The 288,358-nt window shown below is 39.3% G+C and overlaps 3 protein-coding genes and 1 long non-coding RNA gene across 4 annotated transcripts in view; 3 read left to right on the plus strand and 1 right to left on the minus strand.

Moving 5' to 3' along the window:
- Positions 1-7,005, plus strand: part of LOC124871789 — a 12,116-nt gene extending 5,111 nt beyond the window's left edge. The window contains exon 4 of the long non-coding RNA XR_007039116.1: positions 5,698-7,005. This is a non-coding gene — a long non-coding RNA (uncharacterized LOC124871789). The remainder of the gene's footprint in view (positions 1-5,697) is intronic.
- Positions 7,006-49,201: 42,196 nt separating this feature from the next.
- On the plus strand, positions 49,202-223,709 carry asic4a (acid-sensing (proton-gated) ion channel family member 4a). Its single transcript, XM_047371410.1, has 10 exons — positions 49,202-50,122; positions 188,921-189,065; positions 190,753-190,880; positions 191,015-191,168; positions 199,776-199,829; positions 202,966-203,119; positions 210,625-210,716; positions 210,862-210,941; positions 213,466-213,576; positions 215,981-223,709. The coding sequence occupies exons 1-10, from the start codon at positions 49,547-49,549 to the stop codon at positions 216,152-216,154; spliced, it is 1,668 nt and encodes a 555-aa protein (XP_047227366.1). The 5' UTR covers positions 49,202-49,546; the 3' UTR covers positions 216,155-223,709.
- Positions 223,710-224,514: 805 nt separating this feature from the next.
- Positions 224,515-241,487, minus strand: chpfa (chondroitin polymerizing factor a). The gene is made up of 4 exons (XM_047371457.1): positions 240,854-241,487; positions 236,480-237,044; positions 232,599-232,781; positions 224,515-229,777 (listed from the first exon to the last, which is right to left on the minus strand). Exons 1-4 carry the CDS (start codon positions 241,141-241,143, stop codon positions 228,515-228,517), a joined length of 2,301 nt encoding a protein of 766 aa, XP_047227413.1. The 5' UTR covers positions 241,144-241,487; the 3' UTR covers positions 224,515-228,514.
- A 6,619-nt stretch (positions 241,488-248,106) lies between these two features.
- Positions 248,107-265,467, plus strand: LOC124871970 (pyridoxal kinase-like). The gene is made up of 11 exons (XM_047371617.1): positions 248,107-248,333; positions 251,609-251,663; positions 257,506-257,610; positions 259,590-259,673; positions 259,765-259,799; positions 259,930-260,015; positions 260,121-260,166; positions 260,258-260,369; positions 263,019-263,155; positions 263,279-263,345; positions 264,390-265,467. Exons 1-11 carry the CDS (start codon positions 248,253-248,255, stop codon positions 264,524-264,526), a joined length of 945 nt encoding a protein of 314 aa, XP_047227573.1. The 5' UTR covers positions 248,107-248,252; the 3' UTR covers positions 264,527-265,467.
- Positions 265,468-288,358: the final 22,891 nt, after the last annotated feature.

Below are 288,358 nucleotides of genomic sequence, written 5' to 3' on the forward strand. Positions count from 1 at the left end.
AATACCATGCAAGTTAGAATTTTTCATAATTAGTAAGGAAAGCATTTGAGTTGTTAATATAAATAATTTAGGTGAAATTGGGCAGCCCTGCCTGATTCCTCTTGACATAGAGAAACTAGGGGTCATACTCATTCCCAGGGAAACTGAGCTACTTATGTCATTATAAAATAATCTGATTATATTACAAAATTACTCCCCAAAGCCAAAATATTTTAAGGTTTTTATTATAAAGCAGTGTTCCAGTGAGTCAAAAGCCTTAAAGAAATCCAAGAATAAAATAAAACTGTCACTATCAATAAAGCTACGATAATCAATCATATCAAAAATCAGTCTAGTATGATGATGGATATTTCTTCCCTTTAAAAATGCTGATTGGCACTCATTAATAATCGTTCCTAATCCACTGTTTAAGCGATTGGCATAAACAAGAGCTAAAACTCTGTAATCTGTACATAAAAGAGTGATGGGTCTCCAATTGTCTAGTAATAAAGGATCTTTGTTGGCTTTGGGGATCAGAGTAATCAGACCTCGTTTCATGGTGGGAAAGAGGCTATTGTTTGAAATGCATTCCAGCAGGGCCTCAAATAATAGTTTTCATAAATCTTTCCAGAAGAAAATATAAAATTCAGTGGTTAACCCATCTAGGCCTGGAGATTTACCCTTTCCCATTTGCTGTATTACTACATCAAGCTCTCCGATTCTTAAGTCATCTTCCATAAGATTTCTAAAATCAAGATTAATTTTTTCAACAGATTCCTGAATTTTATCAAAAAAAGACTGGCAATTGGATTCCGAATACTTAGAACAATAAAGATCATTATAAAAATTTCTAATTGCTGTATGTATTAAAACCGGGTCTTCAGTGACGCTACCATTAATGATTAGTTTCCCAATCTTCTTTTTGGACTGTCTCTGCCTCTCTAAACTGAGAAAATATGAAGAGTTATTTTCGCCGTCCTCAATCCAGCAATCTCTGGAGCGAATGAAAGCCCCCCTTGCTTTCCAGAAGAACATCGTCTAGTTGAGATTTGAAAACATCCAGCTGACCCAGCTCTTCATACAATAAAAATGATTTTGAACATAGAAAATTAATATTGCCAGTAAGTTGGGATTGTTTCTGTCTCCTCAGCTTTGAAGCAAGTTTGCCTGTCTTTATTGCAGTTATCCTAACATTAAATTTAAACCACTCCCACTTATTTAAGGGAGACAAATCCATAACTTAAATATCCTTAATGAGGTTCAGAACTTCTGAACAGAACGTTTTATTATTCAGCAGATTACTATTAAACTTCCAAGCAAAGTTTGAAGACGATTTAGATTTATTAAGAGAGAGAAACAAAGTAACTGAACAATGATCTGTAAGAGGAGCCGCTGAGATTTCACAACTTGAAATATTATTTGCCTGATTATCAGGGATTAACCAGTAATCTAGCCTAGAACACTGGTCATTTCCGGAAGGACTGAACCAGGAGTATTGTCTGGTATTAGGATTTCTAATTCTCCAGCAGCCTGTCAAATTTATATTAGAAATTAAGTTTACAAAAATACCGTTATAATTATGGTGCTGCCCATGAAAGGGGAGGCGATCAACCGATTCATCTGGAGTTACATTAAAATCTCCTCCTAAAATAACCTGATCAGAGGAATATTTTATTTTCCATTGTTTTATCATCACTCCGAGGTCAGCAAAAAATATACTATTCATTGTTTTATTATTATATCCATATACACACACCAAAATTATCTTATTTCCATCAATCTCCACTATTACAGTTACCCAGTGGCCATTTGCATCACTGATATGCTCCAACAAAGAACCTGGGAATTTATAAAACATAATCATAACCCCAGCTGAATGCGACGCACCATAACTAAAATAAATTGGATCACCCCATTGAAGTCTCCAGAATTTAGCCTGTTCACTTGATAAATTAGTTTCTTGCAGAAAACCACAATTTACCTTTTGCTCCTTGCAATAAAGAAAAATAGCCTTACGTTTAACAATATTTTTTAAACCCCTAGTATTAAGTGAAAGTAATGACAACATGAAATAAACACAGTAGTTGTGCAAAAACTAATCTCAGGAACAATGAGCAGGAATTAGATAACATAGCCAGTAACAACTATATGGAATAATGCGATAGCCCTTTAAACAAATACAAACATAATATATACCATACCAGTGGGAGTAAAAAGAACCTGGTGGTGACCACTCTTCTATAATCGATCAGGACGAAACCTTCTTGCAGGTATGCCGGTATGCATCCATTTAGGTATGCATTCCGAGTTGAATGATCATGGCTCTGGGACGGTTGTTGGCCGAAGCGGCATCGGCTTTTTTCCCCAATCTGTGAACGTTGTCGACCGTATCACGCAGCCGATCCACTGAGACAGGAATAATCCTAGTGAGGATCCCGATCATGGATTCCCGTAGGTTCTCGTTGTCTTTCTCAGGCAGTCCGGTCACCCTCAAGTTCCAACCTCTCTTGTAACGAGCATGGTCTTCACAGGAAATCCTCAGCGCTGTGTTTTCTTTTTTGAGAAGGTTAATTGAAGCTTGAAGCTCTGAAATGGCTGTCGTATTAACCTCAATGGCGACAGTATTAGCTTCGATACGTTTTTCAATGCTTTTCAAAATTATAGTCTGATTATCCATCTTTGTGTTAAGTTCTCCTATCGCACGAAGAATGGCATTAGCTGTGTCCTCCTTACATTCAGGCTTTTGTTCTTAATAGGTGTGTGATCCCAGTTCATTTTCTGTTCTTTACAAGAAGAATCAGACGTGACTCCAACCAACTCAATTTCTTCAATAATATCTTCGTCGCAAGCCTCTTGAAGAGCCAGCCGATTGTAATCGTGGTCTGACATGCTAGCCTCCGTAGATGAACTCCCAGACGACAAAAAGAACAAAAAGGCTGAAAAAGTTTCAAAAAGTTATTAAACTAAAAAAAAAAAAGCCTAAGACACTTTAAAACAGGGCTAAAGCACACAAATTGGATTAAATCTAGGCTAAACATTAACTGCATGCAGAGAACCTGCAAAAACAACACCTCTCACTCCGCCATCTTGGGACCTCCCCTGACCAGCGAAGATCCAGTAGGAGAGCAGAAGACATCCGATCCCATCAGAAACAACGGCATCAACAGCACGGAGGGAAAAAGGGCCTCCGCAGCGACATCGGCTGGCCAGTCTGTTGATGATGGTACAGAACAAAACACACACATACGGCCACCAGCCGTAACAGAGGCTTTGAAGGATAAACTCACTACTGCACCTATCCTGACTTATGCTGACCTCTCCCTTCCATTTATATTGGATGTTAATGCAAACCATGGTGGACTTGGTTCTGTACTCTCACATGTGAAGGAGGCAACGTGAGGCCTATAGCTTATGCTGGTAGAGGGTTAAGATTAATTGAGTGGAATTTGGTTGATTATTGCTCCATGAAGTTCAATTTTGACATAAACGGATGTAAGGATTTAACAGAACACTGCAAAATTTGTTGCAATCTCCACCAGTGTCTCTGAAACAGGACTGGAGTTAATATTTGCCACAACTCCTGTATTCTTATTATTCTACATCAGGGAAAATCCTGTAAGCTTCAGTCCTGAACATCCTCTATCCCTTTCGCTGTATGATTGAAGTTGTCAACTGGTCATGGTTTTTAAAAGGAACTTAGAATAATAAATTAATGTCTTTTAATTATGGAAACACAACTCTTGCCTTATCTCTAAGTGAAACAAACCGTTTTGCCTTACTAGTGCTGTTCTTCATATACTTGGGTGAAATTCCCAAGATGGCATTGTTGGAAACGTTCTTTTAGGCTACTCTGACTCTAGTAGAAATAGTGAGCTAAAGGGGCAAAGCACCAAATAAACTGTTTCAAACCCTTGTGTTGCCAGACAAATATGATGAGCCCCAGAGATAAAGGTGAATGCTTTATGCTTCACATCCTGTATCCATGTTTAAGACTCTTATTTTGAAGTAAAAAAGGAAGTTACTCTTGTTACTTTGTGTTGGCTTGCTGACAACATTAGATTATACAGTGAAACCTCTAAATATAAATGCACATGAATACTAAATTTTTCCAAATTTCCCCAACTACAAATTTTCCTCTGAATACAAACATCTAGGATGTTTTTAGCGAGCACTTGATCCATAATGCAAGCCAGCCAACTGCATGCTTCAATTTTGTTGTGACAGAACAAAATGCTCTCGCTGCATGTGTGCTCTTGTTTTCTATGCTTTCACTGTGCCTGGCATGCTAGGCATCCAAGAGTAGGGACTTTCTTTTCTAGAGTCATCAAACTGTTAAGTGCAATACTTGAAAAAGTGCACTGCTTGAAAAAGTGCAACGCTTCTGTGCACAGAATCATCCAAACAGAGGTGTCTGATGCAACATAACTCTGTACAGTTACAATGCTGTGCTACTTTTCCTAACATTTTCCTAACATTGCAAAAGCATGTGAACATTTTGAGCCAAAACACCATTATTTTAAAAGCGGGGAAAGCATAGTACAAATTTTCAAGAAACAAACAGCCTGTTCAAAAAAATAAAATTCATATTTAGAAGTTCCACTTAGCAAAAAAGAAGCATCCATTTCTTTAAACTCATATGTGTGGCATCATTTTGTGTAATCACTAGAAAACAAGAAATAGTAAAATAATATGTATAGGTTGTAAGCACTGTGGGAACCCTGATGACACAAATGTTAGGTCTGCCTTGTAAACTTTGATGATACATTAAATGGCTATTTCAACTTTTTTAATGAATCTGAAGTGCATGAGATAATTTCTGTCACTACAATTTCTGTCACTGCTGTAACATCTGGACCAATGCCATAACTGCACTCAACCGTACCGTTGCCCAAAATAAGAGAATCACAGACCGCAAACGCACGCCAGCTCCAGATTATCAACCAGGATAACAGGTTTGGCTTTCCACACGAGACATTCATTTAAAATCCATCTCTAAGAAACTTTCCCCCAGATACATCGGCCCCTTCAAGATCCAGTCCATCATTGGTCCTGCCACTGTCTGCCTCCAGCTACCCACCAGTCTCAAGATTCACCCCACATTCCACGTCTCCCAGGTAAAACCGGTTCATTCCAACACCTTGTCCCCTCCTTCCGAGCCCCTTCCACCCACCCGGGACATTGATGGACACCCAGCGTACGACATTAGGAGGATCTTGGCCTCCCGTCGGCGAGGTTGGGGTTTCCAATACCTTGTTGATTGGGAGGGTTACGGCCCTGAAAAACGTACCTGGGTGCCCCGCTCTTTTATTTTAGATCCCACTCTTATCAAGGATTTTGAGGCTTCCTGCTTCCTGTCTGTCCACATTGTCTGGGCCGCCAGGTGGCGGCTGTTGGGGGGGGGGTGATGTCAGGATGTGGTGTTTGTTGGTTCTGTTCCTGTCTGTTTTGTTCTGCAGCCATCCAACCAGAGGGCTGCACCTGTGCACCTCTGCACAGGTGCAGCACATCAGACACAATCAGCCAGGCAGAATAAAGAGGCTGGAAGCCAGTCACTCTTCGCCTGAATGTTAACCATCAATGATAACAACAAGCCACCTCTTGTGTTTCTGAGCATTCATCCTTGTATCTTAGTTACCTCTGAGCCAAGCCTGAGCTTTCCTCTGAGCTTCTTGTGTTCTTCCTTTGCTAACCCTCGTTCCTGTGTCTCTCCTCTCCAAGGGTTTCCCTGACAACAGCCCGGTCTCTGATGACCATTTGTGGACTCACCTTCTCGTCCCAAGCTTCCTGTGGACTCCGGATCATTACCTCCACGACTGGCTTCCTTCTTTCTGCACTACCTGTCCGCCCAGCATTGCAGCCATCCAAGCCCTCTGGATTGCACCTCCGCTGCAGGCAAATAAACCACAAATCATTCTCCGGACATCTCTCCCTGCCTTCATTCCCCACGGACTTCTCATTCTCCCCCCATTTGTTATTTATTTATTTATTTTATGTAATGCCAAAACCATTATTATTTATTTTATGTGTTTATTGTGTTTAATGTGACTGTCTTATCTCTTTTCCTTTTTTCTGCAAAGCCCTTTGAAATACTTTGTGCATTAATGGTGTCTGTTTACACATCTCAGAGGCCTTGAATGAATAATATAATTTTACCAATTTACAAATTAAAGCTTTGAAATAGTCCTTAATTAAATGTAACATAATCTTAATCGTTGATGTGTCAAAACTTGAATGAGAATTATGTCTTTTATTTAATAGATTGATTACATGTTGTAGGAAAATAGTAATGGGAGAACAGCCCAGTCATAAGATAGTTACAGTGATTTTAATGATTTTTATAATGAGTTTTGTTAGAGATGCCTGAAAAATGATGTTTTGGAAAAACAGTGGGATCCATTTCTCATCGTCTGTCTAACATGACTTGTCTCTCTTCTTACCCCAAGTCCACTTTAATTGCTTGGTCCCTCCCTCAAAATGTCTCCACACCCTGGAAGGAAAGCCTTCCAGTACGATGAGTTATGAGTTAAACTGTATCATTTATATTGTGTGCTACAGTACATTTCTCTATTTTTTGTGTAAAACTGTGCAAGCTTTCAGTTTTTTATCCTGGTTCTGTAAGTCGTCCAAAGCGGGGAATATTAAGAAATCCAAAGGTGACAGCCTTCCATTCCTAGAGTGAACTTCCAGCCAGACGAATCAGCTATTTTTCAATTTACCCAGCCCATTAAATCAATATTAGGCTCCTGAAAGACTGACAAGCCTTTTTCAATCTTAGATTTTAATCACAGCACTGTAAATAACATTTTAAATATTTATTCCCTATTACAAATTTCCCTTTTAGTTTTTGTGTCAAGTGATTAGTTGTTTTTCTTTGTCAGACAGTATGTTATGTTTCTTTTGCAATCTTTAAGTGTCATTTCATTAGATTTTAGATTATTAACATGGGTCAATAAGATGTAATAAAGGTCCAGATTTCTGGCGAGCTGTCATATTGGGAAACAAGACATTTAACATCTATAATTAATATGGAAGAAAAATCTTTCCTATATCCTCACATCAAATTCAGGAATCAAAAGAAAACAGACATACATTTCTATGTATGTCTATTCTTACTACAGAGAATGTCTGAATCGGTGTCGAAGAAATATAAAGATTAGACAAAGGCTCAATAAAATAAATCCATATCTTTCTTGCTTCTTTAACTCAATTGTTTAAAGGAGATGTGTCAATTCCACATGAGAAGGCAATTGAGCAATGACAACAAGTTATTAAATGTCATGTCGGTAAGTCCACTGTCAGATGGTAGGGGAAAATGCATTTCAGTTTCTTTTACTCAGCTGTGCGCAAACAGGTAAATGAAGAAAACTGACAGCCATGTGGCGTGCATGCATTTACTGTGAATTTACATATTCTCATCAAAACAACTCAAAAGCTAACTTTATATGTTCAGTGCAGTAATACCCTGCTACCTTTAACACATTACCAAACGTATATAGTGTTTATATGGCTTACGATGAATTATCTTAAGAACTGGTTTGAAATGAAGTGGTTGGACATGTAGGTGAACTTGAATTTCAAAGCCTCCAAACAAAACATCTGGCTCAACATATAGGCTTACAGCTGTTTATTTGAGATGGTTTTCATGCTAGAATGACTGCTCAAACTACAGCTGTTTGGCAAAAATCCTGTTGAATAAATATCAACACAGCAGAGCACACCAACCTCTTTCGAGTGTATTTAAATTTTTTCTTGGATCATCAAAATATTAAATGTTTTATATTTTATATTTTTATGGATCAGCTTTTAACTTAAACTCAATTCGGCTAATTTGTGTATAGGGCCACATTGAAACAAGCATCAGCTCAAGGCGCATTGCAAGATAAATAGGATCACTCATTAACTCACTTTGTGATATTGATTTGGTTGTAAGGTGTAAATAATATTTAATTTGTCACTGTTAAATCAGCTTTAGATAATGCAGCACAAATGATTTATTTTTTCATTGTTGTTGGTTAGCATTTATTCAAAAAGGTCAATTTGCAAAACCCTGGAGTTATTTTTTTTAATACATTATTGATAATGTTGAATCTCACTTTACAAATGAAATAATGATCTTTAAATGGTGCATTGTGTTAACTGTCAATATTTATTGCAATGACCTTAGAACAGAGCATCAAAAACATTACAGTTAATAAGAATATCATTCAAAAGTTTATTTTAGCAATTCATTCAGTTAAACTATATAATGATTTATTCAACAAAGAGTGGGACTGCACGGTGGTAGCACTGTTGCCTTGCAACAAGAAGGTCCTGGGTTCGATTCCCAGCCTGGGGTCTTTCTGCATGGAGTTTGCATGTTCTCCCCGTGCATGCGTGGGTTCTCACCGGGTACTCCGGCTTCCTCCCACAGTCCAAAGACATGCCTGTTAGGTTAATTGGTCACTCTAAATTGCCCTTAGGTGTATGAGTGTGTGCATGGTTGTTTGTGTGTTGTCCTGCGATGGACTGGTGACCTGTCCAGGGTGTACCCCGCCTCTCGCCCATAGACTGCTGGAGATAGGCACCAGCTCCCTCCGAACCACTATGGAATAAGTGGTAGAGAATGACTGACTGACTAAACAAAGAGTAAAATCTATTTAGTAATTCTTTTCTCGTCGGTTTGATGATTGCAGCTAATGAAAACCCAAGATTTCAATTTCCCAAAGAATTATAATGCTGCCTAAGACCAAGAAAACTGTTTTTTAGTCGAGATATTTTATGGTATGTTGCAAAACTGGAAGTCACAGACTTTCCAGAAAAGGACCAGAAAATGTCATTGTTAAAGAAGCTTCCTGTTTCGAGTGTTATATCCAAACAAAAAAATTGAAAGTTAAGTAGATAAAAAAGTGTTGTAGAGAAAGTGACAGGGATAACAGCAGGTTAGAGGTGGTCTGTGAGTGGAGTCAGTGCTTCAAGAACCACCACTCACAGACATGAACTACATCTCCAGGTCATGCACTACAACTGATGTCAGAAATGTTTAAGTTGAATGGAGGAAAAAGACTGGACTATTGCTCATCTTTCTTTATAGCAGATCTTCCATTTCCTTTACTAATCAAGGTCCCAGAGTCTGTAGGAAGAGTGAGGAGGCATCGAATTAAAGTTGCTTGAGGTCCAGTAGGAAACCTCAAATTGTCAGTCATAATCTTGGGAACCATATCATCTGCTGGTGTTGGTCAACTGTGTCTCCTCATGTCCAAACTGGTAATTTTTTACCTTTGCTGACAGGCTTTCTGGAGATGCAGATTTCATTTTCCAGCAGGACTTGGCACCTGTCCACACTGCCAGAAACACCAATACCTTCTCTAATGATCCTAGTATCTCTTTATTTAATTTAATACCTAACTTAGTTTTCTGGGAACTAGATTATAAAACAGTAAATAATTTCATTTTATACGGTACCTAATTGGAGTCTGACTGATAAACATATTAGGGTATATGACCCTTGTGTGTGTTAGTAGGAAACAAAGACACAAAACAAGTATGAAAGCCTTTTGAGTCATCCACATTCATGATTTTAATAAAATCCCAAAGGAAGAATTTCTATTTTTCAGCGCATGATTGACTCCGAAATGTCAAGTCCCAAAATAATGAGCAATGTCAAGAGTGCTGTGAATGGTTCTTGTTACAAGGTAGATCATGTTGGAGTATTTTTGGCTACCTGTTATACTTAACGCCTTTACTGGAAATCTGCCTTTTAGGCTTGACATCCAGCTACTACTTCTAATTAGTATGCTTTGCATCCACTTCAGAAACATTTTCATTGGAAAATTGGACATGAAAAAAAATGCTGATATTGCTAAGTATTAGGCAAAAGTCTTTGATGCTCATACTTGACAATTTTTGTTAGTAGTGAAGTTCAAAAACACCAAAGCAGCATTTGTTAATTAATTAATTAATTAATTAATGTATTTATTTACCAAAGGAATACAGGTCCTTCTCAAAATATTAGCATATTGTGATAAAGTTCATTATTTTCCATAATGTCATGATGAAAATGTAACATTCATATATTTTAGATTCATTGCACACTAACTGAAATATTTCAGGTCTTTTATTGTCTTAATACAGATGATTTTGGCATACAGCTCATGAAAACCCAAAATTCCTATCTCAAAAAATTAACATATCATTAAAAGGGTCTCTAAACGAGCTATAAACCTAATCATCTGAATCAACGAGTTAACTCTAAACACCTGCAAAAGATTCCTGAGGCCTTTAAAACTCCCAGCCTGGTTCATCACTCAAAACCCCAATCATGGGTAAGACTGCCGACCTGACTGCTGTCCAAAAGGCCACTATTGACACCCTCAAGCAAGAGGGTAAGACACAGAAAGAAATTTCTGAACGAATAGGCTGTTCCCAGAGTGCTGTATCAAGGCACCTCAGTGGGAAGTCTGTGGGAAGGAAAAAGTGTGGCAGAAAACGCTGCACAACGATAAGAGGTGACCGGACCCTGAGGAAGATTGTGGAGAAGGGCCGATTCCAGACCTTGGGGGACCTGCGGAAGCAGTGGACTGAGTCTGGAGTAGAAACATCCAGAGCCACCGTGCACAGGCGTGTGCAGGAAATGGGCTACAGGTGCCGCATTCCCCAGACCTGGGCTACAGAGAAGCAGCCCTGGACTGTTGCTCAGTGGTCCAAAGTACTTTTTTCGAATGAAAGCAAATTCTGCATGTAATTTGGAAGTCAAGGTGCCAGAGTCTGGAGGAAGACTGGGGAGAAGGAAATGCCAAAATGCCAGAAGTCCAGTGTCAAGTACCCACAGTCAGTGATGGTCTGGGGTGCCGTGTCAGCTGCTGGTGTTGGTCCACTGTGTTTTATCAAGGGCAGGGTCAATGCAGCTAGCTATCAGGAGATTTTGGAGCACTTCATGCTTCCATCTGCTGAAAAGCTTTATGGAGATGAAGATTTCATTTTTCAGCACGACCTGGCACCTGCTCACAGTGCCAAACCCACTGGTAAATGGTTTACTGACCATGGTATCACTGTGCTCAATTGGCCTGCCAACTCTCCTGACCTGAACCCCATAGAGAATCTGTGGGATATTGTGAAGAGAACGTTGAGAGACTCAAGACCCAACACTCTGGATGAGCTAAAGGCCGCTATCGAAGCATCCTGGGCCTCCATAAGACCTCAGCAGTGCCACAGGCTGATTGCCTCCATGCCACAACGTATTGAAGCAGTCATTTCTGCAATAGGATTCCCGACCAAGTATTGAGTGCATAACTGTACATGATTATTTGAAGGTTGACGTTTTTTGTATTAAAAACACTTTTCTTTTATTGGTCAGATGAAATATGCTAATTTTGTGAGATAGGAATTTTGGGTTTTCATGAGCTGTATGCTAAAATCATCCGTATTAAGACAATAAAAGACCTGAAATATTTCAGTTAGTGTGCAATGAATCTAAAATATATGAATGTTAAATTTTCATCATGACATTATGGAAAATAATGAACTTTATCACAATATGCTAATATTTTAAGAAGGACCTGTACATTTTGCAGTTTGTATTGGACAGTTATGATATATTAACTCATTTTATTCTTCTTTCTTCTAAAAACTCATGAATCAGAATCAGAAAAACTTTGTTGCCAAGTAAGTTTTTGGACATACAAGGAATTTGTTTTGGTGTAGTCGGTGCAATACAATACAAATTAAACAGTATAAACATATCTACAATATAATATAAATATATGTGCACAGTATTAGGTGAGTGAGAGTAAATATAGAGCAGTATTGGGTGCGAGAGCAGTACGACAGTGCAGGTGATCATTGTGCAAGTATGGCAGTGAAAGTAAAGCAGGAGTGCAAGCTGAGCGTTAATGTAACGCATAGAGTTGCAGGTTACAAGTGTCCTGTCAGCAAAAAGGGGGGGTGTGGGGGAAAGGGAGAGTGTCAGGGTGGTTTCCGGTCTTTGCTAACAAGGCTGGTGGCAGATGGGAAAAACTGTTCTTGTGGTGTGAGGTTTTGGTCCGGATGGACCGCAGCCTCCTGCCAGAGGGGAGAGTCTCAAAGAGTCTGTGACCGGGTGGGAGGGATCACTGTTGTCCCTTTTCAGCGAAGTATTTAGGTGATAAATGTTTAATAACAAAACATTTACAAACCAGTTTTCTAAAATTTGACATTCTGTAGTTTCCTTAAACCTTCAGGCTCTTAGGTCCTGTCTACTAATACCTACATCAGTCTGTTGCATATCTGCCTGTACAGACTATACAATCACCATTTAGGTCCACAACAGCTGGAAGACACACAAAAAAAATCTATTGCTTGACGGTCAAAAAGTCAAAAGCTGTGCAGGTAAGCTACAGTAGTAATAGTTTGGAGTGTGTGCCTAATATAACATTTACTTCAAACATGCACAGAAACCAGTCAGTTTGAAAAATTTAAACTAGAACAAACAAATTTATAAATGTTGAATATTTGAAGATCGTTGTCATTGCCGCAGGTTGCTTTAGCTTCGTCAGTGGTGTCAAACACCGGTCCTCGAGGGTCGGTGTCATACAGCATTGACGTGTGTCCCTGGTCAAACACACCTTAATCAATTGGCTCATTTGCCTTCTCATTATGTGGTCACGTTCTGCAGAGTCCTACTAATGACCTAATGATTAAATTTAGGTTTGAAGCAGAGACATGTTTAAAATGTGTGGTACACCAGTCCTCAAAGACTGGAGTTTGACACCTGTGAGCTTAGCCATTCACAGTATTGTCCATCATGGCTTGGGAGTTATCAGAGACAAATTATCATACAAACACTTAAAGTTAAACCCCTTGCAACTCAGTTTGAACTCAGATTGTTCTGAATCAGTTTTCAAATCAAACAAATTTGGTCATCTGTCACAATTTTCATAGTTACAGATTTTAATAGTGCTTAAATTGGTACAAAAACATGCAACATTTACCCCCCAAAAAATATTTGCATTTGACTTGTTACCACTCTATTTCATTTTGAACTTCCAACCAACAACGTATCTGTGGAGTTTACAAAGAAAACAGAAAAACAGGGTAATAAAAGACCTTTTAAATATTCTAAGAATAAATTAGTAAAAATAACAGCGACTGTTTTATGAGAAGCAAAATATCTCCAAAAAGAAATGTCTACATTTAGAAATTAATATGGATTATTTAGCTATAATAAACAAATAGAAATGAAATTATTCGCAAAAATTTGGATTTGAAAGGATGAGAAGTCAAAGGGAAACAAAGGAACATGCCTGTGAAGTAAGGCAAATATATAATGTGTGTGCATGGAAAACAAAACGACAGAGCAGAGTTAAAATCCTCACTAATGATTAAAGGAGAAAGAAATACCATTTTGGAGTGGGACTCTTTGTCCCTGCTGGGAGCATGTGTAATATGAATTAATCAGCAACTAGTCGCACAGTGTGTGTTATCTCACAGAGGGCCCTGATGAACTGAAGGAGCCATGGCAATACTTTTAATAAAAAGCATTATTGCTTTCTTTATCTTGGCAGCACAGAACAAAATAAGAATCGATGTGCATTCATAACCTGACTGAACAATGCTGCGCTGTTGTCAGATAGCTGAACATCACATTGAATAGCCACATTTTATTATTAACAACTGACCTGGAGCTGAATATTATTCAAAGAAACAATAACCCATACCCGTTCTTAGAATTGACATAGCAGATGGCTGATACACAGACTCACAGAATAGTGTAAATTGTTATTTGTTTGCAATAGAAAGAAATTCATTGCTGCTTTGACTATTTTGCAGTGTTTATGCCTTTCACCCCTTGTTGCCCTTGCAGTATTAGAACTCCTAATCACCCTATCGCAGCTTTTGTCAGCATATTACTCACCTGATGCTAATAACTAGGTGTATGCTCAAATGTCCCTCTGATATTTTGCCTGAAGACTGATATATTGATTGCATATGATTGATCAGGGCAGGATGATACAGCAGCATCACATGATTTATTCAGGCTCTAATATCTTACGTCAGCGTGGCTTTCTGGACATTGTTTGTCAAGCCCTGGTGTACTTTCGTCTTCTGTCCAGGTATCAGCCCTGTTTTACAGACCGCAGGAGAGAGACTTGAGATGCCAGAACTAACTATTTTAAATAGTTATCCCAACACACACAAGCACATAATGAAACTGAAACACCTGTCATTTTAGTGTGGACAGTTTCATGGCTAAATTGGACCAGCCTGGTAGCCAGTCTTCATTGATTGCACATTGCACCAGTAAGAGCAGAGTGTGAAGGTTCAATTAGCAGGGTAAGAGCAGTTTTGCTCAAAATATTGAAATGCACACAACATTATGGGTGACATACCAGAGTTCAAAAGAGGACAAATAGTTGGTGCACGTCTTGCTGGTGCATCTGTGACCAAGACAGCAAGTCTTTGTGATGTATCAAGAGCCACGGTATCCAGGGTAATGTCAGCATACCACCAAGAAGGACGAACCACATCCAACAGGATTAACTGTGGATGCAAGAGGAAGCTGTCTGAAAGGGATGTTCAGGTGCTAACTACGGATTGTATCCAAAAAACATAAAACCACGGCTGCCCAAATTACGGCAGAATTAAATGTGCACCTCAACTCTCCTGTTTCCACCAGAACTGTCCGTCGGGAGCTCCACAGGGTCAATATACACGGCCGGGCTGCTATAGCCAAACCTTTGGTCACTCATGCCAATGCCAAACGTCGGTTTCAATGGTGCAAGGAGCGCAAATATTGGGCTGTGGACAATGTGAAACATGTATTGTTCTCTGATGAGTCCACCTTTACTGTTTTCCCCACATCCGGGAGAGTTACGGTGTGGAGAAGCCCCAAAGAAGCGTACCACCCAGACTGTTGCATGCCCAGAGTGAAGCATGGGGGTGGATCAGTGATGGTTTGGGCTGCCATATCATGGCATTCCCTTGGCCCAATACTTGTGCTAGATGGGCGCGTCACTGCCAAGGACTACCGAACCATTCTTGAGGACCATGTGCATTCAATGGTTCAAACTTTGTATCCTGAAGGCGGTGCCGTGTATCAGGATGACAATGCACCAATACACACAGTAAGACTGGTGAAAGATTGGTTTGATGAACATGAAAGTGAAGTTGAACATCTCCCATGGCCTGCACAGTCACCAGATGTAAATATTATTGAGCCACTTTGGGGTGTTTTGAAGGAGCGAGTCAGGAAATGTTTTCCTCCACCAGTATCACGTAGTGACCTGGCCACTATCCTGCAAGAAGAATGGCTTAAAATCCCTCTGACCACTGTGCAGGACTTGTATATGTCATTCCCAAGACAAATTGACGCTGTATAGGCCGCAAAAGGAGGCCCTACACCATACTAATAAATTATTGTGGTCTAAAACCAGGTGTTTCAGTTTCATTGTCCAACCCCTGTAACTTCGACTTTTATAATGTTGATGATAGTGCACTGCTTTTTGCTTTCTCTCTTTTTTTTTTCTTTGCTGATTAACATTATGTGGAGAGAAATAAAGCAAGCCAATAAGCAGATTTCCATTTCTCCAAAACAAGCCTCAGCCAAAACAAGACAATCCAGCCCCTCTAAAGTAACACATTAGTATTCATCAGCTGGGAAAAGTAATTTGCGGTGCATTAGACATACTCACGACACATGTGGATGCTTTACTTATGCCATTTGTTCACGAAATCTCACAAAACATTCAGAGCACACCAAATCCCAAACTGCCTCTGAGAGGCAGACATGATATTTATTGAGGATTTTGTCAGAGTAAAGGTGTAGACACTAAAAAGTTTTAGACTTCAAATGGAGAGAAGAAAGGTGATCATGCAGTAAAATGATAAATGATAAAATGATCCTAAATGATATTTTAATTCAATTCAATTCAAAAATACTTTATTAAACCCAAAGGGAAATTAAATGTTGTTGTAGCTCATTATGAGGGTTTCTTTAAAGAGTCGTTGTAGATGCTGATGGCTGTGGGCAGGAAGGATCTCCTGTAGCGCTCCGTCTTACAGCAGATCTGAAGAAGCCTCTGACTGAAGACACTCTGTTGTTGTAGGACAGTCTCGTGAAGAGGATGCTCAGGGTTCTCCATAATGTTCTTTATTTTATGAAGAATCTGTCTTTGCACAATGATCTCCAGAGGTTCTAGAGGAGTCCCCAGAACAGAGCCAGCCTTCTTTATCAGCTTGTTGAGCTTTTTTAAGTCCCTGGCTCTGATGCTGCTTCCCCAGCAGATGATGGTAGAAGAGATCACACTCTCCACAACAGACTTATAGAAGATATGCAGCATCTTGCTGCAAACACCAAAGGACCTAAGTTTCCTCAAGAAGTACAGTCTGCTCTGTCCCTTCTTGAAGATGGCTTCACAGTTGCATCTCCACTCCAGTCTGTTGTCCAGGTGAACACCGAGGTATTTATACTCCTCCACCACCTCCACCTCTTCTCCTATGATGGAAATAGTTTTTGACTTATTCCTGTTTCTCTTAAAATCTACAATCATCTCCTTTGTTTTAGTCACGTTTAAGATGAGATGATTGTTTCCACACCATGCCACAAAGCGGTCCACCACCTTCCTGTACTCAGCTTCTTGTCCATCTCGGATCCACCCCACGACTGCAGAATCATCCGAGTATTTCTGCAGATGACAGGAGTCTGTCTTGTTCTGGACGTCTGAGGTGTACAGAGTGAAGAGGAATGGTGAGAGTACAGTCCCCTGTGGTGCTCCTGTGCTGATGAGACACTGACACAAAAATTAATGATTTAATCTTTATTAGCGTGCTTAGGGAGACTACATAGTATTTTTATACAACAGACAGCATTCATACTACATATTTAACAAGATATGAAATAGAAACATGTACTGACCTCTTTTTCTAGCCTTTGACAAAGAAAATAATCCATTCTACACAGATATTGCAGTGCTTTTTATGTGTGGCTTTTTTTTTTTTTTACCTTTTCTCATATATATCATATATGTGATAGACCAGCACAAATAGTACACAATTGTAAAGGGGTTTTAAAAATAATTTATAAATGAAAATCTGAGAAGTGTTTACAGCAGCATTGAACATCTTACAGAGCACCATTCAATCCTTCCAATAAAGTTGTATTATTTTCCAATAAATATGAAAAAAATACAACACCTCTACAAATCTAACAAGACATTAATCTAAACTGACTGGCTTACAAGGAGAAACTTTATCAAAGTTCTTTTTTTCAGTTTGCTACAAATTATCTAGAGAACACAGGAAATTGTGGAAGAAGCTACTCTGGCCAGATGAAACCAAGATGATACAAGGGGGAGAGAAAAAAATTGCACCTAACCTTTAAAACACATTCCTTATAGTTGAAACATGGTGGTTGCAGCATCATGCTGTGGGGATGCATATCTTGTTATCTAGCAGCAAGAACAACTGGTTAGAGTTCATGAGAAGGGAGTTAAACACTGGGCAATGCTAGAGAACACCTTTTAGAGGCTGCAAAAGACTGGAAATCTGAGGTTTGCCCTCCACCAAGTCTACAAACTTAAACATTCATCCAGTGACACAAAGTTTAGATCAAAGCACATTTATTAGTTGAATTGATCCAGACAAAGTCTAAACTTAAATCCAATTGATGTTCACAAAGGCTAACCATCCAATCTGACTGAGCCTGTTTTATTTGAGAATGTGCAAAAGTGTGAGTCTCTAGATGATCAAAGCTGGCGAAAATTACCTCAGAGACTTGCAGTTCTAACTGCAGCAAAGGTGGGTCTACAAAGTATTGAATCAGGTGCTGATTGCAAAGGCATCCACACTTTCTAGATAGCAAACATGTATCATTTTCCCTTCATTTCACAATTATGGACCACTTTTTGTTGGCCTGTCACATAAAGTCTCAGCAGAATAAATGGAAGTTTGTAGTTTTAACATGAAAAAATGGGAAAGTATTAATCCATCTATCCATCTGTTGTCTATAACCACTTATCCATGAGGGGTTGCAGGGGGGCTGGTACCTATCTCCAGCAGCCATTGGCCAAAAAGCAGGGCACCCCCTGATCAAGTTGCCAGTTTGTCACAATACTTTTTCGACGATAGAAGTGTAAAACAAAAGTATACATTTAAACAAATCTAAGCCGAATGTACACAGCCCATCTCAAATCTCACAGTCCACGTTGGCAGAACTGGTGATGCACAATGTTTATTGAACATGTCTTATAATAATAATACAGGCAGAAACTGCAGAATCGGAGGGAGGGGAAAACAGATAGTTTGCACAGATGCATGACTGGAGATTGTACTCGCTTGAATTACCACTTTCTCCATATGTTGCTTCCAGTGGACGCACAACAGCTATTTGTCTGTCTCATTCTTTAAAAAAATATAATTGGTTTATTCATTTGAAATATCGGTCACAGAAAAACCAGTGAGAAATTATCATTAGCAGTCTTTGTATACTGTTTGTTCTTTTATTTCTTGATGCATTGCTGTACTTATTCCTGAGCTTGTAAAGAAAAAGAAAACAATCACACACCTCATGAACAAGAAGTCCTCCAGTGGTGAATAAAGGATTTGTTCAGGCCTCAGTGGGCCAGTGGCTCAAGCTGTTCAACATAGGCTGCTGTAAATCACGCTCTGTTAAGAAGCTGGAGGGTAGGTGAGCTTCTGTCAAAGTTGAGGATGAAGCAGAATCATGATATGTGTGGCATGTTGTTGCTGCAGATGACGGGGCGGGGAAGGGGGTCACGGGTACCTCTTGGGCTACCCATCTTTTCTCTCCAGCTCTCATCTGTTCTGCTCTGACTGCATGTGCAAAGAATAAAAGGCAGCATCTGGCCAGTGAAGAAGTTCCCAACTCAGCTTTAAAATACCAGATGCTAATAGATGCATTACTATAACAATGCAAACTCAACAGCCTCATTACTGTAATTGTATACAAAATGCTCTGGATATGATTTCTTCTTTGGCATAAAATGAGCCACTTGTCAACAGTGATTTAGGAAGGACACACATGCATGGTAGATAAGCAAAGTCTCAAGATAGAAATGTGCTTTACTAATTTAACCAAAACTACAGAAATCCCTAAAAACTCTCTATAAACCCGGTATTGTCATAAACCAACAAAAATGGGTTGAATTTGTGGTGGAAACTGGAAGATCTGACAATAAAAATTAAGAAAACAGAGTGTTAGTACTTGGGTTTGTGAATACTGACTAAGGACAGGTGCAGTGACAGAAGACAGGAGACAGGTGTGGAGAGCTAGAAGCTCAACAACTGAGGAAATTAACCGAAACCAGGAAATAGTCACATTAAACAAAAAACTCATCATCCCCACATTACAAAACTAAACTAATACATTTTTGATATTTTTAGTCTTCATGCAGCTCTAAATAATATAATGGGCAAATATTTATTTTTTCAACAGTCAGCTTTTGTTTGACATTGGTTTGACTTCACACAGGATGAAGATCCCACTATGCTAGTCCATGCATGTCAATGGTTGCACCATGCTTCAGGTCAACAAACCAGCAAAACTCTCTTGGACCACGCTGGGATACAGCAACAGATAGATTCAATGTAACTTACTTCTTCTACTAACAGCCTTGTCTACTTTGGGGGAACAGTAGAAACTAAAATTTAACTGATAATCAGTGCAACATCCAGGCTGTTTGGTGCAATAAAACATCCAAATCAAGCAGATGTGTTTTGTAAGTTTTAGGTGCTTGAATATGATGCCAGACAAGGCAAATAATTATATGATGGGCTGTTAATCGCTGATGTGCAAAGTTACGTAGAAAACCCATTTTTGTCCCATTACTTCAGTATTTTTATCATAATGTTGAAAATCAGCAGACAGGTGCAAAGACAGATTGTTGTTCAACTTCTCTACCAAGACATCCAGTCACCCAAAACTCACAGAACGCATCTGCATATTTTGTGCTGTTATTGTGACAAACACTATGCAAGTTGCATTGACTCCAATTCAAACCACACTGTCTACTCTCCCCATAAAAGGGGTGCCACTGTTGTACAATGGCTAAGTGCCCATATCTTTGAATCCATTTTTGTTTTCAAAGATCAAGCCATGCTAGCACAGTTACCAATATCATGAGGTAGTAACTTAGGCATGGGGCCAGCAGGTAGAACCCTGCTTTATGTTTTAAGAACCAAACCTTGCCAGTGCTCATGGGTCAGAGGTTGAGTATTCTCAAAAATCTCAGGAAGTTCCGGTGCTCTATCCTACAAAACCTGGAGGCGGCTGGATTTGAAAAATACACATCACAAGATCTTGAAAAATCATTGAAAAAGTTAGAGAACCACTGTTTGGTAGCTACCTTAGCAGCTTGATGAGAAAAAAATAAACTGCAAGGAGGTGTTTAACTTTTGTGTGCAGTATCTGAATGTGTAACTGATTAACAATTTTAACCAGCTAACTGTCATTTTCAACCAGATCACGGTTAAATAATATCTTTTTAATACAGGTAAGGTAAATATTATTACTAATAATAACTTCCCGTACCCTCACTTACAGGTCCTTCTTAAAATATTAGCATATTGTGATAAAGTTCATTATTTTCCATAATGTCATGATGAAAATTTAACATTTATATATTTTAGATTCTTTGCACACTAACTGAAATATTTCAGGTCTTTTATTGTCTTAATACGGATGATTTTGGCATACAGCTCATGAAAACCCAGAATTCCTATCTCACAAAATTAGCATATTCCATCCGACCAATAAAAGAAAAGTGTTTTTAATACAAAAAACGTCAACCTTCAAATAATCATGTACAGTTATGCACTCAATACTTGGTCGGGAATCCTATTGCAGAAATGATTGCTTCAATACGTTGTGGCATGGAGGCAATCAGCCTGTGGCACTGCTGAGGTCTTATGGAGGCCCAGGATGCTTCGATAGCGGCCTTTAGCTCATCCAGAGTGTTGGGTCTTGAGACTCTCAACGTTCTCTTCACAATATCCCACAGATTCTCTATGGGGTTCAGGTCAGGAGAGTTGGCAGGCCAATTGAGCACCGTGACACCATGGTCAGTAAACCATTTACCAGTGGTTTTGGCACTGTGAGCAGGTGCCAGGTCATGCTGAAAATGAAATCTTCATATCCATAAAGCTTTTCAGCAGATGGAAGCATGAAGTGCTCCAAAATCTCCTGATAGCTAACTGCATTGACCCTGCCCTTGATAAAACACAGTGGACCAAGACCAGCAGCTGACACGGCACCCCAGACCATCACTGACTGTGGGTACTTGACACTGGACTTCTGGCATTTTGGCATTTCCTTCTCCCCAGTCTTCCTCCAGACTCTGGCACCTTGATTTCCGAATGACATGCAGAATTTGCTTTCATCCGAAAAAAGTACTTTGGACCACTGAGCAACAGTCCATTGCTGCTTCTCTGTAGCCCAGGTCAGGCGCTTCTGCCGCTGTTTCTGGTTCAAAAGTGGCTTGACCTGGGGAATGTGGCACCTGTAGCCCATTTCCTGCACACGCCTGTGCACGGTGGCTCTGGATGTTTCTACTCTAGACTCAGTCCACTGCTTCCGCAGGTCCCCCAAGGTCTGGAATCGGCCCTTCTCCAGAATCTTCCTCAGGGTCCGGTCACCTCTTCTCGTTGTGCAGCGTTTTCTGCCACACTTTTTCCTTCCCACAGACTTCCCACTGAGGTGCCTTGATACAGCACTCTGGGAACAGCCTATTTGTTCAGAAATTTCTTTCTGTGTCTTACCTTCTTGCTTGAGGGTGTCAATAGTGGCCTTCTGGACAGCAGTCAGGTCGGCAGTCTTACCCATGATTGGGGTTTTGAGTGATGAAAGTTTTAAAGGCCTCAGGAATCTTTTGCAGGTGTTTAGAGTTAACTCATTGATTCAGATGATTAGGTTCATAGCTCGTTTAGAGACCCTTTTAATGATATGCTAATTTTGTGAGATAGGAATTTTGGGTTTTCATGAGCTGTGTGCCAAAATCATCCGTATTAAGACAATAAAAGACCTGAAATATTTCAGTTAGTGTGCAATGAATCTAAAATATATGAATGTAAAATTTTCATCATAACATTATGGAAAATAATGAACTTTATCACAATATGCTAATATTTTGCTTTGTTATGCAGTAGGATAATGGTTAAAAGCTCACCAGCAAGTCCACATCTGAATGGCAAAAAAAAGAGAAGGTTTTGGAGTGGCCTAGTCAAAGTTTGGATTGAAATCTGATTGAGATGAGAACTAAAGCATTAACTCCACAGTTATCTGCCAAGCAGCTGCCCGCTACTGCTATAGTGGCCAATGCCTATAATTTGGTCAGTTATTCCTCCTTTAATCTGTATCAAAATCCACTTTCTTAAAATCGAGTTATTAATCAAATGATTTGTATATTTACTTTTTTCTGTTGAAACCTGACACCACAAATTCCTTACACTATGAAAAAATAAGCTCTTAAGTGGTCATAGGAAATAACGCTTTAGTTAGATTTACAGTAAATGTTTTTTGTATTTTTCATTTAAATATTAACAATGCATATGTGTACGTGTATTACATTGCAATACTTTATAAAAACAGCATGCTGGGAGTGTAGTTGAAGGAAAGTGAGCCTGAGGGCTATAAAAGAAGAAAACAAATCACTGAACCTTGCTCTTTTCACTCATGTGTAAAGCATGGCAATTCCTCAGTCCAATGCACAAGCTTCCCATGTTTCCTCTTCCCTTCAGGCAGTGTGTTCTTACATATACAAAATAAAATTGTATGCATATGGTCTCTCAGAAGATAGTACAACCCTAATAATGAGAGCTCTCATTAGGCAGTGGAACCTCTGACTTTCATCTCCTATTATAACGTAGTAGCAGAATTTATGCTCACAGAGGCTGAACTAAGCTACTGAGCCACACCATGTCCAATCTCAGCATTAATGCAAGCTGATACGTTACCTTGCAAGCCACACCATTTCATTTCAGCATTTTAATAAAGATGAAAGTCACATTATAACTTAAGTGTTCTGAATTTTCAATGAAGTAGCAACTGAGCTGAATGCTTTTTAATTCCCAACTGTGGAATAACATCAGAAGCCTAAAACTTTATGACAAATGAATGGACATGCAGACATAGGTCCATGTGAGCACATTTGTGGTTATATGTGATAATTCAGTTTTAGTGCATTCTAGATATCTTAAAATATAATTTATTAATGTCAACATTATCATTAAATAGCTGCATGAAGTTATGGTAATGTATGTAATAATAAATGTAATAATCAGTATATTCTATCAAAATTCAATTCTTAAGGATGAATTCTTAAATGCAAAAGGGCTCTAATTACAAATTTAAAGACAAAGAGAGATTATAGATGATTGATAATGCAAAAATTTATTTTATCAGTTAAAATATTTACATCAAACACTGGATTATTCTTAATTACATACACTTATTTAAGTATTTTAAGAGGAAAAAGTGTGGGTGAAGAAAAGGGAAGGAGAGGAATTCACTTTTGGGTCCTGTAGCTTTTGAAACCAGAGCCACCATGAGTACCTGGTAAAAAAAAAGTGTCTACGTTGGTTAGATGACTGTTAATTTTCTTGGACCCAACTTGCATTTGTTGGCATTTTTTACATTTGGATAGAGAGAAGAAATCTAAAAAATAATTATAGATTAAAAACCTCTTGGTTGCAGAAGGATTCCAATTCTCAAGGTTCCAACATGTAGTTGTTCTGGGAAATAAAAAGACAGACTTGCATTTCATAGTGTAACACATTAATCACTACTTAGCCTGAATCAATCATGGATCATTCAAAAGGCTTTTCTGAATTTCTCACTTAAAAAATAATATACTTCATAGAAGTGTCATATCCACGGTGGTTTGTGTGCAGGCTGTGTGCAGGCTGTGCTTGTGTGCTGTGTTTTTTCTGTGCAGGGTGTGACTGGCAGGTGCTGCTGCACAGGTGCAGCTCATCTGAGAGCAATCAGCTGGGCTTTTTATAGAGTGGAAACCAAGAGGGAGGCGTCAGCTTGTTTTCTCACTTGGTGTGGTAACAGTTAGACCTCTGCTTCTCTGTAGTCCTGCTTTTTAAGCAGATTTATCTGATCTCCTGGTTTTTCTCCCCCTGCCTTGCAGATCAACCTTTGCTGAAGGAAGTTGTGGAAACTCTCTGGTCTACGTTTTCACTCGTGTCATGGTCAGAGGAGTTTGGAAACTCCAGCCTCGATGCCCCAGCCCTGAGCCTCCACTTTGCTTCCAACTCCAAACACAGCTTCTCAGGAGTCACCTAAAAACTAACCATCAACCTTCCTAAAACCGTGCACAGCCTGTCGGCCTCAAGCCACCGTGGTTTAGGACTTATTTTCCCCCGGTCTTTTCAAGAACTCAACCCCTGTAAGTCAGCATCTAAAGAACACATTTACATTGTCTCCAATTCCACCCAGAGTATTTATCAGCATCTGTTTCCTTCTTCAGAGAGATCCCGCGTTTGTCTGCCTGGTTCCAGTCCGACCTTAATCCGTGTATCTTAATAAACTGTTAAAACATTGTCTTTATCCTCGTGGTTGTGTAACATAAGAGTCTAAGAAAACCCCATTATGACAATAAGAGATGCTGCTGTCTAGGTGTTTGGTCCCCATCAAACTGCCTAGGTGAGAATGCCTTCCAGGCACACTTTTGACACTCATTTAAAAAAAAAAAGAGGATTTTACTCCAACCAGGCCCATATAAAAAAATTACTGATCCGTGCAATGATCCAAAGGAATCATAAGCAGAATGTAGAAAAATTCTCAAAGATCAATGAACACTGTCCCTCTTTATACGCATAAAGGCAGTACACATTCAGTTTTCCATATCTGGCTTCGTTGCCTCTAAGCCTACAGTTCCAACTATAGACAGTCAGGCATTCAAATCTTGTCTTTTGGGTCCCTTCTCACCTTATGACTTTGGCTTAGAAATGTGCTCCAAGCTCAACCTGAGGCCTTAAGATCTAATGTGTTGTCAGACACTACACAAGTATTCACAGGTGTTAAACTCATTCTGAGCATAGCTTTCCAGGATCATAGAGGCATTGATGTTTTAAAGTCTCTTGGACAACATCAGTATGTGATAAGAGGTTGCTTGGATAATAAGAGGGTTTATCAAGGACATTTTCATTCTCGTTAGAGGAGACAGTTAAGTGTGTACAATGTCAGATTTGGATTTTTTTGGTTGCCTCAACTCAAACAAGAATACTCTGATTCTATGCTTACTTTAGTTTCATTTGGCTTTACCTAAAGCATTTTAACTGTTTCCCTCAATGGTAATGGTGGCTCAAGTATATAGATTAGTGTAATAACTTACTCTTTGATTTAAATCTAGGCTTGTCAGCAAAGGTTTAAGATCTGAGTGTCACGGAGTGGTTTTGGGGTTGGACCAAAGTGCAGACAAGAGCTTGGTAGCAGCATTGTGAAAGATCCAGGGCTTTATTCAAGTTCACAGATGTAACAAAAAACACACAGGTACTGACCAGGGTCGAGATCCAAAGGCTAACCAAACCTGACTCTGCAGCAACATGGAAACACTTGGCATGGACGAGGGTAGAGGAGTTGAAACACAAGGAACCCACAAAACATAATGAAACAAACCAACTAATATGCAGAGAGAGAACAAAGGCAGGTAATCAAAGGAACTAAGAACAGGTGAGGCAAGAAGGCAGAGGGAACAGGTGAACCTAATACAAGTAATCAACAAGACAATGAGCAGACCTAAAACAAAACTTTAAACAAAGATAAATAAAACATAAGAATCAAGAATAAAGATGAACTAAAGGAAACTGAGAAATTTGAGGGAACACAGCAACCTAAGGCCTAAACACTTAACAAAATAGGAACCCTGATTAAAAAGTAAACAAACCTAAACAAACACTGACTGAACCAAACTGAGGATGAAGCAGAGGAAAGGAGGACTAGAATAAAAGTAAACAATAACTAAAGCTAACCTATAAAGCAGGAACTAGAGAACAAAGATAAACTAGAGGAACAAGGCTGAAGGGGACCGGAGTACTAATAACAATAATAACTAGAAACCTGCAAGCAGCTTTGAAGGCCCTCGCACCCCTCAGCGCAACTCGGGCTGTTGAGCGACCACAGGAGCCTGGCATCACCTCATACACGCCACCGACGATGACACTGCTTCACGTCATCACTAAGTGGTACTGTGAGCAACATGTCATATTGTCTTCGGTCATGCAGAGTTTCAGTCTGGCAAAAAGCATTCACAATTTCGAGTAAATCTGACCTTCCAGATGGAAGCTGCCCTCACTTGTTTGTTTGAGGGCGGGGCAAAAACAGCATCATCAATTGACTGTGTCAAAATGTCCATCATTAACTCATGATCATGTATACTACATTTCAAGTGGATCCGATGATGAATGAGGGAGATATAGCCCTTGAAGTGTCCTTGGGGGTGCTATTGATCCAAATGTCAATGTAATGTAATAGAGGTGTTTGGGGGCTGACAAAGATCAACCATAATCAGTTTGGAGTAAATGGGACATTCGTAAAGGAATCTGCACTGACTTGTTTGTTTGTGGGCGGGGCTAAAATGCTGTCATAAGTTGACTGTGTGAACATGTCCATCATTAACTCACGATCATGTATACTACATTTCAAATGGATCCGAGGATGTATGAGGGAGAGAGCACTTGAAGTGACCTAGGGGGCGCTCTTGATCCAAATTCCAATGTAATGTAATAGAGCTGCTTAGGGGCTGACAAAGATGAAGAATTGTCAGTTTGGAGTGAATCGGACCATGCATGTGTAATTTAGAGCCAAACGTATGGCAGTGGCGTGACATCAGAATTTGCCACGCCATCATGGCCACACTCTCCAGCTAAAGCAGTCAGTCCTGGCGACTGTCTAAGACCATCATGTTATCTGTTACTTGGGACAGTTTCACATTGATTAGGTGAAGAAAATAAAAAATTGACTCTGTAAAGGAAAACGGGACACTTCCTGTTCGCAGGGGGAAGGGTTTCGATGATGTCAGCATCTGACTAGTGAATATTGTTCAGGCCTAGAGGCAGATCAATCCCAGAAGGTTTAATTTGTCTGTGACTTTCCTTGTAGGAGCTATATCAATTTGGTGTTTTATGGCGAGAAGTCATATTTTGAGGCTTAGCCACGCCCACATACTTTCATGTAGCAAAAGGTTTTGATAACTTTTGATCCCCAATGCCTTAAGAGTATACTGAGTGATTTTCAAGTTTCTAAGTCAAAAGCTGTAGGAGGAGTTCGCTCAGATATGCGGGCTCAAAACGCCCAAAAGAGGGTCAAAATGGCAACTTCAATCCAAAATGGCCGACTTCCTGTTGCGTTTGGACCAATGCTCCAATAGAGTTTTTTGTAGGTCCTGAGAAGATACATATGTGTACCAAATTTCAGATTCCTCGGTCAAAGCATGGCTTGGGGCTGATTTTTTCTAATTTTGTAGGGGGCGCTGTGGACGAATTAGGCCACGCCCACCGAATATGTCATCAGATCTCTGTTGGGGACTGGACAAGGATCAATCACATTGAATTTGGTGCAGATCAGATGAACACGTATGGCCAAACGTATGGCCATGGCGTGACGTCTGACTTCGCAGCGCCGCCACGGCCACGCCCTTTTATGAAAAGTTACTGTGCTTCAAATGAAGTTAGACCCACTAGTTATCTGTGTTCTGACGCAGATTCAAGTTGATTGGGTAAAGAGGGTCAGAGAGGCACCTTTCCAAGTGAAAAAAAGCGACTTCCGGTTCTGAGGGGGCGTGGCTTTGATGATGTCAGCATATGACCCCATAGGATCGTCGGGAAGCCGAAGGTCCTCCTTGCTGCCAACTTTGGTGTGATTTGTATTTTTTTGGGGAAAGTTATTGCAATTTTTCACGAACGCCAAGTTCGTGCCCCGGCCACGCCCCCTAAACATGCTCAAAAACTCACAATTTTGATAACTTTTAATCCCCCATCCCTTATCTGCATATTGACCAAATATGAAGGCGATAGCTTAAAATCCCTAGGAGGAGTTTGTTAAAGTTCGAGGTGAGTAAAAGTGAAAAATGGGCAAAAATCGGCCTTTAATTCAAAATGGCCGACTTCCTGTACGTTTTAGGGCATACCCCCAAGAGACTTTTTTTCTTGGTTTGAGGAGCTCTAGCAGTGTGCCAAATTTCAGATCTCCACGACTTACGGTTGGGCCTATCTCAAGTTTGGGGGTGTGGCTAAGTGGTTTGGCCACGCCCACTGACAACGACATTATGGAACAAGAATTGTACGCGGGGGACAATTTTGGGTAAAAGCGTGTGCATCTAGGGGCTTGGCAAAGTCCCCATATTGCCCTGCAAAGACGCAACGGAATAATAATAAGAATTCGAGCGATTACAATAGGCCCTTGCAGTTTTCCTGCTCGGGCCTAATAATGAAACCAACCATTGTAAGAACAGGAAAGCAACGCCAAGGGAACAAATGGTGAGAGGAGAACACACTGGGAGGCAGAAGAAAACCAAAACTGTAGGAAAAACAGTAAACAAAACAAAACACGAAGTCCAAAATGTCACATCCGGACACTGAGGGTGATGTGGTGGTGAGTCTTTAAAACAAAAATGCACTCTTTACATGAGGTAGAAATGTGGTCAATTGTAGTTTGTTGTTAGAGACCTTCATCTTTTTATCCAACAACTGGAAATGTTTTGGAGCCATTCTTTAAAAAGGTTGTTCACTGATTTTACAAATATCACTAAGAGTGATGCTGCAGTTGGGACTTGGGAAAAACTGTGACTTTTTTTCACCTTCAACCCTTTAACACAGTGGCAGGTGCTGCATGGATGCCACCCAGGCTGTGATATACATTGTGTTAGATTCACAAAAATTAGATGGGAAGAGATTATAACTGTGTTTTTGCAAAACTAAGAATCCCCTTATTTTTTTATTTTTTTTTATGGTTTTCACAAAAAGGTCTCACAAATTTAAACTGTGTTGAACAATCTATTCAGAATCAGTCTAGTTTAACAAGGTATTGTGTAATCAAAAGTTGTGCTCATGCCAGAAAATGTTTTTTTTGTGTTTTCATAATTTAAATGCAGATTTCAGAACTTTCAAACTGTGTTTTTAAGAATCTCTGTTCAGTGTAGGGTAATCCAGTTCACATTCGACAAGGTTTTTACACTTTAAATTGCAGATGATCAAAGATTCCAGATGCCAGAAAAATAGGGTTTTATTTTTCTTTGGTGCAAACTTTAACGCTCTAATTCTCTCTCTTTTTCTTCTTTGTTAATACTGGTCCCACCTGTAACAGAATGATGCCCTGGGCAAAAAGCCATATCAGTGTATTGTTTGTGACTTAAAACAAATGAAGAAAGAATGAATAAAGAGACAGTAATATATCCATCCAGTCTTTTGCACTTCACTATAAAATATATATGAAATATTAATTTCTATTTCCTCTTTCTGCACTATTTCAGGCTTACAGTTGTTGCCAAAACGTGATTCACTATTAGCTAAAATACTACACACTTCTAAACTACACAGGGAAGCTTAAATTACACTCAGAGCTATTGTACCTGTTTTTCTGAAAGTGTTTATAGCTTTTTTCTCTGTTTCTCAGCACCAGTCAGTATTTAAACAGGAAAACAGAGTTTACACATTCAGCTAAAAATGAGGCACAACCATCAACTCTGTATTATGTGAACGTGACACTACTGGGAAATTGTAATGAACTGTTCCCACAGGAATTCTGCCACCAAGCAGGTGAAAATCAAAGAGAATGGCCTCTGCAACAAGGAAAACTATCTGTGTTTTTTTTTATTTTTATTCTAAGTGGAAAATTTTATTTATTTACAGCAGTGAGCATACACATTTCTGTCAGTTTCACACACAATCTATTCTGCACTAATGGCCAGTCAACCCATTCCCAACAACTCTAACCACCTTTGGAAGAGAAGCATTTAATCCCTCGATAAAAAAAAAAAGTCATATTAATATATATATATATATATATATATATATATATTTTTTTTTTTCTATGAAGTTTGTCCAAGGTGCTTTGTTACTGTTGTAAAGCGGTGCATTTTAAACAGATCCCTATCCTAAAAGAACAGGGTTGTTTTTTATTTCTGAAGCCACTATGGGAAGTTGGGGGTGGGTGATATTGTCACTTATTATTATGCATTTATTTAGTTGGTTGTGAAAAATAACTCATATTAGTAGCCCCAGTCTGGCCATTTCTTTGAAATCTTTCTGAGTGTGCTGATGCATTTAGATATCCCTGAGACTTTGATTTTGGTAGTTGACGAAACTGTAGTGTTTCAAACTCTGGCTTAGGAAAAACTAAAGTTTCTTGAAATGTAACTAATCCTTCTAATCTTTGTTGACTTTGCATGGGTCAGATATGGATCGGTAGAAGTGGAATGCTTCTTCATCACAGTCTTTACCCATTTTACAGTTAGAATATATTTGCATGAAAAATGATAACAAAAAATACTTTGAATTTGATTTTTGTCAACAGTCTAATCCTCATGAAGAGCAAGATTTTCATTTCACCATTTTTATTGTGAGTAGATCTCATTGTACAAAGGTATACCAAGAAAATAGTTTGAACAAGTACATTCAAGTAAAAAATTCTGCTGAGTTTAAGCGGAAGAAGTATGTAATACAGAGGATGTTTTAGATAAAAAAGGTAATTCCAGGTAAAGGTGGAACAGCCACATATTGGATGAAAATGGAGAATCAACACTTCAATAAGAGGCTTTGCAAACACAGACCTAAGTGACTTAATTCACTGGAGTACCCTTTAGTACATTTCCTGATTAGATTGTAAAAAGTTCAATTGAAATACTCAGTGAGCAGAGATCTCTGCTGTTTGCCCAAGAAAAAAAGGACAAATATTAGTGTGCGGTCTGGGGACTCTACGATCCCACTCCTTGAAATATGGAACATGTAGAAAAACAAAAAATGCAATTTTTTGTAGCCTTTATGCAAATGTGACATTTCCCCTGCTGGTTCCAGAGAGCCAGGTTTTCTATTGACCACAGATACCTGACTGTGTTAGTGCTGAGGTAGCAGCAGCCTTTGTTGCATTCAGTCTTCATTATTTGTTATCATATTAATAACAGTCAAATAAAAAAATAAACTGTTGAGTTGCATGTGCACCAATACCTAACGTACTGAACATGAATGCATATCTTTTGGCTACAGCTTGGGAAAGTAGTTCTATTACTTGAGTTGTATTTTATTTCACTGGGTTATATTAGGAAAGAAAACATTTTGAGGCAGTCCTGACCTTTAATACAAAATAGCATTTTCATCAGGTTGTAACTGGTTTTCTAAATAACACGTTTCAGATAAAACATTCCTAAAATAATTTGTGCAAAAATGGTATACTGAATGATATTTGCAACATTTAATTGGAGCACAACTTGAAAACAATTTATTTTTCATCTCTTCAAATATGGTCTTACCTTTTATCATGTAAACATCACAGAGCAGCACTTCACTAACTCCAGGCTTTCATAATCAGCAGAACACATCTAAACCATAATTAAAGCCAGAATTGTGATATCTCTGTTATGGAAATAGCTTTACCTAAACCTGAGTGCTATTTGTTGACCCGAATCAACATAACAGCCTCAAGCAAATCCTGTATTTCAAAAGATGATCAAAGACAGAAATACACACCGAAGTTTGTGAGCAAAAGGCTGATGTTGATTAGTCTGACTCCAGGTTTTAAATGTACACATGTATTGTTATTGCAGTGAAAAACTGTGGAAATATTGTGGTTTGTTCTCCATTTTTGTCAAGAACATTGGTGGACAGTGAAAAATAATTTAAATCAGAGATCAGGTTTGAAACAAGCAGCTAGAAGAACAATCATGTTGAGTTAAGTGTTCATGAATTCTCTTGGACACAGAAACAATCGGCATATAGGATAAATGATATATTAGCCTAGATGAGATATTCTTTCTAATAGATGAAAAAATACTATAATGTAAACACATAATTATTTTCTGAAAAGAATAAAGTCTGTTTCCACACTGTACTTCAATGAAATGTATGGCATCACGTTATAACTGGCTAATGAAGTGTTCATCTGTCATTAAACAAAAAACGACTTGCATCTTGACTTGACGAGTGTTTACAAAGCACAGATGAATTGTTTGCACAGATCTAAGGTCAAGTCTTTTAGCTACATAGCTCATAAAAAGATTGTGAGTGATGTTTTTTTATCTAAAATCTGTTATTCAGTTATTATTACATGATATTAATAAGAAGAGTTGAATAGTCTGAAGACGGCTTTGCAACCTTTTAGAAAAAGATGAAATTGCAAAAAATCCTCCAATCCTCCAATAACTATCTTCTTTTTTAAAGAAGCTAGTTGAGAAAGGGTTTTACTATTGCAGACAAGCTTACATGTGAAAGTGTGTGAACAAAGTTTATCTAGTCAAAGGAGGTAAATCGGGAGCGATCCTGCTGAACCCAGGGGTATAGAAGAATACAAAAAGGAAAACCTATAAAGCTTTATTGATTAGGAACTATTACTCTGCAATGTTATATTGATAGCACAAACTATATGGCATCACTACAACCTTATGAACTGTTTTAAGGTTATACAGTTTAAACACAGATTATTTTACTTATTTATTTTGCTTAAAATACACATAACCTCTTTTTTCCCCTCAGTTTTAGGTCAGTTACCAAAATAATTTATATTTGCTAAAAGAGAATTCAGAAGTTTACATAAATGCCCTTAGTATTTGCTAGGTTTTCCTTTAAACTCTAGGACTTGATTCAAACAACTTGGGTATCCTTCCACAAATTTCATATGATAATTTCCTGTTGCTATGAATCAGAAAAAGGCGGACCCAAGATTCAGCCAGACACAGTACTGAAAGTTTAAAAGGTTTATTCAGCCACAGGAAAACGTCACATAGGTAACACTCCTCACAACTTCCAGGAATCACTGAGGCAGAAAAAGGGATTAGTGACTTGTAGTCTCCAGATTTTGCAGGGATCAGAAAAGTCACTAACCTGCTTTTGTCTTGAGTGGAACTTGAAACCCAGAGGGGAAACCTCAGTGGGCGGCAGGCGGTGATCTCCACAGCACAAGTAAGAAGTGACTCCAGGCTGAATAATCCGAGGGCTAGGCTGGCTCAATAATCCAAGGACAGAAACAGGGTCAACGATCGGAACAAGAGGCGTCAGGCAAGGGACAGGCAGAGGCATAAAGCAGATGCAGGAAACAAGGTCGACAACCAAAATCCAAATAGTGCGACAGGGAGCAGGCAGAGGCATAAATCCAAAAGGCAAGGCAAGGTCAAGAACAATGATCAGACAGGAAGGAACGCTGGATATCTACTCACACAATGGCTTTAAAAAATCTGGCACTGTCTGCTTGTCACAGTCAGTATATATCAGGGAAGACACAGGTGCTTGGCATTCCACAGATTGCACTACACTGCAGCAGCCACCAGGTGCATCTAATCTGCTGATTGCAGCCAGGGAGACAGGGTAGAGCAGACGTGCCTGAATCATAACACCTGTATGTTTGGCACATTTTTCCAGATAGAACTATTTTAGCTAATTTTAGGCTTACACAAACCTTTGCAGCTCTGCCTACAGTTTTTTATGAGACTGAGATTAAGGCTTTGTTTGGCCACTCCAAAACATTCACCTGATGCTTGGAGTCGTTGTCAGTTTGGTAGATCAGTTTGTGCCCAAGTTCCAAATTTACTGGCTGATGTTTTCATATTTTGCTTCAGTATTTCCACAAAAGGTTTATTCCCCACAATGCCATCTGTTTTGTGATGTGAATCAGTCCTTTCTTCAATGAAGCAACAAACACAGCATCAGACTGAGGATGAAACCCTGAGGAAAGACTAACAGAAATTCCCAACAACAAACAAAACTCCTTCCAGAAATGTGACACAAATTGGGGTCCTCTATCGGAAACAATGTCATTTGGGATTCCATGGAGCCTGAAAACGTCTCGGGTCAATATCTCACCCATCTCCTTTGCAGATGGAAGCTTCTCCAAGGACACCAGATGAACCATCTTAGAAAATCTGTCAATTATGGTTAGTAGTACAGAGTGACCATTAGAAACCGGTAGACCTGTCACAAAATCCATCGCAATGTGCGACCATGGGCGAGGGGGAATGGGCAATGGGTGCAACAACCCCGCAGGGGGGCAACGAGAAAGCTTGGCTCGACAACATTGAGTGCATTCAGAAACAAAGTCTTTGACATCCTTGACCAGCGATGGCCACCAAAACTGAGACTGAATCGTTCTGCTGATTCCAGGATGACAAACGAGGCGAGAGCAATGACAAGACTCCAATACCTTTGGCCCAAGGCGTTCAGGAACAAAACAGCGGTCTGGTGGACATGATGGTGGGATAAGCAGATCCCTAATGGCCTCCTGGACCTCTCTTTCCACCCTAACTCGGGATACAGACAACCTGACGGTTTCAGGAAGGATAAACTCCTCTTCACCCGCAGACTGAGATTCTGCAGGCTCTTGAATCCGGGATAGGGCGTCAGGTTTGCCATTTTTACTCCCTGGCCTGTAAGATAGGGAGAAATTAAAATGACCAAAAAACAGAGTCCACCTTGCCTGCCTGGGGTTCAGCCGTTTTGCTGATTTCAGGTACTCCAAGTTTTCATGGTCAGTCCACACCATAAACGGCTCCTTAGTTCCCTCCAGCCAATGTCTCCACTCTGTCAATGCCAACTTGACAGCCAGTAACTCTCTGTTTCCCACGTCGTAATTCCGCTCAGCCTGAGACAGAGTCCTTGAGAAAAAGGCACATGGGTGAACACGATCATCCTCACCTCTTTGGCTTAATACGGCTCCGACCCCAGTGTTTGAGGCATCCACCTCCACGATAAACTGTCTCTCTGGGTCAGGAGACTGTAACACTGGAGCTGACGTGAAGAGCTCCTTCAACTTATTGAAGGCCTTCTCTGCATCCTTATTCCACAAAAATTTGGTCTTGGAAGAGGTAAGAGCGTTCAGGGGAGTAGCAACCAGGCTGTAATTTCTAATAAACCTTCTATAGAAGTTTGCAAAGCCCAGAAATCTTTGAAGTTGCTTGCGATCAGTTGGAACAGGCCATTCCAAAACGGCCTTTACTTTGGAGGGATCGACAAGCACTTGATCTGGGGAAATGATGAAGCCTAAAAAGGAAGTGGTAGTGATGTGAAACTCACATTTTTCTGCCTTGACAAACAACTGGTTTTGGAGAAGACGCAGGAGAACAGCTCTGACATGTTTTCTGTGGGTTTCCAGATCTTGAGAATAAATCAGTATGTCATCAAGATAAACTAATACAAATTGACCCACCATGTCTCTTAGAACGTCATTGACCAATGACTGAAAAACTGCAGGAGCGTTAGTAAGTCCAAATGGCATAACCTTGTATTCATAACGGCCCGTAGGCGTGTTGAAAGCCGTTTTCCACTCATCTCCTTCTCTGATTCGGACCAGATGATATGCATTCCTTAGATCCAGCTTAGAAAATATCTTGGCTCCCTGGATCTGATCAAAAGCTGTGTTCATGAGTGGTAAGGGGTATGTATTTTTAACTGTTATCTCATTAAGACCTTTATAAACAATGCATGGTCTCAACGAACCATCCTTCTTCCCAACAAAAAAGAAACCAGCACCTTGGATGAATCCGGATAGGTCTCCTCAACCTCATTCTCCACACTGACCTCCGTAGCAGCAGACAAAAGACAGTCAGCAGAACATGACTCAGACCAACCTAGAACTTCTTTTTTCTTCCAGTCAATGTGAGGGTTGTGTTTCTGCAACCAGGAAGCCCCTAGGACTACAGGAAGTTCAGGTGAATTAATGATCATGAAAGTTACTTTTTCTTGATGATTACCTCTAACTGTTAAGGTAATCTCCTCCATCCTGAGGTGTGAATTGTTCATGCTGTGACCATCCAAAGCTAGCACGTTTCTTGCGTCAGCTGACGGAATAAGTTTAATGCCGTTCTTATTTGCAAATGTTTCGTCCATGAATTCAGTGTCTGCTCCTGAATAAACACGGCCCCCTGGAGAGACATGGAAGAGGTTTGAAAACGAGCAGGAAACAAGAAGGAGGAGGCAGTTAGTTGACTTCGGCTCATTAGAGACCTCCCTTCCTCTGCTGAGCCTGTCCTTTTAATCAACACCTGAGTGCTAAATGTCCCTTCTCTCCACAATAAAAACAGAGCTTGTAACCTTTTCATGTTCCTTTTGGAGTTGTAGCATCCTCCTCATTAAGTGGCCCTTTAGCCCATAAGGGCCTTTTTTCACTGTGGGCAATGACATCCTCCCACCAGTTGAGACACATGGTCTCTTGCTTTAAACCTTGAGATGATACAAACATTTCATGCCAAAATATGCTTATCTCTGGGATACAGAACCATCTCCTTTTTTGAATAGTATGATGGCTTTACATTTCCTGTGTTTATATTTGCATGTAAGTGCTTAAAGAGATTAAAATAGCACATCAAGGCATCTCGAAAATGTACCATCGAAAGAACAAGTTATTTGGAGGCCCCAAATTCTCCTCACATCTTGGCCAATTCCCTTTGATTTTTTTCATGGGGTCACACAAGGAAGCTGTGTGCCTCTAATGAACTCAAATGTTGTGTATTAACTGATTAGAAGCTTACAAACTTATGTCAACATCATCTGGGCCTTCCCAAATTGTTTGTCTGATTCTATGTGCGACAGTGAAGAAAGAGGCAGTTTTTATACAGCATATGTATAAATCTGGTTCCAACTGTATATGTTCTTTTGCAGGTCTGTACTAAGGTGTCAGGCTCACACTTTCAGTATAAGATGTATTGAAGCATGAGTTCCGCTAGAGCTATGGTATCCTTGCAAAATAGCAGAAAGTTGCAAATTAAATCTCCATGGATCTCACCTGTTTGTATAGGTCCCATCCCACTGTTAATTCGGATACAAGGTTACCTTAAACCCACTGTTGTACCCTTTTAACATTTTTAAATATTTCTGCAGTGGTATACTTAGTCACAAATTGAGTGCCATCCATTCTGGTTGAATTATGACACCATGTTCTACTGAGAAGTGGTGGTAGAAATATGTGTACAATTAATTGCACAGGCACACATGATATCCTCTTTAATCCTCTAATCTCTTGAAGATGAACACTTCTCTACAGGCACACAAAAGGCTTGTTTCAATGCAGCTGTAAAACTCCAACACCAAAAATAAAGCTGATTTATACCACCACAAAGCAACAGCAAGTCTGCCTGGGGCCCCTATGTTCATTGAATCTTGTCTTACACTTTAGATATGTCTCAACATGTTCATATATGAATTCAAATGTGTTTTGTTGACATAAAAAAGCTCTAGACCAAAGGACCTACCTTTGTGGTCTCTCTCTCTCTCTTTCTCCTCCTCATTCTTTGTTCTTATAAGAGTGAACCATTATTTATATGAGCATAGGTTGTCTTTTATGGCATCTGTGGCCTTTCTGTCTCATTTTACAGCTGGTTTCCATTTAGTCCATCTTAACATTTCCCTGTCTAATCTGAGAAATACAGTGTTCAAATGAATCTGATGCAAATAATAACATGTTAACCATGACTCATAACAACTGTGATTGCATTAAAGCAATGACTGCATTCAGCCAGCCAGTATCAGGACAGCAACAAATCCACTATCATTGATTTGAATGAGTGCAACTGGGCAAATGTCCGCCAAATGTTTTTTTAGGCCGAGTGCCCACATCAGTGCTGCTCAATTAGACACAACAACCCGTGGTTCCGCAATCCCAGCTGCATGCTCTAAAACAAACACATGCACAAGGAGAAGGGGTGTTTGTGGTAGCCTGTTTATTGAATAACTATGATCTGAAAGGAGCTAATGGTTGAAATGATATGACAGGATAGCATTTTCATGATTGGTAGGAGACAGTGCTTCCCACGTAGAGCATTTACTCTCTGCAGCTCCCAGCTTGCCTCCTTCACATAGTTTATATTACAATGCCTTGCAAGTAAGTAATTACTGCTTTGAAGAATCATAGTTATTTCTCAAAGCAGCATAAATGGTCAGAATTCCAAAAAAATCTGACATTTCTCAGTAACCCTGACCTTGTACTCCTACTCATCCTCTTTATCTTCCACTTATCCAGAATTGGGTCGCGAGGGCAGCAGACTTAAGCAGAGACCCCCAGACTTCCCTCTCCTCAGAAACCTCCTCCAACTCCACTGGGGGAAGCCCGAGGCTGTCTCAGGCCAGCCAAGAGACATAGTCCCCTGAGCCTCCTCCCAGTGGGACCTGCCTGGAACACCTCCTGAGGGAAGCGTCCAGGAAGCATCTGGAACAGATGCCCAAGCCCCTCAACTGACTCCTCTTGATGTGGTGGACCAGCAGCTCTACTTTTAGCTCCTCCCGTATGGCCGAGCTACTCACCCTATCTCTAAGGGAATGCCCAGCCACCCTGTGGAGGAAGTATCCGGGATCTCGTTTTTCCGGTGATGACCCAAAGTTCATGGGTAAGAACGTACATCGACCAGTAAATTGAGAGCTTCGCTGTTGGGCTCAGCTCTCTCTTCACAATGGACCGGCACAGCGTCCCCGTTACTGCAGCAACCGCACCAATCCATCTGTCAATCCCCTCCTCCATTCTCCCCTCACTCATAACCAAGACCCAGTGTATGCTGTAGGTCTTGGCTAGAGGGGTTCAGCAGGACCACGTCATCTGCAAAAAGGAAAGATGACCTTAAACCCTAAACTTTATGCACAAAATAGCAAACCTGTTTATATTCACTTGTGATAAGTCTTCTTTTATATCATTTTATATGTAAGATACAAACTTTATGTACTGTAGACCACTATCAAAATTCAAAGTGTAAAGGAAAGAAAATCCAATTAGGAAAAAAATTTAATTAAAAATTAAGAAGCCCTCGGTCAGCAGTTTGTTCGATATTGCACAATTTAAAAAATCCAACAGAAGCAAGTACTTGACATGTAATCTTCATTGGGTGAAAACCTTTATTCATGCACTATTAATTGCTTCAATTGGGTAGCAGGGTACTTGGAAAATGCCTTAATGTAAAAGCATTCTTTACATACACACACATAAGCAAGACATCTGATTACAATTTTGCTGATAATGTTTGTGCTCCCAAGGACATTGGATTTTAAAGACCTCTTTATGGGTTTAATGGAGGTTTCATCCTCCTGGGAAAGCTATCAAGGCTTTATAGGTTTTAAAAAATTACAGTTTGTTTGTTGGTGTGATCATTCAGTCGGCATAAAATATAAATTTTTAACACTAATTGTTCTTTTTTGTACCAAAGATTACATAGACACACATTAAAATATCACAAAATATCTCGACTTTTTTCTGTGTTGATTTTGCCTCCATCCATTAAAACAGTGGGGGAGTTTTTATATATATCATCACATTAAGTTACCCTTATTTCCCCTGACACAATCAACAAACAGAATGAGGAAATTATTGTCATTCTATCATCGTCTGAATGACGACTTTCATTTTGTTTTCCCCATAGCTTTCTGCCAACACAAGTCTATCAGCTCACCCAGGTGTGTGCTTCTTAGCTAATTTGTCTGCTCTTCTGGAAAATGTAGGCTTTTGCCATGCCAGGAGCTCAGCAGTTAGTGTCTTCTAGATGTTAAAACTGCAATTAGGCTGTAATTTATGTTGGCTGCCAGTGATCAATTGACTGATACCTTTGACTGGAATTTTAACTCCACATTTATCATTTGTGGGATGTTTGCAGAAGACCAAATAGCCTGAAGAAATATTTTGTTGCAACAAAACAAGCAAGAGTGATATATCCTGAGAGTAGAATCGTTTTTTTTTTTTTTACCTTAGATAAGCTATTAATGATATGCAGTCTAGTGGACCCAATTTAAACACATTTCTCTGAAAGTAGTGTCATGAAAAAGTATTACCTGCTTACAGATTTCTTGGTTTTGCTTTGTCACACTTTCAGATCTTTTAATATCAGACACAGATTAAATTGATTTCTAAAATGATTTTTTATTTATAAAAGGAAAAAAAAGCTTTCCAAACCAATCTGGCCCGTCAACCTAGTTACTGGTTGTGCCACCCTAAAGCACTTGTGTAAGGTATAAATGACTATTTTACATCACTGTGGAAGAATTTTGGCCAACTGTTTTGCAGATCTTTTTTTTTTAATTCAACCACATTGGAAGGATTTTGAGTACTAGCCTGTTTAAAGTCATTACAAAACAATTAAGAGTGACAAAAACAGCAAAAACAAGAAATCGCTAAGGGAGAAAATACTTTTTTAGGCACTGTAGATTTTTGTACTTTAGACTTAGTGGTCTTCAATTGCTTTGTAAGGATTTTGCCATAACTCAAGTAGTGTGCGTGTTCACTGTAACAGGTACGCTATTTAAACTGTGTTCAGGGAGGTCACTTGTTAAGTTGCCTAGCACCTGCCTAGCACCTGCGTCTTGTTTCACTGATCACCTCTCATCAGTTTGTATTCCACTCTGATTTGTTTAGGTTTTTCTAGTGCTATTGTATAGTTCTGTTATCTATTCTTTGTGCTCCAGTAACAGTGTGATTGTTGCTATTTTTTTATTTTTCGCCACCATTGACATACATTTGTATTTAAATTTTTTCTCAGCTTTTAGACTCAGTTTCAGTCAATATAATCTTTATTTTTTGTACCTTTTGCTCTCAGTCTCTCTCCTGTGCATGAAACCCAATATGGGTTGCACACTAACCAAATTTAGTCCAAATTAAAACAAAAAACTGTGAAATAACTTTCTAGACATGCACTGAAGGAAAACTGATGCTAACCTGTTGTTAGCAAGTCACTGCAATCATATTTTGTTTACAAACTGTTTGTATCATGTTTGACACCATGTCATCCATATTGCTTTCTTTTTCTACCAGTCAGTCATTTTCTCCCGCTTATTCCGTAGTGGGTCGCGGGGAAGCTGGTGCCTATCTCCAGCAGTCTAAGGGCGAGAGGCAGGGTACACCCTGGACAGGTTGCCAGTCCATCGCAGGGCAACACACAAACAACCATGCACACACTCTTTCACACATCTAAGGGCAATATAGAGAGTACCCGGTGAGAACCCACGCATGCACGGGGAGAACATGCAAACCCCATCCAGAAACCCAGGACCTACTTGCTGCAAGGCAACTGTTACGGCCCCCACAGGTCTAGGGGTTCAGGGGCGGTAACATAATGATGTGTCCAGAGGAAACAAGTGGAATGTAAAAGGATTTATCACAAAAGAGGGTTTCACAGAGGCAAAACACAATAAAACTTTACCCAAGTAACACAAAAAAAACACAGAGGGCTAACAGCCTGAGGAATATTAATGCAAAGTAAATTACAAAGGGTCCAAACAAGTCAATCCAATGTACAGGTCCTTCTAAAAAAATTAGCATATTGTGATAAAGTTCATTATTTTCCATAATGTCATGATGAAAATTTAACATTCATATATTTTAGATTCATTGCACACTAACTGAAATATTTCAGGTCTTTTATTGTCTTAATACGGATGATTTTGGCATACAGCTCATAAAAACCCAAAATTTCTATCTCACAAAATTAGCATATCATTAAAAGGGTCTCTAAACGAGCTATGAACCTAATCATCTGAATCAACGAGTTAACTCTAAACACCTGCAAAAGATTCCTGAGGCCTTTAAAACTCCCAGCCTGGTTCATCAATCAAAACCCCAATCATGGGTAAGACTGCCGACCTGACTGCTGTCCAGAAGGCCACTATTGACACCCTCAAGCAAGAGGGTAAGACACAGAAAGAAATTTCTGAACAAATAGGCTGTTCCCAGAGTGCTGTATCAAGGCACCTCAGTGGGAAGTCTGTGGGAAGGAAAAAGTGTGGCAGAAAACGCTGCACAACGAGAAGAGGTGACCGGACCCTGAGGAAGATTGTGGAGAAGGGCCGATTCCAGACCTTGGGGGACCTGCGGAAGCAGTGGACTGAGTCTGGAGTAGAAACATCCAGAGCCACCGTGCACAGGCGTGTGCAGGAAATGGGCTACAGGTGCCGCATTCCCCAGACCTGAGCTACAGAGAAGCAGCACTGGACTGTTGCTCACTGGTCCAAAGTACTTTTTCCCGATGAAAGCAAATTCTGCATGTCATTCGAAAATCAAGGTGCCAGAGTCTGGAGGAAGACTGGGGAGAAGGAAATGCCAAAATGCCAGAAGTCCAGTGTCAAGTACCCACAGTCAGTGATGGTTTGGTCCACTGTGTTTTATCAAGGGCAGGGTCAATGCAGCTAGCTATCAGGAGATTTTGGAGCACTTCATGCTTCCATCTGCTGAAAAGCTTTATGGAGATGAAGATTTCATTTTTCAGCACGACCTGGCACCTGCTCACACTGCCAAAGCCACTGGTAAATGGTTTACTGACCATGGTATCACTGTGCTCCATTGGCCTGCCAACTCTCCTGACCTGACCTGAACCCCATAGAGAATCTGTGGGATATTGTGAAGAGAACGTTGAGAGACTCAAGACCCAACACTCTGGAATGGATGAGCTAAAGGCCGCTATCGAAGCATCCTGGGCCTCCATAAGACCTCAGCAGTGCCACAGGCTGATTGCCTCGATGCCACGCCGCATTGAAGCAGTCATTTCTGCCAAAGGATTCCCGACCAAGTATTGAGTGCATAACTGTACATGATTATTTGAAGGTTGACGTTTTTTGTATTAAAAACACTTATTTTATTGGTCGGATGAAATATGCTAATTTTGTGAGATAGGAATTTTGGGTTTTCATGAGCTGTATGCCAAAATCATCCATATTAAGACAATAAAAGACCTGAAATATTTCAGTTAGTGTGCAATGAATCTAAAATATATGAATATTAAATTTTCATCATGACATTATGGAAAATAATTAACTTAATCACAATATGCTATTTTTTTTAGAAGGACCTGTATGTTCAAGCAACCCAAAAGGAAAAGAAAATTCACAAAAGGGAAGCACCAAGCCTCCCAACCATGAGCTTCTAGCTTGAGAAAGCAAACTACAACAAAGTCAAAACTGCTTTAGCAGAACAAACAGGACAAGAAATGTTCCAAAACTGCCCAAACAGTTGCAAACACCAAAGTTGGGGGACAGCTGAACAAAACCTCTTCTTACAAGCTGTCCCACTGGGAGAATGTTCACTGGAGCATTTTATATATTGCAGGTGGGCCTCATCAGCATCTGATTGGCTTGCGATTCTCTGCTGGTCCAATGGCGCGGCTGCTTTTTGCAGTATCCAGGCAGCCAATCAAGAAGGTCTGCCTCCACAGCTGAATCTGCATAACAAAAGGGAAAACGAAAAGGAGCCTGCACAGCCTCAAGAGGCCAGGGGCTGTAACAGCAACAGTGCTACCGACCGCACCACCGTGCAGCCCTCTTTTTCTACCAATTTCCCCAAATTTCCCAAAGGTGATTTAAAAGTGGTACTGGTTTGTTCAATGTTTATGTAACTGAGTGTTTGCATCCAGCCCAAACAGGAGACTAGATTGAGACCCCAAAAGTTAGGGTCACCAGACGCCGCTGATTTTCGGGGAGAGTCCCCGTTTAAGACGACATGTCCTCAGCTAAAACTGTTCTGAGGAAATGTCCCCGATTTCATAGTTTTGTGAATGAGAATAAAAAATGTTGCGTAGACTGTTATTATGGTAGTTGGACGTAAAAAGTGCAAGTGTATATATTGCATGCAACAACAGCTGTTATGGTACACTATTAACATTACAGACACAGTCGAAGAAGAGCTGACCATGCTGCCTTGGACTGGGCTGTCCTAACCGTGATGAAGGTTTGGTTCGCTGTGGAAATTGTTACTAGACCTTTAAGCTTTCTAAAATAAGGCTTGGATGTGTTTTGTTTTACTGAAGGTGAGGACCCAGATGCAAATAAACTAAGCTTTTTTCAACGAACAGAACGGCAAAGGGGCAAGACAAGAGCACAGGGAGTAGCTGCAGCTGAGAGGGAGAAATCACTTTTTAAGCGTTGCCTGATTTAGTAAAATGGAGCTACAGTGTCAACAAGGGTTTATCCAAAGTAAGATGTTTTAGAATTGATTGGGGACCTCTAGTTTATATTTTCAGAGCTGGTTATTAGTTGTTTTGTTTTGGTAATTTAAATTTGTAATATATGAACACAGACTTTCAGTCTGAGGGTGTTTGTCTACTCAGTTTGGACAAATGAAAGTTCCTAGCAAAAAATAAAAGGAGTCAGTAACAGGGACACTGAATAAGGCAAGAACTGCATAAACTGAGAATGAGGGGGGGGGGGGGGAGATAATTGCCTGGTTAAATGTGCATTTCTTCTGTTGCATTAGCTTGTAGCTCCAAGTAAAAATAGCTGTTTCTTTGCTAAATATGACAATTATGGCATTTTATCAGCTGAGGAAACTGGTCAAATAAATAAAGAAACATTAATATTTATAAGATTTTATTAAGATTATCATTGTTTCTTCTCTAAAAATAATCATCTTCTAAAGGGTATCTGAAACAAAAAAATCGTATTTAATTTGAAAAATTTAAATTTTTCAGTATGTTATACATTCTGATGTTTTTGAAGAGGATTGTGATTATATTAGGTCTCTGTTTTAGAGTAGTAAAATACTGATAGAAGAGAAGAGAGGAGGAAAATAGAAAGACGTAGAGAAAAAGGGTGAAAGAGCAGAGGAAAATATTAAGAGTTGGAAAATAGACTGTTAGAAAGAGGAGTAAAGCTAAGAGGACGGAAGAGAAAAAGTGCTAGACAGAAAAAGGAGGAGAGGAAAGAAGACAGGCATTTCTTTTACTTGATTTGTTTTATTACTCTTGTGAAATCCTAGTGTGGATAGACACTATTCTGCTATTACAGTTGATTTTTATTGTTTAATTATGAATACATATTTCAAAACAAATGAGGCTGTAACTTTTTCATTATATCTTGATAAAATTGAATTCTTTTAATCTCCTGGCTGGAAATGTCCCCGGATTTCATTTGAGAAATCTGGTCACCTTACCAAAATTCTTTTTTGGGGAGTTAGGTCCATATGGAAAACTTGTTTTTGGGTGCCAAAAATAGTTTTTTCCTTTTCTATGTCGAAAACTAATGTAAAACTTTTTTTTGAGCAACGATGTCAAAGCCCTACCTCTAACCTAATCCTCAAGCATGTGGTTCATGTGCATATTCTTGCTTTCTTTGTGTTTGATGTATGTCTGTGGCAGAGTTACAGCACCATATACACATCTGGCATAGTTACTGTAGTAGTTCAGGTCATCTTCATTGTTTTTGTGGGCATTATTCAGGAAATATTGCAGTGTTTGCAATGAACTCTTTGTAAACAAAAAATAGAAATATTGTTTTGACAGACTGTTTATATGTGGACATTGTTTTAGTGTATATACAGTACAGACCAAAAGTTTGGACACACCTTCTCATTCAAAGAGTTTTCTTTATTTCCATGACTATGAATATTGTAGCTTCACACTGAAGGCATCAAAACTATGAATTAACACATGTGGAATTATATACTGAACAAAAAAGTGTGAAACAACTGAAAATATGTCTTATATTCTAGGTTCTTCAAAGTAGCCACCTTTTGCTTTGATTACTGCTCCGCACACTCTTGGTATTCTGTTGATGAGCTTCAAGAGGTAGTCACCTGAAATGGTTTTCCAACAGTCTTGAAGGAGTTCCCAGAGATGCTTAGCACTTATTGGCCTTCTTGCCTTCACTCTGCGGTCCAGCTCACCCCAAACCATCTCGATTGGGTTCAGGTCTGGTGACTGTGGAGGTCAGGTCATCTGGCGCAGCACCCCATCACTCTCCTTCTTGGTCAAATAGCCGTTACACAGCCGGGAGGTGTTTTTGGGGTCATCGTCCTGTTGAAAAATAAATGATGGTCCAACTAAACGCAAACCGGATGGAATAGCATGCCGCTGCAAGATGCTGTGGTAGCCATGCTGGTTCAGTATGCCTTCAATTTTGAATAAATCCCCAACAGTGTCGCCAGCAAAGCACCCCCACACCATCACACCACCTCCTCCATGCTTCACGGTGGGAACCAGGCATGTAAAGTCCATCCGTTCACCTCTTCTGCGCCGCACAAAGACACGGTGGTTGGAACCAAAGATCTCAAACTTGGACTCATCAGACCAAAGCACAGATTTCCACTGGTCTAATGTCCATTCCTTGTGTTCTTTAGCCCAAACAAGTCTCTCCTGCTTGTTGCCTGTCCTCAGCAGTGGTTTCCTAGCAGCTATTTTACCATGCAAGCCTGATTCACACAGTCTCCTCTTAACAGTTGTTCTAGAGATGTGTCTACTGCTAGAACTCTGTGTGGCATTGACCTGTTCGCTAATATGAGCTGCTGTTAACCTGCGATATCTGAAGCTGGTGACTCGGATGAACTTATTGTCCGCAGCAGAGGTGACTCTTGGTCTTCCTTTCCTTGGGCGGTCCTCATGTGAGCCAGTTTCTTTGTAGCGCTTGATGGTTTTTGCGACTGCACTCGTGGACACTTTCAAAGTTTGCCCAATTGTTCGGACTGACTGACCTTCATTTCTTAAAGTAATGGTGGCCACTCATTTTTCTTTACTTAGCTGCTTTTTTCTTGCCATAATACAAATTCTAACAGTCTATTCAGTAGGACTATCAGCTGTGTACTGTATCCACCTTCCTGCACAACACAACTGATGGTCCCAAATCCATCTATAAGGCTTGAAATCCCACTTATTAAACCTGACAGGGCACACCTGTGAAGTGAAAACCATTTCAGGTGACTACCTCATGAAACTCATCAACAGAATGCCAAGAGTGTGTGGATTAGCCGTCAATGCAAAAGGTGGCAACTTTGAAGAACCTAGAATATAAGACATATTTTCAGTTGTTTCACACTTTTTTGTTCAGTATATAATTCCACATGTGTTAATTCATAGTTTTGATGCCTTCAGTGTGACGCTACAATATGCATAGTCATGAAAATAAAGAAAAGTCTTTGAAAGAGAAGGTGTGTCCAAACCTTTGGTCTGTACTGTAGGTGGTCATAATCACAATCCTAATTTTATGAGACAGATGGCTAAAAAACAGGCAAAACAATTGACATTTTCTTGCTTAGAATTGAGTTTAAAAGTATCTTAAATTTTTACAATTTGACATTTCTCAAGACATAGGAAGCCTGTTGAATACTTTATTCTGTGATAACTTACCTTATGGTTAGTGCCTCAAATTGAATGGCAGTTGATAACAAAGCAACCATTGACTGCATAAACATCCAACAGATGGAGCTCTTGTGTATTAAATTGATCTACCTTTTCTCTGATAGTAAATAATTTGTTCAGTTTTTATTAGCTTTTTTTGTATGCTAAGCAAACTGCAATTAAATACTTCTTAACAAATGTCTGAGAGTGTGTTGAATAAAACAAAATCACTCCCTTGCAACCATGAGTTCCTAAAGTACAAAGAGCCCCATCTAATATTTTTGCAAAAATGTGGCATTATTTATAATGTCAAAAATAACTTGAAGGTCAGTGGCATTTAATTATGTTGTTTTGTTTTTAGGGCATCACACACAAAGCGAGCCTCCTGTTTAGAGTGAAATTTGCTCTGACAAAACTAATACGATGCCATCTACTCCTTGAGTGGTTTTCATCCACCAGATGTGTCTGCATGCTTTTTATTCACATTTGGTATTTAGCCGGGGCACAGACTGTGAGCTTTTATTCCCACTTTGAGACTGTAAATAACCCCAGCATCCTCAAGGGATGACAACATAAAATACTGTTGTAAGTGGACCACAGTGCCTGCCAGAGGCTGAGCCCAAACATGGGCGCTTCAGTTCTGCAAACTAAAACTAATATCCTGTTTATCTCACTGGAAAGCATTATGAAAGAAAAGCCTGTTTGGAAACAAGCATACAAAGGAATTGTGTGAAGGAGTGAGATGACCAAAAACACAAACCGAACTTGGGTATATGATTAGATTACCAGGTTTCCTACACATTTTCATAAACTTTTCAGAACCATATTGTGAAAACGTTTTTCAGCCAATGGACAGATGGCTGATGGTGAAACATATGGATGGATGCATTGACATGTAAATAGATTGATGAATGGATGATAAACAAACAGATTGGTAGATCGATGGATGGATGGATGGAATGAACAACATTTACACAATGGTATAGAAAATACAATTTGCAAATAGAAATTAATTCATATTTCAGTCAAACTCCCTAATTGTCCAAACCTTTTTTAAATGTGCAGAATTAACTGTAACATTTAACATTTTAGTTTAACACATTCTTTCTTTAAAATAATGGGAAGCTCAATGAGCAGCCATCTCTTTTTATCCCTTTTATTTGTTTTTGTACTAGCATTTTTTCCCGTTTCAAGCAAAGTCACATTTCAGACGCCCTCCCTGACTTGACGTGGCTCGTGTGTTCAGAGCGGTTGAATTCACTTTTAAATATGCCTTTTCTCTGGAGGTCCAAGCCCCTTGTGGTGTGACCTGCATGACTAATTCCTTTTAAAGGGGAATAACATGCATTAAGGCTCTCACTTTTCTTCCTTCTATTTGCATAATTTTGTTTGGCAACTTGGAAAGGGGCCATTAACGGCACAGAGACACACACTGTAAAGGTTAGGGATGGGATGTGGATCAATACTTTTATTTCAACATCTTCAGTTGCATCGGGCTCCGGATTGGGGATGCATTCCCTAATTCAGATTCTTGCAGGAGGCTTTTGATGCTGCCATTAGTTTGTGATAAGGCAAGATCGTTGTACTGCCTTTCTTAATCTTTGACAGACACATTTCACTAGATTAATAGTCTTTTTTTATGTTTTTGCAAAGATAAGATTGATCGCCTGGCGGTTGGCTCATGCTTAGTCTCACTTCTGCTCACTATTGTTTCAATGAGACATTCTCTTGAGACGTTATTTGAGGTGATATTAAAACACGCTGACCTCCTGTTGTCCAGCTGTGAGGGAGAACAACCTCTGACACCGGCTGTATTCAGGTCAAGAAGTGAAAGCACCACCAAAACAAGTGGATTACAGAGGAGGGAGGGGGATGACACAGGAGGATGAGCGGGAGAAGTTATGACTAGCGCCAGTCAGGGGGAAATAATCACACTCATACCTTCTCATGAAATATTAATCTACCTGTTTTTATTTTAGCCTGGTTTAAAAAAAGCAGAATTTTCTATTTACTTTTAAGGCAGCATGCAAGGGTGTTTTTATTGTTATTCCTTGTTTTTGACAGCTGTATTACTGCTGATAACTAGGACTGTGTGAACTGATCAAGTACTGAGACAAGCATTCAGAGCAGCAGCAGCAGCACAGCAGCAGCGCTGTAGTCACAAGGAGCCGTGGCAGCAGAAGCAGCAGCAGCAGCACTATCAGTCACAGCGCAGGCAGCAGCGACAGCAGCAGCAACAAACTCTCTCCCGTCTTTTCTGCCCTCCTCTTCTTTCTGGAGTTCTATCCCGCTCTGAGGACAAAAGCCGGGGAAGTAGGAGGGAAGTGATCCAGGGCTGAAAGCTGCCATCAAGAAGAAACAAAAAAAAAAAAAACGCAGACCTGGCTGCCCACATGCCTATCGAATTTGTTTGCAAAATCAAATTTGCAGAGGAGGATGAGAAGCAGAAAAGCAAGCAAGATGGGGATAAGGAGAGTCTGATCGAGGAGAGCTGCACGCCACCGGCCAAAGACTTGGCAGGGTTTGCTAACTCCTGCTCTCTCCATGGGATCAACCACATCTTCGTTTCTGGCCGCCTGGGTATCCGGCAGACTCTCTGGGCTCTTGCCTTCTTGACTTCTCTGGCACTCTTTCTGTACCAAGCGGCCAAGTGTGCCATATCCTACCTGGAACACCCTCATGTGACGGCTCTGAATGAGGAGGCAACCCCAGAGATGGTCTTCCCCGCCGTGACCATCTGCAACATCAACCGATTTCGCTTCTCGGCTCTCACCGATGCAGACATCTATCACCTGGCAAACTTGACGGGTCTGCCCCCCAAGAACAGGGATGGGCACAAACCCACGGATTTGATGTATCCTGCACCCGACATGCAGGACATCTTCAACAGGACGGGACATCAGTTGGAGGAGATGCTGATGAGCTGCAATTTTAGTGGACAGAACTGCTCAGTTGAGGACTTCTCTGTGGTGAGTACAAAACTTTCAGAAAGTTTCACTTTTGTCAAATAAAATAAATTATTTTGTACAGTTTTTTAGCTTTCTCAAGTAAACACACATATAAGTGATATGAAAATGAATGAGAGAAAGAAGAGTGAATCCCTTTATACCCAAGTTCCAAGGAAATAAATGTGGTTACCATGATACAGATCTGCATACAAAATTGGTGGCTTTTTGCTGGATTGTTGAGCTTCATCTCTCGCAAAGTTCCAAGCAGCAACAGTGTTTTTCCTCAGACCAAACACTTTTATGTCAAAGAACAAAGTCTGCTTGCAACAGAGTGAAAACACAGAACTGTCACATGCAGTTGTATACTTCTTTTTCTTTCTGCAAAGCAAACCGCACTTTAACACCACCTCTACACAAGGTAGCTGAGAGCGCATGGCAACCAAATTGTTATCGAAAATAGCTGAGTCTCTCTCGCTCTCTCTCTCAACCTGACATTGTAGAGTGAAAGCGGCTGCCTCTCTATCAGGCTCTTGGAGTTCTTGTACCTTTCAGGAGGAGAAGGAGTAATGCTTCTTCAATGTTGTATTTCAATCCTGCTGCTGTTAGGATTAAATATTTAAAGACTGACATACATGATTTTTGCATTAGCTAGATTGACTAAAAGGAATGAAACAATTTCCATGAGAGGGAAAGTGTGTTTATGAGTGAGTGTGTGTGTAAAGAAGGGGAAAGGAAGAGAGGCGAAAGAAGGGCAGTTTGTGCCTGTTGTGTTGTCTGTGCGCTGTTTATTTAAGGCATTGTCCTTACAGGAGATGGATTTCCCCCGATCTTTCCTGCAGGAATATTCAGTTGATTTAGTGATGATAAACTGCACGTGGCTCAATAGTGGTAAGTTCGAACATTGATGCTGTCCCAAGGATTTGGCCTTATCCCCGAGATGATGCACAATAACGTACTAGCTTAAACCAGGCAAAAAAATAAATGCATTCACTGATTCCTTTCTATCCCTGCAACTCTGGGGTTTTATTCTTCTTTGTTTTTGAAGCAGCCTCTCATACTCAGATGTAAAATTACCTGTGACATTAAAATACACTCACCGGCCACTTTATTAGGTTCTACTCAGCCAATCACATGGCAGCAACTCAATACATTTAGGCATGTAGACATGGTCAAGACGATCTGCTGCAGTTCAAACCGAGCATCAAAATGGGGAAGAAAGTGACTTTGAACATGGCATGGTTATTGGAGCAGACGAGCTCGTCTGAGTATTTCAGACACTGCTGATCAACTGGGATTTTCATGCACTACCATCTCTAGGGTTTACAGAGAATGGTCAGAAAAAGAGAAAATATCCAGTGAGCAGCAGTTCTGTGGGCGCAAATGCCTTGTTGATGCCAGAGGTCAGAGGAGAATGGCCAGACTGGTTCGAGCTGATAGAAAGGCAACAGTAACTCAAATAACCACTCGTTACAACCAAGGCATGCAGAAGAGCATCTCTGAACGCACAACACGTTGAACCTTAAAGCGGATGGGCTACAGCAGCAGAAGACCACATCAGGTGCCACTTCTGTCAGACAACAGGAAACTGAGGCTACAATTCCCACAGGCTCACCAAAATTGGACAATAGAAGATTGGAAAAACGTTGCTTGGTCTGATGAGTCTCGATTTGTGCTGCGACATTTAGATGATAGGGTCAGAATTTGGCATCAACAACACGAAAGCATGGATCCATCCTGCCTTGTATCAACGGTTCAGGCTGGTGGTGGTGGTGTAATGGTGTGGAGGATATTTTCTTGGCACACTTTGGGCCTCTTTGTACCAATTGAGCATTGTGTCAACGCCACAGCCTACCTGAGTATTGTTGCTGACCATGTCCATCCCTTTATGATCACAGTGTACCATCTTCTGATGGTTACTTCCAGCAGGATAACGCGCCATGTCATGAAGCACGAATCATCTCAGACCATCTTCTTGAACATAACACTGAGTTCACTGTACTCAAATGGCCTCCACATTCACCAGATCTCAATCCAATAGAGCACCTTTGGGTGTGGTGGAACGGGAGATTCACAAGCCATGTCATGTTGGGACCCAGCCAAGGGTTTCAACATTAAACTACGGTACGGACTCTTCTGGAACTTTCAAAATAAATTGCATTTAACTGACTTCCAGCAACTGAGGAAAGGGGGGGTAGCAGCAGACTTCCCATGATGCCACTGTCTGAATAAGAGCACCCCCTCTCCAACAAGCTGACCTCTTCCACACGGCCTTCGAGAGGGACCGGATAGGGGAGACAAGCGCGCTGATGTCTCTTTGCTGGCAAACAGACATAAATTCTTCAACTGGATCCAAGGGTGTCATACGATCATCGATCATATGGAAAGTTAAGTACGAATGAATTACTGTCTGTGCATCCGGTATTTTCATTCACGAACGGGGAAATTAAGGTGTAAGAATTGCTTACTTTCTCTCTGAGGCCTGCAGAAGCAAACTGTCCCAGAGACGTTCCCTACAGAGAAGCGGTCTCTATGAAGTCGAGCGAAGCGGTCTCCCAGTCTGGAAGGAAGACAGCAGAGACCCCATCACTGTGATAACGGTAACGTGCAGTGTGGTTAGCGGACAGAACGGGCCGTCTTTCATCCACAGCCACGGAGGTTAGCTAGAAGCTAACCATTTGTTCACAGACCGGCCCACAGAACAGCCGCCACTCCCCACAGCTAAGGAGGTTAGCTGTAACTAACCGTTTAAAGACTCTGGACGTTTCTTCAAACTTCTCCGCCTTGGACAACGTTCCTCACCACAGTTCATGAGGTTAAGTGTTTAGGCACAATAACATAGAAGTGATTTAGATTGAAATGATCTAAACGTTTTTCATTTTATGAAGTTTGGTTTTGTTTGTGTTGAACTCAGCTATCTTAGTGCTAGCAGACTATCTCCAGCACAAGTGCTCAGGTTGTGTTCTTTGTGTGTTTTTAAAGTTAAGACAAACTTTATTAAAGGGTGATTTTAAACAGAAGATTGATCATAACGCGCTGTCCGCGCTTATGCATTTTAACCCTTTTATTAACGGTATTTTCATAGGTGTGTGTTGATTCTGGTGCTAAGCTAGCAGCTTCTTTCTTAGCTTAAGTGCTAACAGCTAAGGACATGTGCTTGCTGCTAAATAATATTTACCCAGAAAGGTTTAGTTTTCAATCCAGTAAATAATGTGTCCCTAACATCATTTTACTAAATTTGATAACTAAGTAAACACCATTAAGCCCCATTTCTCCAGAAAGATTTGGCTCTTTTCCAAACTATTCCCCTAATAATATTTCTTCAAATATTATTTCAATAAATAAAGGCAGCGAATGAGACACCGTTGAGAAATGGTCATCCAGAAGGATGGTTTTATTCAGCAGATCATTCTTAAAACATTATTTTATTGAAATAATATTTTATCTGATCTTGCATTGTGAATGGTTGTCTAAAGGTATGCTGATTATTGCCTGAGTTGGTCCCAAGACTGACTTAACTTCACTTCCAGATTCTTCAAGATAATCCTTGGTTCTCACACATAAACATTGCATGGTAATGTTGCATCACTCTTTTTGGTCATGATTTTCAATCATCTTTAATCAACTTGTTTATATTGTACATAGCCCATTAGTCTTCCCTATTCTTTAATTCTTCTTGGTAGTTAGTTGGATTGTTTTAGCATAATAAACAGTTTGTTGATTGAAATATGTTTGACTTTGAGTTGACTTATGTTTGTTAATAAATTCTTGTATTTTAAGAAATTGTGTGAATTCATTCCATATATGTGCAGTTTTGCCGTTCAATAATGCCAGAGCTCGTCTGACACCTTTCTATTTTGTCCTAATACCATCACCTTACTGGGCTGGTATTCACAGTCCAGTAACAGACCGAAATATTATTTGATAATATATTGATATTAAATGTTAAATAATATTCTCAGATTCATAATCCCAACAGTCATAAAGCATGAATCAGACTGATTTCTTGAACATGACAATGAGTTCACTGTACTGAAATGGCCTCCACAGTCACCAGATCTCAATCCAATAGAGCACCTTTGGGATGTGGTGGAACGGGAGATTCACATCATGGATGTGCAGCCGACAAATCTGGAGCATCTGTGTGATGCTATCATGTCAATATGGACCAAACTCTCTGAGGAATGTTTCCAGTACCTTGTTGAATCTATGCCACAAAAGATTAAGGCAGTTCTGATGGCAAAAGGGGTCCAACCCAGTACTAGCAAGGTGTACCTAATGAAGTGGCTAGCGAATGTTGATGCCCCTTGAAGAAATTTTTACAATTGCTCAATCAAGCGAAGGGAAATGTCAAGCTCCCCGGGGGAGCTGGAAGGTTTGAACAAATTCTATCTGAAGTAAAAGAAGATATTTTTTTTTTATCCTGCAACACTATGACACTCATGAAAGACATCCAGGAATCATCCATCCTGCGTCAGCCTCTCTCGGACTTCATCGCAGATTAAGATCCCTTTGAAAGTTTTCCCAAGACTCTGTTTTGGTTCCTGTAAGATGTGTGATCTGCATTTTCTGCTTCTGGCAGTTAGATCAATTTCAGGCAACTTCATAACTCCCTCACTCTGCATCCTGGTGGGGAAACACAGCTTGTGGAAACACCAGGAGCAATGGGACCAGGCCTGAGAGCAACACGTTAAAAAAAAAGTGTCAAAACAAATCCCCAAGAAGATACACACACATATGTTGGGCCTCTTTTCCTGTTTGTGTTTGATTGCTGTTTGCAAGTATAGAAATAGATGCAATAGAGATGCATTGATCAATCAGTCAGAGATTGGAAACGGATAACTTTGTATTAATGGGGTCTGATTGGTAATCGTTCACATAAGAAAACTGGGTGAAAAATTAGATTTTTGTTTTCCTATTCATCTCCCATATTTTTTGATAAACAAGTCAAGAAACAGCAAGCACTTTAGAGTTTTATTAAAAATGAGGATGAGGTTTGGGACATTGGCTGGATCCCAGTTACAAGGAAAATGTAGTCTTTGGTGGTGTAGAAAAATACCAAATGTAATCATTTCAAAGCTTTTTCCACCATTGAAAGGGTCTCTATGATGTACAATATAAATGAAAAACAAAAAAATAAATAAAAACATTAGCAGTATCCAGTTGTACCCCTTTAAACTTATTATAGAAGCACATTTTGATTTAATTTCAACATTCAGACATCTTTGGCAAAGAGTCTATTACAATACTACATCTTCATCTGGCAATATCTGTTGATTCTACCTTGCAGAAGTTCTCCATGTCCGTCATATTGTGTGAACATCTTTTGTCCACAGCCCACTTCAGATGACGCCCTCTGTTTTCCGTGAGATTTAGTTTTGTACTCAAAACATAACTATATTTCAGTGTAGCCATTCTTTTGTCGATTTGGCTGTATGGTGTGAGGCTGAAAACTAAAATTTCTGTTCATCTTCAGCTTTCAAGCAGATGCCTACCAATTTTGAGACAAAACTGGCTGCTATTTGAAGCTATTCATGATTTCATCTACCTTGACAAAAACCTTCATCTCCCAAAAAAAAAAAAAAAACCATGGCATGATGCTCCCACTACCATGTTTCCCTTTGGGGATAATGATCATCTGGTGATGATCAATGTTGCTTTTGTGGAAAACACCTCTGGAAACGTGGCCCAAATGTTTTTGCTTAATTGGACCATAACATTTCCTCTTACAAGGTTTAGGGCAATCTCACTGACGTTAGATGTTTACCTACAAAGACTGAATACTGAAACTGAAACGCATGGTGCTTTAACAAAATGTAAGTTTAAGTGTGTGCAAATTTATACAACTTGGTTATTGCCCCTTATTTATTTGACCACATCTGTTTATATTTTAGTTAAATTGTATGGAATGTATGTCACAATAAAGATGAATAACTGTTTATATTGTTTATCATGGTCTCATTTTTAAGACCTATCATTTTAAGAGCAGATCAACTGTATGCTTTTTATGCACAAAAGGGAACAATCTTGCCATTTCTTCATTTTGTGTTTGTTTCATAACTACTAATTTCATTTTTAAAAAATGCTGTACATTTTCTTTTTGCGCACAATTAAAAAACATTTTAATTAATAAAAGGAAATTGTCATAATTGAAATTAGCAGGTTACACCTTAAAGAAAACTGAAGATTGTTATTGGTCGGTAAAACCCTGATCGGTCCACCCCAATTTATCATTTTTTGAAGCAACCAATAAATACCAGTTAGTCCCTATTGAGTACATGTACAAACGCATAAACAAACCTGGTAAGAATCGGTCAATATTGCTGTTCTCATGCGACCCTCCTTTAGGATCAGTCTCGTAATGTGTTTTCATTTCATTGATCATACAGGGAGCAGCAGATGTTTTATTTCTGTAAAAAGCTACGAGAATCTGCAGCTTTTAGGAGAAAGGCACGATGAAATTAAAATAGGTTCTGTATTTTCTGGCATTCTAGTCTTGTAAAGAGAGATATTCCTGCAGATTTTATATCACATGCAGGCTGTTTCTTTGATGAACACTTGATAATCAGAGTTCCAGAACAACACCATGCATACTTGGACTGATTTCACACTATATTCTATTGTAAAGTCAATTGTGTATATATGTACATTTGAAAATATATTATTTATTTCCACTGTTATATATATATACAAAACAACAACAAAAATCCTCACTGAGAGCAATGTGTACTGGAGTCAAATTCCTTATTTGTCTGTAGAAACATGGCAATAAAGCTGATTCTGATTCTGATGTATGGATGAACAAATGGATAGGGAGTAAAGTCTGGAAATGCCTATATTTTTTCATGGTGTACTATGCCTTTTCATACTTACCCAACCTGATGGATTACTCAGTTCTTTTTTAGTCTTTTTTAAAAGAAAAAAAAATCCTATTTATTTATTTATAGCAGATGTTTCTACTGTGGTCAGGCTTTAAATATGCAACAACATTTAAAAACGACAGACGGTAAAGTATGAGATATATGGGTGGATAGAAGTATGAATGGATGGATGTGAACAAACATGGATGCATGGTTGGATGAATGGATATAACTTTTTGAAAATTAAATAGGAAATAAGGTCTTCCAATAGAATTATTTTTCCATGATGTATCATGTTTACAATACTTTTCAAGACCTTGGAAAATACCAACTTTTCCACACTCATATTTCCAAAGATCTCAGATCTGTTTCGTCTATTTTAAATGAATAAAGTTGACTGTTTAATTATAGCAGTTGGTTGTATAATGGTCATGTTTGAAATATGCAACATGTAAAAACTCACCCTAACCCTAACCCTAGAGTAAGTAAAGTAGATAAACAGGTATCTGATAGGATGAGATGTTACCAAACAGAGAAATAGATGCATAGATGATTGGGTGTAACTATTTGAGAGTCGGATAGAGAATAAAGACTTGACTTTTTTTTCCATTGTGGATCATGTTTATTATGCTTGGATGGATGGATGGATGGATGGATGGATGGATCGATCATTTGGACCATGGGATGGAGAATAAAGTCTACTTATCAATTTTGTTCCATGCTTATGCAGACTACAAAAATAGTAGTAATAATAAAAATAATAATGATAATAATAATAATAATAAATAAATACAAAAAAATTATCCACTTGGTTGGTAAATGTTGTTTTACCAGAGCCAGAGCAAGGCCAGAGCAAAGTCTTGAGACTTTAACAGAGAAATTTGTTTTGCTCCTTTCACCGTCACGGACCGCCATGATTATTTGATGTGGGTAAAAAGGCCATTCCTTATAATTAAAGATAACATTATTGACTTGGATCAATCTCAGAAAATAAAGCTGATTCAGCAAGCCAGGAATAAATAGATTAATATTTTGTCTCCCAGTATGACTCCCTGAATAATTGTTCATCAAGTGTTTAGAGCTGTCACTAGAGAAGAGCTGCAAGCCCTTTGTTTTTTTTTTTTTTTTTTAAACAAAGCCATGAATTGGTTTGCTCTGACTCTCAGCTGTGTTTGCTGCTGTATTATCAGATTTTGCTCTCAGCAAGGACAGACACCCGCTGCATATATTCATGGAGATAGCTAAAACACCTATGGGGTGGCATGTGAGGTAATCTATAAAAACCTGTGTTAACGGGGACAGCGCTGAAGAGCTCTTCGACTTCAATTTGTCATTTCACTGACTGAAGCCTCTGTTGAGTATTTTATAGATAATTGAACATTTAATGGTGAAAGTCACAGATGATGTTTATCCTGTTTACCCTTTTTTCTGTCCCTCACAGCAGAAATAGACCTTAAACCACATGAATGTAGTTTTATAATACAGAGGAATGGCAAAAAAAGAAGGAATCTCAAGTGTGCTGCCCGTGTGTGGGTCATCAGAACAGAAAACCATGATTACAATGTGAACAAAGGCTTAGTACTGGTCACTTAGAGAGGTTTTTTACATCACAAAGAGTCAAAAGTGTAATTACATAGATATAAGTAGGCACTGGCTAATATGAGTTTTATTGTATGATAACATTGAGTGGAAATACCACTATTTCACAGTATCATTGTATTTGACAAAGAAATATAAGAAAAAATCTAAATGTATAAATTGATCTACATAATTTTCCTTAAAATAAAAAACTTAATGATTCATTCTGATTGAGTATTCAAGATCTATAAATTACATCTATAACATATTTAATGTTATCTTTAAGTTGATATAGTTTTAAGCAAAAATATTGAATCCATCATATGATTTCTAGGAATTAAAGTCATTTTAGTCAGATGCCAGAGAAAATGCCAAAGTTTTTTAAAATGTCTGAATTTTGTTCGGCTATATAAAGCATAGATAGAGTAAGTGTACTCCTCCCCAACCTGTTGGCTGAAAAAAGGCTACAACACTTTTCCCTTGATTAAAACAAGACAAATTTGACTGTTGGGAAATATATATTTTTTAACATGAAAAGCATGTACCGTCAGAGTGTGGAAACAAAAGAAGTACCTGCTACCACTCTTAGGAAGGCAACACTGTTTAAAAATTGCAGTTGGCGTGTCTGTAATGCAGTCGACAGCAGGCTGGCAACTGAAAACATATGGATCAAAATACCCTTCAAATATAAGTTTTTGTTATATTCCCAATGGTTCCCAAGTCACCCAAACCGCACAGTGCTTTGGGTGCCTTGTTGCTGAAAAGCGCTATATAAATAAACTTGACTTGACTTGACTTGACAATCAGGAGCAGAACAGCAAAAAGTAATGAAATACTTCACATTTTACCCTTCTTTGCAAAGAAAATATGCTCAAAAGATACTTAAAAACTGCTACTAAATGAGTCAGTAGTTTATCTTAAAAAGTTTTCTATTTTTATCAAAATAAGAATAAAAACTAAATATTACTTTATCAACAATAAATACATTGATAACACTACTTTAACCAGAATAATCAGCATTTTTTATTATTGTAACAGCAGTTGGGATATTTGTTGCTTTTCTAATTTAAATAATAGGAATTAGCACATTTTTCTAGATGTTGTGAGACTATGACTTTTTTACTCCAGTATCATATCATGAGAATCTCATACAGACCCATGCCTTTTAAACAGCTAACATTAGATTAGGTTGTGTGCTCTGTTAGCCAGCCTAACCAGTGTTACCCTAAGAGTGGTGGTGCCCCTTTTGTTTCCATACCATGACTGTCCATAATACATTCTCCAACCAGCTGAATTTCTCTTTTTTGAAACACAGGGCAAAGTGTTGCAGCCTTTTTCAGGCAGGTGACTGGCAGTGAACAGAAACATGTAGAGGAGGGACACCAATGCATTTCTCTATAATCCATTAGGGCAGAGAAACCTTCCAGCTTTAAAGCATGGTGTAATTGTTTTGTAGTTTTGAAACTGTAACTGGTGTTACCTTATCAGTGTCCAGAACACTGATAGGGTCCCTCCTCCAACTGCCCAGGAAAGAGGGATCATGGCACAATGCAACAGCCAAATCTAGCAAGCAATTAACAAACTGTGAAATCAGACCATTATAGCTATAATCTCAGATTTGTTTTAAATTGATTACTGCCTAAAGGCTAAGGAAAGTCATTCCAATCTTTGTTGAAATGTGCAACTGGAAAGGATTGGATAAAATGCGCTAATCAACCTATGCTCCCTTTTTGAAAATAGGTTGTGATTTTCAGCAATAAAACTAAAACTGATGACTCCATCTCAATTGATAACATTTTTAAAGGCACTTCAAGCTTCATAAAAAGGTGTAACTTTAACAAGATTTAGACTTTGCAGATGCAGACTTCCTGTTTACTTGCACAGAGAAGAGATGAGGAGAAACGGCTCTGGTTAAAATTACAGTTTGTAGTTCTACACCAGTAGCTTGTGATTTCTTCACAAGTTACTGGTCTGAAACAGAGGTCAAATGTCTCAATCATCAGAGGAAGTTTGTGTCCTTACATTTTTTATAATGTAAGAACAATGGCCTCAGAAAACTACCTTGGTTCCTGAAAGAAATACCAATCAACATGTATGGTCCCGTGACTTGGCTTTGAAACTGTTTTTTAAGGATGGCATACTGAAGCCATGAACAAATTCAGTTTTTTGATGCAACTTCCAGGGTCGACCTTCTCATTTGGACCAATGTTAGATGCATCTAACTGTGAGAGTGGCATCTACTTTCCTAGTGGATCAAACGTCTGCACACTACTTAGAAGCACTACCACGCATCTACCCAAACACCCATCTTCCCACACACACCCACACACACATGCATTTTCTCCAGCTACCAGCCTTTTCCCTGGTGGGAAAGACAGAGTGTCTGAGCGTGAAAGTGACTGGCTATCTTGACTTACTTCGTCTCCAGCAGCTTGTCAATTAGCCATCCACAGTTGCACCGCTGTGGGAGTCCCTGCAGCTTAACATGCTGTCTGATATCTGATCCACAAACTCCCAACCCCGGAGACCGGCACAGAGTGTTATTACGCCCCTCACAACCCATAAACAAACAAATGCATGCCCCTTTTTCCATGCCTTTGCTTCACATTTTACCCCTCTTTGCAAAGGAAAAAAAAAAAACAGCAGAATCCGTAGGAGAATCTATAGCTCACCCTCTGGTGTATCAGTGGAAAATGAATTGTAGTACAGTGCAACTGGTTGGCTGCCCCCTCTGATATGCATCACCGCTGTCTAATCAGATGAAACCCACCTGTGACCAGAAGCTGGATAACACCAATATGCAAACAGTTTATGTTTGGGAAAGGTTTACTTTTTCTCTCTCACCAGCTGTCTGTTCCACAAGCTTGATGAGGAGAATCTGCAGCTCAGGGATGGCTTTTAACTCCACCATAAAGGCTTCCGATGTTGTGGTGCAGCTAAACCCCCCCTTCTCTAACCCCTGGGAGTGTTTTACTCACACAGACATTTGTCTCTCTCTGACAAGTCATACACCAAGCTGCCGGTACTGTTAATGTGGCTGCAAAGACACACACAAGGTTTCTACCTGCATAACACACAAGTGCGTGTTGTGCAGGTAGAAAGCTTTCCCGAACAAACACACAGGTCTCATCTCAGATTGAGAGAGTCGGCTCGCAAGATTGATCATGACTCCTGACTGGGTGCTCCTTCCTCTCTGGAGGATCAATACATCCTTCAGTCAGATTGCTTCGCTGCCCTCCCCCCTCCAAGCCTGGTGTGACTAATTATCTTGTGTCTGTGTTTTGGGCCTGGTCTCAGCTGCATTTGTTAATGCTGTGAGGTCAGGCAAAGAATCTGATCTTTAAAACAAGATATCTGTTTATTTTAGCTGATATCCAGCTCATATCAATCAATATACACTGTCTACCATTTCCCCAAAGGGCTCTGAAATTATGGAGCGATATGAGATGAGTCACAGCTCGTGCTGTCTGTGTGGAAAAGGAGGAAAGAGTGTTTTAGGCTAAGCGAATCCGGATTTTAAGTCTGATATAAAAGTAAAAATACAAATAGTTTGATCTGTAAGTAGTGTAGGTGTCTAAACATCACCTATTCAAGAGACAATTTGATAAAAAACTGTTTTGCAACAGGCAATTCTGATAGCATGGTAATTGAGTAGAAGCACAACAATTTTCAAGTATTTAAAACAAAAACTTTCAAACAAAAATAAAAACAGTTTTGTTACAACATGTTCTTATGGATTTAGATTTGTAAACAGAAATGTAACTGCTGTAACATGTGCTAAAATAATGACATAATATTTGTATAGCTTTGTTTTATCTGTTGTGATTGTGAATCTGAGAATATTATTTAATATTAATATTTTAATATTTTATCAAATAATATTTCAGTCTGTTAAGGGTTGTCCTGTGAATACCAGCCCAGTAAGGCGATGGTATTAGGACAAAATAGAAAGGTGTGAGACAAGCTCTGACATTATTGAACAGCATAAACTCTGCACACACATGGAATAAATTCACACAATTTCTTAAAATACAAGAATTTATTAACAAAAATAACTCAACTCAAAGTCAAACATATTTCAATCAACAAACTCTTTACTATGCTAAAACAATCCAACTAAACTACCAAGCAGAATTAAAGAATAAGGAAGACTAATGGGCTATGTACAATATAAACAAGTTGACTAAAGATGGTTGAAAATCGAGACCAAAAAGAGTGATGCAACATTACCATGCAATGTTTATGTTTGAGAACCAAGGATTATCTTGAAGAATCTGGAAGTGAAGTTAAGTTAATCTTGGAACTAACTTAGGCAATAATCAGCAAACGTTTAGACAACCATTCACAATGCAAGATCAGATAAAATATTTATTTAAATAAAATAATGTTTTAAATAATGATCTGCTAAATAAAACCAACCTTCCGGATGACCATTTCACAACAGTGTCTAATTAGCTGCCTTTATTTATTAAAATAATATTTAAAGAAATATTATTAAGGGAGTATTTTGGAAAAGAGCCAAATCTTTCTGGAGAAATGGTGGCTTAATGGTGTTTACTTAGTTATCAAATCTAGTAAATGATGTTTAGGGACTATTATTTACTGGACTGAAGACTAAACCTTTCTGGGTAAATATTATTTAGCACCAGAATATAACACACACCTTTAAAAATATCGTTAATAAAAGGGTTAAAATGCATAATTTAAAAACACACAAACACAGAACACAAACAGGGCATGTGTGATGCAGATAGCCTGCTAGCACTAAGATAGCCGAGTTTCACACAAACAAAACCAAACTTCATAGAATGAAAACGTTCAGATCATTTCATCCTAACTGTTAATCTGCCCAAACCTAACCTCTGACCATGGTGAGGAAATGCTGTCCAAGGGGCGAAGTTTGAAGAAACGTCCACAGTCAACAAGCGGTTAGCTCGGTAGCTTCGCGGAGGTTGAAGGTGCGTTCGCTCTGTGAACAAAAGGGTTAGCTCCGGAGCTGTAGCTGGGCGGCCCGTCCTGTCCGCTGACCACATGGGTTAACACGATGATGCGGTCTCTGCTGTCTTCCTTCCAGACTGGGAGACCGCGTCTTTGCAGGGGTTTCTCTCGAACACCGTTGTTATGATTCTGGCACGTCTGCTCTACCCTGTCTCCCTGGCTGCAATCAGCAGATTAGATGCACCTGGTGGCTGCTGCAGTGTAGTGCAATCTGTGGAATGCCAAGCACCTGTGTCTTCCCTGATATATACTGACTGTGACAAGCAGACAGTGCCAGATATTTGAAAGCCATTCGTGTGAGTAGATATCCAGCGTTCTTTCCTATCTGATCATTGTTCTTGACCTTGCCGTGCCTTTTGGATTTATGCCTCTGTCTGCTCCCTGTCGGACTATTTGGATTTTGGTTGTCGACCTTGTTTCCTGCATCTGGTTTATGCCTCTGCCTGCCCCTTGCCTGACGCCTCTTGTTCCGATCGTTTACCCTGTTTCTGTCCTTGGATTATTGAGCCAGTCTAGCCCTCGGATTATTCAGCCTGGAGTCACTTCTTACCTGTGCTGTGGAGATCACCGCCTGCCGCCCACTGAGGTTTCCCCTCTGGGTTTCAAGTTCCACTCAAGACAAAAGCAGGTTAGTGGCTTTTCTGATCCCTGCAAAATCTGGAGAGACTATAAGTCACTAATCCCTCTTTCTGCCTCAGTGATTCCTGGAAGCTGTGAGGAGTGTTACCTGTGTGACGTTTTCCTGTGGCTGAATAAACCTTATAAACTTTCAGTACTGTGTCTGGCTGAGTCTTGGGTCCGCCTTTTTCTGATTCATAGCAACCGTTTGCTTCTGCAGGGCTCGGAGAGAAAGTCACTAATGCTTATACCTTAATTTCCCCTCTTTATGAATGAAATCACCGGGTAAACAAACAGTGCTTCACTCATACTTAACTTTGCATATGATCGCGTGATCTGTCAAAATAAGGTGAGATTTTTCCATGTAATCCATGCAACGTATAGTGAACTGCTCACAGTTAACTCCATAACAAGTTACAATTAATATTCTTATATGCCTAAATGTAAATCCATGCAATGATTATTAAAACACACAGTTGGAGCAATAGGGAGTGAAACAAGCATGATCTCATATTCTGGAGCTAAGAGACTGAAGAGACCTGTAATGAGCAATGTCACATGTTATCTGTCTTTTCTCTAGCAGAAGTATAAACAAGAATATTCAATGAAATAAGGTATGACGATTCTATGTTCTTTCACATGTATTAAATCAACAAGTTAAAAGATGTATGATGGAAATGCAGGAAAAGTATTAAAGTGTGACGGTTTTGCAACTGTGTTTTAAAGTAAATATTGAAAGCTGAAGAATGAAACAACTGTGTAAAGATTAGAACTGAGCAGATTAGGGAAGGAACTGTGGGATGTTTCGGATTTTCCATAACTGAAAGGAGGATGACTACAGACCAGTACGGGTGTTTTCGGACTTTCCAAAACTGAGAAGCAGAAACAAACAGTCACAAACCATGACGAATGTATTGAGCAATAACCAAGAAGCCAGGTTGAATAGCCTAATAAGGGCCTAACCCAGTGCAGGCTTCAGGCACTATAAAAACAAGGTTGAAAGAAGAAACGGGGTTGTTTTCCTCGCAGAAAACCAGCGAACAAGATCGGAGAGATGCTACAGATAATTCAGAGAACCAGAGACACAGCCAGCTGTCGACTGCGTTAAATAGAGGATCAACACGTTTGCCTTAGAAGGACTGTGTCTCAAGATTAAGAATCTTATTTCATCTAAAGCCTTTTTATCCAGACAACAGAAGTGAACTTGATCGGTGAACAGCTGATTGCTCTAAGTTTCAGGCTTCTGGAAGTCCTGAATCAACCTCATTTATGTCTCCGGGTTTCCTTCAACGCTGAGCCACTAAAAACTGCTGTCTTCGGAGACAAATAACAACAAAGATCCTGTTTAACCATCAAAATCCGGAGCATCAGTACGTGCCACTTAAAGGAAGAAAATTGAAGATTAAGTCGTATTACCTTCAAAAAATCACTCGTTGTTACCAGAAGAATTATTCTCCATCAGGTGCATGGATGAGTCTCGTCTTCAAAGCCTCCTCAAACCTACTAGTTTTAGCATCAGGGAAAGACAGGTTGATTTGATTGATTAATTTTTATTGTTGAAATTATTTGTATTGCCGAATTTAAGCTGTTACTGACCCCTGCAAAAGCGTTACTAATTAAAGAAACCATATAAAATTCTAGTTAATTCGTGGACATTCAATTATTTGAGTCACTGTATGGTTGGTTTTTCATTGGTGGTAAAAAGTCTTGTTTGGTTCTAAGATATTTTAGGAGGTTTTTAAAGGTTGCCTTAGTCAAGTATGTTAAAACAGCGTCCTTGGGGCTCGCGCTGAGCCACTAAAATTAACCTAGCCCATATACCAAGTGCCAGTTGTAAATTAGGGAATGAGCAGCCGTGAACAAAAGTGACTGTTTAAGGTGTGGATGACCGCGATAGGCTACTCGGTCTCCTGGACCTCCAGTTGAAGAAGGGCGAGACTTTTGGATGAAGGCTGTCAGAGGCTAGGCGAGTCATTCCCCGACACCAGCTTAAACAGAACTTTCATTAAACCTTCTTAGTAAGATCTTTCAGGTTTAGGGAAGTCCGGACCCGTTGGATGGAGAGCTGGATTGAGCAATCCCTTTAGAATTGGGGAAGTAGGAGGAGTTAGCTCATCGGACAACAAAAGATCTTATGACACTCTTGAATCCAGTTTGAAGAGTTTGTCTTTTTGCCAGCAAAAGACATTAGCGCGCTTTGTCCCCCTCCTATCCCGATGAACACCGGTGTGGAAGAGGGCAGATGTAGCAACAGCTGTGCTTTTATTTGGGTAGTGGCATCACAGGAAGTCCGCAGTTATCCCGTTTCCTGGCTGTGCCGGAAGAAGGTTACTGCAGTTTATTTTGAAAGTTCCAGAAAAGTCCGTACCGGAGTTTAATGTTGTATCCATGGCTGTGGGTCCCAACATATCATTTAGACCATTTATTTTGTGTCATTTTATTTGAATGTACAGGAGATTGAGGTGCAGTCAGTGTTTTTTCATCTACTCACGACACGGATGCAAAATTATTTTTCAGCCACGGACAGTGGTGGTCTCATATGGACAACATGGCTAACTGCCCAGAGTGGCATTATGTCCGAGGGTGACAAGAGTACCAGGGGACAAACGTTACCATGTTTATTTATATAGCACTTCAATAAACAGCACATGGTTGGACGAACACAAGACAGAGATAAAAAAAGAATTAAATCTTAAAAACACTAACATAGCACAATAAAATTTGATTTAACAGTGCAATCAATGTCGTCAAGAGAATGTCAGTTTCCCCCTTAAAAGAGGTTTTTATTATTCATTTTTTGAGAACAAAGTACAGCAATACATTATTAAGACATGTTGCACAGTGAGATCATTTTGCACTCAGTCTTTAAAAAGCAGTTCGAAATTTATGAAACCTTTAATTTTTTGTGAAAACACAAAAAGAGCACTTCTAAAGTTTGTTGCAATCAGGACAATCTGAGATTAAGTGTGGAACAAAAACCACAACTTGCAAAAATGGTTTTTAATTAGTGCAATAATGGAAGATTTTAGTGGCCTCAAATTAAGTCTATGATATCGTGGTATATCTTAACACCAGAAACTAACCTACAATTACTCCTTCTGCATGAAGCACCTTTTATAAGGTCCCTGAAGTATATTTTCTGTACCTTTAATAATGCTGCCCTGTTTGTATTAGGATGAACGGTGTGAAATGTAAAGGTTGCTACAGCATAAGGGCAAAGTAAGTTAATTTTGATGTGATGCCACCAGCTTGTTTTTGTTTTGCATTCTTAATGTTTATCTTACCAGCTGGGAATAAAGGTTCAATTCTCTATACCCAGTCTGAAAGTGTCCTCAAGTGGTCAAATAATTTGTTGAATTAATCATAAAATAAGGTCAGGTCCCCTGACATGTCAGCCACTTTAGGTATTTTACATTGCCAGGTGAGTGAATCCTAATCAATGCAGACAGAGCAGCTGCATAGCATATTTTGAGATTAAGTGATGTTAATATTGTATCATTGCTGCAACATTTGATTAGCACTTGCATAAAATCTCCAGTAATTGCCCATATGTGCAGTATGTATGGCAGAAAGGTGTGACACTCCTTTATATACTGTTTCAATATCTTAGATGTTCCCTTTAATGAAGGCTGTGGCCTTTTAAAACACATATCAGCATTTTTTAACACTTCTTTGGTGAGCTAGGGCAAATATTCAAACATCTCAGTTCTATGCAAAGTAATGTTATCAAATGGCTTTAACAGAAACTGATCTGACTATAAAGATAAGAATTTAGCTACACAATCTGTTACACATGTGTTTATCAATGTTATCTGTTCCTTATGCACATGTGTCATAATAAATATTTTTTTTAACACTTTGCTGTAACAATGACTGGCATTCACTGTACAGATAGCTGTGGTTATGAAACTCTCTAGTTAAGTTTACTTTAATTTCAAATGTCATCCTGCCTGCCAATGTAAGCTCTCTATTTTGTCATATTTCCCAGACTCTAAATGCATTAGTGGAAAATCCTCTGAAAAATTAACCAAGCTTGCTCTTAGGTCGCCGCATAATGGGTTTGTGCTTCTTCATCCCCCACACACGTAAGGTTTAATTAGTTCGTGAGAAATGGCAAACACTTGTGGACCACAAAAAAAAAAGGGAAAAGAGACAAGGTGCAAAGAAATTTGGCATACACACAAGGGTGCATCTTAATCAGAAAGCTAGACCATCATTTCTAAATATATTTACATGTAGTTCATCTACAGGGTAAATAATTAGGACAAAATAAAAAATGTTATGAGTTTTTTTATGAGAAAAAGTCCTGTGGTCATTTATTAAAATAAGGCGGTTAGCTGAGAAGCTATGAATGGGATGTTTGGTAAGCAGCTGACTGAAGGTCATAATTATTGCTTTGGTCTGTATCAAACCTAATAAAGGTGTAACAATTAAATATCAAATACACAACCTTAGTTTGACATTGAAGATGTGTAAATATTGTAATCCCTTTTCCAGTATTACTGTATTTGTACAGAAGGTAAATGTCCGCAACAAATCTATGTGAGATACTGGCCTTTAAATAATATTCTGAGCCAAATCCAGAGTTTTTTATCCCTTCCCTTCCAGGGTGCAGTTTTTTTTTTTTTTCTTTCTGACGGAGGTAAAACTGAGGTTGAAGGCATGTCTACACACTGATTTGAAGCAAGAACAGTGGATATAGCCTAAAGCTCATATCACTAACCAGACATTGTTATATTGGATATTTCTGTGCTTTTAGTAGCATTGCATGCACATTTCACAATAGGTTGATCACTGTCATTGTCTGCAAACTGATATTTTATAAAGGATTGTGGAAACATGGCCAGTGTGACTTGGATGAAAATGTCAGTCCGCAACAATCCAGCCAATGGAGACTGCATACAGCACAAATGTCATAGTGAATATTTACCCCTAGCACAGATGGAACATGAGGGTCTCGTCTGTCCGCTTGGCTGGACACTTGGCCCTTATTCTGAATTACGTCTAATGTCACACACTTTGCTGTGCCCTGGTTAGTTTTTTCAAGTTTATTGCCACATTCATAATGTACCTCTGTGTCTTTTTAGTATCACCTTTCCATCACTCCTCTCCTGTTTGTTTGTCCTTAACTTTACCACACCTATATTCAAGCAAACAGAGTTAGAAGTATGAACACTAAGAGGTTTTGACAGGTGTGATATTTTGTCTGAATCTATATAGTTTGGTGGTGTGAACCACCTGAGCAAAGCCTTCCTGGATGATGATGTTTGGCTCCTAGCTTCCTCTTGGGAGGTGCACGTAATCATTTACCAAATGGCCTCTAGGCTATCTTGCCAGCAAATGCACTACATGCACATTTTCTGTGTGTTCATTCATTACTTCTTTTGTTGCTTAATATTGTACGCCATGCTTATGAAACAAAAGGCTGTGCTATGATAGAAAACGCTAAATAATTCAACTTAATACTTTCCAAATGTTAGCAGCTTTTTCTTGCTGTGCAGAAGCCTTTGTTATTTCTTTATTATATAAAGCTAATGCGGAAAGGTACTGAATTGTAGTTTTTCACTGAAATTACCCTGTACTATTTTTGTTCAGGAGGTACTACACCTCAAAACACAATTTAGCATCGGTCAGAATAACTAAGTTCACCTAAAACTAAAGAAATTCAGCTTTTATTGAGCAACGTAACTGACTAATCAATATAAAGTTAATAAGAAAAGTGTCATTATAGTTATGTTAAATAAACTATCTCCTTATCTATACACAGTATTAGTGTACACGTTTACCAAGGCTGCCATGTATTTACACCTTTACACCTAACTTGTATGGGGTTGGAGCCCCCATTGCCTTCAGAACTGCATTAATTCTTCATTGCGTAGATTCAGCAAGGGGTCTGTATTTAGATAATAGCATCACAGAGTTGAAACAGATTTGTAAAAGTGAACATCCATGACAAGAATCCCTTCTGGCAACACCAAAAGGTGCTATGTTGAATTGAGATCTGCTGACTGTGGATGCCAGTGAAGCATAGTGAACTTATTATCATGTCAAGAAACCAGTTTGAGATGATTGGAGCTTTGGGACATGGTGAAGTTTAGGTCCCGAAGGGATAGACATGGTCCAGAGTGAAAATCAGCTTGGTTTTTGTGTGTAAAGAATGCTCATTTAATTGAGAGTCTCAAAGTGTGTCTACAAAATATGCCCCACACCATTACTCCTGTGCCGCAAGTATGACTCATTGAAAAAAACAGCATGAAACCACACTTTTATGCATTTTTTGCTTAATTCTGACCCAAGCATCTGAATAATGCAACTGAAATCTAGATTTATTGGACCAACATTTTTCCTCTTTGTTATTGTCCATTTTTGGTGAGCCTGTGTGTATTGTATGCTCAGTTCCCTTTCTTTGCTGACAGGAGTGGCACCTGGTGTGGTCTTCCACCGCTGTAAGCCCATCAGCTTCAAGTTTAGCATTTTATTTCCTTCAGAGATGATTTTCTGCATATCTTAGTTGTGATAAGTGGTTATTTGAGCTGCTGTTGCCTTTCTCTCATCTCAAATGAGGCTGTGTATTCTTCTCATTTTTCTGACATCACCAAGCATTTTCATCCACACTGCTGTTGCTCACTGGGTATTTTCTCTTTTTCAGACCATGCTGTGTAAACCTGAGTTGGTTGTGCGCCAAATCCCAGTACATTAGCATTTTCTGAAATACTAGTCTGTACGGCAGCAACAACCATACTACACTCAGTCACTTAAATCCCCCTTTTCCCCATTATAATGCTCGGTTTGAACTTCAACAAGTTGTCTTTGCCACATCTAGACTCCTAATATATTGTAATAATATATGTATTTCGTTGTTGCCAATGTGATTATTTGTTGACTATTTGTCTACAAAGCAGTTGACTGGGTGTACATAATAAAGTGGCTGGTTAGTGAATCTATACACAGACATAATGAAAACAGCTTAAATCTCCTTTTAACATTTGAAATTAAAAGGTGTTGTCAAGCTAATGAAAGTATTTGTTGTTCTTAAGATTAAATTGAGTTTTTGCATCCCTCTTTTGTCTGTTGATGTCATAATAAAATAATAATATTATAAAATAAGTAAATATTATAATAAAATATTTTCGATTATTTAGATTCTGACCCATGCTGTGACATAAATATCTCATAATTTCTGTTATCTTTAAACCTTTGTGGCACCAGGTAGGTTATATTACAACATATATCTTTGATGTTCCTCTTGGCGTGGCAAGTGCTCATGAGGTGCATGTTGGCTTAGAGCCGCTGGATAGTAGAGAAATGGTTTTTTAAACCCAGTAACTCAGCTTGATTCCTGGCAGAGCATCTCAAAACAAGGTTTGTCAAACAATTAAATTGAAAATGATCTAATTTAACAGGCAGCATCAGCCAAGTTGTTTTGGTAAACTGAAATTTCAACCAAAACAATTATATTACTTTTTGAGGTTTTGTAAAGTAGCTTTTCCATTACTCAAAACTCATAAATAAAGAAAAGTTGCTATAATTAGAGTGGCCAGATGTCCCTTTTTGCATGTGACTGCACAGCATTTCAGGTCAGACAGACTCTGCTTTTCAAAAGTCAACCCTTCAGGACTGACCCTTCTCTTGGGTTTCGCCTTCATCTAATAGCCGTGAAGAAAACAAAGAGGGTTCTCATCACAAGCGTTTGGCGAAATGTCAGTCAAACTGTGCACATCAGTCAAGTACAGATTAAACCTCTCCCCACCTGTTCTGGTTTAATTATACCCAAGAGTGAAAAGTTGAATAAACCACAAAAATATATTCAAGCTTTGTATTTGTACTTGTATGTACTATGTACTTGTAAGAAGTAAGAAGAAAAAATACAATAATACTCTGTGTTTTACTGATTACTGTATGCTGCTTACTGTCAGTCAAGCAAGGTTTTAACAGCTAAATTCATTAGGAGAATTTGGGGAAGGCTTTATGCCACAGCAACTTTGAACAAGCAGCATTAAAAATATTTGTTTTATCTTAAGCAAATATAATACAAAATATATTGATAACCATAGCAGTGTACGAAGAGAACAAAAATAAACATACCTAAAGCTAAAGAATTGAAACCTAATGTCTGTTATTTCTGTTTATGTACAACATAGCATTAGCACTGCAGCACAGGTAGCTGCTACAGGAAGTTAGAAAAGCAGCAGTTAAATCTCCGATTAACTATTCCTCTAAAAGTCCTGAAATTGTTTACATTCGGTAGCTTTTAATATTGGTGTTGATGAGGAGATTGCTTCAGTATTAGCCACAATGATGAGGGTTATGACAGTGACTCATGGTGCTTGTGCTCCTAGGCAGGTTTGAGGCGAAAATTACATTACTGCTATTGACATTGTTAATAGTATATTATGCTAATGTTAGTTGTGTAGAACAGTATTGATTCTACAAGTTATTTTTCAGCGTCTAAGAAATAAAATCACACACACACACACACACTGTAGTTTATAAAAAACAAAGGACAAAAATACATTTAGCAGGGGATGTCAGAACAGTGTCGATTGTCTTAAGATGGTGAGTTAGAATTATATGAAAGCATGTGAATAGTGCAGGTGTAATGCTGTGTTGGATATTTTCTTGGCACCGTTTTGACTACTTAGTACCACGTGGACACAGCTTAAACAACACAGACTTACCTGACTATTGTTGTTAGCAATGCACATCTCTTTATGAACGCAATGCATTTATCTTCTGATAGCTACTTCCAGCAGTATGATGTACCATGTGAGAAAGCTTAGGTCATTTCAAGCTGTTTTTTTGAACATGCCGATAATTGTACCCAAGTGGCCTCTATAGTCACCAGATCTCAGCCCAATTGAGCACCTTTGGGATATGCTGGAAAGGGAGATTTGAGCACCTTTGTGATATGCTGGAAAGGGAGATTTGCATCACAGATGTGCAGCTGAAAAATCTGTATAAACTGCACAATGCTGCCTTGTCAAAATGGACCAACATCTCTGAGGAAGGTTTCCAACATCTTGCTGAATGTATGCTCTGAATATTTAAGGCAGCTCTGAAGGCTGAAGCTCTGAAGGGGTCTAACACAATACTAGCAAGGTACATGCCATGAAGAAGTCTTGAGTGTATATACTTTTTGTTCTTTTGAAGAATTGCTTGATTTTTAGCTTCTAATCCTTGTAATATTGACATAAAACAATAAAAATGTTACCGATCACCTTTAATAAGAAGAAAAAAATCAAAAACTCTTCCTTTTTAGTGTGTCATAAATATTATCTTCATAAATTCATATTGCAAATTATTTATTTGGTCTTCTCTCCTTTCCTCGGACAAATTTGATTTTCAAGCTTTGCAGGCTTAAAGTACAGTTTACCTCATCTAAAAGGGTTGGACAATGAAACTGAAACACCTGGTTTTAAACCACAATCATTTATTAGTATGGTGTAGGGCCTCCTTTTGCGGCCAATACAGCATCAATTCGTCTTGGGAATGACATATACAAGTCCTGCACAGTGGTCAGAGGGATTTTAAGCCATTCTTCTTGCAGGATAGTGGCCAGGTCACTACGTGATACTAGTGGAGGAAAACGTTTCCTGACTCGCTCCTTCAAAACACCCCAAAGTGGCTCAATAATATTTAGATCTGGTGACTGTGCAGGCCATGGGAGATGTTCAACTTCACTTTCATATTCATCAAACCAATCTTTCACCAGTCTTGCTGTGTGTATTGGTGCATTGTCATCCTGATACACGGCACCATCTTCAGGATACAATGTTTGAATCATTGGATGCACATGGTCCTCAAGAATGGTTCGGCAGTCCTTGGCAGTGACGCGCCCATCTAGCACAAGTATTGGGCCAAGGGAATGCCATGATATGGCAGCCCAAACCATCACTGATCCACCCCCATGCTTCACTCTGGGCATGAAACAGTCTGGGTGGTACGCTTCTTTGGGACTTCTCCACACCGTAATTCTCCTGGATGTGGGGAAAACAGTAAAGGTGGACTCATCAGAGAACAATACATGTTTCACATTGTCCACAGCCCAAGATTTGCGCTCCTTGCACCATTGAAACCGACGTTTGGCATTGGCATGAGTGACCAAAGATTTGGTCTTTGGTCACTCACTCCACAGGGTATATTGACCCTGTGGAGCTCCCGACGGACAGTTCTGGTGGAAACAGGAGAGTTGAGGTGCACATTTAATTCTGCCGTGATTTGGGCAGCCGTGGTTTTATGTTTTTTGGATACAATCTGGGTTAGCACCCGAACATCCCTTTCAGACAGCTTCCTCTTGCGTCCACAGTTAATCCTGTTGGATGTGGTTCGTCCTTCTTGGTGGTATGCTGACATTACCCTGGATACCGTGGCTCTTGATACATCACAAAGACTTGCTGTCTTGGTCACAGATGCACCAGCAAGACGTGCACCAACAATTTGTCCTCTTTTGAACTCTGGTATGTCACCCATAATGTTGTGTGCATTTCAATATTTTGAGCAAAACTGTTCTCTTACCCTGCTAATTGAACCTTCACACTCTGTTCTTACTGGTGCAATGTGCAATCAATGAAGACTGGCTACCAGGCTGGTCCAATTTAGCCATGAAACCTCCCACACTAAAATGACAGGTGTTTCAGTTTCATTGTCCAACCCTTGTACATACCCAGTCTACTCTTAGAGGGGTATGATCTACATTTACCTTTCCTTGCAGCAAACTGCCATCCTAGGAGCTTTTCATCCCCCCTTAAAATACGTGTTTATGTCTTGTTTTGGTAATATGTGGACATTAAATCTCTCACATGATGCCTCGTCATTTCCTCCTCTGTCCTTGTTGACAAAACACTTGACCTTCAGATGCAGTTAAATGCCATCTAATTTAATACGCCCATTTTGAATTGTCACCACTCATTTTGTCATCCCAGCACTGCATTTTGGTGCGGAAGTGTCACAGCAAATACATTATAGAGCGATGAGTTTTTTTGGAGGACGAGAGTAATACACATCTGGATTTTTGTGATAATTGCAGCATAGCATTTTCACAGCTGAAGCATTTCTGTGTGCATGTCTCATTGTAATTATAGAGAAACGTAAATGTGAAAAGGGATGGAAATCCAATGTTTAGTACCCAGAAGTGTTTGAGCCATCTCGATTGCTGCTGCCCTGCAGGACAGAGGTACTAAATTTACACCATACAAATCCTTGAAGTTGCATTCATGCTGAAAGCTATGATTTGATCCAAAATGACAGTCGGGTAGTCATGATTCACAGAGGTCTTGAAAGATTTAAGACAAAGTCGTAGATTGTTTTATCATCCAATGTTTCATTTATATTTAGAAAACAGGCTATTTGGTCTCTGCTTCTCTCCTAAATTCCGCTTGAGTTTGCAAAGTAGGTTTTTGTCCACTGTAATGTCTTTGCTAGCTTCATTTCCCCACAGTCCCCCTACCTCTCTTTATCTTATGAGCACTAAGCCACTGTTAGGTATGTTTGCTTAAACAAGCATGTAACAGCAGTCATGTTCCCCACCGCTGTTGTCAAGATTAATTTGGTGTTTTCCTAATGCATGCTAATGAGAAAGTTGTGTGCATTTGGTTGTCAATAACGTGAAATACGGCTCTGATCCCTAAATGCTGGCTCCGTTCAATATCCTATTAAAGTTGAATCACAGATAACTTGGCGCACATCAGGAAAGCAATCTGAAATTTGTGCTGACATTGATCCAGCAGGAAGGAGACCTATTGCTCCGATTAACACTGTTGCCCCAGGAGAGGAGTCCCTTGACCATTAATAGCTCACTGTCCCAGATTTTACTTAGGCCATCTAAAATGCTTTTATTTATGAGCTACACAGTGGCAAAAGCTTTATGGACATTGAATAGCAGAAATGTTTTTTAACTATCCCTGGGAGCTTTGTTGTTTATCACGATGTGTTTCATTTCCAGACAATACCCTGGCTAAAATTGTTTTTCTCATTGGTCCACATAAGCTATATCCTGTTTCCAATGAATTTGCTAAAACAAAATGTTTTATTGTGGTCTAAATTGTTGCTAACACAGTCTTCAGTTAAATTTGGATTAATTCAACCCTAGGTGGATTTAACACAACAAAGTTGGGTTATGGGTTCTATCCAGCATAGAATTGGTGCCATTGGGTTTGATAGGTTTACAACATAAAGAAATAGTTAAAGTGACTAATGTCTAACAGTAAGTCTGACAAAGAGTGATGGAAAGAGTCATGATTTGAATTACTATACAAGTAATATTTGGGTTGTAAATAAATGATTAAACTTTTAGTTCAATTCTGCATTAAAATGTATCAGATTAGTACAATAAAATTGACAGCCCAATAATAATTTATAGGGCTGTTATTGACGTTCATGTATATTCATGCGTAGTATATAAAACAGTCAAATATATTGCCTGTCTAGTGACTTTTTGAGCTATTCTTTTAAAATTATTTTTTAGTAAGCACTAGCTTGCACTAACAACTTAGCAAATAAAAGGCTAAGATTAGGTAAACAAACCTGTTCTCTAGAGAAAAATAAATACATCATCACAACCAACTGATATTAACTTTATTATACAGGTTAATTTTACCATCTTACTATTTTTTATTTCATCATATGGAAGAGGTTTTGTTCAGCTAGAGCTCATGGTTGAACATTTCAGTGACTGTTAAAAGATCACTTTAGAGGAAAGATGTTTCTCATCTAATATCAGAAAAAGATCAGCTGAGCAAACACAAAATGCAGTTTTAAAATAATAGTTCTAGTGACACAACTTTTCTTTTTTGTTCAGAATTGTTTTAAATTCTCTGCATTAGATGATTTTTAGACAGCCTGTTTAAGGTCATGCCATAGCATGTCAGTCAGTATGTCAGGCCTTTGATAAAGCCACTCCAAAATCTTCATTCAAAGGTGGACTTTCTGGTATGATTATGGATCCTTTTCCTGCTGCATTTAAGCATAAGGTCACAAACTGATGGCTGATGACTGACATTCCTATTCAGGATTTTCTGGGATCATAATTAATGGTTCGATCGATTACATTAAGTACTCAACATCCCGAAGCAGCAAACCAGACCATCACACTACTATGAACCCTGTTCCATGTTTGTCTAGTTGTGGCTCTTACTGTGTTCCCTAAAGCCTTTGAAATGTTTTTGTGACCTTTTGCAGACTAATAGATGCAGGTGGCTTTGTTAGTCATCTGGTCTTGAATTTCTTTGGGGCATGATGTGTTTTTTTCAACACTTTTCATATCATTTGGAGCACACCACATGCCACCAAGCAGGTTGTATTTAGGATCTTTGTAGATTATATAGATTCTACAGGTCTGGCTGTAATCAGACTTGGGTCTGTACTCAGTTGTACAAACAACGGGGGGGGGTATTATTTTTCACACAATTTTGCACAACATTTTGTATTTACTTAGGTTATCTCACATAAAATTCAACTTTTAAATGTAGAAAAAAGAATAAATCTGTAAGAGGGTGATCACATTTTTACTGCACTATTCATCCCAAAAAGGCAAGTAGTTTATACAATAGACAGCTGCCCAGAGTAGGAGGAAAGTAAATAGCAGATGTTTGCTTTCTTTCATTTTTTTAATTGGTTTAATCCATTTCATTTTGATAAGGGCACAATCTTAGACTAAATAGGGCCAGTAATGAGCTATGGCATCCCTGTTTATGCATGTCCTTGACATTCACTTTGAGAAAGGGGTAAAGACATCCCTCTAAACAGATCTAAAAAGTACATTGGAAGAGATAAATGTCAGCAAGCCTCACTGAGAAATTGCCATGCCTTTTTTTTCTTCTCTGCTGACCTTCACTCTGCCTATCCTAAAGAGAATTAGCAGGATATTAATAAATAATCCGTATGTATACTATGATGAAAGTGATCCCTTGAGGCAGATTGGACATGTCTGCCATTAAAGCACACCCTTAAACTGACAATTAATTAGTGTGTTTAGTTAATGATAAATAATTAATTAGCATGACATTGAGGGACTTCTGGGACAGTGTGACAAGTGGATAAATTACCTAAATACATCTGAGGGTGCAGCATGTCCCTCGTAAATCCATGGTGCATTTGAATATCAGTGTAATCTAATAGGTGTCATATCTCTGTTGGCAAGAGCTTTGCCGGAGGATACCGTTTGGCTGCTCCAGTGGAAGTGTAACAGATCAATAGATGTCACGCACATGATTATGTTACGATAATACACTGGGAGAAGAAAGGAAGGCACTTTGAAGAGAGGTACCACACCTCCTGGCACAGTTCCTCTGGCTGGGAAAAAGCTCAGTGGGAAGCTGAGTGGTCAGCATGCCTGGCTGCAGCTCTGATTCAGGACCAGCTGGCTCGAGAGCAAAATTAGAGCCTCCCTACTTGTTTCCACCTGCTGTATGCTGCTCAAGTGTTCCAAATCACACCATTATTTGCTTCATTTCCTGGGTGTCCCACTCAGCTTGCAAGTAAGTCAGCTGCTCACCCGTGCCGCATGAAACCCTGCTTAGGTTCCCTGCTTAGAGGAATCACAGAGAGGAGAGTCATTCCAAATAATTAGCATTCCAACAAGTTTTTACCAGCATTAACAAAAGAGCAAGATGTCAACATACATTTTTCTCCTTTAATTTTTTGTCTTCTTAACAGACCCTATTTGGATTTACGCTCTGGATAACTGAGCTCACCGCACTTTGAAATCCGTTATATGGAAAATAAATCAGAGCCGATCCTCGCAGAGCTCGCAAAGATTCTCAGAAGAGGTCACCTTTCACCGAGACTCTTTCTAATGCAGGTTATGGACGAATGAGGCCTGATCTTGCCAGACATTACGTGTGTGCAGAATAGATGCAGCTGAATAAATAAAAAACTTCACCCTTCCAAACACAGGCTTAAGATGCCTGCATTATCATCTCATTAGACACCGCTTGCACTTGTATGGACAGAGAAGCAAAATGAATGTAATGCTTAAAGCTCTAAATAAATCAACTTTTTTCTTGTTTTTTAAGGTATGATGGCTGACATATATGAAGTGCATAAAATGTGATGAGGTGGATCTTAGTTCTGTATAGGTTATAGTTATTGCTTTAAACATGCACCCGGGGAGACAGTGTAATCTAGAGAATACACGTACAAGAAGAAAAAAAAAAACTTTGTGACAGTTTGCTACAGAGATAAATTGGCCTCAGCAAAAGTGTCTCCCGCTGGTGGCCATTCTGTGTTATCTGTGGCACAAACATGCAATTTCCCCTTGATTGTGCTCCCCTACGGATAAGTAAACACATTCAGCAGAGCGGCAAACTACAAAGGACAAGCCCCAAAAAGACAGTGGGTTTAATCTGCCTGAAAAGACAAGATCCAAACCATAACTCACACAGATTCACATGATCTTAGATATTAAAACCTTTTATTATCTATTTAATTTCCCCCATCTCATAGAGACACACTTGTTAGCTCTACACCATCACCTTCATTTCACTGCTTAGATGCATTTTGCAAATTTACATGAAAAGAGTTTAACTAGTTCCCAGTTGTACAGTTATAATGAGTTTACATACAGTAATCATCTGTATTATTGTTGTATTAACTTGGTCTTTTTTTTTAATGATTGAATTGAACTATTCTTTTTGGGGTATGAAATAATGATAGAACATACAGATTCGGTGATCTGTGATTCTCTTATTTACACAGAGAACCCATGCATGCACTGGAAGAACATGCAAACTCCATGCAGAATGACCCCAGGAGCCGAAATGAGGACCTTCTTGCTACAAGGCAACAGTGCTACCAACTGTGCCACCGTGCAGCTCTATGGTTAAAATTAATCTCTCAAATATATAAATAAACTTTCAGTATTGTTTGGCTAAATGACACCTACAGAACCATCAACAAGATTCTGATATAATTCTGACTGAATATTTGACCCCTGTTCTTGGCGGAGTTGGTAGAGGTCATCTGAGTTAGCTGGTTTTTCTAGCAACAGTTTGAGTTGAAGCCATTAACAGGAGCTTGATGTTAGCCTAATTTTTCTCTTCCAAAACCAGCTTTGATAAATGTTTGAGACCATTGACTTGTTGGAACAACAAATTGCGTCCAACTGTTTATACTTTAGATTTGAGTCAAACTTACAGAATTTGTCTTCAATATCCATTCACTTTGTGCAGTAAACTAGTATCATGGGCAGTGCAACAGTCCCTGATCATGATGCTGCCATGTCAGTACAATAGGTTTGAATGACCTCCCTTAACTCCAACATACGTCTTGTCATCATGGTCAGAAAGGTAAACCTTTGTCTTATCTGACCAAAAAATCTTTCTCCAAAAGCATTTGACTCATCCTCAGGCTTAATGATACAGATTTCAGAGCAGGGGCTTCTTTCCTGGTTGCCACCACCTTGCTTTACTGTTGAAAGCGACACTGGTCCACTGATGGTTCCTGAGTTGTTACTGAACATCATAACCAATTTTTCTTCCCTCTCAGGGTAACTGTTTGGGTCAGATGGTTGTAACTTGGACAGAGTTGGAGGTTGTAATTGGATAAACTTTTTTAGATGGATAAAGCAGGCCTGACATTAAGCTTCTACAATGGTCTTCCCAAGCCCCAACTATAACCATCTTACACATTTAGGAATTACACTGAGTAGCCAGGCTTGTACCAGAAAACAGACCAATTTTAAATTAACTCTGCCAAGAAGAGTGATCAAATTCCTACCCATTAAATGTATGGTTTAAGTATAACTTACTAAGTAATATTTAACCAGAATTTAATGGCAGGGGGTGTATAAATCTGGACCTGTGTGTATACTTTGGACACTACTTGGATTAGAGAAACTCTTCAATAAATTTAAACATGTGTACTTATTTCAGGTTTAAAAAAAAAAATTGCTGAAGTTTTATGTTGCATAATCATCCTACTATGAAAAAGATTCGTGGTCAGATACATCAATTAAAGCCCAAAATTAATACTGACCTTCACATCCACGAGGGGCGTATGTCAACTTCTTACTGGAACAGCACGAATGTTATATCCTATAATTTGAACAGCAACTTTATCTAGTATTGATAGTATTGATATTGACTATATTTCTAAATGGAATGTGAAAAATGTATTTCTATAGATGAGGCGAACTGATATACAGAATGAGCTGTAAATGGATGCTTTGACTGAAAAGACAGCGATGTGTTTATCCCTGGCTGCTGACGGGACTGTAATCTCTCAATCAGAAGATTGTTCCTTGTTAGTCTGCATCTCTATCATAAGAAATCATCACGTCAGTATAAAGACGGTGAGGAATAACACTGTGAACTTTATTGAAGTTAAACTTTCCTGCCTTGTCATCATGTAGGCAGAGTCTGAAATTAACTTCTTAGCTCACTGCCAAGGGTTTTAAACTAAAAACAATTACCTGCCAAAAGAACCTCCTTTTATCAGCCAAAATAATGTTTTTTCCTTTGTAAAATATGTCAAAATAAAAGTTTATTTTTCTTCACAAAAGTGAATTTCATCCCACAGCCAGACAATCACTTGCGTTCTTATTTTTTTCCCTAATAGAAATCGCATTCACATTGTGTTAATTAAATACAGTGACATGATGGTTCATTAAACGGTTAGCTTTCAGTTGTTTGGATTTGCTCAAACAACTCACTAGCTGATTTCACTGTGAGAAATATAAAAGCTTGCCTACCTGCTGGCAGGTTAGAAAGGGTTTTCTTCAAGCACACAGTGAGCAGTCTATTAAAGATTTCTGAAGCTGATACAAAAGGCCAAATGTGACAAAGAAACAAGCACTAAAAAAATTGAGCACTCATGTTTGCTCTTGTGGGCGCACCAGTGAATAAGCTGATAAAATTTTCTACTTGGGTGATTTATTTAATTTAACCTTACATGGGAAAGATAAAAAGGACAGAGCTTGAACTGTCTGCACTGCCAAACTTTATTTGATTTTCTAGAAAGGACAAGACTTTTAGGTGAATGTGAACACTTCAGACACTTTGTCTTTTGCAACCCTTGTTTAAGCAACGATTCACCTTTTGTGCTGGTCCAGTTTCAGGTCAGAGTGATATCTTGGGTAACCAAACGGTTTAAAATGAATTGCCACAAACTCTTTTAAATGAGAATTTTGGTGACTTGTCAAGCCAAATTGTGACCAGCACTCAGACCTACAGGGAATAACCAAAACATGTTATCTTAATGACTGTTTGCTTTATGTGTCTTTATTTTTCTATGTTTAACGTTGTTTAACTTTTTAACTTTTCTGTTTAACTTTTAGTTTTAAGCATGCCAAGGAGAGTGAAACTTTATATGTGCACACAGTGTGTTTGTATAATGCTGCATGAAAGGTAATGTCTTTACTATTGGGTCATTGCTGTGATAGTTGAGTAACAGCATCCACAGCAAACCATATCGTGCTGAAACATTTGTGAAAACCTGGCTGATTGTGTATGCTATATTGTTAAATGCATAAGAAGGTGAAGCTTGAGTGTTACACACCCAAGGCACGTACACAAAAGTTTGACAGGAGTGATATCATTTTGGAACTTTTTCAACAAACGCAACAACAGTTTTCCTCCACACCATTGTGTTCACAGAGTGGTCCTTATCTTAATTCTGTAGGGGTCCTGTTTGTGTGTGCTGCGATCCAAATGTTTCTGCTTCAACTTCGCCTACTTCCAAGGTGCATGGAGAGGGACAAAGATCTGGTAATGTGAGGATTCTGGCAACATACGAAGCACTGAGGAACCAACTTTCTTAAGAGACCAAAGTGCTTTAATTTGTGGCCTTCGTCATGTGACATCAGTCGAATTCAGAGCCACTGACTGGTCAGCTCCATTCAAACTGTGCTTTCAAAAAATCATAGTGGTTATACGTCTGCATCAGTGATGAATTAGCTAGTTTGTGCAAGTTTCCTTTAAGCGTAAACATTCTGAGACTGTAGAGGTTTAATGTTTTGGAGTACGTTTGGAGTTTGGAGTTAGGTGACGATCGGGGTCACTTGATGTATTAGCCTTAGACACACAGGTAGTAGCTCAGGTAGTAGTAGTTCATCCTGTAATTGGTGGGTTGCTGGTTCAAACCCCTGCTCTGTCTGTCTCAGTCGTCGTGTGTTTGGGCAAGACACTTCACCCAACTTGACTGCTGATGGTGGTCAGAGGGCCACGGCTGCCCCAGGGCAGCGCTTTGTGGTCTATGGGGACTTGATAAAGCGCTATACAAGTTAAGGCCATTTACCACTACAATAATGATTTGTAAACAAAAATTAAAGCAAGCCGAAGTTTATTAAGCTGCTAAGTGTACCTTCTGAAGTTAAAATACATTGTCTTGACTGATAAATAGGGCTGGACAATAAACCCAAAATTTACGACAATAACCGACGCAATTTTGCCCATGTCGGTAATTTTGGTATTTTAAAAAATGAAAAGTTGTTTTTTGTCAGCTGCTTATGTCCCCTTAAGACGCTATGCTATGTGCACAGTTTGTAGTCACATGACTCCACCCCATTAAGTCTGCGACAAGAAGTGAAAGAGACGGTGACATTGAGTGAATGGAGGAAATTTCAATTTGGCATCAACAAGGCATTTGTGCCCACAGAACTGCCCCTTGATATTTTCTCTTTTTCTGACCATCCTCTGTAAACCCTAGAGATGGTAGTGCATGAAAATCCCAGTAGATCAGCGGTTTCTGAAATACTCAGCCAAGCCCATCTGGCTCCAACAACCATGCCACGTTCAAAGTCACTTAAATCACCTTTCATCACCATTCTGATGCTCGGTTTGAACTGCAGCAGATCGTCTTGACCATGTCTACATGCCTAAATGCATTGAGTTGCTGCCATGTGATTGGCTGATTAGAAATTTGCGTTAACGAGCAGTTGGACAGGTGTACCTAATAAAGTGGCCGGTGAGTGTATACAACAATTATATTTTTGCTATGTCCAGTTTAAGTATTTTTTGTCAACTTTAATATCAGAATGATTACATTAAAACAGACAAATTTCATAATACTATTGTTACATATGTTGCATAGAAATGTTAGTCTCCTCTGTCACATTTTTAACTATTTTAAGGGTTTAACATAAACAGGTTCTTTTTCCTTTAGAATTCCACTCCTGACTAAAATGAAGCCTAACTGTGTTTTATTTCCAGTTAATTCTTATCATATTTGAAATATGTAACATGCTCAATATTTAGGCTTTTTATTTTTGAATACGTAAACAATATTACCTTGATTTTATTTATTTTATCAGGCTGGAGATGGCGCTTTATACCTATTGGCTATTTCATACTTTAATATCTCTTAAATCTACCTGCCAAAGGTTTAAAATGCGTGTAACAATCTTTGTCAGACAGAAATCATAGTTTGTTAAGTTAGCAGTAACACGCGCCTACAACAGGAAATGTTGGCTGTAGTTGTAGTGATATAATGAGTTCCCACTCAGACCTTATGTAGGTGCATTTTGGTGGAACAGTTGGCTGTTTAGTTTTTCTAACAAGGGTCATCTACCTTTCTGTGTTTTTCTCAATATTTGTTGTTCTGAAAATGGAAGAGAAAGAAATGCAGCCCTGTAGAGACTGCAGAACATCATAATTGCCAATCTTGCTTAGCACCCATAACTATGCCACTAAGGACAGATTAATCATTTATGTAGATAATAAAATGAATGATAAAGTGTTGTCAGCACCAGTAAAAACTTATCTTACCAAGATATATACAGTACTTATTGCCATAATTATAAAGGGAAAAGACCGAGCATGGTCATTTGATAAAAAGAACTGGTGGGATGCTCTGTCAGTCCAAAGCTCGGACATGTAAGTGTTTTTTTTAAATTCACAGGCACAGAGAAACATTATCAGAAAGAACTGAGACAAAACAAAAAACGCCTCCAGTTGCTAAACACCACTGGACTGTGGAAAAACAGTCATCTAACTGTTACAGCTTTGTATAGGCTGAATAATGGGAAGCTAGCAAGATCCATTGTTTTTTCTTTGATGTACCCTCACAGTGTGTCTAAGGGGCAGGCGGCGACAAATCGAGAGTAGAGAGGCTTTGAAATGTTGCTTAATTTCAGCAGATTACAGTTGTCAGGGTTGTGAATGGTTATAATGTGTTTTTCAATTTTTTTTCCTAATTATGGTACAAATGATGTCAACTCTCATGTTCTTTTTTTTTTGTTAGTTTTCCAATTTGATAACTGCTCTTCTGTAACAGCGCTGTTGGGGAGAGCAAATGCACAGAAAGAGTTTACTTTGGTCCTACACTTCCCGTATAAAAGTATCTTATCCTCTTAAAACATTTTCACATTTGTCATGCTACAAATATTGGGAATTTACATGATAGACCAACACGAAGCAGTGTACAGTCCTGGAGCGCAAGGAAAGTCATACATTTTTTTAAAACTGTTTTAAATTTAAAGTCTCTTTCATTTGTATTCAGCCATGCTGAGTCAATAATTTGTGAGTTGTTCCCCTGTTAGAAGGCGCACCTGTGCCCCAGTCTCAAGTTTGAACTCTAACCAGTTTTTTCAGGATTGCCCCATATTTAACTTCATCTATCTTTTAAACAACTCTGACCAATTTGCCTGACCCTGTTGAAGAAAAGGATCCCCACAGCATGATGCTACCACCACCACTTGCCACTGTGAGGATGTGGATTTTCCACTAAATGGATGATTCTAAAGGCAATTGCTTGTTCTGTATTTGATCTAGGTGGGTCAGCATTCAGAGGCCTAAATACAAATGAATACCACACTATTAATATTTTTGTCTGTAAAAATTATTTGAAAACCAGGTATTCTTATCCTTCCACTTTACAAGTATTTTTTTGTTGGTCTGTGACATAAAATCTAAATAACGTCCAATAAAGTTCCTGGTTGTATCCTGACAAAATGCAAGAAAGGTTCAAGTGGTATGACAACTTTGGCGAGGCACTGTATCACGGTAAAATATTGCTGAAATAATTTCAATGCTAATTCCTCCGGTGAAATATTGACAGGAATTTGTGGGAGCTGCTTCTCCAGCGTTGTGCCCCTGCTGGAAAAGTTAAGACCATTTGATCACCCCCTCTCAGACATCAATAGAGGTGATTTACTCACTGTATTTTATCTTATATTTCCATCGAGCCAGCCATCTGTTGAGGCTTGACGTGTGGATCCTGGATTTGCCTATTGTATTCTGTCAACCAGATTACAGCGGGTTCATCAGCCCATTCGCCGCCCACTGCTCATCCAAAGCCTTTTGATGGGCCTTGGGGACATGGCCTTATGCCGATGATTCTGTGGTGCTTGAGGTTTAATCCCCGCACTGTGAGAAATGAGGTTCTCCCGCTCTCCCTCTTGCTCCTGCAACTTTGATCAAGCCCTAATGTGATTAGGCAGTGACCCTGACATGACTGGCTCAGGAAGTTGTAAAGGAAGCTCGGAGAAAGGGGAAGCTGAAAGTACTGTCTGATCTGACCAGTAAACTAGGAGAAGAAAGGAATTATTCTGAAGGTGTCTTGTCTCACTGCCCTGCCTTGTGGGTAATAAAGGTTTCATGTATTCGCTTTACCCTGGCAAAAATTGCAATCTATAATGACCTGAAGTTTTTTTTTTTTTTCATTTTAGCTAGTTAAGAGGTTCATGATTTGAATGTTAACCAAGACTTTACGAGATGTAAGGTGGCATCTACTGGGAGCAAACTTCGTTTGAATTCTGCTACATCTAAGCGCCTTTCAGATGAGTCTTCATGGTAAATTAATGTAAATCTTCCGCTGCCTGTATTACAGAGTGAAAAATCTTAGTCCATGTCCCGCCAGTGCACTTCAGCTGTGAAAATAACACACTGCAACACATATCAGTTGTGTACAGAAAAGAGATGGTGCCATACGCCACTCAGACATATCTGCTTTAGACAATCACTGACTGAGCTTGTCTTCTAGTGTCATGTCTAGGACTGCCCCAATAAGCTCAAAGCATCATTCGCTCCTTTAGCATGCCTCTGATGTGTAAGTGTGGAATATGGTGCCTTTATCTCCACAAGCCAAATGTGTCAAGTCTCAATAAATTAACTATTAACTATAATATACTTTATTATCCGAGGTTGAGAAAGCAAAGGGAGTGCTGGATTATTTTCACACTGCTTTGTTTGTTATACTATTTTATATCAGCAGCTGCAATGGTATACAGTGTCTTGCAAAAGTATACACCCTTTCATCTTTATTCACTATTGATCACGTTATCAACACCAACTTAAATTTGCTTTATTGGGATTTATACAATATTTAACCCAAAGAAAAGCACAATCATAAAGTGGAATGAAAATGATACAAAATGTTTTTACACCTAAAAATATGAAAATGTGGTGGGACTTTGTTTTTTTAGCCCCTCTTACTGTTACCCCTGGGCCCATAGTAGTCAAGGTGCAGAAACTCTTAACAGGACAAATGTTACTCAAGTACTCTACAACCATGGTCCTAATGGAAGAGTTGCCAGAAGAAAGACAATTTTGAAGGAAAGGGATAAGGAATCCTGTTTACAGTTTGACACAAGTATTGTAGGGTACACAGCAAAGAAGTAGAAGAAGAAGGCGCTTTGGTCAGATGAGACCAAAATTTTACTTTTTGGCAGCATCATGCTGTGTGGATGCTGAAGATAGTTAATGGAAGAATGGATGAGGCTAATTACATGGCCATGCTATAAGAAAACCTGTTCAATCCAGCCCTAAACAGTTGAGGATCTGTTGCAAGATTTTAAAAATGAATTTCCATCCAGTCTGAGCTTGAGCTGATTTGGAAAGGAGAATGGGTAAAAATGTTTTGCTTCTTGATGTGCAAACCTGGTAGAGGTATAACAGCAGCTGTAACTACAGTGAAAGGTGGTTCTGAAAAGATATTGATTCAAGGGAGATGAACACAAATACATGCCAAAGTTGTCCAATTGTCACATGTACAACAGTTTTAAAATCAAGTATTTTTTTACTTTGTGGTTGTACTGTGGATCACATAAAACTGTAACACAATACATTTAAGTAAGTCGTTGTAAAATCTCAGAAGGTTCAAGGTGGGGGTGGTTTAACACTTTTTCAAAGCACTCTGTTGGATATGAATATATGATTCTCATGTGCTGATTAAGTCTTCACACCACAATGACTTTTAACAAATGTAGTAAATTTCAGTCTGCTTTACTTATTTTAACCTGAGCACAACTAAATTATTTATACTAGAAGACTTTCTAAGAATATTATTGATTAATTGTTTTCTTAGGCTTTATGAAGGTCTTTTTTTGCGATTTTGGCTGCTTTCTCACTTAGTCATTATATCTAACCATGATAGTGTATTGTGCACTATATGTTAATGAACTGCTATAGGTAGACAGAGCAAAAAACACTATCTGCAGAGGAAAAACAGTATCTAAAAATCATGTCTTTAGGATAAGGGGAAAAATAAATATTGCTGAAGACCTCTTTAAAAAGTAACAGGAAAGCCTGTCCCCTCAGAAGCATAAAAACCTGCACAGTACTGTACAATGGTTTTTAATGAGCTCGCTCATGTTTAAGAAAATATTCTAATAAAGAGTGTTGCTTGTAGTTGTGCCTATGGTATACTGTTTCATTCCTTCCTTGCTTTGGCAGCCCAAAAGAGACAATGTCAAAGAAGCGACAGAAAATGAAAGATGTCCTCTACAATTGGCAGTGAGATGGAAAAAGATGCAGCACCACAAGGGATGCTTGGCTATTAGACCAGAATGGTAGAGGTGGAGTAGAATTGAAATGGGCTGATTTAAGGACACAATTGTTGTTTGGATCACACACACACACTAGAAAAAAACAAACAAAAAACAATCTGGGAAACTCAAACATTGATGAATGCATACAGTGTTTACATTTTAAGAAATCTCGAGATACACTCTGACACAGCATACACTTACATCTAGAATTCAATTAAACAACTTTTTTTTACTGGAAACTGTGGCATATTTGAAGTTATACCAAGCCAGTGACAGACATAAGGTAATTCAATTCTACTCATACCTAACAGTAACATCTCTATAACTTAGATAAATAGCAACCAACTTGGCAATTAGACTGGCAGGTCATTTATACTAATGTATAAGTATGTCAGAAACAAAATTAATGAGAGCCAGTCATTTGGGGCCCGTTTTAGAAAGTATGAATACAAGCTACATAATTAATGGATAGACAGACGGACGGACGGATGGATGGATGGATGGTTCTACAGTCATATTCAACAACTTAGAATATGATTGAATCTTCATTTATTTCGGTAACTCAATTCAGTAAGTAAAACCCATTATATAGATCATTTACACACCGATTGACGTGTTTTAGCTTTATTTTTGTTTATTATGATGGTTTTTTTGTATATAGCTAAAGAAAATATTATATTTAAGAACAGAAAATCAAAAGTACATCTCAAAAATTGCAATACCATATAAATGCTCAAATCTTTTGTCACTCATTTCAGAAATTGTAACTCATAGATTCGTTACACAGAGTGAAATATTTCAAACCTTAATTTCTTGTAATTGTGATGAAAATGCCTTACAAACAATGAAAATCTAAAAAATTAGCTAAATAATGCAAAACACCTACAAAGGTTTCCTGAGCCTCTAAATGGTAGTTCAGTCTTGGTCAATAAGCTACTCAATCATGGGGGGACTGCGCACTTGACAGATGTCCAAAAGAGAGTCAATGATTCCCACCACAAGGAGGGTAAGCCACTAAAGGTCATTGCAAAGATACTGGTGGTTCACAGAGTGCTCTATCCAAGCATATTCATAGAAGGTTGAGTGGAAGGAAAAAGTGTGATAGGAAAAGGTCCACCAGTAACAGGGATAACTGCAGCCTTGAGCGGATTGTCAAGCAAAATCCATTCAAGAATTTGGGAGACCTTCACAAGGAGTGGACTGAGGCTGGAATCAGGGCATCAAGAGCCACTACGCACAGACGAAAATGACACATTTTTTATGTTCAGCCATTCCTGAAGCATACTGGACTGTTGCTCAATGGGTCAAAGTCCATTTTTCAGATGAAAGTAAAGTTTGCATTTCATTTTGAAATCAAGTTACCAGATCTTGGAAAAAGAGTGGAGAGGCAGAGAAACCACATTGGTTGACATCCAGTGTGAAGTTTCCACAGTCTGTTGTGATTTGGGGAATCGTATCATCTGCTGGTGTTGGCCCACTGTGTTTTCTAATGTTCACAGTCAACACAGCCATCTACCAGGAAATCTACAGAACTTCACGCTTCCTTCTACTGACAAGCTTTTTGGAAATGCTGATTTAATTTTCCAGCAGGACTTGTCACTGGCCCACAATGCCAAAGGTACCAAATGCTGGTTCGGTGAACCATGGTGTTCCTGTGCTTGACTGGCCAGCAGACTCGCCTGACCTGGACCCCAAAAAGAATCTATGGAGTATTATCAGGAGGAAGATGAGAGACACCAGACCTAACAATGAAGATGACCTGAAGGCAGCTATCAAAGCAACCTGAGTTTCCATTACACCTCAGCAGAACCACAGGCTGATCGCCTCCATGTTTCATTGATATTTTGTAATATTCTAATTTTCTGTGACATTGAATTTTGAGTTCTCATTATCTGTAAGTTATAATCATCAAAATTACCACAAATATAGGCCTCAAACATTTCACCATATGTTTAACGTACTGAATCTATGTAATATATGAGTTTCGCTCAGTAACAAAAAAATATTGAAGTGAAAAAAAAAGTGAAAAAACATTATTAATACAGAAATGTGGCCTTAAAGAAAAGTATGTTGAATACCAGCTTAAAGATTGTTATTTTAAAAAGTACGTTTACTGTCACAAACGAGGCTCATGGGAAAGTACTTTGTATTTTGTTGAATATAACCATAGACCCTGACTACCTGAATCAGATTCCACATTTTTCAAATCAATTTAAAAACCCTGTACTATTTCTGTCATATTCACTATATTTATCACCACAAGAACATATCATAAAAGAAATGAATAAGAAATCCATTTTCAAGGACAAAATACTCTTTCAGAGATATAAACTTTTTAAACTGCCTTAGTATGGCTTGGGAGAGTCCAGGGGAACCAAACAGAACCCTGGGAAGCATAGACAAAACAGGATAATGAGGCTGATTTTGTGTGGGATGAATGACTCAGACTATGGCTAAGTTAGATAAGATATGCAAAAAAATAAACTTTTTGTGAATGAAATCGATCAAAACATCCACCTCAGTGACAACTGTCACAGTTTTTACGATTCATCCAGTGATTCTTTAGGGGAAATGAGCCAACTTTTAAGTGACTTAAAACAGCTTTAAGGGTTTAGTTACATCCATTGAATACCAACTCACCTACTCAGCCTCTTGGAAAATGTGAAACATTGTGGCTGCTTAAAATGTAAAAAACACCAAAATGTCCAGCCCAGAGCCAATATCTGGATGGTCACCTTTAGAATATAGAAGAAACATCACACGTCCATCACACCCACACAGTTGCAAAATACAGCAGAATGCAAAAATAAATTAAACAAGACTAGAAAAATATGAACTGCTTTGAGTGTTTCTATGTAACCGGTGGCATAAAAAGGAACAAAGGTAACTCTTAAATTAAGTTTATGGAGATGTTCATGGTTTTGAGCTTGCACAACCCAATGAAGAATAACACCACCAGCAAAAAACACACAGAAAGCATAAAGGAAAGAAATATAAATATTTTAGTTTCAAACAGAACAGAAGAAGGCTTACTTTACAGCTTATTTGTATTGTCACTACAAATCTACAAAGTTCCTAATACATGTAAGGCTTTAGATTAAAATAGGGATGTTTAGGATAAACTGACATGTTTTGATGGTCATTAAATGCTGATCAAGCAGTGTCTCTTATCTCAGGGAGGAGGCAGTGGGCTTACTGTATTTGGCAATCAATGACTTTCACCAGCAGCAACACTTCCCATTTAAAGCACCTGCATGAAAAAGCACAAGCAATAGGAAAACATACCTGTACTCTCCAAGAAAGAGTCGTTTTTTAAGGATCCCGCAACAAGATCTGAGATTGTTTTGTAGCAACAAATTTAAAATATGATCCCGGTGAGAAAGGTTTCTGAAAGTTTCAGAAGATATGTATAATTAATAATAATAATAATAATTTAAATTAAGATTTAAATAATTAGCAAAAAATAACATCATAACTCAGTAATTTATCTTACCTGGCAGTAGAAGGCCACTCAGAATTATCTTGGTTTTATTTTGGTCATGATCTGACAACTTTTGAGAATTCAGTGGTCTAAATACGGATCAGAGCCAAAATAAATTGGAATGAAGTGCAATACAGAGTTTTCATACAAAAATATACAAGTTAATTAAATGATACATTACATTTTAGCATATTTATTAATGGTTAATAATTTATCCCCATAATTTGCCTTACAGATAATAATTAAAACTAATTAACTGCAACAGTATAGGCTCAAGAGTACAATGAAATGGAAGAAGAATGGGATGAAATGGCAATACAAATGTCCAAAAATGTTTGTATAAATTAGTGAAAATGAGCAAACTGACACAGACCTGTCCCAGAGCCCAGAGATGTCAGTGACACCCGAACTGCTTAATTAATCAACTAAAACACGCAGAGCAAATGATGATACAAGTTTCTTAAACAAGAGATTAAAAACTAAAAGGAACAAGCGACAGAAAAAAACCAAATAAAATGTTAGACTTATGGAAAATCTGGACATACTTAAGACATTTTAATCTTAAAATTGAGATGATTTTGGGGGTGGGGCTTTCACAGAAAACCGAGGTGAGGGTTAGAGGCGGGCCAAAATAAAGAAATCAGTAGAAATAATTTCCAAGGGGTGAGAGCTTATAACACAGATGCACTACTCAAGTCTGTATGCTCACAAACAACTATAACAAAGAACAAAATGGACATTCTGCTCCACAATTTCATGTGATTTTACACCAATCAAAACATCATTATGAATAATATGCATGGATCTCCTCTCTGCAAGGCCATCTCAAATGTCACTTGTTAGATCTTCATTCAGCGTGTAAAACCTAATGAGATCTGACCTTGCTATTAAACAACCAATTGCTCTCACTGCCAGGTAATTGAGACATAGATTTAAATGGCATTTATAGTTTTACAGCCATTTTTTTCTGTAGATAAAGCAGGATTGCTTATGTTCTGGAGGTTACACTCCTATGTTCATTGCCAACTACTGAGCAAACATTTCCTCCAAACCCCCTCCTCCACCTTTACAAACCTTGAAGAATCTTATTTGCTCCATTAGGTCTCAGTACGCAAAACTGGAGCACCTACTTTGCACCGGCAGTCCAAAGGCACTGACTGCCTCACTGCACCTTGAGTCCCTCAGCCGTCAACACCGTCGTTTAAAACCATCTGGGGCCAGTCAGGAACATAAACTAAAAGAGATGCCTGCACGGTGGCCTTGATAGATCAAGCAATAAATATACAATTTGAGCAATTTATCTGCCTCGCCCATCGGCTTAGGATTGTCTTTTTTTCCCGCTCAGTAAATTTAGGGTCATATATTTGGTCAATTAGAATAACTTTTCTCAAGTGTTGGTGCTTGTGGTGCTGTGTCAATTTTGTTGTCAGGTTCCTAGATGTCATTCTTGGTGTTTGCTTAAACACACTACTGAGTGCAATGAACAGAAATAGGTGAGAAAAGCTTGCATAAAACGACAGACATTTACAACTAAATCTGAAAATACAGCTGTGGAACAAAAAAGCGTTCAATACTTTTTAAAACTATTTAAATTTGTTTTTCTTTAATTCTGGCCTCCTCTATTGTCTCGCCTATTGGCCTGAGAAATTTAGATATTACAACTTGAAATTTTGAAAAAGTCTCAAGCAGAAGGTTTGGACTGTCGTCAAAGTTACAATTATTCTGCAGGAATGCAAATGAGTTAATGAAGGTGGTGGAGGACCATGCATAAAATAATGGCGTTTTGTGCATCAGGACAAAAATTATGTTTTTCCTCAAATAATTTGGTTAGTTTCTAAGTTAAGCTGACTACTGGTCAAACAATTGTATTAAAAAAAAAACAGATTCAACTTGCACAGGTATGCTTTTTGTTTACAGCTGGGGTTTCTGAAATCAAACATTGTCGTTTCAATCATATCCTCAGTCCTGGACACAGTAATTTGTGCATATATGTTAAGGTGACAACAGCTGTTACTAAGTAAACACTATAAGGCTATTGTTAGTCACACCCAGCTTGTTTTATGCAGCCAGAATTATGATATTATCTCTGAAGATTTACCAAAGTCAAAAAACGTATGTCTGACTCTTGGTGGTTATAAGTAGGCATTAAATCTTACCATGTACATATTCACTCCAGTATCTGTTTAATTTGGTTAATGTAATGAGATGTATGGCGTCATTTCATACAAGTTATGCATAAAATCTTAAGATGCTATAATATGGTGTCTTTGATTTTATGTGAAAACACAGAGGATAGAAAAGCTGTCCACACCAGGAACTATAACCATTACAATTCCCAAAAAAGACAATTTTATTGCTCTAATTCAAGATAGCAATGTTAATTACATTATTTGGTTGTTGTTCATGTCGCCATTGTGACAAGAAAATCTAAAATATATATGTTCTTCTATTGCATATGTAGTTTTTCGTGGGGCACTTAAAAGACTCTAGATTCTAAACTGCTGTTAGGTAACTGAAAATGTACTCGTACTCGTCGTCTTCCGCTTTATCCGGGACCGGGTCGCGGGGGCAGCAGACTCAGCAGAGACGCCCAGACGTCCCTCTCCCCAGACACCTCCTCCAGCTCCTCCGGGGGGAGCCCAAGGCGTTCCCAGGCCAGCCGAGAAACATAGTCCCTCCAGCGTGTCCTGGGTCGTCCCTTGGGCCTTCTCCCGGTGGGACGTGCCTGGAACACCTCAGGCGTCCAGGAGGCATCCGGTATAGATGCCCGAGCCACCTCAACTGGCTCCTCTCGATGTGGAGGAGCAGCGGCTCTACTCCGAGCCCCTCCCGGATGGCCGAGCTCCTCACCCTATCTCTAAGGGAGTGCACGGCCACCCTACGGAGGAAGCTCATTTCAGCCGCTTGTATCCGGGATCTCGTTCTTTCGGTCATGACCCAAAGTTCATGGCCATAGGTGAGGGTAGGAACATAGACCGACCGGTAAATCGAGAGCTTCGCTTTTCAGCTCAGCTCTCTCTTCACCACAACGGACTGGCACAGCACCCCCATTACTGTAGCAGCCGCACAGATCAGTCTGTCGATCTCCCGCTTCATTCTTCCCTCACTTGTGAACAAGACCCTGAGATACTTAAACTCCTCCACTTGAGGCAGGAACTCCCCTCCAACCTGAAGAGGACAAGCCACCCTTTTCCGGTCGAGAACCATGGACTTGGAGGAGCTGATCTTCATCCCAGCCGCTTCACACTCGGCTGTGAACCGCCACAGCGCATGCTGTAGGTCTTGGCTAGAGGGGGCCAGCAGGACCACATCATCCGCAAAAAGAAGAGACGAAATCCACTGGTCCCCAAACCAGACCCCCTCCGGCCCTTGGCTGCATCTAGAAATCCTGTCCATAAAAGTTATGAACAGGACCGGTGACAAAGGGCCCTGCCGAAGTCCAACATGCACGGGGAACAAGTCCGACTTAGTGCCGGCAATGCGAACCAAACTCCTGCTCCGCTTGTACAGAGACCGGATGGCCCCTAGTAAAGGGCCCCCGATTCCATACTCCTGGAGCACCCCCCACAGGGCATCACGAGGGACACAGTCGAATGCTTTCTCCAGGTCCACAAAATACATGTGGACCGGTTCTGCAAACACCTATGAACCCTCGAGTACCCTGTAGAGGGTATAGAACTGGTCCAGTGTTCCACGGCTGGGGCGAAAACCACACTGCTCCTCCTGAAGCCGGGGTTCGACTATCAGCCGGACTCTCCTCTCCATTACCCTGGCGTAGGCCTTACCAGGGAGGCTGAGGAGTGTGATCCCCTGTAGTTGGAACACACCCTCCGGTCACCCTTCTTATGTAGGGGGACCACTACCCCAGTCTGCCAATCCAAAGGCACTGTCCCCATCTGCCACGCAATGTTGAAGAGGCTTGTCAACCATGACAGCCCCACAACATCCAAAGACTTGAGGTACTCAGGGCGGATCTCATCCAACCCCGAAGCCCTGCCACTGCGGAGCTTTTTAACCACCTCGGTGACTTCAGCCCGTGTGATGAAAGAGTCCAAACAAGAGTCCCCAGCCTCTGTTTCCACCAGGGAATGTGTGATGGCAGGATTGAGGAGATCCTCGAAGTACTCCTTCCACTGCCCGATAATGTCCCCAGTCGAGGTCAGCAGCTCCGCACCCCCACTGTAAACAGTGTTGGCAAAGCACTGCTTCCCCCAGGTCCGAGTTTTTGCCTCTGCCACCGCCCGGGCCGCGGCACGTTTGGCCCCACGGTACCTGTCAGCCGCCTCAGGAGTCCCACAAGCCAACCACAGCCGATAGGATTTCTTCTTCAGCTTGACAGCGTCCCTTACTGCTGGTGTCCACCACCAGGTTTGGGGATTGCCGCCGCGACAGGCACCGCAGACCTTACGGCCGCAGCTACGGGCGGCAGCATCGACAATAGATACGAAGAAGATGGTCCACTCAGACTCTATGTCTCCAACATCCCTCGGAATCTGTGTCAAAGCTCTCCCGGAGGTGAGAGTTGAATACATCCCTGGCCAAGGGGTCCGCCAGACGTTCCCAGCAGACCCTCACTATGCGCTTGGGCCTGCCAAGTCTGTCTGGCTTTCTCCTCCCCCAGCGGATCTAACTCACCACCAGGTGGTGATCAGTGGACAGCTCAGCCCCTCTCTTCACCTGAGTGTCCAAAACATGTGGCCGAAGGTCTGATAATACGACAACAAAGTCGATCATTGACCTCCTGCCTAGGGTATCCTGGTGCCAAGTGCACTGATGGACAGCCTTATGGTTGAACATGGTGTTCAGCCTCTCCAGGTGTCACTGTCGTTTCCCACGTGGGCGTTGAAGTCCCCCAGCAGAATAATGGAGTCCCCAGGAGGGGCACTATCCAGCACCCCCGATAGGGACGCCAAGAAGGCCGGGTACTCCGCACTACCACTCGGCCCGTAGGCTGAAATGATAGTCAGAGACCTCTCCCCAACCCGAAGGCGCAGGGATGCGACCCTCTCATCCACTGGGGTAAACCCCAACACAAGACGGCTGAGCTGGGGGGCGACAAGCAAACCCACCCCAGCCCGCCGCCTCTCCCCGTGGGCCACTCCAGAGTAGAAGAGAGTCCAGCCCCTCTCGAGGAGATGGGTTCCAGAGCCCATGCTGTGCGTGGAGGCGAGCCCAACTATTTCTAGACGATATCTCTCGACCTCCCGCACAAGCTCATGCTCCTTCCCCCCAGCGAGGTGACATTCCACGTCTCTAGAACCAGCCTAAGCATCCGGGGATTGGGCCGCCGAGGTCTCTACCTTCGTCCGCCGTCCAATCCTCTTTGCACCGGTCCCTCATGGTGCCCCCTGCAGGTGGTGGGCCCACTGGGGGATGGTCTCGTGTCTCTCGTTCGGGCCGGGTCCCGCGAGGAGCAACTCAGCCACCAGGCGCTCTCCGACGTGAGGACATTTTGGAAAGCGAGGACATTTTTGGAAAGTGAGGACATTTTCCTGGTCCTCACTTTTTTAAATGCTGTTCTTGGGTTTGGGACAAAGTTGTTAATTGTTTGGTTTAGGTTAGGGTTTGGTATGCACTGGTAATGGTTAGGGGAAGGGTCTCGGTTAGGGTCAGGGTTAGGCCATAGTAATGAATGAAAATGAATATAATTCAATGAAAAGCCCTCATACAGAAAGTAAAAGATGAATATGTGTGTGCTTGTAGTTTTGAGGTGTGTGATCCTTTCAGAGAGCACAGAAAATTCTAATTTCTATGTGCATGGGGCCTGAGCGTGGCACAGTATTTATTGGTTTGGATAAAGTTTATTTTTTGTAGCAGCTGCTCTGTGGGAAGCTTTTGCCAGTGCAAAGCCAGAACAGTGACCGTACACCCTGTACATAGCAGCTGTGGTTATTGGTTTGTCATGAAGCCAGTGGGGCCAGTCTCACTTCAAATTCTCTGATGAACAAGGCATGCAGGTGTGCACCACCCCCACAAAATGGATACATGTGATCTTTGATAATAAACTATCATACCCTCTCTCCAGAGGTTTAGTACACATTAAACAGTCGGGGATCCCGCACACCCTCTCAAGCTTAATGGGGAGCATCTGAGCACCTAATATGTGCCAGAGGAGACCCACAACAGACTGTGCACATCCTGGCTAATTTTTAACATTGTCTTATTCCAGTCTGTCTGTTAAATACCATATTCAGTTTACAGTTGATAATGATATCAGGCCAAAAATTTAACATAAATGTCAAATTTCATGCCATACATTGTCAAGCAGTTTTTTTTTTTTTTGTTTGTTTGTTTTTTTGCATTCACAAAAGTGTGTTATTTCCTTCTTTGAAGATTACCAGCAAATATTTAAACATATGAAGACAAATTGACAATTATGAATACTTTTATTTCAAAAACAATCTAGTTCTTAGAATTTGGCATTAGATTCTCTGAACTCCTATTTTTCAATTGAAACTGCACTTTTCATTTTTTTTTTAGTGCAACATACAACAGTGCAGCAGAGCATTAAAACCCATTCTTTGGTTTCAATGAAGCTGGACTGTGCAGCACATGATTGGTCTCACTGTTTACAGCATGTTGTGGCTCACCAGATTGAATGCTTTATTGTTACTTTTCTTCTCCCGGATATGGTCCTAACCTTAAACGTAGCTGCAAAAAATATACTCAAGGGTATGTATGGGTTAAATAATGTCATCTGTCAGGTCACCAATGTTTTCATTGCTTTTGAAAAGAAGGGAAACTCGCACTTTGCATTAACCAATCCAGTGAACATGGCGAAATCCCTTAAAATCACAACAAACTTCACTGGGAAATCATTAAAGTTGATACTGCTCCTGTTTCTGCCTCCACTGACACCTGCCAAATTTGATGTGAATTAGACAAATGGTTGTCAAGCTAGATGTGGAACAGCCAAATAGATTGAGAATCAAAAACTCCTAGATTTATGATTGAGATGATGATGTTTTTATGGTTTTAACATTTTTAAAATAATCTTTTACCTGAGGATAATTTTATTTGGAAGGGACATTTAGGAAAACAACATAACATTTTACATGTTTTCACATAACAACCACAAAAGTTCAATCTTTTTTACTTCATTTGGAAGATCAATACAAAGTAGCACACGATTGTGCAGTGAAAGAAAATGTGTGTATTTTCTTTTAATTAAAAAATCTGAAAATCTTTACACATAGATAATATACAGGGCAGCCTTCAAAGGGAGTAAATAAAGTCAGCAAACAGCAAAGGGTGCCATGGTAACTCTGGAGGAGCTGCAGATGGCCACAGAACTATTACCCATGCACACCGTGAAGAAGGGCTTTTTGGAAGAGTGGAAAGAAGAAATGAATTGCTGATAGCAAACCAAAAGAAATCCAATTTGCAGTTTGCCACTAGCCATGTAGGGGAAAATGGTGCTTTGGTCAAAGGAGTCCTTTGTACCTTTTGGGCTACATGCAAAACACAGCGCAACAGAAAACATTGTACATTAAACCAGCATACCATACCCACGGGTAAACAAGATAGTGACAGCATCATATGCTTTTCATCAGCTGGGACAGGAGGCTAAAAGATGTTGGGAAGATGTATGGAAGTAAATCAAGGAATGAAAAGCGATTACAGGCTGAGAAAAACCTGAGACCTGGGCAGAGGTTCACCTTCCACCAGAACAGAAACCCTAAACATTCAGCCAGAGCTACAATATAATGATTTAGATTAAAGCATATTCATGCTTTTAAATGTCTTAAAATCCAGACATTAGTCTAATTTAAAATCTGTGACAAGAATTGGAAAACGATGTTCATAAATGCTTCCGATCCAATCTGTGCACCGCAGGTAGAGACTTGCAGCTGTTGGCTTAGAAGGGGCTTTTTGAGGGACTTTTCAAATGTGTTTTAGTAAAAGTGTATGATCTTTATTTGAATACATTATTACTGTCACATAATATCCCAATAAAATACATTAAAGTTGGTTGTGATGTGACAAGATCTGAAAAAGCTCAAGGGATTTGATTACTTCTGCAAAGTGTTGTACCTCAGTGTGTTTAAAGTTCGGAAGACGAGATGAATTTATCTGACTCAACTTAACATTACCTCTGTCTGGTAGATTAATTTTAGATTTGGTTTGACTGACTAGAATCTTAAACTCTATTCCTGTGGTGATGTTCATTTCTTGTATTTCAGTGTTGGAGCTGTGGCCTCGAAACTATAACACCGGGCAGCTTTCCACTCCACCTAAAAAAGAAAACGCACTCGTTTACATCCCACGCAGAGTGGGCCAGACATCACACCATCTCCTGTGTTGGCCTTTTGTTACTTCTGTTCCTCAACATCATACACACACATACACAATCTTACCTGCCTCCAGCTGCATTTTGGACTACTATATCAACAAAGATCTCACAGTAGTGTCCTCCCTGAGGGAAGTCAATCAAAGCCTCCCAGTGTTGAGCCATTTCTCTAAGCTCAGCCAATCATTTTCCCTCTAATATCCACAGTCCCAGCTGCTCAAAGGCTGATCAATGTTGCTGAAAACAAAAAACTGACTGTTGTTTCTGGGAGGAGTGGGGGAAGTGAAAAACACACTGAATTGATGACTTTGTAAACAGAGGCTGGGGTAGACTTTGCAACACCCACTGCCACCCACCCACCACCCTCCCCCCACTCTCCAAAAATCTGTTCCTTGCCGCCCTCATCACAAACAAATTAGCAATTCAAAGCGTGGCCCTGGGGTTGCTGAGTGTTTATGTGGATGCCTCATGCGATGAAGGCTCGCATTTTTTTCTTGCCACTGACCTGTCAGTCATTCAGCCATTAGAGCTGAAGGCAACGCCGATTTTGACCCCAAATTGTTGGGCAGATGATAGCTGTGATCAAAGAGAGAGGGGCGGGGAACAGAGAGACAGAAAGATGAGAGTAAAAAGGAGTGATGTTTGCCAATCCCATCCACTCCCCCTGAAATCATCCCTTCACTCTCAAACAAAGTGGGCATTATATTATCAAGCCTTTTGGGGAGAGTTGCCCTTCACAAAAGTAGCAAGCTGGCATGGTTTCACAGCAGGGTACATGGTGAGAGACTGGCTCCGTGTTTTTAAACAGTCTCACATTCGATCAATATCCCTTAATTAGCACTTTGAAAGAAGGATAAAGTGCTTGTTAAAAATGTAGATGATACTTTCCAATGAGTGGATCAATTAGCTGTTTGAAGTGTCATCGTAAACTACAGCGATTCTCATGCATCGAACGCAGTACTCCAGGAAACTTACATTAACTTGCCTATATTGAAACATGTAGCCTGAGAGCTCCTTGCGGTGCGTGCTGTGTTAATGAGATATATTTAACATAACATTTAATGCTCAACGACCAAGTCACAAATATATGTACAGAAGGTGTTAAATTAGATTCAGTGTGAGGAATGATTGTGGGTTGACGGCGGGGGAATAACACTCGGTGTTATGCTTGTTATTTTTATTTATTAAATTATTTTTAATCCAGTATATGCTCCCTGCCTACAGCCTTCCAGTATGTGTTAGAATTCATGTTGGCACATACTCAGTGGTATAAACTCAAAGGAGAAGTTTTTTGCTTAAATAAGAGTTGGTCTCAAACCTTATAGATTTTGTTAGCTAAATGTCTCCGTTTAAGTTAAACAGAAATCTGCCCATGTTGTGACATATAATAGCTCACTAAATTCTAATGAAGCATTGCCTCAACATATTTCAATTTCATCAGGCTCACATACAAGTTGGAAAGGGCCCACAAGATGTTGAGAAAACAGAAGTTATAAAATATATTTCCAGCATTCACCCCATGTCACCAGTTGTATTAGCTTTGAGACAAGTATTTCCGAAACCTATCACTTAAACAAAATAAGAACTGTCTAAAAATATTGTCTGTATTAAGCGAAAACAATGTCTGTTTTTTTAAACAACATTAAATAAAGTTTTAAAAATGTAAATATTTTAGACTGTCAGGCTTTAAAGGATTAAGTTGCCAAGCCTTGTTTTTCCAATGAATGAGATGCCACCCCATACCACCACACCGACTACACAAAAAGCTGTATGGCAAGGAGACGTTTTTCAAAGGTGCAACCCACATACTCAATCCTGCTGCTCAACCCTTATATGCACTTTCCTTACAAATGTAGCATTCTTTAAATGGAAATAAGCTTTCCAACGGTTTAAGATTTGTTACCAAGAATCATTGTTTCAACAAAAAAAATATTGACCAAATAAAAATTATCTTGCTTTTTGTGCTACGTTTATATATTGCTGAAAATAATGAGGTATAATACAAAGAAAATAACTGGTGTAGAAGATTTCTCATTTATTTTGCAAGACATGAGGTCAGATTGTGTTTGACATGTTAATCCCACATGTTTCATGTAGGAGAGAGGCTTTTCTCTAGATCACTGCACCTTAGAGACCCTATTTTGCTTTTCAAAGCTAATGTGTTCCCCTGGCCGTTGGTGACCTGACTCACCTGCCTCAAATGCATCTGTTTTCTGATGACGACAGCACAGCTGGATCAGCTCTCAGTCGGCTTGGCTTTAACAGCTCTGTATGCCTTGGAGTTTCTATTAGCACTGTTAATGTAATGTGCTTTCCAGATAATAATGAGAGTGCCTGGTTATTACTGCCAACACCGCAGTCTGTGCTTCAACCTGACAAAAACAAATAAGAACACATGTTCTGCTTTACTGTAAATGTACAAGAACCTGCATGTGTATTACAACTTTTATATGCCCTGATTCATCAGACCACTGTTAACTTTGACAGCAAAAGCACTCAAGTCAGCCAGACTGTATTTATTTCTTGTTGCCTCCAGATTTATTGATATTCTGTGTTTAAATACATTCACGTTTCCAGGTTATGAGGTGAATTTCTCTCATCTCCATAAAGACAACATTTAATTGAAATGTTTTTGTTGGTGAAAGATAACAGTCTCATTGTCTTGCTGACAATAAGATTATCCACAATGTTGGTTTGAATGGGAAAATAACAGATTACGAAAAGAAAAAAAACACAGTTAGATTGTCTCCAGTATTGCCTCTAATTTGCAATAAAAGTGTGAGTATGTCTGCTGAAAGAACTGGGTGGAGGCTGATCTCTCTTTCTTTCATGGAAGCCTCCACTGGGAAGCCCCCTCTTGCTCACAACTGGGAATTGAGACATCCTTCATTATACCGGACTGTACTGATTTCCAGACCACCTGAGGAGTAAGAAAATGTGAAATAAGGTGAATGAGGGGAACCAATTGTTTACATCCATGCTTGCTCGCCAGCAGCCTTTTTCTTCTATGCATTAACGTGGTGCTTTACAATTTCACAACCAGCTCTACACAGATAGAAACCATCATTGAGGTCCTCCCATGTTTATGCTCTGTGGTGTAGCTCATGGTAGTAACTCAAAAAGCCTTTTAATCTGCAATACAAAAAACAATAACCTTCATGTTTTTTATTATTTGGGTAAGAGTTTATTATTTGGGTAAGACATCAAAGAAAAAAATATCATTTAAATATAATGTAATGTCATGCTGCACTCTTTCACAAGACTCAGATGAAAAACAACAATCCAATAAAAGGTCCAATTAAAAAAGGTCTGTCATGTTTGATAAGAAAACACATTGTTGTTATAATGATATCGTTAATAAATAAAATTTTAATGTTAAAAAATAACTAAAATTTGACAGGGTTAATTTGATGATATTGTATTATGAAATCAAAGGAATCAGAGGAATAAAGGAAAAATAACTAAGAAAATAAGGATAGCTCTAAAAATTATCACAGAAACAAATTCTGAGTAAACAAATAAATAAATAAAAAACTTTAAAAATGAAAATAATAAATTGCTAAAACAAATAATTAGGAATAATAGGAAGCTGACAACATGCAGACAGTCTCCCTGAACAGTTCTTGTCTTGTCTGTTTAATCAATTTTGGAGAAATTTCCAGTTTTTGTATTTAACCTTTGTTTCATGTTTTCTCCAATTATGAGGACTGTTTTCACAGTGACATGTTATATTAAATGTTTAGGATTCAGTTTCAGCTGGTGTTGGAAAATGACACGCCTAACCTCTAACAGACTGCATCCAAAAGTCTCGCCCTTCTTCAACTGGTGGTCTGGATGATCGAGTAGCCCACAGCAGTCATCCACTCCTCGACAGTCAATTCTGTTAACAGCTGCTCATTCCCTATTTTACAACGTGCAATTGGTATATGGGTTAGGTTGATTTTAGCGGCTCGACACGAGCCCCAAGGGCATTGTTTTAACAAGTTTGGCTTAAGGCAACCTATAAAAACCTCCTAAAATCATTTGGAACCAGGCGACAAGACTTTTTACCACCAAGGAAAAACCCAAAAATAAGGTTACTCAAATAATTGACTGTCCACAATAAATTTATAATTTTATATGCTTTCTTTAATTAGTAATGCTTTTGCAGGGGTCAGTTACAGCTTGAAAATCAGCAAAACTTAACTTATATACATTTTTCCAACATTATCATCTGTTTAGTTTAATACATGTTTATGTTTGAAGTTCTACTCTAGCTAAGATGACTCTTATGATTGTTTTTAGTGTGAAAAAGGGTTTGTGGAAGGTTAAGGAATGCGGTCTGGAGTGGATCACTCCCTGGACATGACAAGCTTATACCATATATGGGAATGACTACTCTTTTAGGTTGAAATCTCTGTAAGAATTGGCTGAACCAATTCCCGCTTTTTGCTTGTTGCACTGTGAGTTGTAAATAAATGGCTGATGGAAGGAATTCTCCCTTTCAGAGAAGGAAGTCGCTGTTCTGGCAGAGGAATGTCTCACCCTTGCAAGTCAGACTTACTTGGTTCACTTGTGTCTTATTTTATACTTGTCTGTGATTATCAGCTTTCTAACTCTAACACTTAATAATTTGAATAATAGAAATAAATCAATCAACTTAACCTATCTTTCCCTAATGCTGAAACTGGTAAGGCTGAAGAGGCTTTGGAGAAGGAGGCTCACCATGGATCCGAATGGAATGATTTCTTCAGTAGGCAACTAGTGATTGTCTTCTTGGGTGAAAGGCCAATCTTCAGTTTTCTTCCTCTAAGTGGACAGGCGCTGATGCTCAGGGTTTCGATGGTCAAGTTGGGAAAAAAAAAAATGTTAATTTAAAAAACAAAAACTTTGTTGGCATATGTTTCAAAAGTCAGTAGTTCCAGAGGATGAACAGTTGAAGGAAACCGTTGAGGTGTAATTGAGGTTGGTTCAGGACTTCCAGAAGCCTGAAACTTAGAGCAATCAGTTGTTCACTGACCAAGTTCACTTCAGTTGTCTTGGTAAAAATGCAACAGATGAAATTCAGATTCTCAATTTTGAGTTGCAGATCTTCTCAAGGCACACGGGTTGATCCTCTTTATAATGCAGAATTGTCAGCGGGGCTGCGTCTCCGTTTTTCTGATTCATCTTTAGCTTCTTTCTCCGTCCAATCTTGTTCGCTGGTCTTCTGCAAGGAAAACAACCCCGTTTCTTTCTTTGGCAGAGTTTTTATAGTGCAGATAGCCTCACTGCTTATCCCCTGTTGCCAGGCAAGCTTTCCCATCATTGAGTTACACGGTCACCGTGACGTTTCGGTGCTGTCTCCCAGCCTCCGTAGACAGAATCGTAAACTGCCTGCAGCTGGCTCCCTGTGTTATGACTTCCGTCTGTTTTTCGGCCTTCACGACTCCTGAAGCTCGAAGTTTGCAGGTAAGACCGACACTTAATTGCTCATGGCTGGACACGGACAGGGCGGGCTCAGGCGGCCTCGGAAGGAGGGCAAGAGTTCAGGCGGCCGGCCCGGTGGCCGTCCCCGGCAGATCCGGTGATCAGCGGGCCGGCGACGTAGGGGCAGGCGATCAACAGGCCGGCGACGTAGGGGCAGGCGATCAGCAGGCCGGCGACGTAGGGGCAGGCAATCAACAGGCCGGCAACGTAGGGGCAGGCGATCAGCAGGCCGGCGACATAGGAGCTGGGCAGGCAGGTAACGTAGGAGCCCATGATCTGACGGCCGGTGGCAGGACCAGGAGAACCCACAGTGGAGCTCAGAGGTGCGAAGACCACTGGGACCTTCGGCAAGGCTGTGGAGATCTGCGGCAAAGCCAGAGAGGGTGCGTCCTCGCAACCTTCAGGGATATGAACAGGAAGTGGAGACAGGTCCTCCACAAACTCCTCCGGAACTGGAACCAGGAATGGAGACAGTTTGTCCTCGGAGCTCTCCAGGACAGGACCGGGAACAGGAACAGGAAGTGGAGGCAGTTCATCCACGAGCCCCTCAGGGACAGGAACAGAGAGTGAGGGCGGCTCGGCTTGGGACCCCTCCGGAACAGAACTAGGAACAGGATCGGGTTGTGGAGGCGGTTCTTCCATAAAGCCCTCCGGAATTGGACGAGGAACAGGATTAGGAGTCAGAAAACCGTGTCGAGCTTCGGTGGAGAGGCAGGTGGAGAAGGGACCAGGAGATCTCCTCATAGAAGTGGCGATTTCTCCCAGGGCCCTTTGTCGCTCTGCCTCAATGGTGTGGTGGATCCGAGGATGAGGGAAAAAAATCCCTCCTTGTCTTGAGCCAGTCTTGGAGGCTGCCAGCTATTTCCAGCCTTCTCCATGGTGAGCTGGGCGAGGTCACGAGCTGAAAAAATAATTTGGCCAGAACCTCACCCCTCTTGAATTCCCTCACCATTCCTCCCGCTTGGTCCGATTGGCTGTTTCCTTCTGTCATAATGTGGGTTTCTGTTGGACCAAAATGTGGGGAAGAACTCCTGAAGCTCGAAGTTTGCAGGTAAGATGACACTTTATTGCTCATGGCTGGACATGGACAGTGTACCAGGCGTGCACACAAACACAAACAACACATAAGGAACCAGCGGGGAACAAAGGAAACAAACAGGCTTAAATACAAAAGTGGCCAGCAGGGGGAATCAATGGCACACGTGACCAGACAAGCAGGGGAAAACACAGAACAGGTGTGGGCTTGGGGAGCAGGGAGACAGAAAACAAAGGACTAGACCAGGTAAAATAACAAAACACAAACTCAAGAACTCAAAACACAAGCAGGTATGACACTAGGTTCATTGTGACCTCTCTGCCAACCATGGCTCAGGATGCATATATCAGTAAATTCGCACTATGACAATGGAGCTGTATTTCAGGGTAATCCAGTTCAATAAATATTTATGTTTTAATTACATGTTGAAATTAGACCAAAAGGTGCATAAAACAAATGAACCAAGTTATTGCACCTTTTAAATACTTCACATTTTTCCAGATTTTGTTTTGTCTAGTATGCAAGTTATAGGCCCATTAAAGACAGAAAGTGTAATAATTATTATCAGGATCACATTTATTTTACATCACAACAATCTGGCAACTTGACAGGGGTGTAATCATTATTTTGCCATTTTGCAAAATAATGATTACATGATTTAATGTTTTCATTAAACATCAGTTGCTCAGTGAAAGAGCGAATGTTTGCTTCTAACACCATTGTTTAGTCCACACATATTGTAATAAACATTATAATGCTTCTTCTTTAACTGCTAATAACTGGGGACTTATTTTTATAATGGAAACCAACAACTAGAAACAGCAACTCATTTGTGTATGAATGGCATGCAGTATTTGTGGTTTGTGATAAATCAGCATGACGCCTGCTGCATGAAACAGTTTAATCAATATAGTATTTCCAGCCACATTTTTATCCACCACCTCCGTATAGGATGGCAGCTTATTGTGACTGCAAGTCTTATTAAATTCAATTTCAAGTCAGCTCTGGTTTTATATATGTGCTATTTGTCCGCTGCTGACCCTAATTATTTAAATTTAGCATTAATCCTCCAAATCCAAGGGATTTTGAATCTGAATTAGGGTCAGTCTGAGGTTAATGATGGTCAGAATTACCCCAGTGGGTTTTTTCCTTTTCAAAAACCTTCACTTAATATGGCTGCTGAGTGGTGATTAAGGCCTGTGGACTCACTTTGTAGGTGTGCCCTTTTTGTTGGCCGTGTTTGCAACTGCAGAAACAAAGATAACATTTACTTTGCTTAGGTATTGGCTGTATATCGAGGCCCACCGCCAACTGATTGCTTTGTTTGACTTTTTGTGTTTGTCAAATGTCATCAACTATACAAATAACCAAACAAACAGAGCTGTTTAATTTTACAGATCACAGCAGGTGAGCAGTCAGCATTTGACTGCTGTTGATTTTCGTCAAAAGACTGAGAGTGTCTGATCTTTCAACGGGCTATAGACTAATCAATAAGAACTTGGGAGGCCACTTACATGTTCTGCATGAAAGCATTCACTTTGTCTGACAACAAAGCTCAAAGGAAATTCAGTGAAGTTTGGTGGAAATATCAGCCAAGGTTCTATAGGTGAAAAATGTGAATGCTAATTCGATATCTCCTGAAAGCACCATGATGGGATTTGACTTTCCTTCAGGCTATTTGGAGTCTCTACAATCAATTACTGTGACTTTTACTGGAAGGTAACGTGAGATTCTCTTCCTTCAAAAATAAATGATACTATTATTTGTAATCATAGCAGACATTTCACACATCTTTTCCCAGACTACCTGTTCTTGTTTGTTTTTTGCTTTTCAAGGATTTTGTTTTTGACTAAATGTGTGCCTGGATTTGAATGAAATTAAAGCAAGATGTGTAGATTATGGTAATTTCTTATCCCTGTAGTTTGCATATCATTACAAAGATTTAAATAACTGCAATATTGGTACTGTACAGAACAAACTTCTGATCAACTAATCAAGAGCAAACATGATCAAAAGCAATAAAAGCATTTCAAAAAGCAAATTTTCAAAAGAGTTACTGTACAATTTACAAGATGAAGAAGTAAAACAATCTGTGACATTACTCAAATATCCATACATTCTCTCTGGTTCCATAAAACCTGACTGTTATGTAGAAGAAGATCTTCTGGTTGAGAATTAAACAGATAAAAACATTTTGTTGCATGCTTTAACCATGTGCAAAATGCTTTGTGAGTTTTCCCCAGATTTATACCTACGTAATATAATTCACTGATTGTAATCATTTCCAAGTATCATGTCGTTGACAGTGTATGTGTATACATAAAGCTATGTATGCACTATAACCGTCTTTATAACCGTTGTTATAATATTAACAAAACAACTGACTGTAAACCAGGTTTTCCACATTGACATAGTTATCTGGAGAAAATCTATAGATGTAGGCACTGCAAACACTGGGTTACCCAGATCTCTGAACCTGAATTATTTCGTTTCATCTCCCACCATACTGACATTTTCAGAAAATGTAAGATGTCAGCTCAATGACATCAATGTCATTGACATCAACTTCCAGATGGATGAAGTAGGTTGAAGCCTCACCTGTTTGTGACCCTTACAAAGATCAGGACTACAGAGAGAAAGGGCTTTAATGTAATTAATAATGTGTCATGGCTTCGGTGGCATACATGTAGAGTTAAATAGCCCCAATCAAGTCTATCTTGATGGTACTAGTAGGCCGTGACTTAGCATAAGCAGTATCTAAGGAGGAGTGCGCGGAGGCCCAGGGGTGCACTTGATTTGGTCATTAACATAATGAGGTAATTTTAAACAGATTGCAGCAGAGACAGATAATAGGCACATCATCAATGTGCCAGCCTGACCTTTACTAACAAAGCATAAAACTGTCTTGCTCTGCCTTGATGTTCATGTTCTTGAGGCGGTATTGCATTAAGCCTTTACATCAAGTTATGAAGTTTCCAGACAGCTCCTACTACTTTCATCTCTTTGGAATGGATGTACACCTCAGTAATGTGAATATACCAATTAGTATGTCCTTCCTGGTGATACATTTTATATAACTCTTGTTTTTTTTTCTTCTTCTTTACTGAAACTTTGCCAAAACAAATGTATTCTAATAAATGCAAAATAATTTAAAGGTTTTTTTTTTTTATTATCTTATTAAATAATGTTATGACCCAGCTCAGCCAGGGAAAAGGGAAAGTAACATTAATCCTGGTGTAGGTGTATTTTAAAATAAAAAAACAGTTTAGTGTTCCGCCAGTTTCAGGTTTTGACGAAAAGGGGAGCAAAAGGAAGGTACTAGTACTCATACAAACCATCAGCTGAGGTTTACATACATAATCTATAATAAATAAAATCATCAGATGAAACAAGAACAGGTCTCCAATAAAACAAAGTCTAAAATGGAGTCTGCCTAAAACTAATATTTCCAAAAGTATGATTAACCAAAAGGACTGAAATAAAAAGCTTTCAGTCCCTGATCAAAACTTAACAGAGAACTTCCCAAAGTGAGGCTTCTGAGACTGTCTTCAGAAGCTCACAAAAGCTCACAGAAGATACACAAGACAGCTCTCTAAATAAACTCTTAGTTGCAACCTAGACATGACAATACCAAATAGATAGAGCTAACAAGCATTTTAACAAACAAGCCCAGTCAAAGTCAAACATTTTCACTAGACACACAACAAAGAGGCGAGCTCCTCAGATTAAATCATAGCCGCCCTCAGCGACAGGTGAGCTGAGATTAAAGAGAAGGGTCTCTTCTGTGATTGGAGGAGCAGGAGATAAACAGTCCAATCAGGTACCATAAGGATGTCTATCAGGTGGAGTTAGGAAAACTCAGCCAATTCCAGATGTGTAACTGCAAAGCCGGGCCAGCAAATCCTCAACCTGTAACTGCAGTCTTATGCAAATCAAATGGCCTCAGGTTGTAACAAATAAATAAAATAAAATAATGAAAGTTTGTTAATTGAAAATGTCATCACATTGTTTGGTGACCAGATTCAGATGATTTTCAGCTTGATTTTTACCCTGTCCAGTGACCAACTGGGCAGGCCATTTAGTACTTTGATTATTTTTCAGTTAACCTGATTTGTAATTATGTGTTAATTGTTATCAATTATCATTCTCAGTGTACTAATAAGTTTCTGTTTTATTTTGAAAATCTTTCTTCCCTTGTGCGATGTCTCCCATTTACTTCACGTGTTCATTATCTTACCCGTTTCTGAGTTCTTGTTTTCTTGTCTACATCTTGTTTAGTTGGGCTCTGTTAGTTTTGTTTCACTGTTAAACCTTTTAGTACTTACCTTCACTAGTTTTCCTTTGGACTACACAATAGGTCTTAGCACTGTTGCCTCACAGCAAGAAGGTCCTGGGTTTGAATCCAAGTGTGCATGTTCTCCCTGTGCATGCGTCAGTTCACTCCGGGTACTACGGCTTGTTCACACATTCCAAAAACATGACTGTTCTAATTGCCGTTGGGTTGAGTGTTTACATGCATGGTTGTTTGTCCAGTCTCCTTTGATGGACTTGCGATCTGTATTCCACGTCTCACCCAGTGACATGGATGGATGGATGGATGGATGGATGGATGGATGGATGGATGGATGGATTTCGCTCAGTCTTTATCCTCTGCTCCCTGCTCTCTTTAGGTGTTTTCTGCGTAGTCCCACCTGTGTTCTTTCATGTATTTATCTCCCTGTGTTTAAGCCCTTATATTTTAATTTCAGGTTTCTGGACTTTCTGTTTTCATTTAACTCACCTTTGTCATTGACTTTCTGAACCTTTGTTTTCATGTCAGTCATATTTGTCACCATCTGCTGTAGGACCTTTATGACAGAGCAGAATTGTGCCATCTCTATGAGTTATTCCTGCTAAAATAATATTAGTTATTTAATTCTCAATTTTTATTGTTATTTTGATACATATACTTCAAATAAACACCTGCTAAATATTGCATTATTTTTATGCACTTGCTGTGAATAATATTATCCTTTTGTACCATCATGTTCTTCATAGAGAGACACTGAATGCATAACAAGCAGTTAATTGCTCGTAGCTCGCCAACAGTAGTTTTAAAACAGTGCTATGTTAATAGGAGTGATGGGTGGCGCTCTTTTATTCTTTACACCCTGACTGCGTCTTTTTCTTGACTGAAATATTTCCAAATGTCAAATTTGTCTTTCTTGATAAGAACAATTGTTTCAGCCCACTGTCTGGCAATGCACATCAATGAGTGGGTGAGAGCCAACACTTCCTTACTTTATGCTTCAAACAGCTAGTGAAAAAAGGATTTATAACTGTAGGAACAATATGATTAAACATATTTGTTGTGTGGAACTGTAACGTTGGTATACCTTGACACCAATAACTAGCCAAAGTACATCTAATGAGACTATTGATGGTTTTAAACTGCATTTCAAAACAAATAAGATGAAGCTTTATAGAATGAATGACTGCACATCAACAATGTAGGAGATTTTTCAAAGATTTGATGTAACTACCAGAAAAATCCCATCCATAAACAATCAGTAAGTAACATCAATTAGACCTTTCAGCACAAATAATGTTTAGTCATATAATTTCATTATATTTAAAAAGAATTTTCCAACATGTGTCCCTATTTTGTGTTAATAAAAAAAACATAGAAAATGATCTACCTTGTTTTTAAAGGGGCTGCACATTATATGTAGGGACAGACTGCGTAACCCAGTTATTTACTTTCTCTAAATGGACAACCTCAAAGAGAATTTCTGCTTTGACTGATGTCCTAATCTTTCCCCGCTGCACAGTAAAAGATTCACTCTTTATCTCTGGTCAGTGAAAAATTGTGATGTGGCTTTGAGCAGATGTGACAACTCGTACATGTACTGTCAAGCCTTAGCACGGTGCCGCCTGATCTTCTGCAGATACTGTATGTGATTTTATGTGCTTTTTTTTTTTCTTTCTTTTATTTATTTATTTTGACCTTGCTGGTGAAAACACAAAGCTTTGGCGAACTGAACATGTTGCTTTGAGAAGCAAAATGTCACACTGAGACTACCAGCCATATTAACGAGTGGGGATGAATACAGCGCAGCTTGTCATTAATCTGACAGTGAATTATGTATTTGTGGCCTCTTGGCTCCCTGGTTCATCTTGGCATCAACTTCAGGCCCTTGAAAATAACAATCAGCATTATATCATCTTGTAAACAAATGTTCCAATGCATAGCAATACAAATGAAATTGCCTGAAGAACAAATGTAATAATAGAGCATAATGGTCCCCATGCATCATAGGTTGTTATGATGCCTGTTATCAACATCCTGGGCATTACTCATCATGGACAAATGCTCAGCCTTGCTGGCAACAGGCATTAGAGAGATTGCAGACAGCAGAGTGATGAAGGATGTATTATCCATATTTTAGTTGCAATCGAGCCATTTGTCTCCTGTCCAGCTTTTTGGAAAACAAGAACTGTAATTTTCATTCAAAATTCTTTGTATATAAATATGATTTCACATCTTTTGAATGTTTTAAACATTTGTGGTGATGATGTGACGTCTCTTTGCAATAGATGCTTTTCTTTATCAGTTACATAAATATGGCCTGCGATGGGGGGAGGACGTTTTTTTTTTTTTTTTTTTTTTAAAGAAATGTGTTCTTAGATCAACAACCTACCCGCCTCGCATTCCTTGTCAACAGTACAGCAGATCACATCACGGCGAGAGAAGCATCACAGATTAAAAATGTCAGTTTCAAACATCACAGTCTCTCACTCTCAGATTTAGCCACAGCCCGGGGTAGGGAATGCACACATGAATCCGTTCAAGGAATCTTCACTCAAATATTGCTCAGAAAAGAGAGGCCTGAGCCACGTTTGTCTGTACGCACACTCCGGACACGCCTGTCTCTGTCTGCTCATGACATGAATATACACTCTGATCTCCGTCAGGGTTCAAACCAGTGTGGCGTGCTCCTCACACTGAATAATGTTTCTACCTCCATGCAACACTGGCCTTTGACTTGTTTACACAGATTAAAGATGTGATGTTGAAACACGTGCTGGATGAAACGGCGGCTCTGCCGAGGCGTTACAAATGTCAACATGATGAAGGTGAGGACTGTAATGCTGAATTATCTCTGCTATGTTGGGAAGCAGGTGTGATGAATGTCTGGCCAGACAGACGCACATTTTTACCTGTCTCTACCAGTGTGAGGATGAGTATTTAGCCAGAAGCTAAGAGGGGTGGTGGGGGGTAGTGAGGGGGTTAGTGGCTCAGGCAATCCAATCTGAAGATGTTTCCTGGCTGACAGGGTGGAAGCAGTGAATGGACATGGCACAGTCAGGCTCGGGGAGATTTCTGCCCAATGCTGCCAGGCAGCATAGACAGGAGTGGGTCGAGGACAAAATAGAAAGGTCAGCACAGGACAGGCAGGTGTCAGCTGATGTATTGTGGGTTAACAGCTTCGCAACCGTGTTGCCATCGGCACAGCTCACAGGAGAGACAACTTTGAAACGAAGTTGAACCCTCTCCTCCTCCTGCATGTTTCTGACTCAAAGTAACAATCCAACAAATGTTTGACTGAATTCCTGCTCATTTATAACAATTATCAATTGTGCTCAGATTAGCTTTAAATGCGATGCACAATGACAATAAAATATTATCATAATATAAATTAATGTCAACATAAAAAGTGTGATTTTCTGTTAGCCCAACTGCTTAAACTTCAGTAATTTAACATTGGTTATTTGCTTCCTATCTGCTTCCTTAGCCTCCAATCACTAACATTCTGCCACATCATACTGCATAAAACTGAATGTAGTTTTGCTCAGCTACTTTATAGTGCAGCAAAGTTAATAACTATATACAGTGCTAGGAAAACTTATTTGCCAAACAGATTTCAGGCAAAGCTAACTTAAGTAAATACAAAATGAAGTTTATAAATGCAAATTTAATTTATTAAGAGAGAAGAGCTATCCAAACCAACCTGGGCCTATGTGAAAAACTAACTGCCCCCTAATTTTAATGACCACTTGTGAGGTCAACAGCTGCCATCAGTCATTTGGTAATCAGTCTTTTACATCCATTCATAGCATCACCAGACAATCATATTACCACCACTGCCAATGTTTCACTGTCAGTATGATGTTCCTTTTCTGAAATGCTTTCCTGGTTTCATGCTGAACGAATTGCATACCTTCCAAAAAGTCCCACAAAACGTTCCTCACAATATTTTCCCAAATGTCTTGGGGATGATTGAGATGTTTTGTTGTTTTTGGCAAATGTAGGATTTGTGTTCTTTTTGGTCAGCAGTAAATCTGGTCATACTATTCACTCATAGTAAATGTTGCTCTTTCCTAAATATTTTTTAGGCATTAGTGGCCTTTTTTTCCTCAGTTTTTTTAAAAGTACGCTGACAGTAAACGGGGTGGAGAGAGGGGAAAGACAAACATCAGCGGGCTGGGACTCGAACCCGTGATGTTTTTCAGACAACTGAGTTCAGTGACTACTGACAGTCAAACATGGCAGGGGTGGTAATATGATGGTTAAGGGCCAAGGCCAAGGATACGGGTCACACGCTTAACCACTGCGCCACTGCAGCACCACCACAGTGCCCCTCAATCTCTTTCTTATTGGAGAATCAGAAACACTGACCTAAACTGATACACACAGGCTCACACAGAGCTTTAAATATTGTTCGGTGCTCTTTTGTGACTTCCTGGATGACTTGCCAATGGGCTCTTTTATCAACTTCTGGATGGCCACTCCTGCAAAGGTTCACCCCTATTTATGGATAATGGCTCTCGTTGTTTACTTGAGTCCCAAAGCCTTAGAAATGGTTTTGTAACTCTTTCCAGACTGATGGATGGCAACAACTTTGTGTCTCAGCAAGTTTTTTAATTCCTTTAGACAGGGGTGTGATGTGTTGCCTTTTGAGATCTTTTGGCCTACTTCATGTTGTCAGGCTGGTTCTACAGTTTTTTTTAATACTATAGGTTAGGCAGTAATTAGGACCGGGGTGTGACTACTGAAATTGAACACAGCCCTCTGATAAATGTGTTTAATACAATTACAAGGGAGGCAACTATATTTTCACCCAGGACCATGCTGATATGGAAAGCTTTTTCCCTTAAAAGAAGAAATGATTTGAAAACTACGTTATTTATTCAGGCTACCTTTGGCTGGTCTTTGTTTGATGATCTGAAATGTTTCCACATACCAGGGGCACTCTGGTCAACCATTCAAATGAAAACATAAGTAAACAGGATGGTGCATTAGCAGCAATTCATATTCAGATCTCTGTAATACTTTGCTCTGAGCAGCTAATGCCTGTTTTGCGGTCTTTTATAGTTCCGTTGTTCTTATTTATTGGGTTTTACATTTTATTTTTATGATGTTGTATTATGTGGTGCAGGTATTACGTCTAAGCTCTGTGTGTGTGTGTGTGTGTTGGTTTTGAGGCTACTATTTGGTTCATGTTCTGTGAAACAGCAAAAAGAAACAAATTCCAAAATCTTGAGTTTTTTTTCCTCAATTAAAGCAGAAATTAAACCTCTTCAAAACACGGACAGGTATGAGGAGGCTCTTACAGAATAGGATATGTGCAGATAGGTAAGTTTTGTCTACTAGTAGTTAGTTGTAATGGCTTTTAGGGTGGGGGAGTTGGGAGCAAAAGCCACCCATATAAATTTGTCTAGCTCTGGAAAAATTAGACATAAATGCATGATTGTTGTTTCTCTGACTCTACAATTTATAGCTATAGGTTTGAGTAAAATTAACATCTTTGTTTATTTCTGTAAACTACCAATAATATTTCTCCCAAATTCCAAATAAAAATATTGTCTTTTTCAGTTGCAGCTTTCATGCAGCTTGGCATGCTCTAAGCCAATAAATATTATTATCAAAGCAGTGTTATAGAAAGAACTACTCAGTGAGGATTATCAGTGTAATCTTGCACAGATCTTTTATTTTAAAGGACAGAGGGGTTTAAAAATCTTTACAGACAAACTGTAACTTCTCACCAACGTATTGTGAGAACTGGCTTGTTGTGTGTCTATTCTGTTACAGCTGCAGAACTAGCTCTGACAGGTGACCTTCACAGTAGCAGAAGAAGAGTCTCACCCATAATCTCACAAGCATAATAAGGACATAACATAACCATAAATCCACAGTCATAAGATTATGGAAGGAAATTCAACCCATGAGATTATACGATATTAGACCAAGAAACAGATGTTTCCTTCATACCAGATTTTCACAATGCTGTTGGGTTTGAGTGATCACATAATCAGTACCTCATGAAGTAGACTATGTGTACCGTTGCTGGAATTTACCAATACTGAAATGGAATAGTTTGGATCAACGTACATTCATGTTAGAATGGCCCAGTAAAGTCCAGACCTAAATACAATTAAAAATCTCTGCCTGAGCTATTCTGCAAAGAGGAGTGTTGAAAAGAAATTCAGTCCCCAGATGTGCAACACTGGTAGACACATACCCTAAAAGACATGCAGAGCTGTAATTGCAGCGACACATGATGCTAGATTAAAGGCACGTCCCACTTTCCAGTTCTTATTTTTAAAATGTGAAAACATTTAATTTTCCTTCCACATCACAGCTCTACACAAATTACTCTGGCAACAGTTCTGGATATTTTTTCAAGTTACTCTCAATAGGAATGGGAATTATTTTCTACAGTCACAGTTTCTGCTCAAGAATTGTATGTTTTGAGAAGCCTCGTATCTACCCTCAGAGCTGCTATCAGTTTAAATCTGCTTGAGATGTCCATGAATTTGTTGCCTTTGAAAACGCCTTCGCTGCAAAATGATAGACGTGCTTTAGAGGTCAGCGAGAGGTCTTTGCCGCATTAAAATAAACAACATTTAAAACATGGTGTTGGAATAATAATATACTGTGCTGTAAATAATAATTAGCATTTGTAAACAACTGTTTGGATTTTTTAAAAACCCTTCATGACAACATCACTGTGAGTCAATTACTTATGAGACTTCTTAGCATTAGTTAATTAATCAGAGCTTTAGCAACAAAGAAAGCAGGTAACACCTCCTTTTTATCCCATTGTATTAGTGTCAGGTTTCTAAGGGCAAAAATAAATGGCCCTGTGACTTAAACATGTAAAATAATTATAATACAGCGCACTGACCTTCTTCACTGACCCCTTTTTTAAGAGGCTGCTCTGCTGACAGGCTCTAATTAACATGAGACTCCAGAAGCTTGACTGCTGTCTTCTGGGAAGTAGAGAACAATCTTGGCCAGGCTGTAACGCTGTAAAACACAGCGAAAGGCCATCAGTTCATCTGTTCAACCCCCCCCCCCCCCCCCCTTTCTCCTCTGTTCTCCCACGTACCCCCAACCCATTTCATTTACTCCCTCCCTCTCTGCTCACCACCCACTTTCTCCTTGTCTCCCACTCACGTTAAAAAAGCAGGTAAGACACTCATAGATGCTGCTATTAAAGATGTTTTCTCTTTGCTGTTACACTTGATCTTTTCTTTTCATATTTGTTGTTATGGGTCTGACAGGCAGCTCACAGGAAGTGCATAGCAACATGTAGGAGGTGACAGAGTACAAAAACACTTACACGTCCCGAGAAGAACTTGTGGTCCAAATAAAGCATTTAAAACCATTGCTCACATAATCCTAGTCATAATTGGAGATATTGTTCAAACAGAAGAAGTAAAGCCAACCTTGCAACTGTCTGAATAAAACAGTATGAAAAAATTGTTTTCCGAAGTTTATCTCCTTTTCCATCGATTCAAAGTTGTATTCATCCATATGTCTTTCTATGTATTCCTTCACCTATCCTTCATTTTATTCCATCTGTCCGTGCATCCATACATCCTTTCATTGTTGCACCCATACAGCCACAGGTTTGTCCCTTCATCAACTGACCCATCTGCTCGTCAGTTTATAATCCTACATCATCCATCCGTCCAGCCATTTTTTTGTCAATCCATCCTCTGATCCATTCATTGAAATATCTATTATACATTCCAAAAAATGGCCAGAAAGTACAGAAAACTCTAGATATGTGATTCTGGAAAATAGTGCAACTATGGAATTTTAACATGAAAAATGTGTAGAAACGCTGTTTTTCTCATCACGTGAGCACCAGTCACTGGGTGAAAACACCTGAATAAAAAGGCTCTAAAGGAAGATTTTAAATAAATAACCAGGATGATGTAATAATGATGTCATACACATCAAAACTGACGTTGGCTTCATTTTCTTATATTCTAAACTGTAAGCATGAGAACAAAAGGAACATTTAGAAAGCCATCAGAGGTGTCTAATTATAAACAACACTAAAACAATTCTGGAAAATGCTGGCATACCTCTTCAGCGAGCGAAAATGGCCAGTTTTACATGGAGTGTAATCACAGCCCTAATTTAGTTTTCATTATCTCCAGTGAACTTTAGACTGCAATTAGCACTAGTAGGTATTATGAACAGACACAACCCAAATCTGTGCATAAGGCAAAAATGGTAATTTTAACCCTGACTAAAAGGTTGATTTGATATTTGAAGTATAAGACCATCTTTTTTTCAGTCCAAGGTGAATTTATTCCAATGGTTTTATTTAGGCGACAGTCAGTAATTTTTGTCCAGACAAATAATTTATTTTTCTTTGCTTCTAATTACATTACAGTATTTTGAGTAATTGTGCCCCTTGTATCAGTATGTCTTTTAGATAATATTTTTATCTTCAATTTTTGTTAAATGTCTAATTACACTACAGATATCTTTGGTTGGTATACCTTTATCTTGTGTCCTTTTCTGTCAATCTTATGTCCAGATGGTAGAAGGAGGGTTAGAATTGTGATATTTAAGAAAAATAAGAAGAGGAAAGTTTATTAGTACTTAACATATTTTGGAATTTGTTTTTACTCACTCTTTGTCCGTGCCTTAACTTTATTCAAAGTGTCCATTAACTAAGAAAATTCTGTGACTTTTCACAATTTTTAGGACACCAGATGAGGAGATGTCAACACTGACTGTTCAGCAAGCTGTGGTTAGACTGCTTTTAGTGTGAGAGCTGTGCAGAGAGCAGCTGAAATACTGGCCTTTAAACTTGATGAGGCTCAAAGCAAAGCCCTAAGTTTATGAAACAGCAAAGCAACATTTTTTGTAGGTTGTATCTGCATACGATTAACTGGAACCATATTCATTTTTAAAATGTTACAAAATGTTCTTCAGTGAGTCACATCACAACAGAGAATAATCATTTTAGGTTTAGCATAACGCTTTAGCAAAGCACCTCAAAAGCAAGATATGAGTCTATTTTAAACTGTAGCTGGGGTTACCATTCTTGGTAGTAGGTTGCCAAGCCTATTTTTGCCTCTACTAGGGTGACAACAATAAGTATAGTATAAGTAATAAGTATTTCAGTTAATTATTTTATATTTAAAGTCATTTGCAACCAATAAATACCCCAGTCAATTAATCAATCAAACACAAAGTGCTTTACACATGGGAGACAGACAAAATCAAATTATCAAAATGATTAAATCCAGTGAATTTACAGATAAAACAAGCAATTATTGATAATTAAAAGAATTAAAAGTGAGAGGAATAAATCAGTTATACAGGATGAGGTACTGTGAAAACACTGGATATATATATATATATATATATATATATATGTATGTTTTATAAAGAGAAAGACTATGGTACTACAGTTAAGACCACACACAATAATAAAATTAACAAATGATGAAATGCAGAATAGTAAAGAACAATATTCTTCAAACACAGTACTTGCCATGATTATTAACGACTTAAAGAGCAATAAAATAGTAAAATATAAATAGGTAACATAGAAGTTGCTAAAATCTAACAAAAATAAATTAGCATTGACCATAATAGCTATAAACATCAACTAAAAGCCAAGCTGAACACTCAGGTCTGCCCTGAGGTCTTCAGGAAGGTTGTTCCACAACTGAGGGGCACAATAAAAAAAAGATGCCTCACCATATGTTTTAGTTCTCACTCTAGGTACCAACAGAAGACCCTTTCCAGAAGACCTGGGGGGCCTGGAAGGGCTTTAAATCATTTTTGCTCCTAACAAATTACAGCCTGTGTGTAACAATAAGATATGAAATTAAGAATCAATGAACAACCCCTTCAGTATTCCCTTCTCTTTTGGCCAAAGTGCTATGTAATTCAAACAGCAGGGAATATAATAAAAAATGGAAACATTTACTCTAACATGCATTTCACATTTGTATTTTGAGTCCAATCAAAACTTTGAGCCAAAACAGATAAATGAGCTCTCCATGTTCTCACACAAAACTGTTTTATCGGCACATTTGGAACTCACCGTTTTTCATAGTGAGGTATTAAGTTGGCTTTAGGTTCTGATACCTTAAAATCTCAGCTCAAGCAGCTCCGGATGACATCATCTTTGTGCTATATGGCCCAAACCCTTACTTAATGCGTAGTATCAATACTGATTTTTGTTTTTTTTTTTTCATCTGAGAAGCTGTCAGCTGGATCACTTTAAACTCTCCTCATTGTCTCACTCAAAACTTATTGTATGATATATGTCAAGCAAAAAAGATGTTCAGGTATTCTTCCTTTCATTTTAGCTATGCAGTTTGATTCCAGAGTGAGTTTTCAAATCTGCGCATGGTTTGAAATTTTTCCATCAAGGTCAACACCTTTCTGCTCTGATTCTCAAGGCTTACCATTTCCGCTCATGCGTTGTGATAAAATCAGATTACACGAGAATACCAATTGGAAACGATTCCCCATACTGTCTGCAATTTGTGTAGTGCCGACAATTAGTCCCTGCACACCTGCCATTTTTCACAGGCAAAAAAAAATCAATCAGCTGCATCAGGGGGGCTCATTTTCATCATCACTTCATTGACTTTCTCCACAGCTAAATATCCTTTACAACCACCTAGTAATCCAGCTGGAGGCCAGTCAGATCATAACATGTCTTAATGAGCTTGCCTTTGCACGTGCCTCTTTTTTTCCTTTAGCCTTGTTAGCTTACATTTAGTTAAGAAGCTCATGTTGCTGACAAAAGCAGTCCCAGTGATGCTCTTGCTAGGTGAGGCACGTATGACTCTGTGCTTGATCCTGACAGCTCCAAAGCACAATCATCACACAGGTGCTTAGAAGAACAAATCAGGTGACAACATGAGCACCCTGCTGAGATTTCAGGTCGATTCAGCAGTTTTAATATTTAACGATAGCATGAATAAAGTTATTGATGGAAGGTGAGAAGCTGCAAAAACTGTTCTACATAAGTTAAACAATTGTATGTGATAAGCAATTGGAAACACATTTTGTTTGAATCTGATTAAATCTAATAATTATTCAATCACATTGCTAACATCAAAAACTGATTTATCCCAAGGCCTAATCTATTGATCTAACCTCCAATGCTGGCATGCAGAACACAATTTGATGTCGAAAATGACACCAACCTAACAGCACATCCACCAAATATGGTACATTTAAGCAAGACCAAAATATAGCAATCATATGGTTCTTTAATGTAATAAGTGTATCTCTTACAAATACTGCATGGTGGCACATTTGTTTGCATTCTTGCCTTGCAGCAAGAAGATCCTGGGTTCGGATCCCACCAAGGCCTATCTGTGTTTAATTTCTATCTTATGCTCAGTTACCATAGGTATGAGCATGTTCATCCAGTAATTGCCTTTGCTGTCTCCTGGTGTGACTGGCAAATACTCGGTTGTACCCTAAATCCTTAACCACTTTTCTACAGTTAAAGCTATCACTTTTTACCAATTAGTTTATAATAGGACTTCAAGGCTTATAAATAAATTGCTCAATAATTATAACAGACACACTCAAATCCACAAAATTATATGGTGTCAAAAACACCTTTATTTTTTTATCTCTATTATTTCTATCTCAGCTTCTGTTAAACATGGGCCAGTATGAAATGGTCACAATGTGTTAAACTTGACTAAATATACCACAGATTTTAGGGATCTATGGTACTAATCCAAAAATTTAAAACCCAATTTTTTACCATAATCTAATTGTTCTTATTTACAGTTAAAAGCAATAATTAGTCTTGCTATACACATTGATTATCAGAGTCCTAATAATGGATCTTTGATGGTTACTGTCATTTTGATTTGAATTCAAATGATACAAAGACCTAAGCACAAATTTACATCAAACACCATTGAACTTAGTAGTAATTTACACACATTATACACTTTTTCCCATTACAAGTAGAGCAAGGTGATATTAGCTGGTTGTTTAGTCAGACTATTTGTTCAGGTAGCATGCCTACAGGTATCTGTGTTTTTGTGACAGAAAACAATTGTAAACATCTGAATTTGTTTTTCAAGAAGCCTTCTTTCAGCCAGCTCACTGGCTGTGTGCATCAGCAACAAGTGGAAAACTGGCTAGTGTGGCGTTACTATGCTCTGTAGAGAAAAATCTAATCACTCCAGCGTTTCCTATAGTACCTCATTAAAAGGACTTGAAACCGTAGTTTTTAAAACTTTTGTATACCAATCTATGCCTAGTATCTGTGGAGTGAAAGAGATTTACCTATTTATTTTGTGGAAGATTTGTTATTTTTATCTGTATTTGAGATTTTTTTACTTAATTTTAGTAATTAAAAAATCAAGTAATCACTTTTTATTTGTATGCTGTTTTATTAATCATAATATTACACTTATTATTTGAAAAACCTTGAAACTTCTTTGTTGTATGGAACAAAATACATAAGGTTTATTATTACTATACAGATTACTGTATGGTTAACCTGACTGACCCAAACTTAAAGCCAGCTTGGTCTGTGCTGCTGCCACTGAGGTAATTGCAAGAAATAGAAATAACTAAATACACGTATAACAGTTAAATCTTTTTACAATTTGTGTGTACATATTGATAGTTAGTAAACTGCTGAGGCACATAAATATTTCTATTATTTACGCCTATCCTCTAGATGCAGCTCTGCCTGTTGGACAATCGCACATCTTGACTCAGCTCTGTCCTTTTACCAATTCAAGGCTACTCTCTCCCTCTCTGCTGCTCTGACCTCATCCCGAGGATGTGTGATGTGATCCTACATGACATCCAAGTATGTCCCCTGGACCGTTGAATGGCTCTTAGTGCCTAAGTGTGTGCTCACTGGTTCCCACCACAATCCAACAGCAAACTGGCCTATAATCTCTCGTTTTCCTAACATAGAGCTGCTCACCGACAGGTGGAAAGGTGGAGATAAATTTCACAGAACAGAACAAACTTGATCCTAACTATGTTTTGTTAATAAAAGAATGGTGAAGTGATTCTGTTCATCTCAAAAAAGCAGTGAAGTGTGTTAAACAATCTGTAGGGTTGAAATACCCCCATCAAAGCAACCTTGTCCTCACCCACGAGATGTGAACTGTGCTAATGGAAATCAATAAAACCACAAGTTTTTCAAATGCAGCTTGACGAAATGTGTGCAGCCACTGAGTGAAACACAGGGATCCAGAGATTACATCGATGCAATGGGGAACTTAAACATGTCACTGGCTGGTGTAGTTTAATGCTTCTTTGAAGAAGAACCTGGCATTAGTGACCTGAAGCTCACCGCCGTCCAGCTATGGTGTCAAAACCCCACACTGAGTATAACCATGGGGGATTACAGCCGCGGTTTACAGAGGAATGGTTCAGGGGTAATCACACCAATCAGAAGAAGAGACAAAGCTTCGGGACATGATTCTGTGAAATGTTAAGCAGTGCTATCACTAACTGAGGAACAGATCTTAAATTGAAGTTATGTGGGTGTTGGATGTGTTTTAGCTGGTTCCCCGGGAGAATCACGGTGAGAAATGATCTTTGCCAGAAGGATGAGTGAGAGAAACGAAGCTGCATTCCTACCTCTTCTCTAAAAAGTACACAGTTCAAAGGTGATCCAGCAGCCTCTTCATCTCATTTCATTATTGTAGAGCAAACATTCCTGTTATGTCAAAACACCAAAATACAACATCTCACTGCTTGCTTCTTGTATGTTTGTCCAACATGCGAATGGAGATGTTTGTTTTCTCTGACAATACAAACGAAAGGCTTCTATACTTTTCCTAAAGGCATGCTTGCATAAGACTAAATTTCAGATCTCATATAAAAATATTCAAACCAAAATGCGTTGTGATTTTACTGAACCTGTTAAATCTCTGTAGGGTGATGATATTTGCATTCATTTCTTGTTAGGGGGAGGCACTCTTATCTGTAAATTACAGGGTATAAATAAGAGAAGTCTTGATAAGAACAAAAGAGGAGGGCTAATGGGTTTTATCAGGTTAATGTGTGTTTATTTCTTGCATTTTTTAAGCACATCCAGTCTTTAATATGCTTCCCCAAGTCTTTAGTCACCGCTCTGTAGCTAAGCTTGTGTAAGGCTGTGTTGACATCATTTGGCATTTCCTGTATATCTAAACACAAGAGTGCTGCAAAGGCAATTCTCTAGGTTCACTTGCCCTGTTACAAGTGACTTTGATGCTAAAGGCAAGGTAGGTTTATTTGTATAGCACATTTCAAGACAATTCAAAGTGCTTCACATGAGGACAAAAACATTTTAAAAATGTACATTGCAGTGGCATGGTAAAGGAAAGTAAAGAAAGGAAAATGAATGACTTTTTTGTAAAATCATAAGACTAAACTAACCTCCTGCAGGAAAATTTAAATTTTTAACCCATTCATTGATGTACCGTATTTTCCGCACTATAAGGCGCACTTAAAAACCTTTAATTTTCTCAAAAAATGACAGTGCGCCTTGTAATCCGGAGCGCCTTATATATGGATCAATTGGTTAATTGGTTGATCCATACTGGTTGTACACGGTGCTCTGTCAAAATGTTTCAGTACGACTGGTAAACTACAAAGCCACACCGCTTGCAGCATTACGGCTATCGTAGTCAGGGGTGTCGCCGAAGTAATAGCGGTAAACACCTGTACTGTGCTTACTCCTAGTCCAACACCACTTGTGTGTGTATAACGACCCCAAAATTGCACCTTTCAAGAGACACGCTTACGATGCTGAGTTCAAACTCAAGGCTGTCAGCTACGCAGTCGAACGTGGGAATAGAGCAGCAGCGAGAGAATTCAACAATTAACGCTACTATAGTGTGAATGTACTCACGTTTGATTTAGTGCATCAAACTGTTTCTTTTACGTGTTCACTGAATGAGGGAAAAGTTCCCTTTCACGTTTTAACTAACGTTTGATTTCAACTTCAACTTCATAGACTCCAATGCATTCCTAACGTGCGGTTGGCTCTATTCAATATAATTCTATGTAGAGGAGACCTTACCATGAGAGTGAATGGAGTTATCAGAACGCTGGTTTGTAGTGTATTAATAAAGTTTGACTGACTGACTTATCTGACTGTTTTGTTGACATTCTCTTTAGCACAGCTCCATCTAGTGGATGCATAACGCAACCCCAGTCAAACGTTTGACTGCAGTAGCTTCTATTCTATGCGCCTTATAATCCGGTGCGCCCTATATATGAAAAAAGTTCTAAAATAGGCCATTCATTGAAGGTGCGCCTTATAATCCGGTGCGCCTTATAGTGCGGAAAATACGGTACTCTGTGCTTTTTGGTCCATATTGTTTTCACCATAAAATCAAACATTTCTCCCTGGGGAGGAGGTGATACCTTAGAAATCTTCTGCTACTATTCCTATTAAGTTTTTGGGTAATGGGGGAATATTGCTTTAAAAAATTTCTGTAATGTTCGCCCTAACTATTGTTAGGAGAGCCCAGGTCAGCCACGGACAGTTGGGGAGAGGGCTTCATTAGTGAACTGCTTCTCACTGCACACAGCCAGGTCTTCCTCGCTCAGTTCTAAGGTGAAAATTCCCAAATCACCTTTGTCCCCAGTAGAAAACTTTGTTTAAATTTTGAAAGTTTAATTTAATTAGTAGGACCTTTTAGACTTTTATCATTTAAAATCTTCTGTAATCAGTAGAACGATTACATGTTTGAAACTTGGATTCCTCTCCCAGAAGCTCTGGCTGGCGGGGAGCTAAGCCGGATTCAGACTATGTTGGAGTAAGAAAGAACCAGCGACCTCTTTAAGAAGCCTGGCCCAACTGAATCAGAGAGGCCTGATTATCTTTTCTAACTGGTTTGCGATGGATGTTTTTCTTTGTGTCATATGCTGGATTACGTCTGTCTATTTGTATGTAAAGCTTTGTAAGATTAAAATTTTCTTCCATCCTCCTAGCACCAGTGTCACTTGGTAACTTTAAGTAAATCCCGCTGCATCTAAAGTAAGGAACCAACAGGACGTCCAATAAACTAGGCCAGAACTGGCAACCATCCTTTTAGAGTGACCTTCCAGTCTAAATACCCGCTGTTTGTTCTGAGGTTTCTCCATCAGCCAGGTTGAGAGATGGGACTGTGGGAACTGTACTTCTAGAGAAGTCCAACTGGTTCTTTGAGTGAAACAAAAGCCCAATTTCGAGCCACAGAAGGCAGCCACTGGTCCAGGCGACTCTGACACTGAATTTCTCCTACTTTTACTTCCCCTTCTCTGATTAAAGTACATGCCAACTCAAAATTAGAATGAAGACCTCTTCCTTTAAATTTGAAAAAGATGAATACAGACTTCATGACTGTAAGATCGTTAGACAGTTTAGATAATAATTTGAATGTATAACTCCTTTTAGACTCTAGATGTAGTTGTTAAGTACAGTTGGTGCTAGTATCTTTGTTTTTCTATGTTTTGCGTTTGTTTATTTCTACCTAATTAATCAATAGTAACATCCTGGTTTAAATAATTAGATTTTTGATCCCTCAGTTACTTTTTCTTAGAATGTTAAGTAGAAGCAATTGACCCTAAATTAATGTCTATCCTAAGAGATAAACAGAAATTTCCTGATTTATCTTTAGATTAGATATTGCTCAATATGAAGGTCAAAAATTCATCCTTCAGATTTATTTTGTTTGGTTGAGAGTGATTTAACCTGCATTTAATGTTGCTGCATCTCGCTACACTCTTTGACAACCCATGAACTGGTAACCATCAGGCTTGCTGTAATAGAAAAGATAGAGCCTGATGTATTTCATATATTCTGATTTTAAAAGTTCGGGGGGGGTTGCATGCAATGAGAAGAACAAAGCCAGCAAAGAAACTCTGAGCAGAGAGCTGTTGGTTTTGGCAGACAGGCAGGTGCTGCAGCTGCTCCCAGCAGCTTTCTGCAGACTCTGCCTTTGACAGTCAGGGATAAGTGGCCATTAAAATCCCATGATCAGTTAATACACCTGTCATTAGCCATCAGCTGTGCATTAACACCACTGGCTGTGGCTTACTACAGATGTAGAAGTTGTCCTGCCTCAATTAAAACTGCCTGTTAATGTGCTCTGTTAAGTGCAAAAGGAATTTGAACATGAGGGGCCTCCTAACTAAGTGACAGTATAATTTAGAAATATGAAAGGTAAGTAAGGTAAGGTAAGTTTATTTATACAGCGCTTTTCAGTAACGAGACACTCAAAGCGCTGTGGAAAACATTATTCTTGGAAGACATTATTCTTTAGTAAGTTATTAGCAAATGACATTTAAGCAAATGATATTTAAGGTCAGAATTTCACAAGAAAAAATCATCTTTATAATTCATGAGTAACACAAAGATCAATGTATGAGAAGACATATTCCAAATATTATATATTTTGTCTTTTTTTTTTTTGTAAACAGTATTTTTGCTTTGTATTAACCGCAAAAGTGCTCCTAAGCACACACATAAAATATTTATTTAACAGTACATATAATGAATAGGGATTATTATTGAACAATTAACATACTAAAATAATTGCATGTACTACACTATAATTACCAATATAATTATTTGTGTTTTCTTATGAAATGTGCTGTATAAATGCCTAAACTGACATCCACCCAACGAACAGCACAATCCTAAATCACATGCAAAGGATTTTTAATAAGTCATGTGAGCAAAATATCTAGTTGTATAAATGTATTTATGTGGACATCACACTACTGAGGAAATAATGTGTTATCTGATTCTGTACTTTACATAGTGGCATCTTCAGCTAAAAAACCATGCTCCGTAATTTTTGGAAATGTTCAAGAATTTTTTTACATAAGCATAGCAATATAAATAAAGCACATAAGCATTGAGAAAAAACAATGACTTCAGTTCTAAGCAAATGTCACAGCTAGGTCTGACTTGTTTTTCTGATTCAGCTAATAATTATTTGATCAATTGGGGACACTTATAGACCATTAAGCTGTCATCTCAAGATGGTAAGGGAATAAAGAAAGTATGAGGAAATATATGAAGAAAATACAAGACAGTGATATCACTGCAAATGTTACCTACTGCGGGAGATCATATTTTAAGCCTTTCATCGCAATTTACAAACAATTTAAGAATCGAAGGGTACATAATTATTGACAAACATGCTTACCAGATCTGAAGTTTAACAAAATGTGCTTCAGATCTTCTTGTTTAGAACAAAAAAAAATTTTAGATACCCAATGTGGCTACACTGAAAGCAGTTTTAAAATATACAAACACAATGATTGTAATAAGATGTATTTAACTGAGGTTTTTTGCTGATGATGTCCTAAACCGGGCTTACACTGTGCCATTCTCTGCTGTCAGAGACAACACCTTTGAAATCAAAATTTGTACAGTGTGACTGTTGTTGCAACCTTTTATTTTAGAGTCTGAATCTGGTAATAAGAACATTAACGCCAGCCCTTTGCCTTCCAGGCATTGTAGGATTGATGTCTCTGTGGGATGTTGTGACGTGTTTTTCCTGAGGCAAGGAATCGTACAGTCTGGCATCTAATAAATCTCACACTGCACTGCCTGGCATTCATTACATCAAAATTATGTCATTTGAAACTCTCACAATGTGACAAGTATGAGTCTTTTGCTAGTTTTGAAAGCGCACAGAGTGTATGCCAACCATTACGCGGTAAAGCCATGTTGTTGCCCTACAAAACAAAATCTTAAATATTATATTTAACTGGTGTTCAGCAGTTTAAAATGGTAATACTTTTTTGCCTTATCTAACTTTGTTTTAAATACAGTCATACTAGTTCAAACCCCAGAACTTGAAATGGGTGTGCTGTATTTTTACCGTGACTGTAATGTCACACACATAAAAATTACTGACAGTATTTTATTGTTTCATAATTTGCAAATGTGAATTTTAAAAGTTTCTTATTGTTCTTATTGCACAGAAGGATACCTAATAATAACAATTTAACACAGATTCACAATGAAGTTATCCAGCTGCTACAACACATGCCCACCTAGACTGAACCTTTGTGTTTTTATATTAGGAAATGCACAAACTGGGATAGGATTTAATTTTATTGGTGCTGAAATATAAAATGTCAGTTTGGTGTGTGAATATTTAGAAAGTATAAGTGATAGAAAAATATTACAATGTTTGCAAAAATAAGGAAGTTGCTTTATAGAAGAACAGATGCAAACATCATCAACCAAGTCTCCTTGTTTTCCTGTCTTTGCTTCTTATACTTTTTAGTCTTCATCATCCACTTTGCTCCTCCGCTAACCAGAAAACTTTGTGTTTATTGTGTGTTGCTGCCTTGTCCTTAGGATGAACTGCAGCAGCCCCTTCTTCTAAGTGGTGGAGGAAAAGTGTTTTTTTTTATCTCTAAAAGCATTTGGGAATGTTTTTTTTTTTCTGTTTGTTTCCATGGAGTGTCTTTCATATATCAAATTTTCTAAAAGAACAAGGATAGTTTATCCCGATAAATCTTCCTAAGCATTATTGCAATTGAGTCATCTCTAAACTTTTATTAGAAGAGCTGAGAATACTGCTCGTTATTTTGACAAACTGTTCAACGGGATAAATACAAACATCAGCTGAGTTGTCCTTTCGGAAATTTTAAATATTCCATTGTAAAACAGCTGTTTTTGGGGGGTTTTTTCTCTCTAAACATATGAAGCGATGTGTTCCCCTTTGTGCCCATAAAAAGCCCTAAAGTGTCTGACACAGATTGGACCTTTGCCAGTCAATGAAACATTTTCATTAATAGTGTCATTAAAAGAATAGGAAGCTGTCTCTGTATAAATGGATTTTCTGGTAATTGTTTTTGTAGCCTCAGGCTTGGGATGCAGATTTGTTTTGTTGGTTTGTTTGATTCCATCTGTATCATAGCTAAGGGATGCCCATTTTCTCCACTAGCATACAATTTTAAAAAAGGTGATTGCCAGGTCATTTTAATTAGATTGAAATTTAACTTTTTCCTTCCAACATTTTTAATTCTGCATAATGAATAAAAAGAAAAAGTCAAAAAGTGATATGCAAAATTCCACAGAGTTGACGCTGTATTGGCCGCAAAAGGAGGCCCTACACCATACTAATAAATTATTGTGGTCTAAAACCAGGTGTTTCAGTTTCATTGTACAACCCCTGTATTAACCTTCAGCAGTATCATTTATTTTTGGCAGTGGTTGAATGAGAGCTGTGATTATTATTATGTAATGATTATTACTGAAGAAAAATGTATAAATTGCCAATAATAAAGGAACATCTATAATGTTAAAACCACAGAATAAACTCGCCATATTTATTTTCAAGCTGGAAAAAAAATTATCCTGATGTTTTTAAGTCAACAGTTAACACTGCAGCTTTTCTAACTTCCTTTTGCGGTTAGCTATGCTGCACTGCTAATATAAGCACTAACAAACCAAAATTAGTTGAGTAGTTTGAAACTCCTAATTTATAGCATTTTACTTTTAGAATGGGTCAGTTACAATGACCCATTATTAATCACTTGATAATGACTAATTAGCGGTTAATATCCAACTAAGATGCATGTTACTAGTCTGTTTTTTATTAACAGCATCAGGTTCTGGTGGGCTTGAGATGCTATATTCCTATATTCCCTGTCAATCCCCCAGTTCCTGAGCAAAGGCCCCTAGATAATAAAGTGCTAAATGTCCATAGCTGAAGTTTTGAAGTTGGATAATTGTTTTTCCAAATTTGCTACCAATTTTTTCTTATGATAATAAGAGCCTATAATCTGCTGTTTTAGTGGTTAAATCACATTACCAAATCCTTAAAGTGGAAGAAAACCAACAAATGAACAAGAAAATCTCGTAGTGCTGTTGGTAATGTTAATCTTTATAATTCACTGGAAATTTAAAGAGTAAAATACTCTGCAGTTGTATCACAACTGTTGTCATCATGGCTTTTCGTGTGTGGAGCCCTAAAGCAAAGTGTTTCTATCCAAGGTTTAAACTTAACTGGCTGCTTTAAGGTCAAGTGGAGGTCATCTTTAAAAATATTGAATTTTTTTTTTCTTTTCACTTTTTCTTGAGGCAACTCAGTCATTGTTTGTTGTTGTTTTATTGTTAACTTGAGCTTCAGGTTATATATTTGTGATCCACTTCTTCAGCATCTGCTGTTTTTTGTAAATGAGGCTAATTTTGTAAATATAAATATCTATTTAGCATTAGCCATTTTCCGATGTTGTTGTCTTGCGGTCTGTGGTTGGTTAAAAATGTATCACAGTTTACTCAAAAACAAATAGAGAATGGGAGTTGTCATTTTTCACTCTCATGAGTCCCTGAACTGAAATTGCTGTACCTGATTCCCTGTGGTTGTCACCAAGCCGAACAACACCCTAAGTGGGAGGTTCTGCGTGTGCCGCAAGTAGCATTGGGACTCAAAGTTGCTGCAGCTAGTTTGTCTTTACTCTTCCCCCCTTCACCCCAGCAGCCCACCCACCACCACCACCCAGCGCTGAGTGATGTCAGACATTCAGGAATGCTGGATGCTGAGGAAGAGCGCAGCGGCAGCAGGAGGCAAAGATAAGACCACATACCTCCACAGATTAAACAGCAGGATTAACCTCTCTACTCCACCACTGCCACCACGGTGTCTTTCACCCCCTTATCTACCCCCAGCTCCCCCCTTTTCTCCACCAACGTTTGCCTCCATACATTTGTGTAGTTGTCATGATGTGGGAAATTGCTTTTTAACCCTGTGTGGTTTTTTTGCTGCTGTGCTTCTTTCCAAATTGAAACATAAGAAAAAAAGGGCAAACCTGCCAGAAATACACCGATATTTTACCTCTGGGTTGTTCAGCTCTCGTCACAAGCCATACTTGAAACAGAGTTTTCACAGAAATAAAGAGAAAGAGCGCTGCCACACTTTCCACCATTTTATCTCATCTTCCAAACCTTTTCTGTCACATTGGATTTAAAGTAGTAAATATCTGGTGATGGTATTCGAACCTTTCTTTCTAAGGAAAAGAAAAGCGGATAAAGGGATGAGATCTTCAGCCCCAAACCAGCACCACAAAACAAATCATAGATATGTTATTTATTTAATGCTTTAGTATTCCTGTTCTAGAAATACATGTGCATGACTACCCCTGTATTTGTATTTCTACATGTACATGGGTAGTTTCTAGTATTTCGAAAGGACCTATGGTTTTCAAGTGCAATCAAAATGTAAATCTGTTTTAAGAGACTATGAAATGTTTATTAAACATTACTTTAAAAAGTATGAAACTAATACAACTCAAGTAAAATTTTTCTTAATTATTCTTATCTTACAGTTAGTTAATCTTTATTGTCCACATTTGTGGACATTTACTCACTTTACGACTCTTACAATCTCTGTCATAGCTGGTTGGATCCATGTTGTTTGCTACTAAGGGTCAATCTGCCCCTTTGCCAGTTCATAAATAAACTTTTCCATACCCATTGCCAGAGCTTATGTGATCCACAGTGTGTGGAGTTTGAAAGTCCGAAAGAACAAAAACAAAGCAGCATTCTGCATGCCAGTTAGCTTTCTTGTTGCTGGTGATGCTCTTTGTTGCTGTTCTGTCGAGATGCCTCCTAAAGTAGTTATTGTCATCTTTTTTGGCTGTAAGAATAACCATTTAGAGAGAATTAAATGAGTATCATGTCTGATATGAACAGATCACTCTAATTTTCTTGCTTTTTATACTGCTTTATTTTATATTAGACAGTAACTCTGACCATGATGCTTTGGATGTTTAATGGGCATCAACAAACCCATTTTACTGGGGCAAATGCCCCATATATAAAAGTATTGAAAAAGATTACCTAATAAAGTGGCCCTTGAGTGTATATAAACAAGAAGATTTATTTATATTTAATCATCTGCCACAGTATGGCTTTGTCTAGCAACACCTATGGCATCATCTGCTCTCAGTGTTTCACACAGGAAGACCAGTGGTGCCTGCTCTCTCCATTTTTCAGGCAAATAATTAGTCAGTGTCAGTGTTCATGAACGTTTATAAAAGAGCGTCCGCATTAGCCACGATTATTATTTTTTTGATTGGAGTAGAAAAACTACTAATTGTCAGCCTACAAGACCGTCAAATCTGGTTTTATACTAAATTAAAAAAAAATGTCAACAGAGTTTTCTACTGATGATCAAACAATGCTGAGACATCCCTTTTAGACTGGATCCAGTAAGAGCCACAGAAAGACCGTAGAACAAAATAACACAGAATGTGGATCTCAGCAGTTTTAAGATGCTTAGAATCTATATGAATTTATTTTGTCCATCATGCCTCCTCCCTTTAATCTTATTAAATGTAACATGATTTAGTGTCTGTGTGTGTAGAGTTTATTAGTTTTAGTGCACCACCAGGCTTCCATGAAAATCTCTCATTTTAAATTCCCTAATATTTACAAGAGCAGCTTTTAAAGTATTATGCGCATGTTTAAAAATAACACTACAAATCATGTTATCATTTTAACTTTGCACATGTAGACTATTGTTCGGCAGCTAAATATTGTAATCTGCTTTATTAAACCTTCAGGTGAGTTCCGGCTTAGATGGAGGAAATGTTGCTCCTTTCGCTCTCCAAACCAGCCAATTAGCATAGCATCCCCATGTGTTTGGTACCAATGATAAGAGGGGCCAGTGACCAAGTGGGATATGACATTCCATTGAACCAGAAAATTGCTGCAGAGCCAGCCTTGAAATTAGTTTAAATTGCTGAATCAAAAAATGTTCTCCTGGATTCTGGCAAGGCCAGCGTAAACCTCATGCCTCTAATCCCCAAACTGATGTGAAGTTGTCAGGGATCATGTAGCCTGCCGCTACGATTGATGAGGGAGTTTGGATCTAGTGTGACAGAGGGAGACACTTGCAGGCAACTGGGATTTGACTTGGCCTCCACCCATGGCTACCAGGGTTGTGACTTCAAATCTCCAGGCTTTGGGAACTTCCACTGCGATCCTCCACTGCTTTTGTGCTCTTCAATTTAATTACACGCCACCTCTTTGCTCAGTGATAATGTCAGATCTTCAAGCTCTCTTAGATGTGAGTTGAGTCATAAATCTAAGCTTTGACGCACAGTTGGAGAACTGGGGAGGGGGGATAATTTACCATCAGTCAGGTGCCTTGTTTCATGCTCTTTGGGTTGCTCTCAAAATAGCTGCAAATCGTAGCATTGAAGTTGCAGATTGATGGAAGGAGGGAGCTGGCAGGAAGATGTCAACTCTAAAAACCCCTTAATGTGGAATAAGATCTAGGAAGAGGGTCACCGAAGCAAACATGAGAGGATTAAAGCACGTTTGTTCTGTACACAGCATAATCACTAGTCAGTCTGAAGTCAGTGTTTGACCGAGAACAGAAACAGTAGAAATCGGAGATTGCGTTTTCGCAAATTGGACAAGAAAATTAACATTGATTGCTCACAATGACGCAAATAGCGGTGAGTCAAACTCCAAGTGAGGTTTTAATTTGAACTTTAAGAACTCAACCCACTCCTTTGTTGGCACATTGTACTTTCCACACAGTAATTAAGCTGGCCATAGCCGCAGTCCTCAAAACCAATTTGCACTCCTCGATTGGCTGCAATCTGCGTCTGCCTTAGTGTACCGAAGCTCCTCATTAATAAACAGCTGAAATGTGATTTTAGTCTAGATGTGCTGTAATGTTGCTGCCCTCAGCACTGTAGTATTGTGTAAACTGCTTTTCACATAATAAACCTGCAGCTGTACATTTGGATGCTGGACAACAGCATTAACCACTGTGGCTGCTCTACCTAGCATTAACCTTCTCTTTATTAGTCTTTCATGTCCCAATTGATAATTAATTTGTAGATTAAATTAATTTTACATTAACATAGTTTTAATTTTTACCAGTAAATTTATAATAATGCTGATAACTCAGTTGTATATTTAAAGATCTGTGCAGACTAGATAGAAAATACTTCCATCTACAACTTTTTGTCAGTTTAAACATGCTAATTTTCATGAAATGATATTCACCATACTTTACTAATAATCAGAAATGCACCAATCAATTGACCAGTGACTGAACAGGGTTTGTTTTTTAAATTAGTCATCCAGTCAGAGAATGCCAGAGATGTTCGTAAGTCATTTTTTCCTCATCCAAGTCAAGCCTCAACTCTTCAATGACTGAAATAACACATTTACTTTGAATGTTTCTAAATAATCCACAAAACTGCTGTAGTTATGAATTTATTACTTTAGGCCTAATTTGGACACTTATTACATTTTTTCACAACATTTATATCAACATGTCAAAAACTCTTAATATTTGCAACTTAGAAAATGGATCAGATATAATATTGATCCCACTGAAAATCAATTTGTGTTAAAACAAACTTATATAGTTATAGGTCAAAACAAGTTATTATCAAATATCTGAATAAATTCAAATGGAAATGCTTTTTGAAACTATTAGGTTTTGTTGAAATAACTTTAAAAATCCGAGAACTCAAATTGGCCACTTCTTCGCTATGCAGGCATTTCTTCTCTGTACTCTGTAGTCAGAACCATGTACCGAATCTGCATTCAAACTTTTGTCGTCAAGTCTAAACAGTAAACTTGTTCCAAACTACAAATTATAAATCAAAGCGTAAGGCACGGTGTACTGACAGACAAAATATTGAATTTGAATTGCTTTTATTTTGAAAAAGCCAAAGGGTGTTTGTAATGACGGTAGCTTAACAGTGGGACAATATAATAGTTAAGTCAGTCAATTAAGGCATTGTTCAGGTTAGGAGTAATGAATGTGGTGATCATTATGTCCTGACGGCTAGCATGAAGGGGTCGCTATGAACCAAATAATAGCTCACACTCTGCACGGCCTTGGCTTGTAAATCAAACACATCCTTTAACAGCAGAAGTATCACATCAGTCAGAGCTGTGGTCTGAGGATAGCTTGGTGTAAAAGCTGCTCGATGGTAGACTTAGTTAAAAGCAGACAAATTTAGAAGATGCTGTTAACTCCATTTCCTGGAACGCATCGTTGAGAAATGTCAGAGAACCCATAAGCACTCTGTGTAGTATTGCCATAACAACCAGACTTTTTGTACACTATGGTAACTCTTTAATCAGTTACTGGCTTTAGTTTCACCAGTAATTACATGAGATAAAGACAGTTTGTGTGACTCAAATCACAAACCTCAAGTCTGAGTCAAGTCATGAGTCAAGTGTGAAATCCTTGTTTTTGTGAATTAGTTGTGACTCACCGATTTGAGTCTTCCTATGCAACGAACCACTGTCAGTGTTTTTTGAGAGGAAAAGACTCAAACTTAGCATTTTGTAATACCACTAAGGTCTTTAAAAGAAGGAAATACAGCAACTGAAAATACATTATGGCTGTGTCATGATGGGTTGTTGGACCAAAGTGCAAACAGGAGGGTGGAAGTTGAATATTTAATTATAACCTACCTGGGAACTTACAGCAAAGAACAGAGGCAGGCAGACGTAGACCAGGAAGACAATAGTGACATGGAGCAGGGAACTAAACACTACGAAGTGATGTGAACAGAAAATCAGGGAGTCTAAATACTGAGGGAGGGAGGAGAATGGACCAATGAACTAGAGGAGGTAATCAGCAAGAAAAACAGGAGCAGATGGTGGAGAAGGTAACTAAGGGAAGGTGACCAATTAACACAGATGATCATGGAGTGTAGGGAGATAACAGAAAACATCTAAATAAACAAACAATGAGACTAATTAAACATAAAGTGAAAGGAACCCAATCTATAAAGGGATATAAACTAACACAACACAGGAATCCAGGGAAGTAACAAAACCTAAACAGAATGAATCTAATGAACCTGAATGAACTGAAATAAAGCAAATAACATTGCAGTGCAAAAATGGTAAACAGAACTCAAACCCAAAACCTAACACAGGCATATTATGACAAGCTGATGTTAATATGTTCTTAGGGTTTCTGTGTATGTACCATCTGTCCAGCTTCCACTGGGAGCAAAAGGCACCTCAGCAGACAGGAGGTAGGCTGAATAAATTACAAAAAGTATGCTCTGTTTTATTATTATGTGTTTTTGGCCTCTGTTTTTCATTGAACATATTTGATTTAGAAGTATTTGTACTTGTTGGATAATCTCAAGCCAAGGCAAGCTATAGTTACCCATATGTTACAGTTACTGGGTGTGCTAAATGCATTATTTGCTCATATTCAATTCAATTTCAGTTCAGTTTTATTTGTATAGCGCCAATTCACAACACATGTCGTCTCAGGGCTCTTCACAACAGTCAGGTACATACATTCCAATTAATCCTAACAATTGAACAGTGCAGTCAGATTGAGTTATTTATTCAAATTGGATAAAAAGTTTTTCTATCTAAGGAAACCCAGCAGATTGCATCCAGTCAGTGACTTGCAGCATTCACTCCTCATGGATGAGCATGTAGAGACAGTGGACAGTCACTGGTGTTGACTTTGCAGCAATCCCTCATACTGAGCATGCATGTAGCGACAGTGGAGAGGAAAAACTCCCTTTTAACAGGAAGAAACCTCCAGCAGAACCAGGCTCAGTGTGAGCGGCCATCTGCCACGACCGACTGGGGGTTTGAGAGAACAGGGCAGCACTGATCCAGGAGTACTTTCTATGGGAAGGAAAAGTAAATGTTAGTGGATGTAGCTCCTTTGGTTGTTTCATCTAGAAAGAAAGAACAGATAAACTTTGAACCAGTTTTCAAGGTTAGAGTCTAAAAGAGAGCACATATAATTAGTTACAGTAAAGCTCAGTCAAATGCTATGTCTAGGAGAGAGAAAGGGTTAAACACTGAAAGACAAGGCCAAGTGGATCATCTGTAGAAGGTGAGCATTAAGTTGTTGCCAGCAGAAGCTCAGACGATGCCCTTCTCCAGAAAGGTGTCACAGGTAGACACAGAGTCAGGCCAGGTGTAGCTTCTAGGAAGAGAAAAGAGAGAGAACATAAAGTTAAAAACTGAAATAACAGCAAATAATGCAAAATTGGAGAGTAGTGTGAGAATGTAGTGAAGAGGGTGAAAGTGGTCATTATGTCCTCCAGCAGCCTAAGCCTATAGCAGCATAACTACAGAGATAGAGTGGCTTAGGTTATCCTGAGCTAACTATGAGCCATATAAAAAAGGAAAGTTTTAAGCCTAGCCTTAAAAGTAAACAGGGTGTCTGCCTCACAGACTAAAACTGGGAGCTGGTTCCACAGGAGAGGACCTGCCTCCCATTCTACTTCTAGAGACTCTAGGAACCACCAGTAAACCTGCAGTCTGAGAACGAAGTGCTCTGTTAGGAACATATGGAACAATGAGATCTCTGATGTATGATGGAGCTAGATCATTAAGGGCTTTATATGTGAGGAGGAGAATTTTAAATTCTATTCTGGATTTAACAGGGAGCCAATGAAGGGAAGCTAAAGTTGGAGAAATATGATCTCTCTTTTTAATTTTAATCAGAACTCTTGCTGCAGCGGGCTGCACAGTGGCACAGTTGGTAGCACTGTTGCCTTGCAGCAAGAAGGTCCTGGGTTCATTTCCTGACCAGGGGTCTTTCTGCATGGAGTTTGCATGTTCTCCCCATGCATGCATGGGTTCTCACCACAGTCCAAAGACATGCCTGTTAGGTTAATTGGTCACTCTAAATTGCCCTTAGGTGTATGAGTAAGTGTGTGCATGGTTGTTTGTGTGTTGCCCTGCGATGGACTGGTGACCTGTCCAGGGTGTACCCCGCCTCTCACCCATAGACTGCTGGAGATAGGCACCAGCTCCCCTGTGACCCACTATGGAATAAGCGGTAGAAAATGACTGACTCTTGCTGCAGCATTTTGAATCAGCTGAAGGCTTTTAACTGCATTTTGTGGACATCCTGATAGTAAAGAATTACAATAGTCCAGCCTTGAAGTAACAAATGCATGGACTAGTATTTCAGCATCACTCCGGGATAGGATTTTTCTAATTTTGGCAATGTTCCGGAGGTGAACAAAGATTTTCTTTGTATATTTTGACCATTTCCTTGCTGTTTATATTCTGCTGGTTTTGTCTTCAGTTTATTTCCCTGTGCTCTTTATCGTTAGGTATTTTACTTATCGGTTCATTCTTTTGTGGTTTTAGTGTTCTTTCTGCATCTGGAGTTGTTTCTTGTTAGATTTCTGTGAGATATGTCCCTGGATTTCTCTGTGTTTCTGCTCAGCTCTGCCCTGGTTAATAAGTCTCCCACCTTCAGCTGCTCTGCCACCCTCTCTGCCTAAGCTGCTACTCATTTACTCTGATCAGCTCATCTGGATTGCTTGTCATTTCTCCAACCCGACCTCCGTATATAAGATCTGTGATTGTCATTGCCATCCTGGTGCAGTTGGACTGTCTGTGCAACCTCTGTAGGGTCCCAGTATTGCCTCATGCTACCAGTAGTGACACTGACCCTGGTCAAACGCAAAACTACTGAAAAGCATTTAAACCAAAAATGAGGAAAGGAAAAAAGGTCTATGGCCTTCACCTGTAAAACCATTCCTGGGGTCGTCTCATTGTTGCCCCTTTAGTGCACCAGTTGTTAATTTCATTAACACCAAAACAGCTGACACTGATTAAAACACCCCTCTACTATTTAAGTGTCCAGAAGTTTAACTGGCTTGATATTATACTCAGATTAAAATGTGTTCCTTTAATTATTTAGAGCAGGGTAAAAAACTATTCCTTTCTACATTCATTTGGGGAAAAGTTCAACTCTAACTGGGTGAAGCTTTAAGTATTGTATTTAATCCCTCTTGCTTCTGACAGGAATAAATAACTTGCCCTAAAGTCCGTTCAATGGATTTTTAAGTTCATGTGTGAAAATCCAGCAGGATAAAGGAATGCCCCACTGGATACAGCAGGATTAGTATATCATTGATTTGTGTCATCATGAGGAACACACAGTATATTACCATCACATTAGTAGACAGTATCTTTCAAGTAATGGCAAAGCAAACCGCTGCTTCAAAAAGCTGCTTACGGATTCAGTGGGTGCATTTCTTCCCGACAGGTGTGCAATAATGGGTTTTCATTAGAACTCTGACATCAAAGAACAAATAAAAAACCTCTTCATATCTGCGAGCAAGGACAAGAGACTTCTGTGCTCAAGAAGAAACCTCATAAAGTTGATTCACCAAAAACGTATGTGAGATGAAGGAGGGATTCCTGCGACGACCAGTGCTCCACCTGAGCAGTCCTCACTGCTTTGTCTGCTTAAACCTACATGGTGGACAGCAAAAATCACAAGGCCTGATCGTGTGTTGAGTCTGCAGATTGTTGATAGCGTCACACCAGCACAGGTGCTGATAAAGCCAACCATAGCATGTTCAGTGTCCAGCAAAGCAAAAATAATTTCTTGCCCTCTGTCACTGCTCTGCTAAACTATAAAGTTGTTTTTAGTGATTTAATGAAAGTTACAAAACTGCACATCTGCTACATCTCTCAGCTAGTTGTTTAATAAAATGTCCAGTATTCATCTGGTAAATACTTTCTGGCTAAATTGTTGCAGGGTTTGTAAGACCATCAATGTTTTGGTCTAAATCTCAGTCATCCAGATTATGGTAATCCTGATAGTCTGAAAAGATGGCAACTCAACAACAGTAGAGATTCACACATCTGACAATTCCTGGCTGATACTGATTTCCAGTTTTCTTTAGGGCCTGACTTGTTGATTCAGGGGTATAAGACACAGAAAATGTGCTTTAGATTCTTTGGGGAGGGGGGCAGATATGGCTTAATTCTGAGAGTTAAATTATTGAATGGGCTTAGGAAAATATTCAAATATATTCAAAATAATAAAACAGCTTTTAAAAAGCAAAAGAAAAAAAAAAAACTAAAGAAAACTAATTATGGGTTAAAATGTAAGTTGAGGTGTAGAAAACAATGTCAGTAAAACAGTGGATTATTAGTTATTGTTTGTTTTTTCATCCGGCAGACATTCTGTGTGCAATTTCAATTCAATCAAGTTTTTTTTTAATCAGTAAGTCAATTAAAAAAGAAAAATAAATATATAGATTCAATACACACACATTAATACTTTTCAAGGGTATGGCTGCACGGTGGCGCAGTTGGTAGCACTGTTGCCTTGCAGCAAGAAGGTCCTGGGTTCAATTCCCTGCTGGGGGTCTTTCTGCATGGAGTTTGCATGTTCTCCCCGTGCATGCGTGGGTTCTCACCGGGTACTCTGGCTTCCTCCCACAGTCCAAAGACATGCCTGTTAGGTTAATTGGTAACTCTAAATTGCCCTTAGGTGTATGAGTGTGTGCATGGTTGTTTGTGTGTTGCCCTGCGATGGACTGGTGACCTGTCTGGGGTGAACCCTGCCTCTTGCCCATAGACTGCTGGAGATAAGCACCAGCTCTCCCACGACCCACTATGGAATAAGCGGTAGAAAATGACTGAAGGGTTTACTAATTTTGATATTTGAAAATATTGTAATTTAATAAGCAGCACCTGTATCCATATATTTACCATCAAACTGTGTTTGATAAAGTATTCATATTCAATAAAAAAATATTTTTTTTGGGTGTGGACAGACATATCTGAAAAATGTACTTCATCATTCAGGGCTTTTCAGTTCAAGCCTTTGAATCACAGACTGATTTAGTATCTTTGTGACAGTGTTGATCAGAGCTGCTCATCAGCTGCTGCTTCATCTAAATACTTCAGACTCCGAAAAGAAACAAAAAGATAAATGCAGGATGTTGTTCATCACCCTCTGTGGGTCACATGGGAATGATGCAGAAAAAATTACCCAACTGGTAAATTCATCATAAAAGCTAAAGTAAGAGCTACACCATCGTGGCGTTTTATTAGATAATTGTCATACAAATTTCTGATGAAATATTTTGCTTTATCCATCAAAGTTTTTAAAAACTGTTATGTCATTTCAATTCTTCGTCTTTCAATTAAAATAAATATGTGTTAATTTTAAATGAGTGCCGCAACAACAATAAACTCTTTTTATGCTTCTAGCATGCTTGAGTAAAAACTGATGCAGCAGAGATGCATTCAAATCAAAAACACAGCTGCAAGATTGCATGATAATTAAAATTAGAGATGCATAATACTATTTCCGGCCTTCCTGCCATGAGTGGTCATCAATTATGTATTTTAAGAGCACAGGCAACTTCACACTGTGTGAAAGAGCAGTGACTGTAAAATAGGATTTAACAGGGTTGGAGTTGACATTTTAAACCACCTTGACCATTTACATTAACGAAAAACGAGCTATAAACATTTATTTCTGTTCATGTCCTAGTGAATATAGATCCCTGGCTTAACCCTCACATTTTTAAAAGATTGTCATGATTTCCAAATCCAGCATGTAGTATGAGAGACAGAGGTTGGAAGCTCAAAAGAGTCACACAAACCCTTCCTTTCATTTACTGAAGTAAGCTCTGGGTCAGTTTGCTCCTTCACCAAACGTCATCAAGGCAGGTTTAAACAATGTCCTTTTTAAGATGGCACCGTTTCTGACTTGAAATGACCAAAACTGCAAAGTACGAAATGGTAAGGGAGTTAAATAACTACACCCGCTGAAGTCTAACTCTGCAGCAGCCTGTATGCAGCCTGTATGCACCAAACACTGTTTGCCGTCTGGAAGCCTCTAACAGCTTTCATGCATCCTCTGACTCCTTTTTTCAGTACCACAACAATGATGCAGAAAATAACTGATTGAGTATTTTTCCTGCAATAGCAAATTTCACACCAAAGAGTGTTTTCAGTGCCTAGTAGCACTTACAAATGTCTCCTTCACTGATTATAAAAAATTTATTTTTTGAGTTTCTGACTGGCTGGTCATCAGTCACTGCCGATCAGACCTCATTTCTGGTCAGAGACCAATGTCTCGATGTCATTAAATCAACTGTGTCCAACAGCGGTAAATATTAAAAAAGAGACAGATCTGATCATTTTAACCATTGGATGTATACTGTGTGTTATAAGCCAGACATTAAAAAGGAGATTTTAGAAACAATTATTACTCGCTTATTGATACCAGCTGACCGATGCATTCCCCGAGAAAGAAATGTACTGGCGAAGTTACATTTGAGCCATATTGACACATCATCTGTTAAACTGCAGAATCTCCCGTTAAGTGAGACTGGGAGCAACAGGGTCCACCGTCCAGTCACAATGCAGCAACAGAAGATGAATATATTCGCCGGACTGTGTGCAAGAAGATAAAACACAGAGACAAGACACTGACACAGTGTCCAGACTTTAATGAACCTCTGCTCTTTGGATCTAACCTGCTCAGCTTTAAATGTAATCGAAAGCTAATAAGATATTAGACTTGGTCCAGGCAAGAAGCCAATCACAGCTTTGGATTTTAAAGGACAAACAATCTGGTTCGTCTTAGATCTGTTGAAGGGTTAACATCTTGATTTCAGTTTATGAATTCCAAACTTTTCATACATCACAGAAGAAAAAAACCTGCTTTCCATTTCCAGAATAAAAAAACTAACTAATTAAAGCATTTCTTAAGTTTTCTCTGCACTTAGGGATAAATACAATCATTTTTTGCAGACTTGTCATGTGGTCTTGTGAAATTAAAATTAAAGTATTTGGCCATAATGTGTCATTGCATTTGAGGAGGACGGGGAAAGCTTCCAAGCATGAGAACACCATGCTAGACATGAAGTACGGGGTGGCAGCATCATATTGTGAGGGGGTTTTGGCGAAAGAGGGACTGATGCGTCTTCCAAGATACATTATATAATGAGCAAGGACCTCATGTAAACATGTTGAATTGATACCTAATAACATCAGCCAGGACTTTGAAGCTTGGGCACAAAAGGGTCTTCCAAATGGATAATGGCCCCGAGCATTCCACCAGACTAGTTACAAAATGGCTAAAGGACAACCACAAAAATGTTTTGGAGTGCCAATAACAGCCATGATCCAAAGAAAATTTCTAGGCAGACCTGAAAATGTATATGTGAGCAAACCCGATCCAGTTACATCAGTTCTGTTAGGAGAAATGGACAAAAATCCCAGCAAGCCATTGTCAGAAGCTTGTGGAAGGATACTTTTTACAAGTTATACAGTTTAAAAGGCAGCTTTACCAAATACTATGAAAATGTATGTGTTACGTCCCCTGCCTGGTCTGGGGGATATGAGGGATGAACATAAATCTAGATAGTGAAAGAGGACTCCAGATGGCAGTTAAGATGTTTATTTATGCCATGTTGTAAAAGTTCTGCTATACATACTGGTATATAGTTTCAGGGACAGCTCAGGCCAACATAACATTTCTGAAAGAAAACGCAATATACAAACCTACAAACTAACCTACCGCACAACCACATAAACAGCAGAAAACTGAGATTAAAGAAAAGGCAGGTCTCTCCTACAAACACAGTCTGTCCAAAGGTTACATTAGTAAACAGAAGGCATCTAACCCTGCACAAACAAAGAGGGTGTATGGCAGTCAAATAGCCAAAAGGCCCAGAAGTGCAGCTTCACAGGCCTTAAATAGAGCACTGCTAATGATGATTGGTTGGAGACCCAGGAAATATCACCTAATCCAGTAGGCAAAGCCTATAACAAAACATAAGCATTACTTCATATAAGAACATCCGCTTTGGGGGATGTAACAGTATGTAAACTTCTGAATATAAAGAAAGCTTTAAATAATTATCTAAAAAGACCTTCTAATATTGTAGCATTAAGCAAGTACAAATGAGCTTGTTTGTGCTGACTGACCTGAAATACGACATGATTAGACTGATTTAATGCCAGTGGGATAAACAAAAAGGTAATGCTGTCACGCTTTATGAAGGTCTCAAATGCAGAGCACGGCTGTGGCAAAGGGTGAAGTTTTAATAGCAAAAAGGAACTTACAAGATAGTCATGGGAGGAACAGGTCATGGAGCAAACTGGTGGAAATCGGCAATGAAGAACGGCAGATAAACGGACCATAAGGCAGCACAATGGAGAAACCAGGGAGAACCAGTGAGCATAAATAATGAGACAGGAGGAAAATGACAAATGAACCAGAAGAGCTAAACGTGGAGCAGCTGTGGCAGAGGGAAGGCAGAGCAGCTGAAGGAGGGAAAGTAATTAGACAGAGCATATACAGAAAAGCAAGAAAACCCAGGTAAAATATGAAAGGGATCGAACAGAAGACACCTCTAGATGAATAAATAACAAAACAAAAAAGAATGAACTAACAAAACAAAATTTAAAATGACACAATGAGAAAATATGTCCTAGGAGGAAACAGATTTAGTGTATTCTCTGAGTTAAAAAAAACAAAATAAACAAATAAATAAATAAAACTATTTCTCAAGCTGTAGTCTGTTTTTGTGGTGTTTCATTTTTTATTACAACTGTATAAAAAAAGTCACAGCTATGATTTCTGAGCAGTAAAATCCTGAGATCATAAACTGTGAACCTGTGTTCGTTAGACGAGGATGTCTTTCTAATACATTTCTAATAAATAAATTAACCTAAACCAAGAACCTGCATCATTAAATTGTCCATTTAAAAACAGACAAACATACAAAATAATATTTAATTTATTCGTAAGATACCATAGATTGTCATGACTACATCAACCTTCTTATGGCAAAATGAAAAGATGAAGAATTAAACAGAATAGTTCATCCCGGAGATAAGAGTCATTGTAGTTTGACAGAGACGTACTCTGGTTTGTGTCCCAATGGAAGGCAACTAAAAGTCTTACGTCTCTGAGGAGGAGGATGTGAGCTCCATCCAGATAGGCAGAATGTTTCATGTCGAGGTCAGTCATAATGACAAAAGAGGAAAAAAAGCCTACCTTTTGGTTTCTTTCAACTGAGCTGCTCCGTTGTTAAATAGTTGCTGCGTAAGGACCTCTGGGGAAATTAAAAGCATATTGTGCCACAATTTCCCTGTGACTCAGGGCCTCCCTGGGGAGAGTACTTTTAAAATTTCTAATAAAGGAGACTTCAAATTATAGGGAGGGGACCTGGCATTAATTAAACTGGGGATTTCAGCAGGGTCAACTTCTCATATTTATCTGTTTATACCATTGCTTTGGTCTTCTGTAAAGACCGACTGGTGTATTGAGGCCACAGCTCCTGGGTAAAAACAAACATATGGAAGTTCTCATGAATGAGACAGAGATGATCTATGTTTCACAATATAAAAACCACAAGGTGATGAAAAATATTTGCTGCAGGCCACCTATCAAGATTTGACAAAATGTTTTTTTTCTGTTTTAAACTGCTAGTAATTATAGGTTTTTACAGTCGTCACCTCATTTTACAGATTAACCTTTTTAAGAGAAGGTTAGCTGAAAGTTTTTTTAACAAGACTTGCAACATGCATTAACGTGTAACTGCCATTATTTTTGCTGTACTCTAATGATCACTCAACAGCTACCAGCAATTTTCAAGACTAAAAGCACCAGCAATTTACCGTCCTGCCACCGCCGACTGCTGTGATTCCTTTTTCTGTTACAATGCTTGAACTTGCGGCTAATGCTGTTTGCAGCCTTGACCCAACAGACGAAGGTTCAGACAAGTTGGCAGGCAATAAACAACGAGCATGTGATGTTGTTTTTCCTGAGTTTGTATTCTCTGTGGGTCTGTCTGAAGCAGAACAGCGATGAAGCATCATTAATACCACAATTAACTCTTCCAACAAATACCTACAGCAGTTAACGTGGTCTTTTATATACCGTTGGTGAAAATGAAACATAGTCTGGCAAAAAGATATTTTTCTTTTTTATCTTTTTCATATCTTGTCACATTACAATGACTACAACTTTAATGTGTTTTATCAGGATTTTATGTGGAAGACCAATAAAAAGTGGTGCTTAATGAGAAATAGTATAAATGTTTTAACCTTTCTTTCATAAAAATGGAGCATGCATGTGTTTTCAGTCTCCCTCAGTTGGTACTTCTAGGGTGTGTTTTGTAGCTGGTGTGTTTACCTATTTGTCTTTGAAAAAAATAACTCAACTCAGTCAAATTAGATGGACACCAATTTTCAAGTCTTGCCACAGATTTTCAAGTGAATCCAGCATCCAGGATGGATTGCAGTATTAGTATTTTGCCACACATATTGTTTGCATACAGTCCAAACAAATCCATTTTGGACTTATCTGACCAGAGCACCTTCTTTCAGATGTTTTCTGTCTCCCTTATATGGCTTTCCTGTCATAATTGCATCTTTTTCCACTCCTCTTCTTAACAGACTCTCCCCCTTGAGCAAGGGATCTCTGCAACTCCTCCAGAGTTACCGTAGGCCTCTTGGCTGCTTCACTGATTTATGTTGTCCTTACCCGCCCTCTCAGTTTAGTGGATGACCATGTCTTAGTGGGTCTTTATGATAGCTGTTGTTCACTAATATTCTCTAACAAACGTCTGAGGCCTTCACAGAACAGATGAATTTCTACTGAGATTAACCTTGATGCCAGTGAACTTTGTTTACTAATTTTGTGACTTCTTAAAGCAGTTTGTTGTGCTGCATTTTATGTAGTGGTGTCAGAGTAAAGGGGTGGCAAATACATGTGCATTCCTTCTACATGAGGTGCATTACTAATGATGTTAAATACTGGAACTCATATTTTATTGTGTGGTTTCCAGTTGGTTTGACTGACGTTTCTCAGGTCAAACTCTCCCTTGGCCACTAAAGGCTAAAGCTGACAACTTTCTTATTCAAGTTATTACGGTCCTGAGAAATTTAAAATTACAACATTGCTGACCTCCGCTGTGGGATCAACTTCTTATTTAACATCTCATAACCAATTCAGTTGTTCTCTGAATCCATTCATGTGTTTATATTCGGCCTAAATGCCAGAGAGAGTATTGATGTTGGGCAATTCTTCGAAAAGCATGATTTACATTCAGTGACATTTGTAAAGCTGCTCCTGACAGTGTTTTTATATTAACGGTGAAACAAATAAATATCTGTATCCTGATAGGTGACATTTGTGTAACCAACCACAGAGTATTATCACATGACTCTGCAGGTCCTCTCAGCTTGATGAGGATTTCAGTTTCTTTAAATTTGTTCCTGTAGTTTTCTGCCCCATATCTGGCCTCATTTTGTTTGCTATCACCGCTCTTGTCACAGTTTCCAGGCTCAGCAGGGACTCTTGTTTCAGGAAAATATTACTCTGATTCACTGATTGAGGAGCCCAACACATAATAACATAACGAGATCTATAATAGGAATGAAGGAGCTGAGGAAATTATGTTGTCTTTATGTGCTGGCAGTAATCCTCATCCACCAGAGTGAATATCCAAGTTTATACACTTCTTGTTATGCATATTGTCTTAAAACAAGTTATAATTAGTTTACATGTGTAACCCCCATAAATGTGAGTGTTGTATTGTATACAATATTTTATGGTTTTGCTCTTGTTTTTTTTTTTTGTTTGTTTGTTTGTTTCGTAACTTAATATAACAGTAAATCTGTTTGTATGTTAGTTTTAGTTTTGCTGCCATAAACCACCAGTAGGTGGCCTAAGGTGATGCACTATGTAATTTTCACAACAACAAAGAGGAGTAGAAGAAGAAGGCAGGCAACAGAACATGCTGAAAACGAAATACGTTTACATGGTTAATACTGATAAATTTCAGTTACGGCTGGTGAAAAAAAGTCATCTGATCCTTGCAGTTGGACCTGTTTCTGCAGTGATTTTCACACCTCTGCAGGCCTGGATTGAATGCTCTGGAACCCTGGTTTTCATCGCAGGACCTGGGACCACTGGATCCACTCCTGCCTTTGAGTGGATCAAGATAAAATTGGGATTTCAAGAAACACAAGGCCATTGAAATAAAATTAAAAAACTAGGTTGCAATAAACAGATAGATCAACTGAACAATAATAAATCTTAAGGAAAAGAGAAAATACCACCTGGTTTAACTAGTGTGGACACGTGTTGTAAAAGAAAAGAGAACACTTCAATTTTATTTTGTATTAAATAGTTTTATTTTGACATAACGTACATAAGAAATAATCATTTTATGTATTTATTCATTTACTCATTTAGTATCTCATGGTTTTTGTACTAGAGTGCACCATGAAATATTTAATTTAACACATTTTGGCTCATCAAATAGATTTTAACATCTGATTTGTTAAACTGCACAGCAAGTTGATTTCAGACCAATCACCTTTAACTTTATCGGTGACTTTGATGACATAGGATGCCAGTTATGAGCAATCCATAATTTGCTGTTCTATCTATTTATTTATTCTATCTATGTCTAAATATTGCAGCACATCATGGTCATTGACATAGTTAAGGTAATTGGTCTGAAAGCAACTTGTTGTGTTTTGAAAAGCTAAATAACATGCATACCAACATGAATTGTGATAACTGTTTTGCCAGACAGCCTTCTTTTAAATTAGAAATATCATGATGTTTTTATTTTCCAAAATTCTCGCTGCACCTCTGTTATTGTCAGAACACATCCATGCATTCGTAGATTCAAAACTTGGCCTTGTCTGAACTGTAATTTCCTACAAAAAGCACAACAATTCAGAATCTGTGTCAGAGCCGTCAGCGGAGTAACTCGGGAAGAAGGATGTGGCTACATGTGCCTCACTAGTAGTACAAACCATGGTTGCATGACTTTAATTACATTGTCAGTCTGGCACATCAATCTTTTCTGCTGAGCTGCATGCAACAATTTCCAAACCTCAATACAAACCTCTCAGCTGACATGGTGTCCACATACTAGAGATCTGGTTTCAGTTGTGTTACTTCAAAGTCAAAATGCCTTTTACTCAATGATTTCAGTATTTCACCTTCTATCTCATGCTTCCTTGAACCTAATGTAGACGTGCTGAAACAACAGATTTAAAGCAGAATACTGACTTGTGTATTTTTTGGTATGAGGCTGCTGTTTTTGTCATCCTGTTCCACATAAATCCAGCCCATTAATTCTGACATTTTCATCTCAAAAAATGTATTTATGCTCTTCTACTTGCAAAGCTGACCTGTTAACTTTTTATTATTTTGACAAAATTGTATCCTTTTCTCCTCCAAAACAACACATCTTTCTAAAAAGTACAGTTTTGTTTATATAGAGCCACCTGAAGCTGCATTGGACTCTCTTATGAGACAAAACAGATAACCATAAAGGTTAAGCACTTTATTTCCTGTAACTAGAATAATCCATTATTAATCTCAGTGAGGTTTAGAGTTAAAGGCTCACACCAGAATTTTACATATAAAGTTTCTATCAATTTCTATTTGTTAAATACCAAAATAATCAATGAGAGAAATGTATTAATTCCATCGAAGTCAGACGTTTAAACACAATTCCTTAGCATGTTCTAGAATTGCCTTTTAAACTGTACCTGGGTCAAATGTTTTGGCTATCATTTTACCAGATTCTCACAAAGATTTGCTGGGATTTTGGTCCATTCCTCCTCACAGAACTGGCATAACTAAGTATAAGCTTTGTGATGGCCACTCCAAAACATTGCGTTTGCATCCTTATGGTTCTTTATAACTCAATTAGTGGTTATGACATGGTCATTGTCCATTTAAAAGACCCATCTTTGCCCAAACTTTAGCCTCCTGACTAATGTCTTGAGATACTTCTTCAATATTTCTTTAAGTGCACCACTCTCTCCCAAAAGCAAAACACCCTCAAAACATGATGCTGCCCCCGCTGTGCTTGACAAATGTGATGGTGTTCTGAGGCTTGCAAGCTTCCCCCTTTTGTTGCCAAATGTAACAATGCTATTTATGGCTAGTTTAATGAAACCACCATGTCTCCAACATGTAAAGTCTTTGTCCCTGAGAGCACTTGCAAACTGTTATCTGGCATTTTATCTTGCTTTTAGAATAATGGCTTCTTCCTCTCTCAGTGGCCTTTCAGTCCTTGTGGGCACAGGACTTCACACCATATTTTGCTTTTGTTCTGGGGATTATGGACACATTTTACACCAAAGCAGATTAATCTCTGGGTGTGATAGCTGGACGTGGCACCTTCAGACTAGAGGGTGACACGAGAGTGGATTTTCTCTCCTGTTCCATCCCGCTCCCACAGAAAAATGTCTTGTCCCATCCCAATCCCAGGCCAGCATTAAAAAAAAAATCCTGTCCCGTCCCACTCTTGGTAAATTGACTCCCATTTAGAATGACTCCCACTCCTGTGCCACTCCCATTTTTGTTTTCTTCATTTAGTCTTTTGGGAATTTCTTTGTTTGAAGGACCAGTTAGGTCCCTGTTGTTAGCTGTAGTAGAAATAATAAAATATCAAACAAGGAAACAGACCCTGCCTATCTTAGTTGAATAAACAAAATGTACATAGTTGTATTTTACTCATTTATTAAGTGATTGTTTCCTTTGAACAATGACATTACTTTAGTTGCTGAAACTAAAGAAAAATGCACCTAGTAAGAGAACTATACTTGTTGAACAAAAGTGCATAAAGGCATTACCTTCACAATTTAGAAACTGTACCTCAATGGTTCACAGCCCTGGTCCTCAGGGACCCCTTCCCTGCATGTTTTAGATGTGTGTCTGCTCCAGAACACCTGATTCAAATTCTGACATGACCTCCTATACAGGCATCAAGAATGGAGGGTCAAACTGAACAAAATTAAAACAATAAAATCATCATAAAATAAATAAATGTTGTGAATCTCCCATAAGTGAAGTAAATGTAACACGGAAGAAATGTAACATTAAATGTGCCATTAAATTAAAAGGTACCATTTATTTATTTAACACATCATTAGAAACAATAAATGTACCATTATATCATGAAATAGACTATTATGCAATTAAATGTGCCACTGAATAATTAAGTATGATTTTAAAGACGACATTACGTAATTAGTGGTACACTTAATATTTAATGATGTATTAAAATAAATTGTACATTTAATGGTACATTCAATTTTGTTTCTATTTCACAACATATTTATTTAATATCTTCCCTAGATGAAGCCTTTCTACGGAGTCCGCGAGGGGACATGGGAGAATTGTTTTTGTTTTTTTTTGCATCCCCACGCAATACTTTTTATGTTCCCACGCAATACTTGTTCGGTAATATTTGCGACTTTCCTGTCAGCTCTATGAGTTTAATAGATAAGTCCTTACTTCTGAAATCCAATTTTACCATGTCCAGTTCTCCACCTGCGTTTGCTCCCTCCATTCTGAACGCAGGTGGAAAACGTCAATCAGAAGCACTGTTGGCTTGTGGGTCATGTAGTTCGTTTGACTCGCATTATAGTATATGATTCTTGGAAAAAAAATACTAAATAATACTAAATACTAATTACTAAATAAATGGCAGCATCGAGCCAAGTTTTCTTTTTCTCAAAGTTTATAACAAAGTCTCAGTTTTACATTTCCAAAGACAATTGATCCTAGTTTGTTCTCCCTCCTATTGGTTAGCTCCCGCTCCCCTTCATTTTTTATCCTGTACCGTCCCAATCACGTAATCTTTACCGATGCCGTCTCCCATCCGTGGGATTCCCGAGAAAATGTCAGCCTCTACTTCAGACCTCTGGAAATTGTATCCAAGGTCAAGTATAAAAAAAAATCTATGCAGTGACATAAGAAGGGAGTCTAACTCAGGTGTTGCCTTAAAATACATCTGGTGATGTGCCACCATTTAATTCAAACAAATATGTAGTTTTAAACAACATGTAGTTGTCTTCTCTTATTCCTTTTTTAACGTTGTGTATATGCCATTACATATTCATTCAGCTAATATAAATTTTTTTAGGTAATCTTCAATTACCTAAAACAGAAAAGGTTTAATCAGATTTAATGTCAAACAGGAAAAAATATGTTGTGTCGTTTTTTTATATACAGAGGGTGTGAATATTTGAGTTTCACTGTACATGACAACTTTATGGGTTTCATTCAGCATGGTCCTAATACAAAATGGATTTTATCTCACCATTATTTGTTGTCCTGGTTAAGGTTATTGTTTGGGTTTTCTTAGTGTTAGGTAGACATTAGTACAATGATATTAGACATTTCTCATTATCAACTTTAATAAACTGTTCTTTTATTATTATAATTATGAGAAATTTGCTCCTTTTAAATGCAGTTAAAAACTGCCTTGAAGTGCTTCATGCTTTGGTGGATTTACTTATTTAGATGTATGATGAAACGGACCTGATGTTGATAACCAGCAGGTTTTTCCTCTTTCTGTTAATTAATTCCACGTCAACAGTGCCCCAAATACCAGGTGAGCCGTTTCTGTTTAGCATTTCAGATTGGGCCTCGGAGATGTTTCATGAGGCTTAATTGAAGATAAGACCAACTTTATCTCCTACTCAGCAAACAGCAGGGCAGAGCCAAGTAGGACGTGATGGATGGTCCCTCCTTGCTTCTGTTGTTGCTCATTTCATCTCTGGCTGTGTTTAAAAATGACCCTTCAAAACGCTGTGAAGGGTTGGAAACTAGTGTTCGCTCCCACACTGAAAGGAGCCGAACATGCCTGCCTGGGTAATTCTTTACCATGGATTTTAGAAGGGGCCTTTTTTTAGCATCCAGGCACCCCTTTCAAACATCAATATAGGCCTGTGTGTGCTGCTATCCCCTTTGGGTAAGTCCTGCTGATGGCATTCCTTTCTTGTATGAGAGGTTTCTGGCAGAGATGGACGCGCTGTGGGAATGGGCTGACATTGATTTCTTCATCCCAGTGCACACTGATGTATCGACTGCCGGGCTGATCAGTTAGAGACTTTCTGTTTGTCACTGTTTGGTGGAGCTGAAAGACCTTGAGCAGGAAGAGTCACTGGCTGCACTTGTTTTGTTTATCACCCTTCTGCCCAAAAAGATAATTGGACTTTACTCCATTTTCCTTCTGTGGAACATTTCAAGAGGCAATTTAAGAGGAGAAACAGATTAACTCCTCCTTTCAAATGTTTAAGTTTAGGTTTTCTGTGTGCACATAAAGACAACACTTGATCGATGCTATAAGAGCAATTTGCTTCAATTCAGCTGCTCTGAAAGATTTCTCTGAAACCTAGCGATCAAGACTGGGACAGAGATGATTTGTCTTTGATAACTGCTAATTCATGAGCCATTTTAATTATAATTTATTCACATTACTGATGTTGCTGTGTAGCACAGGAGTCAACGACTGCAGGACGGAAGGCGTTTCATTTCCCCTACAGCTACATCCCAGAAATTAGTTAGTTACTTTAGTTCATTAATTCAGTTCAAAAAAGGAACTCCTATATTATAAAATTTCATTGCACATTGATTTATTCCAAACATTCATGATTCTGTTCATTATGATTATGGCTTAAAGCTAAACTCAGTTTTTCATAAAGCTATAATATAACATAAGTGTCATGTTGGGGGGTTTGTGGTAGGACCAAAGTGCAAAGAAGTCTGCCAGGACAGGGATAATGAAGGTAAGAAGGCTTTTGTACACAAATGACTGCACCTCATCGGACTCGTCCGTGAAACTCCTGAAGTTTGCAGACGACACCACTGTCATTGGACTGATCCAGGACGGTGATGAGTCTGCATACAGACAGGAGGTGGATCGGCTGGTACACTGGTGTTGTCAGAACTACCTTGAACTCAACCCACTCAAGACTGTGGAAATGGTGGTGGACTTTTGGAGAACACCACCCCCATACACCCCCCTCACCATCCTCAACAACACTGTATCGGCCGTGGACCACTTCAGGTTCTTAGGAACCACCATCTCTGAGGACCTGAGATGGTCATCACACATAGACACTGTTCGGAAGAAGGCCCAACAGAGACTGTACTTCCTGATGAAACTCAAGAAGTTCAACCTTCCACAGGAGCTGTTGGTCATCTTCTACACTGCCATCATTCAGTCTGTCCTGTCTTCATCCATCTCAGTGTGGTTTGGCTCATCCACAAAACAGGGCAGGTCCAGACTGCAACGAATAATCAGGTCTGCAGAGAGAATAATCAGGGCTGACCTTCCCTCCATCCAGGACTTATACAGGTCTAGGGTCAAGAAAAGAGCTGCTAAAATCTCTGCAGACCCCACACACCCTGCACATAAACTGTTTAGAGTTTTACCTTCAGGAAGCCGCTACAGAGCACTGTTCACTAAAACCAGCCGCCACAGAGACAGTTTCTTCCCCCAGGCTGTTTCTCTGTTGAACATTCAATAGAGTACAAAACAACAGCATACAGATGTTGCAAATGCACCTTTTTTATTAGATATGTGTATATTGTACATTGTAAATTGTAAATTTGTATATTCTGTAATGCAAAAACAGAACAAAAGAGCAAAGTGTACCGGAGGCAAATTCCTTGTTTGTATTTACGAACTTGGCAATAAAGCTGATTCTGATTCTGATTCTGAATATCCTTACTACTAGGAATCAGTAGTATAGCATACTCCAACCAGACAAGGCAGGACTGACACAACCAGGATGTTCCGACAGGGTTACTCACAAGAAAGTAACATAAGGAAAACACATAGAACGTAATGAACACAAGGAACCAGTGGGGAAAAATGACAACTGAGTAACTTAAATAGAAACAAGGAAAGCAGGGTGAACCAATGAGATAACAGGACCAGGTAGTCAGGGAACTAGGAACAGGTGAGTTAGACTGCAGGGAAGTGAAATCAATTAACACAACAAAACACAAAAGGGTAACCTAAGGACCAGACCAGGTATGATAAACAAAAAAACAAATTCAAAAACTCAGACACTGGCTGGCATGACAATAAGACCAATTAAAAAAGTTATTTTAATGTAGAAATGTTTGTTATTCAGTCATAATCAATAAATTAGAATATGTGTTCCGTTGAGGCTTGTTTGTCAGATTAAAAGTAACTTTTGAAAATGACAACCTTTAAGCAGGTGTTAAGTATACTTTTTACTAAGCCCACGTTTATGTATTTTGTTGTTTTATTGGTCCAATCTTAAGTGTCATGTCATCTTCATAATTAAGAGAAACAAAGGCTTGAATGATCAGTCCTTGTGTGATTGATCGACATTATGTGTTTTACTCAGCAAACAGAGTTACTGAAATGAATTACTTTTTCAATAATATTCTAATATCCTGAATATGACTGTAGTTATGTTATGGCCTACGCAAACATGTTATCTTGAGTGATTGACATCTGTGAACAGTAAGCCACAAAAACTCATTAGTAAAGAAGCTGAACATTCACTGGGTGCTATATTTAAGCATACTGATAGAAAGTTGAGTGAAAGGAAACACTGTGTTAGAAAAGGCTGTGGAAGCAACAGTGAAGGGAGAACTAAGGCCATGTGACAATCATGAAAAGATGCCCATTCGAGACATTGTTGAGGAATGAACAAGATCAAATGTTTTTTTCAAATATTAAAATGTTTTGTACAAATCAATGTCTCCCAGTCAAACGGAAGGGCAGAGACACATGGGATTCAAGCTTGAGGTTCAGGGAGAGGTTTCAACTGTAAGTGAAGATTTGGGGAGTCATGTCATCTGCTGGTATTTGCCCGCTATGTTTTATCAAGTCCAGACTCAGAGCAGCCATTAACCATTTCTTAGAGTTCATGTTTCCCTCTGCTGACAAGCTTTTATGGAGATTCTGATTTCATTTTCCAGCAGAACTTAGAAAAAGTACTGATACACATGTTTTCCTTCCACGTAACTTTCAATCAATATGCTTGAATACAGCACTCTGGAAACAGCCAGCTCGGTTCTTGTTTGTTCTACTTGTGGAGGGTGTCAGTGACTGCTGGACAACTCTTCCCCATAATTGTTCAGGCCATAACATGCACATAACATAACATTTCTTTATTAATTGTATTTTCTTGTCAATTAATGAAATAGATAAACTTTTTCTATTCTCATTTATTAAGATGCACCTTATGTTTAGGTTGTCTGTGCACAAATAGTATTATCTCTTTTTAATCAATGCTGTAAGAGCCATTTGCTTGGAATCTGCTGCTCTGAACGGTTCATCTAAATTTGGCCTTGATGGCTGCTAATTCATTAAATATCCATGTAATCATAATTGATTCACATCTTCTGCATCGTTGTTGAACAAGAGTCATAGACTGCAGGATTCTTTCTTCAGAGGTATATTTGCAATTCGACTCAATGCAGTTTATTTATGTGAAGCCAATTTAGTAGAAAAGTCATCTCAGCATGCCACACAGAAAAAGTAAACAGGTCCAATTCAGCTCATAGTCCTGTCGCAGTCGATATAAACATTGTTTGTCTCTGACATCTGTCAAAGTGAATTATAGTTCTCTGGAAGTGTTGCACAAGTCAGAGTTCCTTCTTCTTCCAGGTGTGCAGCTTTGTGGTCTGTCAGAAAAAGGAACAGAGTCAGACAAGTTTTTTACTAACTCAAATCTGACAGATAACACATGCTCCAGAAGTAGAATACAAGAGGAGAACACAGTGCAGCTGCTTCCCTACCTTCAGGTAATGATGCTGATTGTGTGTTTGTGTAAGTGTTTCTTCTTCTGTGTCTTTGTTTATGTGTTGGATCCAACACCAATAATCCAACAGAGCAATAACCCAGCATAGTTAGTATGATGTTGAAGATATGTTAACTCATTGTCTTAATTCGGCTGCAATTGTTCTGAAAAGGGACTGGATCCCAGATAAGGCGGATATTTATGGCTGCGTCATCCAAATTCAGCCTGTCACTGGGAGCACCCAGGTTGGCTTTGTGTCTTTTAAACCCAACGAAATTGCTTTGAGTTGTATTAATGGAATTCAGCCACAATTTGAGCAGCTCGAGACAAGGTCAAAGTCACGCCTAGCCCCTCTGAAATTGATTTGACACAGATTCATCCGCGTGGAGCAAATGTGCGTTAAAAAATGCATACCTCTTGATATTGTTGTATTAGAAATGTTGAAGCAATATTCACCTGTGACACGGGGAAATGGATCCATCTCGTCTCCTGCAGAGAAAGTAATATTGTATAAATGCCACTATTTGCATCACAAATGACAAATGAAACTCTTTATATGTTTCTGGAAGAGTTTTTCCTGATAAATGAGTATTGTTTTGTTCATTTAACATTAGACTTACTTCTGATCCCTTCGCTGATGCAAAATCTTTCTCATCAAGATCATTAGTGGCTTGCTCACTCATTAAATGTTGTTTACTGAAAGGGTGCCATGAAAAAAAAAATCACTTGTATGTTAATGTTGCGCCCATTGTGTTACATTATGGTGTTAGATAATCTGCACCTCTAATGTTTAAGTACACATTTACAGCACCTTGCAAAAGTATTATAGTTTTTAATGTTTTGTCATATTACATCCACGCTCAGATTTGCACTCGTGCTCGTCGTACTCGACAGTTTTGTATTTGTTAAAAATCTTGAAAATCAAAATCATTTTCAATCATTTTCTTTCTGCTTCACAGTTGTGCATTTCATTGTGTTGGTTCAAAACATAAAATCCAAATGAAATGAAGTCTGTCAGAAAAACAGAGTATTTTTCCATCCTTCCATATTCTATACTCACGTCTTCTGTACAGGCCAGTGCCAATCTCCAGCAGTTTATGGGCAAGAGGTGGGGTACACCCTGGACAGGTCGCCAGTCCATCTAAAGGCAACACAGGGACACACAACCTGCACCCCTAAGGGCAATTAAGAGAGACCAAAATATTCCAACAGTCATGTTTTTGGACTGTGGGAGGAAGCCGGAGTACCAGGAGAGAACTCACGCATCCACGGGCAGAACATACAAACTCCATGCAGAAAGACCCCAGGCCTTGAGCCGAATCCAGGACCTTCTTGCTACAAGGCAACAGTGCAACCAACTGCGCCACTGTGCAGCCAGAGAATATTTTGACGTTTACAAATTCCATTAAACCTATAAATTCCCACTTTTATGGTGTACAAACATCAAATCCATGATTGTGCTTTGCTTTGGGTATAGTATAAATCAGGTAAAACTTACATATATAGTAAAGAAGGCTGACTCTGTTCTGGGGACTGATCTGGAGCCTCTAAACCTGGAGAGACTTCTCCATTAAACTGTAATAGAACAAGGGAGCAAAGAGGATTGGGCGGCGGACGAAGGTGGAGACCTCAGCGGCCCAATCCCCGGATGCTTAGGCTGGCTCTAAGGATGTGGAAAGTCACCTCGCTGGAGGGGAAGACGCCTGAGCTTGTGCAGGAGGTCGAGAGATATCGACTAAAAATAGTCGGGCTCGCCTCCACGCACAGCGTGGGCTCTAGAGCCCATCTCCTGGAGAGGGGCTGGACTCTCTTCTATTGTGGAGTGGCCCACGGGGAGAGGCAGCGAGCTGGGGTGGGTTTGCTTGTTGCCCCCCAGCTCAGCCATCTCATGCTGGGGTTTACCCCGGTGGATGAGAGGGTCGCATCCCTGCGCCTTCAGGTTGGGGACAGGTCTTTGACTGTCGTTTCGGTCTACGGGCCGAGCGGTAGTGCGGAGAACCCAGCTTTGTTGGCGTCCCTGTCAGGGGTGCTGGATAGTGCCCCTTCCGGGGACTCCATTATTCTGCTGGGGGACTTCAAAGCCCACGTGGGAAACGACAGTGACACCTGGAGAGGCGTGATTGGGAGGAATGGCCTCCCCGTTCTGAATCCGAGTGGTGTTTTGTTACTGGACTTCTGTGCTAGTCACAGATTGTCCATAATGAACACCATGTTCAAACATAAGGGTGTCCATCAGTGCACTTGGCACCAGGACACCCTAGGCAGGAGGTCAATGATCGACTTTATTGTTGTATCATCAGACCATCGGCCGCATATTTTGGACACTCGGGTAAAAAGAGGGGCTGCGCTGTCCACTGATCACCACCTGGTGGTGAGTTGGATCCGCTGGAGGAGGAGAAAGCCCGACAGACTTGGCAGGCCCAAGCGCATAGTGAGGGTCTGCTGGGAACATCTGACGGAGCCCTTGGCCATGGATGTATTCAACTCCCACCTCCATGAGAGCTTTGACCAGATTCAAGGGGGATGTTGGAGACATAGAGTCCGATTGGACCATGTTCTCCGCATCTATTGTCGATGCTGCTGCCCATAGCTGCGGTCGTAAGGTCCGCAGTGCCTGTTGCGGTGGCAATCCCCGAACCCGGTGGTGGACACTGGCAATAAGGGACGCTGTCAAGCTGAAGAAGGAGTCCTATCAGCTGTGGTTGGCTTGTGGGACTCCTGAGGCGGCTGACGGGTACCGTGAGGCCAAGCGTGCCACAGCCCTGGCGGTGGCAGAGGCAAAAACGCGGGCCTGAGAGGAGTTCGGTGAGGCCATGGAGAAGGACTAACGGTTGGCCTCGAAGTGATTCTGGCAAACAGTTGGCCACCGCAGTGCTTCGCCAACACTGTTTACAGTGGGGGGGCCGTGGAATGCTGGACCAGCTCTATACCCTCTACAGGGTACTCGAGGGTTCATGGGAGTTTGCCCAACCAGTCTACATGTGTTTTGTGGACCTGGAGAAAGCATTCGACTGTGTCCCTCGTGATGCCCTGTGGGGAGTGCTCCAGGAGTATAGAATCAAGGGCCCTTTATTAGGGGCCATCTGGTCTCTGTACAAGCGGAACAGGAGTTTGGTCCGCATTGCCGGCACTAAGTCGGACCTGTTCCCAGTGCATGTTGGACTCCGGCAGGGCTGCCCTTTGTCACCCGTCCTGTTCATAACTTTTGTGGACAGGATTTCTAGATGCAGCCAAGGGCCGGAGGGGGTCTGGTTTGGGGACCAGTGGATTTCGTCTCTTCTTTTTGCGGATGACGTGGTCCTGCTGGCCCCCTCTAGCCAAGACCTACAGCATGCGCTGGGGTGTTTCGCAACCGAGTGTGAAGCCGCTGGGATGAGGATCAGCTCCTCCAAGTCCAAGGCCATGGTTCTCGACCGGAAAAGGGTGGCTTGTCCTCTTCAGGTTGGGGGGGAGTTCCTGCTTCAAGTGGAGGAGTTTAAGTATCTCGGGGTCTTGTTGACGAGTGAGGGAAGAATGGAGCGGGAGATCGACAAACGGATCAGTGCGGTTGCCGCAGGAATGGGGGTGCTGTGCCGGTCCGTTGTGGTGAAGAGATAGCTGACCCAAAAAGCGAAGCTCTCGATTTACCGGTCGGTCTACGTTCTACCCTCAGCTATGGCCATGAACTTTGTGTCCTGCCCGAAAGAACGAGATCCCAGATACAAGCGGCTGAAATGAGCTTCCTCCGTAGGGTGGCCGGGCACTCCCTTAGAGATAGGGTGAGGAGCTTGGCCATCCGGGAGGGGCTCAGAGTAGAGCCGCTGCTCCTCCACATCGAGAGGAGCCATTTGAGGTGGCTCGGGCATCTATACCGGATGCCTCCTGGACGCCTCCCTTGGGAGATGTTCCAGGCACGTCCCACCAGGAGGAGGCCCAGGGGACGGCCCAGGGGACGCTGGAGGGACTATGTCTCTCGGCTGGCCTGGGAACGCCCCTGGAGGAGCTAGAGGAGGTGTCTGGGGAGAGGGACGTCTGGGTGTCCCTGCTGAGTCTGCTGCCCCTGACAGGGACTGCCTCAGAGGCTTCTTCAGATTCACTGCAATACAGACCACTACAGGAGATCCTTCCCATCCACAGCCATTACCAGCTACAGCGACTCTTTAAAGAAACTTGGATAGACTGAGTTACTGCAACATACAGGTCCTTCTCAAAATATTAGCATATTGTGATAAAGTTCATTATTTTCCATAATGTAATGATGAAAATTTAACATTCATATATTTTAGATTCATTGCACACTAACTGAAAATTTTCAGGTCTTTTATTGTCTTAATACGGATGATTTTGGCATACAGCTCATGAAAACCCAAAAGTTCTATCTCACAAAATTAGCATATCATTAAAAGGGTCTCTAAACGAGCTATGAACCTAATCATCTGAATCAACGAGTTAACTCTAAACACCTGCAAAAGATTCCTGAGGCCTTTAAAACTCCCAGCCTGGTTCATCACTCAAAACCCCAAATGGGTAAGACTGCCGACCTGACTGCTGTCCAGAAGGCCACTATTGACACCCTCAAGCAAGAGGGTAAAACACAGAAAGAAATTTCTGAACGAATAGGCTGTTCCCAGAGTGCTGTATCAAGGCACCTCAGTGGGAAGTCTGTGGGAAGGAAAAAGTGTGGCAGAAAATGCTGCACAACGAGAAGAGGTGACCGGACCCTGAGGAAGATTGTGGAGAAGAGCCGATTCTAGACCTTGGGGGACCTGCGGAAGCAGTGGACTGAGTCTGGAGTAGAAACATGCAAAGCACCGTGCACAGGCGTGTGCAGGAAATGGGCTACAGGTGCCGCATTCCTCGGGTCAAGCCACTTTTGAACCAGAAACAGCGGCAGAAGCGCCTGACCTGGGCTACAGAGAAGCAGCACTGGACTGTTGCTCAGTGGTCCAAAGTACTTTTTTCCGATGAAAGCAAATTCTGCATGTCATTCGGAAATCAAGGTGCCAGAGTCTGGAGGAAGACTGGGGAAAAGGAAATGCCAAAATGTCAGAAGTCCAGTGTCAAGTACCCACAGTCAGTGATGGTCTGGGGTGCCGTGTCAGCTGCTGGTGTTGGTCCACTGTGTTTTATCAAGGGCAGGGTCAATGCAGCTAGCTATCAGGAGGTTTTGGAGCACTTCATGCTTCCATCTGCTGAAAAGCTTTATGGAGATGAAGATTTAATTTTTCAGCACGACCTGGCACCTGCTCACAGTGCCAAAACCACTGGTAAATGGTTTACTGACCATGGTATCACTGTGCTCAATTGGCCTGCCAACTCTCCCGACCTGAACCCCATAGAGAATCTGTGGGATATTGTGAAGAGAACGTTGAGAGACTCAAGACCCAACACTCTGGATGAGCTAAAGGCCGCTATCGAAGCATCCTGGGCCTCCATAAGACCTCAGCAGTGCCACAGGCTGATTGCCTCCATGCCACGCCGCATTGAAGCAGTCATTTCTGCCAAAGGACTCCCGACCAAGTATTGAGTGCATAACTGTACATGATTATTTGAAGGTTGACGTTTTTTGTATTAAAAACACTTTTCTTTTGTTGGTCGGATGAAATATGCTAATTTTGTGAGATAGGAATTTTGGGTTTTCATGAGCTGTATGCCAAAATCATCCGTATTAAGACAATAAAAGACCTGAAATATTTCAGTTACTGTGCAATGAATCTAAAATATATGAATGTTAAATTTTCATCATGACATTATGGAAAATAATGAACTTTATCACAGTATGCTAATATTTTGAGAAGGACCTGTATAGTAATTTTTAATTGAATTTGAATTAAATACAATATGCTGCCAGAAACAAAAAGAATAATCCTGAAATCCCATCATTTTTGGCTGATTTCAAAACTACTATTTCTATTAAGATATCTGCTGCACTTTTTATCGTCATTGTTTGATATATTTAATTCTTGATTGCTGATTGTCTCTGACTGCTGATAAACATTTTTCTGTTTAAAAACATCTGCCAAACAGAACTATTAAATTATTAAAGATCCTACAAAAAACTTCTCACATTTTTTGTCTATGAACACATCTTCTTGCAGCATGCAATTTTCTGCAGTTTTTAATAAAATATATGAATAATCAGAAGGTGTTTGGGATATACTGGCGACCTGTCCAGGGTGTACCCTGCCTCTCGCCCATAGACTACTGGAGATAGGCACCAGCTTCCCCGCGACCCACTATGGAATAAGCAGTAGAAAATGACTGACTGACTGACTGTTCGGGATATACAATACTGTCACAGCTTTGGGGTTACAATTCAGGGGTGCCAGTCACCTCCATGGCCACAGATGTATTAAATGAATCATCTAGGTACAAAGACAGCTTCTAAAAGAAGAACAATTGACACTGATAGATCCAAACTGAATACCTAAGCATAACCCAGAAGAAACTGGTACCAGTCCCAAGAAAAAGGCTGATTGGGTCATGTCTAGCTATATTCATTTGATTTAGTTCTGTACCTCACATCCTGTTTAATTTATTTAAACTGTTTTCCCACAGGCTTTTAGCTTTGTATGCTTCCTATTTTCTCTGTCACAACAGGTTTCCCTTCTAATTAGTACCCCTGAAATGCATTTAGTCATTATCTCCTGCAATTAATAAGTGCTTGGTTTTCAGTTATTTCTTTGGTGGATTCTTATCATGCTTTTTTTGGTTTGAACCTTGAGTGAAAGTGTTACATAGTTCAGGTTGTTACCTAGAAAACTAAATGCCCTTGATTTTTTTCTGTTTACCCACCGCTTGCATTGGATCCAAATTTTCACCATTGGTTGTTTTTTTTTATATATAATTATACAGCTTAATTCACAAGAAAATGTTTTGTCATAAAAAAAAAATCATCAAGGAATATTTTTGTGTTTTACATTGTAGCAACTCTGCTGGTCTAATTTTGATGGCCTCTAATGTGTTTCAGTAATGGACCACATAATTGCAACAATCACCTCGACCCTCACAACACCTCAGTTATACAGCAGCACAGACCAGATCTGAGGGGCTTTTGGCAGCAAATAACAGCAAACAACTTCAGTGAATGGACTCTGTGGAGATGTAATACACATTGACAGTTGGGGGCTGTAACCACTGGAAATCTTCCAATGATTTTGAGTTCCTATCACGGGCGAGTTCTTTAACTGACAGTCAAAGCCGAGGAAACAGGCCTGGGATTGTCACACCGATACAACTGTGTCTAACACACACTGAGCCTTTTGGGCCTTAAAGCAGAAACTCAAATCTGTCTGGTATGTTTTTATGGCAAGAAAATGTAGATTGGAGACAGGTGTGTTATTAACATTTAAAGAGCAAATTCAGTTACCTTGTTAGCAGGGTGGGAAACAGATGCTTAGAAAAACATCACAGTAAATATCCACTGAGTAGGTCCAATCTTTTTCTAAAGCTTCTCTGAGCAGTCAAAGTATGCCCTCCCCAAAAAGTCTTAAAGCTTGCTCTGATATCTGGTAGCAAACCTCAGTAGTATATATTTTACACCTATACCTTCTCCAAGTTTCATATCCTTGCTGATCTCTGACATTTTGAAGCCAGGTCAATGAATTATACATGTATTTTACATTCATCATGAAGGAAGGGTGCATCGTCCTTCTACAAGGGACATCTGGCATTAGGAAAAAAGGTTTACATTATAGATTTTACTTGGTCAGCACTGGACCTGTTTGATGTCTAGATAAATATTAGGATCCACAAGAGGTGTGCCGGTAGCAACATAACACCTCTGCCAGCATCGACCATCCTGGTGCCGTTGCTTTCCCAGACAAATGATGCATGCAGAGCCAACTATTCCATTTTCATTGTTCTGCAGTCCTGTTATGACTATGACAATGTAACAATATAAACAAGTGGAGCCAATACCATTAACCAATATTCCTGTGCCATATATTTACCAGAAGGTAATAATATTAGTCTTCTGTATACATTAGGCACAGTTAGGAGCACTGTTACCTTGAAGCAAGACGGTCCCAGATTTAAATTCTGGCCCGGGCTCTTTCTGCATCGAGTTTGCATGTTCTCTGAATGCTATGTGTGGATTCTCTCCGGGTACTCTGGCTTCCTCCCACAGTCCAAAAACATGACTGTTGGGGTAAATGGCCTCTCTAAATTGCTCTTTGGTATGTATGTACAGGGGTTGGACAATGAAACTGAAACACCTCGTTTTAGACCACAATAATTTATTAGTATGGTGTAGGGCCTCCTTTTATGGCCAATACAGCATCAATTCGTCTTGGGAATGACATATACAAGTCCTGCACAGTGGTCAGAGGGATTTTAAGCCATTCTTCTTGCAGGATAGTGGCCAGGTCACTACGTGATACTGGTGGAGGAAAACGTTTCCTGACTTGCTCCTCCAAAACACCCCAAAGTGGCTCAATAATATTTAGATCTGGTGACTGTGCAGGCCATGGGAGATGTTCAACTTCACTTTCATGTTCATCAAACCAATCTTTCACCAGTCTTGCTGTGTGTATTGGTGCATTGTCATCCTGATACATGGCACCGCCTTCAGGATACAATGTTTGAACCATTGGATGCACATGGTCCTCAAGAATGGTTCGGTAGTCCTTGGCAGTGACGCGCCCATCTAGCACAAGTATTGGGCCAAAGGAATGCCATGATATGGCAGCCCAAACCATCACTGATCCACCCCCATGCTTCACTCTGGGCATGCAACAGTCTGGGTGGTACGCTTCTTTGGGGATTCTCCACACCGTTGTTGGACCACTTGTTTGCTGAGTATTGAACTATCTGCACGTTGTTGGACATCACTGTGCCTCTCCAATGGCATCGGCCATTTTGTATCCAGGACAGCCCGCTACTACATATCCCGTCGAGCACTGCGACTGATATGACGAGCATCCCAAGTCTGACGTCACAAGACGCTATATAGGAAGGGCTCCGTTTTGAAAACCCCGCCTTCAGCTGGAAACCTTGACACGGTTACCACGCAACTGAAGCATCCTCTGGAGAAGAAGAGGTCCCACGTGGATTTCATTTATCCTGTCTCTCTCGTTGGCCAACGAACAATTCATAACTGAGGTTTCTGGACTAGGAAGGCCAGAAATTTCACTTTGCCGATTGAAGACGTGAGTTTAACACGTAACTAAAAATACGGAGTTCGAGGAAACGAACCGCCACCATGTTTTCATCCCAAGTCGACTTTGATGGCCAGATCCTATTTTTCCTTTTCATCAAGAAGGCCAAAGGACGGGACTGACCGCTTTCTTGGAGTTTAACTGCGGACGCGCAACAACGCTTCAAACCCCCCCCCCCCCCCCCCCCCCTCTTTCCCTCTCACTTGCTGCCCCAGAAGGAGCTTCACCAAGTAAAACCCATCTTTTATTTTAATCTTTTATTTCTTTATTAGAAGGCCTGGGCAGGTCAGAGGTTGTAGAGCGGTCAGCATCGCTAGTTAGGATCTCATGTGTTCTGAACGATATGTGCATGTAACCTTGCTTATTGGAACTTTGATGTGTCGTGTTGATGTATGAAGCCGCTGTGCTAGCTCTGTGCGTGTTTTACCACATGAGAGTCAACGCAGGTGCGTTGTAAGACTGGACTGTTAAAATAACCTCATGGTAAAATTCTCCATTTTCCTTTGTCTCCAATATCATTGCTCGCTAGCTTGCCGCCAAAAGCTTTACAACCCTTTGTCTGTTTGTATTTTTGCTTAGTTAGATGTGTTACCCTTGTTATGTAGAATTTTGCATGTTGAGTAGGTGAAGATTAATAAATATCCACATAGATAAAGAGAGAGCGTTTTGTGTTCATTGTGTGCGAAAGTGATTTGTCAGTCAAGATAAGGTTAAAGTTCCACACGTTTCGGCAGAAACCGTCGATTAAACAGTGACATCTCCGGCAATAGTTATTAATTATTACGGAGTATTTAACGGTTGTAATTGTCAAAGGCGTTGAGCCACAATTACAACACCAGAAACATCTCTGGTCTCGATTCATAAATGAGGATTTTGGTAAAGAAAATGATTTAGTCAAATTATGATTTTTAATTATAATTATCGATCAAGATTAATCAATCAAAAATCATAACCCCCAACACCGTAACTCTCCCGGATGTGGGGAAAACAGTAAAGGTGGACTCATCAGAGAACAATACATGTTTCACAGTGTCCACAGCCCAAGATTTGTGCTCCTTGCACCATTGAACCCGACGTTTGGCATTGGCATGAGTGACCAAAGGTTTGGCTATAGCAGCCCGGCCGTGTATATTGACCCTGTGGAGCTCCCGACGGACAGTTCTGGTGGAAACAGGAGAGTTGAGGTGAACATTTAATTCTGCCGTGATTTGGGCAGCCGTGGTTTTATGTTTTTTGGATACAATCCGGGTTAGCACCCGAACATCCCTTTCAGACAGCTTCCTCTCACGTCCACAGTTAATCCTGTTGGATGTGGTTCCGTCCTTCTTGGTGGTATGCTGACATTACCCTGGATACCGTGGCTCTTGATACATCACAAAGACTTGCTGTCTTGGTCACAGATGCACCAGCAAGACGTGCACCAACAATTTGTCCTCTTTTGAACTCTGGTATGTCACCATAATGTTGTGTGCATTTCAATATTTTGAGCAAAACTGTGCTCCTACCCTGCTAATTGAACCTTCACACTCTGCTCTTACTGGTGCAATGTGCAATCAATGAAGACTGGCCACCAGGCTGGTCCAATTTAGCCATGAAATCTCCCACACTAAAATGACAGGTGTTTCAGTTTCATTGTCCAACCCCTGTATGTATGTATGTAAGCGTGGTTGTTTGTCCTTTGTGTCTCTGTGATGGCCTGGTGGTCCGTGCAGGTTGTAGTTCAGCTCTCGGCCAATGACCCTTGGAGATAGCCACCAGCCCTCCTTGCGACTCTGCAAGGATAATTGGGGGCAGACGGACAGATGGACGAATTGATAGATTGTATCTTTCTGTTTTTTCAAAATTACCTTACAGATTACATGTATACATTTTTACTAAGATTACCAGTTGATAGGAATGCAAACAGCTTTCACACTGCTGTGTTGTTTAGCAGAGGATACTGTGAGCTGTAAGGTAATCTTTTTGAAGTTCAGAATGCAATATACAGTACTGTGCAACAGTTTTAGGGAGGTGTGAAAAAATGCTGTAACAAGAATGCTTTCAAAAATTTAATATTTGGTGTGACCACCCTTTGCCCTCAAAACAGCATAAATTCCTTCTCAAAAAATTAGCATATTGTGATAAAGTTCATTATTTTCTATAATGTAATGATGACAATTTTACATTCATATATTTTAGATTCATTGCACACTAACTGAAATATTTCAGGTCTTTTGTTGTCTTAATACGGATGATTTTGGCATACAGCTCATGAAAACCCAAAATTCCTATCTCACAAAATTAGCGTATTTCATCCGACCAATAAAAGAAAAGTGTTTTTAATACAAACAACGTCAACCTTCAAATAATCATGTACAGTTATGCCACAGATTCTCTATGGGGTTCAGGTCAGGAGAGTTGGCAGGCCAATTGAGCACAGTGATACCATGGTCAGTAAACCATTTACCAGTGGTTTTGGCATTGTGAGCAGGTGCCAGGTCGTGCTGAAAAACGAAATCTTCATCTCCATAAAGCTTTTCAGCAGATGGAAGCATGAAGTGCTCCAAAATCTCCTGATAGCTAGCTGCATTGACCCTGCCCTTGATAAAACACAGTGGACCAACACCAGCAGCTGACACGGCACCCCAGACCATCACTGACTGTGGGTACTTGACACTGGACTTATGGCATTTTGGCATTTCCTTCTCTCCAGTCTTCCTCCAGACTCTGGCACCTTGATTTCCGAATGACATGCAGAATTTGCTTTCATCGGAAAAAAGTACTTTGGACCACTGAGCAACAGTCCAGTGCTGCTTCTCTGTAGCCCAGGTCAGGCGCTTCTGCCGCTGTTTCTGGTTCAAAAGTGGCTTGACCTGGGGAATGCGGTACCAGTAGCCCATTTCCTGCACACGCCTGTGCACGGTGGCTCTGGATGTTTCTACTCCAGACTCAGTCCACTGCTTCCGCAGGTCCCCCAAGGTCCGGAATCGGCCCATCTCCACAATCTTCCTCAGGGTCCGGTCACCTCTTCTCGTTGTGCAGCGTTTTCTGCCACACTTTTTCCTTCCCACAGACTTCCACACTGAGGTGCCTTGATACAGCACTCTGGGAACAGCCTATTTGTTCAGAAATTTATTTCTGTGTCTTACCCTCTTGCTTGAGGGTGTCAATAGTGGCCTTCTGGACAGCAGTCAGGTCGGCAGTCTTACCCATGATTGGGGTTTTGAGTGATAAACCAGGCTGGGAGTTTTAAAGGCCTCAGGAATCTTTTGCAGGTGTTTAGAGTTAACTCGTTGATTCAGATGATTAGGTTCATAGCTCGTTTAGAGACCCTTTTAATAATATGCTAATTTTGTGAGATATGAATTTTGGGTTTTCATGAGCTGTATGCCAAAATCATCTGTATTAAGACAATAAAAGACCTGAAATATTTCAGTTAGTGTGCAATGAATCTAAAATATATGAATGTTAAATTTTCCTCATGACATTATGGAAAATAATGAACTTTATCACAATATGCTAATATTTTGAGAAGGACCTGTATGTTTGGGTTCCCTCACTTAGCATTTTGTAAACTGATAAAAATAAACCATCATTTATATTTCTGAAAGCATTCCTTGTTTACAGCATTTTTTCACATCTGCCTAAAACTTTTGCACAGTACTGTATGTTCTAAAGTCTTTTATTCTAAACGTTTGCAGGAGGTTTTGTTTTAGTTCATCTGTTTTATTGACAGTTTTGACAAAATAGATGCTCATCGAACTGTTTCAGACATAAAGCTTGGTTTTAAATGTTGGTGAGTAGACACAGGCCAAGAAATCTGACAAGCTGTTAAAGAGTTAAGCAGATAAACCAGACCTTTCTGAGGACCACAAACATCCAACTAGAAGTCGACTTGGAGCTAACTTCTTGTTAGCTCCAAGGCACTGGGAGTCAAAGGACTGCTTGTGTCGATTGCTCTAATTTTAACATAAACAATCAAAAAGCCTTTCTTGTGCAGTTAGAAGGTATAACATACAGCTAAATTTAAGTCTTGGTACTCGGTTGATCTGATGTACTTTTGCTGTTTTTGTTGGAGTGTCTGAGATGTTTGATGGACAATTATTGATGGAGTTTGTACTAGTGTGGTCACCAAATCCAGTTTTAGTAATAATCTTCAACTGTTCACAGCAGGCCGTTAGACGGATGCTCATGTTCTCATCATGTAAACCTGATGTGATATGCCTGTTGCCATTTTACATTTAACGGAATCTGGGGGTGTTCTCATTTATTATTATTATTATTATTATTATTATTATTATTATTTATAGGAATATATATACATACATATATAAAGCTCCCTGATTACTTGAAACATTTTTCCAGCAAAAAAATTGCCCTTGAGATTGCAAGGTATCAGAGGCGCACTGGAGAATCCTGATTTGGCAGAACCCGAGTCCACATGCCAAACATCTGGGCAGGTGGCTTCCAGCCACTCTGCTAATAGAAAGCCAGATTTCCCCCTTGTCTTTGATGTGCAGACAGGGATTACCGTGGTCCTCTACTCTGGCTCTTAACAACCTGCTATTACAGAGCCATCGAAACATCCATAATCTTTATTGACCTCCATTGGCAAACGGTAGGTGTTGCAACAACAGTGATAGATCAGGCTCAAGCACCAAGGAGAGGGGGAGAGAAATAAATAAATCCACAAGAGGTTGAGGAGAAATTTCCAGTGGAGAAGTTGTGTGGGATAATTATAAAACAAAGTAATTTTAGTGATTTATTCTGGGGACTGCTTAGTGTTCATAGCGGCAGTTTGAGCAGGTTGCTCGTCTGGACAGAGGTGCTGCCCTGCGTGTGGATGTGAGTGGGCAGTAAATGGGTTTTTTCTGTTATCCAGAAATAGAACAAGCACCTGGAAGTGAGTTTAAAGCCAGAAATGTTAGCACATCAGTTGTAATCATTATTCCCAGAAATTAATCATCAGCTCCATCAGTCGCCTGCAGGTCCTCTGTGGTCCTTTTTGTTCTTGTAACATTTTGTTTCTTTTCCTTTTATCGGTTAGACTCAAGGACGAAATCAAGGGTCCAAGGCTTTTCCTTTTTATTATTTCTGCTTGATCTGCCTGCAGTTTGTTCCCCTGCTTCATTATCTATTTTTTCAAGTCCTGCGATGTGAAATAGGTGCAATTTAAGCCTCTGGGTCTGCAAAACTCTCATGGATTTCAGCTTTGTCTCTTTTCCCTAAAATAATATTTTTCTGCAGGACAAAAACACTAATCACTTCTGTTTACTTGAATGATCTATAGTGCATGAAAAACAGGTATCCTAACACTCATAAATGTTACAAAGCTGAGAAGCAAATGTCATTTCATACAGAACAGATAGCAGAAGTGTGTGAGTGGGTAAGTATTATTGCACCATCTTGTGAATTAAGCAAGTGTTACATGCCGTTAGAAGTCTCAGGACACATCATGGGGAAATAACACATCCAGAAGCAACAGATGCAGCCACAATCATTTTCCATAAGCTGATACGTTTGCACGGTTATGAATAACTTGTCATAAAATGACAAGAGCAAGCACCTGATATTTAATTTGCTTTGGCATCACTCTCCCGTTCTCGAAGGTAGCTCATATTTTAAACTGACGATTCTTGTCAACAGATAGGCGACCCTGCTTCTCCTCTCTTGAAGTTTCATCAAGTCCCAGCGTGTAAATCCAGCCCAACAGCTTTCATTTCCCCAGAGTCCATGTAAAAGAAAAACAACCAGAGGGTGTCTTGAGTTATGATGAATACTAAATAAACGGTTGGCCGGGGAGATCTGTTTGCTTTTATTTGTGGCTGTCAAGGTGGAGGTGTTTGTCTGAGAGAGTGTGAGGAGAAGAAGAAAGTGGCGTGAGATTGAACGCTTCGGAAATAAGATCCTTTGTTAATGAGAAAGGTAGCTTAATTAAACCTGAATATCTAAATGGCTGCAGAAAAACAGAATTGACAGTCAGACAAATGCCTTAGGCGGAACAGTTTGTCGGTGCAATGCCCTGGGCGAATTTCTCCTCTACTATATGAGTGTAACATACAGCATGACTGTTCAGAAACTGTGTGTGAAGTGTAAAAATTAGCTCCATTGCAACGTTCAGAGCACAAAACCTTTCATATTTGTCTAACCTTAAGCCTTACAGAGGAAAGAATTCTCTGAGATTCCTAAATAAATAACTTCAAATGAATAAACTTCTTCACATTTCAACTAAAAACGTCTTTGTATTTTGTTGGGATTTTATGTGACAGACCAACACAGAGTAGTTAGTAAATATGAGAGGAACGGTAAATGATACTCGGACACCCCTAAATAAAATGCAGTGCAATCACAAGAGGATAGGTTTGTTGGAGATCATTTGTTTGTGAGTGAACAGATATCATCATGAAGACAAAGGAGCACAGCAGACAGGCTAAGAATAAAGTTCCTGAGAACATGAAACCAGGGTTAGATTATAAAACAACATCGCTTACTTTAAACACCTCAAAGAGAACTGATCAATCCATCATACGACAAATGGAAAGAGTATGGCACAACTGCAGGCCTACAAGGAAACACTGGAGGAGCTGCAGAGATCCACAGAGAATCTGTTGAGATCACAACTGTCAGATGTTGACTCCATACATCTGGCCTTTATTTAAAAAACACAGCATGTGTAAGAAGGTGCACTTATCAAAGGACACCAAAATGTAACTTTCTGGTCCATATGCAAAATGTGTGATGGAGAAGTAACACTGCTTTCTTCGCTCTTTAAAATTTGTAAAACTTTGATGGTTTTGCAAGCCGCAGTATATTTGAGTCCAACTGCTAATACGTGGAAATACTTAGGCTTTTTTCTTAATTTGGCTATATATTTTATAGTGGTTATTGTTCCCTGGAGGGGAGCGCACAATTAATAGACACTGCTCAACTTTAAAGGTCAAGAATTAGTTTCCTGTTTTCGATTGTCCACCAGCTCGAGGTCCCGCTCCAGGAGATGATTTGTCTCAATTACACATAGACTGATTTGGGACCTGTCCAATTGTGGTGAACCAAATAAATTATCCCCATTATGACTGTAATTTCTAATCTCATTTATAAAATGCCATTATTGGCCGTGATGTTGGTGAAGAAACGAGGCTCGCAGAAAGCTTTCACATCACACAGAGTGCCGAATGTAGTGTACTCTTGCATTTGTGAGGCTCTGTATTGTGCTGGAGAGCATGTCCATTTTCAGCCGCTGTTTCAAGAGCATCCCTCGTCGCTCCATTAGTCGAGTACGCTCGGACATGTAGGGAGTAGCAGAGAGTGGGGAGCTGGAGAGAGGGAGTGTCTGAAAGCACTCATCTGGCTTTGGAGCAGGAATGACAGCAAAGGGCAGAGAACGCAACACTTACTCTAATACTTGAAACAAGATTTGCAGGTTCTTATCTGAGTGTTATTAAATAAAGAACTGCACATGCAGTTAATTTTTTTAAGTTTGAATAAGATAATCATATTGTAATGACAATCCAACAATCAAAAACACAAAACAGTTGCTGTCTTTTAGAAGACACAGATTGCATTTACATTTACAACTACAGCATCATCGATCTAACCTCAGAGTGCACTGTATTTACTTTAGTTTTATGACTATATTAAATTTCCATTGGGATCTCAAGACCCAGTCGTGTAATGAAGGTTGGAAATGACACACTGTAATGCTTTGAATTGCTATCCAGAGCTGTGTCCCTGTGCTATGAGACAGACACTGAAATGGAGGTTAATGGTGCAAAACATGCATACCTCACATGCAGCAGCACAGCTATGCGTCTGTGCCTTCCTTTCTGTGCTCTCCTTTTTGTGTGGGCATGGTAAGGTTATGTCAGACCTGAACTTAATATCCCACAGCTTTGATCCCTATCATGTGTCTGACATTTGATTTAGGATTATTTATAATTTATGCAAGTTAACCATGCCATGTGAGGGGAATTAAAGAAGAATTTGGTTCTGAAGCCTTATGTATTTAAGTTTTGTAAGCATGTTTACAAATTGCTCTCATTTTTTATTTCTAATCTGGATTTAGATATGCATAAAATCCCATTAACCTTGCTGTCTGGCTCGTCTGAATGCTTCTAAAAGTTGTGACAACAGAGAGATAATCACAGAGTGTGATATCACTTTATTTGGTAAATAACCACTCTAATATGAAAGTACTTAGATATTCATTCATGTACATGCAAAAAAAAGCCTTCATTTGATCAATGTGTCGTTAGGTTTTAGTTAAAATTTTGTTTTAATAAAAAATACATGTTTTCTTATGAATTATGTAAACCTAAACAAATGCAGGAAACAGATGGTTCTTTGGTAAAAAAAAAAAAAAATTCAGTTGGACGCAACTAAAGTAAAAACAAGACAGACAGCAAATTGCAGAAATAAAGTGAAGTAAAGATTGCACACCTTGTATTTATAGTTTCTGTCCAAAGGTGTAAAAGTATTCATACCCTATTACACTTTTCTGCGAACTTCAGTGTCATCCATGGAGATTATTTGATATATCAGCACAAATTGATGCATAATTGGACATGATATGATATTCAACATTTTACAAATAAAACATCCACCTGTCTCCAAGTCAATAGAACCACCTTTCATTGCAGTTACAGCTGCAAGATTTTTAGTTTATGTCTCAACCATATTTGCAGACCCAGACATTGATTTTGTTTGCCCATTCATGTTTGCAAAATAGCTCAATCTCAGTGAGACTACATGGAGAGAATCTATGAGCAAACACTTCCAAGTCTTGCTCCAGATTCTCAGTTGGATTTAGGTCTGGACTTCGACTGGACTACCGGTTGGCCTCGAAGCGATTCTGGCAAACCATCTGGCACCTCAGGACGGGGAAGCAGTGCTTGGCCAACACTGTTTACATTGGGGGTGTGAGGCTGCTGACCTCGACTGAGGACATTATCAGGCGGTGGAAGGAGTACTTCGAGGATCTCCTCAATCCTGCCATCACGCATTCCGTGGTGGAAACAGAGGCTGGGGACTCGGGGTTGGACTCTTTCATCACCCAGGCTAAAGTCACCGAGGTGGTTAAAAAACTCCGCGGTGGCAGAGCTTCGGGGGTGGATGAGATCCGCCCTGAATACCTCAAACCTCTGGATGTTGTGGGGCTGTCATGGTTGACACGCCTCTTCAACATTGCGTGGCGCTCGGGGACAGTGCCTCTGGACTGGCAGACTGGGGTGGTGGTCCCCCTTCATAAGAATGGTGACCGAAGGGTGTGTTCCAACTACAGGGGGATCACACTCCTCAGCCTCCCTGGTAAGGCCTACGCCAGGGTATTGGAGAGGAGATAGCCGATAGTTGAACCTCGGCTTCAGGAGGAGCAGTGTGGTTTTCGTCCCGGCCGTGGAACACTGGACCAGCTCTATACCCTCTACAGGGTACTCGAGGGTTCATGGGAGTTTGCCCAACCAGTCCACATGTGTTTTGTGGACCTGGAGAAAGCATTCGACTGTGTCCCTCGTGATGCCCTGTGGGGAGTGCTCCAGGAGTGAAATCAGGGGCCCTTTATTAGGGGCCATCCGGTCCCTGTACGAGCGGAGCAGGAGTTTGGTCTGCATTGCCGGCACTAAGTCGGAACTGTTCCCGGTGCATGTTGGACTCCGGCAGGGCTGCCCTTTGTCACCAGTCCTGTTCATAACTTTTATGGACAGGATTTCTAGGCGCAGCCACGGGCCGGAGGGGTTCTGGTTTGGGGGCCAGTGGATTTTGTCTCTTCTTTTTGCAGATGACGTGGTCCTGCTGGCCCCCTTTAGCCAAGACCTACAGCATGCGCTGGGGCGGTTCGCAGCCGAGTATGAAGCGGCTTGGATGAAGATCAGCTCCTCCAAGTCCGAGGCCATGGTTCTCGACCAGAAAAGGGTGGCTTGTCCTCTTCAGGTTGGAGGGGAGTTCCTGCCTCAAGTGGAGGAGTTTAAGTATCTCGGGGTCTTGTTCACGAGTGAGGGAAGAATGGAGCGGGAGATCTACAGACGGACCGGTGCGGCTGCCACAGTAATGGGGTCGCTGTGCCGGTCCGTTGTGGTGAAGAGAGAGCTGAGCCGAAAAGCGAAGTTCTTGATTTACCAGTCGGTCTACGTTCCTACGACGAGTACGAGTACTTTGACTTGACCATTCTAACACATGATTTTTTCATACAGCTATTCCTTTGCATCATGTTTGTTGTCCTGCTGGAAGGTGAACCTCTGCCCCAGACTCACGTTTTTTGCAGCCCCTAACATGTACTTAGCTCCATCTTTCTTCCTGTCATTCCCCACAGCATGATGCAGCCACCACCACGTTACACAGTGTGGATGGTGTGTTCAGGGTGGTGTACTGTGTTCTTTTTCTGCCACATTTGAAAGCTGAATAAAAATGCACACCACGGTTTTAATTTTTTTTATTTTTTTTATTTTGGCCTTTATTTTGCAGCATATAGACAGAAAATGGGCAGGGAGAGAAGAAGGAAAGACATGCATTAATGGCCCCAGGGTTGGGAAATGAACCCCTGACAGCGTAAGGACTCATGGCTTCGTCCCGCCCATGTATGGCACAATTTTCAGACTTTTACCTATGACAAATTGTAAACCCTATACACTTTTTCTTCTGCTTCACAGTTACTATGTCCAGGTCTGTTGCAAAATTCTTAATAAAATACAGTAATTTTTGTGGTGGTAAAGTTACTGGGAAAAAGTTCAAGGGAGATGCAGTAGTGGGAAATTATATTGCAATTTAATTTTCTCACATCCTTCTGTCTCTTCATGTAATCCCAGATACACTTGATGATGTTGAGATCATGGCTCTGTGGGGGCCGTACCATCACCTCCAGTAATTCTTGTTCTTCTTTACACTGAAGATAGTTCTTACTGACTTTGGCTGTATGTTTGGGTTCACTCACTTAGCATTTTGTATATTGATAAAAATAAACAATCATCATGAAAGCATTGTTTGTTTACAGCATTTTTTCACACCTGCCTAAAACGTTTGCAGAGTACTATAGATTTTTATGTTTCTGTGTGATTTTAAGTTGTTTAGATCAAACCCAATTTGAAGATGTTCTGCTGCTCCTAACAGTTCTTTTCATGAGCTTTCTGCACCTTATTTAATGTTACTTCACAAAGGAAGTTTTTTTTTTTTTCCAGGAGCCCAAATCGATGTTTTTGAGTGCATGTCTAAAGGAAAAAATTATACTGCAAAAATGTCTTTGCTGGGTTTCTCCTTTTAGTTAAACACTGAAAATTGTGGGGGTTTTTGTTGTTTTGTTTTGTTTTTGGAAACTCATTTCTCACATTCTTCTCACCTTTGTGTTCAGAGAGAGAAAGTAAAACCGTACATTTTTAGACTGACTTCTGAAGCCTGTAAACAACAAAAGCTTACAGGGAGCTGAGTGGTCTCCCAGAGGTCTTTTTAAGTCAGCTTTGTGGCCTTAGCCTTTGACCATCAGAGTACATGTGAACATTTGCATAAAGGTGATAAAATGTGAACTGTTTTTTTTAATATCTTTTTTGTCATACTGCTCCCACATGTTCTCTTGCACTAGTCAAAATAATGTAAAATAAATTGCATATTTTTATAAACAAAAAACAAAAGCAATATATGAGTTTCACTTTCTGTAATAAATTACATAAAAGATGTACAGGGGTTGGACAATGAAACTGAAACACCTGTCATTTTAGTGTGGGAGGTTTCATGGCTAACTTGGACCAGCTTGGTAGCCAGTCTTCATTGATTGCACATTGCACCAGTAAGAGCAGAGTGTGAAGGTTCAATTAGCAGGGTAAGAGCACAGTTTTGCTCAAAATATTGAAATGCACACAACATTATGGGTGACATACTAGAGTTCAAAAGAGGACAAATTGTTGGTGCATGTCTTGCTGGCGCATCTGTGACCAAGACAGCAAGTCTTTGTGATGTATCAAGAGCCACGGTATCCAGGGTAATGTCAGCATACCACCAAGAAGGACGAACCACATCCAACAGGATTAACTGTGGACGCAAGAGGAAGCTGTCTGAAAGGGATGTTCGGGTGCTAACCCGGATTGTATCCAAAAAACATAAAACCACGGCTGCCCAAATCACGGCAGAATTAAATGTGCACCTCAACTCTCCTGTTTCCACCAGAACTGTCCGTCGGGAGCTCCACAGGGTCAATATACACGGCCGGGCTGCTATAGCCAAACCTTTGGTCACTCATGCCAATGCCAAACGTCGGTTTCAATGGTGCAAGGAGCGCAAATATTGGGCTGTGGACAATGTGAAACATGTATTGTTCTCTGATGAGTCCACCTTTACTGTTTTCCCCACATCTGGGAGAATTACGGTGTGGAGAAGCCCCAAAGAAGCGTACCACCCAGACTGTTGCATTACCAGAGTGAAGCATGGGGGTGGATCAGTGATGGTTTGGGCTGCCATATCATGGCATTCCCTTGGCCCAATACTTGTGCTAGATGGGCGCGTCACTGCCACGGACTACCGAACCATTCTTGAGGACCATGTGCATCCAATGGTTCAAACATTGTATCCTGAAGGCGGTGCCGTGTATCAGGATGACAATGCACCAATACACACAGCAAGACTGGTGAAAGATTGGTTTGATGAATATGAAAGTGAAGTTGAACATCTCCCATGGCCTGCACAGTCACCAGATCTAAATATTATTGAGCCACTTTGGGGTGTTTTGGAGGAGCGAGTCAGGAAACGATTTCCTCCACCAGTATCACGTAGTGACCTGTCCACTATCCTGCAAGAAGAATGGCTTAAAATCCCTCTGACGACTGTGCAGAACTTGTATATGTCATTCCCAAGACGAATTGACGCTGTAATGGCCGCAAAAGGAGGCCCTACACCATACTAATAAATTATTGTGGTCTAAAACCAGGTGTTTCAGTTTCATTGTCCAACCCCTGTACCTGTAACACAATATGTTACGACACCATAAAATGCATATCTATACTCATGCACATACAGCATTTTTTATATGTACATTATGGTACAATATTATCCGATATGATATGATGCAATTTGTAACAGCACAATGGTATTTGAAGGGATAGCATATCATAAAGTACAATAGATTTCTGTATGATATCATACAATATATTACAATATATTCAGTATCTTATGCTTAATGGGCTACAGAACGATATACAGGTCCTTCTCAAAATATTAGCATATTGTGATAAAGTTCATTATTTTCCATAATGTCATGATGAAAATTTAACATTCATATATTTTAGATTCATTGCACACTAACTGAAATATTTCAGGTCTTTTATTGTCTTAATACAGATGATTTTGGCATACAGCTCATGAAAACCCAAAATTCCTATCTCACAAAATTAGCATATCATTAAAAGGGTCTCTAAACGAGCTATGAACTTAATCATCTGAATCAACGAGTTAACTCTAAACACCTGCAAAAGATTCCTGAGGCCTTTAAAACTCCCAGCCTGGTTCATCACTCAAAACCCCAATCATGGGTAAGACTGCCGACCTGACTGCTGTCCAGAAGGCCACTTTTGACACCCTCAAGCAAGAGGGTAAGACACAGAAAGAAATTTCTGAACGAATAGGCTGTTCCCAGAGTGCTGTATCAAGGCACCTCAGTGGGAAGTCTGTGGGAAGGAAAAAGTGTGGCAGAAAACGCTGCACAACGAGAAGAGGTGACCGGACCCTGAGGAAGATTGTGGAGAAGGGCCGATTCCAGACCTTGGGGGACCTGCGGAAGCAGTGGACTGAGTCTGGAGTAGAAACATCCAGAGCCACCGTGCACAGGCGTGTGCAGGAAATGGGCTACAGGTGCCGCATTCCTCAGGTCAAGCCACTTTTGAACCAGAAACAGTGGCAGAAGCGCCTGACCTGGGCTACAGAGAAGCAGCACTGGACTGTTGCTCAGTGGTCCAAAGTACTTTTTTCGGATGAAAGCAAATTCTGCATGTCATTCGGAAATCAAGGTGCCAGAATCTGGAGGAAGACTGGGGAGAAGGAAATGCCAAAATGCCAGAAGTCCAGTGTCAAGTACCCACAGTCAGTGATGGTCTGGGGTGCCGTGTCAGCTGCTGGTGTTGGTCCACTGTGTTTTATCAAGGGCAGGGTCAATGCAGCTAGCTATCAGGAGATTTTGGAGCACTTCATGCTTCCATCTGCTGAAAAGCTTTATGGAGATGAAGATTTCATTTTTCAGCACGACTTGGCACCTGCTCACAGTGCCAAAACCACTGGTAAATGGTTTACTGACCATGGTATCACTGTGCTCAATTGGCCTGCCAACTCTCCTGACCTGAACCCCATAGAGAATCTGTGGGATATTGTGAAGAGAACATTGAGAGACTCAAGACCCAACACTCTGGATGAGTTAAAGGCTGCTATCGAAGCATCCTGGGCCTCCATAAGACCTCAGCAGTGCCACAGGCTGATTGCCTCCATGCCACGCCACATTGAAGCAGTCATTTCTGCAAAAGGATTCCCGACCAAGTATTGAGTGCATAACTGTACATGATTATTTGAAGGTTGACGTTTTTTGTATTAAAAACACTTTTCTTTTATTGGTCGGAAGAAATATGCTAATTTTGTGAGATAGGAATTTTGGGTTTTCATGAGCTGTATGCCAAAATCATCCGTATTAAGACAATAAAAGACCTGAAATATTTCAGTTAGTGTGCAATGAATCTATAATATATGAATGTTAAATTTTCATCATGACATTATGGAACATAATGAACTTTATCACAATATGCTAATATTTTGAGAAGGACCTGTACTGAGGAGATGTGATTTTCTACATAGAAACCAGTTGAGGACACAGGTAAACTGAATGAAGTAATTGCATCGTAGCTGTGGCAGGGAGTGGCAAACAAGCATGAATGGAGCTGAACAGAATACAAGAAAACCCAGGGAAAATATCCAACTGAAAATCACTCTAGATAAATAATAAACACAAAGGAACGCCTAACAATAATAGTTACAATACACACACAATATAAAATCAAAGACATTAACTAATATAGATCGTGACTAAAATACGGTACTGTATACAATAGAGAATGATATGAAATGTTAAAAAGTAATATAATATGTTATCATATCATATAGTACTGCACTAGTATGATACATGGCTCTTAAATATGGAGCGCGAAACACAATTAAGGGTTATAATACAGAACAATCCGATGTTGTACAATAATAATACAATACAGTATAATTTTTTATCTGATACTGAACAATACAACACAGTGTGATAAAATATAAAACAGTTTAAGATATAATTTAGCATGATCTATAAAACTGACATTTATTAAATTAACTTAAACAATATTTGTAGTTAACAATAAACTAAATAATTCGATGAGAAGAAAGGTTTTGCAGTGTATTACAGACTGGTCACCCTCCTACAGTCCTAGAAAAAACATTAAAAATAACATGTAAATACTAAGTTTATGTGTCATTGGTATTCCAGTCTCACTGCTGGGAAGTTGTACTGAAGCCATTAAACCAAGGAAAGCTCTGTGTAAACCTTAAACCTTCATGAGCCGGCCTTAATGGTTTTTATCTGCCAATCAGTGCTCTCAGACTTACCACCATCCTGTGTAAATGAATTCAAATCCTCCTTTCTCATACTCAGAGAACCACCCGATGACATGCTGCCTGCCTGGAAATGGATGTCCTCCGGTGAAGCACTGAAGTGATCCCTGCAGATTCTCTAAAAGGGAGAAGTTAGGACTGTCAGATCATGGCCATAAAAAGAGGATGTTTAAAGGTTTAGCCCACCAGGGCTTTTGAATTACATGGTAAGGGCCTGGACTCCAAATGCATTTATCGTGGAGAGGCAGAAAGTGAAACAAGGCACTTTGGTGGAAAAACTCTGGCAAAACAGACCAAACGAATTTGCATTCAAAGTGTTCACACTGTATTTGATGAGACACAATTTATGCTAACAAGATTAATTCAGGCAAGCTTCCAGAAGTGTGTCGCTACAATTGAAGAGAGGTTTTATTGTTATGCCTTTGCACTTTAACACTCTAGTCTACTGAAGTTAAGAAAACTTTATTTATGCTATTTCCTTGCTTTCACAACATAAGCATGCACAGTCTATCATTGAGTATATGAAAGCAGCACAGAAAACAGAAGAAAGCACTGAGAGGGAAACAAGTCCCCTTTAAGGATCAAGAAAAACCTCTGCAAGGATACACAAAAGACAAAAGCAGGAAGAGGGGCTCTGCTGGATAAAACAGATAGGTTTCCACCATTTAGATACATGGTTGTATTTATTTAGAAATAATTGTGTGAATGACAGATAAAATAGTTTGGATTATATTGTGTAGTGCAAATAATCAACAAGCTGCTCTTCTAGAAAATTGGTGAGATAGAGCTTGGAAATTTAATCACCTCAATAAACTTGGACGAAAACTTTACAAAATTATCTTCTAAATTGGTCGTCTTTACCAAAAGCAGATAGTGGTCCTCGCTTTTCAGTTATTACTTCATCCTAGATTTGTCAGAATGCTACTCATTGGAACAGAGTATTAATAAATACAGAGCCTTGCAAAAGTATTCATATCCTTTCAACCTTTTCACATTTTGTCACATTACAACCAAAGCCTACAATGTGTTCTACTGGGATTTTATGTAATAGACCAACAAAAAAGCAAATGTAAGGCAAAATAAAAAAGGAGACATGGTTTTCACATCTCTTTATAAAAGAAATCTCAAATTTGGTGAGCATTTGTATTCAGACTTGAGTCAGTCATTTGTACAACAACCTTTTACAGCAATTACAGTTGCAGGTCCTTGTCTATGTCTCTACCGGTTTTGTACATCTAAACACTAACATTTCTGTAATTTTTTGTTTCATTTTTGCAAAATAGTCCAACAAGCAGTGGTTGAGGCAAAGGATTCTGTGAACATCAATTTAAAATCTTGCCACAGATTCCAAATTGGATTTAGGTCAGGACTTTGAGTAGGTCATTCTAACACATGAGTAAGCTATGATATAAAGCATTGCATTGAAGCTCTGAAGCCGTGTTTAGGATCTTTGTTCTGGCGGAAAGTTAAACTCTGCCCCAGCCTCAAGTCTTTAGCAGCCTCAAATAGGTTTTCCTATAATAGTGTATTGTATGTAGCTCCATCCCTCTCTCCATCAACTCAGTCCAGTTTCCCTGTCCCTGCTTTAGAAAAGCATCCTCCAACGTTATGCAACCACAGCATGTGACACTCTTGGGGCAGTGTTTTTTCAGGGTGTAGCATTTCCCATACAGGCCAGAAATGTCAATTCTGGCCTGATCTGATCAGAGCACCTCCTCCTTATCTGTGCTGTGACCCCCTAAGGACATGTGGCGAACAGCAAAGATGACTTCTGACAATGCCTCTATGCTTGTCAATCTTCTTTGTGGAGTGCACAACTAATAGTTGTTCTGTTGAAGTGATCCTCAACCTGACATGTGGCTTTTTGCAATGCACTCTAAATAAATCATAAATAAATGACACACAGTGCAAGTTAGTTAGGACATGTACTATTAACAACAGACATTAAGTGGGGTTCAGGATTATGCAAGAGACTATTTGCTTACTTACAGATACTGCAATGGTGGAGCAATTGTTAATACTGGCACAACAAACCTTACTATTTAAATTTCCAAATGTAATGTAAGCAAACTGTTCTCTGTTAGGTGCTGTGATAGTTCTGGTTTTACTCAAAGGAACACAATAAATCCTTTCTTTCAGTTGTTAACTTACAAGCTGCCGCTTTGTTTCAGCTTGTCGGCAGCAATGCCAAGACCCCGCTTGGGATTTGCCCGAGTCATTCCTGTTACCTTTGCTAAATTTGGTGCTAGATGTAACAAGAGAAAAATGCTCCATCAGTCACATTGTAGATGTGGAGAGAGGAAGCAGAGGAAGGTTCAGTAGCTGAGAAATAAACCAGTGGAAGCACTGCCAGCAACCATTTCCTGGGTGAGATGATGGGAAAAATTCTCCATCCTCTCTGAGGATATCATTTGGGGACACACAGGCATCCTTCAGAGGCAGAAGTTTTAGTGCGGAACCCAGGCGCTTGGTTAGGGTGTTTGGAGTGTTTCTGAAGTGAAATCCTCCTTTGCCTCGGTTGGTTCGTTCTATCAGATAAAGACTTCCAGTTGAGGCTTAAGTGTGTCAATGAACCTGGGTGGAGGCGGGGAATCAGTGATAAGTGCAGCTTACCTACGCAGCACCAGCCAAATAGAGATTAAAGCATTTCAGCCTAATAGCACGTCAGTCAAAAGTCACACTTGAGTACTTGAACCCTCTCTCCTTTGCCAACTTTCATTTTATAATCACGTCCCCTGAAAAAATTTTGCAATTTAAAAAAAATGGAGAGTTTGTTGCCAGTTAGAAGCAGCTGAAAAGCCACATGTACCACATCAGAGCCGGAGCCGCGATCTGTACTTGTCAGCTGTTTCTCTGAATCCTCAAACAGGACACAACTTGAGTGTAACCATTTGTCATTTATTTAAAGACACACGTATACACACTGAGCACAAACCAACATGCTCAAACACCATGATCAAAGGCCCAGAGATCTATTACAGCACAACAAAATACAGCCGTCTCACTGAGCAGCATCTTTTTGTAAATGCTACTCATTTCTTTGCTCTAATCACTGTTGTGGACATCGCAAAATTACCCACTGTTCCATAGAATTACTTGACTGGATCCAATAACAGTGGCTTTGATTTGCTATTCAGCGGTCTCACAGGTGGATACACCCTTCGGTCTGTAAATGAGAGCTTGTGCTGTTCAGCCAGTATCTCCAATTTAGACATCATAGGGCTCATTAGGTATATCAAAATGATATCAAAGTCAGGGCACAGACAATTGTGCTTTAGCAAACACTGGTGCTGTGACAGTATCCCATAGGCTATTATGTCTGCAGAGGATACCTCTAAGTTTTAGCGTCACAGCAATGACTTGACAACATAGACTTCCTTCTGGAAGCACAAAAACAAATGTTCACTATGACTGACGGACGGACGGATGTGCAGCTGCCCATATGGACAAACCGAATGTCTTCTGGAGAAATGTTTCTGCGTCAGATCAGACAAAGATTGAGCCATCATTCAGCCACAATGACTATGAAGAATGTTTGCAAGACTCAAGGTGATGCTTTGAAACCTAAGAACCCTGCTGCCAGCCAAAGTGGTGTGCTTGCTCTGCCAAGAAAGTCGTCAATTATTCTGCCAGATTTATGCCAGTAGCTTGTTGATGGCTACACACTTTGTGTGATTGAGGTCAGTTCCTCTGAGGCCATGGTTTTCAAATGGAAAAAGGAGGATTGTTCCCTCAGTGTTGGGGGTCAGTCTTTGCATCGAGTGGAGGTTGTTCAGGAGTGATGTCAGCATGGAATAGGAGCTAGAAAGACAGGTTGGGTCTTCATCTGCAGAATTGCAGGTGCTACTTTAGTTTCATGTTGTGAAGAAAAACCTGAGCTGAAAAAGTAAAGCTCTTTATGTACTGGCCCTTCTACCTTCTGACCCCACACCTATTAGATATGTGTGATGATCTAAAGAAAACCCTACACAAGCAGCTGAAATGAATTTCGGACGCTGGGTGGATGAGCTCAGCCTTAGATATTGGGTGAGGGGCTTCATTCTCTGGGGGAGGCTCGAAAGGAGCCAGTACAGGTGATTCAAGAATCTTATTTGGGCACTTTCCTTAGTAGGATGTCCTACTGGGAGAAGCCCCTGCAGACCAAGAACTCAATGGCCTGGTTTCTTCCAGAATGAGTTGGAAAAACTGGCTGGGGAAAGGATTGTCAGGGATTTTCTCCTGGATGTGTTCCGACTGTGAACTGAAGTCGCATAAGCCAATGATATTTGACGGCTGGATTTATTGAGCTACAACTTGCCAAGAGATATTTAAACAAATATTAGTGTTTGCAGTATGAATATATTTGAGCCTGCATGCACAATTTTTATTCTGTTATTTGAGAAAATCCACAGTAAGTAAAAGCTGGTCATCCAATGTTTATTAAATGCATCATTTGTAAAATATTTTTGATGAAGAGTGCATGTTCTGCATGGAAGTTTAATGTACCCTATTTGCATTTTCTGCACAATCATATACCAAAATATGTGTCACCATCTTCATCATTCCATAGCCAGTCTATTAAAAGATGCAAATAATTAAAGACGCATGAAACAACCACATCTTCTCACACATCTGTTGGAGTTTTTGTTTAAAAAGACTAAAGAAACATCTACATCAGCCTCTCTTTAAAAGGAGAGCGTTGCTTTAGCCAGTCTGGGGCACTCTGCATCAGCTTGTAGTGAGATCCAAAACTGGACACCTGCCATACCTGGTTATGGTTGCTAAGTTATGATTGTACCTTCACAGTTCAGTGGAGGGATTGCACAAGTGCTCAGCTGAATAGTCTTTCCAAACAAACTACACTTGGACTCAAATATCCAGGATTAAAAAAACACACACACACAGGTGCGGGTTAGGCTGTGTTATAGTATCTGTGTATTTTTTTTATTTTCCTGGCTTTTCTGGAGCACCTGTTTTGTTTGCATGTGGATCACATTTTAGGCCTTTAAAACTCAGAGGAGATAGCAGTTAAATGGCTTGTAAGTTGAATATTTTCTACAGTGCAGCAGTTTAGATGAGAGGTATAAACAAAGAGATGATGTGTCCCCACCGAGACAGCTCCTCTGATAGGTAGAGCTGTGATAGCTCATTTAAAGCAGCCTCTCTATTATTGTCTTTTGATTCCTTTTGAAGAACGATAAAAAAAAAGTCTCCCTCCTTTTTGACGCTACGGTGGATGCTGGTACTACTGAGCAGCCCTGTGTAGTGTCAGAAATTGATTCAAAGACAGCTTATCTCGGCCCATGAGGGACCGAGCCAGCAGACTGCATCCAGAGGTTTCTGGGTAATATTCAGCTGCCTGTTCGGGCAGAGACTCAGCTTGTTAATTTTTTTTTGGCCCGTATCTCTGTAGGCATTTCAATGCACTGCTTGACACATGCGGTGTGTGGACTTTGTCATGTTTGCAATGATGATACGAATCTATCCCTTTGCAGGTTTACACCAGATACGGAAAATGCTACACATTTAATGGCAACAAGACTACATCCAAAAAGACCAAGCAGGGCGGGATGGGAAATGGACTGGAGATCATGTTGGATATCCAACAGGATGAGTATCTGCCCATCTGGAGAGAGACAAGTAAGACCCGGAACCAGTTGTTTATTGTGATCATGATTCAGTATGAGATATATCTGCATCAATTTGACTCAAAACAAAAACATCTAAACATTTTTCTACATACCGTAAATACTTTGCAACGGTATTTATTTCCCCTTGAAGTATGCATACCACAAACCTCAGTGTATTTTACTGGAAGTTTAGGCAATTAACCGAAATAAAATAGTGCATAATTGCAAAGTGAAAGGAAATAGATAGGTTTTTAAATGTTTTTTTTTTTATTTAAAATCAAAAATAGAATAAAAATTACTCATGCACAGTTAAACCCAAAATTATTACCCTGGAAGATTTTGATTTTAAAACTTGTTTTAATTCAACCAATAATTTTTTATCCAGTAGGCCATGAGACATGCATTTCTGACATGAAAATAAAAAAGGGCATCAATTTGGAAAAGAATATGTAGACGTTCTATTTACATTTGATTATAAAAAGCATGTCTAAAATTATGTACTTGTCCCAAGCTCAGAGGGATTCCATGCCATCACCCTAATTTAACTCTCCACAGAATCTCTATCCGATTAATGTCAGAACTGTTACTAAGCCACTCAAAAACCAGAATATTAGTTCCAGTCAGAAGAAATATCTTGGCATAATTAAATGATTTCTGTAAATCTAAATCTGACTGACAGATGAATACTTTTGGACTTCACTGTATTCAGTCCCCTTTACTCTTGGACCCCTAAATAAACTCCCATGCAGCAAACACTTGGATTTCACATCACAACAGCAAACCTACCAAGACAGAACAGGATAGGAGAACATTGATCAGACCAGCCAGGAGGCTCACGGTCCTCTGGAGGAGCTGCAGAGATCCACAGCTCAGTTGGGAAAATGTGTCAACAGGACAATTACTGGTTGTGCATTTGACCTTTACAGAGGATGGGGTAAAAGGACACCAAGGGAAATAGCCTGAACACACCATCCCAACTGTAAAGTATGGTGGTGGCAGCATTATGCTGTGGGAAAGTCTTTTTTGGCAAGGACAGGGAAGCTGATCCCAGCTGATGGGTTTATGACTAGAGGCTGCAAGACTATAGCAGAGGTTCAACGTCCAGCAGGACAACGACCCCAAACATACAACCAAAGCTATAATGAAATGGCTTAGATTAAAGCATATCCATGTGTTAGAATGGCCTCTAAATGTGTAAACCTGTTGGAGACATACCCCAAAAGACTACAGTTCAGTTTCAATTCACTTAATATATACAGCGTCTCAAGACACTTTACAGAAAAAAGGCAATCCAATCATACAGACAAGCATCTATTTTTCCAGAGAAAGGTGATTAGCATCACAGAGGTTCCGTATATAATACACAAACGTTTGATGTCACATCAGTTCAAAGGGGTTCGAATAGTTTTTAAGGCTTGTTTTAAAGTTTTTTTATTGAGCTGTTACATGTGAAAACATGAGACTAGTTAAAGGGAATTATTGAACAACATACACTACTTCTGATCTGTGCTTGTACTCTAGCTGCATAATATCTTTCCCTGTTGGCTTATTTTTCAAATATCCTTGAAATATGGTTTGCAGTTAGCATCAAACTGAGTCCAAGCTGTCAAATGATGCAGACTCTTGAAATTCTCACGCATTCTCCCCTTTCCACCATTGCACTCTCACGCTCTGTTTCATCCTGTTTTGCCGAGAAGATGAGACGTCCCTGGAGGCCGGCATCCGAGTTCAGATCCACAGTCAAGACGAGCCTCCCTACATCCACCAGCTGGGCTTCGGCGTCTCCCCTGGCTTCCAGACCTTTGTTTCATGTCAGGAGCAAAGGGTAAGCCTTTTTTCACTCCAGCACATCATCTCTGCTCCCTCCTCACGACGACCACTGCTGTTTGTACTGCTCTACCTAAAACTGTTCGCCCCTCGTGGCTCAGACTGGTGTCTTATAAATCTCTGTGTGCTTAGCTAACCTATCTGCCTCAGCCCTGGGGGAACTGCCGCTCCACCAGCAAGGAGAAGTTCCCGGGATACGATACGTACAGCATCAGCGCCTGTCGCCTGCTCTGCGAGACCAACGAGGTCATGCGGGTGTGCAACTGTAGAATGGTCCACATGCCTGGTAAGATCTCTGTCTGTATCACCTCTGCAATCAAAACAGCATGTAAAACAAAAGCAGTATGTGTGAATTAAAAGAAACAGTAACAGTAACTGTTTACAGTAAACAGTAACTATTTACAGGTTATGAAATACCTTATATATGAAATATACACAAGCCAGTAAGTACAGTAAATGTAGCAAAAACAGCTTGTCGGCCCTCTTCTTGTTTCAGAGTTAAAATCCCCTGCACAACCGAAGCTATAATTTTTTGTTTAAAAAGTTCATGTCCAGAAGTACTTTAACTTGACCTTTATGTTTTATTTAGGGAATTAAAAATGCTCGTCGATAGTCCTGCCAGCTCTCTGACCGCTGACCATACTGTCATATCTGTTTGGTAAATATTGTGATGTTTTTAATAAATTAAAAAAAATCATTATTTTAATGAATGATTTATGTTAAAAGATTTTCTTCTTCTGCAATAACGACTCTATTTTGTTATTCTGATTTTCTCTTTAAGATCTACACCATAATGGGAAAAAATACATTTTTCCTACTTTTTGCATAACCTTAAAATTTCACTACCTTAAAAATCTTTTTTATAGTAAAGTAAAACAATGATTTTATCAAAAAGAGCTCAAAGTTGCAAAGCTGTTAAAAATCTAAAAGTGCAGCAAAACCCTCCAGGTTATGGGACAAAGACTTCTGTACAAGTAAACCCCAACTAACAACAGTTATAGCATACTGTCGCTCTCAAAACTGTACTCACCCCTGGTAAAATGCCAGGGTTTTTTGATGTAAAAAAAGATACATCAGTCAATGCGACATATGTCTTGTACAAATTGACTGACAAACAAATGCACTTTAAGTGCATAAGTGTGCATAAGCTTAGTCTAATACTTTGTTAAAGCACCTTTTGGTTAAATTTCAGCATTCAGTCTTTGGTAGGAGTCTGTCAGAATCCCACATCTTTACTTTACTACTTTACAAAAGTTCTTCAAATAGATCAGACTGTGAGGACATCTCTTGTCCACAGCCATCTTCTGGAGATTGAAGATGACTGAATTTTTTTTTTTTTTCAGATTTAGTTCTGGATACCGCCAAGACCATTAAACAATAAAAAAAAATTCCTCTTATGAGTACATTCACTGTAATGCATAAAAAATAAATCCATCTTCATCTTCAGCTTCCTAGCAGACACTTGAAGGTTTAGGGTTATAATGCCATCCACACTGACCAAAACCCCGGTTACACCATCTTTTATCATTCACATGATGTTGCTTTGGTAATTCTCAGGGGTGTTTTTGTGACAAACCCACTTTACAGAGTTTGTGCCCAAAACCTACATTTTGGTTTCAATGAACCATAACACGTTCTTCCACCACAGATTTTAGCCAGGGCTACATATTTTCTTTGGAAGAAAAGACTTTTGCAACACTACTGCTTCCTCCTCATGGAGAATGTAGGAGAACGTCTTCACATGTAGAACCCATGTATTGGTAACCAGTCTTGTCCCAACTAATACTTTTGTGTAATGAGAAAATGTGAAAAAAATAAATAAAAATAATCCAACGAGGCCAGCAGACATTTCTTTCTGTCTGTTACGGCCCCCCCTCAAGTTGAAGGAGGGAGAACACACAGGACAACCATAATAAAATGTCAGAGTCTTTGTAAGTGTGGTACAATGGGATTTATTTTTCTCTTTTCAAAAAACAAACCCCAAAAGGGTTGAACAACCTGTGGGGGGGAAAGGTTGTGCCAAATCAAAGAAATAAATAAAACAAAACAGGGCCTAACTGTCACCTAAACTAAGCCAGAAGAAATAAAGGAAAAGAAAGCTCTGCTATTCTAGACTAACAAAACAAGCCAAAAACATTACATGGGTGGCACCAACCTACTTACCTAGTGAGTATAACAGAGAAAAAACTACGTGATGGAAATGTACAGGGTACCCCAAACTTACCTAGCCCACAAACTCCACCACAAACCTTGACACAATGCTGGAGAACAAGGCATGTGCCAAAAAGCCAGCCAGGTGAAGCCACACCCCCTGCCCAACAGGTGAGCAGGTTATGTAGAGCTGCCTGATCCGCTCCCTTAAGCCAATCAAGGCAAATTGGCATCACCCTGCACTCTGAACCTGTGAGAGACAGGAGACACAAGGGGGGAGAAAAACACACAGTCCAGCAGACATGTAACACTGTCCAACAAATCCAAAGCTTGTCTCATTCTGGGTCATGAAGAAGAACAATGATCCCAACTACAGCAACAAAAGGCCCAGTTGAAGTCCTGACCTGTGTGCATCAATGAAACGGCTGCACGGAGGCACAGTTGGTAGCACTGTTGTCTTGCAGCACGAAGGTCCTGGGTTCGACTTCCGGCTGGGGGTCATTCTGCATGGAGTTAGCATGTTCTCCCCATGCATCCGTGGGTTCTCTCTGGTTATTCTGGCTTCCTCCTACAGTCCAGAAACATAACTGGTTAATTGTTCTCCCTAAATTGCCCTTAGGTGTGAATGAGTGTGTTCATGGTTGTTTGTCCTGTGTGTCTCTGTGTTGCCCTGTGATGGATTGGCGATCTGTCCAGGGTGTACCCCTGCCTTTCGCCCGTAGTCTGCTGGAGATAGGCACCAGCTGCCCTGTGACCCACTATGGAATAAGTGGTATAGAAGATTAATGAATGAATCAATGAAACGATGCAGAGTGGGCCAAAATTCTTCCAAAATGATCTGATAGACCAGTATCATTTGACTGATTCATGTTATTCCAGCTAAATGTGATTATACAAGCTGTTGAGTCATGGGGAATACTGTATTTTTCCCAAGACTTTATTGGTACTTATGACATCTTTCTTCCTGCAGTGAATGTTTTGTGATTTTTTTTTTCTTTCCTGGAATTAAACTGAAAGCGTAGTTGAATGTCGCTGGTTTTCTCTGTGGTCATAAACCAATTTGGAAACGGTTAAAGTATATTAAATGTAAATACGTCATCACAATTGCCATAATTCATCCTGTTGGTCTCAGAGTGTGGAACCATTTAACCACACGATTAAAAGTCAGAGAGTTAATCACAATCAGCATGATATGTCATATGGAAAGCAAGTAACTGAGAGCAAGTATGAGATTAAAATAAAGACATGAAGCAAATTTATGTCTTCAAAATTAGTTTTAATGAGAACACTGATTACTTTTTTTTTTTCAAAGAGAGCCATTTGAACAACCTCCCTGTGGAGAATGTGACTATGTTGGAGAGCTGAGCCTGACAAACATTAGGCGAGATATTTGCGCTTGTGCGTCATCTTAGCTTGAGTGCAGGAAGTCAAAGAACTGAGTCACTGAAAGCAAGCTGTTTGACTGATGTGGCTAACAGGCTGGTGAGGAGGCTAGACTATCGAGGAAAGAAACCCACACTGTGTCCAACTTCTCACAGCACAGCTGACAAAAACAGTAATATGAATGGCACATGTAATTTGAGGTAGAAAACATTTGAAGAGAAACTTACCTCCTATAAATTGTTACTTTATTGTATATATTTCTTAAAGACAAAATCCAGTCACTGTGGTTGTCATGAACTGCAACACCAGTATCGGTTTATTTAAACAGCACCAATTTACATCAAGTGTAGTTTACAAGTTGATATTTAATTAAATGCATCGCATTTCAATGATAGTTTTGAAGTGGCCTAGTCAAAGTAAACCCAACTGAATTGCTACGGCATGATCCTAAACAGGACATTCCTGCTTGAAGACCCCCCAGTGTGGCTGAATTAAACAAATTCTGCAAAGAGTAGTGAAATAAATGACTCATTGCTAGTTATCACAAATGCTTGATAGCAGTTATTGGTGCCAAGGGTGGGCAAAACCTGTTATTAGGTTTAGTGGACGAGCTTTAGCTTTTTTTCCCTTAATTAATCGTTTATTGAAAGCTGAATTGTGTATTGCCTCAGATTATCTGATAATAAAATATGCTTGATGATCTAAAACATTTAAATGGGAGAAAAAAACAAAAAACAGAAGAAATCTGTTGAGGACAGGTGCAAAGACTTGTACACAGAACTATAAACATCGGAGTAAGTAAAATTAGGTATAATTTTGACAGTGTGAAAATTAGAAAGATTCCACAGCAAATTGGAACTTGTTCACCTCCTTATAATGATGGTTTTTGGCCGCACCTTGGAGACAACAGGTTCTGATTGAGAAATTTCTTGAAGATCAACAGCAAAAGTCCAACAAGTTGTTCTAGTTTCAGTCGCCCTATGCTGTGCACTAACCTTACAAAGTGAAAAATCTGTTTCCATACTTTTGCAGTTAACTGTCAGTAAAAGTATTCTAAGAACTTACGAGTAAGGAGTTTTCTAAGGGTAGTATTACCTACTAAGCTGTGTTTAGGATCATGCTCTTAAGCAGACAAAGAAGTAAAATGGGAGCAAAAAAAGACATAACAGATGTTTATAGAAAAGCACCAAACATACAGAAATGTTCCTACAAACATTTACAGAAAGAAAAAAAAACTCATTGGCTTTATGGAATGTCAAGTGCCTCACAGACAAAACTTTGTCTCTCTTTCTCATCTTTTCGTCTGCAAGGTTTCTGGATTTTTTTGTCATAAATATCAGCCTGTTTAAATGAAACCCATGTTTAAAATCAGGATCACTGCATAGCATTTCCTCTCTAAGTTAAATACAAAACAACTACATTGTGTTTGAATAACCAGAAAACACCATTCCATTAAAACACAGAATCCCTGTCTATATATTCACAGAAAAAGCACTACAATTTTCCTTTAAATAGAATTGCACTGATTTTATAACAAAAGAAACCTGCAGGTCCATTGATGGAGACTTTCTTGCTTTAAACGCTTTGCTGTCAGGCGCAATGTGCTAGAGGTATTGCTGGATAAACTGAAAGTCATTTGAAATCCAGTTGATTTATTTTAATTGTTCTGTAGACCTTTTTAAATACCTTATTGTTCTCAAAGGACCATCTAACATTAGAGAACTTTTTAGATCTTATCATAACACCAAAGACTTCAACAGCAAAGAAAACAGTTCATTTGTGGGAGGTTTAAATAACGAAAGGACCCACCTGAGACTCAGTGAGAAGAGTTTAATCAGCACAGCCTCACATCTGAAGTGGAAAGGTTTACAGTATAGAAGGAAACACAGTAATTGAGACTTTATGCGCTAGATCAACACGAAGTTACAAGTAATTGTGAAGTGAAAGGAAGATGTCACTTTAACATTTTTCACAAATACAAATCTAAAAAGGGTGGCATGCATTTGTATTGAACTCCTCTAGGTTAAAACTTTGTAAAACCTCTTTTCACTGCAGTTACAGCTGCAAGTCTTTTGAGGAATGTCTATCAGATTTTTCTGCAACCAGAAACAGATTTTTTGCCTATTCTTCCTTGCAAAATACCTCAATCTCAGTCAGGCTGGATGAAGCGCATCTGTCTGCACGTCTTGTTTCAGATTCTCAATTGTATTTAGAGCTGGATTCTGATTGAGCAGTTTTAACACATGAATATGCTTTAATCTAAACCAAACCTTTGTTGCTGGAAAGTGAGCCTCCACTCCAGTCTCAAGTCTTTTTCAGCCCTTTAACAGGTTTTCTTCCAGGACGGCACTTCATTTAGCTTCGTACGTCTTTCCTTTAACTGATATGCAGTTTTCATTTTCTGTCACACATTACATTGTTCTTTTAGGCCTAACAGTTCAGTTTTGGTCTCATCCAATCTATGCTTTCAATAAAAAATAATGATGGGCTGACAAGTAAGAAGATCTCCCAAATCTCAGAGCTGGCATTATCATACAAGGGTTACTGGTATTTAAAAGTACCCTGGAGGGTCATGCATTCTGACAGGTAATGAATAACCCTACAAGGAGGTGCAGGACTGATGCATGTGGGCCAGCCCAAAAGAAATGCTATGGAAATGGCTGGAATTGTGATGTAAAAGAGAAATTACTGGAAAGAGACTGATTTGCAGACATCGAAGGCATCAATCGTACCACAAAACAAGACAATGAATTAGCAAAGTACTTTTTGTCACCATATCAGAGGATAACAAAAGTCTACTGAAAGTGGTCAGTCCTCCAAAAATGAGGGACTCTAACCTAAACTTAAAGCATCAGTATCAAGGTTATAATTTTTAAGCAAACGTTTTTTTATTTATTTATTAAAATAGGAGAAAATGGTTACATATTCAAGTGAATCAGCTTCAACTAAAGCCCATATATGCTAAAATAATGTAAGTCAAGTGCAGTGTACGTACTTTTATTTCTCCACGCCCAAAACACTCCTAGAATACGTCAGGGGTCAGTTTTTAAAGCAGAAGTCTTGACTGCACAGATAAATGATTTAGAATAGGACACTTTTAATTAATGTATTGTAATGCAATAATAATCCCTGATGCCAGTGGCAAGGATTCTTATTGTGTTCGAATAAACAATAAAATAGAGACATTTTCAGGGCTGTTGGTTTCCTTATTTCACTGCACTTCTCTTGATCAATTATCATTTATTGTTTACCATCAACAGAAATGACCCCCATCAGGTTACATAAAGCAGCTGGTGCCATAGGACAATGAGGGCAAATATTTTTTACTGCTGTGATGTGAACACACATTGTGCCTTAAATAATTGAAACTCCATTTTTCTCCCACAAGTCCTCTCCTCACCGTGCTGCAGTTTGCTCTTCCTGGTGATGTGTGGCTCAGATTTATTGTTCAGAACATTTCAAATAAAGACAGAGGTTTGGTAATTATTCACTTTTTATCCAGCCTACATTTTTGATTGATCTCTTAACACCTGCTTAATGTGGACATTTGCTGGTGTCGTTCTATCATTATTTAAATATTGCAGTGTGTGTCAATATTAAAGATATTTTTCAGAACTTGAAGCCTACTAAACTAACAAAGTTTGCTGCTCACTATGGTATAAACATACACAACACAGTTCAATATATCTTAGCAGAAATATAATTTTCTATTTTTAAAATACGTTTAAAAACATCAAGAAAATGTATTCATACATTGTCTTTTGAAAGTAATTATGTTTATTAACCACCGTCGGGATCGGTTAGCAAGGGTGATGGGTATTAGTTTTCTGCCACACGTAGACCATATCAAACCAGAATGTCAAATTTTAAACTGGATTTCTAAGGACTTTATTCCAACAGTACATTTGTTTTTGCCATTTGTACATAAAAGCCAGATTTGTGGAGTGCACAATAATCTAATCTAATAGTTGTGCTGTAGGCTAAGGCTGCAATTAAAGATAATTTTTTTAATTGGTAATTCTGTCAAATATTTTTAGTAGATTCTTTTACAGAATTTGAATCAGGTGAAGCTAAAGCTATGCCACTGGAGAAGTTCTGGATAGAACATATTTAAAAACAAAGAAGGGTCCTCATCTCAAATGCAAAATATATATATTTTTGTAAAATTGTGGCCGAATTACTGCTCTGAGTGGGTGGTTCTTTCAGCAAATGTTTTAGAGCCTACATACTCCAGTTAACGGTTATTCGAGTATTAAATAAGTTGTCAATTATTTCAATAATCAATTATTCAGGAGTAATCCAATTAATTGTTTCAGTCCTACTGTAGACAAATTCCTCCACCAGAGCTGTGGACTTCTGCAGCTTCTCCAGAGTTACCGTGGGCAGGTTGGCTGCTTTCATGATTTGTGCTTTAATAACAATAAATTACAAACAGGTGGACTCTCTTTCCTAATTATGCAACATTTGAAGGCATCTAGTAGCACTGGACTTTATTTAGGAGTAACTGATTAAAGGATGTTGAATTTAAATGCATGCTACACATTAAACAAACACTGACTACTAGACATAAAGAGGTCAACAGACAAACCTCCAGACAGAGCAATGTTTAATAATTCAACCATTAATAAACATTGGGACTGTAGAACATTGAACCCATAAATTGTACTTTTTTGAGATTTGCAAGGTCCAAAATTAATGATTCAGTCTCTCAGTCTAGTTCTATATGTGGATGGCCGCCCCAAAAAGAAGCTATTAAGTTGTTCTTGTTCTTGATGTGTGGACAGCAGACAGAGAATGGCTTTTTGCCTCTGCTCTCAAATACACCTGGAAATCTATAAATAAAACAAGTGAAACATAAAATGAAGTTTGAAGAGAACATTCTGAAATCAGAGGAGAAAGGATAGATAGAAAATGATATCAGCATAAACCTTTAAATATTTCTCTGTAACGTTGAGGTAGATTTCCACAAAACATTAACCCTATAAACATTTCACAGACAGACAAACACACATCTGCAAATTAATTGTCTTGCTGATGAATACCTGTCATTAATGGGCTGGGCAGTGTGTGTTTGTCCGCAAAGAAGTGCCTCGCTGATTGGTTTTTAAAGACTATCTAAATATGCCTCGCGGGTGGAGCCAACATGCTCCGTTTCTCCGTGCAATCAAGGACAAACGTCCAAGACGGGGCCATGATATGTGGATGGAAGTCATCCTTGGTGTGTCTGCCTTCATTTGGAGGCAAATGATAAGCCTCAGAGGAGTGTTGTTTGCAGATGCGCTCCCTCATTGCAGCAGACACAGGTCACTGAATATTTTGTTTCTGATTGATCAAACTCATATTTTGGTCTTCTTTCCAGGAACTGCTGATATCTGCCCTCCCAGTAAAATCAACTGTGTTGACAAAGCACTCGGTAAGAAACAATCTTCCTTCATTTCTTTTCCTATTACAATACACTCCCACCCCAAAAAGGGAAATGGAAACATAATCAGTAAATATGATAAGGATTTTTTATTCTCTCCCTTACAAAGAGACGAAGGTAGACTAGATATTTTGAAATTACTTTTTCTTGCGGTGATTTGAACACTTTAGAGCTTGATGGCTTTGCTGCTTTCACACTGAATGTTTCAAATTAAACCTGCGCTTCATTCCCAGCACCCATTAGCCTCGACTCTGACCTCACCCCTCTCCTTTTAGAGGATATCGTGGCCAAACTGTGGTTTCAAAGAAATTCCAATGAAAGGGGACCATTTTATTGACTTGGCAGGACAATTATCATTTCTCAGCCAAATAAGCCAGAAATTTAATTATGTCTCTCTTCACTGAATTAAAACTCTGTTTAAAATGTGGCTGAATGAGATCTTAGATATATCTTACAAGAATGGGCTGTATTCATGTGGGTCATATCCCTGATTCAAACAGATGGATTCACCGTTCCATCAAAGGTGATGCATTAAAAAGTAATTTCTGCATTTATGTAAAGGTGCTTTCTTCCTACATCAGACAAAATATAGGCCACCATGCTCCTGCATACAAATAACCTTATTGTTAGAGTTGTAAAATCCATAAATCATCAAATTATAATTACTGCTTTCAGTTCTTCCTCTGTGCATTTTAGTCAGAACTGAATGCTTTCAGAATTCAGAAAAGACAGGCTGATAAAAGAAGACATTTACTGAGAGTGCCGTTGTTTGAGTTGGGATCATAAATATGTATTCAATGTATTAATATGCCAGCCACTAACTGTATGTTTGTTTTAAATGAATAAAAGGCACCATGTGCAAATTATTTTGTATGCTTTACCCGATCATTTATTCAGAGTAAGCACTCTCGCACGGGAACCTAGCTTCTGCAGTCATGTAAAGTCACCCTGTTGATTTGTTGTGGGAACCATGAACCCTAATGATGCACTGATCACAGTTTTGTGCCAATTTCTGATCTCTCGGTTTTGCAATGCTTTGTCCTGCATATATGAATAGTAATCGGTTCTAATTTCTTTTTAGGGTCTTTAAGAAAAGACCATATAAGAAATGCATTTAAAATGTTTTTTGTCTAGCCCTCCTGCTTGGGCAATCATTAATTACTTAATACTAGAAGCAGAGACCACGTGCATGAAAGAACAGACACTGTAAAAAACTAAAACTAAAAACAAAGACAAAACTTTTAGATGTCTTAAGCATCTCATATTAGCAAACAGCTTGGTTAAAACGGATAGCATTATAAGCACTCAGGGTGTCTTTTCCTTGAGAATGTAAATCCTAACCCTGAAACTGCTGTAGGTAACTTGTGTGAAAATGTATGTTTTACATTTTTGTTAGAACTGACACTATGTTCTGATAGTAGAATTAGAGACAGATGATCTGTGAAAAAAATCAAGCTCCTCTGGCAACTCCCAGTGGTCCATCAGCAATTTGCAAAATAAACCGCTCCAGGCCAGAAACAACCAATCAGTGCCAGGAGGAATGGAGCAAGGGGGAGGGACCTGTAAGGTGTCCTTGCTTAATCTTTCAGACTATGTCAAAAGTCCACTCCCTACTGCAGCTTTAACGTTTAAATTTCCAAAAGACTACATTTGAAAATCTAATATGTTTAATGACAGAGGCTGAATAACAATGGTTAAAGAACAGCAACTTCAAACTTTGTACTGCATTCAGCTCTTCTCTTCCCTGCAGAAAGTCTTGCCCTCTCTCGCTCATTCTCAGCCGGAATGAACTGAAGACATGTCTCAACAATGCAAATAAAATAAAGTTACCTTTTAAATAGTTTCTTATATCTCTGTTCTTCCTCTGAGTTGAGTTTTGAACACCTCACTCATACTGAAAATAGCTAACTTTGAGTTTTCTTCGCTCAGTAACAGCATAAACAGTGAAGAGTGTTTTCAGCCTGACCTACTGGCACTTAACTGATAGGAAAATGATTGGATTTTTGTTTTTTGATTGTGTTTATGATAAGACGCACCTTTTTCGCCTATAATTTTTAGGCATGCAATAATTGCTCTGAAATGCTGAATAGTTTATTAAACATAATTAAATTAACCATCAGGCTCCACCCATCAATAAATAAATACCATAAGGCTCTTAACCAGCACCACTTAGATTGCCATTGTTACACCACAGAAGTGCGTTTAAGCATTTTATGGCCTATTTATTTTGTATAATACAACCTTTTATTTCACATGAACATAACTGAAACAAATGTTCATTATTCTATTCATTCTTTGAAACAATTTCTTATTAGAAACATACCTGGTGGGTACTGTGCAGTTTAAACTGCTAATCCTACCTTCTTGTAGCCTATATAATCTGCTACCATAGAGCCTCTTTACCCACAAGGCTAAAATAGTGACAAGAAACCCAGCATTTGGCGTTTGCACAAGTTTCTTTTTCCTTTTGTATTATGTCCATAACAAACTATGGCCAACAACTACAGGTATACGAACCATGATACATATCAAGTTGGACTCATCATCATTTAGAATAAATTTTTTAATTTAAACACGCATTGACATATAACATAATGATGCCATCTTAACCTATAAATTAAAAGTTGCATGGCTGTACATCTGGTAGCACTGTTCCCTTGCAGCAAGAAGGTCCTGGCTTTGAGTCCTGGAGTTTTTCTGCATGGAGTTTGAATGATCTCGCCATGCATGTGTGGGTTCTCTCTAGGTCCTCTAGCTTCCTCCCACAGCTCAAAATAGGTCCATTCAATTGGTTACTCTATATTGTCCTTAGGTATGACTTCATGTGTGTGCATGGTTGTTTGTCCAGTGTGTCTATGTCTTGCCCAGTGATGGACTGGCGATCTGACCATTCAGGGTCTACCCTGCTTCCAGCTCAATGACTGCTGTAGATGGGCACCAGCTTCTCTGCGACTTTGCAAGGATAAGCGGGTATAGACAATGGATGGATGGAACATTTTCAAGAAAATAAATTAACATCTTTAATTTCACTATTACTCATATGAGTACTTGCTATATAAAATGAGTTTCATCTAAGTTTTTGTGTTCAGCATTCTCTGTTAAACCTGTGTTTCCACTGTGTTTACAGCACAGCTACAGAAGAGCAGTGGGGATATATGTCCATGTGAGACGCCCTGTAATCTCACCCGGTATGGTAAAGAGCTCTCCATGGTCAAAATCCCCAGCAAGGGCTCTGCTCGCTATCTCTCCAGAAAATATGACAAGTCAGAGGACTACATCAGGTATGAAGAAGAACCTTCAGCAGGAACTAGGCTTACTTATGAGTGCTGATGTGTTGCTCAGTTTGGGAGCCATAAAGTATGGCCTCCAGCCTGTAATAACAAAAAACCATAAATATAAACTAGAATCAATGTGGTTTTCATGCAGGCGTCAATTTATGTTTGTTCCAATAAAAGGGTGTTGATTATTGGAACTTTTCTTAATTTAATCTAATGGGGATAAATATTTACTGCTTTGTGTTATACGAGTAGAAGTAATTGCTATTATTAAGTGAGCGTATTTCTATGTGTGTTAGTCTTTCTGTCACTGGAAAAAATACACTTAATACAACTATTTGATTGGAATCAACAGAGCCATGAGACCTCAAACAGTGTTTAAAGTATGTGGTAAAACATAATTAGATCACTTCTATTTCTGCAATGAGCAAGATTTAAATGTCATAATATTCAGTGCTTACGAAAGGATTCATACCCCTTGAACTTTTCCAGACTTTGTCATGTTACAACCAAAACTTCAGTGAATTTTATTGCGATTTCATGTGATGGAACAACACAAAGAGAACAGCCATCTACAAGTCCTGTCAAAACCTTTTGGTAGAATTTAGGTTTAGATGTTGACTGTGCTATTCTAACACTTGCATATTCTTTGATCTAAATAATTTCTTTGTAGCTCTTGCTTGAAACAATATGATGCTGCCTCCACTATGTTCCATGCTTGGTTAAGACTTGTTCAAGCTTGTTTTTGTCAAGGTTTGAGGTTGTGTGGGACCAAAGCGCAGACAAATACCGGGCAGCAGCATGATGAGGTAAAGGTTCTTCTTTAAATAAAAAGGTTTCCAAAAAACTTACATGGGTTGACAACAAGAAGACGTGGATAATCAGCAGGGAACAGCAAGGTAGTTAACGGTAGGAACGAGTAAGTGACAATAAGAATCAGTGACGTTTTAAACAGGGGGAAGTGCAATGTGGAACCAATGAGAAAGGGAGGCAGGTAAACAGATGAATACTGAACAGGTGTGAGGAGCAAGCTGCAGAGAACTGAGGGGGAATGTATCTGAAGAAAACTAATTAACAGGGAAACCAAAACTGGATAACAAAACTCAGGGAATAGATCTAAGGAAACTATTAACAAATGTAAAGCAAAGGAATCTGGAAAGTAACAACTAACAAAAGTAATCTGAGGAACAGAGGGAACTTAACTGAGAAAAGTAAACAAACACAAAACACTAAGTGACCGACTCCAACTAATGACCTAACAGAAATGAAATAAACATGAGAGACTGAAACAAAAGAGAACTGAACTGAAATAACAAAACCCAGGAAAAGTAGATTTAAAGGGGAATTGACTTTGCCAAAAACACTTGAAGAAGCCAGCCCAGTTCTGGAACAGCATTTCTTTGGACAGATGAGACTAAGATCAACCTGTACCAGAATGATGGGAAGAAGAAAGTTTGGAGAAGAATTGGAACAGCTCATGATCCAAAGCACACCACATCTTCCGTAAAACACGGTGGATGCAGTGTGAGGGCATGGGCATGCAAGGCTTCCAATGGCACTACGTCACTTGTGTTTATTGATGATGTGACAAAAGACAGAACCAGCCGGATGAATTCTGAAGTGTATAGGGATATACTTTCTGCTCAGATTCAGCCAAATGCAGCAAAGTTGATTGGACGGCGCTTCACAGTACAGATGGACAATGATCCAAAACATACTGCAAAAGAAACCCAGGGGTTTTTTAAAGCAAAGAAGTGGAATATTCTGCAATGGTTAAGTAAATCACCAGATCTCAACAAAATCAAGCATGCATTTCACTTGCCCAAGACAAAACTTAAGGCAGAAAGACCCACAAACAAGCAACAACTGAAGACAGCTGCAGTAAAGGCCTGGCAAACCATCACAAAGGAGGAACCCAGCTTTTGGTGATGTCCATGGGTTTCTGACTTCAGTCATTGCCTGCAAAGGATAAACAGCAAAATATTGAAAAGTAATATTTTACTTAGGGTTATGTTTATTAGTCCAATTACTTTTGAGCCCCTGAAATGAGGAGCGTTTGTTTTAAAACAGCTACAATTCCTACATGTTTGATCATATATTTATGTTCAACCCCTTAAATTGAACCTTAAAATCTGCACTTCAATTCCGTTGTAGTTGTTTCATTTCAAATCCAATGTGGTGGCATGCAGAGCCCAAATCATGAATATTGTGTCACTGTCCAAATATTTCTGGGCCTAACTGTAAATTGTCGAGCACTTAGCCATGCAGGCTGATTTTACAAACATTTGGGATAGACTGTGTCACTCTCAGGAGCTCAGGAAATTCCAGCACAGCATTGTGATAGAAAACAACCTCAGCAATAAGTCCAATTGAGAAATGTCCAAACTACAAATATTCCACAGTCAACTGCTGGTATTAGTTGTATTATAAAGAAGAAATATGGGAATGACAGTGTCAAAATAAGGTGAGATCTTTCTATGTAATCCATGCAACATTCAGTACCTGCTCAGTTAACTCCATAAACGTTACAATAAATATCCTTATGTCCTATTGTGTAATCTATGCAATAATTATTAAAATACACAGTTGAAGCAGTAGAGAGTGAAACAAGCATGTTCTCATATTCTGGAGCTGAGAGACTGGAGAAGCCTGTGTGGAGCCACATATTATATCTCTTATCTTTTGCAAAAATATAAACAAGTATATCCAAAGAAATTATGTATGATGATTTTACCTTCTTTCACATGTATTAAATGAAATTAGTAACCTTTGATTAACAAGTTAAAAGATGTATGATTGAAATGTGGGTAAGAACTGAAAATTAGAGTAAAACACATTAAGGTTTGACATTCTCAATCAGCTTTATATGAAAGAGATATAACGTTAATCATTTGTGAAGCATGAATAAAAAGAATAAAGTGATGGTTTTGTAACTGTGTTTTAAAGTAAATGCTGAAAACTGAAGAATGAAATGTGCAATACTGTGTAAAGTTTAAGACTGAGCAGATTAAGGAAAGAACTGTAGGATGACTAGGAGTGACAAGAGCCAGTTGCATGCTGACAACGACGGGAGGATGCGACTACAGCCAGCTGCGTGGCTATTACCGGCATCTCCAAGGCTGAGAAACAGAATCAGTAGTTCACAATGACCATGACTAAAGTATTGAGCAATAACCAAGAAGCTGAGCTGAATAGGTTGCGCAATAACTGAGAAGCCTAATAAGCGGCTGACTGGTGAAAGCATCAAGCACCATAAAAGCAATGCTGAAGGAGGGAAAGGGGTTGTTTCCTCGCAGAAGACCAGCGAACAAGATCAGACGGAGAAAAGAAGCTTAGATGGAAAAGGAACAGAGACACAGCCCAACTGATTGACTGCATTAAAAAGAGGATCAACCCGTGTGCCCAGAAAAGAACTGTGCCTCAAGATTAAGAATCTGATTTAATCTAAAGCCTTTTTATCCAGACAACAGAATTGAACTTGATCGGTGAACAGCTGATTGCTCTAAGTTTCAGGCTTCTGGAAGTCCTGAATCAACCTCATGTATGTGTCCGGGTTTCCTTAAACTCTTCAGCCTCTGGAAACTACTGTCTTCGGAGACATATGACAACAAAGATCCTGTTTAACCATCAAAGCCTGGAGTATCAGTGCCTGCCACCTAAAGGAAGAAAACTGAAGATTGAGTCGTATTCCCTTCAAGAAACCACTCATTGTTACCAGAAGAAACTTCTCCATCAAGTGCATGGATGAGCCTCCGTCTTCAAAGCCTCTCCAAACTCACTAATTTCAGCATCAGGGAAAGACAGGTTGAATTGATTGATTCATTCTATTATTGAAATTATTTTGTGTTGCCGAATTTAAGCTGTTACTGACCCCTGCAAAAGCGTTACTAATTAAAGAAAGTATATAAAATTCTAGTTAAATTGTGGACATTCAATTATTTGAGTCACCGTATTTTTTGGTTTTTCATTGGTGGTAAAAAGTCTTGTTGCCTGGTTCCAAGATATTTTAGGAGCCCTAAGGGGCTACTAAAATTAACCTAGCCCATATACCAAGAGCCAGTTGTAAAATTAGGGAATGAGCAGCCGTGAACAAAAGTGACTGTTGAAAGTGTGGATGACTGCGATAGGCTACTCGGTCGTCCAGACCTCCACTTGAAGAAGGGCGAGACTTTTGTATGAAGGATGTCAGAGGCTGGGCGAGTCATTTTCCGACACCAGCTTAAACAGACCTTTCAGTAAACTTGCTTAGTAAGATCTTCCAGGTTTAGGGAAGTCCAGACCCGTTGGATGGAGAGCTGGATTGAGCAATCCCTTTAGACATAGGGAAGTAGGAGGGAGGGGTTAGCTCATCGGACAACGAAAACAGCAACTCAGCCAAAACGTGAGAGGCCACATAAAATCGCAAAGCAGGGTCAGAGGATGGTGAGGCTGTGGTTCTTAGGTTTGATTGCCCAGAGGTCACCAATGCAATGCAGAGCATATAGATTGCTGCAGATCTCCAAACTTCAAACAGCAGAACAGTGCGTATAGAGAGCTTCACTTAATAAGCTTTCTTGACCGAGTAGCTATATCCATGCTTTTTGTTGCCACATTCAATGCAAAGAGTTGTATGCAGTCGTGAAAAGAAAGCCACAGCAGGACTCTACAGCAGTGGAGATGTGTTCTCTGGAATGACCAATCATACTTCCTTATTTGGCAATCCAATGGACAAGTCTGGGTTTGCCAGTTGCCAGGAGAAATACACTAACCTGACTGTGGTGTGTGAAGTGGAAAAGGGACTCTTAATGTTTTCACTTCTCCCCTTTTCCAACATGACTGCGCACCAGTACACAAAGTAAGGTTCATAAAGACATGGATGAGCGAGTCTGGTGTGGAAGAACTTGACTGGCACAGAATCCTGATCTCAACCTGATAGAACAAACCTATGGGATGAATCTGAGAAGAGACTGCAATTCTGGCCTTCTCGTTCAAAATCATATGCTTCTGGAGGAATGTCCACAAACACGTGCCTAAGCATTGCGGAAAGAATTCCCAGAACCTGATGCTGTTAAAGCTGCAAAGGACCGAGCTGACATCATATAAAACCCTATGGATTAGGAATGGGATGTCACTCAAGCTTAAATGTGTCAAGGCTGAAGAGGTTATACTTTTGGCAATATACTATAGAAGGTTCCTGGCATTATAATCTGATTTTGGCTGTCTTACAGTACAGACCAAAGGTTTGGACACACCTTCTCATTCAAAGAGTTTTCTTTATTTTCATGACTATGAATATTGTAGCTTCACACTGAAGGCATCAAAACTATGAATTAACACATGTGTAATTATATACTGAACAAAAAAGTGTGAAACAACTGAAAATATGTCTTTTATTCTAGGTTCTTCAAAGTAGCCACCTTTTGCTTTGATTACTGCTCTGCACACTCTTGGCATTCTGTTGATGATCTTCAAGAGGTAGTCACCTGAAATGGTTTTCCAACAGTCTTGAAGAAGATCCCAGAGATGCTTAGCACTTGTTGGCCCTTTTGCCTTCACTCTGCGGTCCAGCTCACCCCAAACCATCTTGATTGGGTTCAGGTCCGGTGACTGTGGAGGCCAGGTCATCTGGCCCATCACTCTCCTTCTTGGTCAAATACCCCTTACACAGCCTGAAGGTGTGTTTGGGGTCATTGTCCTGTTGAAAAATAAATGATGGTCCAACTAAACGCAAACCGGATGGAATAGCATGCCGCTGCAAGATGCTGTGGTAGCCATGCTGGTTCAGTATGCCTTCAATTTTGAATAAATCCCCAACAGTGTCGCCAGCAAAGCACCCCCACACCATCACACCACCTCCTCCATGCTTCACAGTGGGAACCAGGCATGTAGAGTCCATTCGTTCACCTGTTCTGCACCACACAAAGACACGGTGGTTGGAACCAAAGATCTCAAACTTGGACTCATCAGACCAAAGCACAGATTTCCACTGGTCTAATGTCCATTCCTTGTGTTCTTTAGCCCAAACAAGTCTCTTCTGCTTGTTGCCTGTCCTCAGCAGTGGTTTCCTAGCAGCTATTTTACCATGAAGCCCTGAGTCACACAGTCTCCTCTTAACAGTTGTTCTAGAGATGTGTCTGCTGCTAGAACTCTGTGTGGCATTGACCTGTTCTCTAATCTGAGCTGCTGTTAACCTGCGATTTCTGAGGCTTTTAACTCGGATGAACTTATCGTCCACAGCAGAGGTGACTCTTGGTCTGCCTTTCCTGGGGCGGTCCTCATGTGAGCCAGTTTCTTCGTAGCGCTTGATGGTTTTTGCAACTGCACCTGGGGACACTTTCAAAGTTTTCCCAATTGTTCAGACTGACTGACCTTCATTTCTTAAAGTAATGATGGCTACTCGTTTTTCTTTACTTAGCTGCCTTTTTCTTGCCATAATACAAATTTTAACAGTCTATTCAGTAGGACTATCAGCTGTGTACTGTATCCACCTCCTGCACAACACAACTGATGGTCCCAACCCCATTTATAAGGCTTGAAATCCCACTTATTAAACCTGACAGGGCACACCTGTGAAGTGAAAACCATTTCAGGTGACTACCTCTTGAAGCTCATCAACAGAATGCCAAGAGTGTGTGGAGCAGTAATCAAAGCAAAAGGTGGCTACTTTGAAGAACCTAGAATATTGCATATTTTCAGTTGTTTCACACTTTTTTGTTCAGTATATAATTCCATATGTGTTAATTCATAGTTTTGATGCCTTCAGTGTGAAGCTACAATATTCATAGCCATGAAAATAAAGAAAACTCTTTGAATGAGAAGGTGTGTCCAAACTTTTGGTCTGATCTGTATGTTACATTTAGGTTCAGATTGGTCTGGCAGTGGCATTTAATCAGGTCTGTTTATGTAACTGAATTGTGTCTGTATGAACTTAATTTATTGTGTATTTTTGCATAATTGTAAATGATTTTGACCAGCTTTTCAAGTGCCTTCAGATGATATGCATTGTGAATTGGCTACATAATTAAACTTTGTGTTGGTCTCTCTCAATAAAACACAATGGCGTTTCTTGTAATAATGTGACAAAAGATGGAAAGGTTCAATGGACATCAATCAAGAAGTTCTATGGAGCACTTGCCAAAATTAAAAAACTAATTTGGTGTAGGGGGAGTCTGCCTCTCAGTGTCTAATCACAGGGATGTGGCTAAACTACAGAGCCATTTAAGATTCACAGCATTTAATATTACAAGACTTTATAAACTCCAGAGAGACCTGGGACGTGAGTGACTGAGCATAAGGCCGGTGAACGTCCCGCTCATCTCTGTTAAGCCCTGAAAAATCTCATTATCTCACAATCACTGGTAGGATCTATTCAACGTGCTGTAGGCCTCATTATTCTATCATGTGTTAACGTGTCCAGAAAGATGACTTGGTGTATTTATGTTAAATGAGGTCTATTTGAAGTGAATTATAGGAGAAGAACAGATGTTTTCTCAATTGTTGTTTTCTTTCTCTTGTTTATTTTTTCTTTCCAGAGACAACTTCTTGGTATTAGATATTTTCTTCGAAGCACTGAACTATGAAACAATTGAGCAAAAGAAAGCATACGATGTTGCAGGTTTATTAGGTAAGAAGTCCTCTTTAAGATGTTGGTTTATAAAAAGCTTTTTCAAAACAGTGGTGCTCAATTTTATAAAGATTTGCAAAAAGTACAAACAGCCTTGGATTCTCTTATTACATCTCTCCTTAAGCACTTGTGTTCTGTGTTTCAGGTGACATTGGTGGACAGATGGGTTTATTCATTGGTGCCAGCATCCTGACAATCTTAGAAATAATGGATTACATCTATGAGGTACAGTTTTCAAGTTGACTCAAACATATCCAGTCCCGTTAACAATAATTAACACCTTGCTGGCTTTCAGAGAACCCTCATGCAAAAACAAGCGCTTTACACAAAATATATTGCAGTGTCTTTGATTTTATTTAGTTTTTTGTTTAATCAAGACAGAAAACTTTGATTTTGTATACAGAGCTGCAGTTTCTCTCTTAGTGAGCAGTTCATGTTAAAGTTAAACTGGTTTTATTGCACCTAGTAAAACCGGTGTTCCCACAGTTTCCCTTTCATAATGTACTTTAGCCTTGGTGGGTCCTGAGACGACCCCTAACATCTTAATCACTTTTCTTTTATTTGAGAGGGGTAGATTGGGTCAGATGGTAGAAAATTGGAAACAAGTGAGTGTTTCAACAGGATAATCCAGGTTTTTGCCAAAAAACAACCAATTTAAGGAACTCTACTAATTATGCGAAGAGGAGTGGTCAAACATCCGGCCAAAATTAAACCAGACGTTTGTTGTGTAACCCTAAACAAACTATGGTTTAACTGTGTTTGTAAAGCCCTGAACTATTCTTATATTTCAGCTCAGTACTGAGTCTATCTTAACCTCTCACATATTTCCCAATATGAATTGTATAAATACAGCTGTACCAAGATAATTTAACCTTATAGATGTGAAAGGGAATATCTGACATGTTACTCTTATGTGCATCCCAATAATAAATAGCATCAGCCTTTTAGATTTCTCAAATAGGCTTGGCCAAGCTGATAATAACATTCCTGTTGAAGTGGCAAATAAAGCGTTATTGTTAGTTTTACGTTTTTTCCACATTGGTCGCTTTTGTTAACTTAAACAGATGGCTGCTACATTGAAGTATTAAAGTTATGCTTTCTTTTTGTCTAGTAAAAGTCTTGTGTATTTTACATTTTAAGTTAACTAAGAAAACTAAAGTTGGACCAGAGGTAACTAATTCCAGTCCCTGAGAGCCACCGTTCCACAGCTTCTAAAATCTAAATCATTCACAGACTTTGCTACTAAGCAAAAGACTGGAGGCAACAGAGATGGGTTTTAATTAATGAAAATCAACTGTATTTTGTGGTTTATTTTAATAAAATATATTTTTAACTGACAGTAAAAAATAGTACTAATATAGTAAAAATGTGTTTTTCAGCTATCCTTATCTATCTTCCAGTGTTTTGAGTTTAAAAGGTTAAACTGAAACTGGATTTTTATAGGGTTGTGTTAGTGCTTTTGTTTTATGTTTTTGCACCCTGTAATTCATTTAAATCCATAAAATTAGCTTTCAGAGTAAATACAAAATATAGTTTTTAAATAATGATTTAATTTACTGCGCGAAGAGACCTATCCAAACCAACCTGGCCCTATATAACAAGTAATTGCCCGACAGAAACTGACAATCTTTGACATCGCTCTGGGGAATTTTGGCCCACACTTTGTAGAATTATTTTAAATCCATCACATTGAAAGGTTTTCAAGCATAGGGGGTCTATCTAAGGTCGGGCCACACAATCTCAATTGGTTTTAAAATGGGACTAGGACTAGGCCACTCCAAAACCTTTGTTTTATTTTATTGAGCCATTCAGCTGTGGACTTACTGGTGTCTTTTTGATCTTTGTCCTGCTGAGTGTTTATGTGCTTAATGTCACAAACTGTTGGTCAGACTTTTTCTATAGAATTTGCTGATATAACGAGACATAACCCTTCTAAAGAGTTTTTCTTTTGTATCATCAGTCCACAGAACGTTTTATCTCATGGATGCCATTTTTGCCAAGTCTCTTTTTAACAGTTCAGTCATGAACACCTATATGGAGGGATGTACCTCAGTGCTTTAGATTTCGCTCTTGATTCTTTTGTGAATTCCTGGATGAGTTGTTTATGTACTGATGGAAGAAATGTGGTAGGGCGACCACTCGGTTCACCACTGCTCAATGATTTCTCCATTTGTAGATAAAGGCTCTTATAGTAGCTCACTGGAGTCCCAAATGGCTTAGTAACTCTTTCCAGATTGATTCCAGTTTCCCTTTTCTTCTTAAATGTTTGCAGATTAGAGCATGATGTGTTGCTTTTTGAGACCTTTCTGCCTACTTCATGTTGTCAAACAGGTTCTATTAAAGTGGTTTCCTGATTCTAGCAATCTGGCAGTTATCAGGCATGGGTGTGGCCAGGGAGATTGAACTAAAAATGTGGTTAATCACATTTTATTCATTATTTACCAAGGAGGGCGCATGGAACACAAATGGAGGTATGTTAGGATAGCTTATTCTTCCTTAGTAAATAAAAAATCACTGAAAAACAGCATTTTGTATTTATTCAGGTTATCTTTGCCTTATTAAAAGTTGTCTGATGAGCTAAAACACCTAAGTGTGACAAAAGAAAGTGAAATCTGTAAGGGGAAAAATGCTTTTATACATAGCACATAGAGGAATGGGATGAAACACAAACATCATGTGAGATTACTTCTTCCACATGCTGTATTTCTCTCCTGTTTTACCCTGCCTGACATGCTCTTGGTGAAAGTAGCTGATCAAGCATCGGCTACAGCGTCTGCTGAGACCACAGAAAGAAGAGAAGAAGAAAACCCAGCCGACCTCAACTGTTGCAACAGTGGGTCTAGAAGAAATGAAAGCAAAGGTACTGAACAAAAACTGCACTGTAATAATTTACTTTTCCTTGTTTTCATGCTGAGTACATCCCACACCCTTACCCTGCAGCACTGCAACTGTATTAGAAAACAGAAACTGGATAAGTAATAGAGAAGCAAATTAATATTTTTCCACCACATGAGAATAAGGGGTGTAATGCTCCTAATTACTTTTTAACCACTTTGCAAAACACAACCTCCCCTGGAGCTCAAATTCATTACTGCACTTAATTCTGAAGTTGCCTCTTTTCTAAACAATAAATTTCGTATGTTGAATCTAAGCAGAAGTGAGTCAAAGTTTATTTTGCATATTGGAAATGTGACAAATGGTGAGTAATTTGACTAAACAGCTGTGGACTCCAGCGGTCTTTCAAAGTCGGAGGTGGGCCTCCTCATGAGGAGTTTCAGGGGAGGCTCCGAAGAGTCACACAGAGGTGGAAGTATCACATTAGCTGTTGCATATGTTTTCTAAAGCAGATCATCTGGAATAGTCCAACTCTAGGTAATTTTCTTGAAGCCAAACTTTAAAACATGAGAAATTTCATGGTTTATTCTGCTGTAAAAACAAAACGGTCTTAGAACACAAGATCATATGAAGGAAAGGTCAGAATATGCTTATTTTGTCCAGGCCATTTGTTCTCAAGCATATCCATATAGGTGAAAGTTTGTAGAAGAAACAGATTAGGGCTTTTGCATTTTTTCTGTTTTTCATAAGACATTGATCATGGTGCATGTACCATCTACATGTGGTCATAACACTTTGGGCATTATCTTGGCTTGAGAACGATCTAAAATATCCTTCTTAGGCCAAGATGACAAAACTTACATCCCTCCAGCTTCTCAGTTCAGCAAACTTTAGCCTCTTTAAGATTTAACTTTCAATCCATGATCCACATGTGTTCGCAATCACCTGATAGGTCCAGACACAGAATGGGGGGTCGAAACCAACAGGTCCACCTCAGAAAGCAGTTACAGACCCCTAACGGCCATGGCATGTGAAAGTTAAATGTGACAGCAGAATAAGTAGTGATACAATGCAAAGCCAAGACAACAGCAGAACAAAAAAAAAATACACCGATAAACAGAATTTAATGCAGATAGCATACTAAGCATGAAGGGCAATATGTTTGTTTGTTTGTATTTAAGCCACCTACTGCGCCGAAACAGCCAGCAACATAGAGCTCAGACAGATATTTTTAGTATTGTGGACAAAATCTGTCGAAACAGATTTTATGTACGTACTTACATCCAAGCAGCATACTTATAAGCTCTGCCCCTTTGATACTACTGTCCCAGCTACGTGCTCTGAAAGCACACACAGCCCCATGATCTGGCAACTAAAACATGAATGACAAAAGGTTGGATAAAAGGCAGAGGTTGTGAATTCACAGTTACTTTGATTATTTAGTGGGGGAAAGATAATTTTCTAATTAGCACGATTTTTTATAAAGATCCCCCCCCCCCCCCCCACACACACACACACACACAATTAGTTGCACTGCTGAGAATTTGTATACAATAAATGTAAAAGCCTTTGTGTTTCTGTGTAGTTAACATCTGCGTCACCTGGTGTCACGGGGGTCAAAAGAATGGGCAGGAGATGGGTAGACTAATTAAAAACAATGGAAGCTGACACAAAGACCTGAATTGCAGGGTGATTTGTTGGTTCCCAGACCAGTTTCTATTTGCCTTGTTAACCATTTTGTAGAACCATTAGCAGTTTTAGTAATGTCATTGTTGTTCCACACTTCCACTACCATGGGATATAAATAATGCTACAGATTTATGTTCATATCCTTCTCTTGGCTGATACCTTTGTATAGTCACATCCTTTATAACCTTTCTACAAATTATGGCTTTAGCTAAAGAATGCACATGTGGAAAATACAAGAAAATATTTATTTCAGCATTTTCAGATTCACTTTAATTGGTGCCAGGGGTGAGCTAAAGAAGGCCAAATGATGCTATTGAATCAAAAGGTGCTTCAACAAGTGACTGTAAATGAGTGCACAGTTTATTTTTCAATTGAATTGTATAGGATGTATCTCACATTAAATGTGGAAATAGTTCATAAGTGATTTATCATGTTCTCATTTTGTACATTGCAAAAAGACGCCATTTTAACAGGGGTGTGAACAGTTAAGAGCCACTGTAAACATCAACTGTTGGACAAAGCTGGATTCATACACTTTTCCCACCCCTCATTCATGTTGGCTAGGCTAATTCCAGTTCTTTGTTCAGTTTTTAAGTCATGTCAGGCACAAATCTGCAAAGAGAAAAACCTTCTGAAATATGGATTAGCCTGTCAAACCCTGTTTATACCAACAGGCTTAAATTACTTTTTTGTGTGACATTTGATCCTGATTTTGACTTTGCTCTGTCTGCCTTCAACAGGAGCCCAATGACACGACACGGAGTCACCCAGAGGGGGCATACGCCAACACAATTCTCCCTAACCACCACGTCCCTCATCCCCAACCTCATCCCCACCCTCTTCCTCTCCCTCGTCCTCCCCCTCACCACCATCGCCCAGGACACCACGGGGTGTTCGAGGACTTTGCTTGCTAAAGCCAACTTTTGTTTCCAGTCCTGGTGACAAAACAAGACAGGGACTTTCTGTGTTAAGACAACAACAGACTCCCCCTTTCCCTCCCTCTGCATCTCCGTTGTTTCTTTGCTCTCACCAGTGAAAAGCTACAGCCAAAGTCAAAAACACCAAACTTGTGCTGCTAACAAACCACTTGTACAGTATGTACAGTATAGGCACAAATTTAGACATGGTTTCTTTTAATTTTCTTCTGTTTTTCTTGTTTTGATTTGAACTCAACTTAAGTCAGCGTTACTTTGACTCCGGGCACATTGGGACTGCAGGACCAGCTCTTTGGTACATGATCTCTACGAAGGGAAAAGAGGAGAAATGTACATCACAATGATCCAGTTTCTTCTCTAAAAAAGGATGTATTTATTCAGTTGGCATCTGTTTTAATTATTAATTTTATTAAGGCTGTGTTTCTGAATCTACTCTGACTTCATGAAGCTGTATCAAATCATTACACATGATAAATTATGTAATTATTTAACAAAATACTATTATCTGTCTGTTCTGTATTGTATACAAGGTAACAGTACTTCAGTAAGCCAACCTTGTTAGTGTTAAACCATCCAAAGTGTGAGTGGACTTATTTAGGCTGAAAAATGTGACCTCTGCTTTGAAGAGCTAGCAGCATCTTTCCACATGAAACATTCTCTTTGGCTTGTGGTTAAGGTGTTAGAGAGTAGCAGTGTACCTGTACATAAGTCAGGAAGTCCTACCAGGTTTCTTGTTTATATTTACTGACTATATAACTTATGTATTATCAGTTTTAATTATTTATACGTTTTAGAGAAGATTTTTTAATATAAAAATAGCGATCACGATTGTAGCAAATACTGTACACCTGACTCTGCAGATATACCCGACTGACGACTGCCAACGTTGTTATCAAAATGTTAACAGGAATGGACTCAGACTTATAGTGCAATGCAAAAGTATTCATAACCTTTAAAACTTTTTATATTTTGTCATATCACATCCACAAATGTACCTCATTAGGATTTTATGTGACCGGCCAAAACAGAGTGGTGCATAATTGTTCTTCCCATCATTATGACCAGCTACCGTGTGTCTGCTGATAAACATAATCTCCACAGCATGATGCTTCCACCACAGTATTTCACAGTGGGCATGGTGTGTCCAGGGTGACGGGCAGAGACACCTTTTCTGTCAAACACAGCATGTTGCATGAAGGCCAAAAAGTTACATTTTGGTCTCCTCCAGAGAACCTTGTATCACATGTTTGCTGTGTCCTCTAAATGGCTTGTGGCAGACTTTGATGTATATGTCAACAAAAAGTTGTGCTTTGGATAGATTCTTCCATCTGAGCCATGGTTCTCTACAGCTCCTCCAGAGTTAAAATGGGCCTGATTCTCTGATTAATGCTCTCCTAGCGCTACACTTTAGGCAGACGACAATGTCTTCATCGTTGTGCAGTGCTCTTTCCATTTTCAGAAGATTGAGTGAGGCTCCTTCAGTTGCTTAAACTTTTTATAACCTAACCCCACTTTGAACTACTCAACAATTGTATCCCTGACCTGTTTGTTGTGTTCTCTGGTCTTTTTAAAACTGTTCTCTAAAAAACCTTTTAAGGTCTTCACAACGACCTTAACCTTGACTTTTGACCAAAATTGGTTGCATGTTTTAATTTATTTAGAGATAATAGATTAGATAATAGATAGATAATTAGCATAAATTTGGAAATTGTATTATGATTTTCTCTCCACTTCAAAATTATGCACTACTTTGTGTTGATCTATCAGATAAAATCCCAATGAAATACATAAAAGCGTGTGGTTGTAGTGTGACAATACATTCAAGGGGTGTGACTACTTGTGCACTATACCCACAGTATGTTTTCTGTTTTTATATTTCCTGCATTTTACAAGACATCACAAAAATCTTTGCATAAGGATGACAAGCTGTTTGTTCTTAGTTGTAAAATGCTTGTATTTGAATTATTCCTATAATGTCTCGTTTTTTCCTTCCATCCTACTCTTCATTTTGGTTAATAACACAACTTTCAGCTGACATAAGCAATAAGAGACGGAATCTTACTTCTTTTGCCAAGTCATCTCCTTCAGATGTGGGCCGGAGCGATGGCAAGAAGCACAGCAGCTTATTACAGTGTGAACCTGGCATTAAATTGTGTGTGCATGTGTGTGTGTGTGTGTGTGTGTGTGTGTGTTTGCATGCATACTTTAACATTTTGCACACATGACTGAGCACATTAAGGTGACACAGCTCAGCTAAGCTGATCCAGTAAAAAGAGTGGATTAGAATCAAAGAAGTTAGTGGAAAACTAGGCAGGTATTATTGCAGTTTGTGGGGTTTTATCTACAAACTCCAGATCAGAGAGGGAACGGGTTCTGTAATATAAACACTGTTACAGAGGGTTGGTGAAGTCTTTTTGGTTAAGGCGTGAAAATATGGGACAAGGACATGGTAAATTGTAAGAGCACAAGTTAGAAGAGTGGAAATAGAATTTAATACTGAAGACTTTACTCATGTTCATATTTTCCACTATTGTACAAGGTCAGTCTAGTCACTGACGGCTTTTTCCACTGCAGGAACGTCCCTAAATTCACATGGCCAGAGCTTTTAAGAATTTTGTTTGAGGTTTCTTCATTTTTTAACACAGTCAGGGACCATACAGTCAGTTGTTCCATCTCTTTGTTATAGAACCATCACTGTTTCAGATGTTCTGTTGAGTATGGGTTTTATCCTCCCAGCGAACAGGTAGTGTGGGACAAACGTTTTCATGCCCCTCTAACTTGTTCACATTTTGTCACATTAAAACCACAAACTTTGTCATTTATTGGGATTTTATATGACAGGCTACCTCAATGTAGTGTTGTATTATGAAGCAGGACCATGGTTTTCCAAATTTCTTATGAATACAAATGTGAAAAGTGAAAACAATGCAGCTGCAAGTCTTTTGGGATATGTCTCTACCAGCTTTGCACATCTAAAGACTGGAATCTTTGCTTGTTCTTTGCAAAATAGCTCAAGCTCAGTCAAGTTGGATTTCAAGGATGTTTTCCTGCTGGAAGGTGAACCTCTGCCCCAGTGTCATGTCTTTTGCAACTTTCAACAGCTTTCTGGATTGCTTTGTATTAAGCTCAACCTATCTCCCCATCTGCTCTTACTTGTCATGATCCACACCAGTTTGTATTTTTGTCGACTGCACTCATCTGATTTCTGGTAATCCCTGTTGTACTTAAGTCTGTTTTCTGTTCCCTCATTGTCTGGTCATCTGTTATCATCCGTCTTCAATGCCTCCGACAATATCCTGTTACTGCTTCAGTCCTTCATCATCACCCTCCATGACATCACCAGTGTTCCAGTCCCTGCAGAAGAGAAGCATTACCACAGAATGATGCTGCCACCACGGTGTTTCACCTTGGGTATTATATTTTTAGGGCAATGTGCAATGTTAGTTTCTGCTACACAGTGTCAAAAAGTTTCAATTTGTCTCATCCAGTCTACAGATTCTCCTACCTGAGCTGTGGATTTTTACAGATCCACCAGTGTAACCATGGGCCTTTTTGCTGCCCCTCGGAATACTGCTCAGAGTGGACGGCAACACAGTGGTAGCTTTGCAGTTGGGTCATACTCTTTCGATTTCTAGATGGTGCTTTGGACAGTGCTCTGTGAGATGTTTAAAGCTTGACATTTAGTTTTAAAACCTAACCCTGTTTTAAAGTTCTCTACACCTGTATCTCTCGCCTGTCTGCTGTGTTCCTTGCTCTCCATGAAGCTGTTTGTTCACTAATATTAAGACCTTCACTGAAAAGCTCTTTTTTAATAGAGAATAAATTATACACAGGTGGACTCTATTGATTAATTGGGTGACTTTTGATTGCAACTGGTTGCGCTGGATTTTATTTAGGGGGAATAGAGTTAAGGGAGGCTAAATATGAATACATGAACAACAGTTTCTCTTTAGTAAAAAATCAATTTCCTTTCATTTCGCAATTACAAGCTGCTTTGTGTTGGTCTGTCACATAAAATCCAAGTAAAATACATGCTTGTAACTTTAATGTGATGAAATAGGAAACAGAAAAAAAAATCCAAGGCTTATTTATACCTTTTGCAAGGCTCTGTATTTTTCTCTTTGTATTTTAGTAAAAGTCTGGAAGCACTTGCAAAGAAAATAAAAAAGGTTGTGTTTTTTTTTGTTGCTTTTTTTTTTTTACAAGCATGGCGCTCTGCACACAGCAGAAATTTAGCTCCAGATTGTATTTTCTAAAAAAGGACAGAACGGTGGCAGATAAGGAAGGCTCTATGTTTTGTTTTGTTGATGCTAGCTTTCCTTGGATGCCTGTAATAGAAATAACTGCACAGAAAGTTACCTTTAACTATCAGTTAAACTACAAACTAGAAGGAAAAACAAGCCAACACATAATTTAGTGTTCTCCCCTAATCACTGGGCCTCTGTGGAAAGCAAATTAAAGTGCAGTTTCTTTGCCTATTGCACAGCTAACTCATCATTGCTTATTAATTCAGCAAATAATTGTTCTTGATTTATAGCTATTTGCTTTGTTTTTATTAAAGTGGCCATCCATCATCATATTGCCCTAAGTGCAGTAAGTGCTAGCACACCACTGTAAAACATGAGAATACATGTGAGGTTTCATAAGATTAACTCTATTATCATGATGTAGATATGTAGGATTTCAGCCGAACATTCGCTCTCATGGTGCAGTTTGGACTTGAACGAGTGAAAACATGTCATTCTAAAATTAATGCACATGTGGTGACAGCCACTTTATATGAAATTATTCGCACCATATGATTAAAAGAACAGATATGACATTTCAGATAAATAAAACCTATAAATATTAAAAGCATGTAACATAAATCATAATCAGCTTTTCTACTATTTCTTAAGGAGATTATTTTAAAGGCTTTTTGACAACAAAAAGCCTTTGTAGACATAGCCGTCTTAAAATAGGGAGTAAGGGCACTTATGAATGATGTGTAATCTGGCTCTAATGGACTATTATACATAGGACAAGATATAATAGACAGTTTTAACAGGAATATGTTGACTTGATGTTTGTCCTCAGTTTTTGTTTGTGAGCATAAAGTTTGTCATGTAAAAATTGTTTTCTTTTACAGTGTCTGTCAACAAAAAATGTCTGCTGATGTCCTCAAAAAAATCAGTAACCATATTTAATCAGCTTGGCTGCTTAGCTTCAGCTGTGACTCAGTTTTTCTTAGTGTCTGAGCTAAATGAAAAGAGTGTTTGATAGCAGCTGCCATCTGATTGTATATGAATGTTCTAGCTTCTCCTCCATTCACCACGTGTTACATTAGCTTGAAGGGATTTTTCTTTGGACCAAACAAAACGAACTGTGACAATGCGAACTGTAGAAAGTTACAAAGTTCAGGCAGCATGACACATGCTGTCCTCAGAGGAACATTTTGACAGCTTCTGTATTGTACCTTAGAACAGTGAAATATTAGCAAGTAAAATACAGACTGTTTAGGTGGATAAAAGTAAGACTTACATATCCACTGTATGGCTCATTAATACCTACATCACACGTATGTGTATCTGCCTTGCATGTCAACAAAAAGAGGAAGTACACTCCAGCCTTGTTATTCTACTCATTTAACAGTTTCATACAGAATTTAAAACAATGACCCATAACGTTCTCAATCTTTTACATCACTGTGAAGATGCTCTGTCTGCACTGATGAAGATTCAGTCACCTTGGCATGCCAGATGCTTGAAACTGGAAGTGATGGCATGATCTATTAATTATTTTGGCTAATACTTATCTGACCACTTGGAGGCACCTATAGATCATTGAAATGCCATCTCTAGAAGGTCACTTGATCCTTTAATATGGGGGGAAAAAAGAGATGGTGACATCACGGCAAAAGTTAAACAAACCGTCCTGATGCAGTATAATACTTGATCCTGCTCCCTGTTCAAACCGGACTTGATGTTTCACAAAATCAGTTTTATTTCTTCATTTTCAGACCTGAAGTGGGATGGTCTGTTTGCACAGTTGTTGGAGGAACCGAAGCAACAATGCTGGTCAGAACTGGAGCACAATTTTTATTTATCTGAATAGTGTCAGAATTGTTGCATTTTAAACTCCAGCTTCTGTCACAAGTAGTAATTTACCAAGGTGGTGAATCACAGGCAGATCAGGTTTACAAGAGAAAACTTTTAAAACTCCCCATAAAGTGCCAGCTGGAAAGATGCTTCTGTGAGACATTTATTCTATCTTCCTCCTCCACACTGGATAAGTTATCATATAAATCTTCACTTTGCTACAGACTTACTGTCTCTGCTTTTGTCCTGGGTAGACAGCGTTAAGCACTGATTCCCAAGTTAGGTGCTCCAGATGTTATTTCTGCACTTTTTGACAACTTTCAGTTGTGATCTTGGTTGTATATATGCTTTGCATATTTCTCAGTTTTGGAAAGGGAAATAAATAAAACATAATGTGAGCTACATGTCCGAACAAAACTGGAAAGTTGTAAAAATGATTACCGTATATATGCCCTTTGGTGTTAACAAATTACACTTTTCTGTTGAATTGTTTGATATATGCAGTTGCTGCAGTTCTGCCACATTTAACCTAGGATCGCAATGAGATTCCAGTCTCTGACTGTTGACTCCCCTTCCCCTTTCAAGTAATCATGTTCTATACATGGATATTTAATATTCATAATCATGTGTCACTTTGACATTTTCAAAAGGTTCCCAATCACAGTCTCTGATGGCATCCTGTACAGGCTATGCATAGCAATTTTGTCCTCTGTCATCAATAATTGTAGACATCCCTTGAGAAGTCACATGGGGGGGCTGGTATGTTGAGCTGAATACAAGTCTGAATTACCTCCATGCAGTGTTACTGGGGTCCAGGCACAGAGATACCCTATCTTAAAAAGTGCTATTAAAACACAGCTCTGCTGATTCTGTATCTGAAACCTGTTTGAAGTCAGTTATCAACCTGACAGAGCTGGTGACCCAACAGCATTGAGTGTGTATGACGTCCAGCAGGACTCTAACAGAAAAAGACACTTTCACTGCTTCATGCACAACATGTAGCTCACATTGCTGGAATTCCTCAAGCTCCTTATCGGAGCTCCTGTTCTGCACAGCTCCTGAGACTTAGATTTATTTTTCCAGCACCATTGTATCACGCTTGTATTTGCTTATTACAATATGTGTAAAACCCACATATTTCAACTGGACACAGATGTTAAGTTTGAAATATCTGTCTTCTTTTTTTTTTCTGTCAACCAAATATTTCTAAGCTGAGGCCTGAGGGGAAAAAAGCGTATAAGATGCTGGTGATGCAAGCTTCTGTCTGGATTTCACTGGGAGAAATTTAATCTCATATCCAACAGAAATGGACCATCCCAGAGAGAAAACATGGAGAGCTTATATTTTGTACATAACTGTTATGATGATGTGAATATTTCCTCTGTTAGAACAGATTTTATAAATGTCAAATATGGTAAATACAATGACTATTAAAAGTTTAGATAAAAAAGCAAAAAGTGTCTCTTTAAGTTCAGACCTCGGCTCAGGTTTTGTGTCGATTATTTATTTTATTTTTTTACTGCTCATCCACCGTTTAAAGCATTTCCAGCTAAACGAAGAATGATCTGCAAGATTTGAAAACCTTGAATGCCTCACAGAGCATCAGTCTGAGCAAACATAAAAATCTAAAAGATTTTAGACCTTCCAAGTGAACTCCGAATTTAAACAAAATAAAAACAGAGATAGATTTTTACAGTGCCAGTTGTCTTTGGGACTGCTTGCCCACGAGGGAGGAGAAAGTCCCGGGACTCAACATGAAATGAAGTACAAAATAATGACTTACAATTAAAATCAGGCTGCTCTGTACTTATGTGGTTTTACAGCATGCCTAAGGGTAGTGCACATAGACCCTCGAAATAACTAAAGCTGTAATTAAGGTCGCAACATTTTTCCCTGTTTTTAACCCAACCCAGACATCAGGAGGATGTCGGATCTAACATGAGCAGAAACGGCCTGCTGAAAATAGACTGCAAGTCTCAATAAGAGTGGATTGAAAGCGTGCCCTTTAATTGTGAAATAAAACTCTGATTTCTTTATGTTGTTCAGTTGCAGCTTTCGTCTTTGCAACCAGCAGTCACCGGTGGACTAAACATTTGAAGAAAACACGTAGTTGTGCTGACACCTAAAGGACAAAATGAATTTGTGTGGGTATATTACCAAAAAACCAAGAAAAAACCAGATAGATATATTAACACATACAAAAAAATACACACATACATATATATACATATGTAACTATAAATGGCAAGACAGGAAACAACATAAATATTAAAAATTCTTTATTTAGAAAAATTACAATGATTCACAGTTTACTGAGAATTAGAGCACTCAATTACATGTCATGTGCATTAACTGAAATGTACCGCTTTGGTTTAACAAGTACCAATGTGTGTGAAACCGTACAAACCAGTGGATGGGGTGAAAATGAAAAGCTTCAGCTGCTTGTTGCAATTTATGTGAAATGCACGCAACATCAAATCATTTTAGAATCACAAAACAAGAGGAAAAGTAAAATCAAATATCACTTGCTGTGAAAAGTGAAATAATATGTGTATAAAAAAAATTTATACGTGTACAAATAATGTCATAAAAGCCTATGTTAGTGCAGAAAATATTCAGATTCTGCGTAATTTAGGTGATGTGACAGATAAATAAATCATGGACAAAATGTTTGAGGAGCCTTTGTTCAGCGATGGTGGCTGCGTTGACCACACAGGATAATTAAAACGGCGCCTCGCTTAATTTTAGACCTTTCATGCTGACGGAAGGCAAGAAAACAAAACATCTCAGTAACTTCATATTGTAATCTCAACCTCCTTATTTCACAGTGATTTTTCTGAAAGACTCTCTTCAGGAAAACATTCACACCAAGTTAACAGATTAAAAAAAAAACTGTTCTCATATAAAACATAAAAAAGAAACACGAAAGCAAAAGAACTGAACATAATGCTGTGTGATCACACAACGAATAATACAGCAAACTGCTGCAGACCTCCGCTGCTGTGGTAGTGTTTCCAACATATATATTAAATCCAATTACAGTTAAATAAAAGGACTCGCCTTGGTTTTTATGTATTTCAAAGCAAATGTGATGAAAAAGTGTCTACAGAGAGCAAAATACATTAAAAGGGCCTGTCAGCGAAATTACAGTGTATTTACCCTGCCTCAAACAGAAGGTACAAGTCATGAACAGTACTGTGATATACACACTGCTGCACTTGAAGAAAGAAAAAAAACGTCTTTGAAATTTAAAGTCGTCATCTAAAAGCTGCCTATCCAGGTGTATTATCTGAAATATTGCACATTTTAATGTACTGCTGTGCAGTACCACGACGTCCATTACTGCTCAGAGACAGAAGAGACCCCCCTACTGCATTTCACAACATCTGGAAGAGAGTTCACCAAGCGGAGGACAAGCGCACCATATTTAGCAAAAAAATCCAAAGCACTTAGGAACCGTTAAACTTTTTCTAATTTATGCTGCTGTTGATATAGAAAAATATTTCTGAAGTAATTAAAATAGAATCTGTCACACTTCAGTTCCACAAAGGTTCAGACAGTACCAACGTGTTTATTCATCGGGCTCTTTGCACCTCTTGCTGGCAATCTTTTTGTACCATTAAAACGTTTCAGTAAGAAAAAATAACATTTCCAGAAAGTCAAGTCTTCATGCATCAAACCCAGCAGATACTTTCCAGAGAGCTCCGCCCTGCTTCGAGGCACACGGACCCTGCAGATGGTCGGGTTCTTCAGTCTCCCAGCTGCGACAGGCTTTATAAACAAAAAGACAGCTCAACTCTCCCATCCATTTCAGCACAGCCATACAAGTTGTAACAATCCCAAAATACCACTTCATATATGAAAAAAAAAAAAAAACAGATAGCCAACATATGAAACGTCTTTGTCAAGGCACATAATACAAACACGCACTCCTGTGAATACTCAAACCAGCCAAGTATCAAAAGTGCAAGAACTGAACGCCCCTATGTGTCGGGTGTTGGGGGGGACACACAAGCAGTGGTGCAATGTACCGTTGGAAATAAAATTAAAGCTAGACATTAACTTCCATTTTAACAATGCATCTGATACGGACATTAAAACGAAGGGCCTCCTGCTTGTACGTCTAACCCATCTGAAAAGCAACAAAAAAACGCTTTTTAATTACAAACCTCTTATTGTTTTAATTCATTGGTCTCAGAACCCACCTTTGCTCATGAGCAGCCGTACCCAGTACATTCCCTCACTTAGGTCTAACAGAAATAGTTTCATTCATCAGTATGTGAACCAATCAAGATATACATTCTGAATTAAAAAGAAAATCAATGACTCACGTGCAAATGTACTGATATTTCCCCTCAAACGTTTTAATGCTTTCTTATGCAGCAACCACAAACTACTTTAATTAAAGACCAACATAAAGTTGTGGATAATTGTGAAGTGGAAAGAAAATACAACATGGTTTTCAAAAGGTATAAACAAAATCTGGTGCAAACAAAACCTTCCAAAGTATCTGAAGTACCTAACTATTAAACAGAGTCTACCACTCGTGTCAGATGAGACCGACTTTTTGACCTACATGCAAAATACTGCAGCAGAAAACACCTTGAACACACCATCCCCTTAATGAAACATGATGGTGGCAGCATCATGCTGTGGGGACACTTTTCTTCTGCAAGGACAGGGATGCTGAAATGAGATGATTGAAGGAGAGATGGAGCTAAAGAAAGTGTAATACTGACAGTAAACTTGCTAGATGCTGCAAAAGACTTGAGATGGAGGAGGTGGTTCACCCTTCAGCAGATGAACACAAATGCATTTGGTAACATGTAAAAAATCATGCATATATTTCATTCCCCTTCACAATTGTACCCTTCAAGTACTCCCTCAACTATTCTACAAATCTAAATAAAATATATTGAAGTTTATGGTTGCTACATCAGAAAAAAGCAAAAAAGTTCAAGGGGTACTAATACTTTTAAAAGAAATTGTATGTTACCTTTCTCAGCTAATTCATTTTCCCAAAGGTGAGCTTTGTACACTATCTTTGCATAGGATTCCCTTACATTCTTCTTCAAACCATAACCAATCAACATAATTACTCCTAACTAGGCATGGGCCGGTGTGAGATTCTCACAGCATGATGACCTTCAGTAAAACTACCTTTAAGATATCTGAAAAATGTTTAAAACATGCCAAGAAAGGTTTGTAACATTATCAAATATCTTTCATTCAGAACAGAAAAGCAACAACTATTCTGTCATACTGTATGCTTTGATTTTAAAACAGTGACAACAATAAGGAATAAATACGACTAAATGTTGTAGTAATTCTCAAGTAAACTTGGCTGATAACAGTATGCATTTAGCTGGGCTATCTGCTCCAGTAGCCAGCCTGAAGTCATCACGAAACTGAATGATGTGTAAACAATGTGACTAATCAAACGTGGCAGCAAAGCCTTACTTTTAAGGTCTTTGTCTAAGCCAAATTTAGTTGGATGGAACCTATGTGCTGAAATAAGTACCAGTTTAAATATATTTTCTGTGGTTATATAAGGACAAGGACTGGTAAGATTCAGTCATAACAAAGAAGTCCATGGACGTCCACTGAGAGCGTTGCCTACTGTATTTCTAAAACAAGGTTAGCTTAGTAAGGTTGATGGGTGGAGCTACTACTTTCCATGCAATTTAAATTCGTCCTTCTTGTAATTTGTCCTACTTGTAAGCATAAGAGAAACAAAGTAGCCCTATTTCAGCCAGCTGACCAGCAATGTGCAGCAACAAGTGGGGGAGGGGCTGTGCACGTTACTTTAAACCCTAGTTTCTGTAACACGATCCATCAGATCTCACTAGAAGAACCTTTTGTTGTAGGAAGGGTATCAGTAACCAGCCCATGCCTACCCTAACCAATCTCAGTCTTTCCTCAGGAGTTCTTCCTAACCAAAGACCGTTTATCCGAAGTACTCTTCAAAGGTACCACAAAACCACAAGTCTATGTTTTTATGCTCCCCTAGTGGTCAAAACAGCTTGACGCAATTTTTAGATTTGTCAGCATAGCTAACATATTTGGTTCCAGTAAATCATCTCTGTGAAAAAGTTCTACAAAACAGTTTCATTGCATCCATTTATCAAAACTAAGAAATGTAGGGTTGGACTTAAAGCTGGTAGAAGACTTATTGCTCTTTTGTGCCCAAGACTGACTCTAAAAGACCTTCAACATCTTCAGTCAGTTTTACAAAAAACAAAAACAAAGCAGTCTGGTATCTTCAAGTACTGTTTCCTTGTTCTTGCTCAAAAAGCAGCATGGCGAGCTGCGACCGGGAACCAATGCCCTCCATGTTACTCTGAATACACCTATGGTAGACGTCTTCACTGAGTTTTGGGTTGCAGGACTGGTAGCGGTACTGCTGGTGAAGAGCTGGCTCAACAGCTCGGAATACATGCAGACCTGAATACTTAACAAATATGTCATAGATGTCCAGGTTCTCAAGAATATCCTCGTTCTCTTGGACGTCCGCCACCATTCGAGATCGCGTAGCCATGTAGTCAGAGTTGTAAAAGCACGCCTCATCGAATGACCTGCGGTCAAAATGTCCCGCGTCTTTTACCAGATCTACTGTGGCCGGACTTGGCTGGTTGTGATAGGCCACGTCAGGATTGTACTCCTGGAAATGGATGGGGAAGAACACCTGCCAGTTGTTTATTGAATTCATGCGACAGCGGTTTAGAAATTCAGTGTTGATGTTTGTGTTGACGTGGGCCAGGAAGAACAAAGTGTCCACTGGGTGTTTTTTTGAGATGATGTCCATGAATTTAATCTGTGAAGGTATTTCTGTCTTGACACTTATCCAGGGGATTTTTACTGTGGGGTATTTTCGCTCGTAAACATTTATCTGATTCTTCACATCAGCAAATATATCGTTGTGGTTAACGTGTTGAGCTTCTTCGGGGTCATAAATGAACAGAAACGTCAAGATTGCATTTTCACTCGTCTCAAAGGCGTTGGAAGCAAAGACTTCTAGAAAATGGTTGACAAAGCTCCGGTCTTCTGCAGTGAGCGGTATAATGATGTGAACCCTTGTAGCTTCAGTGACATAGGGCATGGGAATGATCTCTATGAGGCTTAAAGGTCGCACAAGGTGGACTCTCTTGGTGATGGACCGGCTGTGACCTTTCTGATTAACAACCTCGAGCTGAAGGTCTAAGGTGTACTCCATGCCCCTGGTGGGGTCGAAGCGTCTGTATCCATTAATCAGCTGCTGCTTCTTCAGATGTAATGTGGGCATGTACTTTTTGTTCAGCTCCTCTACGGCTGTGTCTATGACGTCTGCCACATCTGTTTTATCAATGCCGCGCAGCTCACATTTAGGAGCACCGTCGATGCACGAATAAATCTCCTCCTCTGTGAAGTACTCCCACTTAAGAACTTCAAACCGAGATTTAGGCTCAAAAGGTGGATTGACCCCCACTGGCCACTGGGCGCTGCGGTTGCCTTCAAAAGCGAGCCAGCTGACATTTTTAATCTCCGCCTGGGAACACACAAGCAGAGCTTTTTAATGTACAATACTCGTCCAACAATGACAGGTGCATCTTAATAAATTTGAATAGTATAGAAAAATGTATTTATTTCAATAGTTTAATTTAAAAAGTGATACATTCTTTCTGTTAATATTGATTGTTATGACTTACTGAAAACCAAAGAGTTTTCAGTTTCACAAAAATAAGAACTTTCATGTTATGGTCAACCCTTCAGAATGAGGGTAAGCCACAAATGGTCACTGCTTAATAAGCTTCTCTTTAAAGACTGCTGTATGTAAGTGAATTAATAGAAAGTTGAGTGGAAGGATAAAGTATGATAGAAAATGCACAGTCGATGTTTCAGCGAGTTACATTTAAAACGTTTTAAGATTGTCATGATTTAAATTTAAGACATACATAATTTGCAGAAAAAAAAAAAATGTAAGTTTACTGAATTAATAAGCAACATGTCACATCATAAAACAGAAGAATGGTTTAGAACGTTTAGGTTCACAGGGAAGTCTTAGAACATCCAATTACTCAGTCAGAACTACGACACATGAATGCCACCAGTGCATTTCTTAAACAAAAAGAAATAAATACATTTAAAAAACGAAATGTTAAATCAAGAGGCAACGAATGTATAAAAACTGAATTTTAAGACACAATTAAAAGTAATTCAAGGCTTGAATGTAAATTGTTAAATTTTGAACTTTTTAAGACCCCACAGAAAACCTAACAGAGAACAGGGACCCCCTCTCAAGCGCTACCACACATAGACCTGTTTAAGACATGATCTACAAATGTAATATTCCTTGTGTTAAGCCTCTCCTGAACAACAGAGGCCAGAAGCATCTCATTTAGTCTAGGGATGAAAAGGACTTGACTGTTGCTCGCTGGTTTCAGATTAAAGTAAATGTTGAATTTCACTGGGAAATCATGGTCCCAGAGTCTGGAGGAAGAGTGGAGAGGCAAATAATCCAATTTGCTTGAGGTCCAGTGTGAAGTTTTCACAGTCAGTGGATATTTGGGGAGCCATACCATTTGCTTGCATCGCTCCACCGACTATATTTTATAAAGTTCAGCGCAGCTATTTCAGAGCACTTCAGGCCTCCCTCTGTTGACAAGCTTTATAAAGATGCTGACTTCATTTTCCAGCAGGACTTAGCACCTGTCTATACTACCAAAACTTCTAATATCTGCTTTAATGACAATGGCATCGCGGTGTTTGATTGCCCAGCAAACTATGCTGTATTAAACACCGTAGAGAATCTATGAAGTATTGTCAAGAGCGAGACACCAGATCCAAAAATGCAGATGACCTGAAGGCCACTTTTAAAGCAGACTGGGGTTCCTGAACACCGCTGCAGAACCACAGGCTGACTGCCAGCATTTTACACTGCACTGATGATTTTACTACTTTAGTACATAGACAGACTTTCCATTAAGCTGACATTATACATATTCAAAATATTTTTTTACTTGTCCTATGGAGGACCGTTATTTTTAGGGAAACTGAATTGTGGGTTTTATGTTAGCTGAAAGCAGGGGTGAAAGTAGTTTTAAATTCTTGCTGGCACTTAGGGGCGGAGCTAGAGGGGGGGCTGGGAGGCACTGGGGGTAATATATATATATATATATATATATACATACACACACACAAAATGTGTGTGTGTTAATTGTTACTCTCATCTGTGGCCCCCTCAAGATCTCTCTCTCTCTCTCAGCAAAGTCCAAACTAATTAAAACGTAGGTAGAAATTAGAATCACTTGATATATATATATATATATATATATATATTTCAATTGTTAAAGAGCTGCCATGTATGAAAACAATGATAAACCATTTTCTGATGCATAACTTTTCATCTTCAGTTTCCGTCTTTTCTTTTGAACAAAGAAGTTATTGTTCTCTGCATTGTGGTCAAGTTTGGATTTCATTTAAATAAAAAATTTGACATTTCGGTTGTTTTATTTTGTTTTTATGTCTGTGCACCACCTGTGTAAAATCTCCCACTCCATTAAATCAAACGCACCGATCTCCTTGGCAACCGCTCTGTTTTGGAGGTAAGCGCGCATGCGCTCTCGTGTATCGTATGTGAAATCTCTGGTCGTGTTTTCGAGCTGTACTGTGTTGCTGTAATTCAGCAAAATAACATTAAACACAACTAGTTTCTCTCCCTTTACTTTTAACTGGGGTATTTAGCAGCGAGCAGACAGACATTAAACGTAACGGTGCTCGTTTTAAACGTTGGCCCTTCACAAAAACCTCGAGCTCCGAGGGGAGAAAGCAGGAGCATTGAGGCTCCATCATAGCAGAACTGTTCAGAAACAATTTGGAATGAGGGGAAAAAAAGCTATATTTATAAACAGATTAAGTCGTGTTTTAGACTGTCTATTGGTAGCAGATCTGATCTTCTTTGTGTGCTCATGAATTTTTGCAGCCGTAACTGGTTCTGGATGACGGCTTCATAGCAGACAGCCATTCTTCCCTCTTCCCGGTACTGTGTACCGGCGCAAAATATTTTAGTGGTACGCAGTACCGGACCGTACCGGCTCACTTTCACCCCTGGCTGAAAGCCATAATCATCAAAATAAACAGAAATAACATGAAATACATTTATCTCAGTTTAGTACATGTATTCAAAATATCAGATTCACGTTTTTAAATTGAATAACTGAAATAAATTAACTTTATGTTGATATTCTAATCAATTGTACCTGTACACTTCTGTTGTGGCATTTTGTGTGAGGAATACTAAGATGAGAAAGGCCCAGATTGCATTTCCGACAGATTCACAGGTGATTTGTGACCCTTGGCAATCTGCTTACCTGCAGCTTAGCGATCTCATTGTAAGTCTTCTGGAGCTCAATCTCAGAGAAGTATCTGTGCAGCCGGTACATTTGTTCAGGATCAGACACCGGATGAACAGTCAGAGCCCTCTTGAACTTTTTGTTTTGTTCTTTACTTGGATCAGAGTTTTTTCCAAGCTCGTAATGGTGGTACTCAAGCCCCTGTAAAAAAAACAACAACAAAAAACAAAAGAGCACTCTTCATGAGACGTTATGGCACGACAGAAACATCCCGAATGCCGTTCCAGGCCGGGTTGTCACCTCCTTTCAAACATTTCGTGCCATCTAGGCAGCATATCAAGCTCATCTCCATGGGAAGGTTTGCTCAGTAAGCTCAACCGTCACAATGATTCTGCAAGAACTGATTTTAACTCAGGGTTTAGCGACCGTGTTTGCTCTCTGACAATTTCACAAGAACGTAAACATAAAATAAAACTAGTGAAGTGGCTGAGCACATAATCTCAAAGTCACCGGCTAAAAAGTTTGAGTCATTTAAAAAAACTGAAAACTATCTGATGAAGCCATTAAAAGAAAAAGAATGGATGAACTGCTTAACTAAGCAGCGAGGCCGCTCCATTACAAATGTTTGCCAACAGCTTACCGCCTGTAGCCCTACACTTAGTGAAGCATTTTCCATGCCTAATTGGCATCAGTGTTCCCTTTGTACAGAAACAAAAATCACGTCTGACTCTGTGTTCAAGCTGTTTTCTCAACCATTCCAGGCCTGTTAACTTCTCCCTGCCTGCCTCCGTTATCTAAGGGGCTAACTTGAGCTCTATTGCCTTGGGGCACTTCAGATAGCAAAGCAACTCCCTCTCAATTGTGCAACAAGATGGCTTGCAGGTCTTGGCAGGAGCCAACAAGGAGAAAATGCGGATAACAAGACATTAACACATCTATTGGGTGAGTCAACAAAAAAAAAAATACAGAGCCTACACTATACAAGTTATTCCACTTTTCCCAGATTTTTCTGTAAAAATCAACCAAATGCTCCCTTACAGATTTCTTCTGTTTTTGCTTTTGTCAATGAGAGCTTTTTGCTGAATTATTTTAATTGAGCCATAATGAGGGGTTTTCAAGCAAAGACAGTGCATTTAAGGTCACTCAATTGCATTAAGGTACAGACTTTGACTAGACCACTTCAAAACCTTCAACTTTTCATTTTTTGAGCCATTCAGAGGTGGATCTGCTGGCGTACTTTGGATTATTGTCTGACTGGATGACACAAGTGAACTTGAGTTTAAGGTCATAAACTGAAGGGCTTTTTCCTTCAGGATTTTCTGTCTGAGACAAGAATTCACAATTACAACAATTATGGCAAGTAATCCCGAAGCAGCAGAGCAGCCCCAGACTATCACACTTATACTACTATAACATTCTTCCTCTGGAATGCTAGGTTAGTTTTATGCCAGATGGGACACAAATTTTCCCAAAAGTTTAGTTTTTGACTCGTCAGTCAACATAATATTTTCCTAAAAGTCTTGGTGATCATCAAACATTTTGCTAAGTGTGAGACGGGCCTTTGTGGTCTTTTGGTAAGCATTGGTTTTGGCTTTGAACACTTTTCCCAGCCTCTTTCTTACTGCTGAATCTGTGGTAAGGGAGGTCTGCAGTAGCCTAGATGTTGTGGCGGGGTCTTTCATGACCTCCTGGACAAGCCATCAGTAAGCTCTTGGAGTAAATGTGGTAGGCTGGTCACTCCAGGGAAGGTTAACCACTGCTCCAAATTTTCCTGATTTCTGGATAATGGCTCTGACTGTTTCACTGGAGTCCAAACACTTAAGAAATGGCTTTGTAACCATTTTCAGACTGAGGGATGACAACAGCCCCTTTTTCTACCGAAAGCCCCAGGATTTAAAGCCCAAGGATCTGTTCTACCCAGGTAATAGGAATCTCAGGAAATCTCGTATGTTCTTTTTCCATTGCCATGGACCAGCTTTATGACATAAGGGGAGGTTGTGAAGAAAACTGCAATACACCTTAATTCCAGCAGATAGCATTTCTTCTTTACTCCATTTAAAAGGTAATGAATCATTTCTTTGTTTCAACTGATAAATAATAGATAATAAGCAGCTTTGGAGTTATACAGTTGATTAATTTCTTCCTTTATTCCTTAAGTTGCTCTGGATCCATAAGCAGGAAAAGTTTAAATCGTTATTTTACATTAAATGTTTTTACCAACCTGCATTAGGCCTGAGTTGCTGCTTTACAACTGCATGATTCATTTACAATAACTACTAAACACGGATTAACACACTTATTTTTTTTATTATCATCAGGTAAACTCATATCAGATAACTACAGAACGTGTTTTTAGTAAAAATTGTTTTTATTAGAATAAAAAACTGATCCTCTGATCATCAACACTGCATTAAAACATTTGTCTTACAGAACTGTGGCGAAATAGTTAATAATTAATGCCAACAATAATGTAAAATGTCACAAATTTCCAGCAAAAAAGTTCATGTTTTATTGTCTAGTACTTGCGGTTATCCACCACATACCTACTAAACGCTTTATAATCACTTTCCGCCGCCACAAACAGATAACAGGTAGTGGTAAATCCCAGAGTGCCAGACCAAGATCAGGCAGCGGTAACTGGTGAAGTCCCCACCCCAGTTAGCTTAGCAACAAGACCAGCCTGTAAGCGGAGCTCCGCTGCGCCGAAAACTCAACAAAACATATTTCAATGTAGGCTCATTCTTGATGAACTGACTGCACAGATCAAGTTTTGAGGTCTACTTTCTCGCTTAAAAACATCTTAAAACTATTTTTTGTGACGAATTAGTGGTAAAAAAAACGATTAATTGGTATAGTAACCTCTGCTGGGGCCAAGCATTGCTGCACATAGCTCCGCCCCTTTAATAAATCTCAGGGAAAGCTGAAAAGACCATCTCCAGACCATTTACCCGTGAAAGTAAAGCCCCGTAAAGGGCAATTACCCAGGTAAAGTTGTATCGAACGCAACCTGGGGCTTTCTACAGGCAATGGAAAAGGGGCTATAGAGTTTGTTTCTCATCTGTAACTGAATTCATTTAAAACAGGGCATGATGTGTTGCTATTGAGAATACTTCATGCCTACTTCATGTGGTCAGATAGGTTCTATTGATAAGATTTCTAAATGTAAACTGAATTAAAGAAATGTGGTTAATCACTTTTCATATCTAAAACATGTAAGTGTGACACAAAAAAGGAAAAACAAAATAAATCTTTAAGGGGACTTTTCAACAGTATTGTGCACATTTTTTGACAAAAATACACCACTAAATATGTATTTCCAAAGAACGTAAAAGCATGTAAGCAAACTGTGCTGAAAGACAAAAGAAAATGCCAGTAGGCACTCGGACAAAGCTTGTTTGACCCTAAATGCTAATGACATTATAGGAGCAGGGCACATTGACCCACAGGGGATTTTCACACAACTGATCCTAAGCTAACCTCTCTGGTGTGTCCCTACTGCCTGTTAACCTACCCTGTATTGCCCCAGGTGATGCGGAAAGTTAAAGAGCACAAGCCCTCGACTCTGTAATATAAATACCATCTTATTGCTCGCACCGTAATTATAGTTCTATATAGCTGTCTGTCAGATCAAGTGCTGCCCCAGAGGCAAAGTAATCATTTCTATAGGGACTGTTATGTTTTGCTCGTGAGGAGGAGAACCCCCCTGCTGTAGCCTGTCACACACAGTTGACTCTTCCTCTTTGTGGTTTAACATTCATTTAAACTAGGAACTGCTTCTTTTCACATCATCTCAGACTGAAACCTTTAGAATCTACAAAACTGTTTTTATACATTCAAGGTCACGTAAGCTACAGAAAAGAGGAGTGACTGGTTTGAAACATGAATACAAGTCAACTTACCTCATATTCACTGACACAGTTGTTGCTGGTGTAATCAATGATGCATCTACCAAGCCACTCATCTGGCCTGGAGCTCAGGATGTCATTCCTGCAGTTTTCCAGGAAGATCTGAAGTCGCAGGAGTAAGCTGCGCGACAGGAGGTACCCAAAACCCCCGTAGCAATACTTCCCTTCCATCTCCCCGCCAATGAACTCTTCGGGACTGCCCATGTACAGCTCTCGATCCATGCTCAGGTGCTCCACCAGCTCTCTGATCCTGTCGGCTTCCGTGTAGGCGTCGTCTTGGACGAAGTAGAACCAGTCATACTCGTTGATGTAATGGTCTAAAACATACCTTATGGTCTGAAACATGTTCCATATCAGCCTCTCGTCTCCGTGGGAGACCACAATCATGCCGTGGGGGACTTTGCGGTTGCGCGAGCCAGTGAAGAAGACCACAGTGTCCAGGTGGTGGCTTATGGTGCGGTTCACCGCTACGCCTAGAGTGTTGATGGTGTTTTTGGAGGTCAGTACTCCAGCAAACAGGCGCTCTCGCATCCCAAGCTCCGTGCTTATGTATTTAGCCCTGAAAAACATGGCGGAGAGGCAATGGATGAATACAGCTTTATAACAGGCATAAAAAGAAGACTGTTCTAAAACTGCTTCGTTCTGTTAAACAGTTCCTACACTACTAAGTTATTTAAATACATAAGAAAGTGCTGAAGTGAACAGACCAACAAAGCGTTGCCCCACCCCCACTCGTTGCTGTGCACTGCCAGTCAGCTGGCTAAAAGAAGGCTACTATGCTATTCTTCTTACTACAAGGAAACATTTGGCTTTTTGGAAACAATTCAATTCATAAAAGCACAAGCAGGGTTTAGAAATTAAAGAACTGCACGTCAACTGGCTGAAAGAAGGATCTGATACTTGATCTTGCTCACAAGACAGACAAGTTTAGGTGTTCTAAGATACTTTGGCTCAAAAAAAACATACAAAGTCATGGTGCAAAAACTAAAGGAGTGCCACACATCACTATTAATAAGGTAACACTGTTTTGAAAGACTACTTTATGCAGCCACTGTAAGCTGGCTACCTGAGCATTCAGCCTGACTAATTTACCAGCTAATAAAATCTTTCTATACTTTACTGAATAAGGAGCAGATCAGCAAACAGGTATATTATTCGGTGCAATTAACACTTGAAAACTTCTAAAATTACAAATTTTTGCTGACTATTTTCTAGTTTTGATTAAGTGTATTTATCAATCAAAATCAAAACTGCAATTTCTGCAGCACAATTTATGTAACTGCAATCGTATGAATAAATGTATATGAATGTGTGCAAAATTGCACTCGTTATTACACATTCACCCTTTGGTGTGTTTCCCAACATTATATAGACTTTAGAGACAGAGATGATGTAACTCATAGAGAATAGGGCCATATAATGATGGAGAAAAGGAAGAAGAGTAAAGAAAATGAGAGTTAGTTCCAATTAAGATTACAATCACCATCTCTCCTAACATCATGCAACCATAATGATGACTGTATAACTTTATCATAACAGCAATAATAAGTAGGTTGTATTATTTTAGCAACAACAGGTTGCTTTTCAGTTTTAAATTTTAAAATTGGATCATGTTCTACATTTTTATCCAAAATCTTTGCATTAATACCTTGAAAACGTGGGACTGTTCCTCAAGGTTATCATACCATGAGAATCTCACATCAGCCAATGTCTAGTTGATGATGGCACACAAAATAAAAACACAAAAGTGTCCATATTACAACAAGATGGCTCGCTGCGAGAACTCTTGTTTTCAGCTTAATAAAACTAGAAAAAAGGGTTACCTGATTGAATCAGTCTGTACTGAGATCCTAGATATGCCAAACATTGTGACACACAGGGAAACACTAGGAAAAAAGCATTGATTCTTCAGAAAATTAAACAGGTGAGGACTCGCAACATTATTCATCAAGACCAAAGGCGCAGCCTACCTTTATTTCCTTTTTATATCCCACATGGCATCAGTGAAGACCCACTGTAGGGCATGCTAATTTGATGATTAATCTAGTAATACAGCAGTATTATCTGCAATTAGTAAGATTTAAAAGATTACACATCTCAAAAGGGAATCTTTTCTACTTTTACTGGTTAGGTTTTTAAAATTACTAGATATAATGACTTGTTTGTTGGATGCGTGAGAAATGTAAATGTAATCTTACATTAGGTTCCGAATAAAATAAGTTTTCACTATTTTATCCCCATCTTTTTTAAAGTTGATAAAGCAACCTAATCATTAGTGATGCCGGTCTTTTTCTGGTATGATTTGGAGCTTTTTGCTGAGGGACATTTCGTACCAACCATGAATCAAGTCGTACTCACCGCTTTGATAATTCAGAGTAATTTTCTTAATTCTACTCATGGTTTACTGTAAGGAAATTTTGTTTTATGACTCCAATAAATAATATGTAACAGCAGTATGGCTGCTGGTTTGACCTGACGCCCTAGTCTGTCATATTTCAGTTAAAGTCAACAAGTCCAGCCAGGTAACAGAACCAAAACCAATGGTAACATGGTGTCATGTTAAGTTTTTCTCAAATAATACATAGTTAATAAATTATATGTAAAATGTGGGCCTTTTATGACTGTTTATCTCCATAATTTGCAAAAATATCAAACTACAAAGAAAACTAAACTAATCTGTGAAGATTTAAGTATTTGGGTATAAAACAGTTGCTTAGAGTTTCAAAAGGGCAATGTTAAGGTATAAAGGGACATATTGATCCATCATTAGATGCCCCTACCTATTATTCTAAAACGCACTGACCACAAATAAAAGGGAGTTTTAAAGGGACATCTTTAATTTTAGCAGAACCTTCTCCTCAACATGAGGACTATTTCAAGGAACTGAAATGAAATTCAGCCACTTTTGGGTGTGAGGGTTAACATTCAAACAAGGTCTCTATCCACAGGTTCTTGGAAATGTTTGCCTGCTTATGCAGAAAATGTAAGTTAGACATCTTTCAGTGTGGACCCATACAGTGGCACCTTGTCAGCCTCAGTTTCAGTCCGCAAGCCTGGTCAGTATTAATAAGCAGAAAACATCTTGAAAAGTATGACAGTTTGCCTTATGTTTTAATTAGACTTTGGACAGATACACTGTGTTGTAAGAGTGACATGGGGGTGGGGAGTGGGGTGTGGAAGGGAGTGGGGGGTGTGGAAGTGGCCAATTTAGTTTAGGAACCATTTTGAAATGCATTTGACACTAGCTGATACGGTAACTGATAATAAAAAAAGGTTGCAATCTTTATCTTTTTTCAGGAGGGTTTTCTTTGCAAAAGGATTCAAGCAGAAGGCCTTTTTGTTTCATCAAACAGGTTGCTTTTTTTCGTGGTGAAAACATCATTTTTGACAGTGCCTCCATTAGTTGTTTTTTTTAGGTTTTTTTTTATAACTCCTGTTAGCAGTAAAGCCGGGGCTTATCGTTGAAGTATTGGACCAATAAAACTGTGTTTACTTTACCTGAAGATGAGCAGAACTTTTAAATCAAGGAGATAGTCATTTGGATTTTGATATGAGCTCATGCTTTTTTGGCATGCAGGTGATTTATAACTTGCTTCAGGGTTTAATGGTAATGTTTTGTTTGAAGAATGCAAGCGGAGGGTATTTTTCTCTCAAAGTAGAATACTTTCTGTTGTTGTTTTTAAAATATCAGATTTTACACTATCAAACATGGCGTTTTCCAGTAGGTGAAGATATTTCTCAACATCTGGAAATGTACCCCCACCCACCTCCAAAGCAACATTTTTTTAACAACTTTGCACACAAAAAAAAAACCACTGAATCCATTTTGCTGCTAGCTTTCTAACTCCCAGGCTCAGATTATATCTCCCCAAAAGCCTTATTCATTTTCTCCTTTCAAAAAAATAACTACTGAATATTTAAAGGATTGAAAATAGAAGCAAATTGTGAATATATGTTGTGTTGAAAACCAAAGATAATAGTGGCATTCGTATAAACATATTGGGGGGAAAAATTGCAATTTTAAACTCCTTCTTGGGCATATCCAAGGGCAATGACCTTAAACCAACCTCCCAAAGTTCAAAGATCCTTTAATACTTCTTTTTAGATGAGATCTTTTGTTTTGGCTTTGGCCCCCATTTTTACCTCCTATAAAAATGTATTTGGGTCGCCCCTGTTTATTACTAACCTGTTGTTACCTTAATAATCCCATAATTACAGGCCAGACTGTGACACCTGTACATCTGTATTATTTGGGGTCTGATATGACTGATCATTAACTAGTCATCACTGGAGTTGCATTAAAGCCTACTGTAAATGTATCTGAAGAATGCATTAAAAATCCAGAATGAACGGTGACCCTGAACTGACCTGAAAACTTTCTTTGGAGCACTCTGTTGGACTTGTTTGTATGGGACTATTCTTGGCTCGAAATCCTCTTCGGACTCCACATCGTTGCCGGTGGAAATGGAGTTGGGCTTTCGGGCTCCTTTGAGGAGTCCATCATGACCCGAAGCCACATCCTCGCCCTCCTTCCCCTCCAGGGGACACCCTTCTTCCGTCCAGCTTACGCTCAGCAAACTCAACGTGAAGCCCAATGAAATGCCGATTACCACCGGGCCGAGCGACCGCAGCACAGAAATAAACACTGAAAATCTCATTTTAAGCGTCGGCTCTTCCTCTGTTTCTGTCTGATGGTCCCGCTTCGGTCGCTTCTGGAGGCCGCTCAAACGGGCTTCTAGAACGGGACAGCTCGGTTGTTCATCAAATCTGAAGTGAGTCAGATGTCTCCAAAGTGAGTTTATAGAAAAGATGCAGCTTCTTCCTTAAATTCTACGCAGGACTGTTACGTGTCAGTGTCTGCTACCTGACTCCTCCCCCTCGGCTTGGCGTTCGCACAATGAGGCGGGGCCCCGGCTGAGCAGGGCGGAGGGATATCAGAGTGAAGAGCCGACTAACGGCAGGTAACGGTCGGGGAAAGAAAGACACATCATCCGCCTGGCGGTTTGCTACTACCGAGAAACAGTTGCTGTCTCTTAAAGTTGTCTCATATCGACGGAACTAATCGTTTTTCTATCTTACCATTTCCTAGGGTTAGGTTTTTGTTTTATTTCAAACAAAGTCTTTACCAACCCCCCCCCCCAACCCCCAAAAAAAACACACACCAGTTAATCTCACCTCACATATGGAGAACTTTTCCACATTTTCTCACCTTACTGCTGTTAACTTTAATGCATTTCAACATAAAGTAGTACCGAGTTGTAAGATGGAAAGAAAAGGAGGGAGGTTTATTTTTTTTAAATTCTTACAGAAATATTTCCCTCATTATTTACATTCACACCATCCACCAACCTCCTTGACCAGTACCATCTTTTGCTGAATTCACAGCTGTAAGTCTTCTAAGGTCTGTCTACCAGCTTGATGCATCCATCTAGAAACTGACCTTTTGCCCAATACTCTTTGAAAAATATCTCATGCATCGTCAGATTGAATGGATGCACCTATGAAGAACAATTGCAAGTATTGGCACAGATTCTCTATGATATTTAGCTAGGACTGTCATTGGACCACTGTACCATATAAATCAGAATCAGCTTTATTGCCAAGTTCATGCATACAAACAAGGAATTTGACTCCGGTACACTTTGCTCTTTTGTTCTGTTTTTACATTACAGAATATACAAATTTACAATGTACAATATACACATATATAATAAAAAGCTGCATTTGCAACATATGCATGCTGTTGTTCTGTACTCTATTGAATGTTCATCAGAGAAACAGTCTGGGGGAAGAAACTGTTTCTGTGGCGGCTGGTTTTAGTGAACAGTGCTCTGTAGCGGCGGCCTGAAGGTAAAACTCTAAACAGTTTATGTGCAGGGTGTGTGGGGTCTGCAGAGATTTTAGCAGCTCTTTTCTTGACCCTAGACCTGTATAAGTCCTGGATGGAGGGAAGGTCAGCCCTGATTATTCTCTCTGCAGACCTGATTATTCGTTGCAGTCTGGACCTGCCCTGTTTTGTGGATGAGCCAAACCACACTGAGATGGATGAAGACAGGACAGACTGAATGATGGCAGTGTAGAAGATGACCAACAGCTCCTGTGGAAGGTTGAACTTCTTGAGTTGCCTCAGGAAGTACAGTCTCTGCTGGGCCTTCTTTCGAACAGTGTCTATGTGTGAAGACCATCTCAGGTCCTCAGAGATGGTGGTTCCTAAGGACCTGAAGTGGTCCACGGCCGATACAGTGTTGTTGAGGATGGTGAGGGGGGTGTATGGGGGTGGTGTTCTCCGAAAGACCACCACCATTTCCACAGTCTTGAGTGGGTTGAGTTCAAGGTAGTTCTGACAACACCAGTGTACCAGCCGATCCACCTGCTGTCTGTATGCAGATTCATCACCGTCCTGGATCAGTCCAATGACAGTGGTGTCGTCTGCAAACTTAAGGAGTTTCACGGACGAGTCCGATGAGGTGCAGTCATTTGTATAGAGAGAGAAGAGGAGTGGGGATAGAACACACCCCTGGGGGGCACCAGTACTTATTGAGAAGATGCTCCCCAGTCTCACCTGCTGCTGTCGGTCTGTCAGTAAGCTGTTGATCCACTGACAGGTGGAGGCTGGGACGTTGAGCTGGGTGAGCTGGTGGAGGATGTCCGGTATGATGGTGTTGAAGGCCGAGCTGAAGTCTACAAACAGGATCCTGGCGTACGTCCCTGGACGGTCGAGGTGTTACAGGATGAAGTATAGACCTAAGTTAACAGCATCATCTGCCGACCTGTTTGCTCGGTAAGTAAATTGCAGGGGTTCCAGCAGGGGGCCTGTGATGTCTTTCAGGTACTTCAACACCAGCCGCTCAAAGGATTTAATGACCACAGACGTCAGGTCTACAGGCCTGTAGTCATTTAATCCTACGACGGTGGGTTTCTTGGGAACCGGGATGATGGTGGATCGTTTGAGGCAGGAGGGGACCTCACATTTCTCCAGTGACTTGTTGAAGATCCTTGTGACGATTGGAGCAAGTTGATGTGCGCAGGCTGTCAGACATGATGGGGAGACGTTATCAGGTCCTCCAGCTTTCTTTGTTTTCATGCGCTGAAAGAGCCTGTTTACCTCTTCCTCTGAGATCTTTAGTGCAGGCAGAGGATCTGATGGTGGGGGGGTTGGTTGCTTTATGGGAGGAATTTGTTCCTGAATGGGATGTAGAGGGGATGATTTGAGGTGTGAATGGCTTCTTGTCATGTCTGCAGTAGAAGCTATTCAGACGGTTGGCCAGGAGACGACTCTGTTCAGGATGGGTGGAGGGGCTCTTGTTGGCAGTCAGGTTTCTCAGACCGGTCCATACAGCTGAAGTGTCACCAATAGAAAGGCTGTTCTTAAGCTTCTCACTTTAGCTTCTCTTAGCTGCTTTGATCTCATTTGTTAGTTTGTTCCTGGCCTGCCTGTACCACGCCCAATCTCCACTGCTGTGAGCTTCTTCCTTTTCCTTGCACAGGTTCCTGAGGTGTGGAGTAAACCATGGCTTATTGTTCCCAAAGGTGCAGAAGGTCTTGGTCTGCACACACATGTCCTCACAGAAACTGAATATGCTTTGACCTAAACTATTCCATTTTAACCCTGGCTGCATGTTTAGCGTCATCCTACTGGAAGGTGAGTTTCTAGTTTAGTCTTAAGTCTCTTAAGTCTTTAAGATAACCCTGTATTTAGGTTCATGATCCTGGTGAAGTAGAGTATCCCCACACCATGATGTTGATGACACTATGTTTCACTATGGACATGGTGTGTATTGGATGATGTGTGTTATTTTTCCACCACGCAGAGTGTTTTGCGTGAAGGTGAAAAGCAAGTTTTTGGTCTTAAATGACCCAAGCACCATAAGTTTTCACTACTTTTATTCCATCTTTTTTAGGGTTGATAAAGCACCATTGTGCCGTGTCTGCTACATGGAGTATGGCAAACTGCAAACAGGACTTCTTATGGCTTTCTTTCAACAGTGGCTTTCGACTTTCATGAAGCCCAGATCCAGGGAGTGCACAAGTAATAATTGTCTTGTTGACAGATTTTCCCATCTGTGAGGGATTTCAGAAGCTCCTCCACAGTTTCCATGGGCCTCTTGGCAGTTTCTCTCATTAGTTCTCAGTAAGCCTGGCAGCTTTTATCCTGGAAGTCAAAACTGGGATCAGGAATATAAAAACACAGTGTAGTCATGCTACAGTTGCAATTCAAAAAAACCAATGGATTTGTTAATAGTTTTGCTAGGTGGCAAGGCTAAGTAGTATTAACAAGAAGCGATGTCACAAACTAATGTCCATTATTATTTTAACAAATTATTTATTGATTCAAACTGGCAAAGGCCCAAATACATAGTGTGTTAATGCTGTACTTTAAATGCATGGCAGCCATATTTAATTTTGAGGTCAAAGGTTGGTGAGTAACTTCTAACTTTTTATTTCAGAATTCAAACTTCTGGGGCACTGCAATTGATTTTTCTAACTCACCATAATTAAATTGTTATTCAGAACAGTTGTGATGGTGCATAAGTTTGATTAAACAACTGAAACACTCCCTGAAGTCCAAGTTCCAGAGATTGCACACCAAACTCAACATAAGCCTTCAGTATGTGTTTCAAATAAAATGTAGAGTTGCATTATTAAACTGTTTATTAGTGCTTCTGCAGGTTTGTAGTCTGAAATGTATCAGTGAACATGTTCCTTTAGTGTTTGAATGAATAAAATGCAGAAAACTACATTGCTTTCAACTCGTGTTGCCAATAGTTGTTAGCCGGGTCACTGGGAAAAATTATCTTCGAATCCTACCATATTTCTCTTACAACTGGAACACAATTAGAATGGGTTTGATGTCATTCCTTCATTCAAGTTCTAACTTCCAAAATAGATGGGACACAGAATTTATCTTTTTTTTTTTTAACTGTGAGCTACTTTCACTTTTAGCTGACCTAATAATTGCAGTTTTCAAACTGTTAAAATGTACTGTCTTCTGGCATTTTTTCTTCATAATAACCTTAAATTAGGTATGAGATATTTTTGCAAATTCCCATTAAAAAGGAAAAATTACATTTCTACAAGACCTATTAATAGGTTTTTACTTTAGATTTATAAATAACAGCATGGATTACAGAGGTGTGGTTGTGACACTTCGTATTTACAGCAAGTAGTTTCCTCTTTTTCATCAAAAGCATACTTTTGTCTGCTCTTAAGTATTGTATCTCTGTCGCCCCAGCTTAATTTTTTATTTTAAATAAACCTGTGGAAATATGAAAAAATGAAACCGAAATTGAAGAATAAACCTTTTAATTTAACTAAATGTTATTATTTTTCATAGTTTTAATGCCAGTGAGATACTTGATCTTCTTACATGTAACATCAAGAGTTTTTAATGAAAAGCAAATTAATACTTTTGATGTGAATACTAAAAGTTTAATGTAACTGTGATATTTTAGAGTGCTTTTCTCCTTGCTTTTGACTAAAATATGGTTTTGTGGGATGGTCCTGCAATACATTTACCCCACCAACCCTCAGTAGAGGCTGTTATAACTGATTAACGCTGACAGGGATTATTACTGTGCATTGTCGTCATAAACCTTAATCCTTCAATCTTCTTGAATTGTGATGCAAAGACCTATAATAGAGTTTATTCTGGGTATTTTTATGCATGACTTAAGATAAAATAGCATATTTTATTGTCACAATGGTTAGAATTTAGAGTTTAATTCAGTCTGTTTTGCATAAACATGGTATACATTAGAGATGTACCTAAAATGACTACAATAATACACTGACACACACCAGTTATTGGCTTACCGCAAAGAAAATGTTGTTAACAAGCCTCTGTGAAGGTTTTTTTCACCACAGCTGCCTTGTAGGCATGCTGCTGCTGATTAGCTTTCAGCTCTTCCACCTGGCTCTATCTTTTCTCTGTGTGGGCTCTGTGCTCCTCACCCAGGTGTCGGAGGAAGAATGCTTTGTGTATGAATCATTCAGATGCGTGTCTTTAAAGTCTTCTCCCCCATTTTATACTGAGTCCTCCATTCTCTCTTTCTCTGAGCCATTGATCCCCAAAGGCTGATGAAGATCAAGGTGAAAACCAGAGAAGTCTCTGTTGCCATCTTACAAGTTTACAGATTCCTTCATCTTTTTAATGCCTCGTCTGTTTTATTAAGAGCGGAAGAGGCTCTTTAAACAAGTTAAACAGCCTGATGTGCTTTATTGTTGTTTCTGTAGTGGTGAGATTGTGAAAGGTGCCCCAAGCTCATCAAGTACTTTCTTTGCACACAGTCATCTCATGAGGTCACAGCTGTACCCAAGTGTTTGAATAAAGGACAAAGGTGTATAGAAATACACTTTATTGCTTTTTAAGAGGGTGACTTGTTTAAATAAACGGATTTCTTTTGTTAAAATCATGACTATTGGTGCTATATACAAAATAGTCACCTGGATGTATATAAATATACATAAAAAGATATATTTTATACATTGTAAGTGCACTTTGCACTCTGGGTGCATTTTGGGTTAATTACTATTTCTTCGTGTATCTTTGTTCTCTTGTGCCCTCTAGTGGTCACCAAAAACACAACACAACAGTCCTGAATTTCAGAAGGACGGAGCCAAAGTGGAGGAAGCCGTTTTTGACATTTTTTCGTTGATTGCAAGCATTTTAACTAAACAACTACTATCTAATGAATGTGTTAGGATTTAAGAATAACAATAACCACTTTTGTTTATGACTAAACAAATTATGCTTACAGACGTGCAAAGCTGGTAGAAATATACCCTGAATAAACTGCTGCTGTCATTTCAATAAAAGGTGTTTCTTCAAAGTATTGACTCAAATGGGACTAAGTACAAATGCACAACCCCAGTTTTGAAAGCTATACATATGAAAACCATAGTTGTAAAGAAAACCTGGTCACATGAAACACAGCTGCATGGCTCCCTGTCCAACGTTATGGATGAGGCAGACAGAAATTAACAGGCGGTATCATTTTCGGCTAGACTTAGAGAGGCTAAGACAAATGTGTTCTTCTACTGTCTGAAAACAACTTCAATCTACAAAAACATCATGGTATGTTATCCAAATGCTATTTTATTTACCTTTAAATAATGAACACATTTGCATTGAGTTATTTACTCAGAAGCATTTCCCATTTACATGGGTAATTAAGGTTGGAGGCGGCGCACCACTAATGATCTTCCTGTTAAACACATGCTGAACAGAACATGTAAAGCATTTCTAGACAGAGTTGCTACCTCCAATCACCTCCTATCTATGTTCATCTGTTTTTGTATAAATATCCAGCCAACACAAAAGTGATTATGGCTGAAAGATTCATAAAATAGTTTTTGCATAATATTTGAGGTTCGAGTTGTTGTAAGACAATATATAAGTCCATTTAGGGTCGGGGCCCACTCAGATTAGTCTTAAACTTTAGTCCAATACACTATATCTAATCTGGATTTATACTAAATGAAGACACAGGTAAGACATTAACCGTTTATAAACTTTAACCAGAATTGCAACGTAAAAATCCTGAACTATCCCTTTAAGCTGTCCTCTCCGTTGAAGCCCCCGTCTCCCACTTTTGTTCAACTTATTGAATGCTTCACATAGGTGTCCCATTAGCTGCCTGAAGAAAATAACTGTTACAGGGCGGCGTCCTTCACTTGTGGTTTCCGCTTTTAGCGTGTCACGCGTTAATTCACGGTTTTAAATTAAATTCCGTTAGCTGCCTCCCACGGATGTTTTTGAACTACTGTAATGGAGTGTCGAGTCTTATCTATCCAGAGTCATGTTGTCAGAGGTTACGTAGGGAACAAGTCTGCAACATTTCCGTTGCAGGTGAGTAGAAATACATTCTGTGCTTAGATCACTGCTTTACCAGAAGAAAGCGTTGTGTTATCAGTCAGACCAGAGACTGGAAACTTACCTTGATTGCGTTCAGACGCCGCATTTTACATTTACGTGACAAATGTGATGTTAAACCTGTCTGTAACGACTTAATATCTCAGACCGTGTTTTATATGTAAGATCAGTCAACAAACCAGCGAAATGCTTAAAACTAGAATTAAGTTACAAGAATTTATTTTTCTAATCCAGATCTGATAAGTGCATTTGTAGTTGCCCCTCTTGAGTTAGTACTTTGTAGAACTACCTTGTGCTGGAATGACAACTGCAAGTCTTTTGGGCTATGTCTCTATTAACTTTCCACATTTGGAGACTTACATTTTTTGCCTATTCTTTTTTTGCAAAACAGCTCAAGCTTAACCAGATTACATGGAGACTGCCTATTAACATACCGTTTGAAGTCTTGCCACATATTCCTAATCAGATTTGGGGTTGGACTTTGAGTTTTTACAGAAATACAGGTCCTTCTCAAAATATTAGCATATTGTGATAAAGTTCATTATTTTCCATAATGTAATGATGAAAATTTAACATTCATATATTTTAGATTCATTGCACACTAACTGAAATATTTCAGGTCTTTTATTGTCTTAATACGGATGATTTTGGCATACAGCTCATGAAAACCCAAAATTCCTATCTCACAAAATTAGCATATCATTAAAAGGGTCTCTAAACGAGCTATGAACCTAATCATCTGAATCAACGAGTTAACTCTAAACACCTGCAAAAGATTCCTGAGGCCTTTAAAACTCCCAGCCTGGTTCATCACTCAAAACCCCAATCATGGGTAAGACTGCCGACCTGACTGCTGTCCAGAAGGCCACTATTGACACCCTCAAGCAAGAGGGTAAGACACAGAAAGAAATTTCTGAACAAATAGGCTGTTCCCAGAGTGCTGTATCAAGGCACCTCAGTGGCAAGTCTGTGGAAAGGAAAAAGTGTGGCAGAAAACGCTGCACAATGAGAAGAGGTGACCGGACCCTGAGGAAGATTGTGGAGAAGGGCCGATTCCAGACCTTGGGGGACCTGCGGAAGCAGTGGACTGAGTCTGGAGTAGAAACATCCAGAGCCACCGTGCACAGGCGTGTGCAGGAAATGGGCTACAGGTGCCGCATTCCCCAGGTCAAGCCACTTTTGAACCAGAAACAGCGGCAGAAGCGCCTGACCTGGGCTACAGAGAAGCAGCACTGGACTGTTGCTCAGTGGTCCAAAGTACTTTTTACGGATGAAAGCAAATTCTGCATGTCATTTGGAAATCAAGGTGCCAGAGTCTGGAGGAAGACTGGGGAGAAGGAAATGCCAGAAGTCCAGTGTCAAGTACCCACAGTCAGTGATGGTCTGGGGTGCCGTGTCAGCTGCTGGTGTTGGTCCACTGTGTTTTATCAAGGGCAGGGTCAATGCAGCTAGCTATCAGGAGATTTTGGAGCACTTCATGCTTCCATCTGCTGAAAAGCTTTATGGAGATGAAGATTTCATTTTTCAGCACGACCTGGCACCTGCTCACAGTGCCAAAACCACTGGTAAATGGTTTACTGACCATGGTATCACTGTGCTCAATTGGCCTGCCAACTCTCCTGACCTGAACCCCATAGAGAATCTGTGGGATATTGTGAAGAGAACGTTGAGAGACTCAAGACCCAACACTCTGGATGAGCTAAAGGCTGCTATCGAAGCATCCTGGGCCTCCATAAGACCTCACCAGTGCCACAGGCTGATTGCCTCCATGCCACGCCGCATTGAAGCAGTCATTTCTGCCAAAGGATTCCCGACCAAGTATTGAGTGCATAACTGTACATGATTATTTGAAGGTTGACGTTTTTTGTATTAAAAACACTTTTCTTTTATTGGTCGGAAGAAATATGCTAATTTTGTGAGATAGGAATTTTGGGTTTTCATGAGCTGTATGCCACAATCATCCGTATTAAGACAATAAAAGACCTGAAATATTTCAGTTAGTGTGCAATAAATCTAAAATATATGAATGTTAAATTTTCATCATGACATTATGGAAAATAATGAACTTTATCACAATATGCTAATATTTTGAGAAGGACCTGTATGTGTCAGTAAACCATTCCATTGTAGTTCTGGCTGTATGTTTAGGGTTGTTGTCCTGCTGCAAACTAAACCTCCTCCTCAATATGTTTATTGCAGCCTCTGATAGTTTTTTTCCCCCAGGACTGCCCTGTATTTAGCTGTATTTAGTATTTAACATCAGCATGATGTTGCCACCACCATGTTTAGCTCTAGGGATCATGTGTTCATGGTAACAGCAGTGTTAGTTTTCTGCCGCATGTTGGCCAAAACGTTTTAATTTGGTCTCATCTGATCAGAGCACCTGTATTTTTTATTTGGTCCCTAAATGTCAACTGAAAAGGGGACCTGGTCTGATTTTTATTTGTAGAAGATTTTGAAAACCATGGACCTTCTATTACGAATCTGCGATACTTCATGTTGTCTGTCAGATTAAATCCAAATGAAATATTTTTTATCTTGTAGTTTTAATATGACAAAATGTGAGAAAAATAAGGAATATAAGTACTTTTTGCAAATCACTCTAAACGGAAGGTCTAAAGTTGCATTGTTGGACGACTTTATTTTAAATGCCAGAAATGGATACTTTCTGTTATGCTTGTAGAAACTGAAACTGACCTTTGAGGCAGTAAAGGCTAAACTGAACTAAGGACATTTTATTTCTCTACATTAGAAAGTTTAACATAAATCTTTAAGATCTCTAGTTTCTAGCAGCCTATCATGACCAAGTAAATAATGCAGCACAACCCAGTTTGAAAAGAAAAACACAAGGATGCTGTACCAGTATGCTAATTCCCAATGAGCTATTGGCTAAAAACTAATCATTGTTAGTGTGATGTATAACTTCCTAAAAGTTAGGTAATTTGATGAGGATGGTAGGTTTGACTGGCCTTGAAGGAGTCTAAAACAACTGAATAGTATCTGAATGTTTAAGAAACAGGAAAAAATCAAGCTGATGGAGGATCGGAGAGATTCACCGTCGTTCTGTTGATCCGTTTACTGTCTGGTCTCTCCGGGAATCACCGTTAGGATGGAAAACAGAATTTGATCCTCAGCCCCACTGTTCTCACTGTTCAGGGACATTGAGACACTTATTCAGGTCACTGAAGTGGTGTGGTGTGGCAATGTTATTGTTCTCTCCTTTCACAGCCGCCTCCTTCCTGTTTTTCCAGGTGCTGGGCTTTGAAGTGGACTCCATCAACTCTGTGCAGTTTTCCAATCACACAGGTTGGTTGCGTGTCTTCACTGCAGGTCGTAATGCTGTCCTTTACAGAGAGGCTTTACAGTGTTCATTATACAGGTGCAGAGAAACACACGGTGGCCTTGAAATAGTCATTTCTATCCAAAGAAGAAGGGAGAAGCCCTCTTTTTTTTCGGTTTAATTTTGTGCCAGGATGTTAACACAGTTTGTTCAGAAGAGATCAAGTAAATACTGGCTCTAATGAATGCTCTCTTTAGTTTTTATACATGGTTGAAATTATCCTATGATGATAAAAATCATCCTTTAAATAGTACACCCCATGGCTCTGGGAAACAAGAGAAGCCATGTTTTTAGGAGAAAGCCCAGGTTCTGTTGTACAATTTAAAATACTTTTTCCCAAGCTGTTTATTTTTAACCGGATCAGACATGTTTGCATAAATATAACAAAAATCTAAAATATCCTTTGTTTGAATGTCTAGACAATCCCACTCAGTTGTGTTTGGCTGCAGCCCACTTGTTTCCCATTGTTGGTTGAGCCAAAATGTGATTCAGGCAACAGGACAGAGAGAGGGACACCCGCCATCTTAATCATAGTGTACTGTCCCAGAAGCAAATGTAAAAATGTATTCTCAGCAATCACGGTGTGCCAAAGCTATGTTTCTGTGTAGTTTCTTAACTCGGCACAAAAGAAAAAAGGAGACCTTTCCAGAAAACATGGATTGTTTTCATGCTTTTTCCTGAAAAGACACAGATATAATATAGTTGTAGAAATCTGTCCATCAGTTCTTGCAGTTTAGATTTAAAGCAACAAATTAAGGCAAAATAAATCATTAATGAACCCCCTCATCTGACAGAGTAAAGGAGTGAACCACAGAGTTAATCTGGGGTTTATTTACTTGTAAGGAAGGGTTCTGTATGCGTGCTTTATCTGCCTGTTTTAAACAAAGCCACCAGGTTCAGTGATGTGGACTTAGCGTTTAACCAAAAACTAAAAGTTAATGGTTTTCTAAGAACCACCTCATCCAGGTTCAGCTCACAAAAAAGAGCCGACTCTTCCTGAGTCTGTTAGAAAACTAAGTTTAAATAAGGTCTTCTTTGACCTTGTTTAAAATAATTTGGGCTTTCTGTCATTTTTTGTTGCGTTGTGCTGCTATATACAGTACAGACCAAAGGTTTGGACACACCTTCTCATTCAAAGAGTTGTCTTTATTTTCATGAATGAATATTGTAGCTTCACACTGAAGGCATCAAAACTATGAATTAACACATGTGGAATTATATACTGAAAGAAAAGTGTGAAACAACTGAAAATATGTCTTATATTCTAGGTTCTTCAAAGCAGCCACCTTTTGCTTTGATTACTGCTCCGCACACTCTTGGCATTCTGTTGATGAGCTTCAAGAGGTAGTCACCTGAAATGGTTTTCCAACAGTCTTGAAGGAGTTCCCAGAGATGCTTAGCACTTGTTGGCCCTTTTGCCTTCACTCTGTGGTCCAGCTCACCCCAAACCATCTCGATTGGGTTCAGGTTTGGTGACTGTGGAGGCCAGGTCATCTGGCGCAGCACCCCATCACTCTCCTTCTTGGACAAATAGCCCTTACACAGCCTGGAGGTGTGTTTGGTGTCATTGTCCTGTTGAAAAATAAATGATGGTCCAACTAAACGCAAACCGGATGGAATAGCATGCTGCTGCAAGATGCTGTGGTAGCCATGCTGGTTCAGTATGCCTTCAATTTTGAATAAATCCCCAACAGTGTCACCAGCAAATCACCCCCACACCATCACACCTCCTCCTCCATGCTTCACGGTGGGAACCAGGCATGTAGAGTCCATTCGTTCACCTCTTCTGCGCCGCACAAAGACACGGTGGTTGGAACCAAAGATCTCAAACTTGCACCCATCAGACCAAAGGACATATTTCCACTGGTCTAATGTCCATTCCTTGTGTTCTTTAGCCCAAACAAGTCTCTTCTGCTTGTTGCCTGTCCTCAGGAGTGGTTTCCTAGCAGCTATTTTACCATGAAGGCCTGATTCACACAGTCTCCTCTTAACAGTTGTTCTAGAGATGTGTCTGCTGCTAGAACTCTGTGTGGCATTGACCTATTCTCTAATCTGAGCTGCTGTTAACTTGCGATTTCTGAGGCTGGTAACTCGGATGAACTTATCGTCCGCAGCAGAGGTGACTCTTGGTCTTCCTTTCCTGAGGTGGTCCTCATGTGAGACAGTTTCTTTGTAGCTTGATGGTTTTTACGACTGCACTTGGGGACACTTTCAAAGTTTTCCCAATTGTTCAGACTGACTGACCTTCATTTCTTAAAGTAATGATGGCCACTCGTTTTTCTTTACTTAGCTGCTTTTTTCTTGCCATAATACAAATTCTAACAGTCTATTCAGTAGGACTATCAGCTGTGTACTGTATCCACCTCCTGCACAACACAACTGATGGTCCCAACCCCATTTAAAAGGCTTGAAATCCCACTTATTAAACCTGACAGGGCACACCTGTGAAGTGAAAACCATTTCAGGTGACTACCTCTTGAAGCTCATCAACAGAATGCCAAGAGTGTGCGGAGCAGTAATCAAAGCAAAAGGTGGCTACTTTGAAGAGCCTAGAATATAAGACATATTTTCAGTTGTTTCACACTTTTCTTTCAGTATATAATTCCACATGTGTTAATTCATAGTTTTGATGCCTTCAGTGTGAAGCTACAATATTCATAGTCATGAAAATAAAGAAAACTCTTTGAATGAGAAGGTGTGTCCAAACGTTTGGTCTGTACTGTATATTTTGTCAAAACATAAAACCGTATTGAGATTTCATCTTGTCAAAGAAATACTTCATGAAACCGCTAAAAGAACAAACCTATCTTAGAGGATGAATGTTTATTGGAAAAAAGTAAAAAATCTTCACCCAGAATGTAAATGGATCACCGTTACATAGTGAAAAATTGTAGACTAGATTGCATAAGTATGTGCGGTAGTTTGGACTTGGGACATAGGTCTGAAGAGGTGGTGCCTTGTTACCTGAAGTAACTTTACATGCTTGAAATAATCCCTGGATCTTAAGAACTCATCTCTGTTTATAAGTTTTATTGATCGATCGTTGAAGTGTTGTGGTGTCTATTAGCCATGGTTTATTCTGTCCTCACTTTTAGTCCAGAAAAGTAGCACTTAATTGGTTCAGCTTTATCGGCCGTATATTGCTGATGCACCTGTGGGAAACACTGTTTATGGGTTTTTCCATCATGGCAGTTCCAGTGGTAAATTGGTGTCTACCAGAGCTTACTTAGCATCAGGTGATTTTAAGGCAGTTTTCCATTCATGGTTCCGCTCCGCTCTGCTGGACCTCGCTCTCCTCAGCTCCACCTCCAGCCGTCAGCATCGTGTGCTGTGCTCCATAACTGTGCTGCGATGTCCAGTAAAATCCGTGGCTTGTCATTCTCTAAACTACCTCGGCGAACACAGTCATGTGATAGACAAATGCTGTATTGGTTTCCATTTTCGCAAGCACCAAATCTGTCACCTTAAAACTGTTGGCATCTCAACACCATCTTCTAGCTGGGCCAGAAGAAGGAACCATCGAGACTGGGGCTGGAGGTCGGCTCATGGAGACCAACAACCAAGCAAAAGCTTTAAAAATCTCAGATTACATTCACTTTTGATCTGCTGAATTTAAGACAAGAATCAGTAAAATCTCTGAGCTTGAAAGTCTGATTAGCTCTTGAATATCTCTTATCTTTCTGCTGTTTACTTTGATATCGTAGAGTTTTTATTGGGTCAATGCACAGCATATAGCTGAAGCTGCAACGCTTCTTTTCCAATAATCCATAAATTTATCCCAAATTATTTCTTAGATGCTGTTGGTTCATTTATATAAACAGGTAAGATTGTTAAATCCAGTCAGTCGAACGGGATTGTGTCGCGTTCACAAATGTCGCCTGTTGTTTAACATTGTTGTTTAATGTTAATAAAGTAACCAGGGGATTTTGAGGGGGATCGGTTTGCAGCGGTGTTGAGATAAAATTATGTATTTAGTTGGGAGCATAACACAGAGAGTCAGACCTTTGCTGCATGCTTTCAGTGGCGTAATGTAGTAACTGCATGTTGGCTCTCTGTGGGGAAAACTGAACAACTTTTTTTATGGAACAAGGTAAAAACTGGCCCCAGCAACAGCTTTGGTTAAGTACTGGAACCACTTTAATGGTAAAGCCCTAAGTCCAGACAATCACTAAGTAATTGTGCTGAAAAGCCTAACTAAGCAGTGTGAAGAAAGCAAACTTAAAGCAACTCATTCAGTAAACTTTTAAATTCTAGCCAAGTGTATATGAGTAGACATGTGCTGGTAATCAGTTACATGGCTGAAAAATGTCTGTTACACTTTTCCCTTACTTACCAGAACAGCAAATTCAGCTGGTTGGAGACATTTTGGTCATGAAAAACAGGGACAGTTAAAGAAGCTTCATCCATCTCTCTTATTCATGGTAACCTTGCTCTATGACGAGCAGAACTGCTAAAATAAAATGTTGTTGATGACGTTATGAATGTTGCATATCAGAATAGAAATGTCACCTTGGTTTGAGCAGCAGTTACCTCGACTCCAGGGAGAATTTCTCACCAATTCTCTAAACCAAGATCCCTCTGACGGATCGGCTGCAGGTAATATACTGACTGCTCATAAATAGTTTACACCACCACACTTAGAAAAACAACCCCGTCAGTTCACTCTTAACTCTTCATCTTTTAAAAGTCTGCAGCTGTTTAGATTTAAGTTTTTCTTTTTTATTATTATTTATGAAAGCTATATGTTCATGCCTGAACTCGGGGTGTCTATGTTTCTCCTGGGTTTTGAAAACTAGTGTCAGTAGCCAAAAACAAGAGAAAGGGTTAGTTTTAGGGAGTTTACAGACAGCTTTAGGAGGAGTTCTTAATAGACCTCTCAGGCTTTTCAAATGTCATCCATTTTTCATTTCTTTTTTAAACTGATGCAACCACATGCAGGGAGAAAAACTGGTGCTCTGCTTTCCCACAAATATCGGGTACCTTTGAGACCCAGTTTGACTGGAAACATGTTGCTCACAGCCGTATGAAGGAAAACAAAAACCTGGTGAAACTAGGAGGGCTCAAGACATGCAGAGATGATGGGATTATTTTCTGAGCTTCTTTTGCCAAAATATGTGAAGAGTTGTCTTCCTCCAAAGGATTTGGAGACATTTACATTAGGATCACTTGAATTAATATCAACATCAGGTCTTTGGGAACATGAAGCACTTCTGTTTTGAAACGTTCATCCTAAAGTATTGAGCTGTAATCCTTGCGCCTAGTTTTTTCTGGTACGTGTAAACATGTTCCCTCCTGCGACCACAGCACATGTTTCTGCTTTGCTGTGAGCTTTCCTTGTAGAGGTGCATTTACTGGCTCAGTGTCAAGCTTCGTGTGCAGGGTACCAAAATCATGTCTTGGTGTGTATGTGTCCATTTTGTCCCTGATCATTTGCAATCAGAACAGCTTCTTCGGGTTTATTCTAGGTTAGGGCTGAACAGGAGACAAAGCAAAGAGGGAGCTGGCCTCCAGGATACAACGTTCCCATTCAGTCAGTGTGGAGGCCACCTTTTTTTGGCCCTGGATGACACAAAGAGTTTGAAGCTGGATGTGCAGAGCAAAGAGGAGGACTTTTTATTATCCGTGTTTTACCAAGTTTTGTCCACCTAAGTTTTTATTTTCACACATTTTTAGTTGTCTGTAAAGTGTCATGATTTTTTAAAATCTTTTTTCTTTTCTAGGTTGTTTGTGAGATTTATCGTGGTTTCAATCAAATCCAGCCCGTCGTAAAACATCAACCATACTTTTGTCCGGTTCCTTTCTGTTCAGGCTACGCTCACTGGAAGGGACAGGTGCTGACCGCCGAGGAGCTGAACGTGCTGTACGAAGGCATCAAGCTCAATGAAGTGAACCAGTATGACTATATTCTCACAGGTGGGTTTAGGATGACCCGAGGCTCTACGAGGACGCTTGTGGCATAAAAGTCTGAATATTTCAACAGTATTTCCATGTTCCACGAACAAACCTTTTGTGTGATGGACCAACTTAAAGTACTTAATTGTAAAGTGGAGGGAAAGAGATTTGTTTTGTTTTTACAAATAAAAGTCTGGACGAGTGTGTTGTACGTATGTAAAGAACTATATCTAGGGCAAACAGCTTGCTGCAGAAGGATTTGTTGGTTTTGCTATAGGAAGTTTGCTTAAAAAACATTATTATTTCTACTTGTGCAGCATGAGTTGTTGGAAACCTGCTATATACATAAATTTGACCTTGACCTTGAACAGCATCATAGAACCAAAGAACACAGCAGACAGGTCAGAGATAAAGTGGGGGAGACATTTTAAGCTGGTTGGATCATAAAATAATATCCTGTTCTTCAAGCGTGTCACAGAGCACGGTTAAGTCCCTTATTGAAAGAAAGTCCATATGAAGTCCCGTTTATAGTTTGCAACTGCACATCACCTGGATGAAACCATCCCTACCGTGATGCACAGTGGTGGCAGCATTATGCTTTGGGTTGCTTTTCTTTAGCGGGCATAGGGAAGCTGGTAAGAGTTGACAGGTGGTGCTAAATGCAGGGCAGGACTACAATAAAACCGTGAGACTACAAAACCCTGAGCCTGGGGAGGACAGTCAGCGCAGCGGATGCTCACACCGGACACAAATGACATTACCCAAAATGCTATAGAGCACAAAGTGGAGGAAGCACAGATGAGACGGAGAGGAAAGAAGAAAGCAAGCATATATGGTTAATGATATGGGCATCGCTATATTTACCGTTATTATTGTCTGCAGGATTTTGTAATATGCAGCCCTACCTTCTTGCCTACAGCCAGAGCTACAATGGAGTGGTTTAGTTTAAAGCATATTCATGCGGTAGAATGTCCCAGTCAAAGTCCAGACTCAAGTACATAAAATTTGTGGGGGAAAAAACTGACGTTCAAAGAGGTTCTTCTTTCAGTCTGACTGAATTTGAGGGATTTTGTAAGAAGACTGGGGAACGGACCCAAAAAGGCGTGGTTCTACTATCGACTCAGGGAAGGCGAATACAGATGTATGCCACATGTTTCCAATTTTTATTTTCTAAAAATGTTTGAAGACTGTATCATTTGGACAGAAATATTTGCAGTAAACACAGCACCAAATTGTGGATGTTCCTGTGTTTAACTGTACTACTAATCTGCCTTTTGTTTTAATTATTTTGTTTGGACAAATGTCATTTTTTTCAACTCTGAATTTTATTTGCAGTTTATGAATAAATTATCTTAGAGTACAATCTCTAAAACAGTTAAATGCTGCCAGACATGTTGACCTCCTGATTTATTTCATGCAGCAACGTGTGATGTATGAATGTAATAGAGCAGCAGTGACAGGAAAGGGTTATTTGCAGTGTTGTTTTGATATATTGTCGTCTGTCAGAAACACCTCATAGTGCATAAAAAGAATAACTTAATTATCTATGTTTTTAAGCAGTGTGATTGGCCATTAAACCTCTGAGTGACAGTTAATAACCTCTTCAGGACATTAACACGTGTTTTTGACAGGAAAATAGCTCTCAAAACCTTTTTACCGAAACCTTTTTTTTAACCAATCCAGAAAAAACTGTTGCTGCCAATGAAATGTGTTTATTTAAGCCAGTTTTTAAGTAAATGTGATCATTCGTACATTTTTAGTTATTTATTTTTATTAACCATAAATGTAAAATGGGCACTCAGCATGGGTCTTTGTTTTCCTACATATGGCGCTGTTTCATTTGATTAAGTAGACGAGAGACTGCTGACCCGTAGTCTGCGCGTGGAGAAGAACATGCTTAAAAATATTATAGGATGCTCAACTCAGTCAGATTGTTATCGAGCATCAAAAGCACCAACCTAAAGTAAACGGTCATGTTTTTTTTTTGTTTTTTCCCTAAGGATACAGCAGGGACACATCCTTCCTGGAAGCAGTTGTTGATATTATCCAGGAAATAAAGAAGAACAACCCCAGCTTGGTATATGGTGGGTTTACGTGATTTTCCAGTTTGAAACAATAAAACCTGCCTGTTTTTTTTTGTTTTTTATTAAATGATGCCAACTGTTTTTATTTCAGTTTGCGATCCTGTCATGGGAGACCATGGTGCTATGGTAAGATTCCATGTTTTTTCCTTGCAGCATAAGAGATCCGATAACTGCCTTGACATTTAAAGCTGTAAATCTGTGATTGTCTGATAAAAAGGCTGTTGAAGAAATACTTTGTTTTCTTTGTATTTGTCAGTATGTTCCAGAGAACCTGCTGCCTGTCTACAAGAACAAAGTAGTGCCTTTGGCAGATATTCTCACCCCGAACCAGTTTGAAGCAGAGTGAGTGCATTTTAAAGCTGCTATCCCAGTTACCCAAACCACATGGGATTGTTGAAGAGCACACAGATACACTAAGTGTGTGGTTTACATTTCTGGTTTCATCAGGTTGTTAACTGGGAGGAAAATAAACACAGAAGACGATGCTGTTAAGGTGAGTGTTCTGAACATTTCCTTTATGTTGTATTTGGATTTACATTTGGACTTCAGTCTTTGAGAAAGCAGGTACCTTATCTGTTCTCCAGGTGATGGACTTGCTTCATGAAATGGGTCCAGACACTGTGGTCCTCACCAGTACAGATCTGCTCTCAAAACACGGGGACCAGTTCTTGGTGGCACTTGGGAGCCAAAAAATAAGTAAAGTATTGAGTGTGTTTTTTCCACAACAAGGATAATGAGCATTGAACATGACAACATTGTTCTCAGTAAATCTGTTACTATTGAGCCTGTTAGGATATTGATGTCAATTACTTGCCAAAAAAATCCACATCTGTTTCAGCTTATCCAGAGATTACATCTAGAGATTCATAAAACTGGAGGAGAGCTTTTTTCCTCTTTCTTCTACCGCAAAATAGCTTATTCCAACTGGGAAAATTAGAAATCAGGCAGGGGGATAAGGAGCTCATAGAGTAGCCCTGAGTTTATAATTAAATATGGCTGCCATGTGTATAAAAGGTAGTGAAAGTTGCCTATATAAACCATTTATTAGCGTTTTGGGTGGGTTATTTTCACCCAGTGTCACACATAGTACAACATGTATTTGTTAATATGTACCTTTTTTGGGTTTGAACAAAAAAAAAGGAGAAAAAGGTATTATTATTATTAGCTTGTGTTCCTAATATTACTCTGCAAACAAATATCACAGTTTTTGGGCTTGCAATGAAATTGCGCTGAGCTCTGGGGCAATGTCACTCCCAGTCCTGATGTCTTACTCCTTAGACAAATCAAATACAGTACTGGGTTATGCAGCAGCACAACAATCCTAAGGAAAACCAGCAAGTCCACCTCTGAATGGCTCAAATTCAAGGTTTCGGAGTGGCCTAGTCAAGGTCTGGACTTAAATTCAATTTAAATGCTGTGACTTGAGCTTAAACATGCTGTTCATGATTAAAAAACCTCAAAATTAAAACAATTCTGCAAAGATGAGAGGGCCATAATTCCTCCATGTGATGGAAACGACTCATTGACAGTTACCATAAACTCTTGACGACAGTTGTTGCTGCAAAGGTTCTCACAACCAGTTATTACTGTTAGAGAACAATTAACACTTCTCATAGGGTCAGGTTATTGGATAGCTCTTTTCTCGATAAATGAAGTTATGATTTGAAAATGGTATTTGTACACACGTGGACAAAATAGTCGGTACCCCTCGGTTAATGAAAGAAAAATCCACAATGGTCTCAGAAATAACTTGAATCTGACAAAAGTAATAATGAATAAACATTTTATGAAAATGAACAAATGAAAGCCAGACATTGCTTTTCAAACATGCTTCAACAGAATAAAAAAAAAATAAACTCATGAAACAGGCCTGGACAAAAATGATGGTACCCTTGACTTAATATTTTGTTGCACAACCTTTTGAGGCAATCGCTGCAATCAAACGATTCCTATAACTGTCAATGAGACTTCTTCACCTCTCAGCAGGTATTTTGACCCACTCCTCATGAGCAAACTGCTCCAGTTGTCTCAGGTTTGAAGGGTGCCTTTTCCAGACGGCATGTTTCAGCTCCTTTCAAAGATGCTCAATAGGATTTAGGTCAGGGCTCATAGAAGGCCACTTCAGAATAGTCCAATGTTTTCCTCTTAGCCATTCTTGGGTGTTTTTAGCAAAACAGCCCCAGAACATAACAGAGCCTCCTCCGTGTTTCACAGCAGGGACAATGTTCTTTTCTTCATATGCTTCATTTTTCCATCTGCAAACATAGAGCTGATGTTCCTTGCCAAAAAGTAAAATGTTTGTCTCATCTGTCCATAGGACATTCTCCCAGAAACTTTGTGGCTTGTCTACATGTAGTTTGGTAAATTCCAGTCTGGCTTTTTTATGATTTGTTTTCAACAATGGTGTTCTCCTTGGTCGTCTCCCATTAAGTCCACTGATCTGACACTGATGTTCCTTGAGCTTGAAGTTCACCTTTGATCTCTTTCGAAGTTTTTCTGGGTTCATTTGTTACCGTTCATATTATCCGTCTCTTTGTTTTGTCATCAGTTTTCCTCCTGCGGCCACGTCCAGGGAGGTTGGCTACAGTCTCATGGTTCTTAAATTTCTGAATAATATGTGCAACTGTAGTCACAGGAACATGAAGCTGCTTGGAGATGGTCTTATAATCTTTACCTTTAACCTGCTTGTCTATAATTTTCTTTCTAATCTCCTGAGACAACTCTTTCCTTCGCTTCCTCAGGTCCATGTTGAGTGTGGTACCATGTCACCAAACAGCACAGTGACTACCTGTAGCCCTATATATAGACCCACTGACTGATTACAAGAATGTAGACACCTGTGATGCTAATTAATGGACACACCTTGATTTAACACGTCCCTTTGGTCACATTATTTTCAGGGGTACCATCATTTTTGTCCAGGCCTGTTTCATGAGTTTATTTTTTTAAATAATTCTGTTGAAGCATGTTTGAAAAGCAATGTCTGACTTTCATTTGTTCATTTTCATAGAATTTTATTCATTATTACCTTTGTCAGATTCAAGTTATTTCTGTGAACATTGTGGGTTTTTCTTTCATTAACCGAGGGGTACCAACAATTTTGTCCACGTGTGTATTTAACTGGATCATAATTTTAATTATCGTTTAATTTGAACAGTAGAGATCTGTAAGGGGCGCAACCCTTGTCACTACACTGTGATTACTGAGAGAAACGTTGACATGTTGGATATTTTTTTTCTCTAGTGTATGTACTTTCCCCTTTTTTATGTATACAGTAAATCTGCACATTCTGATTGTCCTCTGCCTATAATGTTGGTGATTATGAGATCCTTGTGTCCGGTTCAGGGAAACCAGATGGGACCAGCACCAGCCAGAAAATCTGCCTGGACATCCCTAAAGTTGATGCTGTATTTGTGGGGACCGGGGACCTGTTTGCTGCCATGCTGCTCGCCTGGACTCACCATCACCCCAAGGACCTAAAGGTGCTGTTTTTAGTAAAAATGTCCCTGTGATTTTACTGCATGTGTAACATCTAAATATGTCCCCAACTTCTTTTAAAAATAAATTGCAGTTCATTGTAACCTCGTCTTCTTTTGACTTTTCAGACTGCCTGTGAAAAGACGGTTTCACTTATGCACCATGTCATTAGGAGGACCATCACTTACGCCAATGGTAGGGTTTGTTGTTATTTTTGTGTCTTGGGCTTTCTGTTTGTTTCCAAGTTGTTTTCTGAACAACTTGCTGCACCTCTTTAGTATTGTTGGATGTAGTCCTGCTGCTGATTGGAGAGAAATGAACAGTTGCCATTGTTTGATTGTAAAGTATGTTCAGCTCTTTCATATTTGTGTTTTTTTAGGTTTGTGTATTTTAGTAGGAATTTGTTTAACAGTGTGTATGTGTGTGTGTTCCTGTCTTGGAATCACAGTGAGAACCATTTTCCCGATTTCACCATCAAATTGAGGACTGTTTGTACCAAAGTGAGGACATTTTGCTGGTCCTCACGACCTATTTTGCTAACGGTTAGGTTTAGGACTAAGGTGTGAATTGACTTTGGGTTAAGGTTATGGTTAGGCATGCACTGGTAATGGTTAGGTTTAGGGTTATTGTCAGGGTTAGGGCATAGAAAGGGTTGAAAATGGCTGAAAATCAATGGAAGTCAATGGGAGTCAACACATGGTCCTCACTACATATAGCAAAACAAGAGTGTGTGTGTGTAAAAAAGGAACGGTGTGACATGACTTAATTTGCACTCAGCCCAACTGAGTCAATACTTTGCAGAACCACCTTTTTCTGGAATGATGGCTGAGCATCTTTTGGGGTATGTCTCCACCAGCTTTGTACAGCTACAGATGGAGATTTCTGCCCATTCTTCCTTGGAAAAATATCTCAGCTTCAGTTGGATTGGATGGGAAGTGTATGTGAACATGAATGTTCTTGTTTTGCCACAGATTCTTTATTGTAACCCTGGAGCTCATGAATATGTTTTGATTTAAACCATTCCATCGTGGTTCTGGCTAAATGCCTCATGACCCTAAGTCTTGTCCTTCTGGAAGTGTTGGTCTATCACAAAACATCCCAAAAAAAAACCATTGAAGGTTTTGGTTGTGCTGTGACAAAATGTGAAAAAGTTTAAGATGTATGAATACTTTTGCAAATGAAAGCTGCAAAGAGCCAAAAGGTCTACGGCAATAATTTATGTGTCCTCCTTTCCTGCAGAGATGGCTGGCCCTGGGAAGAAGCCCAGTCCTGCTCAGCTGGAGCTGAGGATGGTACAGAGCAAAGCCGACATCGAGAACCCTTCCGTCGTTGTGGAAGCTACGGTCTTGGAGAAATCTTCGGACCAAAAGCGGTAGACTTCCTGCCAACATTCACAAAACATCGGTACGAATCCAGTCGGTCAGCCATGTAGGACTAACTCATTAATGACAGCATTCGTGTCTTTGCCTTACAAAGCAGCTGAGATATTTAAACCATGTCAGCAGAATATGTGGTATGTAAACACTCTGGTATCACTGCCATATGTGTCAGTGTTATGGTATGTGTAGATGACATCTGCCCCTCAGTTATAACAAAAATGATAAAGATGTTCGTACATTGTTCTAGAAAAGTAAAAGTGAGACCTTTCTATAAACCAACTCATTCCAGTTCTCTTTAAAAGACAACCAGTCTTGTTTGCATGACCATGCATTTGCCTGTTTGGACTGGTCAGGACCATTGGCATCTAATTAGAAGCACAAGGCTCCAGTTTGTTATGACTTTAAAACAGCCTTTAAGTAAACTGTTGTCATCTCATGAGTTTAGAAACTGCTCATATGTGTTAAACATCTAATGCAACCAATCTGAACATGATTTAGTGTCACTAACACTGTTAATTCCACTTTGTTTCATTTTAAACAAAATGTAACTTTGATGATAATCATGTTAATAGCTAATGTAAAAAGCAGTTATTTTTAATCACTTTTTAATTATGCAAACCTTTACTGAACTAGCAGGTGTGTAAGATTCATGTCCTATCTCAAATTGAGGTATTTGCACAGATAATCTTTCATATATTCACAAGTGATGGCTGTTTTCGTTTCGGACTCTGTTGTTATGAATCATAAAGGGCCCGTACGAGAGACCGCACTGTATAGCCTTAACAGCGTTAGAGAGAAAAAAACGATACTGGTCATGAATGTTTTAGCAGAACCTTACATGTAGTGTCGAAGAGTCAAGTGCCAAGCCTCTAACTGTTGCTCATTTGTAGAGCAATGTAATGAACAGAGAAAATAAACTACTGATCTTTTACTGATAAGGTGTTGGTTCTGTTTTTATTGATGTTTTTTGACTGGTTTTGAGATGGTCTTCCAAATCCAAATGCATTTGGGGTTTTTGCAGTTATAGAGATTTGAAGGAGCTGCCTCTGGTGTGACATGGCTCTGAATTCAGCAGAGTAATTCTGGCTTGAATAGGTGAACTGATTTGGGAAGTTAGAAAAGGGAAATAATGAGCCACAGAGTTTCTACCAGAATCTAAACAAGACGTACTGCAGCCATGTACATGTACAGTTCCAGTCAGATGTTTACAAGCAGACATAATTGTTTCAAGGGCTTACTGATAACAAAACACTTGGGTGCCCAAGTTAAATTTTTTTTCCATGATACCACAAAGTGTCAAAATCATACATAAAGGCTCATCTACAGGTCCTTCTCAAAATATTAGCATATTGTGATAAAGTTCATTATTTTCCATAATGTAATGATGAAAATTTAACATTCATATATTTTAGATTCATTGCACACTAACTGAAATATTTCAGGTCTTTTATTGTCTTAATACGGATGATTTTGGCATACAGCTCATGAAAACCCAAAATTCCTATCTCACAAAATTAGCATATTTCATCCGACCAATAAAAGAAAAGTGTTTTTAATACAAAAAACGTCAACCTTCAAATAATCATGTACAGTTATACACTCAATACTTGGTTGGGAATCCTTTGGCAGAAATGATTGCTTCAATGCGGCGTGGCATGGAGGCAATCAGCCTGTGGCACTGCTGAGGTCTTATGGAGGCCCAGGATGCTTCGATAGCGGCCTTTAGCTCATCCAGAGTGTTGGGTCTTGAGTCTCTCAACGTTCTCTTCACAATATCCCACAGATTCTCTATGGGGTTCAGGTCGGGAGAGTTGGCAGGCCAATTGAGCACAGTGATACCATGGTCAGTAAACCATTTACCAGTGGTTTTGGCACTGTGAGCAGGTGCCAGGTCGTGCTGCAAAATGAAATCTTCATCTCCATAAAGCTTTTCAGCAGATGGAAGCATGAAGTGCTCCAAAATCTCCTGATAGCTAGCTGCATTGACCCTGCCCTTGATAAAACACAGTGGACCAACACCAGCAGCTGACACGGCACCCCAGACCATCACTGACTGTGGGTACTTGACACTGGACTTCTGGCATTTTGGCATTTCCTTCTCCCCAGTCTTCCTCCAGACTCTGGCACCTTGATTTCTGAATGACATGCAGAATTTGCTTTCATCCGAAAACAGTACTTTGGACCACTGAGCAACAGTCCAGTGCTGCTTCTCTGTAGCCCAGGTCAGGTGCTTCTGCCACTGTTTCTGGTTCAAAAGTGGCTTGACCTGGGGAATGTGGCACCTGTAGCCCATTTCCTGCACACACCTGTGCACGGTGGCTCTGGATGTTTCTACTCCAGACTCAGTCCACTGCTTCCGCAGGTCCCCCAAGGTCTGGAATCGGCCCTTCTCCACAATCTTCCTCAGGGTCCGGTCACCTCTTCTCGTTGTGCAGCGTTTTCTGCCACACTTTTTCCTTCCCACAGACTTCCCACTGAGGTGCCTTGATACAGCACTCTGGGAACAGCCTATTCGTTCAGAATTTCTTTCTGTGTCTTACCCTCTTGCTTGAGGGTGTCAATAGTGGCCTTCTGGACAGCAGTCAGGTCAGCAGTCTTACCCATGATTGGGGTTTTGAGTGATGAACCAGGCTGGGAGTTTTAAAGGCCTCAGGAATCTTTTGCAGGTGTTTAGAGTTAACTCGTTGATTCAGATGATTAGGTTCATAGCTCGTTTAGAGACCCTTTTAATGATATGATCATTTTGTGAGATAGGAATTTTGGGTTTTCATGAGCTGTATGCCAAAATCATCCGTATTAAGACAATAAAAGACCTGAAATATTTCAGTTAGTGTGCAATGAATCTAAAATATATGAATGTTAAATTTTCATCATGACATTATGGAAAATAATTAACTTTATCACAATATGCTAATATTTTGAGAAGGACCTGTATATACATAACCACTATTGAATGTCACGTAGCAAGTTGCAGAGGAGCCACTCACCTTTTGTAGCCATAACCAACATTCTGGCTGGCTATTTAACCACTAATCTGAACAGAATCGGTAGAGAATGGAGATCATTTAAATTGGTTTGTTTTCAGGAACAGCACACGGAATAGTGGTAGAGCACGCAACCCATATACGGAGGCTTCAGTCCTCGACGCAGTGTCCCTGGTTCGAGGCCCGACCCCGGCAACCAGTGCTGCATGCCTTCCCCCTCTCTTCACCCCAGTTCCTGTCTGCCTACTTTCAAATTAGAATAAAGGCTACTAGTGCTGCAAGAAATAAATAAATAAAAATGTTTTTAAGCACAGACCCGACTTGAGTTGAGGTCAGAGATTTGAGAAGGCATTTCCAGAAGTCTGATGTTAGCCTCCATTCCAAAACCACTTTAATGTGTGTTTTGGAGCTTTGCTCTATTGGACCACCCAGTTTTGTTCAGTGCAATAGACTGCAAGATCATCTACCTTCTACGCACCCTATATATCCCTTCTATATATACACTCTCACCAGCCACTTTATCAGGTACATCTTGCTAGTACTGGGTTGGACCCCCTTTTGCCTTCAGAACTGCCTTAATCCTTGGTGGCATAGATTCAACAAGATACTGGAAACATTCCTCAGAGAGTTTGGTCCATATTGACATGATAGCATCACACAGATGCTGCAGATTTGTCGGCTGCACATCCATGATGTGAATCTCTCGTTCCACCACATCCTAAAGGTGCTCTATTGGATTGAGATCTGGTGACTGTGGAGACCATTTGAGTACAGTGAACTCAGAGATGATTCGTGCTTTATGACATGGTGCGTTAGCCTGATGGAAGTAACCATCAGAAGATGGGCACACTGTGGTCATAAAGGGATGGACATGGTCAGCAACAATACTCAGGTAGGCTGTAGCGTTGACACGATGCTCAGTTAGTACTAAGGGGCCCAAAGTGTGCCAAGAAAATATACCCCACACCATTACACCACCACCATCAAACTGAACTGTTGATTCAAGGCAGGATGGATCTATGCTTTCATGTTGTTGACGACAAATTCTGACCCAACCATCCGAATGTCGCAGCAGAAATTGAGACTCATCAGACCAGGCAACGTTTTTCCAATTTTCTACTGTCCAACTTTGGTGAGCCTGTGCGAATTGTAGCCTCAGTGTCCTGTTCTTAGCTGACAGGAGTGGCACCCGGTGTGGTCTTCTGCTGCTGTAGCCCATCCGCTTCAATGTTCGACGTGCGCTCAGAGATGCTCTTTTGCATGCCTTGGTTGTAACGAGTTGTTATTTGAGTTACTGTTGCCTTTCTATCAGCTCGAACCAGTCTGGTCATTTTCCTCTGACCTCTGGCATCAACAAGGCATTTGTGCCCACAGAACTGCCGCTTACTGGATATTTTCTCTTTTTTGGACCATTCTCTATAAACCCTAGAGATGGTAGTGCGTGAAAATCCCAGTAGATCAGCAGTTTGTGAAATACTCTGACCAGCACGTCTGCACCAACAACCATGCCATGTTCAAAGTCACTTAAATCACCTTTCTTCCCCATTCTGATGCTGCAGCAGATTGTCTTGACCATGTTTACATGCCTAAATGCATTGAGTTGCTGCCATGTGATTGGCTGAGTAGAAATTTGCGTTAACGAGCAGTTGGACAGGTGTATTTAATAAAGTAGCCGGTGAGTGTAGGTGTACACATACAGAGTCCTATTCAAAAAAATTTTATATGTGTTCCAATGAAGATTGTCAGATCAAGTATTTTTTTAAATAACCTTTAAGCATATATAAAACACCTTTCAAAAAGCCCACATTTCTGTATTATAAAAATTGTTTTTTATTTATTTGATCTAATTCTCTAATCGGTTTGTGTGCAGATAATCAATATAATGTGTCTCTTAATGACCTAAGTTACTGAAATGAACTTTTTAACACTATTCTAATTAATTGAATGGGTCTGAATATAATATGAACATGGCTGAGTTAGTAAAAATACCCAAATTCAAACGTGGATGAAATTCTAGTTTTTTCCGATTCATCGAAGTTGTATTATCAGTCCAGCATTATAAAAAGAATGGCTCGAATAAATAATTGAAACCCCGAAAATACTATAAAATGTATGTTCATGAGAAGTGTATGTAAGTTTCTACCTGCAACTGTATAACCAAACCATGTTTTTATATGAAGCTTTAAAAAGTCTGTGAGGCGAGGAAGTCTTAGTTGTCATGCCAGATGGTTTCTTTCTTGTGTGATGAGGGCCAGGTGACACAGCTCTGTTTCGCCAGCACTAATCCTCAATAAGACTAGCCAGCATTAGCCCAGATAACCAGGCAGGGCTTTATGTCTGGCCAACTGCAGCCGTAGCCCCACAGCAAGGCCAAAAATGTTTATTTTTGAGGGGTTTGAAACAGAAAAAATAATCATCTGTTCAGCTAGGCAAGGCCAGTTTATTTATGTAGCACCATTCACACACAAGGCAACCAAAGTGCTTCAGAGGACACCAAGGAAAGAAAACAAATAAAATAACAAAGCACATGTGTAAAAGCATTAAATTAGAGAAACATTTGTTAAAATATAGATATTTTAAAAAGTTACAGGATGTCCTCAACCAAGGATTTCTCTTAGTGTTTCAGTCCTGAGGCTGTCTTGGTTGAGGTGTAGTTCTCCATACATACCAGCAGATGGCTGAAGATGAGAAGTGATGCACAAAACTGGACAACAAGAACCAAGAACACCCTTTAGTGTTGAAAAATAAATAAAATCCTTCACATCTGACCTTGTCCAACAAACTACAGGTGTATCTGAAAAGAAAGAATATTATGAAAATGTTAATCTAATTCAATAATTATTTCAGAAAATTATTATCATAGACATTCATTACACCCAGAGTGGTATGTATGGTGGCATATTGAGGAAAGTATGGTTATCGTAAGAGCTCTGAAGTTTAATGGAAAGTTGAGAGTGAGATTATGTCTGCTGCTGTTGAATGAACTACAGATTATGGACGTTTTGGCCGCAGTGCCCCCTCTACCTCACTGTTCTGTTCTCCCAACTGTTTTAACAAGAAAAATTTTGAATTTTACATCATCCTTGCTACAAATAACCACAAATAGAAATCAAGATATCTGGTTGATCTAATAAAGGACAGATTTAGCCAAATATATAAATCAAATTTATGCATTTGACTTAAAACGCTGAAGCTTTTAAAATTAATGCAACCCTTTGCATTTCAGGGGACATTCATTTGTCAGTGTTTAAATTATAGTTTTAATACTCTTTAGTGTCAGAAAGTTAGTTCTAATGAATAAGATTTAATATCCAGAACGATGACATTTTCTAAAAGCAGTCAGATATGACTGAATATTTCAGTTGGACAGGGTCAACAGCACTCTTGGAATTATAACATCTAATAACCATAGAATTGAATTTAACACTCTTTGGCATCTGTTAGCGCTCGCAACACAGCAGGGCGGCATATTTCAGGCGGACAGAATTTAGCGACATATTCATAGATGATTCTGATGATTTTGAATGTAGCAACAAGTCATTGTAGCTCAAACTGACAAGTGTTCAAGCTTAAACATTCTAGCCTGCCTATTCTATATCCTGATGTACGGAATAATAAATACAAGAACTAAGGAAAAAAACCAACAAATTTAAATACTTTAATTTTAATACACAGTAGTATCTGTGGCTACTGATCGAGGATTAACAGCAGAATGCAAATCGATGTTTCTATTATCAAATCTAATATCAAATCAAACAATGGAAAACGTAGTTATCAGCCAATAATTTATTTCAGTTCTAACTTCCAACCTTCGGATGTCCTTCATCTTCCGGGTCTATTGCTTCCCGCATTGCTGAATGGAAAAGGGGGGAGGATTCTGTACTCCCAACATGCACTTTGTCCACCAAGCTGTGACAAAGGTCGAAACAGCTCCACAGTATACTTAGACTGAGCTCTAAACGGATAACTCATAGTCCATTCAGTCTGGGCTTTGTTTGGAGGTGTGCAATGCTTAGAATTTTGGTATTGATCCAATACCAAGTAATTACAAGGCTAGTATTGCTAAAATATATGTCCTTTGTTTTATCATAATAATGATGATAACTTGTAATTAACTGAAGAGAAAATCATAAAAGTATTCAAAGATCATGATATTTAAAGTAAAGTATTGTATCAGTATTGGTGTCTAAATTAGACACTATATTTTATATGCTCTGTTTCATGTATATAGGATTGACAGACAGACAGACAGACAGACAGACAGACAGACAGATAGACAGATAGATAGATAGATAGATAGATAGATAGATAGATAGATAGATAGATAGATAGATAGATAGATAGATAGATAGATAGATAGCAGAGGTGTAGATTCTAGTCCAGACTCTTTTTAGAGAACCGGCTCTTTGGTATCGGCTCACTATAAAAGTCCGTCTCTTTTGGCTCCCAAGTGGCTCCTCAGATTTTGTTGCAGAAATTTCTAAAGTTACTTATTTGTAAAATAAATTACTAATGACAAAAGCTAAATTATATCAAAAGTTTATTTATATGGCACACTGTACCAGGCACAGCAAAAAAGAAGCAACAGCTTCTAAAAAAAACAGAAGAACAGAGTGCTACAAAATAAATGATAAAATGCAACTAAAAGGAAAGACCCATCTGAATAAACAAAAGGGTTCCGGCTTTAGGAAAACTTTGCTGGATTCTTGCCGTCCCCTCTTGTTTTTTTAATACTTCTCCATGAGAATGTGTTTTTTGTTTGTTTTTTTGGTCATTTATTCATGACTTATTTATTTAACCTGTATGCACAAAAGCCATGAGCCCGACGAACCCGCCGGTTGAGAGGAGGGATGCTAGTTTTTCATCGTTTCTAAAAGTCAGTCAAAGAAGGCCAGATTTTTTTCTCTCTTAAATTTATCTTAAATACTTTTGGTTTTACCGCAATTTAAACACACAAGACCATGTTTAGGGGTCCGTCAGGCACATCTGAGTCTACATGTAAAATGCTACAGGAAACACATGCCGTTTTCCCCACCCCGTCTTTTTTGGTACCAATGGAAAGTAGAGAGTCCCACCTTTGCAGGGATGTATTGCACATCCTCTTATGACACTTTTCGGTCACGTAATTCCCGTGGAGGTTATAAAATTGGTAGTAAGGTCCAAGATGGCTGCCGAGTAGGTTTAACTCAACTGAGCTCTAGACAAATAAAACTTGTAACCACTAAAGCTCACCTGAAATTTGTATAAAACGCCTGCGGTCTTGCTACAGGTATTTCATAGACATAAATGTCGAGCCGTGAAAGGAAAAAAATGCAGAAAGCCAAAGCAAACCTACTTGGTGCCTCATCAAGCAACCCTCTGATATCCTCACGCCATGATTATGCAAGCACTCACTCCGGTAAGCTTTCCCTCGTCGGATATATGGAGTTTCCACCACTACCAGTCATCCCTTCCAAGTCTCCCGCTGCAGAAAAAGTTCTTTATGTAACAGAGAGGAATTACTCGCAGCAGGATGCTGTAATTGCCACCCTCTCCAAACTCATAAACGACCATTCTGACACCCTCGAGAAAATGGTGAGCGAGAAAATAGTCGAGAACTCTATGAAAATAGAAGGTCTGAAAAAGACTGTGGACTTTGTATGTAACGAGTTAAAAGACACCCAGAAGAAAGTAGAGGCAATAAATGCCTGCCTGAAGGAGAAAGAAGGGATAGTTGAAAGACTCAAAGCACGCTCTGAAGAGTTGGAAATCTATATAAGAAGATGGACCCTGCAACTATATGGAGTCGATGAGGACCCAAAAGAAAATGTCAGAGAAAAGGTAGTGAAACTGTGTCAGAAGATTCTTCCCGAGACAACCGAGAGACCGGGTGTTGCTGTAGATGTCGCTCACCATTTGGGCGTATGCACAATGCTTCTAAACCAAGAGCTATCATGGTGTGGTTTTCTCTGAGGTCATACAAAGAGGCGATCTGGAAAGCTGCCAAAAATCACCGGATGGTACGTGAAGATAATCTTCATTTTGCTGAAGACCTGTCACAACAAGTGAAGGATGCAAGGATGAAACTGTGGCCAGCTGTCCAAAAGACACGCGCTAAGGGCAGGCCTGCATACTATTTTGGAGCGCGGGCATTCATCATTGGAAAATAAATAACTTAAATCTGTTCAAAGTTATACAAGAACTGAGGTTGGTAGAGCTATAGAAGTGTTCTTTAAAAAACACGAGACTTCCTTGTTCTAGATACCACTTTGTTTTCTGCCACCAGAACAGATTAATAGCTTAATCTGCGCTGGAGCTCAGTGAGAGTTTCTAATGTTCTCTCTTCTGCTGTATTTGCATTTGCTCTTATTTTTTTAAAGCGTTAGCATTAATAGTTTCATTAAATGCCAGGGGTTAAAGAAATAACATAAAATGTAAAGCTTTATTTTTATTCCAAAAGCAACTGAAAGCTAACTTTTGTTTCTGTCAAGAGTCTCTCTGTTGCTTCTGGAGAAGGCAATGGCGTAATGACTTGTGGTTTTCTAATGGATCAGAACGTTCAGCAGGTGTGTTAACAATGGAAAATACATTTGATGGAGACGTTCTAATTACAGTACATCTACAGATCCCAAAGGTCATTTTATATGTCGTGTAATCAGCTTCAATAATATCACATTTATTATTGTTAAATGTTTATGGGTATAACTCACATGAAGAAAATGTTCAGTTATTTAATGTTATTGGTGACAAACCAATAACATTAAGTGTTGGTTAACAAAATTCCCCAACTCAAACATTCTTCTCGGGGGAGATTTCAATGTCATTATTAAATCTTTTGTTTTATAAATGGTCACCTACTAGTAATAGCAGAAATACATTCCTTAAAGATTTAATTGAAAAATTTGAATTAGTAGACATGTAGAGGAGTAAATTTTCAGATTCAATCTCCTTCACCTGGAGTAATAAAGACAACTTGAGACTATCTAGATTAGACTATTGGCTAGTTTCTAAAGGCATTATAGAACAGGATGCTACTCTAAAAATTCCTCCTGTCCACTAAGTGATCAGCAGGCCATTTACATCTCGATATCTTTATTTCCTAAGTATGCAATTTCATGTGGAGCATATTACTGGAAGCTAAACAATTCCTTACTAAAATATGAAACAGTGAAAAAGGAGATTTCTCTATTAATTTCTCGTTATTTCAACGAAGCTCAAGCTAAAAAAAATCTTCTTTTGTCAGCTGAGAATTATTTAAGTACGAATCAGCAAAGTACTAATAAATAAAATGTAGTAGTGACCTGTCTAAAGGGAAAATAGAGGAACTAAACATTGTCACAAGCATTTCTTTATACTTACAACTTTCTCCAGAAAATTTGTTGGAAGCAGATAAAATAGAACTCATTAACTTACAAGAAAGGCTAGACAATATTTACAGACAGAGAGCTGAAGAAGCGTTCATTAGGTCAAGGAAGAAATGGGTAGAAAAAGGTGAATGGATCTCTTCATACTTTTTTAAATTAGAAAAGCATCGTGCAAAATTAAATACAATTACTCAGTTAAAAATATTGAGGAAGTAGTAGCTGACGATCCTAAAATTGTATCTAATTTCTGTTTGTCCTTTTATGAAAAACTCTATGTAACAATATACTGCGAGAGTGATGCTTTAGATTTTCTAAACAATTTACAAATTACCCCCAAACTTAATCAAGCAGATGAGGAACTATGTGATACCCCTTTATCAGTCAAAGAAATTGAAGATTCTACAGGACGTCTGAAAAATAACAAATCCCCTGGAACTGTTGGTATATCCTGTGAGTTTTATAAGTTGTTTGCTTCTCAATTAGCACCTTTTTTATTTAACTGTTTAATGAGTTTATTTTAGCCAGGGCTTTGCCCTGGAGTATGACCCAAGGATTTATCACACTAATTCCCAAACCAAAAAAAGACTTACTTCATCTTGACAACTGGCGCCCTATAAGTTTGTTACAAACTTTTACCCCTTACCTTTGCACAAAGAATTAAACTAGTTTTGGATTCTATAATAAATGAAGAACATTTTGGTTTTCTAAATAACAGACACATTTCCAATAATTTAAGGCTTGTTTTAGATTTATTGGATTACTCATATTTAATTCCAGAAAGTGGCTATATCTATTTTTAGATTTCTTTAAGACATTTGACAATGTTGAACATCAATTTTTACACCTCTCAATTAAAACGCTTGGATTTGGAGACTTTTTTTGTAATACTGTAAGAACTTTATATAAAAATGCCAACTGCTCTAACAAACTCAAATATGGGTCATCAGCCAGATTTTATGCTCAACTAGGTATCAGGCAAGGCTGCCCAATATCTCCATATCTGTTTTTGCCTGTTACCCAACTGTTATGATCCCACATAAAATCAAGTAATTTACAGGGCCTCACTGTTGCAAATAGGAGACTTCTTATCAGACAACTTGCCGATTATACAACTCTTTTTTTTTAAAAACAGTTTGCAAGTTCCCCTGGCTAGTACTTTTCTAGAATCATTTTCCAAAGCCTCTGGTCTCTGCCTTAACCTTAAAAAATTTGAATTATTATCTTTAAAAGAGAATGATTCTGATTCTATTTCAAATATTCCTCTAAAAACTCTGTTACATATTTGGGTATGAATATTGAGCGAAACAAGACACAAAGATGACTCAATAATTTTAATCCTATAGTTGAAGAAACTAAGAAAAAAACTAAACCAATGGCTTCTGCGTGATTTATTTCAAAGAGGGAGAATCCTGCTCTCAAAGGCTGAGGGAATATTAAGATTAGATAATGCTGCCCAATAACTGGATGTAGTCCCTCATATACTATATATAAAACTATAAATAAAGCCCTTTTAGATTTTGTGTGGAAGAATCGTACTCATTTTCTAAAGAAGACTGTTTTGATGAATGATTACTCTAAAGGAGGATTCAACATTACTGATTTCACAACTATAAACTACACTTTCAAAATAAACTGGATAAAGCATTATTTAAAATGTCCAACCTCTTTGTGGAATGTAATTCCTCGTCATTCAATTCAATTCAATTCAGTTTATTTATATAGCGCCAATTCACAACACATGTTGTCTCAAGGCGCTTCACAACAGTCAGGTACATACATTCCAATTAATCCTAACCATTGAACAGTGCAGTCAGATTCAGTTATTTATTCAAATTGGATAAAAAGTTTTTCTGTCTAAGGAAACCCAGCAGATTGCATCCAGTCAGTGACTTGCAGCATTCACTCCTCCTGGATGAGCATGTAGAGACAGGGGACAGTCACTGGCGTTGACTTTGCAGCAATCCCTCATACTGAGCATGCATGTAGCGACAGTGGAGAGGAAAAACTCCCTTTTAACAGGAAGAAACCTCCAGCAGAACCAGGCTCAGTGTGAGCGGCCATCTGCCACGACCGACTGGGGGTTTGAGAGAACAGAGCAGAGACACAAAGAGAACAAAGAAGCACTGATCCAGGAGTCCTTTATATGGGAAGGAAAAGTAAATGTTAATGGATGTAGCTCTTTTAGTCGTTTCATCTAGAAAGGATAAACTCTGAGCCAGTTTTCAAGTTTAGAGTATGAGAGAGAGCACATACTGTTAGTCAGAGTAAAAGCTCAGTCTGTAGCTCCTATGTCTAGGAGAAAAATAGAGTTAAACACTGAAAGACAGGGCCAAATGTATCATCAGTAGAAGGTGAGCATTAAGTTGTTGCCAGCAGAAGCTTGGAGCTGCCCCCCTCCAAGAAGGTGTCACAGGTAGACACAGAGTCAGGCCAGGTGTAGCTTCTAGGAAGAGAAAAGAGAGAGAACATAAAGTTAAAAGCTGAAATAACAGCAAATAATGCAAAACTGGAAAGTAGTATGAGAATGTAGCAGAGAGAGTGACAGTGGTCATTATGTTCTCCAGCAGCCTAAGCCTATAGCAGCATAACTACAGAGATAGCTCAGGATAACCTAAGCTACTCTAACTATAAGCTTTATCAAAAAGGAAAGTTTTAAGCATAGTGTTAGGTTTAAACACCAAACACTTTCACAATTCTGCACAAAGAAAGACACAGAGAAGTTAGTTCATTTTAACCTGCAGGTGAGAGTGTCTCAGAGGCTGCTCAGTCACAATCCTCCACACCACACTCTGAAACAGCCCCTGCTCTCTCTGCCTTTTATTGATAAGAGAAGAGGCCCTGGTTACAGAATATTCCAAGCACAAAAGGGAGGGATGCACACTCATAAGATTAGAAACAGCTGCACCGACAGAATGTTCTAGAACATCCTGTCTCTATCTTGCAGCTCTTGTACATATAAGATATAATCACTCTGAACAGCAAGCTTCACTTCTATTAAAGTTAAAACATATATAATCATTAATTAACCCTAACATTTTCCTCCTCTTTATAAATGTTTTAAACACTTGATACATCAATCATTAACCTTTTCTTCTCAGATTTTCAGTTAAGACATCATGGTGTGTTTTATCTGTACATGTCATTAAAAAAGTAGCAGGAGGTCTTTAAGTTTACTGTATACAACTAATTGTCGTTAGGGTCAGGATACAGATCAGGGAAATGCAGAGAAGTCTCTTCTTCTTCCTGGTCATCATCACCTTCGCTGTCTCCTTCTGTCTCATCAGGTCTCAGGAGGGCATACATCTCTGACATTTCTGTTTTGACTGGCTGAATAGCAGAGGTTATTATACGGGTGCACAAAGCTCTTATACATGGAATACAATAACATCCACACAAAGTGAGAATAGCTGCAAAGACTGCTATTGACATAAGGATAGATAGCACTAATTGTTTATATTTACCAAACATTTCTCCAAACCCATCCCACATTGTGGTGTCAACTCCAGAATGATCTTTCATTTTGCTGTTAAGTGACCTAAGGCCCTCCAGGGCCTTGGTGAGGCTCCCATCAGCTGCGGTGTTATTTGGAATGAACGTACAACATTGATGCCCAAATATTGAACATACTCCACCTTTTTCAGCTAAGAGCATATCGACAGCAATTCTATTTTGGAAAGCCATTAGAGAGGTAGCTGACAACTGTTCATGGATGGCTGAGAATCCTTCTTCAGTTTTATTTCCTAGTCGTTGCACATTGTAATGGATGTAATTGATTCTATCAACGTTTTTATTTATTGTGCACCACCAGCATATGGTGGATTCAAAACCTGCTGCTACTTGATCTGCTAACTTATATTCATCAGGAACTCCTCTTGGTATTCCTATGCTATCTATATAAGTAGGGTCGTCTTTACTCCATCCTGATCTTTTTGCTCTATTTTTCCAGGTGTGTGGAAATATGCTGGCTACTGTACCCAACAAATCTGCCACTGAGAGTGGAATGACAGACACGGGAAATATTAATGACACTGATGCACACAAACCAGTTGTGTTGTATGGCAACCTGTCATACAGTTTATCGTCTCCACACCACCACCAGATGTCGCTGCGTGCTTTAGGTTTAAAGCTGACACCTACTGCTATGATGGAGTGACATTGATCTTTATTGAGTCTGCTTATGTTTGATCCCACACCTGTTCGGTTTATACAGGAAAAGTTTCCTGGAGCAACCTTATTTGAAAACATCGGTTTTTGTTTTTCGGCGGTAGTCAAAGGATAAATCTTATCCCACATAGTACAGTTTGTCGAGGGTCTTGTGCTGTTCATTACTTCTACTAGGCATTTTTCTGTCAACGTTGAGGGAACCACTTGTAGCAGGGGTCTGGCTCCCATGCATACTACACAATCTGTTTTTGCTGCCTGGGCAGCCTGTTCTGCCATTAAAAGCCAGTTGTTATCTATTTTAGATATTCCTGTAGATATTTTGAACCAGTCATCTGTTGTCAGGTTCCCAGGATCAATTCTGACTCCTTTTCTACTGTTTTTGGGGAGAGGGTCGTTGCATTTTCATGTTCACAAATAAACAGTAGGAAACTGGGATCCGCCCCTGATGAATAGGCCCTTAGTAGGAAAAGCCAACAATCTCCCTGTAAGTTGCTCCCAGGGGGTTTTAGGGAGGTTTTTGTAAGATTCACAGTTAGATATATAGCTGTACTTGTTGCGTTAAGTTTGAATAGTTTTTTCTGGTGCTTTGCATATGCAGTAGTGCCCCACGTTGGGGTCCATTCATTATTTGCATCAGCTACTATTGTGGCCCATTGTGTTTGTTTTTGATCATTAGTCAAGTACCATTTGTAGTTTTTATAATCTTGGCCTTTTGTGGTTGAACGGCTCAGACTGGTAAGTGGAATGACAAGACTCGTGGTGGTGTTTGACTGCACACACACCATTAATCCGAATTGGTAGGCCCTTTTTGCGCCACACCTGTCAGTGTCAGACCTGTCAGTGTCAGGTGCCTGGGATCTTTTGTGCAGTGTTCTATGATTTCTTTCCCATATTAGCAGGGCACCTACAATTATGATCGAGATGACGCCCCCTATTATCAATATCTTTTTGTGTGTTGGTGTGAACATCTTTCTGTAGATTGGCGCCCTTCCTAAAAACCTGTAGCAGAGCTGTGGACAATCTTCACCGGTTTGAGACAGCTGCAAACTATGATTGCAGCTCCCTTTGTAGCCGGACTTTCTCTGAAGGTCAGATGAAGAGCTACAATGCTACAACAGATACCACAATGCTATGACCACAACACAAATTATGATGGTTAGAATATACACTGCTATTAAGAAACTTATTTTAGTCATGTTCTATTATTCTTTTACAATGTGTCAGATGGATCCATGAGTTTCTTTCTGCAATCTTAATTGCAGTTCCAGTGGTCAACAACACCTGATAGGGACCTTCCCACTTAGTCTGAAGTTCCCTTGTGCATTGTGTTTAGCACAGATCAAACATGTTCTACAAAAATTTTTTTTGAATAAGAGTTAAATCCATATGTTGTGTATATTTTGTTCACTAATCCTACCATTCCTCCTCTCGAGACATGAGAAACTCCATGACTCGATATTGCTGCCCATTTGTATAGGTTTTTTGGTAGGATAGGTTTATTTTCTGGTCAGGTGTATATTCCTTCTTTAAGTTGAGCTCCCTTTTTTAGCCAGGTTTGTATTTCATTTTGGGGTGATTGTTGTTGCATTTCCAGTAATGTTTCATCTTTTAGTTCTATTGTTACTAGGAGAAGACTACTTGGTTGTTGTTCTGCAGCTGCTTTAGCAGTTTTATCAGCAAAGGCGTTGCCTTTAGTCACAGTGTCTGTTCCTGTGGTGTGTGCCGCACATTTGCATATTGCAAGCTTTTTTGGCAGTTGGACTGCTTGCAATAGCTCTGTTAATAGTGCTGCATGTGTTACAGGTTTTCCAGTGGAGGTAATCATACCCCTATTTTTCCAATGTTGTGCAAAAGTATGCGTTGTTGCATATGCATACTGGCTATCAGTGTATATTGTTGCACTTTTTCCTGTCATTAATTTGCATGCTTCAGTTAAGGCTACTAACTCAGCAGCTTGCGCTGAGTAGTGTGAAGGGAGTGCTTCTGCTTTCAGTACTTTATCAAGAGTTACTACAGCATATCCGGTTTTTGTTTTACCTTTCTCATCTTTTTTGGAAGACCCGTCTACAAATAATGTTTCTCCATCTGTCAGAGGGGTATCTTTTAAGTCTTTTCGGCTTTTTGCTATTTCTTCAGATAATGTTTGGTTTAGTTCTTATTAAAAATAAAAATAAAAATAAAAACTCACTCACTGATGAACACAAAAAATGAAGGGCATATTATATCTTATAATCTTAGTTTGTTTTACCCAGTTTTATAGATACAACATACAGTTTCAGTCAGCTTTGTATTTAGTTCAAGTAACTAAAGTTTGTTTCAATTAACTCAAGTTTTCTCTATTTCAGTCCAGTCCAGTAATTCTGTTAAGGTTAATTTAATCTTATGTTAAGTTTGAGTCTAATTCAATCATTTTGAACCTGACTGGAAAAAGTCTAAACATCTGTTAAAATCTTTTTGTTTTACCATAGAGAACTGACCTAATATTATTATGGTAATGTTGAGGACTCTAATTTTTACATAACATGAAACAGACATTTATTTCACAAAAACAGAAAGTCAAACACAGACATTTGGCCACATGAAAGTTTAAATAACCTGTTTGTAAAAGAATTAGGAAAAATTGAAGACAGGATCTATGAACTTTCCTATAGTTATCAGTATTTTTAATACAGGTAGAACCTTTGCTATCTTTATATGATTTTTCGGAAAAGATTCTGGAAACCTTATTAAGATATAAATTTGGCAAAGATCATCAGAACATCAGACCTTTATTAGCGCTTTTAATGTCCCTCAAAGATGCATTACAATGAAATCAGTCATTCCCATTCACACACATTCACACACTACTTACTTATTTCTCTGTCAGAGTAATTTTTATTTGCAAAGATTTGAACATAATTTGACTTCTATTATTCTTAAAATGCACATTGTTTCCTCATAACCCCTTTTGTTTCCACAAGGTCTGTTTTGAACGCTTCAATTCTTTTTTTTTTTTTTTATTCACCAAGAATCAATAAGGTGGTCTTAGTGGATCCACCTTAAAGGTGTTATCTGTTGGGTGTCATGTTATCATTGTCAGGTCAGTGAGGTTCATAAGTCAGTCAGAACCTTGGTCATTTGTTCTGTGCACATAATGTTTCATAGATCCAGCCTATGATTAATCAGCAAAACGTCCACCTATAGGAGAAAAAATGATTGTTAATGAATGAGCTGCATTTCCTAGGAACACTGTCTTCCTCCTGGATGAGCATCACCTGTTGAAAAACTTTCATCATTATTTGTTTCACATATTCACTCACATCTTTATATTATATCAGTAGGTGAAGTTGTTAGTATCTCATGTAGACTGACATATACTGTTGCATTTGGAGAAGATCTCAGATTAAATAAACTTAGTTAGAGCTTCAATCCAGGTTCATTTTATGTCTGCAGACTTTAGCCAATTTTTCTTTTCTTTCTTTTTTTTTTATACATAAAGAGCAAGATTCAAAACATTTTCAAAAGGCAGATTGTGGCAGAATGTAAACAAAACTGCTTATTGATTGACAAAATAACATTCAAGCACACAATCACCATATTAAAAGGCTCTACTTCTAGAGAATCACTAAACTTCTGGGGTCCGGTTTTGGCCCGCGGACCTTGAGTTTGACACATGCAGGGTAGAGTTACAATTTTTTCAGACCTTTCAGCAGAGACAGGCTTCTGCTGTTTGCAGAAGTTTTATCTTTGTTTTCAGGCAGCTGCACCTCTTTGTCAAGGTCGTTTCACAGAGCTGAAATTTAACTTCTCTCAAAGAGGAAAAATCAAGAATGCAAACAATCTGAGCCAAATATGGAATTATTTCCCTGTAAAATGAATCTTTTGCATTTTATCATGATATTGTTGGTAGTATAACACCATAGAATGATTTTTAAAGCACCTGTTTCTCACTAATGCTTGCCTACAAAATCTTTTACTCTCAGATTACTTCTTTAACAACTCTAGTCATTGTTCACTGGGTTGTCCAGTTGGACAGTTTCCATGTTGTCCACATTGTCACCTCCTCTTTTAACTTCTTTTACCACGTCCTCTAAGACCACCTCTTAGTCTTTATAATTTGGGGCTACCTTGGTATTCTAAACTGGGATGGGTGGCAGTCCGCCCCCCCCCTTTATTTGTTTTCAGTTAAGCTGAAAGTTTTTTTCTGTGCTTTTCTTAAGGCCTCAGTATTATGGCTGTCAGTTAAAAGCTGCTCTTATTGTTGTTTTTTTTTTAATTCATCTTTTTGTTTTAATCTGTTTATCAACTGTGAGCACTCAGGGACTGAAAAGTCCCCTTTGAAATTATAATCTGGCAAGGTTTTTTATTGTCTCTTGAATCTTTTAAATGCATAATCTCCAGTTTAAGATCCCCGTGTAGTTTTAGGATTTCAGTGATAATTAAGTTACCTGAAAATCCGTATTTTTATGCCATCGTGTACATATTTCTGTTAAATCAGAGCTTTTTCTCTGTTCTTCCCCCATTGTTCTTTGTTATTTTTCTCTTTTTAGTTTTCATTATTGCTAATTTTAGATCCCCTTGTAATTTTAAGACATCCTTTGTATCTAATTTGCCCAAAAACCCATGTTTTTTATTTTTTATTCCATCTATGACAGATCATACCTGCTCCTTTTACATAGTTCTCCATAAACTTTACATCCCCTTCTAAGTCAATTAGTTTACTTTGTTTCTCTTTACTTTGCCCCTTTCCCATTTTGAACTAGATTTAGATCCAGTATGTTTTTTAATACCTGGTGTATTCTAAATACTGGATTTATGTATTTGAAAACAGGATGGTGATCAAGAAGTCAGTTGTGGTAAAATCCACTTCAACCCTGTTCAGGTGGGATTTTCTTGCCTACAAGCATCCACAAAGGCTCACCATTTACTATTTGTTTTCAGTTTATATGAAAGGTAAGGACCTAATGGTCGTTACGATTCCATTCACTCTTCCACTCGTTTTTCAGTCACACTTTTTTACGCGTTTTACTCTTACTTTAATTACTTTCACAAAAATACAACAGAGGACTCCGCCGTCCTGTGTAGAGTTTAATTAGTCTATTTCAACTAAGGGAGTCTACCCTCCTGCGGAATTTAACTGTCTATTAAAATACAACAGAGGACTCCGCCGTCCTGTGTAGAGTTTAATTAGTCTATTTCAACTAAGGGAGTCTACCCTCCTGCGGAATTTAACTGTCTATTTTAGTTCACCTGATAGTGTCTAGAATTGTCAGGGTTTCTCTATACTGTACTATTTTAGGTCATTTGCATTTCATCACTCATTCCTTTTAAATGAAAGACCTACTCACTGGTTCTCTGTGTCCTCGGGAGTACCGTCAGCCGTCAGACCCCAGCCTGTCAGGGAGGGACCAGTCCCGGAAAGGGTATTAGTACTGTGGCCACAGATTTGTCTGGAATCTCACTCACCCACTGGGATCGTCAAGCATCTTGGCATCCGGCTCGAAGGACCATTTATGTTAGGTTTAAACACCAAACACTTTCACAATTCTGCACAAAGAAAGACACAGAGAAGTTAGTTCATTTTAACCTGCAGGTGAGAGTGTCTCAGAGGCTGCTCAGTCACAATCCTCCACACCACACTCTGAAACAGCCCCTGCTCTCTCTGCCTTTTATTGATAAGAGAAAAGGCCCTGGTTACAGAATGTTCCAAGCACAAAAGGGAGGGATGCACACTCATAAGATTAGAAACAGCTGCACCGACAGAATGTTCTAGAACATCCTGTCTCTATCTTGCAGCTCTTGTACATATAAGATATAATCACTCTGAACAGCAAGCTTCACTTCTATTAAAGTTAAAACATATATAATCATTAATTAACCCTAACACATAGCCTTAAGAGTAGACAGGGTGTCTGCCTCATGTGTTCTCCATGGTAGGTGGTCTTGATTTTCTTTTACTTTGCAATTACAATAGTATTAAAATTCCCCTGAAATGATCAACTTTTCATAATTAAATGCTGTTGCCATGGTCCCTAATTTATAAACTCAATTTTAGCCACATAAATGTTTCATATAGAATAAAAAATTAATTCGATATAAAAACAAATCAATCTTCTTTCAAAACTGGCAATAAAAACATAATTACAGTAAGCCATCTGTTCAACCAGGATGGGCATCTGTACAATTATGCTGAGTTTTTACAACATTATGGAGTTCCTGTTACTCCAAAGGAATTTTCTATTCTTCCCGATGCCATCCCCTCGGGTATAATATCTCTTCTTAGAGGTGTAGTAGGTAGCTGTACTTGATCTTTTCTTCCCAAGGTCACTGACACGAACATTGGAAAGACTTGTTTTGTTATGATTTGGGGTTGTTTGGTTTTTGGTTTCTGGTTTTTTCCTTATGTTTTTCACTGCTCCAGTCTTTAATCATGTCTCTGTTTAAGTATTTTCCTAGTCATGCTTTAGATTTTGTCTTCTAGTTCATGTGCGGTCAAGTAACATGTTTTTTATCATCATCTTCCAGACAGAAGAACAGGACAATTCAGAACCTTTTTCTCCAGGAGATCACTTGCTCACCAGCTTCTCACTCCTACTGGTCCAGTTTTGTCAAGAATATTTATTGAAGTAAAGTTTGGCTGTTACCACACAAGTTTTTTTGACCAATAAAAATAAGGAAATTTAATTTAAAAGGCTGCATAGATTTTATCCTACCAACCACTACCTTCAAGACTCAAACGTGATATTAATGTTAATTGCCATATTCTGTGATGTTTAAAGAGAAACAATAGTTGATTTATTTTGGCTTTGCCCATATACGAAGCGTTTCTGGAGTCATTTTTCTCGTTTTATTATAGGTCATATCTACCCTCACTTTTCATTATGTTGGGAAAATGTGTTATTTGGTTACAATGATTATGTCAACGAGCTACAATCTTAGTTTTTGTAATTAACCTGCTTCTTATCATTTCAAAATTTCTCATACATAGATCCAAGTTCTCCAATCACAAGCCAAACTTCACAGAATTTATTCTGCATGTAAAGCAATATCTCTCTTCCATAGGAAAGAGTACAAACAGGAAAGCATTAAACAGCTTTTAACCAGGAAAACATCTCCTGGTGCCAGTAAGACAGAGTAAAAAGCAAAAGTAAGCCTCCCTCTTCTCTTTCATTTCTTCTGATCCTAAACATACAGTTCTGGGTTGTTTAAAGGTGCAGAAATAATAAGAAATAAATCCTAGTTAATCAAAGGTGGATCATTAACTAGTTAATGTTTTTATTTTTCTGAATAATACATGTAATATGTAATATTATATAAACGAAACTCATTAAATGAGGAGTTTAATGAGTTTTACTCACGGTAAAATACATACATACCACTTTATGTATACATTTATTAATAACTGTAATGTTAGGAGGCTCCATGTTCTATTTTAAACATTTTTTTCTCTACAGAAAGTGTTTAATAGTAAAGACTGAACTAATGGCTCAGTGGAGAACAACAGACTAAGGGAATTAAGGGCTGGGAAGATGGCAGTAAAACAACAGGTTCATGAAAGGAGGAACATATTTTAATGAAATGTTGGGATAGCTCACTGCATAAATAAAATTTTAAGAAAATCTATTTTATACCAATTTTTTTTTTAGAAATGTCAGAAATTATGACAATGGAACCTCAGGGGTGGGAGTGAGAGAGTAAAATTTTAAAAAGTCATTTACATAGCTGAGACAAGAAGCACATTTATGTGAGCCACAGTAACCATAGTTTCTCTGACAAAGAAATCAGGAAAGTTAAGTAAATCACAGTAAAAGCATTTGAATGAATTTCTAAAACAGAAATTAGCCTGGCTCCTTTTAAAAAAGTAAATGATTCAATAAATAAATAACTACGCAGAGCTTAACACCCCCCACCCAAAGTTACGCCATTGGTGTTAAGCATTTAATTCTATTACTTTTGAGGGTTCTGATTTGCAGTAAATGAAAATTTAGAAGACCAATAAAAAATGTGTTTTACAACAGAAATGTACTGTAGAGTAAATGCACTCATTACTTGCTTGTGGCTGTTTTTACAAGAATTACTGTATCAATGTTGCATGGCTTGGGATCAATCAGAGTGTTGCACTACTTATGTGTTAAAGAAGTAAAATCTCCCCCAAACCTTCAATTGAGCCTTGCTTTACATACCTCTTGAAGATGAGCTTTCCCTGTCCCTTTTTACTTCCATCTAACCTTCCAATAACAGGTTTTGATAGAGCACGGGTCCGAGCTACCGCACCCTGTTGGCGGTCAGACGCCTCGGTACTTGGTCCCCAGAAGCGATCACACACTCTATGTAAAGACTCTTAAATGAACGACTCTCATACAGTTTCTAACATTTAGCTCCTTTAATCTAAATTAAGGCAGAGGAATGATTACAGAGATCAGCGCTGAGGCTCCCGTCTCGGACAGTTGTAGTCTTTTAGAGCCTGACGAAGGTCACATGTAGTTTTTAAATCTAGATGTGCTCTCCCTCAGTGATTATCAGTAGACTATGTGTCACCATTGTGGTGTCTGTCTGTTAGATTGTGTAGTAGCGGGTGTCCATACTTAATATAAGTGTGTTGTGGCTTTCTAATCAAACCAGTGGCTGCTCCACTATCAACCCCAGTGCCCCAGCCTCAGATCATTCATGACAGTCCTTGGGCCATTTATCCTTGTAATGTGTGTCTATGAGCATTCTTATCCTATTCTAACAAAAGGGAAACATTTAAATAGCGTTTTTCACCAACAAGGCACTCGGGGCAATGTACATAAGGAGGAGCATTGCAGTGGTACGGAAAATTAAACAACAGAGGTAAGAATAGAATAATGCATAAGAAAATTAAAGGAAAGTTGTACTGAAAACTGAACTAATAATGGTTAGATGGCACAGCCATTATTTATGCATAAATAGGTTCATTGTGGTAGGCAAAGGTACAAATTAATTTTTCAGCTTTCACTACTTGATGCTGCAAAAAGGGTGACAAGAGGCCAAGTATCCATAGTTTTTGTGTCAGACCACCAGGTGCTACAAAGGTAGGCTATCCTTTCCTTTTTCAGAACGAAATGATTCTGTTTATAACTAATCTATTTGCTTTTTATCTTCTTTTACTTCTTAATAAGCTGGTACACAGCAATACTGCAATGTCGTTTATTTTTGTCTTCTTTGTATATAATAATAATAGAAATGACATGATTATGTGTTGTGAAATGAAGATGGTAAAAGAAAGAAAAAGGCTGATTTCACTACCTAAGTTTGTGATTTCTTGTTTGCGTTAATTTGTTGTACTGGGATGACTGTATGATCAAACTGTTTATTTTCAGGCATTGCCGGTCACAATA

This window comes from Girardinichthys multiradiatus, chromosome 7, assembly GCF_021462225.1.
Source record: "Girardinichthys multiradiatus isolate DD_20200921_A chromosome 7, DD_fGirMul_XY1, whole genome shotgun sequence".
Classification (NCBI taxonomy): Eukaryota; Metazoa; Chordata; class Actinopteri; order Cyprinodontiformes; family Goodeidae; genus Girardinichthys; species Girardinichthys multiradiatus.

Excerpts from the sequence above, each read along its gene's own strand:
- asic4a (XM_047371410.1), top strand. The coding sequence starts at position 49,547 with ATGCCTATCGAATTTGTTTGCAAAATCAAATTTGCAGAGGAGGATGAG. Across the intron at positions 199,830-202,965 it reads CTGTGTTGACAAAGCACTCG|CACAGCTACAGAAGAGCAGT; the intron begins GTAAGAAACAAT and ends CTGTGTTTACAG. Across the intron at positions 213,577-215,980 it reads TAGAAGAAATGAAAGCAAAG|GAGCCCAATGACACGACACG; the intron begins GTACTGAACAAA and ends TGCCTTCAACAG.
- chpfa (XM_047371457.1), bottom strand. The coding sequence starts at position 241,143 with ATGAGATTTTCAGTGTTTATTTCTGTGCTGCGGTCGCTCGGCCCGGTG. Across the intron at positions 232,782-236,479 it reads ACTGTGTCAGTGAATATGAG|GGGCTTGAGTACCACCATTA; the intron begins GTAAGTTGACTT and ends TTTTTTTTACAG. Across the intron at positions 229,778-232,598 it reads ATGAGATCGCTAAGCTGCAG|GCGGAGATTAAAAATGTCAG; the intron begins GTAAGCAGATTG and ends GTGTGTTCCCAG.
- LOC124871970 (XM_047371617.1), top strand. The coding sequence starts at position 248,253 with ATGGAGTGTCGAGTCTTATCTATCCAGAGTCATGTTGTCAGAGGTTAC. Across the intron at positions 248,334-251,608 it reads CTGCAACATTTCCGTTGCAG|GTGCTGGGCTTTGAAGTGGA; the intron begins GTGAGTAGAAAT and ends CTGTTTTTCCAG. Across the intron at positions 260,167-260,257 it reads CAGAAGACGATGCTGTTAAG|GTGATGGACTTGCTTCATGA; the intron begins GTGAGTGTTCTG and ends TCTGTTCTCCAG.